The sequence below is a fragment of the Lemur catta genome, chromosome 1 (assembly GCF_020740605.2).
Source record: "Lemur catta isolate mLemCat1 chromosome 1, mLemCat1.pri, whole genome shotgun sequence".
NCBI classification, from domain to species: Eukaryota; Metazoa; Chordata; class Mammalia; order Primates; family Lemuridae; genus Lemur; species Lemur catta.
The window spans coordinates 262,259,361-262,547,718 of NC_059128.1; the positions used below are offsets into that span (position 1 = coordinate 262,259,361).

The following is a 288,358-nucleotide window of genomic DNA, read 5'->3' on the forward strand; positions in this document are numbered from 1 at the left end:
TCTAGTTCAGAGCTGGAGAGAAGGTGGTGGAATTAATTCAAGTTAAAAAACAACAAAGCCAACTTTTCTTACCAAGATTTAGTCATTTTTTCAGAAGTAAACACCCCACAGATTGGTGCATGTTTGGTTATTTACAAAGTTCTGAAAAAATTCTGACAATTTTGGCTAGTGTTCTTACTGCTTTTATGGAAGACTGGATTTTCAGATGTCCTTATTCCCTCATTCCAGAAGTCCTATCTTCTAGTTTATTAGTTTTCTATGCTGTGTAACAAATATACCACAAATTTTGTGACATAAAACAATACACAACATGGAGGTCAGAAATGTGAGTGCTGCTCAGCAAGGTTCTTTGCTCAGTGTCTCTTAAGGCTGAAATCAGTGTGTCATCTTGCGCTTGGTTTTCCTTTAGAGCTGTGGTCCTTTCCCAAGTTCATTCAGATTGTTAGCAGAATTTAGTTCCTTACAGTTTTAGGACTGAAGCTCTCAGCTTCTAGAGGTCCCCCATCTCCATAGGCAGTTTACAATATGGCTGTCTGCTTTTTTGATACAAGTAAGATGACAACATCTCTGTGATTTGTTATGGCTCTCACCTCTAGAACCTGTGTTAAGCTTACCCGTTCATACAGCCTCATCCAGGATAATCTTCCCTTTGGTTAACTTCAATTCAGTTGATTAGAGACCTTAATTCCATCTGCCAAATCCCTTTATCTTTGCCATATAACATGACATAATCACAGGTGGGAATATTCTATAATTTTTACCATCTTTAATTTTTTGGAAGAAAGTTATAAGTCTCATCCATAGTCATGAATAAGGCATTATTCAAGGTCAGAGGTCATCAGGGATCATATAATTCTGCCTACTGCATATATAGTACATTATAAGACGTTCTCATTCTGTTAATTGGTTCAGTCATTTTAAATTCACATTTTTATCTTTGTAATATAATAATGACTTCAAGTAGTATTACAGAGTGATAGTAGACTGACTATATGCCAATGAACAACTGTTGCCAAAATCTGGAATTGAAATGTTCCTAACACAAAGAAATGTTAAATGCCTGAGGTGATGGATACCCCAATTAACTTGCTTTGGTTAATTTCCATTGTATGCCTATATCAAAACATCACATGTACCCTATAAAGATATATTTAATATAACTATTATGTACCCATAATAATTTTTTAAAAAATTTAAAGTATTACCTTTGCACAGCTTGCTTATGTTGGGGATTTACTATAGATTACATGAACATATGTTGCCACTATCATGCTGCTCTCAGTGTCGTAGGCTATACTCATAAGTTTATGCTATCCACGTTGGAATTCTTCCAGTAGAAATGTCTTTTTTCATAACAGAGAATGAGAAAGTGTATATGTAGATAATACCAAGCTTCCCATGAGGGGATTATTTTCTCAGTGTTTTATAAGAGGAATAATGTTGAGCCTCAAAGGATGATGGTATCTCTTTTAGATAAGTAAAGATTTTGCATTTAAATTTATGCAACTGAATGAAAATTGTAATATACATGTTTCACCCTACTTTGTCTTGTTCATGAGAGACTTGTAACACTGCTATCTATCCCTGATAATGTTAAAATTAAAAAAGGAAACAAAAAATAATTTATAAAATGGAATTCCTAAATACCTTCACACAGAAAAATATAAATAACCATCATTCGTGTTCCTAAACAGTTTTTTTGCCAGGGGAGGGGGTGGAAATATAGGATATATATGCTAAGTTTCTCAGAGTAGTGATGCTTTGCTTATTTTCATTTGCATTATGATAAGGGAATCCTTTCTTTGAAGAAAAACAAATATGAAACACTAGATATAGAGACTATATTTGAAAATCATATATAAGTAACACAGTAAATAATTTTTCTTATAATTTTTTATACTAGGTAAAGTGCTATTCCAAGAACTGAATTCAATATCTACTGGTTTTCTTTGAACCTTAATGCTAAAGATCTAATTAAATGAAACTTTTATGGCATCAATAATTCTAAAATTCTTGTGAGGACTATGTTGGCTTATAAAACACAGTTGCTTTTAATCATAAACTTTCATACTTAAGGCCAAGTTTATAAGGTTTTCTTAATTTGTCATTTTTTGAAGATACAGTTTTTGCTGACATGGCTTTTGGAGATAACTAATGGATGAATATATGATTGTGCAAAAAACGTTAAAAAGGATTAAATGGATTTTTTTTAAATCAGAAAGGCCTGGACCAGAAAATTCCACTTAAATCAATGAAGGAAAATATACTCTCATGTTCTAACCCAGCAAAGCTTGTTTGTCAGGCCTGGGTGAAGAAAACAGTTGCACTTCATTTTGTGCCACAGATGTAGTTCTTAGGATTTATTTGTGCTTTGTATTTTTGCAAATCAAACCATATTTAAAATACTAAGAGATGCCTAGACATAAAGGGATTTTGTCAAATTCTCAGTCTCCTTTTCAGACTACAATAATTTATTCTATCTGTGTTCAAATCCTGGATTTTCATCTCTTAACTATGTGCCTTTTAGCAAGACACGAACTTCCCCCTCAGTTTTTTTATTCAAAAAATGCCCTTGGGGTTGTCTTCATAAATTCTTTGCTTAGGCTGATATCTAGAAGCTTATCAAAAGAAGATGGACTAATGGCCAATAAACATATGAAAAAAATGTTCAAGGTCACTAATCATCAGAGAAATGCAAATCAAAATCACAATGAGATATCACCTAACCCCAGTGAGGATGGGTTTTATCAAAAAGTCCCAAAACAATAGATGCTGGTGTGGATGTGGAGAGAAAGGAACACATATGCTATTGGGGGAACTGCAAACTAGTGCAACTTCTTTGGAAAATAGTATGGAGATTCCTTAAAAAACTAAAAGTAGACCTACAATTTGATTTACCCAAGGAGGGAAAAAAGTCATTTTATAAAAAAGACACTGGTACTAGGATGTTTATTGCAGCATAATTGCAAAGATGTGGAATCAACCCAAGTGTCCATCAATTCATGAGTGGATTAAGAAAATGTAGTATTAATATATGTATACCATGGAGCACTACTCAGCCATAACAATGAATTAATACCTTTTGCAACAATCTGGATGGAACTGGAGACCATCTTCCTAAGTGAAGTATTGCCAAGAATGGAAAAACAACCACATGTACTCACTATTAAATTGGAACTAACCGATCAGCACACATGTGCACAGATGGAAGTAAAACTCAATGGAAATCATGCAGGTGGGAGGAGAGGAGGGGATAAGTGAAATTGCACTGAATGCATACAAGGTACACTATCTGGGTGATGGGCACACTTATAACTTTGACTCAAGCAGTACTAAAGCAATCCATGTAAACAAAACATTTGTACCCCTATAATCTGATATTAAAAAAATTATGGTCAGTCTCTTATTGAAAAATGTGTGAGGCAAGATAATAAAAAGTGGAGATTATATAATAAAGCATTTTGACCAGGTATGGAAATAATAAACATGGATGAACCAAAAGGCTAGCACTCTGACTAATGGTACTATCATGGTTATTTCTATGGGAAGTAACCAGTTCATCTTTTGCTGAGCATCTGCCATCATGGAAAACAGAATTATTCTGGTTTCTTTTTATTATCATTGTTGCTTTCTTGTTTTTTTAAATCACAACAGTTTGAGGCTTGCTTGGTAATATGAAAAGCACAGTTTGAAATATATAAAAATATAAGTCTTGTTCAATGACACTACAATAACTTTTTCTATTATTTTAATGACATTTAATGCTCCAATCATTAAAATAATAACATGAGAAATTAATAGGCGTTATGAAAAATATGAAAGTACAATATGTTATTTTTTCTTTTTTCATTCAAAAAATAAAAGAGACATACCAAAAAGTGACCAATAAATGAAATACTTAAAACTTGTAACAAATTCTGTGGCACACACAGTACTGAGACAGAGAGTATCCGGGGAGAGGTCATCATTGGGTTATCAGGAAAAGCCTCTTTGAGGAAATGGCATTCAAGCTAACCTTGAATTTTAAGAGCCATAGAATAGCTTTCACAGCATTCTAGAATGTGAAGGAATATTAAGGCATGAAAGACCTTGGCTTGTTTAAATAACTAAAGATAACATCATGGTAGTAGTGGTGGGAAAAGTTTTTTTCCCTGGTGGGGGATAAAAAATTCCATTTTAGATTCACTAATTTTGTTAAGAGTTTTGGACTTTCAAGCAGATACATAGTAGGTAGCTAAATACTTAGATCTGAAACTAAGCAAAAGAGTCTGAGCACAGAAATAATTGGAAGATAACAACATATGGGCTATATTTAAAGCCATATGACTGAATAAGGTCACCTAAGGAGAGAGTATATAAAGAGAAGAGGATTAAGTACTGAAACAGCAGGAACAAAAGCATTTAGAGATTAGTTAGAAGAAGAATCAGCAGAGAACTATATGAAAAATAAGCTTAGTGAGATGAAGAAAATCTGGAGAGTGTGAGGTCAGCTACCCTAGGTCCATTATTAGGGATAACACTAAGACCATCATGTAGTCTATCAGTTATATCCATCTCATAAAATCAGGGGGTAGAACTTGTTAAAACAGAAGGGTGGAATTTCATGGTCATTATGCATATCTATATACTATAGCTAAAGTTTTCAATCATGACTATCAGCAGGAGATAAAAAATGAACACATAAGTAAACTTTCATGGTCACTTACCCTTTTTCTAAGATTTGCATAGTAGAATGGATCATCACCTTCTTTGTGTTGGCCAATATAATTTTTTCTAAGTAGCTTAAGTTTTTAAGTTTATTGAAGCCTCTTTATCTGATGCCATGTGTTGTCCTTGAGGTCAAGCAAAATTAGTATTTTTTCTGAGGATTAATAAGTTTACAGAAAAGTATGCTTGAAACAAATGTGTTTTTAAAGAAGAATAAATAGATTCAACTTTATTGGCAATTCATAACCAAAAGGATTTATTGAAATAAAGAAATCTTATAATCAAAATTTAATTTAGGAAAATTACTCTGTGGGCAGCAAGATGGAGGGATAGGATAAGAGAGATTGGAGGCAAAGGTAAGGATTAGGAAGAAGATCAAGAGGTGATGAAGGCATGATCCACAAGTCAGGCAACATAAGGAAGACAAAAGGAGGGAAACAGATGCAACATTCATTGCAGAAAGAAAAGAAAACCATCTTAGTTATAAGTTTTTGGGGGTGTAAGGGATTAGAAGGAATCAACTATTTCCAGAGAGTCTTGAGCTGTGAGATGGGTACGTACTCACAAACACAGCAGGGGAAACAGGTTTAGGGAATGGAGTTTGAAGATGAGTTCCAGTAAGTCAAAATTTGCGTCCATTGAAAGTACTGGAAACTATTAGTAGAGGGCATTAATTTCCAACAGGAAGCCAGAGTCAGTCAATTCTTACCATGCTGACATCTGTGAATACACCACCTAGTGGCATCTATTAGTAGTTTGAGGAACAAGCATATATTGAATAATGATCCCTTAATTGTTTATTCTTTATTCCTTTCCAAATTCTTTCCACATTGTGTAAATTGAAAAATTTTTTCCATTCTTTATGGTGGTATCTGTTGTGATTTTTCAGCTTCATCACTCTAGTTCTTTACCAGAGCAAAGCATTTTTTTTTTGTAATTTCATATTTATCTGTCTCATACTTAATGCCATCAGAAAAATCCATAACAGTTACATATTCTTCTGGTACCCAGAATCTCTCCATAGCACGAGATTAACATCCGTATCCTACCCTAAACTACATGCCCCCTTTTGTCTCCATTGAACCTCCAGAGCCTGTTAGAGTGTTTGAGATATAGGAACAAAATTATTTTTTAAAAAATGGGAAAAATAAAATTTTGTTTATTAATAAATACAAAAATATTTATTAAAATGTATACATAGCAATATTACAAGACATGATAAAAGGATATTATAAGTAATTTGAAGAAAGGCTTTTATGCAAGCCTAGAAGAAATAAAGTTATTAATAGTAGAATTAGAACTGGAAAAAGATTCAATACTTATTTACCAGAGACAGTAAAAGAGCTTAGATATTAATAATATAAAATGGTATTGAAATTAGATTAAGCAATACAGAATTTAAATCAGGAATACATCACAATTTTTGATTTCTTTATCAAAAGAGTCCCAAGTGTGATAATTATGATGCAAATAATAGCACTAGTATGAGCAGAAATCTCTCTAGCTTTCATTGTGTGCTAAGTGCCACACTAGGGGAATTATATATCATTGTAAATCCTCCCACATATACCTACAAGGCAGGCATTATTAAACCTATTTTGCAGTCTAGTAAACTGAGGTTGAAAAATATTATGTAAATTGTTTAAAATGTTCAAGCATCAAAGAAGTTGAAGAGCTCAGGTTTAGGTAATCCAGGGCCTTTTTACTCTATACCTCTTCTCACTGTGCAGACATTTATTATATGCTTCTTTCATGTTTTTCCTGTGTATGTAGCTTCAGCATAATTCTTGACATGCAAAACCTACAAAATTATGTTTTGGCCTTAACTCAGTGGAATCCATGAAGATGTGCCACATTGAACAAATTTAGAATTAATCTACTTCACCAAGAGCATTTTCTGACTCAAAATTGAAATGCTCAGGTGCTTCATAGATGAGAGGGATAATGCTAGAAAATGTGCCAACATTCATAAACAAAATGAAACAAGCCTAGTTAATAAGTTTCTCTAGATTTAACTAATAATCAAAATTTTGTTCATTTTAAAATTTAATGTCATCTCAATCATCTAATTTACAACATTAGTCAAAAATTTAAGACATACTTTAAAGAAAAATTAACTGAGTTTATTCAATGGGTTTAGAATGCTCATCACCAGTAAATTATTTACATTAATAATACATTTTCAAGAAAAGCTAATTGAGTTTATTCAATTGGCTTAGAATAAAGAAATTTGTTAATCTTTGATTATCTATTTACTTGGGTCCAAATGAAAATATTTATTTTCAATGACAGAACTGCAGTGATATTTTCCAGTATTTTCATTTCCTCTCCAATTTCCAGAATAGGTAATAATCTTGAGAAAATGGTTTGGTATAAGTCTCAGGCATCAGCCCTTTAGTTGCTGATAATTAACTTGGAGATCTCCTAGCTAACTATTTAAGTGTAACCACCATTTTTGTAATTTTCTAATATAATTCAAATCATACTTTGTGACATAAATTTCATGACTATATACTAGTTATTTTCACAAGGCTGTTGGATAATCTATGTACTATAGTATTCCCTTGTGATTGTGTGTCATTTAGTGACATGAAAAAGTGACAGTGGTAACTAGAGTTACTACTTTCTGATTTTCAGTATTTTGCTTTATCTTTTTTTTTCCATGTCTAAAAGTTTTATAAGTTTTTATTTCAGATTATCACCAATTCACATCATGCTAACAACCACAGTTGAACCTCAAACAACACTACATTCTTATAATAAAGCAAGCTAGAGAAAAGAAAATGGTAAGAAATTCCTAAAGAAAAGAAAATATAATTACTATTCATTAAGTGGAAGTGGATCATCATAAAGGTCTTCATCCTCATTTTCACGCTGAGTAGGCTTAGGAGGAAGAGGAAGGGAGTAGTTGGTCTTGCTGTTTCAAGGCTGGCAGAGGTGGGAAAAAACACACATATAGGTGGACCTGTGCACTTCAGACCCATATTGTTCAAGGGTAAACTATATAGTTTAATAATGTATATTAGGAAGTATTGTGGTTATCTTAATTATTTCGTTACTGTTGAGTTCCAGCTTTAAAATACGTATCATGTTTATTTACTGTGGGATTATACCAGAGTTGAGGGCAACAGAGTAATGTCTTCTGAAAGTTTATTTCCTTTCTAATCAGTTTTCTAAAACTCTATGTGCTGTTTTAATAAGAGTTGGATATTGTTAAAAAGAAAGCTAAACACCACCAAGCACATAAGTCCATCCTTAGACACTGTTTTGAAACCTTTGAAACCTCAATGCACTTGAGGTCTTAAATTGAAAACCACCATTTGTAGAGTGTTACGGTTGTGTACGGTCGTGTTGCAGTTTCTATTTGTTCTATGTGACCTTCAACCCATTTCTGACCCATTCTGCCTTTAGCCCTAACTCTTAGAGTCTGCCTCTTTTCATTAATTTCTGCCTTAAAAACTTCGGTTTTCAGAATATCATCTGGAAATCATTTCTGCCATCATACCATTTTGAATGGATTCCACTTGGTTTCTGGTTTTAGATTTGCAAGGACTAAGCCAGTTTATGGCTGTTGCTTCAGAATTCTCAGTGTCCAACCTACTCGCTTGCCTTTATCCTTTTATTCCTACCAGTCTAGAGTTGTGCAGTTTTACCCTTAAGTTTAGTCAGAGAACAGCTTTGGGGGGATTAATAAATCCAGAGGCCTTCATTTTATCTTGACTCTCCTGTTCTTATTACCAGGTAGAGAACCAATTAGGTCTAATAATGGTTTTTCTTATTTCTCCACTCTCCTGTTCCTTCTACTTCACAAAGGACTCATGAAATTATTGAATAGAAACTCTTTACACTGGCAACATTAGAAATGTTTAGATATATATTTCATGTATGAATTAAAATGTCTGAAAATATTTACATTTATTTTGTGAAATACTTTTACCATTAAAATTTTATTTTCTTAGTCAACATAAACCTTCTTATATGGATTTTAATGGCAACATTGTTTAATAGTTTTTGTTAACTGAAACTAATTTTAAGCACTTAGAGTCACTGCAGAGTAGAGGTTAAGTGGATGAGCTTTAAGCTCATCTGCCTGGTATCCTGGCTCTGCTACATTCCTCAGCCCCATATTTCACATCTGTAAAAAGAAGATAATAATAGTACCTAGTTTATAGTATTGTTGTACAGATTAAATGAGATGATACATGTAAAGCACCAATGCCTAGGTTATAATCAGCATTTTGATGAATGTTAACTTTTATTATCATTATTAATTGGTAACATCTTAAGGTTCTACTTGTGAGATTGCCTCTCTCCTGTTACAGAAAGTTAAAGGGAAATCTACTGTACAAAATAGAAGTAACCTCGTGCTCTCTTCTTACAGTATATTCATATGTTAATTATTAATTTGCTAACATGATATTATCTCAGGACTCCTGCCAATGTGGCTGAGGCATCGCGCGTCACTCAAGACCCCAGCGGTTACTCAGTTGCTGCACGAGGTGGCTGTATTGTGGATGCACAATTAGACTTTATTTTTATCATTGGGAAGGGGATGCTGCAAAGCCTATTGATATGGAACTCGTTTTCACAAATCGAAGTCAGTATTTAAGAGAATGTACCTCATTACATTGTCTAACTCAGAAGGTAGCTGAATGTTCTCTCAAGATATCTCAGGGGTACTAAAAATCTACAAAAGGAAACAACATTGTTCACTCTAGTTTACATGACAAATCCACCTGAAATACTGGAAAAAATTTCTAAATGTATGATCAAACAAGATGTTTTAAAACTAGCTAGACGTGTTTATCAGGCTACTTACTATAGGGGAGGCCAAATATTGTTTAGGAGTTTGGCCTATGGAATCAGCTAGAATTGGCATTATCTGTTGTGCTCTTCACTAGATTTATAAATTGGGACAATTAATCAAAGCTTTCTGATCTTCAACTTTCTCATACATAAAGCAATTAATAACACTTATCTCTCATAGGATTGTTAGGAATATTAAATTAATTTGAATACAAAATTCTTAGCCCAGTGCCTGGTACATAGTAAATGCTAAATAAATTATGATCAATAGCAGTATATTTTTATTAATCATATTATTACTTGTCAATGTTACTAATATTATTTAAGGCATTTAAACAGTACTTAGAGTACTTGTCACCATTTCTTTTATTCTAATTCCTGTATATTCTAAGGTAGGATGAAGTGATATGAATAGGAGTATGAAGGGAAGGTTTACATATAATTCAGCCTGGCACAAATGAATTGCGAACAGATATGGTTATATTCATACATGATCACTTTTTGAAAGAATTGTAGTGAAATATATTTCACATATCATAAAGTTAGTCCATTTAAAGTATAAAATTTGATGGTTTTTAATCTAGTCACAGAGTTGTGCAACCATCATCACAATGTAATTTTGGAACATTTTTGTGCATCAAAAAACCACGCTGTACTTATTAACAGTCACATCCCAATCTCCCTCAGGCCCTAGGTAACCACTAATCTATACTCTGTCTTTGCAGATTTGCCTATTCTGGACATCTTATATAAATAGAATCAAATATTAGATGGACTTTGACTTACTTCTGTCTGTTTCCAAGGCTCATCTATATTGTAGCATGTATCGATACTTGATTTCTTTTTATTGCTGAATAATATTCCATTATGTGGCTATATCGCAGTGTTTATCCACTTATTGACAGATGAACATAGAGGTTGCTTTAACTTTTTGACTGTTATTAATAATGCTTCTATGAACATGTTGTGTGTATATTTTTGTGTGGAAGTATGTTTTTCAATTCTTTGGGGTATATTATACCTAGAAATGGAATTGCTATGTCATATATTTAATGCTATGCTGAACCTTTTGAGGAAGTGCCAGACTGTTCTTCAAAGTAGCTGAACTATTTTACCCTCCTGTTAGCAACATACAATATCAATTTTAATACCCATGAGCATTACTTTGAACACTAATTTTGCAATTTAATACCAAGAAGAACTTGACTTTCAGGCAATTTAAGGATATCACTCATGGCTATATCAAAAGGATAAGGTGAAGGCAAAAGTCAGGATTGAGCCTGGATCTAGCAGGCTTCAAGGCCTGTGCTCTTCCTTCACTGCTATAACGAGTCCTTAAGGGACTTTCTGGCAGACGGTAACTACATGAGATGATGGGTGTGTTAACTAACTTAATTGTGGTAATTTCATAATGTATACATACATCAAATCATAACAATGTACATCTTGAATATAGATTTTTTTTGTCATTTCTACCTCAATAAAGCTACAAAAAAGAGAATCTATCGGTCTTTAATTTTCTGTTTCAAACACACTTTGATTTCCATGATTTTATGTTCCGTAGTTTAATAGAGCCTAATAAAAATATGCTTATGGAAATATACAAAAATGCTATTTTAATAAATCCTGTATCTAAGTGGAAAAAATTCATGCTTAATCAATTTTATGTAAACTGATTCCAAAGTAAAAGTTAAATGCCTTAGTCCTTCCTAGGACTACTTTACTTTTTTTTTTTTTTTTAAATACAAGGCAAAAAAAAAAAAAAAAATCCCTGCTAAATCTGTCATTTTGTGGAACCTAGTCAAGATGGACTATTTTGGGTGCTGCCCTGTCTGCCACCTATTCTGTCCACATTTGTACTGCAAGAGTTGATATTAGCCAAGGCGTGTGGAGGTAGACCAAGAGGGTAGCTTCCTGTCACTACCACTCTGAGGTCAATATGTCATACATGGACTACAATGCAGAAAAGAGGAAGACATTGTCTCATATTGATTAAATAGAAAGCCATTTTGTAAAGAGGACAACCGTTAAAAAACTCTCATTTCTCTTGCAATACATTTTAAGGTATTTAGAGTACATACATCTTGGGGTCCTTTTCTCCAAGAACACTCTACACTCTTCCTTTCATCTGTCTATAAGATTTTAGGAGGTATCCTCCAAAACACGTTTATAGCATATATCTGTTTATATTATCTTGTAATCTTTTGATGGTGGGAAATTGGACTGAGGTTATCCCAACCTCTGCCAAATCATGTCGCTTTCAGATCCAAGGGATTCAGCTTTAATTTGGAAAAAAATTTACTAATTACGAACTGTGACATCACCTTCTTCTACTATATCATCTAAGAGAGAGATTGAGATTCTAGTCTTTCCTGAAAAGCCAAATCTTAAATCTGCCTTTGATGTTTGTGAGAGATCTCTGATTTTTCCTGATAATTTCCTTCCTATTTTTTCCCCTAAACTAGCTTGAGTTTCTATTACTTGCAAACAAAAAGCACTGATGATTCAAGCTGCCTAGAGCCACAAAAGGAAACAATGCTTTTTTCACCTCTTCCATGAATTTGCAGATAAATTCGTACAAGTAAAATGTCATAATACACTAATATAACAGAAATCCTCGAGAAAGAGTGTGTTTTTTATAGTTCACATAATTAACTGTGGGAAGTGGCTACAGAGTAGGCAAGAAACCTGTGTTCAACATTAGCAATTAAAAAAACCTTTTATTTGGATAGTGTGATCTATGTCATTTGAATGCGAACTTACTTTTGCAACAAAGAAGCTCTAGCTTTTTGAAAGCCTGAGTGTTTTTACTTGGAAAAATACATTCACCATGACTTTAAAAATCTCTCTAAAAATGTAATATCAGAGGTTTACTTTTTCAAAGCTCTTGTTTTTATGTTAGAATCAAATAAGATTTAACCATGCGAATTATTCATTATTTGAAATTAGTTTATCCTTTTAATAATGGACTCTGGCAGTTTCAAATACCTTTCTAATTTTGTACTGCCAAAAATATCATAGGAAGGAAACCTCAAAAAATCAGTAATTTGATGATTTGGAGGAAAAAAGGTTTTGAATGAAATAGACAACTGGAAGAGTTTTCTGCCAAGGTGGTTAATTGCAGTGTTTGAAAGTTTCCTTTACATAAATACATATTTGCTAACTTTAAAATCTTTGAAAAACTGTTTACTTTTTATTTTTGAAACAAAATGTATGTAAATACTGTCAGTACAATACTAAGTGAAATTTAGACTACTGAAGAATTTGAGAAAAACCCAGTTAAAATTCTTAATAATATCACATTTTTGAAGTAAATTATGTTATGAATAAACACATTTAGTTTCAGTTTTACAAAGTCAACGAGGCATTGGTTTAAAAAATATGTATTTCTTATGAGTTTTCTCCATAATGTCCAAATATAGAAAACAATTGGTTATTTTAAGTTGAATTGAGTCTGACACAGTAATAGGGAATGGTCTGGAGAAACAAAAATGGCAAAAATATTTTTTGTCTCTTTAAAACATCCTCCACTCCTTTTTGAGAACTAAAACCACTTCCCTGCCTCAGAGTGCATCCACTTGCTTACTACATAGACTCAAATCAGTGGCGTGACCACCGCACTACACTGAGATTGTGCTTGTTGGGATCGTCTGATTTGAAACCCAAGGTACTTTTCTCTTTCTTGATATTTTAGCAGCATTCATTAAAATTCACCATTTCCCCCTTTTGGGAACAAACTTTTCTTGTGGATTTTATGATAACACCCTAACCCGACTTTCTTTCTTATTGGCCACCCCATATAAATCTACTTTGATGGTTCCTTGCTCCCTTTTCATACTTAAAATATTTTAATACCTCAGGCTTATTTCTCAGACTTATTTTTAGCCTGCATTATTTAATTCATTCTCATGCTCATCTATACTCAGTTCTGACTTACACTGGAACTCCAGGCTTGCAAGCACATATAGCTATTTGATGTTTCTACGTGGATGTTCGATAGGGATTTCAAACTCAAGACCAGAATAAAGCATTTTATTTCCCCCTGCATTGTCACAAATGACTAAATTATCAATCTGATTCAAACAAAATAGAAATGTTTATTGATGATTGACAAAGGATAGAAGAAAAGAAGCAGTGGTACTGCCACACTGATACCTGGGATTCCTCACACCATCAAGGCGACTTCCTAAAAACTTGTTTTCAAGCTGGGATATATTTTGATATTTAGGTTTGGGAGTGCCTGATGAGCTCTTACCTGCATGATTTACAGGCCATTTAGAGAAACTGAGTTATGGAGACTCAGCTTTTATGCTTACTAGTGTGTGTCAACCTAAAAAACAAGAAAAAGAGGCTCTGTAAGAGAAAATATTTATTTAGGAATAGGGTATTGCAATGGGAATACACATGCCAATAAACTATGTGCTGTTCAGAGAGGCAGAGAAAGACAAAGGGCTTTCAGGAAAAATGAGAAGGATTATATAATTGTCTTGAGAAAATTATCCTTGGCTACAAAGATCAACAGCAAGGATGATGCAAATTTGAGGTTAGACAGGCAGTTGCTGGATAGATGTCCTCGCAGAAGAATTTTTTTTGTAAAGTTACAATGGCCTTAGTGCAAGGTTGTGGTTTTTGTAGAGTCTGTTGTGAAAGTTTGTTATGAGGCATGCAAGCATGAGAACTCTTTTTTTTATGGGCTTCCCTGGCTATTTATCAGGGTTTTTTTTTTTTTATGTGACTCCATTTTGATTCTAAAGCTTTCAGATGTGACTTTCATTCCTCAGTGTTGCCACATCCCATAAATCCAGAAATTTCAGTATTAAAATGCTTTTTTTAAAAAAAAATAATTAATTTAGACTTTAGCTTTTTATTTAGACTCTAGCTTTTCTCTAGAACCTTAGGATTGCACAAGAAAGTGAGATTTACCTATTGGGTACACTGAAAGCCCTGACTTCACCACTGTAATTCATCCATATATTAAAAAACCACTTGTACCTCCTAAATTTATTGAAATAAAAAATAAAAAATTAGCTTTTGGATTGTGCGTTCCATGTAATGTTAGTGCTCAAAGTGATGAGCATGACAATTTCATCATCATAGTGTGAATAGGACCATTCTCATTTCATTTAATCTGGTCTCAATCTTTGGTACTGAATTGGCAAGGACATTGATAATTGGTAAGAGCTGAATTGTACAGAGAGAAGTTGAAGAGCTGATGACATCAGCCTGTCACTCACGAATTACTTTGTACAACCTACCCTTCTGCACTGCAGATTTACTAAAGGGAGTAGACAAACATTAGAGTGTAATAAAAAATCAGAAAAACATTTTAATTTTGAAGAAGGAATGTTTTTGCTTCATGACTAAGTTGTTTCCCTACCAAATTTTGTTACAGACATTGCAAAACATGGATTATATTATTTGTGTTGTGAAATTTTTATATACTTGGTAATTTTGTCATTTTCTTTTTTATTATGGCCTTTGTCTTTATTTTTGTATTTTATCAATGTTTCTGGTGGTCCAATGTGGTATTTAAAAATGAAGTGTAGGATGAGAGAGGAAGATTCTAGGCCTTGGTATACACACATCTTAGAAATCATTTCACTGCACTCCTGCAACAAGGGACACAACACAATTTCTTTATGCTGAAAGCTACTTATTGATTTTTTTGTCTGGAAATCTAAATTATCCTATTGTGCTTGTTTGTGGAAAAAATTGGACAAATGTAGCAATCAAAAGAGGACATTTCACTACGAATTCCAGTCATCTGACAAGTAAATGTGCTGATTATTTTAAGTGATTATTTTATTCTTCAGAGAGTAAACTTTAAAAAAAGGAAAAGTCTTAGTAAGAAGGCTTAGGGAACATATTATGTAGTAGCGGAAACAAAGTTTACTTCTCAGAAAAGGAAAAGTCATGTTGTTGGTGAGAGCCTGCTAATGACAGTGTGTCAAATTATGGGAGATGAAATTCTAGGAAAAGATGCAGGAAGTTGAGAAGTTTCCACTCTGCACTGATATATGTCAAGTCTTTGTATCATGTAAGGCTGAAGAGGTTTTGTGTAACAAACTGATGAAAAATAGGTTTTCTATTCAGATTGTTGAGTCAACAGATGTCACCAAAATTGGCATGTTGGAACATTTATAATATTTGTAATATGAAAGTTAAAAAAAATCTGAAAAGAGTTGATTGATCTTAGCGACATCCAAGATAGATTTAATTTTGTTTCTTATCTAGAAACAAAATGCCTGTTTTGGAGTTTCCATGCTTATATCAGCATGGATGGTAGCTCATCAATACTGGCTCCAGGAGAGACTTGCATCTATTGTAAAGAAAATAAAATTCCAACACAGTCATAATACTCTACTTTCTTTAGAAAGCTGCTTATATGAAAACTCTTAGGAAGAAAATGAAAAAAGTTCTAGATGCTATAAAATTGTTAACTTCATAAAATGGTTAGCTTTATTAATTTTTATTAATTTTTTTATCCCTCAAGGATGATTTAAAAACAATGTAAACCTGAAACTAAGGGCACATAAGTGTCTTGGTACTGCAGGAATTTGGTATCTTAGAAGAGGCAGAGCTCTACAAGATAGACTGTAGGAGGACTTTCAAGGAAAGAGTAGGCCAGATTTTGCTGAGTCCTTTGAAGATGAAAAATGGCTACAGAAAACAGCTTACCTAGGAAACACACTTTTCATCATGTGAACCAGTTGCCACGTCTCTATAAGTTCCTGTGGAAAATGCTTGTGCGTCAAGTAGCAAGATTCTTGCACTTAAAAGAAAACTGGTAATAGCCATACTTAGTGAGGTGCTATCTTATTGTGGTTTTAATTTGCCTTTCTCTGGTGATTAGTGATGCTAAGCATCTTTTTGTTGAACCTATTGGCCATTTGTAAGTCTTCTTTGAAGACTTTAGCTCATTTTTTATTGAGACTTTATGGAAGTCTTTAGCTCATTTTTTAATTGGATTATTAGATTGAGTTGCACGAGTTCTTGTGTGAAATAAGTCAGTTACAGAAGAAGTACAAATGCTGCATGATTCCACTTATGCGAGGCATCTAAAATAGTCATACTCACAGAATTAGAGAGTTGAATTGTGATTGTCGGGGCCGGGGAGGGAGGGGAAACAGAAACTTGTTCAAAGGGTACAAAATGTGATTTGTCACAAGATGAGCAAATTCTAGAGATCTGCTGTTATAGATCCCCTATAGTTAACAATACTGTTTTGTACACTTAAAATTTTGTTAAGGGTTAAGAAAAAGGAAACTGAAACTTTGTGAAAGTCATGTTGTAAATGAAAATCTTGAGATGTTTTCTGCTGCTAATTGGGTTTGAGATAAGAGAAGGTAAGTGTTGAGAGAAGGCAAGTGTTGCAAGCATATGATAAGGGAGGATCCTTTCTCTGACTCTCCTGCTTAGCCCAGGAACTTGTCTGTGAGAGAAGGACTGCATGCAATCTGATCATACACTCAGTATGAAATTTACTGATCTGCTTCTAGACAAGTTCTGGATTTCTGTAAGGAAGGGTATCAAGCTATCCACAAGACAGTAATGAACTTCTTGCTGCACTTTCCAACTTGTTACATGTATAAGCAAGAGTTTTATTTTATCAGAATCATGAAAAAGGAAGGAAATCATCTCATTTAAGCTGAAAAAAAAATGTGTATTAGGCCGGGCATGGTGGCTCACACCTGTAATCCTAGCACTCTGGGAGGCTGAGGCGGGTGGATCGATCGAGGTCAGGAGTTCGAGGCCAGCCTGAGCAAGAGCAAGACATGGTCTCTACTAAAAATAGAAAGAAGTTAGCTGGACAGCTAAAAATATATATAGAAAAAATTAGCCGGGCATGGTGGCGCATGCCTGTAGTCCCAGCTACTTGGGAGGCTGAGACAGAAGGATTGCTTAAGCCCAGAGTTTGAGGTTGCTGTGAGCTAGGCTGATGCCACGGCACTCACTCTAGCCCGGGCAACAGAGCGAGACTCTGTCTCAAAAAAAAAAAAAAAAATGTGTATGCCTACCTCAAATTTGACCCCAAATCAGTATTTATGCAGCAAAAGAACAAGTGTGGGTTTCACATTACAGACATAATTTTCTACCTTTATTTTTCAGTTTAAAACACAAAATCTTTTATGGTTATATACCCTAGTTTAAAAAGATTAATAAACCAATGCATTTCTGTAAGTTTGCTAGTTTTATATTTGAACCTGAGCATATTAGTAAGAAAATGTGTTTTAAATTCTCATATAAAAAGAGACATTAGGCTATATTTTTGTTTGTATTGCTTTGGCTTAGGTTTTAGTAACTTTATTCAATATGGTCAGTAAGGTTTTATATACGTAAATGAAATTATTTAAAATCCATTTTCTACCTTTATTTAAAATTAAATCTACTCACTCCATCTTTAGGAAAAAATTCCATTTCAACTTAAGTCAGTTATTTATTATGCTGTCCTCACGAGTTTTTGAAATTTATGAAAAGAAATTAATTTCAAGAACCATTAAATAAGCTCTAGTAGAGGTTAACTTTAAAGCTATTTAAATTGGAGGAAAAATTGCTCTTGCAGCACATACTATTGTTCATTAGGATTTTATATAGTAGAAATTTGTAATAAGGCATTTAGTTTTACTTAAAGTAAAAAAAAAAAGGCAAATATGAATGAATTAAAGGAAAAACTGAAGTTTTCTTTGCCTAAATACTGACTTGCATTAAAATTGATACATCTGTGGGAAGGAATAACCATGCAAAAAAAAAAAAAAAATAAGGTGGCCAAAGGCAATATATGCAATTATTATTGGATTATTATATATAATACTTATTCATTGTTAATATACAAGATATTGAGAAATAGTATTTATGTAAAAACCCTGAAATATTTTAGAAAGATGAATTTAGACAGATCAGGGTTATTCTGCTCAAAGCATTTCATAGTAATCACTACATAGGTACCTTGACAAGACCCTTGTTTATCTTCCATCTAGTAAATTTATGTCAAGATTTACAATGGCTTCAAACTTCCTCAGTTTTCTGAGAAGGGAATTTGATATTCAGATCTACCAATAATGCTTTTCTTCCTTGCCCTAGAAAGCTGCTTCTGAGATTTTTTTCCCTTTTGATACATGGCATCATCATCCATCATCATGCAATTTCCAAGTTGAAATCTCTTTGCCTCACTCTCCCCTACTATTCAGTAGAGCAAGTCCAATCTAATCTACCTCTAAAACATATCCTGAATCCCCACACACCTCTCTGCATTGCCACTGCTACCACCCTGTGCAAACCACAGCTATCTATTGCCCTGATTATCCAAATAGCCACTTAACTGTCTTCCTCCATTCACAACGCTCTGCCTGTCCATCCTTCTCCCTAAAGAAATTGAAAAATCATCAAAATCTCACATCATATTATCCTTTTGGTTCCCCTATTCGTCTTCTGAAATTAATATTCTTTCATGATTTTCCATTATATTGAAAATAAAATGGATTTTCTATCCCTAATCCCTGTATGATCAGTCCCCTGCCTGCATTTATGACTTCATCTCATATGATTCCCCTGACTCTTGGTCTCTGGGCTTCAGCCACTTCATTCCTTCTGTTCTCTGAAGGAGCCAAGATTATCTCTAGCTTTCTTCTTTGTACTGATTGATTCATTTTCCTAGAAATATCACCCTCCTGATGTCTTTATGGCCATCTGCTTCTCGTCTTTCAAGTCATACCTTAATGTCACCTATCAGACAGGCCTTTCCTGAGCCCCAGTTTAAAGTAATTATACCACAATACTATAGTACTCAAAACAGCATATTGCTGTATAAAAGTAGAAGCATAGACCAGTGGAACAGAGTAGAGAACCCAGAAATAAAACCATATAGCTATGACCACCTGATCTTTGACAAAGCAGACAAAAACAGACACTGAGGAAAGGACACCATTTTCAATAAATGGTGCTGGGAAATTGGATAGCCAAATGCAGAAGAATGAAACAGGATTCCTATCTCTCACCATATTCAAAAATTAATTCAAGATGGATAAAAGACTTAAGTGTAGGGCATGAAACCTTAACAATTCTAGAAAAAAAATAGGAAAAACTCTTCTAGACATAGGCCTATGAAAAACTTTATAACTAAGACACCAAAGGCAAATATAGCAACAACAAAAATAAATGTGACTTAAGTTAAAAATCTTCTGCACTGGAAAGGAAATAAGCAACAGAGTAAATAGGCAACCAACAGAGTGGGAGAAAATATTCACTATACATCCAATAAAGGACTAATATCCAGGATATACAAAGAAATCAAGAAAAAAAACTCATCAAAAGTTATTAAAATGATGCATTATTAACTGTAGTCACCATGCTGTACAATATATATCCTAAATTTATTCCTCCTGTCTAACTGAAACTTTGTATCTTTTGACCAACATCTCTCCGTTCTCCCCTGGCAACTGCCATTTTACTCTCTACTTCTGTGAGTTCTACTTTTTTAGATTCCACATATAAGCCAGAACATGTGGTATTTGTCTTTCTGTGCCTGGCTTATTTTACTTCATATAATGTCCTACAGGTTTATCCATGTTGTCACATATGACAGAATTTCTTTATTATATCCCTCTATTCAATTCTCTGCAGAGCACTTGGTATTTCTGCAGGTTTCTGATTTACATATAATTTATTCATTTGCTTTTCATTTCTTCCCAACAGAAAGCAAACTTAAAGAAAGCAAGGATGTTATCTATTATCTGTGTTATCACTATGTCCCAGCCAATAATACTGCCTGGGATAGAAAATTATCTAAAGAATAAATAACCATTTTAAAATGGTCATACTAAAAAAATGGAGATTGGTGTGACTGTCATATCATCTTTCCTTCAATTAGATTCTGAGAATGTCAGAAGCATGAAGCAATTCTTCTGAGCATGGTAAACATATGTGTCATATACAAGTTGTATGCATATTCTTGTCACCTTAGTTTTCTCATACGTAATATGAAAGTTGGATCAGAGTGAAGTTCAAAGTTCTTTCCAGCTCTGCAAATATACATTCCATAATGAAATGTGGTAAACTGTACCTTAGGATTCCAGTAGCTTTACTTATTAAGTATGTACATCAATCTCTACTTTAAATTATAAGAGCAAGAATATCACGCATGTTATTAACAGAGATCCTTGATGTGCCTGAGATTTTCTAATTATATTTCCTTATAACACAATTTATCATACACTATATCTCAACTATTGATATTGCTATAAAACTTTCAATATGAAATTTTTATTAAGATGATGAAAAGAAATAACATTTTTAAATCTTAGGGAATTTTTTCCTGCATCATTAATGTAGGAGACTTTTCAAAAACATATTTTCTATCTTCCACTGGAAATGTTTATTTCGATTTTCTACTGCATAGCTATGTTAAAATTAATAGTGAGTGGTGACTGACAGTTATAACTGTCAGAAACACATTATTTTGGAAGAAGAAGAAAAGCATTCATAAAATCAATATGAATCCATTTGGGAAAGTGGAGTTATTTAGAGAATTACAAATATCTTCACTCAGCTTTTATCCATTTACTGAAAACACAGTGTGAAACTAAAATTGAAAAAGCAATGTTCTTCTAAATATCTGGCCATTAAATATTATACCATATAAAATTTGATTTTATGGCTATCATCACATATTTTTTCCCATTCAATAATTTCCTCATTCCCTTGTGACTTACTTCATATCAATGTTAGAAAGAATTCCTTAAAAGGAATTCACAAACTTTTCTAGAAACTGAAAGCTATTTTCTTAATGTGTTAAATATATGACACCATTTCTTTATGTCAAAATAGATATTAAATTTTGTATTAATCAGAGCAACATCTTTGGATTTGTTGTACCCTAATATTAGCATTTACTTTTCCTCAGAATAATAAACAATAATCCATTATAACAGCTGATTTAGTAAGCAGAGCAAAAAAAAAATTCACCACTCACCTCCAAAATATTATCAACAGAAAGCCAAATAAAATGTTGATTATACACAAGACTATGAAATTAATTGAGTACTAAAATACACTTTTATCACTTTTTCCAGAGATTTATGTCATTGTTTTTCCTTTATAGTAAGGATCTAGTTTGCTTTCATCACTTCAATTCTTGCCAATATTCATTTGACTAAAATCTATGGCTTCGATCAATTCTCAGTTCTATATTGCCAGATCTCTACCAAACTTTTCCCTTGGGAATTTCATTTCTACATAAATCTCAATAAATTCCTAAGCTGAAATAATAATTTCCAACCTCTAAATCTGCTTTCATTTTCATGTATCTATACCTGTCAGTGGTAATACTTTCCTCCTAGTCTTCACTAATATTTTTAGAAAATATAGGTTGAACACTTACTATGTGATAATACCTGAGTGAAACATTGGCAATGCAGCATAGACAAGGTCCCTTCAATGATAATGTTTGTAACTAGTGTAGGAATCATATCAGTATCAGTCCATTACAGTTTTGCATTGTAAGAAGCAAAAGAGATGTCAATGCAAGGTGTTACAAAGCACGTGGGAAGATCACCTCCCTGGTGCTTAGATGTCAGAGAAGGCTTCTTGAATAAAGGATACCTAAACAGAGCTATGAAGGACCAGTAGGAATAGTCAGGTGAAGAAAGAGATAAGGTGTTAAGAATCGTATTTCAGCTTATGCAAATATTTAAATGCAAAGGAACACTTGCTTATGTGGGGCTGACATTCACTATGGCTGAATGAATATGAGAAGGCATGTGGTAGAAGATGTGGCTGGAAAAATTATTAAGGAATTCAGGTTTTATCTAAAGGATGGCAATAAACTATCATAACCCTGATATCCAAATCCCTGAATGGAAAATACACCATTGTTATAGTGCATAGCTTGCTTGCATCCCATACCAATAATTCAATTGTACGAATAATGTTTTTAAAGATGAGGATTTTTTATCTAAATTTAGCAATCTATTCTAAAGAAATCATAGTAGGAATTGAAAGCAATTGAGAACTTACGCATGTAGCTCCAACTAGCAAATTTCTTATTTCAAACAAAAAGGTAGCATTATGTGTGTATCTAACCACCTATTCATCTATCCATCCATCCATCTACTCTAATATTGTATGATTTGAGAAGTTCTTCCTAGAAGGTACAACATATTCCATTTAACACCCACAATCCATTTCTGAAATCAGATGTTTTGGGTGAAAGTGCTAACTATGGTCCTATCACTAGTTTCCATTATTTTAAATGCAAAACCTCTAATGCATTGTATTAATACATCAACCCCAAATCCAGACAAATTTTCTAAAACATAACTTTAAAAAGGTGTGATGACCACACATACATATACACATATATCTAGCAAAATCTGTTCAGATATGACATGCTTAGAGCATTATTTCCTGCTCATCAGATAATTAATATTTAAAAAATGTTTTGTATGCATTAATATGTAGAGTTTGTATATTGTGCCACAAACATTATTTTTACAATAAACTATGGTAAATAATGCCTGACATTAAATTTGTTGTAAAAGGCTGACAAAAACATACAATAAAACAACGGGGCAGTTTCATGTAATGTTTTTTCCCAAGTGAAGTTGGAATTTGCACAAAGTTAAGAAGCAAGTTGGAAAGGAGGGTTGACAATGTCACTTGTTTGTTATAGAAGAATGTGATGATGTGGATAAGTTGAGATAAAAAGGAACAATACCAAGCAAACTATAAAACACAGAAGAAATGATATTTTGGGCTTTCTGAAAACATTTTTGGGGTGATGCCATTGATTTTCCTAACCATGAAGGCTTTCGTATGTCTTGAATGGCTGTAGTCAATGATTGAGGGTAGAAAAATTACAAAATGGACTTTCTCCTTCTTCTGGTGATTGTGTTTCATAAATTTATTTGGAGATAAGACCTTTTTTAAAAGAGTAACTCTTTATTACATCATTGTTACTTTCAAGGATATCTATCCTAGAATCTTTGCGATCCATCAGGCATTGATGCTCCAACAATCTTAGACATAATTGCCCTGCATTGATACTTTGACATTCTTTCAAAATATCTATGCACAATTCTGATGCCTTCTTAATTGTATCTGGATTGTAATTCAAGACTTTTCCCATATATCATTTTGTTGTTGAGTTTTGGGGGACATAATTATAAACACTTACAGAAACATCAGCTGATCAATGTTGTTTTGAGGAAAATGTACATGTTATGGAATTTTTTTTGTGTGTGTGTCACTGTTTCTGGGAATGTTATGGAATTTGAATGTTAAAATCTGAAAGACATTCATCAGAAAAACATTACTTACCATGATAATCTATGGGGTGTGCATCATTCCCGTGCTAATTTTCAGTATTGCTGGTATTAGCTGCACATTGTGGTGGAATACATTTGTAACCATTTCAGTTAAAACAAATGGTAGACTGAAACAAGTATTTGTTACCGTCTTTGAGGGTAGCAAACAAATTGTGTCTTCCTTCTTTACTACTGGGATCTAAACAAAATGATAATTACAACAAAAGGGTAAAGGAAATGTAAAGCAAAATATCAACTTTATTACTGCTAAAGGTTAAGATAGAATATGTAGCTTTATGTGAGAGCCAAATGGGCCTGGTAAATGAAACCTAGAATTAGACAGATGTATCTATTCAATTATGGTAAAACAGGACCAAGAGAAGCCTCCTACCATGGAAACCAAATTCTGCTGCCATAGGAGCAGAGGAGAAGGCCTCCATTCTGCAGGCAAGCATCTCTTAAGAGAAAAAGGGAGAAGATGAGCTGAATAACCCTATTATATTCTTATCAGATTTACCAATTAGAAAAGTCACTGCATCTCTTCTTGGACAGACTGAGCAAAGGATGTGGAGAGAGGCCAGGAATATTGCACTCTGTGATCAGCTTTCACATGGAAGGAAACAGTCATTTTTTCTTAGCATATTATTCTCTGTTAAATTTTTCAGGAAAATAGCATTTCTTTTCCCAAATGCTCTTTTCTATGTATGGAGGTAGTATGCACAGGTGGGCTATCATCCTGATATAGTAATCTATAGTGCCAAAATTAACTTGTCCAGTGGAATTGGACTTAACTGTCATGTGTGTATGTATCCCTCAGCAGAGGAGAGAATCTTGGAAGCATCTCCAGCTACCATGGCCATGAGGCCACACTCCTGATTCCAGCCACTGCTCTTTGGGCATCTACCTGGAAATGAAAGACTCTAAAATGGCTCCAAATGGCACAATACTGAAATTCACTCTGAGGTCACTATGCAATTAATGTTAAAAGTTTATTGTCTCTTTTATTTATCATCTAAACCTTTATCCAGTTGTATCACAAGTTCTTTAATATAATAAAATGATAGCATATAGATATTTAAAAGAATGCTTATAGTCCAGTAATACAATGGTAGCCACACAGGATTATAAGAAATTTGAATAAAAATCCACTCATCAATTTCACAGGGAAAATTAATATCCAAATCCTTAGTTAAGTGTGGTCATAGGATTTTATGCTTCTAGTAGCATGTGAGTTGGAGTAATAGGTGCAACTTCCAGGACTGAAATATTGTGAATTGGCTTCATATCCTCTCTGCTTCCTTTAATTCTTCCAAAGAACTGGAGAATGGACATACCAGAAACCTGGCTTTCACCATGCAGGTAAAGAAAATATCTAAAGAGATAGCTGAGATCAATATGGAAAGACCCTGGATCTCTCAATAATCATGCGGACCTGAGCTGCCTGCCAATTTGGTACTCACTGTCACCTGTGGAAGAAATAAGCTGCTGCCTTGTTTGAACCATTGCATTCTGGATTCCCTTTGTTAAGTAGGTAGTATTACCATAAACAAAATAGCAAGATAGAACGTGATTTACTTGAAACTTTGCAGGAAGATGGTCCTATCTCTTTACACAGGTGCTTTAGACTAATGTGGTTTAGACCAGGATACCTTAAGTATGTCTAGAGAACAAAATGGTATTCTTGACAAAATAAAAACACATTACCACGTGTTGGGAGGTAGAAGGAGAGAGGAAGGGCAGCAGCAGTCATAAAATGGGAAGTCAAATGATAAAATCTATAGTTGATGGAGCCAAAAATGAAGATTTAGAAATGTTAAAGGATGATTGATGGGGAAACTGAGAGTGAAAGCTGAGAAGTGTGAGATAAACAAGCTAAATCCATAGTGGTTAGTTGAATAGATAATAAGTTGCTAAATTAAAAAAAACAGTGATCTAAGTATATTCTTTAAAGGCATAAATGTAAGCAATACATACAAATAGAATTAAATAAAATGGTAGCCTTGGGGGAACTAGAACTATGGAGGGGTTTGAAAGTAAATTTTTATTTTAATTATCAATCTTTATATACTATTTATTATTTTTAAAGTATGTACTTTTTACTCCCATGCTCATTACATCATTCTATACAACAACTAAGATGTGAAATCAACCTAAATGTCCATCAACAAATAAATGGATTTAAGAAATGTAGTATATACATAAAAAGGAATATTATCCAGCCTTAAAAAAGAAGAAAATCCTGTCATTTGCAACAACATGGATAAGCCTAGAGGGCATTATGTTAAGTGAAATAAGCCACACACAGAAAGACAAATACTGTATGATCTCACCCATGTGGAATCTAAAAAAGTTAACTCATAGAAGCAGAGATTAGAATGGTGGTTGCTGGGGGAAGGAGAAATGGGATGATGTTAGTCAAAGGGTACAAAGTTTCAGTTAAGCAGGATGTATAAATCTATAGATGTAATATACAGCATAATAACTATAATAATAATGTATACTTGAAATTTGTTAAGGAAGTAGATTTTATATGTTCTCACCACATACACATGAACATAAATAATAACTATGTGAGGTGAAGAATATGCTAATTATCCTGCTAGTGGTAATAACTTCAGTGTATATGTATCTCAAAATATTACATTATATAACTTAAATATGTAAAATTTGTATTTGTTAATTATACCTCAATCTGGAAATAAAAGTATGGGTTTTTTTAATAAATTTAAGTTGTACTGAAGTAAATGTTAATTATGTACTTAAATTAGAGAATGGTGTCAAAGAATATATGCTGGATAAAATGAAGGATAATATATAAGGCCATTATTTTCAATTTAAACATAGTACAAACTAACTTAAAAAATTCACTGTAGCCATTCAAAAATACCATGAAAGGATGAGACATAGAATAGATGAGGTTTGAACAGTAAACCAGCTGGGCACAGTAGCTCACACCTGTAATCCCAGTGACTTGGGAGGCTGAGGCAGGAGGATTGCTTGAAGCCAGGAGTTCAAGGCTGCAGTAAGCTGCTATGATGGAGCCATTGTACTATAGTAGCTTGATTGACAAAGTGAGACCCCCATCTCAAAAGGGAGTAAACCATAGTGGGAAAATACCTAACTTGGGAGCACACTGAATACCATTTAGAATGCCAAAATAGGGTCCCAAGAAAGCCAAGGAAATCGCATGGGGGAGGCAAAAGTCACCTGGACAAAGGACCATCACTGGGTGGAAGGAAAAGAAAATCTAAAAGCTAAAAAGGAAGCTTTTTTGACTTCACATTTATTCACACGAGCAAATAATTTGCAAATGCAACCAAATAAATATTTCATGATAGTTTAAACTTACCTAAGCATTTCGAGTCACCATTAAAGGGAAAGACACACAGTTGAGTTGGACATCACTGGGCATTAGTTAATGAAAAGCTATGGTTATCAGTGGACTTTATTATTTATTTGAAAATAGCAAGCTGAAAGTTATCTACAGGTCAGCAAATAACATAGACAATTGAAAGCACATAGATTCCTTTAGTGTCTACAGTTTTACTTAATTAGATTTTTCAGTTAGACTCTATGGAGTGCATTATACAAAGAACTCTCATATTCCCTAGGTAGATATAATAGTTTATGAAGGCTTTACATTCTATTAATCTTGGCATAATGGGAAATTAACAGCAAGATTATATACTTCATTCCACAGAAGATCATGTAAATGTTTGCAACAACATTAAGATAGACTCTATTTCAATCAACTATTTGTACTATTTCCCCCTTTGTATCTCAAATGATAATGCAATTTGTGAAGTTTTATTATTAAATAATGATGTTTCAACTAAAAACAATAGAAGGTAGCATTATAGTACTTAAAGAACAATACAGCATCTGAGGATACCATAATAAATTTAATCCATATAATGTGAAGTTGATGTTTGGCATATTTATTCCCATACCAAACAATCTCCAAACTCAAAAAGGGCAGAATTTTTCAATGTTTTGAATCTTTTAAATTTTGGGTGGTGTTTGTGGTAGTACAATATAATAGAGGGGCAAAAACATTCTTGAAGAGAGAAAATTAATTTTTCTCTGTGATTTCAGGATGTACTCATTATATTAATATGTCATATTATAACTATTCAAACATAGAATTCTTCAAATAAACGCAATAATAACATCATCAAAAGAGAAAAGTTACACTCTGTGGCACTGGACAGTCCTAGCCCATGACCACCCAAAGTAAGAGAGTAGAAATAAAAAATTAAATACATATTAAAGTTTTGATACTGTCATTTAACAAACAGTTATTAAATATAAAATATAAAATTAATAGGAAATGTCATTTTGGTTTAAAAGTGAAATTTTCAGCTCCTGTCTAATACCATTTTAAAGATATTGACAGAGATCCTACAGGCAAAGAAATTAAAATAAGTTCATTAAGTAATTTCCTGCTGGATAGAAAACTTAAAATGCTAATAAGTTTATATACAGAGATTCAGTTCTCAAAGAACATATTTGATTTATTTTTCAGCTTTTAGATATCATCGTAACAGAGTTCCAGAAAATATGGAAAGAGTGAAAATAGAATGATTACTCATAAACCAGTCAGCATGGATTCAAGAGGATAATCCTAGATAACTGTCAAGGATGACATTGTTTCAATCAAACTTCATTCAGAATTAAAAAACACAAAACTTTATTATTTTAATTTTTAATAGACTATTTTTTAGAACAGTTTTAGATTTACAGGAAATAGAGTAGATAGTAAAGAGAGTACCCTGTACTCTGTCTGCCCAGTTTCCTTTATTATTAATATCTTGATTAATGTGGTAATTTTTACAACTGATGAATCAATACTGCTATATTATTATTAAATAAAATCCATAGTTTATGTTAGGATTCACTCTGTATTGTGTACTTTATGGTTTTTGTTGAATGTATAAATGTATAACATCATGTATCCATCGTTACTGTATCATAAAAATAATTTCATTGCCTTAAAAATACCCTTTTCTGCATCTATTTATCCAGCTCCTCCTATTCTAAATCTCTGGCAATCACTGATCTTTTTATCATCCCTATAGTTTTGTCTTTTCCATAATGTCATATAGTTAGAATTACATAGTATGTAGCCTTTTCATATTGACGTCCTTATCCATTTAAGGGTCTACTATGTCTTTTGGTGGCTTAATATTAATAGCTGGTTTCCTTTGATTGCTGAATAATATTCCATTCTGTGCATATACCACAGTTTGTTAATCCATTCACCTTTTGGAGGACATCTTGATTAGTTCCAGTTTGGGTCATTCATGAATAAAGTTTCTATGATCATTCATGTGCAGATTTTTGTGTGAATGTAAGCCTTCATTCATTTAGGAGTGTATAGTATATAGCAGTATATAGGAGCAGAATCTCTTGATCTTATGGGAAGACTCTGTTTAGCTTTGTAAGAAACTGCTAAACTGTCTTGCAAAGTGGCTGTACCATTTTGCATTCCCATCAGCAATGAATGAGAGTTCTTGTTCTGCATCATGCAGCATTTGGTATCATCAATTCTTTTTTTTTTTTTTAATTTTAGTCATTAGAGATTTCAGCTTAGTGTTGATTCAGGGTATTTTAAAAAAATATTTTTTAATTTGCATAGTCATAATATCATGAAGGCAATAAAATCTATGAAGTCAAATACAAAAGTAAAAATTGTAGACATAGTTATATATAAAGAATTATATTTCATAAATTCTTTCCCTAGTCCAATGTCTATAAGAATTTTCTTCCAGAATTTTTATAGTTTTATGCCTTAGGTTTCAGTCAGTTATCCACTGTGAGTTGATTTTTGTGACAAGTGAGAGGTGCAGATCCTGTTTCAGTCTTCTATATGTGACTATCCAATTTTCCCAGCACCATTTATTGAATAAGGATTATTTTCCCCAGTGTATGTTTTTGTCTGCTTTGTCAAAGATTAGATGGCTAGACCCCATTTAAAGGCAATCACAGCAACAACAAAAATAAATACATGGGACCTGATCAAATTAAAAAGATTCTGCACAGCCAAGGAAACTATCATGAGAGCAAACAGACAACCTACAGAATGGGAGAAAATATTCGCATGCTACATGTTTGATAAAGAGCTGATAACTAGAATCTATATAGAACTCAGGGAAATCAGCAAGAAAAGATCAAACAACCTCATTAAAAAGTGGGCAAAGGACATGAACAGAAACTTTTAAAAGAAGACAGACAAATGGCCAAGAAACATGTGAAAAAATGCTCAACATCTCTAATCAGGGAAATGCAAATCAAAACCATAGCGAGATATCACTTAACTCCAGTGAGAATGGCCTTTATCAAAAAGTCCCAAAACAATAAATGTTGGCATGGATGCGGAGAGATAGGAATACTCATATACTGCTGGTGGGACTGCAAACTAGTACAACCTATTTGAAAAGTAATATGGAGATACCTCAAAGAGCTACAAGTACAACTACCATTCAATCCAGCAATCCCATTATGGGGCATCTGCCTAAAGGAAAAAATGACATTCTATAAAAAAGACATCTGCACAGGAATGTTTATAGCAGCACAATTCACAATTGCAAAGATGTAGAAACAACCCAAGTGTCCATCAACACATGAGGTGATTAATAAAATGTGGTATATGTATACCATGAAGTTCTCCTCAGCCACAAAAAACAATGGTGATCTAGCACCTCTTATATTGTCCTGGATAGAGCTGGAGCCCATTCTACTAAGTCAAGTATCACAAGAATGGAAGAACAAGCACCACGTGTACTCACTATCAAATTGATATTAACTGATCAACACTTATGTGCACATATAGTAGTAAAATTCATTGTGTGTCCGGCAGGTGGGATGGAGGAGGAGTGGATGGGTATATTCACACCTAATGGGTACGGTGTGCACCGTCTGGGAGATGGACAGGCTTGGAGTTCTGACTCGGGTGGGGCAAAGGCAATATATGTAACCCAAACAATTGTACCTCCGTAATATGCTGAAATAAAAAAAGAAAGCTGTAAAAAAAGAATTATACTGACAAAATATATAAAATTAGCAATATAAATAAATTCAATAATCTATCAAATCAAACTTCCAAGTAAGTTGTTTACCTTAACATAACAACCTTAAAGCTGAATATTTCTACCTGCTCTTTTTATTTCTTTCATGAGGAAAGAAACAAAACTTTTATCAGTGGGAGTCAAATACTTTTTCCTGTCTTTATCCTGTTAGAAATAGAATTTATTTCAGAGAAAGTAAGGTAAATATGAGAAGTAATTATGAACAAAGATAACTAGTTTTCCTCTTTTTATCTTCCTATTCATTTCTCATATATCTCAAACATTTGATCCATTTTGCAAAATCTCAACAATAGTTAAAATAGAAAAGGAATTGAAGAAGTTCCATATTTGATTCTAATTACTTACCTAGAGCCTCGAATGGGTTGAATTGTGTGTTCGAGTCCCAACCCCTGGTACCTGTGAACGATCTTATTTGGAAATAGTGTCTGCACAAATTTAATTAGTTAAGGATCTTGAGATGGACTCAATTCCAATGACTTGTGTTCTTATAAGAGGAGGAAAGGACATACACGGAGACAGAGAGAAGGCCATGTAAAGACAGGCGGAGATTGGAGTGATGCAGCTACAATTTAGGGAACCCCAAGGATTGCTGGGAGTCACCAGAAGCTAAGAAGAGTCACGGAAAAATTCTTCTTAGAGCCCTCAGAGGGAACAAAGCCCTGCCAACACCTTATTTTCAGACCTCCAGCCTTCGGAACTGTGAGTGAATAAATTTCTGTTGTCTTAAGCCATCCAGTTTGTGGTAATTGGTTATGTGGTCCTACTAAACAAATACAGAGCGTGTTTAATATCTGAATAATACTGGTTAATATCTAATTCTCAATAATATAATGATATAATAAACCAGAATATTAGTCTAATGAAGCTGAGTTTATTTCTTAACTATAAATAAAGTGACTGATTTTTTTGTTCTTGGCAATCTTATTTCATTACTTTGTAAGCATGTTATTCCTGCTTAGATTTAACAAATGGATAACTATTAAAATGATCATATACATTTTTATTTTAATAAACTCTTACATGGTACAGAATAATTTACTTGCTTTGGAATGGATAATCAAAATGTAGCCTTATTATAATTAAGCCCATTTCCCATAAGGATACTTTGGTTATTAGTTTGGTGTTTAATAATAAAAAAGGCTTCTAGTAGAGAGACAGAAGATAAGTGAACTTCCTTGGCTAAGGAAAAGGGCAACCAAACATTTCATACAGACTTAAAAAGTGTTTTCTTTCTATGGTGTATTAAACTAGGACAGTAACCATTTCTAATTCATCATTGAACGACTGACACAATTAATTGACTTAATTCATAACCTGAAAGCTGAATTCTTTAAATGCAGAGAATCCTTTGGATTTTAGAGGTTGTGTCCCAATAGAATTTGAATTGTATGTTGTGACTACTCTTATATACTAGGGAAAGGCAGAAGCACATTTGAATAAAATTTAAGTTTTAGAAATGATTTTTGTTAAAGTACACAAAGCTACCATAAAAGTTAAGTCTTATTTAAAGTCTTAAAAAGTTAAGTCTTATTTAAACAATTTCTGAGAAAATGAATGGTTTGATTCCGAAATTAACTATTTAATACATTTTAAGTTACAATGATTTATTGACAATGTAGATGACAAAAAGGAAAACCTATATTATGGACTAAATGCCTGTATTCATTGCCCCTCCAAAATTCACTGAAAGTACTTGGAGTAAGGAAATAATTAGTGTTAAATAAGGTAATAAAGTAGAGCCCTGATTCTTTAGGATTAGTGTCCTTATAGGAAGAGACACCAGAGAGCTCTGACCCCTTTCCTCTACCCCTGGAACATTCACCAAGGAAAAAACCATGTGAGGACACAGTGAGAAGGCAGCTGTCTACAAGCCAGGAAGAGAGCCCTCACCAGAAATCAAATTTCCCTGCCCCTTGATCATGGGCTTTTAGCTTCCAGAACTGTGAGACAATAAATTTCTATCCGTTAAGCTATCCAGTCTGTGGCATTTTGTTATAGCAGCCCAAGCAGGCTAATATAGCATGGAACCACATAATTAGTCCTTAATTAAAGGTTTTATGTTTCTTAGTAATTTTATATAAATCTTCTCACTTTTAACAGAATGGACTGAAGATAATAGAAAAATCATTTGGTTTTCAACACAGTGACATCAGATTTTCATCTTGGTCCATCTTTGACCTTAAAGGTATAATATCCTGTATAATTTAACATAGGCAGTAAATATACTGCATGTGTCTACATTCTACAAAGCTAGCTTATCATTCAATGTCAGTTCTTAACTTGAATAATTTAAGAGGAAAGTTCTTTTTGAAATATCATTGTTAGAGAATGCTGATATAAATCAAAAATAATAGTTTAGATGGTAAAGATTAATCCAATCATTAAATGAAACTGTGCTTTAAATTCAGTGGTGTTTGGATTCACAAGCCGACTTAATTTTAAAAGTATGAAAATTATTTACTTACATTATTTAGCATTTCTGCATTCACAAGAATTTTGTTTTGCTTAAATCTGAAAGGATCCTGGCTCAGATAAAGTTTTCATCATCATGAGAGAAAGAGCTAAGATGAAAGCAAAGATTTTTTAGAGTCATTTGAGTATTTAAGTGGCTTTTGACCTATGAGGGAAAAGTCAGTTTAGATGCCTGATATATCTCCTTTTTAAATCAAATTCTGAAAAAAGTTCTGTGATATTCTTAAGTGATCACAAAAAAGCTTACATGTATAAATGTGTGTATAAATAAGCATGCAGTTTGCTTCAAAATTTTAAACACTGTTGTTTCTAAGTTGCTTTTAAATCTTCATGGAAAACATTATAGATTTATAATTTTAAGCTTTTGTTTCCAGCTACACATTCCATTTCCTTGTTATAATTCAAAGTATAAAGAAACTTTTAATTATATTAATTTGGGGTCTGTCATTATACTTCCCTAAAACTCTGTCATTCCAAAGTTTTTCATAAGAGTCTTTTATATTACTTTCTCCCATTTGTCTCATATTTTGTAAGGTTTTGTTCACCAAATAAATAGCATTTAGAAAATAATAATGCTTAACTAATTTGATTCTCCTTAAAGGAACATATTACTCTGCTTCTACTCAGCATAAGATATTCAATCTGGCCACTAAATTGATATAATTTCAGTTAAAAGGAAGGCAATCTGATATTTTAGATAACCTGAGTAGCTTGCTCCAAAGCAAAGGTAATCAAATGAATGACTGTGTTGATTATTGTGAAATATTAATTTGTGGACCCCATTCGTATCTTCATAGATTCCCTCAAAGAGAAAATACAATCTTGAAAACAACCTCTACAAATTCTAAAATTCTATTTCTGTTCTTTATATGCTAAGATAACCTATCATAGCATCCTCTATTGCCTAACATCTCCTTTTTACAGTGTTTGGGATATGTACTAAAAATATTTCTATTAAAAGTAACAAATTAAAATCAACAGTTACATATTTTACTACTCTGAAAAGTGACATCTAAGAGAATATATTTTGAAAGGAAAGAACTCAGAGTGATACTTTAAGAAAGCCACAGTTATTTAATATCTGTGACTAAAGAATTTCTGAAGACCCCCGAAACAATCACGGTAACAACAAAAATAAATAAGTGGGCTGGGCGCGGTGGCTCATGCCTGTAATCCTAGCTCTGGGAGGCCGAGGCGGGTGGATCGCTCGAGGTCAGGAGTTCGAGACCAGCCTGAGCAAGAGTGAGACCCCGTCTCTACCAAAAATAGAAAGAAATTATCTGGCCAACTAAAAAAATATATATACAAAAAAATTAGCCGGGCATGGTGGCTCATGCCTGTAGTCCCAGCTACTCGGGAGGCTGAGGCAGTAGGATCGCTTAAGCCCGGGAGTCTGAGGTTGCTGTGAGCTAGGCTGATGCCACGGCACTCACTCTAGCCCAGGCAACAAAGTGAGACTCTGTCTCAAAAAAAAAAAAAAAAAAAAAAAAAAAAAAAAAAAAAAAAAAAAAAATAAGTGGGACCTGATCAAATTAAAAAGCTACTACACAGACAAGGAAATAATCACTAGAGTGAATAGACAAACTACAGAATGGGAGAATATATTTACATGCTATAGATTCGATAAAGGGCTGATAACTAGAATCTATAAAGAACTCAGACAAATCAGCAAGAAAAAAATCAAACAATCACATTAAAAAGTGGGCAAAGGACACGAACAGAAACTTTTCAAAAGAAGATAGACTAATGGTCAACAAACATGAAAAAATGGTCGACATCTCTAATCATCAGGGAAATGCAAATCAAAGGCACAATGAGAAATCACTTATCTCCAGTGAGAATGGCCTTTATCAAAAAGTCCCAAACCAATAAATGCTGGTGTGGATGCGGAGAGATAGGAACACTCATCTACGGCTGGAGGGACTGCAAATTAGTATAACCTCTATGGAAAGTAGTATGGAGATACCTTGTAGAACTGCCACTTGATCCAGCAATCCTATTACTGGATATTTTTTCAAAGGAAAAAAAGACTTTCTATAAAAAGGTCTGCATGTGAATGTTTATAGCAGTAAAATTTACAATTGCAAAGATATGGGCACAACCCAAGTGCCCATCAATACGTGAGTGGATTAGTAAAATGTGGTATGTATATCATGGAGTACTGCTCAGACATAAAAACATGGTGAAGTAATACCTCTTCTATTATCCTAGATGGAGGTGGAGCTCATTCATCTAAGGGAAGTATCACAAAAGGAAAAACAAACACCACATGTATTCACCATTAAGTTGGTACTAATCAATCAACACTTATGTGTACATATGGAAGTAACATTCGTCAGGGATTGGGCAGGTGGGAGGGGGGAGTATGGGATGGGTAAATTCACAACTAATGGGTGCGGTGCACACTGTCTGGGGGATGGGCATGCTTGTAGCTTTGACTCAGGCGGTGCCAAGGCAATTTATGTGACCAAAGAGTTTGTACGCCTGTAATATCTTTGGGAAAAAAAAGAGCTATGAGCTCAAAGAAACCACACACACACACACACACACACACACACACACACACAAAAGAAAGCCACAATTATTTAATGTCTGTGACTGAAACAAAATCTTAATTATATCAGATTACTGAAAATATTTTTTAATAACCTTGCATCTTCTTTTTTGTGTTCCATTGAGAAGTTGATTTTAAAACCTTTAGGATAATATCTCAAGGCATCTCTGCAGTTTATCAGTTAAGATTATGTATATGTTAAGAAAATAGCATAACTATTGAAATGGAAAAGAAGCTCATAGAAATTGGCATCTTACCAGAAACTATTTAAGATGCCATTATAGATGCTTGTTTCTAGGTCATACCATAGCCCTGTAAGATTGTTTTTAAAATAGTAGTACTGTAGTTATCTGGGGAATAAGTCAATAAACAATGGTAATAATAATACTTCTACAAATGTATTGCAATGACATTAAATGTCAGATTTTGCCATTCTATGATACTTAGTATATTTTAATATAAAACATAGGGCATGTTACCCATTGCAATTTCTTATTTCTGTCTGAGTTACTGTACCAGGAAAATCACTTAACACTCCTGAGTTGCCCCTGACTGAATTTTAAAGCATGAAACACTCTAATTTGGACTGCTTTATGCAATACCACAGATAGCATTCCATTTTTTCAAAATATGTAGAACTATTAATGCTTTTCCTTTACCACTTCATTCATGGGTGCAAACAAAGCAACCCCAGGAAAATATTTTTCTGGAGTCATAACAAGACCATAACTGTATCTTTTTTTTTTTTTTTTATGCTCCCCAACTCACCCAGCGCACCCAGACAGGCAGGAGGAAGGACTGTTGGACGAGGGGACACGGAGGGAAAGAAAGTGCATTTTACTGCCTCCTCCCCAAACTCTCAGAATAAGGCACAGACGTGAAGTGGAGGGCACTGGGGGCTCCACCGGGGCTCGGCAGGGACACGTGCTCCCTCTAGGCAGCTCACTCCAGTGTGTGTCTTAGACCTTTGTCCTCCACAGGGGACGCTTTTCATTGAAACAGCCTTTACTCTCTAAAATCATGGATTATTTAAAAATATTTGTAAAATTAATCACTTAGGTAACCTATATACTGCAAGCTTCTTTTATTTTTTTTATTTTTTTATTTTTTATTTTTTTTATTTCAGCTCATCATGGGGGTACATAAGTTCAGGTCATATACATTGTCCATGTCCCGCCCATCCCCCCGAGTCAGAGTCCCAAGCGCGTCCATTCTCATTCTCCAGACAGTGCGCCTGGCACTCATCATGTAGTCATACCTCCATCCCCTCCCCCGCCACCTCCCCGGGTCTGCACCTTCAAGCATGACCATTCCCCAGAGGGTGTGCAACGCACTCATCATGTAGGCATACACCCATCCCCTCCCCCCACCCCCCATCCCAGTCTGATATCCAATTGGTATCCTTCCCCAATGTACATTTAGGTGATGATCAGGGAAACCAGTTTTCTGGTGAGTACATGTGATGCTTGTTTTTCCATTCTTTGGATACTTCACTTAGTATAATGGGTTCCAGCTCTCTCCAGGAGAACCAAAGAGATGTCATATCATCGTTATTTCTTATAGCTGAGTAGTACTCCATGGTATACATATACCACAGTTTACTAATCCATTCGTGGATTGATGGGCACTTGGGTTGTTTCCACATCTTTGCAATTGTGAATTGTGCTAATATAAACATTCGGGTACAGGTGTCTTTGTTAAAGAATGACTTTTGTTCCTCTGGGTATATGCCCAATAATGGGATTGCTGGATCAAATGGTAGGTCTACTTGAATCTGTTTAAGGTATCTCCATATTGCTTTCCATAGGGGTTGCACTAGTTTGCATTCCCACCAGCAGTGTATGAGTGTTCCTGTCTCTCCGCATCCACGCCAACATGTGTTGTTTTGGGATTTTTTGATAAAGGCCATTCTCACCGGAGTTAAGTGGTATCTTTTAAGAAGAAAACAGCCTGGTCATCTTTGTTTTACACCTTCACAAAAGAATCTTGGGAAGATCTCCATTGAGAAAATCACATTACCTATTTCTTGTTAGACTTAAACTTTGTAGAAAAGGATTAGTTAACAGTTGTCACTGTGTTTTTAATCCAAAAGAATAATTTCTTCGGGTTACAAATGATGGAACCAATCATTAGGTGTGGAGTCCATTAGTATTGTATAATTCTGAACTTTCCAGAATCTCAATAAGCTTATGGGGAGAGAATGAAGAACAAATTTGCTATCCTCCTAAGAGTTTCTTAATTGTCCCACATATCTCAGGTAGAGAGAGTAGTAATGCCTTAGTTTTTGGAATGGTAAGGATATATGTCCCAGGAGAATGGATTTTCCAAATTATTGAAGGTTAAAAGTTTTTATTAATAAAATGTTTATATGCAAACTTTTATAATGGGACACTTTTTAAAATATAATTCAGGCCGGGCACGGTAGCTCACGCCTGTAATCCTAGCACTCTGGGAGGCCGAGACGGGTAGATTGTTTGAGCTCAGGAGTTCAAAACCAGCCTGAGCAAGAGCGAGACCCCATCTCTACTAAAAAAAAAAAAATTGAAAGAAATTAACTGGAAAACTAAAAAATATATATGTATATATAAATTAGCCGGGCATGGTGGTGCATGCCTGTAGTCCCAGCTACTCGGGAGGCTGAGGCAGGAGGATTGCTTGAGTCCAGGAGTTTGAGGTTGCTGTGAGCTAGGCTGATGCCACGGCACTCTAGCCTGGGCAATAGAGTGACACTCTGTCTCAAAATAATAATAATAATAATAATAATAATAATAATAATAATGTAATTCAGAATTTTCTGTTTAATGAACAGATATTTTCAACATTATGCAATGTTTTTCTTTCTTGAGGAAACTTGGTATGGTCCTTGGCTGTTGTACTATAATGCTCTCAAGTACCAATAAGCAACATTAGTTTCTCTCTCTCTCTTTTTTTTTTAGCTCCTGATCTTTTCTCCTCAAATCACTGCTTTCCAGTTGCCTCCATCTCAGTAAATACCATTACATTTCTTTCAGTTGCTCAGGTTAAAGTGTTGTAGCTCTTTCTCACCTGTTCAGTAGATCCATCCAGTCCACCCAATCCATTAGCTGTACCTTAAAAACATGTCTAGAAATTGATCACTTCTCACCACCTCCATAGGTCCTGGTTCAAGACCTTCATTTCCTACCTGGGCTACTGCACAGTCCCCTAATCCCGAGTTCCTGAACTGGATTACTTTGCTTTTGTCCTTGACCCCTTGCAGTCTCATCTCAACACAGAGTAACTCTTTTAAAGTCATGTTACTCTTCCAAAAGTTTTCCTATAACATTCAGATTAAAAGTTAAAGTCCTTATTGGAATGTCCCTAACACCAAGAAATGATAAATGCTAAGGCGATGTCTACCCGTTACTCTGATTTGATTAATTAACATTGTATGCCTGTATCAAAACATTACATGGACCCCATAAATATATACAACTATTATGTGTCCATAATTATTAAAAATAAAAAGAAAAAATATAAAAAATAAAATGTTGAAATCTTTAAAATGGCCTTCAAAGTCAACATTATTTGGCCCTTGCTACCTCTCTGATATGCCTCCTTCTACTCTTCCCTGATTGAATTCTGTTCCAGCTACACATTTCTACTAACCTGCCTCAGAACAACCAGGAATGTTTCTGCTGCAAAGACTCTCGCCCCCACCCCAACCTCCATCACCCCTGTTCTTACCCCTGCCTGAAATTCTCTTCCTCCAGACATTTACATGGCTTCCTCCCTTCCATCCCACAAACACCCCCCTGCCCAAGATACACACACTCATTCCCTAGCCCCATTCCTGCTATATTTTGTTCCATAGCACTCACCATTCACAAATATATGATGCATTTTATAGTCTGTTCCTTTTCTGTGTCTTCCACCTCACTGTTTCTAAGCTCTAGCTCTAGGAGGCAGGGATTTTGATCTGCTTTGTTCAGATCTGTACTCGTGTTCAGGACTCTGAATAGCACATAGATGATAATCAATAACTATTTATTGAATGAATGAGTTATGTAAGCTAGAGGAAAGCAAGTCAAATTAAAAGCAATCAATGACCAAGAAATGAGTCCAAAGGGAAAAAGTTAGCATCAGATACTAAATAGGTCAGGAAGAAGATTGTTGGCATGGTACATAGTTTGTAGAATTGTGAGTTAGATCAGCACATTCTGGAAATACATGCCTGAGACCTGCAGGTTTTGAGATGGATAAACACTTATTATAGTCACTGCTATTTAGTGGCCAATAGCCACTGTCTTTCACATTTAATTTACTTTTTTGGGGTCACATATCTCTGTCTATTTCAGTTGATTTTACATTTCTTTGCTCTGGGACTCAGTAATTAATCATGGTAGCAAAAGGCATCAATTTTGGAGAATTCAGATCTGTTTTTTATCATCTTCTCACTCTTAATAACTTTTATTTAACAATTTGATGTTTTTCAGTTGTTATTAATGAATACTTGACTGTGATATATGTCTTGTAGCTTTAGGGGGATCTTTGGTTGAATTCCCATTTCAGACTTCAGATTCACTGACAACCTTTAAGAAAGAAAATTATCTATACTTTTGAAAGTTTGCCAAAGTTTATTTGTTATGGAACCTCTAGAAATGTCCTGTCCAATACCGTAAACACTAACTAGATGACTCTTTTTGCTGTATTTCAATTTGACTTCTTTAAAACCAAATAAAGCTAAAAGTTCAGTAGCATTAGTCACATATGGTTAGCAGTTCCTCTATTGGACAGCAGTGATCTATTAATAGAACATTTCAAGCACTGCACAAAGTTTTATTGAACATACATCTCTAGGCTTGTTTTTGCTAGTTGAAATTTATTTCTTTTATTTATTTATTTGTCCATATCATAAGTTCATTCATTTGAAATTATTCCATGATGAATATATGGGAGCCTCTTTGTTAAGTACTATAATGAAATTGAAAGAAGTTAGAATCCACACACAAAAATAAACCATAATATTTACACAGTAAATGTTCCATTAGAGGCATATACAGAGTACTATATGGACAAAAATAAATCAGTAAGTAATTTTGCCTCAGGAATGGGGTTGATCATGTAATACATGTTTTGAATCCTACATTTTGCTAGGGTCGTAACTGTCAGAAAGAAATAGCTCAACACTGATGTCTAGTATGTTTATATTTATTGTTGAAAAAAGCCAATCAATATCAGTCTGAATGTTAACTAATAGCATGGCTTAGCCACTGCCCAAACAATATCATAGTTAATAGCAATTTTAATGTCTGGAACCACCATAATTGCCCTCAGAAATCAATGGATCAATAAGAGACTCTTTTTGGTTTTATATACAAGTATTGAACCATATATCACACATTGAAAAGGTTATTTTTGATCATGACAACCTCGAAAAATTTAGAATTAGTGTGAAAACTAAATAGAAACAAGTAAATTCTTATTTTTAAAGCCTTTGAATTTAGACAGAGTAGTATACAATTTGTTATATTTAAAATTCATAAGGCTTTGCATGTTTTCACTGGAAATACAAATTTATTAATCTAAAAGAATTTATAAAGTCACAACTAAACAGTGTTCTAAATAAACTTAACATTTATGTACATTGCACTTGAAAGAGTAAATTATCAAAAATTTACTGAGACAAATATTTTGAACTTTAAGAGGAAATTTGATCAAGAAATAAATTTACAGAAAGCTTTCTGTATTTTCTTGAATTGAGAATAGTTTTCATTCATCTCTTTTATTCTTTCTTAATTTATAAAAATGAACTATAAATTCTTTCTTCATTTATAAGAATGAATTATAAATTATGTATTGAGAATCTATGACAATATCACCTTTAAGAAAATTTCTCTCCAAGGGAAATGATCCTGCAATGAGCTTGTAAATGCCATGTTTATCTTAGCTGGAAATACAAACTAAGATGGAAGCAAAAGGCCTATGACCCTCGTGTTATTTGGAGGAAGTGATGGTGTTATCATTTAAAGAGCAATCACTTATATTGATTTCATTAAGCATTCAGGAAACACTAATAGAGATGCAATGGTTTGTTTGTTTTCTAAGTAGTTAGGTGATGTCAAACAAATTATCTGGGTCCAATCTCTGATACAACAACAATCTGCCTTTTGGCATGTGTTACAGGAATTGTGAGTAATGTTCTGATCGAAGATATATCTTTTGAGACACTCTTATAATTTAGTCAGCCTCACTGCTTTAGATTGCTATTTGGACATTTCTAACCTTTAATATCTGTAAGGATTGTACTGGTACAGACTACTTATTGCTTATGAAATGCTTGTTGACATGATCAAAATGCCTACAATTTCTAAGGAGGCAAAAAACCATCTTTTCTGACCTAGAATCCAAACAAAATATCCTGAAGGGACTAAGCATTTTGCCTTATTTAGAATGTACCAACCAAACAACTGAATGTTATTATTGCCCAATTCTCTTTTTTACATGTGTTGGTGACAAAAAGAACAGTCATCAGTTATTGCAACCAACAGGGATTGGGTATTATAGCATGCTAACAGTCATTTGGTAGGATGAACTATGGGCTGGATGAAATTAGTAGGAAGATAGAAGAAGAGAAAATGCTCTGAGGTAGACTTGAGTGTGAGGGGTGCCCAGCTGAGTTTAAAGTATAAATTTGAACAGGGTTGGAGTAAAGGAAACCAGATGCTAAGAACCTAGGGGATCGAATTGTGGGGATGCTACTTCAAAGCCACCTAGCAAAGGCCAGGGAGATTTCAATTAGGACTGTGCCAACATAGGGATTTTTATGTATAAAGTCAAGGAAGCGGGAACAAGAACTGAAACCAGCTAATGGGAAATGGATCAGGTTAAAATGTGTTTATTCATTAATTGTCAGGGTTCACACAGGGAAGTATTCCTAGCACAGTTGACCCCAGTGATCAGGACTGACAAAGTTGGTGGGGGAAAAGAGACCCTTGGTAACTTTGTTAGCTAGTTATTTCTCTTATAAGGAATAGAAAGCTAGAAATTCTAAAATATATGGGAGGCAATGGCAATTCTCTCTTTAAAAATTTCAGTGAAGTCTACAGTCATTTAAACTGTTTTCTTATTCTATCCATAGAATCTAATAAATTTGCAATGCCACCTTTTTTATCCATTTATTTCCTGCCCATATCCAATTTTTTAAACTTTCACTGGTTTGAATTTTGGCTTGTATTATTACATTAGCATAGCATTCTCTCCTCTTGACCTCCCAAAGCCTTATTATCTATTAAGGGAATGTTAAAAAAGTCACCTCATTTTTAAAGTTCCATCAGATCTGTTCATGATAATGAATCACATCTTCCTCTGAACTTCCTTGTTACTTTATCTCCAAGTAGTACTTATTTCATGCTATGGTTCAGTTTGTTTCTATATTTTTCCTATTAAATGGCATGTTTAGAATGTATAGAACTGTGTTTCACTTACCTTCCTATCTTCCTAGCACCTTGTAAAATGATTTGCAAACAGTGAGCAACAATAAATGTCTCTTCAACCAAATAATATGATATTTACACAAATTCCAGGCCTGACTCCGTCACTTATTTTCCTCAGATATTATAGATTACTGTGCCTGTCTTGCCATTAGCTCTTCACTTGTGAATTGGGGAAACAATCTACTTTCACTGAATATGCAGAATAATTTTGGACTTAAGGAATTCATATAAGGAAGAACCAAGAAAGACAGTCATTGACTCAACATATATTTATTGAACATCAAAAATTTGCCAAGCACTCTTCTGAGTGTTATTAGTTAATAGAAGAATCTCTGCTGGGCCAACTCAGTGCAGATAGCCTTTGAACTTGTCTGGTATCACACAGGAGACAGCCACCTTATATCCCTGATTACAGCACAGACTGACCTCATGCACAACCACATTGTTCTAATGATACTTTTAAAAAATAGTATGGACATAATAAGGGTGTCAATTTAGCAACATATGTACAGTTAGGGGGAGAAAATAGCATTTATGAGGATAAAGGTGGTAAATTAAAATGATATTAAACAGGAAAATACAAGCAAACATATTCATGATAAAACAACCATGTAAGCCTAGGACAAATTAAACACAAATAATTTTGGCAAAGAAGGCACTTTGTTTTGAGGTTACTCCGTGATCAGCAATCATCTTGCCTCATTATTGTCTCCAGGCTTGAGCTCACTTTAGGTAATCCATGAAGGGAAGAGAGAACTCAGGCTTATATCCTTTAAAAAAATTGTTTTTGCAGAATCACCTGCTTTGGGAATCTTCTCTTTTATCATTCTATAATGGCCCTCCTAATTATCGACTCCCACTTTAGGGAATGGAGCAGATCTGCCCAACCATGATAGCAAGAGCAATCAGAATTGCACAAATTTGTTGCATATAGAAAGAATATGTTTATTATTGAGTCCAAGCAGAGCAGAGGGATACATAGAGAGGCATGGTCTTGATGATATCTTTTGAATCCCTAAGTCCAGGCTTACTCAAATTTAATTATTTTCTCTTTTGTCTTAAATTAGTTTGAGTTGACATACATAATTACATCTGAAGAAATCTGGATTACTATGTGCCTTTTAGTCTAATATTTAGCATATTCAGTTTGGCTATAAGTTATCCATGAATCAAGGGCCAATTTAATTCTTGAATTTGTCATTTGGTCTAAGTTTTCTCCTACAGATTATTATCAAGGATTTGGTTGGTTCTGGGATATTGGAGCTTTTACTGTTATCAAAGCCTCGTTTATCAGGAGTTCTCCAGATCAAGACTAAAGCAGAGCTTGATAAGTCACACTGGGAAATATCTGATAGAGAAAATTCCTGAAAAGCTGTACATCTGAGGACCTCACAATTTCTAGTCTATGTGTTTTCTCTCAACCATCTCTTGAAATCTCAACTGAGTTGGTCTCTCTCCGTAGAGAGGACAGAGTGATATTTTCATCTGGGTGAAATTATCATTAAATTCCACTTGAACAATTAACAACAAGGTTTGTAATATTTGTCAGCTTTCGAAATAGAGTCAAATAATGATTTTTTTTTGCTTTTGGTATTATTTATCTTTTTTCATTTTTCAAAATTCTCATAAAAATATAATATATGCAAATACACATTTATATCATCTCTTATGTATTCATTCGTTATTCTTTTACTTTCCCTTTTCTTCCTTTCTTGATTTTTTTACAGTTTATTGGTTTTATTGATACATAATAATTGTACATATTTATGAGGTATATGTGGTATTTTGATACATGTGTACAATGTATAATGATTAAATCAGGGTGACTGGGATATCCATAACTTCAAATATTTATTATTTTTCCATGCTAAGAGTACACCAAATCTTCTCTTCCAGCTATTTTTCAAATACAAAATATATTATTGGTAATTATAATCACCTACTGTGTACCAAACACAAAAACTTATTCCTTTTATGTAACTGTACTTTTGTACCCATTAACCCCTCTCTTTATTTGACCCTCCCTACTATCCTTCCCAGCCTCTGGTAACCACCATTCTACTCTCTAATTATATGAGATCTACTCTGTAAGCTTCTATATATGAGTGAGAACATGCTATATTTATCATTCTGTGCCTGGCTTATTTCATTTAACACAATGTCCTCCAGGCTCATCCATGTTGCTGCATTATTCTTTTTTAATGTCTGAATAATATTCCATTTGTGTGTGTGTATCACATCTTATTTATCCACTCATCCATAGGACACACAAGTTGATTCCATATCTTGGCTATGTGAGTACTGCTACAGTAAACATGAGAGTGCAAATATCTCTTCAATATACTGATTTGCTTCTTTTGGATTTATACCCAGCAGTGAGGTTGCTGTATCATATGCTAGTTTTATAAGAAACCACCATACTGTTTTCCACAATGGCTATACTAATTTACATGGCTATCAACAGTGTTTGAGAATTTCCCTTTCCCCGTATTCTTGCCAGTATCTGTTATTTTTGATAATACTAATGGACATTTTAACTAGGGTGAGATGATATCTTATTGTGATTTTGATTTGTATTTCCATGATGATTATGAATGTCAAACTTTATTAATGTCAAATTTTATTCATTGAATTCTTCAGTTTCAGAATTTTTCTGTTTGGTTCTCTTTTTTTTTTTAATTTCAGCTTATTATGGGGGTATGAAAGCTCAGGTTATATATATTGCCCATGTCCTGCCCATCCCCCTGAGTCAGAGCCTCAAGCGTGTCCATTCCCCAGACAGTACGCCTGGCACTCACCATGTAGTCATACCTCCATCCCCTCCCCCCACCCCCCACCTCACTGAGCCAACACCTTCAAGCATGACCATTCCTCAGACAGTGCGCAACACACTCATCATGTAGGCATACACCTATCCCCCCCGCCCCCCCGCCACCTCAGTCTGATATCCAGTTGGTATCATTCCCCAATGTGCATTTAGGTGATGATCAGGGAAACCAATTTTCTGGTGAATACATGTGATGCTTGTTTTTCCATTCTTGGGATACTTCACTTAATATAATGGGTTCCAACTCTCTCCAAGAGAACCAAAGAGATGCCGTATCACCGTTATTTCTTATATTTCTCCATGGTATACATATATCACAATTTACTAATCCATTTGTGAATTGATGGGCATTTGGGTTGTTTCCACATCTTTGCAATTGTGAATTGTGCTGCTATAAACATTCAGGTGCAGGTGTCTTTTTTATAGAATGATTTTTGTTCTTCTGGGTATATGTCCAATAATGGGATTGCTGGATCGAATGGTAGGTCTACTTGAATCTGTTTAAGGTATCTCCATATTGTTTTCCATAGGGTTGCACTGGTTTACAGTCCCACCAGAAGTGTATGAGTGTTCCTGTCTCTCTGCATCCACGCCAACATGTATTGTTTTGGGACTTTTTGATAAAGACCATTCTCACTGGGGTTAAGTGGTATCTCATTGTGGTTTTGATTTGCATTTCCCTGATGATTAGAGATGTTGAACATTTTTTCATATGTTTGTTAGCCATTTTTATATCTTCTTTTGAAAAATTTCTATTCATGTCCTTTGCCCACTTTTTGAGAGGGTTGTTCGATTTTTTCTTACTGATTTTCCTGAGGTCTAAATATATTCTTGTTATCAGTCCTTTACCTGATGTGTAGTATGCGAAAATTTTTTCCCATTCTGTAGGTTGTCTGTTTACTCTCATGACTGTTTCTTTGGCTGTGCAGAAGCTTTTTAATTTGATCAGGTCCCATTTATTTATTTTTGTTGTTGCTGTGATTGCCTTAGGGGTCTTCTTAATAAATTCTTTGCCTAGGCCAATGTCTGTAAGAGTCTTTCCTACATTTTCTTCTAGAATTCTAATAGTTTCCCACCTAAGGTTTAAATCTGTTATCCACTGTGATTTGATTTTTGTGAGAGGTGAAAGCTGTGGGTCCTGTTTTAGTCTTCTACATGTGGCTATCCAGTTTTCCCAGCACCATTTATTAAATAAGGAATCTTTTGTTTGGTTCTTTTCAATGATATGTATCTCTTTATTTAATTGCTCATTCAGATCATTAGTTATTTTATTGATTTCTTTGCATTGTTTGTGTTTTCTTGTATCCTGCTGAGTTTCCTGAAGATCATTATTTTGAATTCCTTTTTAGACATTTCATAAATTTCCTTTTTAAAGGATCTTTTGCTAGAGAATTATTGTGTTCTTTTAAAGGTGTCATGTTTCCTCATTTTTTGTTTCTTGTGTTCTTAAGTTGATATGTACATATCAATGTGACTGTTGCTTCTTCCAATTTTATGGAATGGCTTCTGTAGAGACTTTTTCCTGTCAATATATCTATAATATTGGTTGGGCAGGGTGCTTTCATTTTCCTTCTAGGTGAGCACCATAGTGTAATGTCTGTATGATTTCTTTGACTATAAACAATATCCATGGTGTCTGCATGTTTCTCAGTGGCATAGGCTGTAGTTGTTTGAGGAGGTTCTGGTGAGACTTTGCTGGTGATCAGGGTGCCAAGTGGGCTGATCTGTAGGCCCCTTAGGCCTTAGGTGGCATGTGCAGGCATTGGCATTGATAATGGTGAGCCCTGGGTAGGCCAGTCTTTGGACATCTGGGCAGTGTGTGTGGGCATCAGCTTTAGTGGTGGTGGGCCAGGTGTACCAGTCCTCAGGCTCTAGGGTGGTGTGCATGGGCACTGGTGGTGGCAACAGGGGGTTAATCTTTGGTCTCCTGGGTGAGACCCATGAGCACTGGTGGTGTTGGCAGTGGGACAGGTGAGCCACTCCCTGGACCCTTGTATAGATTGTGTGCACACTGGCTGTGCGGGTCGCAGGATGGAAGGGCTACTCCCCAGGAACCCAGGTGGAGTGTGCAGGCACACAGTGGCCCCACTGCTGGAGGAGGTGGGTTTGCTATTGGTGGCAGTGGCCCCAGACAGTCAGGTCTCAGGCTCTGGGGAGTCCATGGTCCAGTTATCTATGTCCTTGGGGCATCCTCTTTGATGTACCAGGTCACCTACATCGTGGGGTACAGGGTATTACATGCAGCATTGGGTGCTGGTGATGTTGCCACCAAACTGCTGCCCTTTGTATGGATGTGAAGGGATGTTGGTGGGGCCTTGGGGATGTGGAGATATATGCAGGAGCTGTTGGGCCTCAGGGAAGGCTGTAGCCCAATGTTGGTTCTACTCTCAAAATGGTGCTGTTCTGTGGCAGCCTGGTTCCCAGGGGTAGGATTGAACAAATTCCCTTTCTAGAAAAATGCAGTTATGTGGAGTCCTGGCAGCTCAGGGGCTGGGAGGGTTGAGGGGCTTTGCTGTACCTAGAGCTGCAGGTGTCTGTGGTAGGAATGTGGACTGCTGGGGATCTTTCACTTACCCTTTTCCTGCAATGGGGTGTCCCTCCTGGCTCCAAGCTGATCCATTTTGCTGCCTTGCTTCCCTTCTCTATGCTTCTATCTTAACCTTATGTACTAATAAGGGTCCCTTTTGCTCTCCTGTTGGATTCCAGCATTTTCCCTTATGTGCTCTGTTTGATGTGTTGTTATCTACTTGCTGTTTTGTGGAGGAAGGAGTGCTGAGTGTCTCAAATCAGCCATCTTGATGATGTCTCTCAGCAGATAGCGAATTTTGGAAACAATCAGGCAAGATAAAATTTCTAAGAACAACATAAATACAGAGATACAAAGAGACTTACTGCCAATAAAATTGAAACTATTATAAATTTCATTTGAAGAGGAATTAAATAGAAAAAATATTAAAAATTAAAAAGAGCCAATGACTGGGAGGTATATAACCACATAAGTGGGAGAAATTGATCAGACCATGCATAGTGGTAATCAATAGAAGCCATGGAAATTTAAAACCTCAGCTGTTGGTTGGAAGAGTTCAATCAGTATATTTTCCAGACTATTCTAACAGCTACAAAATTTTATTACTGGTATCAGGAGAAAATGATAGGAAACGCTTTCCTCCCACCCCTACATTACAAAATTAAATTAATTCAAATTACATTAAAATGTAGTTCTTTATAGAGGCTCATGTCCACAGCATTGTCTACCAGAAATATCGTTTGTATAAGGGCTTAGAGGTCTTCTAGATGAAATGACCAATGAAACTTGAGACTCACAACTGAACAAGCAGAATACAAAGATCAATACTCCAGAACAAGAAATGGCAACAGTAATTTTCCTACCTTTTGAGGGGTAAGGCTGCATGTGGTCAACAAATATGTACCTTTTATTTCTTAGCTTCTTCTGCAGTTAGGACTTATATCCCAGAGTGATTTGCAGTAGGTGTGTTCCTTCCATTCTTCTCTTATTTTTCCATGGCGACCTCAAAAACCCACCAACACTAGACGGCATTACCAGTGAGATCGAAAAAGGCTACTTTACCCACATCTTATTCCATGATCATCACATAAACTTCTGTTGTCTAAAGCCATTGAAACAGGGATTTATTTGTTACAACCAATGTTGACTAATGCAAGAAGGGTTGGAACTCTCTTTTCAGATTGGAAAGGTTATATCCATGAGTGTTCTTGGAAGAAGACTTCAGTGGCAAGGACCATGAAACTAAAAGAACTTATCATTACCAAGAGGCCAATATTAAATATTGACTGAGAAAATACTAATCGCTGGAAGGAAATAGCCTCAATAATGGAAACTGTCTACACCTAATGCGACCTTAGAAGAAAATCATAATGCGATAGCTGAGGAGGAGCCCAACATTGACCATGCCAAATCTCCTTGGGACTCTGAATACTGATTTGGACTTCAGTTCCCTGAACTCTTGGGCCTAGAGCCCTATCATAAGCTGCTACCTGACTGACTGAAGTCTCTCATATGCTTCACTGCTTCTTGACTGGTTGATTGTTAGATTTCTGAGAGTTTCTTGAGGAACTCTTTCTGAGTCACTGCTCTATTAAGATCAGACTGATTGGATTTGAACCCTGGCTCCTCCAAGCTGGAGGACCCATTTTAAATTGTTTTATAACACTAGCCCCTCTCTGCCTTACTTTCCTCACCTTTAAAATGGGGATAATAATTATTCTTACCTCAATGAGTTGATATCAGGATCAAACAAGATGATCATGTAAGGTGCTTAAAACCGTTTGTACAACACTCAGTATGGGTTAGTTCTCCTCACTATTGCTATTATTTTTGGTCAAGTGTTCAAAAGATGCTGAGAGGTGATGCACATTAGAAGCCCTGACACTATTTCTGGCCCTCCATTTAGGATATACTCTCTGGGATCTGAATTATCAGCACAAATTAATATAGAGTTTATTATATCCTCTTGGGATTGGGAATTTGGATTTATGTGTTCTTCCTGTATATGTTCCACTCTTGCAAACTGCAATTTCCTTTTGTTGCAAACATGAACTCTTTTTATAGCATTCAGTATGAAAGCTGAGAAGGTAGGAGAATATAGTCAGAGAATTAGGTATGGAGGTAAGATTTCCAGGATTATAATAGTTTTTTTTTTTCCTTCAACCTTTCATAAGAGGCATTTGTTTTCCTGTTTTCAGTCAATCTAATACTGTTGCCTGTTCTTTTCATGAGGACTGTTTCAGAGATGCTAGTATCAGTCATTTCTTTTATGGATGCTGGTTATATAAGTATGTGAAAATTTTTGGCTGGACATTCATAAATTGTGTAATTTTTGTATGTGCAGTATAATATAATTTATAAGAAGGCTCAGATGGAAGTATAGGTTGGTGTTTCTCACATTACAGTGCTGACTTTTCTGCTAGATTGGAAATTTGCTATATGCTTATACATATGCTTTTACGATTTGTGTTATTACAGAAAATAGCTATTTATCATTAATGTGGTAATCCTGTGTGGAAGTATTAAGAAGAAATATACTTCATTTGAGTTGAACATACATTATGCTAGCTAAAATGTAATCATTCTTGAAAAAATAGCTAGCTCTTTTGCTTACTTCTATGTAAGTAAAGTATTTGGTCTTTTATTTAAGGACACTTGTTTATCAATTCTATTTGTTATCCTATAGACCCAAATTTGCCTGCCATTAGGAAAAAAATCAATAAAACTGATTATGTAACTTAATTATGTATCATTTTTCTATTTAATGTTTAAACTACTTTTAGGGACATATAGACCTTTTACATTGTTAATATTAATATAAGTAAAGTGAATTTATAGTAATTAAAAAGAAGAATTTCCTCTGTAGTTGAATGCAAAATCTCCAAAGTATATTGTAAGTTTTTAAAAAAATGACAACATAAAAAACATTGTATATGGTATTCTATTATTTGAGTCAAAAATAGTGGGGAAAGGAAGAGAATATATATTTATGTTTTATATATGCTTAAATATATGAAATGAAACACAAGAGAATAATAAAAAGGACTTTTTTAGTGAATGAATGGCAGCAGAGACAATTCGGAACAAGGTTGAAACAAGATACTTAATAGTAAATATCTTTATGATTCCTAGTTATTAAAAAATATAGGTAGACTGCCTACTCAAAATTAAATGAATGACATACAAGTATACAATAAAGCCTTTAAAATATTAATTCTCTGGGTTTTAGGGGACTTTATCCTGAAGACCCATGTAAAACCACAGACATACATCGACAACATACACCTCCTGGAGGAATGACTCTGCAAGTGAAGGGGGAGGTCAGAGGCATCTAAAAGAGACTTGTAACATGAGCCAAAAGTAAACTTTGCTGCCTTGTAGGGAAGGTCTTGTTGATGGCTGTGAATGCTGCCAAGTTTGGGAAAAAACTGAAGTATATCATTTTCACAAAGATTCTTCATTATTTTTAAAAACTATTGATATTAAAATAAGATTGACTTTCCTCAAGTCCTCTTATTTCCTGCATCAATATTTCACACTACTAAATTAATTTTATGGCTTACTCATTGCTGCCAATAATTTAATTGTTTAAGCTACTTGGATCACACACATAAGAGTGTAGATGGTGAACATACGACAGCACAGTGATAGGGTATTCCAAATTTCTGGACAACTAGTCATTAGACCATGTCTACATACCAATAACCTCCCCATGTAAATTGCTTTCCATGCCATGTGTTTTTATTTCTTAATGCACATCTATAAGTGACAAAAATGGTGGACAAATAAACCAACAGATGGTTTTATCTTACTGGCTGCATCATGGGATGCATCATTAGTTTCATGTCTCTGCTATACAAAGAACACTGGCTTTACTGTGGGCATCTGGCTGACAGTTCCTTAGGGGTTTGTCACACACATAATCTGAGCATCCCAGCTGTGTTTTCAGTTCCCTGCTGTCTGCTCTGGCATGAAAAGGTGCTCATGGGCCAGCCTAATCCTCTTGTCAATTTTGTGAGCAGCTAGAAGAGGACTCTTAAATTCTAAAACTCTGCACTGACTCCCTTCTTTCATTTAAATTGGTTGATTTATCAATGATTTTTTTTCTCTTTCGTTTTTTATCAAGAATTAGGATTATTGTAAAACAGAAGATGCTTCATCTCAACTAAATGTGTTGATATAATAAGATAAAACATACAGTGGAATAATAAATAATGAGGCCACTACTAAATGCAATCACAAGTTTTGTTGCTTTGTTGTTTTAGCCCACCAAATGAAAATTGCATCTAATGCACAGTTTTTTACAATGCCTTCCTAATTTATTGTACAAAGACAAATCTTCTCTGAATAAATGTCTCTAAAGTATGTCTCAAGGAATAGCTAGGTTGAACTCATGAGCTCAACAATTTATTTATAACTCTCCTGTAGCCCATTGATTGTTGTTGGGATGTATAGTGAAAACAACAGACACCAACAAAAGTATGTCTTTGCAACCGGGTGGAGCATATAAAATATAAAAAATGGGACAAAGTAGGAGAAAGGTATGATAGACAAAATCAGGTGAAATATCACTTTTGCCTTCTTGTAAGTGAAGATTGCTGATTTGCTGTACATGGGATTGTGTATTAGTAACTGTGGTAATTTTGAAAAACAACCCCAATACTTTAATAGCTTACATCAAAAAGTATTTATTTCTGGGTGTGGTGGCTCACATCTGTAGTCCTAGTACTTTAGGAGGCTGAGGCGAGAGGATCACTTGAGCCCAGGAGCTTGAGGTTGACGCCACTGCACTCTAGCCCAGGCAACAGAGCAAGACTCTGTCTCAAAAAATTAAAAAAAAAAAAAAAAAAGGAATTTATTCCTTGTTCAACAGTCTGTAGGATGACTGAGGCATCTCTTCTCCAGGCCCTGGAAATAGTAAGTATATTCAACATATCTGTCATTCTGAGATCCAGGATGAAGGAACACTGGCTAACAGGGGTATATTTTTCTCACGGCAGAAGAAAATAGACAAGAGCCCAAACCCAAACAACCAAAACCCAAAAGTAGGTTTAAAGCTTCTCTCTGAAGAGGGTGTATGTCATATGCCATCTCATTCCCTTGGTCAGAGCAAATCACATAATCAAGCCCAACATCAATGGGGGCAAGCTCATATTTCTCCAGTGATGGGATGGGGAGAATGAATATTTCTGGAATAATAATACAATTTACCTGCATTTTGTTTTATGAATAACAAATATTAACTTTTTTTCTGCCCCCAAAACATATTCACCCCCTACCCCAGCGAAGACGTTCTCCTCTCTTCAGAGTTTGATTGCTTTTCCAGCATCAGACTTGAAGTCTAGAATCCTGTGATAATCTCTTCATCATATCTCCTTCCTGCCCTCTTGCAGCCCAATATTCAGTGGTGGAATAGGACAGGATATCTTAGTAAAGAAGTTTCCTGGCCACCCATATCTGGCCCCAAAGCCAATACCATAAAGTTTAGTTCTTCCTTCAGACAGCTGCCTGCCTGTGGAATCAATGAAGTAGAGAATTACACTCCTCCCAAAGAAGAGAGGGGAAAATAAATATTTTTTTGAACAGTAATACAATCTACCTCAAATTATTCAGTGGGTTTTAGTTGTGGAACTCAGAGGGAAAAGGTTTCTAAACTTACCCTAGGAGAAAATTATTATCTTTGAAATGCTTTCTTTTGTTTCCTTGATAATTTTCTCAATGCTGTTCGGGGTTCTCTCAGTTCCAGTTCAACATGAAGTTTGCTTTGCTAGAAAATTCCTTGTGAAAAAGAGCTGGGGAGAGGTGGAATCATAGCGTATAAATTACTGAAATTGTAAGCCACACATAGTTATTCTTTTCTTACATAGATTCATAGAAAAGATTATTTATTTTCAGTGAAGCAATCATACAGGATTTAGGATTACAGTCAGGATTACAAAATTAGCATTATTAGTTCTTTTTTTGTGAAATTTTGGTTTTTAGATTAAATACCTTTACATTTTTGTGATTATTAGGAAGGGGAAAGGGGAACAGAAACTAAATAGAATTTTAAGTATTGAGACTTATGATTACCCAGATTTTATTATTTGTAATTCTTGTTGGCACCATATAATATAACTTCATCCTTTTTATGAAATATTAAAAGAGAAACAAAGTGGAAGAAATATAAATGCAAAGAAATTAATGGAAATTTTATGTCTAGTAGTATTTTATAAATAAAAAGTTTGCTTAAGGAGAATTGTCTGTAGTCAAAAGGTAGATTAATATGCCTTTTAATAGCAGCATTATGCATTAAAATACCAATCAGAAAGGTAAAATATATAACCAAGAATCATTAAGCAATCATAGTTGTAATAATTTGGGCATAATTTTTGTCATTATAGACTAAAATTATTTTTATGCTTATGACTTTCTCAAAAGATGGTCATAAAAGAAGACAAATACAAACTACCAGAAATACAAATGCTTTTTTATTTTATGATTTTTCTTTCACTCATACTTAGATCATTTTCATTTATCTCTACAGAGCTCTTTCAGCCTTTATAATGAGTTTGATTCAATTCAACAAATATTTATGTGGCCCCAACCATGGGCGAGACACCATAAAGACAAAAGTGGCCCTTAATTTTGATATTATAGTCCACTGGGGAGAAGATGTTTGTTGTGGCTTGCTTTTGAAGAAACTATCTTACTCAATCTTTTAAGTTTAAAAAACTACTAATCAGTGTTATAGTAGAGTGGCAGTACTTCTAATAAAGAGTTTGACAGGGTAAATGGCAGCTCCTTTCCCTGCCAGTCCACTAAAGTGCTAAGTGTTTTGGATCCAACTTCATGGAATGACACTGCTTGGAGAGTAGCCTATTTATTTTATAACCTATTCAGCAGAAATTGTTTCTGTGGCTGCTGGCCATTTTGCATATGCTAACTCTGTGACTGGGCCCTGCAGTGCTTCCATTTGACTTAATTTAAACATGCCCTTTCCCCAGATAGACCTTCCAGAGAAGGCTCAAGCCTTTCCGAAAATGGGGCTAAACAGATAATGAACTGGCCATTCAAACATCCAGTTTGCAGTTCTGGGTTCGTGACTATGTGCTTTGTCTTACATTATATTTTAACCTATTAAAAAAAGTATCTGACATATATCTTTTCAAGGTATCTTTTAGCTTTCTTCCCCTCTGTAACACTCCTCTTCTTCAGTCTCTACTGCAAAGTACAGAAGCTGTCTCACTTCAGAATCAAAGAAGCCTGCTCTACTCCCTGCTCGCTTGGAGGCTTGGGTTTCCTTATCCTTAAAAAAGAGACAACAAGTAGGCATACACCCATCCCTTCCCCCCAGCCCCCACCTCTGTCCAATTCCCAACTGGTGTTATTCCCAAATGTGCACTTAGGTGATGATCAGGGAAACCAGTTTGCTGGTGAGTACATGTGGTGCTTATTTTTCCATTTTTGGGATACTTCACTTAATAGAATGGGTTCCAACTCTCTCCAGGAGAACCAAAGAGATGCCATATCACCGTTATTTCTTATAGCTGAGCGCACTGTATGGGGAATGGACACGCTTGAAGTTCTGACTGGGGGTGGGGTGGGGGGCGGGGATGGGTGCATACCTACGTGATGAGTTCGATGCGCACTGCCTAGGGAATGCACACGCTTGAAGCTCAGACTCAGGAGGATGGGGGGGATGGGCAATGTATATAACCTGAATTTTTGTGCCCCTATAATGAGCTGAAATAAAGAAAAAAATAAAAAAAATAAACAGAAAAAAAAAAAAAGAGACAACAGTGCCTTTGTCTGGAAGTTATTTGGAAGAGTAAAGTAGCTGAAGTCTGTATAGTATAATAAGTACGGAGCAGATATTTTCCTTTTCGATCCCCAAGTGTCATCTGTCCTCACCTCTCCCCCCTGCTGTTTGTCCTCAGGCCTGTAGGAAAGGGGCTGGTTAGGTACCCTAAGGGCAGCGGAGGAGACTTGAGCCGCACTGTGCTCCATGCGAGAGTTCTGGATAATGGCCCCTCAGGCCACAGCTGAGTACAGCTGTCTTGGGGGTCCTGCTTCGTTACGACAAGAGAAAGCTTGTCGTGTTATATAATAAAATGGTGGGGAGGACAAGCCACACGGACACATCTCTAATGATCCTGGACCAGTTTTGTTGAGACACCCCAGGGCTGCTCTATGTGGAAATTTAGCTCAGAGAGAAAAGCACTGTTGAAGCTGATGTTTAGCAAACTTTCATTGGCCACATGCTGTCTTTAACATTACTAATATCCCATTTGTTTACTGCTAGTCTTATTATTTACTTAATAGTTTTTCTTTAAAATGACCTAAATTATTCACCATTTCATTGTCTTATTCAAACAGTAAAATCTATAAAATCATGTTTTTGATGTGCCAATTATGTTGCTCCCTTAATGCACAGACAAATAAATATATAACTATTTGTCTTAGTCTGGGCTGCTCTAACAAAAATACCATAAACTAGGCAACTTATAAACAACAGAAGTTTATTTCTCACAGTTTTGGAGACTGAGAAGTCCCAGGTCAACGTGTGGAAAGATTCGGTGCCTGGTGAGGGCCTCTTCCTTACAGATGCCACCTTCTGGCTGTGTCCTCACCTGGTGGAAGTGACAAACAAATGCCTCTTTTATAAGGGCACCCATTTCATTTGTGTGAGTGGAGCCCTCATGACCTAATCATCTTCCAAAGTCCCCACCTCTTAAAACCATGGCATTGAGGATTAAGTTTCAACTCATAAATTTTGGGGGGATACAAACATTCAGACCATAGGGGTATAAAAATTTTAAAAAAATCTATATTTCATTTAAAACCATCTCAATCACCTTTGGGAAACATTGGCTTAGTTTTGGTGACATGTGGCTGATGAGTGAAAAACTAGTTATCTGACAGGGGAAATAATAGTGGTTAGTGGAGGCTCCTGTCTTACCAATTCTGTAGCACAGGAGGGCATATATTCTTTTTTAATACTTAATATTCTTTAAACATTTTTCTGGACAAATTTTAATGGTATATAATTATGGGGTAGACAGTGATGTACAAATATACAGTGTGGAATGATTGAATCAAGGTAATTAACATATCTATCACCTTAAATACTTACCGTTTTTTCCTTATAAGTGCTACTTTGTGCCCTTTGACCAACATCTTCCCATGGCTTCCACTCTCAAGCCCCTGGGAACCACCATTCTACTCTCTGCCTCTATGAGATGGATTGCTTTCAATTCCACACGTCAGTGACAAGTTGTGGTCTTTGTCTTTCTGTACTTACCTTATTTCACTTAGCATAAAGGAGGGCATATTCCTGAGAGGTGGTTTGACATTGTGTTTAAGAGCACAGACTCTAGAGCTAGAGCACCTGGGTTCAAGTCCCATCTGTCATGTTTCAGTTGTGTGTGACCTTGGGCAAATTACTTAATATCCTTGTGCCTTAGTTTCCTTATCTTTAAAAATGGAGACAACACTAGTGTCAAAAATAAGACATTTGTGAGGGTAAAACAGTTAATTATATAAACCTTTTGGGGTAGTGCCTGTCACATAGTAGTTATTGTTGTTATTATTATAATTATTCTCCTAAAAGAGAGAGGGCCAAATCAATCTGAAAGTCTCCAATAATATTATCTGGCGTGAAGACCTGAGTTTAGCTTTAGCAGGTCAGCTACTATTTTACTAAAACACAGAACCAAAGGAGGGTTAATTTGGCCTTATTTCATAATGGTTAGGCTGCTTTTGGTAAGACTTTATGTATTCCCTTTTCTTCTCCTCAAAAACACCAATGAAAAGATTTCATATTCAAAATTTTGTTATTTATTGCTTTACTATGTGACTTAAAACAATAAATCTGTCAAAGTTTAGGTCAATAAAATACTGTCTATATTCCAACCATAACTTTTCAAAACATATACTACAGAATGCATGATATTTTAATTCTTTGATGATATATTGAGCAAAGATATTCCACATTATTAATATATTATTCACACAGTGAATCAATAGAGCATTAACTTTTAAAAATGCTGGAATAAAGAAAGATATTTACCTTGTCCAAGGCTCTTGGTTAATTGTACACAATATAAGTGCAATAAGGCATATCATACCCCTTTTTTTAACTTTAAAGACAAAAAATAAGCTACTCAGTGTGAAAACAAATATGTGCCCTGTTCCCATGTTCTGCTTTTCCTCTGTGATTGCCATCGGAGTTCCCTCTGTGAGTGGAAAGGGCTGTCTGCCAGGTGAATGTAGCCTGTTTTCCACAGGGGTTACTTTCTGAGATAAACTGTCTCCTGGAAGGGTATGAGGTGACTTCCTTAGGTGTGCAGGAAAAGCAAGCCCGGTGTAGACATGAAGCCTCAAGATGGCATGGCTGGTGGTTGAACAGTGGAGAAATGCCTGTTTCTCTCTGGTACACCTTTCCTGCCTTTTTAGTTCTCTTTCAGTGTTTTCGGTATGCATGTTTTGAGGGTATGCTAAGGTCTCTCATAAGTAACTCATGAACTAAGTGGTTCTTTGTAACATTTATGCAATATCTGGGGTAAGAGAGAATAATACAATTAAAAGGAGAGTTAGGGAACCTTCACCTTTAATCCCCAGAAGTGATTGCATGTGTCTGTGAATATATGGGTGCCACGGGAGTTGTCAACGTGTGTCACTGGAAGACAGAATGTCTGGAACAAGACTTTCACTTTGAAGGCTTTGAGGAGAAACTTTATTAAATAAAATAGACAACATTGGTGTTGGGTTGGACAAAGACCTACCAGATATAGTTCTGGTTCTAGATGAATTTACCTCTAGTTAAGGAGGTAACATATATACATGTAAGCAACTATGTAATTTGTAAAAAATAATAGTATAAAAGGTTCCACGAGGTAGATTTTATTCAAGGACTAAATGAGTACATTTTATCCAGTTGGGGAAGGATAGAATGTAGCCTGAGATGGCTTTTTTGAGGAAAGAAGAGCTGATGTTTAGGATAGGTATAGCAACATAGCCTTTGCATTGCAAAGGTAGGGAAAATTATAGACGTGCATAGTGCATAGTTAGGTATGAAAACACAAAGAGATGGTCAGTAACTTGATTGTGCTGGCTGATTTATGAAAGCAGGAAGTGGAAATCAAAGTCAAAAGATAAAAAAGGTCAGATTTTGGGGGGCTTTGAATAAAGGACAAAGAAATCCAAATTTTTTTTCTGCCAGAGTGTATTTGAATCCTTTTGGGCAGAAGTATATGTAAAATACCATGCATGTGTTTTTAATAGGAGCTTTTGATAGTAGCATTATGCATAAATTTCCTTCTAATTTTGTACTAGATTTTCTACAAGTGTATATATATATATATATGTGTATATATATATATACACATATATATAATGTAAACACGGGAAGAAAATTAAAAAGTTGAAATGCTAAATATATGAGAAATTTGTATTTTAGACAAAATAGTATGTTGATTAGGATAATTGACTATACTGGCCTGGAGGAGATAAACCTAAATCCCAGTTAACTCTTTGGATTGGCTACTGGCACGTCTTCATTGAAGTTATTTCTGTTATTGTCTAGGAACTTGAATAGTTTTTTATGTTATAAAGGAGTTAAGAAGTAGTAGTCATCAGAAATAAGATAGATTATTTCTTTTAAAATAGAATCTGTCATAAATGCAACCAACTGAATGTATTCCACTTATAATAAATTAGGTGTTCCGAACAGGTTTTCTACCAAAACTTATTGAAAATAGCATTTTGTTGCTATGACAACCTAGAACAGCAACTGGAAACTAGAACATTAAGGTTGAGACAGAAAAGACAGACAAATAATTCATATTTTGCTAAATAGTATTCATTTTTATTTTTATAAATCCAGAGAGGAATTTGAAGCTCTTATCAAATGTTCAAAAATAAATAGTTTCCCCCTTAAAATCATATAGATTTAGAATGTCCAGTTATATTTACAACATCTGTTGATTATTAAATAAAATGAATCAACTCTCCTCCATTTTTTTCCTGAATCTCAAAAGTCTTTTTTGTCTATTTGAGCTTTGATTACTTTTGGTAGATTCAGAGCATTTAGACCCTTAGCTCAGGATATTATAGCTACTTATTGATTGAAACTCTGATTTTCAAAGTGTATTTATGAATCCTAAGGGTTCCACAAACTGTCTCTAAAGTTTCTTTGGAAATATGGTCTTATGACCATGTGATTTAGGTGTTTCTATTTCTTTTAGGTTTTGCCTCAACACCACACTAAGAATTACAGATCTGGAGCTCAGAAAATGAGCAGGCAGTTTCATAATTCAAAAAGTCTGGAGCAATTTGATAAAAAATTGTAAAATATTTTAAATCTCAATAATTTTTGACATGAATTTCAGATAACCATTTGAACAATAAATGGAACATTTTCTATTTATATTTCTAAGATATACTCAATGACAATGTGGTTATATTAACATTGAGACAGATAAAATTTTATTTTTTATTGTAATTGGTAGTCTTTTTAAAAATCTTAATTGAAGTCAATTAAGTCAATTGAGTTCCTAGTGTGCATGAGACTGCTAGGCATTGGGGGATACAGGATATTTTATTAGATGGTATTTACCCTAAAGAAGATTGATGTATCCCCATTAAGAGACATAATATGCCCAGCTAACTACTGTAAAGGAAATGCAGTGTAATTTAAAAAACTCAGAATGAGAAAATATTTTTTTCTGGAAATTAAAAAATAAGCTTCATACAAGAGGTGAAAGTTAACTACGTGGTAGATATTAAGGTGTAAACTGGCACTGTTTTGGGAAAATTAGGACTTTGCCAGGCAAAGCAGGATGTGTGGTCACCGTATTCTTGGAAGATGTTACAAGATGTACTTGGAAGAAGTACATAACAGTATGACGGTAGGAACCAAAATTTAAAATCTCTAACATTATCATCTAGTAATGTACACCTAAATTTTGGATTCATGTCTACTTTCTCTCAGAAAAAAATACCTGTAGCTAAAGTGAGGGCTACTCCGTGATTTCTGCAGAATAGGAAGGGAATATTGACCTAAGATTCTGGAATATAAGTGCATACAATGCACAGATTCCACCTGAAAACCCCTCCTTGTGCAAGCCTGACATCCTTCAATATCAGCGAAGGCAAGGAAGGTTTTGGAGGGCTCTTCTGAAGCATCGAAGCCTCCCTTTGTCTGGACTATACAGGAGTAGGGAAGCGAAGAATAACCTTCCTGTGCTGGCTGTAGTTCTTATTAGAGGTTCCTGCCACCTCCACCCCACCTCTCTCAGTGTTAAGAGAAGAAAAGGGAAAAGCTCCAAAATTTGGCTACAGGTGAAGATAAAAAATATATTAATCTATAGATTTGTTCATTTTTTATAACTATTTATCAAATAAATAGTAAGTATACCCCACCTACTATTTATTTATCAAAATATACCAAAAATTTTAGTTGGGAAATAAAGCTACCCATGGTGGGTAATAAAACCAGCTCAGAACTTACTATCTAGTGGAGAGAGACAAACATTAAACAAATATACCCACAATTTTAACAGAATAAATGCAATATGTGCTCAGTTAATATTTGTTAAATGAATAACAGACGCGGCCATAGAAATAAACAGGGGGAGCGTGAGCAGAGGTGGTCTTACATTATGAGACCAGGGAAGGCGGATCTTCTTCAGATCTAGGAAGAGACTGAAGGGCAGTATCTTCACTTCCATTCTGATCACCCTAAAGCTTCTCAGCACCCTGAACCATTAACTTGGGTTAGGGAAGACAAGGCAGAGCCTGGGAAAAGACACCAGGGTTCTAGTGGACCTTAACATGTCAGAATAAGCCCTACGGAGTGAGGTGGTTATGTGAAAATTTAGGGAGGGGCTGCTGTGAATGGGTGGTAGAAGTGATTACAGTATTAACATACTGAGGTCTACCTCTGTCCTACATTTTATTTCCAATAAGTATTTTTTTCAGATGTCTTTAGAGTCACATGATAATGAGTGTTAGCAGAGATGGGCTTGAGTCCACAATAATGTTCCTAGTCATGTATTAAGAACTTTATATATTTTTTAACTATTGTATTATTTAACTTCATAAATATTTAAAAAATATAAACCATTATTCTTGATTTTTTAGTATCAGATTAAATGACTGCTATCCATTAGAGAAGACAGGAGGTACTTGGCTAAAACATTCATGATGATTTAGCTCTCTGATGTTTTTTCAAGCTCTCGAAAATTAAGTCTACCTTATGAATTTTTGTGTCCACTTTTTGGAGAAAAATACAGTATTATAGCATCAATTCTTTATTGTAACATGACCAATTTATTTATTTCTGTTGTAAAGGATTTGGCAATAGGAATGCACTTACTTTTGTTATTTTTTCCCCTCTCTATTCAGGTTTATTTTAACTGAGTTTCTTTGGAATGCAGAATATTTAGACTTTATTGTAAATAAATCATAACATTTATTTAAAAAAATAGATGATAAAGAAACTTTTACAAATGCTGATATCTGTTATCTGATAGCGTGTTCCTTATTATTTCCAAAATTTCCATTTTGCTGTGCTACAGTATACACATACATTTGGCATGTGAGCTATTTACACTTAGAAACAGTGTATGAAAAAGTTGCAAAGTGACAGATGTACCTCCAGAAGGATATTTAAATTGATTTTTTATCCTAATACCTTTGTTTTTTTCCCAAATCCCCTCTAACTTTATATGTCATCCCACATATGGTTTATTGCTATTACGACTGGCTTTGCCTCCATCATTTTCAATTCACTTGATATATTTGGAGAAACATTTAATATCTGTGAATACCATAAAGGAATATTTTATTGTTTTTAGGTCTTTTTCTATTCCTCTTATTTACACAGTTTTCCTTTTAGTAAAATGGACCACTTTCATAGAAAAAAAATCATAGTTCATCAAATATTCATTTATAGCTTTATGGTCTCTTAGTTGTATTATCTTTTACTTGGCACTCAGTTTTATTTTGCTTTTATTTGGATTTTCCATTTATGTGGCATCTGTGATACACTGATCTATTACTCAAAGAACCATAGAAATTTTTCCAGGACTCCTATTTTCTGAATAATTTGGAAATCAAATAAAAGAGTATACTCATTTATTATAAATCATCATTGTCTTTTTTATAGAAATAAAGAGAAAGAGAGAGAGGAAGGAAAGAGGAAGGGAGATGTTAGGTTTTTCCAGCTTTAGAGAAATAGAGTTATAAAGCTGAACATTTTATTAGAACCATAATATCTATATACATTTGGAAAATTAGTGTACCTGTGCAGATAACATGACATTCTGGATGGGGCAGTAAAGATTAAGATTTGAAAAATTTGTGAAATAACTTACTATTTCTGGATCAGGATACCATTCAATTGGGAAGCACAGAATTTCTCTAACTCATTCTTTTCATATTTTTAAAGTAAAAACCAAACAGGCGAAGAAACTTGCCCGAGTCTATTAACTGAAAAGTTAGATTTATGTTTCTGCTAGTCAAGTAATCTTTCCATATCACAATACCACCTTCTAGGAGGAGTTAGTGAATTATGTACCTAATAATTCAGACCAGATACTCGAAGCAAGGATGCCTTTAGCTTATACCTTTTTTGGTTTGATTATATTATTATAATTTTGTTTGTTTGTTTTTATTAACATATATTAAGACCAGACTTACTTCGTAATTAAACTATAGACTAAAAAGTATTGGCTCATGTTAGATTGATAATAATAGTACCCAATTATATTGCTTTAAATTAATAAAGAAGCACTAAAAATAAATTTTAATTTACTGAATTGATATTATATTTAGTTAAACATTCACGTATATTCATATGGTTCTTCAGATCTGATAAGAGATGTTTTTAATGGAGTTTCATAAATACCTTTAACTTATCACCTGAATGGTAAGAGAATGCAACAGACTTAATAGTTACTAAACTTAAACTTCAAGCTTTAGGAAAGCATGTTTCTGTAGTGTGTATAATTCTTCATTACATTTCTAGCATCACTGTGAACAACAGAGCTCTCCTAGTTAGCCCTGCAAAGACTAAGACTTCTCCTGGGATTATGAGAAAGAGTGGAACTGGCTACTGAATGAGGTAGAGGTCATGTATTCTACAGTTACAGACATGTTTTGAAAAAAAAACAACTAAATCTCAGGGGAATTTGGCCAACTGCTTATCCTTACATTTGAGCCAGTAACAGGCCTGCACAGATGCCAAGGTGTCATCTCTAAAAAATTGTGAGGAAACGCCTTTTCCTGGAAGTGATAACGAACCATTACCCAGGAAAAAAGGAACTTGTTTTTGCATATGGCTGAAGTGGTAATATAATAATGATTTTATTTTTAAACTTTCATATATTGATTTTATTAAGTCCTGGCAATATTATTGATAGTGCTAAGGGAATCATTAACCATCTTTAAATAAATTAGGACACAATAAGTAAATTAGTTAATATTGGATTCTGATAGCATCTCAAATACATTAATGTAAAATTGTAATAGTATTAAACATGGTAATAAAGCTCTTTGTAGAACATATTTGTCACTGTTTGGTCTGCAGCACCTATGAACGAACCCTACTGTTACTGAGGCTGAAGACACTGTATAGAGTTGCCCATGTGAGGAGCCACTGAATGCCAATCAATGCCTGAAATTCAGGCTGTCTGTCCTTGAGGCTTATTAATGGACATATAAAGCAGGTGCTCACTGGGAATTGCAGACATTTAAAAGTGAATAGGGAGAGTGAAGGAATAATTCATGTATTTGGGATATAGAAATTCCACAGTGTACTATTAGAGGCCCAGATATCACTTTTAGAAAACTTTGTATTCTAAATAATTTTGCTCTACTTATGTTTCAGAGCCTCTGGAGATTCAGTGATTGACTCACTCCTGAAATTACTTTGGGGCCAGTCTCACTGAGATCACGTTTCCATTTCTGCAGTGCCTGTTTCTTGTGGACGCCTAGTTAGTGGTGCAAGTCACAGAATCCGTGCCCTCTACAATGCCCAGATTTATTAATTGCCCATGGCTGTGCAATAAATTAGTGTTTTTAAAGGTAATATAAGGAAAAATAAAGTGAATAGAGTAGACATTATTGTAATTATTTTAGAATTCTACTTTCATGAGTAGGGTGGATTTAATAAGCTTTGAGTTCCTTCCAAGTGCTAAAATTTCTAATTCTGAAAGACTGGTCTTTACTGTAGCAGTATTAACTTCCATTTTTTTTCCCCAAGAAAACAATCCAACAAATGTTTAGAGTGTATTTGTGGCTTATGAAAACCAAAGACAGCAAGGAGTGAGAAGAAAGTGTACTTCCCTATAAGGCAAAGAATTTTATTTAACAAATCTTTGTACATTTAAAGCAACATAGTGGGAAACTACCAATTCTACCGAAGCTCATTATGAGAGTTCATACCACAGACCAGATATAGATTAAACCCTCATGAACAACTTTCCAGCACTCCAGGAAACTGAATATAACAGTCCTGAATATAACCGTTACAATAAACAGCAAGACAGGTTATGAAAAAGTGTCTTTATAGGTTTTAAAATGAGTGTTACTTCAACTATAACCACAGGTCACCAAGAGATGATTGCAAAAAAAATTCATAAATTTTGTATCTAGTAAATTCCCAAGAATTCAGAATATTTATATTGTGTTGATGGTTTTCTCTGGAGTTGCAAATACTGAGATTTAAATCAGTTGCAAAAACCATGCTTCAAATATTCCCTTTAGTTTGCTCCTGCAGCAATTTCGTCAAACAACCTGCTTGGAAATTATCTATTTGTAGAACCTAGGTGGGGAAAAATACCTGCCACATTGTATAATTCACTGAGCAGCCTGGGCTCCCACTCTGCCAATCCATCTTCAATAGTAGCTAGTGCCCTGCATCTAGCAATACATATGATCAAGCAATGGTGCACAAAAAGAGAAAGGCCCCACAACTTGGCATCCCCGTGGACATTTATCTTTGAGAAAATCAGATGGGTCCAACTTTCGCCAGAGTTTAATGGCAAAGCTGTCACATTTTACACAGATGAGTGTGGAGTCTGTTGGCGAATGGGAAGTGGAGCCGGGGAGCGGGGAGGGGAGGGGGGTGGGGCTGCTGACTGGACGTTTTTCAAAGTGGCGCCCGTTTTTAGCGGAGGGGCGGGGATGCTCCGCACGACTGGAGAGACGAAGTAGTTAAAAATTATTATAATACTAGCGAGGGGCCGGAACCTCGGGATGTGGGTATATAAGACGGTGCCTCCAGCGCAGAGCAGCTGCTGGTGCTGCTGTGAGACCGCGACCCGTGCGCGAGGACTCGGTCCCTCACCAGTCACGGGCCTGGGAGAAAAGCAGAGCGCCGCGGTGGGGTCCAAGCCCGGGCTCCTGCTTCACCTCTGGGACAGACACGCGACCGCCTAACTTCCGTGCCCTGTCCCCAAACCTGCGCCCGCGGAGTCGCGCGCTCTAGCCCAGCGCAGCCGCGCGCGGCACGAACGCGCCCCGCGGCGGGTCCCGGCCGAGGGCGATGCGCGCAGGGGCCCGGGCCGCTGCGCTCGGGCGGCGGGAGTAGGGCGCAGCCCGGAGGCAGAGAGGCCGCGGGGTTAGAGCCCCGCGCGCTGAGACGGCCCTCGCTCCACGCAACACCTGCTGCTGCCACCGCGCCGCGATGAGCCGCGCGGTCTCGCTGCTGCTGGGCGTCGCGCTGCTCTGCGGCCACGGAGCCGTCTGCCGCCGGGTGGTCAGCGGTGAGTCGGGGCCGCCGGGGCGGACGAGCCGGAAGAGGGGACCGCGGGGCGCTGCGGGGCCGTCTGCCCGCGGGCGGAGGCTCTCCGGGAACTGGGGTGGCGGGGGGATTGGAAACCCGTGCGGGGTAGGGGGCCGGGAGAACGCGGGGGGACAAATGGATTGTGCTGTTCTCCCCCCTTTCCTCCTTAACACGCACAAAGAAAAGTTTAAAATTTTTTGAAGTGACTGCTTCGGCAGCTGTGGAGCGAGCCTCTGCTTCATCATGAGGGGCACAGCCTTTTTCAGGTGTGATTTCCACTTTCTTTATAAGAGAGTTGACCACAGGGCAGGGCTCGGCACCTGCAAAAGGGGTGGGGTGGGGCGGGGCGGAGGCAGACAGACCCCAGACACAGAACAGTCTCCGCCGCAGAAATGCCACCCCCTGTTGCTCTGGCTGGACTTCACGTTCACTCGGATGGTTTCTGAGACCAGACCAGTACCAGTTCGCGGTGGGTCGCTTGCGGATGCCTGGGCGCGCAGCCTTTGTTCTCAGCAGGACTACTGGCAACCACAGGCGGAGGGGAGGGGGCTGGGGGGCGGCGAGTCTGCTCAGTGTGTGTGGACGCCTTGCCTTTGCAAGCACTTCGTTCCAAGTTGGGGACTTCCTAGAAAATGAAGCCAGCTGGAGTTGGGCAGAGGTATACTTGGTTATGACTGCAGGTGCGTGCACACCACAGTAGGTGCACAATTAGATCTGTCGAGTCAGTGCAAAGAAAATGGATCAAAACTGGCAAGCTTCCCAGCGTTTTCACGGATTTTTTTTTTCTTTCGATTTTCAGTGTCCTATTGTTGAGCAATTTATGTCGCATCCACACTCCCTTACTTTTTGGGAAGGTCTCTTAAAAAAGGTATAGATTCTCAGTGGCCTAGGATGAATGTGAATAGTCCTTACATGAAGATTGCACATAACTACCCTTCCCAGCTACTCAGGAATTGGGGCGGGACTGGGGAGGGCTTTGCTTGAGGCCAGAAGTTCGAGACCAGCCTGGGCTATATAGCAAGACCCTGTCTCAAAAAAAAAAAAAAAAAAATCTCTTGGTATACTATTTGTTGGATGTATGTGGACACGTGTTTTTAAGGGTGCAAAGTTTATATTTTTAACCTCAAAAGCACAAATAGTCCTTTTCCACATTTTGTGTATGTGTACAACAGGTGTCAGTGGATGTAGAAATAGATGACAGATGACAGCAACTTAATCAGTTGTGAAGTCAGACCTTTTTCACCGGCATATTAAGCTTAATTGTTACTGATCTTCCCCTTGGCAATTTCTGATGTTCTACATCTCTAGAATATAATTCTTACATGTGCAATTACCAATCACTCTCCACAAACTTTTTTGCAGGATGATACAGAAGCTGTGACAGTAGATTCTTTTTCTCTCTAATTTAGCTGCAAAGAAAAAGTTCAATATATAGACACATCTGATTATGTGAATTACTTATCTGACTGCCTTTGTGTTTATTAGAATTATTCATCCAAGTGAATGAACAGCAGTGATCATGCTTTGAATGTAAGGTACTTTTTAAACAAATAGAAACACTTCATTGACTTAAATGATCTTTTTGTATATCCTTGTTCATAAGCCTTAAAATTCTAAAGGTAGAAAAAGGATATCTAAAGTAAAAACACAACCTTAAAAAATTTTCAATGAAGTTGATTTTGTGTTCTATTAGTACATAAATTGTCCTAAACCTTTTGCTGTGTTTTCCTATTAAGTATTTAGAGGCATCTTGTAGGTGACATCTGGAAAATTTCTAATTAACTGAACATGATCTATTTGATTTAGTATAAATGATGATGTTTACTTGGTATTAAAACAATTAGTTATGTTTTTCTTATGAATAATTTAATTGTCTTTGGTCATGAAATTCACATTGAAATTTAACCATCTATAAATTGATTTGTGACTTTTAGCAATTGAAGACTAATTTTTTTTAAAGATATATTTCAGCTACAATGGCCTGAGAACAGAGCAGCCTGAAGCCTGATGTTTTGGAAGCAATATTTTCTAACAGGTGATTTGTCTGCCTGGTTGATGTTAAGTTTTGAGTAGTGCATCAATTTTTTGATGCCACTAGGGACCATTTACCAAATATCTATTCAAGTGTCTGAAGACTGAAACCAGCCTATTTGGGGCCATTATTAGGAACATACTTATAACAAATGGAATACATTTCTATTTATTAAATATTTCAATATAGCAATTTATAATTTCCAACTGATATACCCAAATAATCACTTACCCCAGGGAAAAAAGGCACTCACAAAGTAATTCTCCATAGAAATATCTTTATTTTAATATTTTAAAATATTTAATAAGATATTTTACAATATTTTAAAATACATCACCTTTTTATAAGTCCCAAGGATTATTTCAAAATAAAGTGAAGTATTTTAGTAAGAAATAAGCATTTCAAACAACTGCATCATCATAATCAGACCTATAAGATTTAACAACATCTACCAGCAGTAAGAAAGTATTTTTATAGGTTAGTGGCCGCCCTTATTTTCTTGAACAAATACGTCAGAAATCTGTAACCATGATAGAAATCAAGAGTATCTACTGAATTTGTGATTCTAAGTGGGAACTACTTCTAGGAGCTTAGACTTGTACTGATTTCTTACAACACACAGAAGTGTAGAGAATATCTGTGGGGGCTACAGTCATTTAATTTTGTGAAGTGACTGGCAGGTAATAACCTCTTCTTTAGGACAAAAATAAAGGGGTTTTACTTATGAAGATGTGAATAAATATGAAGACAAGTTCAAAATTCAGGTCTCTAAGCTGGTAGGATGTGTTTGAAGAGCACGTGATAGTTTCAGAGTACACAGCAGTGATCCCCAACTTGTTTATGCCACAAAATGGCATTAGGAGTATTTCATGGCATCTCTAGATTTCTCCAGAGCGCTTTAATATGTATTAGTTTAACATTATTAAAACTGGCATACATTTTATTTAGGAGATTGAGTAATTTAGTGACCTCTCTTTTTATTATGCAGATACCATAGAATATTGCAAATTCATGGGTGGTAACCAGTAGCCTATAGATTAATATTGTATAATAGGAAGACAGATATAAGAAAAACTGCTGAGCGTATCTCAGCCTATGGAACTATTCCATGACATCATCAAAAACATAAAGTGATGATGGTGCAGTTTTCAAAGATGCAATTACTTTAAGTATCTCTTGGGCAAGAAAGGAACAAATTAATCTTATTACTAGTCATTTAATAAACTACCCATTTATCATAGCCATTATTTTTTAACTGTTTGTCATCATTTTACGGTTTTGTTTTTATAACTGTTTCCTGAAGATGGCAATATCTATTACATTACTGTTAGAAAAGAGGCAGTGCTTTATAGAAGGATCCAAAGTGGAAATCCAGCTGATGCACTCACTAATAATTTTTACTATTTACAGCTATTTTCTGTTCGTAATGTTTGCATTCACATACAGGTAGATTGTTGTGTACAACTGTGAGATGAGATTGTTTCTTTCATTATTTTAACATATTATTGATGATGTAACACAGCCTGACAACTTGATTAAAGTTATACTCTTTGTAATTGGGAAAACATTCAATTTGAGCCTTGTTTGTTTTATTTGAAAAACAAAAAGTTTAGGTAAAAAAAATCATTAAGGAGATATATGGTTTGAAAACTCTGAGGTAGTGTTTCCATATTAATTCTGATCTAAATATTCAGCAATAGAAAATCCAAAGCCTGCTTAGAAATAAGTTCTCAGTGCCACCCAGGAATCAATAACTAATCAATGCTAATGATTCTAACATAGATAACATGCGGACTGTATATATTCATCAATCCCTTTGTTCATGCAATACCTCACCATTATATTAGGTTTGAGACATATATGGAGATAGCATAGGAATCTAATAAAAACATGGACTATAGAGCCAGACGGCCTGGTTACAAACCCTGGCTTTAGTACATATGAGCTGTGGGAACTTGGGAAAATTATTTAACTTTTCTGTGCCCTCTTGCCTCATTTTAAAAAGGGATAAGAGCACTGACATCATAGGATTGCTGGGAGGATTAAAAGGGTTCACACACAGTTTTGCAGGTTGTGCACTGTGCCAAGGTACATGGCAAGAGAATAGGAGAAGCAGCCCAGCTTGACAAGCCCTGTGCCTGGAGCTGAGGCCACCTAGAGGCAAAAGCAACTTTTTCTAGTTGAACGGTCTATAAGGGGATCTTTTTTTGTCTTTTCCTAATTTACCCAAGGCATAAATTGTGCTAGAAGTGAGGTGCTACATTCTAAATTATTGATAAAAGTCAGGCCATTATTATTAGCATTACTTCTATAAAACTCGTAAGCACTCTCACTTTTTAGGTAAGAAAACGGAGTCCAGGGAAGATTAAGTAATCCCGAGTACCCACAGTTCATATGTAGAGTTGGGATTCAAAACTAATTCATTTTGATTGGCCACATGAACTCTTAAGTCACACTGTTACTTGGTTTACCATTTATTATTCTGATCTCTATTGTAAATATTAGGATTTTTAAAAGAGGAATCTCATTCTCTTCTCAGAAAGCTTGTGGCATTTCCCAGCTGGAGAAGTAGGGTGCCTGCTGCCACCACCATCCATCAAATATCCCTAAGAATACAGGTTTGGTTTTATGTATCAATAGAAGAGAATGGATTCCAGCTATAGCAGACTATGCAATTAATTGCATTATAAAATCCTTGTTGTAAAAATAAAAGTTTATTTTAACAAAACTTTCTTTATAAGAAAAATTCCCAAGAAGTTGGCATGATATTGAACACTGAAAGCAGACCACTTAGAATCAATAGTATTCTTTTTCTTTTTAGTTCAAAAGTGTCAGCATTGCTATCAGAGACCATGCTACCCTGCATATTATAGTATCAGTATATTTATCAGTATGATTTTGAGAGGGATAAGAGGAATTATGAAAAATTATTTTGTAAGATTCTAGTAAAATATTCAAAGTTGGTCAGTCTGGTTTGGAGAAGATTTACAATGTAGATGCTGTTTCTTACAACACTTTTTTGCACCTAAATGTAGATCATAACTGAACAGTAGGCATTTGCAATATGTCTTCTATGTTTTTTTGAAAAATATGATATAAATTTAATACTCCTGTAATATTGATAATATATAATTTTAGTGTGAGACATGAGAAAAAATTTATAACTTTCATAACTGAGCACTCAACTATCAGAAAGTAAATAAATATAAGCAAAAAAGTAAGAAAAAATAAATCCAAATTATAGAGCCTTTCTAATCAGTAAGAAAAACCAAACTACCATGACCCCCATGGGTTTGGTCCCATTTTTACATCATTGCTGAAAGCATTTAAACCTCTGCCAATAGTTAGCTCCACAGAAATTTTCATGGCTAAGAAAAAAGACAAAAATCATCTACCTATTCATGGAAATAGTTGCACAATCTTAGCTGTGACAGTGATAGGATTGTTTATTTTCATAGGTAATATTCATAATCTCTAAAGAGCCTGTTGATGTAGCTGGGTGTGTGTGTGTGTGTGTGTGTGTGTGTGTGTGTGTGTGTATGCATGCATGAAACTATGGGATTATATATTTCTTTTCATGGTAGTATAAAAATTCAGTGCAGGAAACTTAAATGTTTATATACTTTTTATATTTAAAATTATTTAGCTCCTGGTGCATATCCAGAATGTGTTAACAAAAATAACTGTAAAGATATATTATCTCAGACTTTATTTTTCTCAATTATGTTTATAGAATCCCGTGTGGAAGGTCTCTTATAGATAAATAAGCCAACAATCAGAGGATGTTTTCAACTACAGATGCTAGGTGACATTTAGTAATTTATAGTTAGACAGTATAAATGTAACTTTAGTGTAATAAAATCCATTATATGGTTCTCAGAATACTTATCTATCTCGTAAAAGTCAATGAAAGATTTTATCTGAATATAAATTTTAAAGTAAGAGACAGGGAAATTCTCCATGTGATCTCACAGAATGAGAAGGAAAGTAATAATTGTTCTCTAGGAAGATTTGCCTTTACAGAAGTGGGAAAGTTGCTTCCAGAATATTTTCATTAACAGAACTTTTCTGGGAATTAGGGCAACATTTGTTTCACAGCTGTTGGGAGTTCCACTGCCTTAGCAGCCAACTGTGATCAGCTGAAATGGCGGTGAGAAGTTCAATAGCTGCTGCTTGTGCCGTTTTTGCTGCAATTTGCACCAAATTTGCACAATAAGGTGGAAACCAGTAGTAAAATAGAATTGAATGTAAAGAAATTCACAGTGTCAGCTTTAACTGATTATATATTAACCATAAAAAATTGTGCAATGTATGTATAATTTCCTGAAAATTGCTCTGCTAGATCTGAACTGTCAATGACTTTTTAGTTCAAAATCTGTAGACACAGCTGATATTCAATCAAAATTTGGAGTTAATATGTCTGTTCCAGTTGACAGTGGGCTGCTGTCCTGCTCCACTGAGAGTCCCTTGCTGTGCAGCCATCACAACCTCCACTCCCTCATCCAGGACCCAAGGACCATTCATTCCATTATCCACAACCAGAGAGAGATGGCCTGGCACAGAGAGTGCCAAGGCTGGCTATTGTCCAGAGTCCAAGAGTCCATGAACTATTACTTGTTAATTATTTTAACTATAATCCCATTCTATAGATTTTCTTTTATTATTGCTTCTTTTTCATAATATTCTTTCTTATATGTATCAAAACTTATACTGAACAATGAGTTCTGGGTTGCAAAAGAGGATTTTATTACTTTTCTATAAACCAACTTAATGCTATTAGAAATTTCCACATGATATTAAAACTGTCTTATGAATTTAATTAGAACACTACCTTAATTTTATAAATGAATCAATTTGCATCACCATTTTTGTATGCTCATCATGGATAAATATGTGTTGCATTCATTTTTTAATATATCAAAGATAATGAACAGCGAATTTTAGCATATACATAATACCTAGGCATCCTCTGAATGTGTGCTGGCTTTGTTACATATAAATACTTCTTACTAACATCTGGCTATTCTGTGTTTTTTTTTTTTTTTAATTTGACATCTTGAAAAACAATCCTGTTGAACAAATTTAACATTTCAAAAGTGCTGGAATCAAATCCAAGTCTGAAAATTTTTGGAGTGAAAAGTTGAACAAATTGAAAATGCAAGTAAATAAGATATATTTGGGGACTTAGAAATATGTAAAAATGGAAACAGAGCTTGCTTCTAAAATACAGATATAAAAATGTAGGCTTAATGATATTGTTAGAATTTTATCAGGGACAACCATTTCAAACAATGAAATCATCACAAAACCTAATAATACATTAGGAAAAATTTTTTAAAATAATATATTGATTGTATTAGAGTCAACCATTGGAACTTCCACGATCATTTCTCAAAAGTTATCTATTTTCAAACTGATTTTTCCTCCTGAAGTCTCTTTAACTCATTTTCCATGGTCATTCATACTGTCATGTTATTTTTTATTAACTATTTGGGAAGTCAGTTAATTTTTTTTTTAATTTTGTGTTTCTCCTGGGTCCCAGTCACACTTATGGAGACAGAGGGGGACAATTGTTGGCTTGCTTGCATTACTGGATCCACTATTGTATTAGTTGGGTCATTAATTACTAATTCAGGAGGGGGCAATAGATATAATACACTGGCTGAATGTGATGTGATATAATTAAAGTAAAAAGCTTTAATGCTTAATTTTTTTCCAGTGTTGAAGTATTATACAATAACACTCCCCAATCTCTGACTATTGACACTTTTCTTAATAGGCTACAAAATTAGATATGCAGTAGAAAAGGCCTTCAATCCTAACAAGAATAATGTTTATGGAGATGAATCATAAGAAAGCAGTAAAGCTATTTGTTAATTTCTTAGCATAAAGTAATTTGACTTACTTTTACAGAAAATACTTTATGGTTTGTTTTACAAGGCCAAATCTAAGCTACAATGAGAGCAAGACTAAAGGAGTAATGGAGGATATGGAAAGCAATTTGGGGATAAGGAATAGCAACAAAGAGGGATTCTTGTTAGTTGAGAGCAGAGATCAGAGTTGAACCAAAGAAGAAGCCAATGAAAACCAAAGCAAGATAGCATGACCACTGTGGAGATTATCTCTATAATCTTGGCACACATGCTTAGTGGTGAACAGGGCTAAGTGTAGACAATAGAACAATAGGAATTCCATTGCTGGTAGAGTTAACTAAATGATACCTGTGGTCCCCAACCAGTGGGTGGTGGGTGGTGAACTGGTCTGTGGCCTGTTAGGAGCTGGGCCACACAGCAGGAGGTCAGCAGCAAGTGAGGAAGCTTCATCTGTATTCACAGCCACTCCCCATTGCTTGCCATCTCCCCCACCCAGGTCCGTGGGAAAATTGTCTTCCCTGTTCTGTAACCAAAAGGTGTGTACCCCACAAAATTCTGAAAATAAAATTATCTGACATGAAACCAGTCCCTGGTGCCAGAAAGGTTGGGGACTGGTGCTATACACTGTAATATCCTTGTTATATAGATGGCTTTACTATGACCCAATATGACCTTGCATATTTGCAGTTTTGGCACTAAATAATTAGGAAAATTCATTCTGCTTAATATGTACAGGTATGTGAAATTTAATTTTAAGAGTCTTTTTTAAACTCAAACTTACTGTTTATGTATTTAAGAATTCACAGATATTGTTAGAGCAGAATTCCATTAAGAGGTCTCAAAAATTATTTTAAGCATTATTCTGCCTAATGTCTTGAAACAAATTTATTTTCAATAGACTTTATATAGTGATTTTTAAAGTCAATAGATATCTGGATAGGTGGTTAAACTGAATGCTAAAACTTACAAAAACTTTTTAAAATTGCATTTTAAACTTCCCTTCCAAATTCAGAATATTCTATGTGTTTATTCATAGATTTTGGACATTTGGTTGGTCCCAATCTTTATTCCTAAAGAAATATTGTAATAAAACCACCAATAGTTAAGATTAATGACAAGGAAAGGTGAATATAAATGAATTTAGATTTAAACTTAATAAAACTCTGCATTAGGAAAGGTTTAAAAATACAATCTTATGACTTGCAAACTCATAAGGGAACTAATTTTAGATTAATAGAGCATTTTTGAGGTTAAATTTGAAGAAGTCATTGTTATTTAGTATCTGCTTAATATACAAATAGAGCCTCTAAAATGGACAAATAATTTTTTTTCTCAGGTTTGCTGCTGCTTAAGTCTCAAGTATAGTAAGTAGGTATATTTATTACCTTATTTGTTTTGAGCTAATCATTTAACTGTCTTTGAAATACAAGTCTGGCCAAATTTCAACCTGCCCTGATCTCTATCCAAATCATCAGAAATTGACCATAGTTAGCCACTGATGAGATTTTAATAGCACCTTTATCTCATGATGTGTTTCTTCCAAACTGTTCTCTGAGACATTGGATTTTTTTTTTTTTTTTTTAGATTTAAAATACATTCCTTTTTTTTAAGTACTTGATTCTTTGAGTTTTGGGGAATTTTTATTTGGAATTATAACTTATCCTAGATGTCTCTGTAAACTGAGAGACGACATTGCCTAGGGGTTAGAGTTCATGTACAATATGTCCCCCCCAAACCAGAAACTACTCAATTGGTAGTGATTGGTAGTGGAATTTTTTCAAAGGTAGTACTCTAGACATCTATCTGTCATTTCTGATGCAATATTAATTATTTTTCATTACTACAACTGCCTTCATTTTGACTTCTGTTAACTTTTAATTTTAATGGATTTGCTCTCACATATACAAAATAAAAGCAAATATTTATACTTTAAATTTGCTACTTTGCATCTTCTTCAGAACACCTTGTATAAAATTGTTTTGTTTTACTTGTTTTTAATAATTAAATTCCTGTGTGAATTATTCTTCTTTCATAACTTTGCCCTTTTAACTAACTTTGGTGTGTACACCTAATTCCTTTAACGACTTTCACTTGCTATGATAATTGGTTTATAAAATCTACACCAGAAGAATTATGACTTTTCTTAACAAACATTTCCTTGAAGTACTGGGTTTAAAAGTTTATGTTCCATGTTTACTAGTGAATCAGTTTGCTTTTACAAATTGGAAGTAATAGGCTAGAAAATAAACTTTACAAAATGATTCAATAGGAGAAGCATTCTTGATAGTCTGTTTCCTGTTTTGATTGGTTCTTTAATTTGATTCTTAGTAGTGCTATGAATGTAGTTCATATTATCAATATATGGGCATCATTTTTTTTTTTTCAGGACAAAAGGTGTGTTTTGCTGATGTCAAGCATCCCTGTTACAAAATGGCCTACTTCCATGAGCTGTCCAGCCGTGTGAGCTTCCAGGAGGCACGCCTGGCCTGTGAGAGTGAGGGAGGAGTCCTCCTCAGCCTTGAGAATGAAGCAGAACAGAAGTTAATAGAGAGCATGTTGCAAAACCTGACAAAGCCTGGAACAGGGATTTCTGATGGTGACTTCTGGATAGGGCTTTGGAGAAATGGAGATGGACAAACATCTGGTGCCTGCCCAGATCTCTACCAGTGGTCTGATGGAAGCAGTTCCCAGTACCGGTGAGTACAGATCTTGAGCAGTCCAGTGGTGCTCTGGGGGACTCAGAGGGTAAGGGGAGGGTTCTGTTACCTGTTGAAGATGTTGTAAGAAAACAGGCAGGCTCACTTAGAAGATAATGTATCTAAGGGTTCTTTTTGCTCTCTATTCACAGAAACTGGTACACGGATGAACCTTCCTGTGGAAGTGAAAAGTGTGTTGTGATGTATCATCAACCAACTGCCAATCCTGGCCTTGGGGGTCCGTACCTTTACCAGTGGAATGACGATAGGTGCAACATGAAGCATAATTACATTTGCAAGTATGAACCAGGTAAGAAGTATTATAGGTAGACATAGCAGATTTTGTGCATATTTGCTGATATTAGGTTTTGTCTTTAAGCTTCACTACCTTTGACTCTTTTGGTTTTTCTGCTATGAAATGTGGAATTACCTTGCAGCTGGTCAAATCTCTCATTATACTGAAGCACGTTGTATGCTGTAGCGCTAACTGCCCAATGAGCTCAATAGAATGGAGTAAATAGAAACATCTGGAGAGATGTCTTTAAGAAAAATAATTTCTGATATTAAGACTAAATTGTGTTTTTGTAAACAGATTTTATGAACAGGAAATATTTAAAATATTTTAAACAGTTAGTGTAATATGTGGGAAGTAGTTGTAAGTCACCAAAGCACATTAGACTTACACCTGTGGACAACAGTTCTTTAGATGATTATCTGGTGAATTTAAGGGAACAAAGCAACTTCCTCCTGGATCATTAGCTTATCATCTCAGAGCATAATACTTGGCATGTGGTCCTCAGTGAAAATTAGAATGATCATAGCTCATTGCACCATAGTGGAAAAAAGTAGAGGCATGTGACACATTCTTCCTATAACCCCTATTCTTGAAATATGCCTGCTTAGTTTTCTTCTGAAAACTCCGACTTCTTGCCATATGCAGCAAATGGGAAGATCACATTGACCTCAGCTATACTAGTGTGATTTCCTGTTGAAAATACTAAATTTGAATTACTTTGAGGAGGACAGCTCAACTGAATTGATGTTTGACTGAAAAAGGAACTAATCAAAACTCTATAGAATCACTTTTTTTTAATCATCTGAGAAAGCCAAGTTAGATCCTTAGGCTTTGAGGGTTTTTTTTGTTGTTTCTTTCCTCCTCAGTGTTTGAAAGTGTCATTTTAACTCTTCTGAAGGACTGTCTGCTTGACCTCATAATATGTGTTCATGGAAGGCAATTATAATTGAGTACTGCCACTTCCTTTATTCTCTTGAAATTACATGATTCTTTTTCTCATAAAACCATAAAGCACAGGGATTATTTGGATTAGACTTACCCTTCTCTTACATTCATCCTGCTCTTGAGTGTATTAGCCAACTTTTTATATCCCTGGTGAGTTTATTCTTTAACCCCCTTGGTTGCTAAACCCATCATTACCCTCCTGGAAGCCTTTGCAAAGCTAAGTCTGTTATGGACTTATGTTCTTTCTCTTTATTTTTTGCTTGGAAAATATAAAGTTGAAATTTTATGATATTTTAAATTTGTGACACTGTTGTGTGAATGAAACAAAGAATATATTATAGATTATTCTTAATACATTACCCTTTCCTTTCTTTTGAGTTCTTAGATCAACTATTTGACCCTTTTATTTTATTTTACTTGTTTGCATTCAAACTTACTCCGTTATTTAGGACACTATCAACCTCATAATTTTTTTGTTTTGTATTAGGAAATTTAAGTTTATATTACTCCTGTAAGACCATTTAAGACATAAAATAAGTTTTTTCTTTATCTTCTACATTCTTCCCAAATCCTCAAATAATCTATATTTATTAAAAGATTCCTTTATGTAGTTATTATTTGGACACATATGCACAGGTTTATAGATGGCCTTACAATCTGCTCAGGATTTTTATTTTTTATTACACTTTTTAATTTATTTATCTTTAACGTGATTTCTTTTTGTTTAGTTAACCGTCCTTGAGCTTAGTGTCTGTTTTGTGAAGGATGTTGATGGTTTGATTAAATTCTCTGGTTGTTTTTAGTGATGAGGAGATTAGAGAACTAAGGAGTACAGCTAATTAAAATTTATAAATTATAACACTGATTATTATGAATTATTATTTTCTAACTTTACTATAACTACTATGTGATTTGAACTTTGGCTGTCTTTCTGCTTCTACACACCATGTAAGAGCATGACCAGTGCCATCCAAAGTGGTAAAATATTAACCTGGCTATGCAAAAACTGAATAATTCACCTTTAAGTTTTCTTACTCTCCTGTCTTCCCTTTTTGTTATTAACCTGTGAGTTGCAAATCTATTCTTCGGGTCTACCAATGTCACCCAAGACACTTTCAAGGAGATACTTTTGAATCTAAATTTTGCATTAAAATTGCCTTAGGCACTCTTGTTCTTAGATACTAAAAATAGCATATATGGGATTATGTTTCTAAAATTGTGTTATTTAATTAGCAATTACATTAATTTAAAATTTCTTAAATTATTTTTTAAATAATTGGTTTTATGTTGATAAATTACATAAATACTAGTTGACCACCTACAGTCATACAGTGACTATCTTCTGTAGGAGAGTGGATGTAGACTAGGAATGAATCTGAAACCTACAAGAGGCTATTAAAGTGTCAAGGGAAAAAATTGTATATAAGAGTAATAAATATTATTACAGGATGGTGTATGATTAAACTTCCAATGAAGAGAGATTCTATGACAATAAATCAGTAGTAAATATTACACTTAAAATACTTCTATATTCTAAAGACTATATAAGATGCTACATGTGTTTTTTTCCATCAGTTGACAAAAGTAAATATAGAATTACATTTTTGAACAAATGAAAGCAAATTTTTTTCTTGCTAATTCAATTTACTTTCACTGAATTGTTGATTTAACAAATAGTTCCCCATGGGAAAAAAATAGGAGATAGAGCAGTATCAAATCATGATAAGAAGTTTCAACATTTTAAGTGTATAGAAATTGAAGAGATCTCATCTGATAAAACCGGAGAAAGGAACAATTTTCAAGCTTTAATTTATTATTGTTATTTAAAAAAGTAGACACAATTGGAAAGAAAATTCAAGGACGGTATTGTTTATGTAGAACAGAAATATGCCTTGGAACATTGTTGCTTGAATCATCAATTCCAAATGCAATCTATATACAGTAATCTGCTGATTATTACTGTAAGGAGAAACCTAAATATTGTACTGATATTAGTAAGGAAATCATCTTTGCTTGTCTTTGAATTGCATTTAATGTATCACATTCTTAGGTTCACCAATTTTTGCTTATCTTTGCCTAACTTTGTGCCAGCTTTGTCATTATTGCCTGTACCAGACTGTCATCAGCACAGCCCTTCTGTTGATTGCTAAATGCAGTTTAGGGTTGCAGGGAGATTTCACCAAGTACATCATTTATTCAAAGATAATTAAATGTTGATTTTGTAGTTACATCATTTCATGTAAATTTAAATTCAGAACATATTTTATTAGCTGTAAACTGTTCAAAAATCAAAATCATAGTGTTTTTATTGTTTTATAATAAACTTTTATTTTTATCTATGTTTGCATATCTCTTATCTAATCATCATATATGATACCTGTACTTATTATTTACAGAGATTAATCCAACAGCCCCTGTAGAAAAGCCTTATCTTACAAACCAGCCAGGAGACACCCATCAAAATGTGGTTGTTACTGAAGCAGGTAATTAGTTCATATATGTCTTTAACTCCTGTTAAGAACAGAACTGTACTTTCAAATGCTACTTCACATTGACCCCAGTGAAACTTTTTTTGTTGCTTGAGAAAGTGGTGCACTAAATATGGGCCTATGGAAATTTTCTTTTGAACTAGGTGAGAAAACTAGTTTTTGAATAGGAGAACCTATTTTATTTTCTTCAGAGTTCGATTACAAGTTGATGTATCTGGTATTAAATGAAGTGATTTAAAGCTGGATTTACGAGGAACTTCCCCAACAACATGTAGGTATCATGAGGCAAATCGGCACATTCAGTGCCCTTTAAACAGTGGTGTACTGGAAAATGTTTACAGATTGGCTGGGGTGGAGGTGGAGTATAAAATAAAAGGCCTGATTTGTAGCCTTTGCCAATTTTGATGGTATAAATACTCCTACCCTGCCCCATTTCAGGCTACTAAAGTGACCTGACTGAACAGCAGGTTGGGAAGAGATGCATGCAATGAGCTCCCAACCCAGCCACCTCCAGCACACCGCTGCCTGCAAAGGAAACAAAATGCAATCCCCAATGCAAATCACATGTTAGAAACTGCTCTCAACAACAGTGAGAGGCTCTTTTTAGCACGGCCTGTACCAATGGACAGAAATGTTTATTCTAGTTGCTTTGTGAAGATTGCAAGAAAGACCTAAAGTCTCAGAATCTTTCCAAAGGTGATCCAAAATCCATGAAAGAATAGGAAATACTATCTCTTTTTCTTTACTGTTACATATTAGAGATCATAATGGTATTTTGAAGAGGAAGAGAAATATTTCCTGAGTCCTTAAAATGCTTGAAGCCACCTGTTGGAGGCTTAAAAGATTAGATGAAAGCATAGCAAATTATCCCCTAAATACCCCATCAATGGACCTCATTAATTTGCCTTCTTTGGTTAACAAAGAAGTGCAATTAAATGGATAGCTTGATCTATCCTCAGTCCACTTTGACCAGAATTATTTAGTCATGATGATGACTTTTAATTTTCAAAGTAAATGCATAATCTTCAATTTGCTTTTCTTGTGTAGACATGACATTAAGACTTAGGGCTTTTCACGTTTCAGGTGCCTGATTTTCACAATATCCAGCTAAACTTAAAGATATCAGTAAAGATATCATTTAGGAATATTTTCCCTCTTATGACATTGAAAAAATGTTTAATGAAGTCATTTTAAGCTGTATGGGATTTCAGTGTTGCAGTTTTTTTATTTTACTAAGAATACCTAACATTATTAAGTGTGATGGAACAGGATTAAAAAATGATTCATTTTAGAATTTAATTAAGAGCAAGTCTTGTGTGTCTGGAGTCTTGTGTCTCTGGGATATGACTGTATCATCAGTTAATATTTACATATTTAAGTTTAATCCCAGAGACTCTTGAATATCATCACAGCACTGAGCTTATTGGTTAGGCTAATTATTTATTCAATAAGTCAACAATGATTTTAATAATCATTATTCTTTAATAATCAGTGCTTGTTTCTCTAAGTAATGTTGAGAAGGATTAATGGAGTGAGATAGCTGAGATCATTAATATATTATGAAAATAGCCCGTGTCTCAATTGCAGATTTAATAATAGTTTTAAAAGTATGGATATTGAATTGGAACATGACAACCAGTGCAGTACAATTTTGTTTTTAATTTTTACCAAAACATGAATACAGTCATAGCATCACTTAGCAACAGGGATACATTCTGAGAAATGCATTGTTAGGAGATTTTGTGGTTGTGTGAATATCATAGAGTGTACTTACACAGCCCGAGATGGTATAGCCTACAACACACCTAGGCTATATGGTATAGCCTATTGCTCCTAGGCTACACACCTGTACAGCATGTTACTATACTGAATACTGTAGGCTATTGTAACAAAATGGTAAGTATTTGTGTATCTAAACATATCTAAACATAGAAAAGGTACAGTAAAAATATAGTATAAAAGATAAAAATGAGACATCTATATAGGGCAGCTCCATTATAATCTTATGGGACCACCATTGTACATGAAATCCATCATTGATTGAAATGTCATTATGTGGCACATGACTGTGTATTATTTCATTAGATTTTTCAGTATTTTATGAAGAAACTTGTGTGGAATCTATTTATTGATAATAATTCTATTTTACCTTAATTTTTTTGAAAATTCTTATACATTTTTTGGTGATAGAATCCTTCCTCAACTAATTGTACACTAAACCTGTTTTACTTTTATAGGCATAATTCCCAATCTAATTTATGTTGTCATACCAACAATACCGCTGCTCTTACTGATACTAGTTGCTTTTGGAACCTGCTGTTTCCAGATGCTACATAAAAGGTAAATAATGTATATATGTAGAGACAACTTGAAAACACTTTAAATAATATATTTATTCAAAGTCTAGCAGGTTTTCAGAAATCTTTGTATTAGTATAAAATTAATTATATTTTTAATTTGCCTTAAGAAGTTTCTGATTTTCATGTCTGTCAGTACAAATCCAGTATATGCAATGTAATAAAATATACCTTGATTATAGAATTCATACAGTATCTCATTTAATTTTCACAAGACTTAAGAAGCAGGTTTCCTTCTGTTTCTGTTTTTCAGTTGAGAAGACGGTGGCTTAGATGGGTTACTTAATCTGCCTTCAGTCCCATAGCTAGTCCACATGGTGGATTTGAAATCTGAAATGCTGGAAGCATACAACATACGCACTATACTACACTGTTCTTGTTTATTAAGTATAAGAATTAGTGCTAAACCTTTCAATGTAGACATCAAGCTATGTGTAAGACTTGATTTTTGTAGGTGCACTTTGTAGTACCTTTTCTAAATTCAAGACATAGGCTTCTGTTTTATTTCAAAAGAATCTTTTAAGATTAGGAAATAAAGCACAGTGGTAAAAATATGTCACTTTTTGGCAGATATCTTGAAATAAAATGCTATATCTTAACAGCAAGACTTCTGGGGAATATTATGACTTTCATATCTGCTACCCTTCCCCTTGAGTTAGAGAGGTGAGGTTTTTCCACATATGTCAATTTGTCAATTAAATAAAAAATATGAAATATAAATATGTGTTAAAATAAAAAAGAAAAGATATTGGGTTTAAATAAGAGCATGTTTGCTAGAATAAACTAAAGATCTTTGAATATTTTATTATAAAATAAGAACTGATCAAGAGATTGTCTCCATCAGGGAAGGATGTGCAAATAAATTTATTTTTCTCTTTTGACTTCATTTTCTTTTTTTTCTTAAATAAATCCTAGAGAATCCACTAAGTAATGAAAGCCCCAGAAAAAAATTAAATACATGTAAGCTCTAAATTTATCGCATACATTTTTAAGAGGATCCAACCTGCAATTAACTGGATATTAAAATAAAACCTTTTGAATAATGATAAATAAAGCCTGACAAATTAATACTGTACTTTGTGTTCTCTTGGCTTTCCTATATATGCGGAAGATAGTCAAAGATTCTTTTCAGTATTTTATATAGAATAAAGACAACAGTAAATGTTTAGTTTCTTGCCCTAATTCTTAAGCCTTTAGATAGATGATTTATCATTATGGAAAGCAGTGAAGTAGAGGGGAGGATCTGATTAAATCCTTCATCCAGCCAAACTGTTAAGGAAGATCTGTAAAGCAGCAAATTGGCTTGAAAAAATGATTTATTAATAAACATGTTATTTAGACATTCTCATTTATAAAGTGAAAATTACTAAAGTGCCAAATAACTGAGTTTTCTCTAAAGTTTGTTTCCTTTCTTCCAAATCGTGTATTATTGTGGTGATTCTATTTATTTAGTGTCTCCCGGGTTTTTACAGCTTGAAGATCTGTGGAGTTTTCACTTGTTTGAACTTCTCAGAGTGAGACAGTAAACCAAAATAGAGCACCTTCCAGATGCCGGAATTAGCTGTAGTCCTGAATTCATTTGTTCTTAGACCCTCCCCTTTTCCTTTCTTCCAGGAAAGCCAGGAGAAACTTCATCAAAGACTCAACTCCATTGTCATCTGAGTGCCTTGCAGAAAATTTAAATTCCAATCTGGTACACATGATGGCTTCTCTCATTCCATGTCATGTACAAAATAACTCTTATTTCCCTAACTAGTAGTAATTCTTATGTGAAATACTAATTCTACACAAAAGCCAAATTAACAATTAACCCCTTTATTTTTTTTTACCATTTAAAAAATGTACTTTTTATAGACTTTGCTTGATTTATTTTACATTCACGTTAAATGACTTTGTAGAATAAAGTTGTTTCAATCTTACTTATTTGGATGAAAATCTACCAAACATACAACATGGACATAATATTTTATTAGTGTAAAATCAGTTATATTGAAGTGAATTAAATATTATAAAATTATAATGGTCAGGTGTGTTTAGAAATAGTTCTCTCTTTAAAAGAATTCTGCAATGTGTGGTAGATGGAGAGGAGGGGATGGGAAGATGCCAGGGGGGATTGCCGTAGATGCAGGAAATTGGGGCTGGGATGGTAGAGGAGGAGGTAGGTGTAGGGCACAGTGAACATGACAGGCAAAGAATAGTGCTCCAGGTGAGAGATCATCCTCCGGAAACTAGACCAGAGAAATCTTGACAAGGAATCCGCCAGAGAATGAATGACTTGGGTAAACTCAAGAATAGATACTTCTGTAGGTGCCTGAAAAGTGACCATTTTATGGAAAGACAGAAGACAGCAGAGCCCCAGGCACAAGCTGGAAAGGTGGGCCAGAGTTCCAGCTGTGACAAGAGTGAAGTTATATCACAGACCTGGAGGAACTCATATTCTCAAATTACCAAAGCATGAATCTGCTATCGAACTACACTGGTTTCAGAGACAGGCACAACTAAGCTTTCAGGGACCGAGTGACTTTAAGCATAGAACAGTAAAATGGTTGGGAGGAGGAGTATAAGCCTGTCCTCACATTTAGTACAATAACATTGTTTTGATGATTTCCCATTAAATTCTTCATACATTAGTGGCAGGATATTCAAAAAGCAAGATTTAAAAAAATCATTAATCAAAGAAAATAAAGGTTTATTGGTGAATAGCATGGAAATTTTAAATATTATGTTAGATACATTTTTGTATGTGTATATCTGAAGTCTAAATTATGAAGAGTCAAACACGGAAAGATACATTTTGTTTGATTCATCATTCATAAGAACTGTATGCCATCTTCACACATTGGAATAATCTAGAATTTTTTGTAGGATCGGAAAAATATGCTGGTGAGAGAAAAAAGACCCATTTATAAATATATGTCTAAGATATCTCCATTTGGACCAAGACATGTCTAGTTTGATAAGAAGTTTTAGGCACTGAATTTATTTTTTCTTATGTTTTTCAGTAAAGGAAGAACAAAAACTAGCCCAAACCAGTCCACATTGTGGATTTCAAAGAGCACCAGAAAGGAAAGTGGCATGGAAGTGTAATAATTCATTGATTTGACTCCAGAAATGAAAATAGAGTTTTATAATTCTGGATCTGTATAAGGAACGGCATCAGAACATTAGCTTGGAATGGCTTGAGACCTCAAAGGATCTGCAAGATGAACTGTAAGCTCCCCCTTGAGGCAAATATTAAAATAATTTTATATGTTTATTATTTCATTTACAAAATATGCTGTGCTAATAATGGAGTGAGACATGCTTATTTTGCTAAAGGATGCACCCAAACTTTGAGTAAATGGAATGGACCATGCAGATAAAATTGCTATCAACACATCAGGAGTATGTGCATTGGAAGCAGTTATTTTCATTTCTTTCACCTTTCATAAGTTGTAATCTAGTTAATGTAATGTAAATTGTATTGAAATTTACAGTGTGCAAAATATTTTACCTTTGCATAAGTGTTTGATAAAAATGGATTGTTCTAATATTTATTTTTATGGTGTTTCATTTTTCAATACATGCTGTTTTGATTAAAGAAATTTATTACTGTTGTCAACTGACTCCACACACACACAAATATATTACCATAGAAAAAGTTTCTTTTCAAGAAATGGTTCATCGTCTTTCTGCTTCTCTGCTTTTGGTCAGTGAATGTTTAGAAAATCTCTTCAGAAATAAGAAGCTATTTCATTAACTGTGGTACAAATTTCCTCAAACATTTTACGTAGAGGCAAGAACTGTCTAATTTCAATTATGTAAGACATGTGCCTTACAATTATTTTTAGTTTAAAATTCAACAGATTTTGTAATAAAATGACTTTATTAATAGCTGTACAAACAATGACGCAGTCTATCTGAACAAAGGAAGTGGCATATACAATATACAATATAAATCATATGTCTTCACATGTTGCCTATATAACTACAAGTAGCTCTCCGAGGGTTCTGGAATTAACGTGGTCCCTCTCTGGCTAACAAAACATAGATGGTTGTTTGGGGTTTGGGATTGACCCTGGAGGCAGATAGTTGCAGAGTTTGTAGAAGTTTTCCCTAGCTGCATGTAGCCTCTAAATATATTAGTAGATGATGAAGTCTTACAGTTGGGACCAGGTGAATGGTCACCATCAGTGTGGAGCTAAGCACAGTACACTGACAATTCAGGAAGGAAAGAAACTATGAATTCATGTGGAGTCCTTCAATGATTGAGTATTCGTTGGTGAGGGTTTGTTTTAGATAGTAAATGGCAGCTCCTTTCTGTCTTATCTCCTTCTAGTGTCTTCAATGCTTATGTCTTGTTCTTCTCAAGAGAGAGTTGTAACTATCTGGTCTTGAAATGTCCCTGTGCTCCTTTTAACCAAATAAAGAGTTCTTGTTTCTGAAGAATGATCATTGGTATTGTCTAAATCTCTTATGTGAACAAAGTAGACATATTAGCATCCATGCATTAAGTTGAAAACAAATACTCTTTAAGTGTGGTAAGAATGGAAGGTGTGGTTATATCTAATCTTTTCCCTGTCACTCCTTCTCAGTAAGATAATAAAATGTTTGCATTAACGCCAATTCACAACCAGAGTTCGTTGGCAAAGCTAAGAGGCAAAATAGAAATCAATGAGCATTTTCAGCTGTTTAGAGACAGAGAGAATGGGCAGCTACATTCCAAGCTGAGATTTGCCTACATGTAGCTATCCTGTTTCTGTTCTTGGCTATCTTTCTGGGTAGAACAGGAGAGACCGGCTGCTGGAATCTACCTTTTCCCTCCAAGATACCACCACACATCTCTTCCTTTAGTCAGGACTTTATGGAAGCAATCTAGAAATTCCCCTTTGCCTCTGCCACCCGGGGCTATAACAGCTACAAGAAGCAAAGCAATGGAGAAACGCCTTGGTTTTGTCTTTTACCTCTATCCTAATCTGGGTAACTCTTCTAGTATCAAAGACTAAACCCATAAGCGACTAGGAGTAGGATAATGAACTTCTCTCTTACTAGAAGATGGTAGTGATGCTGTCCTAAGAGTTCCATAAAATTTTAGGTGACCTTTAAAACATGAAAAGATGTACATGGTGTATCTGTTGTGAGAATATTTTAGGAATATACTTTTAATGTATGTTTGGAAATGCAGATAAAAAGTGAAACAATCTTCAGATACTAAAAACAAATAACCTGCACCTTCCCAACTGTTAGAATCAGGTTATCAGAAAGGTCTTTGAAAGAATAGTGTGTTTAGGGCCTCCAATTTTTGACCTAATAATAAATTCTGCAATTCTTTACTATGATTTCATAGTCCTCCATTATCTGGCCATGCCTTCTTCATATGACACTCCCCCCTCCCCTTTTTTTTTTGACTATTTTAGAGAATCTTTTGGTATGATAACAAACGATTCTCTACTGACCTCTCTCTCTGAACTTTTAGGATCACTCCCACCTGCACAGTGGGCCCCCAATATCCTCTTCAATGTGTCAGTAAAAATCATTCCTTCCAGGTGTAGCTCAACTCTCCTTTCTTTCTTAAAGCCAATACATACTGATTGGTCCCTTCTTTCAACTTCTTTAAACCTTACTGTCTCTTCTATTATATTGGCTCATGACAGAATATGTGCATGTGTGTGTATGTTTTGTATGAACTAGGTATGAGTTTTGTCTCCCGAAATCAACGGATTCTGTGTGGTAAGCTAAGTTAGAGTTTGGAAATGATCCAAGAGATTAAAGAAGTGAAGCAAATTCATTTATTACACATTTTTGGCTTTCAAATGGCAATTCAGCTGTGTCTAAATAAGTTTTTCACATGTTAGAACTATCCACTGTTACACACATCAATCAAGAAAAACATCTGTAATAGTTGCATTGCTTTGATATGTCTGATGTTTTGGAGACTTAAAAAATACTAGCTTGAAATAAATGGAAAATATGCATAATCTAGGTAAAAACTTATTTGATATAAAATGACCATATCAGTTAATTTGCGTTTAGTTTGATGCTAGAATGATATATAGACTTATGCCTATTTCTTATTTAATTAGTTTATTTGAGAGTAATGTCAAACAAATTTAGTCCAGGTCTGTGACATGAGCTTACAATAAATATTTTTTATGAGTGGCAAAAATTTTAAGGTTATGCTTAATTTGAAATAATATGTGTTTGGATTAAAATCAAGAAAACTATTGAGATTCTGATAATAATAAGCTAAACTGGAACTAGACAATTTATAGTAGTTTATTTTAGATAATAAATACTTTGGACAAAACAATTTATTTCACATCTTTTTCTAATTTTGCTCAGCCTTTATTAAGTGTATGGTGTGTGCTTTAAAATAACATCCCTTTAAATGAACAGAAAATGATAAAAATGATGATTAAGGACAAAGGAAATTATATCTGTGAAGGAATAGCTATTCATAATGAAATCAAAATGCATTTTTTTTAAAGTTACTTTGTATTGCAAAGATTAATTTTATTTTTGTTTGTTTTATTTCCCTCTAACTTTTTGGTGGCTTAGGAATAAAGGTTTTTGGTAACTTTTTAATTTTTTTAAACAAAATTCTCAATTTTTATGATCCTTAGAGTAGAATGGGAAAACTACTTGACTTTCATGTTTGGTTTAAGAAATGCTCTAATATAGAAAACCTTGTATCCATTCTGTGAGCCCTGTGACCCGGACATACACCCCTGGCCGATTAGGCCGTGCACATTGGTATCCAAATGATGTCACACCAGCAAGGAACCATCTGTTGTCTTCTTGGCACATTAATGGTCCTCCTGAATCCCCCTAAAGAGTGAATTGCAAAATAAAATTGTAGATACGTGGTCAATTGATATACATATATAAGATTGTTTTTAGTGAATCTATTCAAAAATAAATATTCAAAAGTATGATTTAATTGCAAGTCATCTGTATATTGTCTCACTTTCACTCTAGGTCATGAATGAGAACCCTTTTCTCCCCAGTAAGGAATCAGAGAAACCATGATAATGAAAGTATAATTTAGATTTTTTTTATGATGCACTTTTGTAATAAGAGTTTTTCCACTTTAATTATGGCATTTTGATTGATACTAAGAAATTCTCTAAACCACAACTATGAAAAGCATCCCAATCAAAATATATATTAAAAGTCATTCATTTTAGATCTAAGTATCATGAAGGACTTTGTGGAAAAGACAAAATTATTCCACAATATGCTCTTCAGAAAAATTAAAAACTCACACACAGTGTTAATTTTAGTTCTTTTAGGTAGGGTTAACTATTTGGCACTCAACAAACACCATCAGATTTGAAAAATTTAGCATTTCAACTAAAATACGCAAATCTATGATGTAATTTCTAATGATAGGAACATGTGTTTTCATCTGAGATGAAAGAAGTGTTTTTAGTTTTCACAAACATTATAGCAGATCCTAGTAGAATCAATTACATGGATTTTATTTGAACAACTTCTGTATAATGCAAAGATAATGCAAACATATAGTATCATTAGTTAATGACACAAAATTGACAATTATTTTCGCTGTGTTAATTATGCAGATATTTTTAATTAATCGTTTTTTATATCTATGCAGGGATTTTAAAGCTTTCTATATTTAAAATCACTGGTATAATAGAATATTTCAATCCCAACTCAATGTTAGAAAATATCCTGTGAAACTTTTTGCCGGATTCTTTACCATCTTTGGGTACTATATTAAAGGGGAAAAATGTGATCTATCAGAGTACCTTTTTTCTCTTTGATACTGAGGAACATAAATTGTATTGGCAACCACAGGTCACCGGTATTCTATGTGTAACAAATGTGTTCAAGCTGTTTGGAAGCAGGAATTATGATTTTTATTTCTGCATCCCAAACCCTTAGTCTGTAATATGGGTTCAGACATATTTATGGAACAGTGTACATCCAAGGCTCAAAATGCATTTTATATGATTTAGAAATCATTGAAAATAAACTTTCACTGCTTGAGTATTTTTAGAAGAATTCATTTGGCAATAGACAAGAGGATCCAGATAGAACACAGGTTTTAACTTTTCTGGCACATACTGGGTCAGTTGCAGTTACGCAAGGACACTGCAGCAGGCTTGTTGCCTGTCTTCTGGGAGGTCTTTCAGGTTGGGAGACCTAGGGCTGTTTCCATCACTTCGCATCATCTAACTACACCACTTCAGTTAGTTATGTATCTTCTCCTTGCCTTAATTTGCTGATTAGTTCAACGACGGTATTTCCTTCTTCCACTATCTCAGAGGTTTATAAGTACTTCAAAAACATGTGTGAATGCCTACGACATAAACTATTAACCTCAAATTTACATTTCTAGTTAGATGATGTATTTATAAATAAAAACAAAAATCACTACTTTCTTTGAATACCTGGGTGTAAGGGTTGCCTGGTGACCATTTTTGTTTAGAACGTAGTTCTCAAACCTTAGTATGCATCAGAATCACTTGAAGGACGTGACCAGACACACATATTTAGGGCCCACTTTACAGTTTCTGATTCCACAGGTGTGTGATGGGACCTGAGAATTTGCATTTCTAAGAAGTTCTCAGGTGATGCTCATCTGCTGGACTGGAGGCCACACTTTGGAAACCAGGGATATAGAATATGGCTCAGAATAGTAAGTAGAGTGTCATTCATTGAGTTTTATGTAGAGAGGACATTCTTCAGCCACTGGTCTAGACAACTACCTCCAAAAGGCAAGTCTTTGGTAAGCCAGAAGACATTCAAGAAGCTGTGAATGACCTTGTTGTGCATTCCTTGTCATTATAAGGCTAAAAAAATAACTCATTCAAATAATGTGTTAATAATAACATGTTCACAATTTTAAATAATGCACTCCTCACAGTTACTCATCTTACAAAACATAGTAATAAAGTTGAACAAAGAAAATCATGTGAAAATCTGGAGTATTGATTACTCAATTAAGATAATGTTATATTACACAAGGTTTTGCCTTGTGTGAGAGCTCTCTTACTTGCTAATGAATAACAGACTCTGTAGAAATTAGGGCCAACTGCAAGATTTCAGCGCTCTGGCATGAGTTAATGGCTTAATGTAACCCTAACATCTATAGCATCAGCCATCATATTTTCTGCCTAGTGTGTGAGGTGTCTGCTACATAGTCCCCATTAACTGTAATTGAAGTTGTACAGCAGATTTCCCTTCTGCACAATAATTCTATAAATCTCCCCCTAAGTGGCAATCTATCTTACTTTAACACACTTGTCATTTTAAAAGGGAACTACAAGATCTAAAGATAAATTTTAAACAAGAAGAAAACTATCTGATTTGTCTTAAATTTGCAATGTTTATCAAAGTAGAATCAATTTCAGATTAAGCTGGGAGTTTAATATGACTTGAAACATTGATTTAACATATACAGATTATTCACCTAATATCTGTTAAAAAGCCTTGTCATATATTGTTATTATGACATACATGTGTTAATATATGAAACAAGCTGTTCTGCTTTAACACAAAACCATTTTTTCATGGTATTAATCACTACTTCTACATTTGAAGATTGTCTGGCCAGTAATGCTATCAGGTTTAATCTAATCCAGTCCATTAGGAGTTAATACATTAATATTTTGTTAATTTTCAAATACAAAAAATGTGCCAGAAAATTTATTTTCTACACCTCATAAAAAATTGTCAATATTTTTGAGTTCTCATTTGGTGTCTTAGGTGTATCATTTCATTTAAACATCTCAATAACCCACAAGTGATTTGCCCAAAGCTTCACCAATAAGTGAGGCTCACTTAAAGCCAGGATCAAACAAGAGTAGTCTGAACACAGAATCCATGCTATTAATGACCACCTCCATGCTGTGCCTAAAAATTAATTAAGATTTTAAAATATAGCAGAATTTACTTTTTATTTCTTGAGTATAAGTGGATTTCTTTGAACTAATAAATAGATGCATTATTTCTAGGTGGTAAGATGTTTCAGTGAGGGTAGTATATGAGAGAGAAGTTTTTTTTCTGATGGTCACTCAGGTGAGAAGCTATTGACATTTCAAATTTATTGGAATATTTATATTAACACTGCAGCAAGTTCATGCTATTACATCTATAAAATAAAATGTAAAAGATAATATAAAAATTCTAGTATAAGAGTTCCAGAGCCAGGGTTATGCCAGGCTATTGAGTAAGTTCTTCATTTACTTCCCACTTGGTTAGCTATAAACTGGCACTAAGTAGGCTATCCAAGTTGTTTTTCATCTAGAAATTACTTAAGATCACTGGACACATGGACTGTATTCTAAATTCAGAGTTGAAATTTAGAGGCCCATAGAACAAATTGGCCCTCAGACCTGTTTGTTTGAAGTTTGCACAGGGTTTAAAAGAATTGGAAATTTGAAAACAAATGCTTTTAGGTAAGACGCTCCCTTCTGTCTCAACCCAGACCCATCACATTTTATTTAAGCTAGCTATTTAACACATTCAAATATTATACTTATTCTCTCTAAAGCCATCTGATTTGTAACTCTTGCCTTTAATATTAGTTTTGTTTCTAATGCTCAGGTCCACTCAGGAGTACTATGCGAATAGGCAAAAATAACAGTTTTGTAAAAGAAGAGGTGAAATTAAAGGACCTTGATGATTTCTCTACTTCCAAATTATTGTTAAGCGATGAAATCATTATATAGCAATGCTTTCTGAGAGTGAAGAGTGAGCAGTTTTACATATTTACCTGACAAGTATCTATTCCTCCTTCTTCATAGCCTGCACATATCATATTTTCAGTAATGTTATATTCTGGCATCTGTTGTTGGCATTTCTCATTTGATAGAAGAGGAACTTCAGCTTCTTGCAAGACATTTGCAGTAGGACCTGCTCAAAATGGATATTGCAGTCAGCCAGTCAGAAGTGATCAACATGCATCCTTGAATGAGCCACCATCAGTCTTATTTATTCCACATTTCACTCTCATCAAGTACTGTGTGTGTGTATAATGGAACTAAATACTAGACCTTGCACTTTCAAGCATATAATACGGCTCATTTGTAGTTTTTGCCAAATGAATAACAGTAAAGAACTTCTTTCTTCCCCAAGGGCTAGTAGGAATGGTGGATTAGACTAGATGGTCTTTGGGCATCTTTAGTAAGTTTAAACAGTTACAGTACTGCTCATGGGGGAAAAAAAAAAGCCCACCAACACAAAGGGTTTCATTCATGGAAATTAGCAGCAGCTCAGAAATCCAGAAGTGCTTTTCATTTGGCACCTGAGGAGGTGCACCCTCCCATATAATGTCATTCAGTGTCTTTGTGGTGCTGTGTGAGTGAGCAGGTGCACATTGAACAGAGCACAAAGCTCAGATGAACTGTGCCCTGGTCTAGGGACAATCAGCTTGTCATCCACATGCAGGTGAAGAGAAAGGAAGTACTTATTAAGCAGAGTGTACGTCCCTCCTTTTTACAAAATGATTCATCCACTGGAAGAATGAATCTCTGTTAACTGAAATACTAATCCCAAGAGGGATGTGCAACAAGCAGGTGTCTAGTGCCCAAGAAAAGGTATGTGATAAGCACTTTGTAATAATTAGCATTTCTATTTGGTTCCTCAGTAGAGGCAGAAAGTTGAGGGTAATTTAGTACATTTGACAGTCTGTGTTGTTGCAAAATTGGATGTGACCTCATTTCCAGCTAGGTTTAATCTATTCACTAAAAACACTGAAGAAGCAAAAGTGTGTGTGTGTGTGTGTGTGTGTGTGTGTGTGTGTTTAGGTTCAAGGCAGTATATACATGACTCAGTGATGTGTTGGTAAATGTGTAAGAATTGGATCTCCAGAAAACGTGAAAGCCCCCATGTGTCTTCTCATTTGACTGGTATAAACACTCCCACCATGCTAATTTCAAGGCACCAGCATGACAGAGAACATGGAATGCATATTACTGGACAACTTTCCAAGTCTGACAATGGACTGAGTTAAGAAAATGAATGGGAGAGACAGAAATGGATGATAAAATTTGCCATCTCACTCTTATCCATCCTGTGAAGATCAAGTTTGGGCTGGTAGACTTCAGTTTTATAATAAGAACCAAAGCCATTTTTGCTGCTTGTCAAGGAATTAAAAATTTGTTTGGTAGATAATAAAACTCTTTGGTAAAGAAAAATTTGAGCAGTGTCCTTTTATTTAACATTTATTTGTCAACCTGATTTTCTCTGATCACAATTGAGAATACTTACCCATGCCCCCCAGCCCTCCCCCCCCACACTTCGGTAATTTTACGTTTACTGATTGGCTTCATTTACCCAACTAATATCACCATATTTATTCCTAGTGAGCAACATGTTCACGGTTTTCCTAACTAATTAATTAGTGTGATATACTCAAAAGGTTTCATAAACTGGGATCTTATGAAAATAATTATATAGTAATCATAAGGCAAAGTTCATAAAACTATCAAAATTGCCATAACCCAAGAAATATTTAAACATGACCTTGTCATTTATTCCTAAATGAAATTGATTTTAGATACAGTTTTTTTTTTCCTGTCTCCATAGCCCTCTTAGAGACTTTTTAAAGTCAATTAAATATATGTCTTCAGTAACAATAAGTAAATGTTAGCTGCATTTACTCAGCTTAAAAAACAAACAAACAAAAAAAGATACACTTCCTATGGAATAAAGAGTCTGAAATTTTGTTATTGTATAATTTGGTTTTTGAAGAGTCTACACTGTGGTCATAAAATGTCTTTTAGATTGAAGTCTGAAAGCGAAAATATCTATCTAGGAATCATTTTTACTGTGTAAATTTCAAATTTAATAAATCATGACATTTTTCAAGTGGAAGAAATATAAGAACATACAGTCTTTGACTTCAATACACTTAATGGACCACAGACATGAGGCATTTTCAGCAGTATAATGTAACTGCTGTGGTAAACCTTTGTCAGAATCATCAGGCAATCATTTGACTTAGAACTTTCTGGGAAAGGATATTTGAGCTGTGAGTACTTTGATTCTGAGACTCTGTACCTGTCCCACAAGATTCTATGCATTTTTCACCTCAAATAAAATTAGGACTTTTAAACATCGTGGCTATAATTTGTTGTGACTATAGAGGTCAGCTCCTTTTATAAGACTATAATGCCCTTCGTTTTTGCTTTATTATTAATGAGTGGTCAAAACTCTGCCCTGGATGGGGCATTCCTATTAGGAATCACATAGCCAATGAACCTTGTGGTTAAATTCAGAGGATATGAAGTATTGGAATACTTTTTTTAAAAATCATGTTCGATTGTTTTTAATATGCATAACTTTTGTGTTTGGAAACATGCTATTAAATGATCCTAAGAGGTGAATGGTATTTCAATTTATAGCCCTCAATGTAAAATTCATGCCATATCTAAGTCTTCTTGTCAGTAGATAGAATAAGGATATTGAAGTTAGAAGGGATTCCCTTCTCACTTTAAAGAATATGAGTGTGAGGACTTTACATTATAAATAGATTTATTGATTTGGGAAATGTGACAAGTAATAATTTGGCTTTTGATGAAACTTTATGTGCTCTATAAAAATAAATTTTTGTTAACTGTGGTCATATTCATTTTAATAGATATACCTTTTCTCTTTATCAGAGTGTTTATAATACTAAAAGTAGAAATTTAATTTGGGAGACACTTGAATTCCCCTTTAAAAGGATTACAGTTTTATAATATGCTCTATACAATGTAGAGAAATTTTTAAAGACTATAAAAATATACAACATATAAACATCAGCCTGACAGTGCCTTTAGGAGATATTGCAAAAAATAATATTATGGTGTAAAAGTTACAAAAGTGTTGAAAATATTCACAGGATAGTGAAATAGCATACTTTTTACTAGTAGGCCTTTTATTTCTTTTGAGTCTGATAATTTACCTTGATATATAACTCTCCCCCAGCCAGCAATAGAACACTTCTTTCCTGGAGGAAAAACTTGATTTTCTTCTGGTAAACAAATAGGTTGTATATAGTCTAGAAAAACAAACAAAACAAAACAATCAAATAAGCAAACAAAAAATAAGAAAAGACACACATGCATTTCTAACCAGATTTAAAAATCAATCATTTTCAACATTTAATCTAAAAATCTTATATTTTTGTTTTATCCTGTGTGAACAATTTTAGATATCAATCTTAGGGGAAAGAGGCATTTCAGAGCAGCACTTCTTTGACAATGGATTAGTACCTCCAATGGCCTTTTAGGGTCTTCTGTGAAGTCTCTTAATTACTTTTCTATGGTATAAATAATGTTTTATTCTGGAGTTAATTGTTTATATTTTATTTTTAAATAATCAATAGAAAGTGGTGTCAGTTCTGTGAAAATCTTGACAAGAACGATTTTTAGGATAAATTAAGAGAAACTTGGGCAAACATTCTGAGGCTTTTTTGATTTTCCCCAATTATCTCCATGTTAAAAAAGCTTTTAGGCAATTGTTTTATAGGGCACTTATGGGAGCATTAACATTGGCCACTGACTTTTAAAGCCTTTCTGCATCAATTTACAAGCTACCTGACATCATTAAGCACCCACTACAAGTAAGACCCGGGGCAGACACAAAAATGAATAGGATACAGTGCCTACCCTCATGATCAGGGCTATACAACTAACCATAGTAATAGTCTTCCTTTAATAAATGCTGTAATATGTGAATACAGCAAATTCCATGTGAACAAAGAGATGGAAGTACTTCCTCCTAATTGGGCATTGGAAAAGACTTCAGAGTAAAGGTTGGAATTGAGCAGAGCCCTTCAAGATAAAGTTTACTTTATCAAGTGATTTTTTTTGGTACATATTCCGAGCATTTGTAGAAAGTTTTTAATTTGCCGCTCTTAATATTACTGAATCTCCTCTAAAAAACTTTATTTATGAATAACCTAATTCTTACTCACTTTACCCTTAGAACATATGCTCTTCTCTCAGTTTATTGGAAGAGAGATCTGCTTTTCTTTTACAAGAGAAATAGAGAAGGCATGCATAATAACATGACCTATTTCTCTGTGCTGCTCCTTTGAGTTTACTCTTGCAGAGGACTCTGAGAGTTTTATTTTACTGATTCTTTATAGAAAGTTGAATTTAAACACCTTGATGAAAGAAATTTAATATATTTCCCTCCATTCCCCAATTCCATTAATGTTATAAAGACGGGATGGTTACTAGGTACAAAAATACTGTTAGCTAGAAGAAATAAGATCTAGTATTTGGTAGCACAACAGGATAATGATGGTTAACAATAATTTATTATTGTATCAAAATAACTAAAAAAGTAGAATTGAAATGCTCCTAACACAAATAAATGATAAATGCGTGAGGTGATGGATACCCCAATTACCCTGATTTGATCATTATGCATTGTATGCTTGTATCAAAATATCACATGTACTCATAAATATGTATGACTACTATGTATCCATAACAATTAAAAGTGATATGATTTATGAAACAAATTATTCAACTTTTATAAATTAATGCATTGATACTGATATTTCAAGTCTAATTTTGAATTAATTTCATAACTAAAAGTGATTTATTTTACCTGTGTAATTCACTTTAAATTCAAGATGCATCATTGCAATATCATTCTCCCTTCTTCGTTTATTGTAAAGTGGGCTTATGACAATTTGATCTATCGACAGAGTGACTACTTGAGGAGAAGTCAGATTCAATGTCGTATGCAGACCTAGGATTGCTGTCCACTTGGATGGCTCTAAATTTCTCCTGAAGATTGTAATAAAGAAGTATGAGACACTCTCCATCCAAAGAAGTTACTTTTTGGAAGATTTTCAAAATAGAAATTTCAGAACTATATGTTTCCATCCTAACATGTTTCTTAAATTCTTCTGTAAAAATAGTCATTAAATTTTTATTTTCCTCATTAGATCATAGAGGAAGCCTTAATTAGTACTAATCTCTATCACTTCTCTTAAGCTACCTTTTGATCTCTAGTTTTAGGTAGATTATGGTTCTCAACTCTGGCTGCACATTAGAATCACCTGTAATGCTTTTAAATAATAATGATACCTACTTAACCTCAACCCCCAATCCTAATTTAATGAGTCTGGAATGGACTACCAAACAATTTTAAAAATAATTTTTAAATTAAAACTTCAAGTTTATGTACATATATGGCTAGATTTGAGAACCTCTGCGTTAGGTCATATTCCACTGTAGAAATGGTGTCAGGACTTCTTCAGACAATTGTAGCAACTGTAGGAGTAATGGAAGGGCATACAGAAGCATTTTCCCATTTAGGGGATCCTCTAATTCACATAGAGCTAAGGTAAGCAGTAAAACCTATTATGATACTTATAGTTTAATATATTAACTTGGATAATTTCCATATATAATGTTGGTCATTGATAATACACTGGTAAAGGATAACACTTGTGTTATAAAACATATTAAATTGGGTAGCCTGTTATAATTTGAAAGTGTGCAAGGACTTCTAAATGAGCTATTGCCCTGGAATATCTTCAGGCCAAAGAATTACCAGCTGGATTTAAGCCAATTAATCCATATTCACAATGAATTCAAAATTCAATGACTGCAATTGATTCAATTCTTATTCAATAGGCAGAACTATTGATTCAATTCTTAACAGCTGCAAATGCCTAGTTTAAAGTAGTATTTAAAATATTAAAATCCAGTCACCTACAAATGTTAGTTAAGTTATTTTACATCTATCTGTCTACCTTTTCATCTACCTATTCATCTCTTTGTTTTATTTCCAAATTACAACATTTGGTCAAGGAGCAGTCATCCACAAAACCAATGAACACCCAAGTATCCACTAAGCATCCACTGACAACCAGACTGCACTAAAACTTGATAAAATGTACCTAAGTGCTTTCTAACAACAAAATAACTCCCGTCTATGAAGAATCTACTTGGTGTCAAGTATAGTAACAAGGACATTGACTGCATCATCTCATTTAATCTTTACCACAGTGGAATGAATTTTACAGTCAGAATAAACTTGGTGCTGACTGTTTAAATCGTAGAGGGAACACTTGAATTGGGACTGTCTGACTTTAGAGTCTACTTGCTTCAGCACACTGGGGTGTCTCATACAGCTATGGGCACGGTTCTGTGGCTGGGGTTGAGGACAGGAAGGGAGACTGGGGGTATGGGCAGGAGGCAGAGACATTCCTTACTGTTGGGTTATGTGAACCCAGGTAGGGGAGGAGTCTCTGCTCCTAGTGATTGGTGGTAGTTCCTTAAGTGGCCTAGATGCTGAGCCAGGGTGTTATGATGATGCTGTAGAGACCCTATTTCAGGGGGCCTTCCTGCTTTCCCTTCTCCAGGTCAGAGGAATCAGTACTTTGGCCATGTTTGGCATACTGATAATGTCAGACATACTGACTGTACCCCAGTCCCACTATGCCCTCAGACTCTCCTGTCTACCTTGGCCTAAACAGGAAGAGTAGATAGAGTGAAATCTCTTCCCTGGAGTCCTATCTCTGAACTTCTTTCTCTATCATATGGTAAGTTTGTTTCCTAAAGCTCAACTGGTTATAGTTTTGACTTGACTAGCCTGCCTGTTAAGACCAACAGGTAAGAGGCAGTTATTTTATTTTAAGAATTGTATTTTTTTACTCAACATTTAATTTATATATTTATTCAATATTTATAAAAAATAATCTTACAACTGCTATACCATGTGTTTTCTATTTTGCATTTCATTATATTTATTCATATATTATATTTTTCATTATAATTATTCATATAATCAATGAATATTTTATATTAATATTTATAAATTTATATATGTATATAATCTATGTAAATAATAGTTATATTAATGATATAACATTTAAATATTAACTATTAGTATTTTCTCAAAGAACATATGAGACAATTATATAGATTCTAATTTGAAGTTAACAGAGTACATATCACTATTAAAAAAGACAGGATTGTCCTTTAAATGTTTTCTACATATTTTATCTTCAGAATCTATCATGTAAAAGTTCAGAAAGGTATATACAGTTTACTTGCAATAGATTTGAATCAATGTTAAATTAAGGCAATTCAGAAAAAAAGTAGCTAAACTCCCAAATTCTTGTCTCTTTTGTGTACTATGCTCCATCTGAGAATTAACAAATATAATTACTGATACGAGAGAGCTTGTAGCTAACACAAAGTTTAATAATCACCATTTCCTGTTGTCATTTTAAGGTCTTTAGTAGAAAACCAGTACATGAACCATGAACTGTGAAGATTAAATATACATGCTTCAAACATTAGTCTAATTAAATGCATGTTAATCTGACACGTTCTTGATTATTTCCAAAATTGTTATTATGCTGCATGGAAAATAGCCTCTTTTTCATGTTTTTATTACTCCAGCATCTGTAAGTAGCACCATGGGTAGGAAAAATCCCTCAAATATGTATTATTTACATTTCTCTCTCAAATCCTGCTTCACAAACCTTTCTATGTCTGTGCACTTAACTTCCCCAACACAAACACAAACCAGCATAAGCACCACTCATACTAATACATCCTACAGCAATTTCAGAGCCTTTTTTTTTGGTGGAAAATGACTAACAAATACAGAAGTTATAGCCAACAGTTCTCAAATTTTATGAATCATGTGACAAATTTGCTAAAAATTTAGATTCCTAGTTTTCATCTCCAGGAATCCAAATTTAGAAGGTTGGAGTGGGACCCAAGAATCTGTACTGTGTAATCTCTGTTGGCATATTGAGTAATGCAATAAACCTTCCTAGCTTTCTTATTTACCCAAAGCTGAGAGACAGGGAAGAAAGCCTTCTGAGAAATCATTTTAGATGAAAAAAGGGAACTTATTATGTCTTTAAAACCTTCTTGTCTCAAAGCATCTACATTCTAGTAAAGAAAGGAAGAGCTATAGGGCAGAAGATAGATGGGCGTGGGAGGCAAGAACCTCCTAGTTGGTAAGCCCCAGTCCAACAGACGCTAAACATGGCAGAAACAGGACATCTTTAGTTTGGGTAGAAGAGGTTGGTTGAATTCCTGATGCATTTCACCTTTGCCTGCCCTGTGTAAGCAAAATGTTTATTTCAGGAGCAAGGGAAAGAGAGGGACAGGGTGGGAGGGAGTAGAAAGACACACTCCTGACCTTTATATCTTTAAAGTGTAGTTGCTGGCACATAGATGCTTCACTGCACAGGATGTACCAAGGCCATCCCCAATCCATGTTGCTTTGTGCTGGTTCATAAACAACTTCACTACTCTGGGTACCAGGATATCCATTTGGAAGTGGGAATTTCACCATAGTAGCAAGTATATATGATAAGATAACTATGATAGAGCAACACAATATGCTAAAAGGAAAAGAAAATAAATGGTAGTCCACAACTATAAATTGAAATTTCTTTTTGTTTTCCACTTACTAGGGTATTAGAACAGAAACCTCAGCAAATTTACCCATTGCTAACACTAATGTTTACTCCCAGAACAGCATTTTTGGTCTCTATTATTATTCTCCTCTGAATAGAACAAGGATTCCTAGGAGGATAGCCAGTTCTAATTTTTAAGGCAAGTAAAAATTAGAATGCTTTTGAAGTATAGTGTTGTTTTACTACCAGATGTGCACATGGGTGTTGATCAATTAGTTCCAATTTAATAGTGAGTACATGTTGTATTTGTTTCTCTTGCAATACTTCACTTAGAAGGGGGGATGGGTAAATACACACCTAACGGGTACAATGCACACCATATTGGTTATGGGAACACTTATAACTTTGACTCAAATTGCACAAAAGCAAATTATGTAACCAAAATGTTTGTACCCTCCTGATATTCTGAAAAAAATATATAGTGTTGACAGAAAGTAGGAAAGTTTTCAAGAATATCAAGGGCAATTCTGAAAGAACAAAAAAGCCAGATTAAATGGGATAACATGGGCCAAGGTTTAGCAGTTTCAGTATCATATAATGATCATCATAATTATCCTGGTTGATAAAATAGGTTGTTTATAAAAGACCATGTGTCTACCCGTAAATATGAACTCAAAATAATAACTCCAATTCAAAATCAAAGTAATGAATAAATATATGAAAAGAGAGATGGGTAGTCATTTGTAGGTGACTTGGATTTTTAACATTTTAAATCCCACCTGAAACTAGTATTTACAGTAGTTTACGCAGAAAGAGAGTGATGGGAGCAAGAGAGTTATTTTGGATGCAGTGGTTGGAGATAGCATCACTGAACAACTAGCAATTTAAAGAACACCCTAATAAATGAAGGAGAAAGTTGTACAAATTTCTGGGGAGGTAATAGCAAACTCTAATGCACTGGGATAGGCTTATTCTAGAAGTCCTGCTGCTGCTGCCCAGAAAGTCATTGGCCAGAGTGGCAAGAACAAGATTGGAGATACAGCTAGGTCTCTGGTGAGGACCCAGGAGGCCATGGTAAATGGGATTACAGACCATTTGGAGGCTGGAGAGCGATATTATCTAATCAGGCTGCTGTGTGAAGATGACACTGTTGAGTGCAGCAAGAGTGAAATCGGGAGACCAGTTAGAAAGAGACAGCAGTGGCCCTAGGAGGATCTAATTAGTAAGTTCTGATGGTTAGATTCATCTGAATTTGCTAATGATCACAGATAAGGAGTAAGAAAAAGAGAAGAATTAAGAATTTGAATGTAAGTAATGGTGAGTTTTGGTAGCATTGAGATATGGAAAGCAGAAAGAAACAGCACTGGAAAGGGAATAAAAGTTCTGATTATTATATATTAAATTTGGAACTTCCTATTAGACATTTAAAGTGGTATTGGCCAGTTGGCATGTGGGCATGTGAATCCAGATTTTAGGTAAGTCAAAAACTAAAATACAAATATGGAAGTTTTCAGCATACTGGTGATATTCAAAATCACAGCAGTAGATAAGATCATTTATGGAGCCAGTGTAGACGAAGAAGAGCAGAAGGCTGAAGGCAGAGCCCTGGAGTATTCTAATATTTAGAGCTTGAGGAGAAGAAAAATCTGGGGAAAAAAGACTGAGGAAGAATTGAGAGTGAAATGAAAGGAAAATCACAAGCGCATGGAGAGTCCTGGAAGTGAAGTGAAGAAAAGGGGTTCAAAGATGATTCCTTAAGTTTCTAGGAATGATTTGCCAGATCAAATAATGCTGAGAATTATTTGGCATATTGCTGGTTTTCTGTACTTGCTTTTCTTTCTTATAATTATACAAATAAATGCAAGCCTATACTTTAAAAACAGACTTTACTTAATAGATTAAATAGAAATACTTATATATGAGAAATTCTTTTCCTTACTCATAAAAAGGAATACAAATGAAACATGTCCTAGTCGCTCACCCTCCATTTACAATACAACTGCCTTTTGCATACTAAGGTCACTGGGAGTGTTCAGGAACAAAACACACCAACAGTAGCCGTGAGCACACAAGATCTTGTTTACTAAAAAGCAGGATTTTCTACAAAATAACTGGCCTGTATTAAAAAATATCAAAGATAAGAAAGACAGAAAGGAGCTATTCCAGACTGAAGAGGATGAAACAGATGTAGCATCTAAATGTAGTGCACTGTCCTGAACTGGCTCTTACATGGCAAATATACAAACAAAATAAAGGGTGTATGGTTACCCTACAGATGAGGAAACTGACAGAGATACTTAATTGCTTGCCTGTAATCACACATGTGGTCAGTAGCATATATAGGATCAAAATCCTGGCCTGTGGTTCAAAGTCAACCTTGCCCTTTAAATGACAGCAAATGGCCAGGCTTTTCCAAATCCCTCTTTCAAGGTTGTAAAAGGAGAGAACTCAGTGGCAGAGGATCAGAACAGGCACAGGGATATTTAGGATCGTCCAGGAGCACTGAGCCTGAGGCTGCAAACCGAGTGTTGACAATAAGATTGGAAACCAAAGAGCTGTTGAGTCAAACCATTTTACTGCCTGCAGGTTAAAACACCTGGAACAAGTTTACACTGAGGACAGGCGTTTGTGTAGCATGAGTTCAATAAGTTGCTTGGTATGAGTTATTCTTTTTATTAGGAAATTAAGCTTTTCACAGCAAAATTAGGGTTTTAAAAAGATAAAAACAGACAGTATTAACATATTGGTAAACATATTTTTGATCAAACTATCTAAAATAATATCAGAAGCTTTCTTGCTTTGTTACAGATATGAAGTAGATAGTCAGAAAACTCTTGGGTGCCAGAGAAAGAAAAAATAATTCCATTGAATGGCTAAGGAAAATAAAATGCAAGGTTGGGAAGGGTAATTTTGAATTTGTCACAATTCTAGCAGTACAGCTACCTTTGTTTGCTTGGGTTCAAATTAAAACTGTGTGAAAAGACATTTTATGTCCTATATGCCTGAACATGTGTTAATATTAGATGGAACTGCCTTTCTGTTAATATTTTCTTCAAATATTCATGGTTTGAAAAGGTATGATATTGCTGTCATTGACCTATAAAACGTACATATGTAAAGTAGATAATTGAAAGATACCACTAATATTACTGCAAGCCAGGTTGACGGTTAGAAAGCATACATTCTGCAAGAACATCAAACAAAGGAATTTACCAAATCCAAGGTTAATACAGCAAGGTTGCTAACTTACTAAGCCCTATCTATGTGCAATAGGAAACATGGAAACTTTAGCTAAAATACCTTTTATTTGCAATTAAGTTAGGATATAGATGTTACCCATCTGTAATCTGCCAGGGAAGAGAATATTTGTAGGTAAAGATGAAAAGCCATGTTTAGCAGCGGATAGAAAATCCCCTGCTATAGACACTTGTTATGGTATGACTGGAAACAGATTAAAATGTAATTATCAAAAGGCAGCAAAATCAAGAGGGTGCACTTTAAGCATGGGGACGACTGCAATTTAGTCACCTAGATATTCATTCAAGGCATAGAATCAGAAAGAACTTCAGATGTAGATGGGGGCAGTACCTCAGATAGCTCCTTTGGAGACTAGCCAGTTGGCCAGTCTGAGATCTGGGGGAAGTTTCTTATTTTCCAGATTCTTAGGATTGCGCATTCAAATCTCCTGTGTGGTATGATGAATATTTAGGCATAGGTTCAATCCTTTAATGTTCATCCTCCTTGGCTTTTTCTACCTCCCTTAAAACTTTCACAATTCTCTGTGTTTGACAATTTATTTGTCTGCATTCACCCAAGAACTGTCATTGTCTGTGTTGGTAGGGAGAGTTATGTCTTTTAACCTTATTAACTTTAGCTGCCTCTTCGATGCCTGAGCACACTCGGTCCTTTCCTCAGAGACTCTGGATGCTGGCTGCAGAGGCTTGCTCTAACCCTCGCTGGTAAGGCCATGCTCTGGAGACCTCTCCTATTCAGTTAGGGGCAGGAAACCAGTCCTAGGTCATGCTCCTAAATCTCCTATGAGGCAGCTCACTTTTTTCCTGACCTAATTGAGAACGGTTGGAATGTGACTATCTAAAGAGGTGCCTTCTGTCATGTGGAAGTAGAGAACTAACATTTTTTTGGACTCAGGATTACTTATTTTCTTTCCCTCCCCCTGTTCCCCTCCACCTACTCTATTCTCTCCTGCAGCTGCTTCTAGAGAGTGAAAATAAATCCTAGAATTCAATATGTGTTTTGTCTTATATTATGAAAACAGAGTTAGATATGGTTGATATTAGGTCTTAATTTTAGTTATAGGTAGCATCAAAATCGATCTGACTTGAGAACTAAGAAAACACTTTTATTCTAATCGCAACAAAGTGCTCATTCATGAACCTCTAGAGCACAATATATTTGTAATTCGAAGGCTACTTATGCATCCTTTTTGATATTGAACATTTGCTAACAATAAGTATTGAACTAATTGAATGGTAACCAGCACAATTTATACATTAAATACTAATTTCACTCTCTTAAAAAATGCTTACCTTGTGAATAGGTAAAAATTTCAATTTTTATGTATGTAGGAAACAAAATACTTGATATAGGCATCTAATGAAGAATAATTTTTTAAATTGAACAGTCTCTATTTTTATACATGATTCTAATGGGAAAATGGTTGGAAAGTTTATAATGTCATAAACAGCAGGAAAGCTTCCCTGGTGGCATGGTTTTGTGAGGTCACAGGAAATGGGATGCTCGGGAAGGGATATGTGACGTCATACTCACCCATACACGCAGTGTGCGGCAGACACCAGCCAGTCACTGCCGACAAGAGATGCGCCACAGAGCAGTCTGCCATTATAATACAGAGCGACAAGCCAAGGCCAGGCCCCTTCTTTGGCATCACTTCCTCCAACAATCTTTGGGGTGACTTCCCGAGCCACCAGTTTTTTCCCACAAGCTATTAAAATAATTGAAGAAAGAACATCTCTTTTATTTTGGTGGATTTCTTCTGATCACTAAAATAGAGTGGTGCCAAAATAACTTCAGACAACATGCAAACTCTCTTCAGAATTTTAAGCTGAAAGCTTGAAGGAGAACATGGCAAAATATTTACTTACATTTATGGTTACATTGCAACAGAATCAGGGAATCCTCTAGACACTCTTGACTGTAATAGAAGAACAATTACATTTCAAAAATTGTGCATTTCATGTTTTAAAGTAAAACATAGCATAGGTCATCCTACCTTTACTTTTTAGTAAAATAGACTTGTTAATATGAATATCATGTACAAAATTCAAAGAGACTGAAATGCACAGCAGAAAAAGCCCCAGTTTAGAATTAAGTAGAGTCTATTTTGCATCCTTGCTCTACCACTTTCCCTTCAGGTGATTTGGGTAAGTTGCTTGATATCTCTCAGACTCAGTTTCCTCCTTCATAAAATGGGGGTAATAGTATTTACTTTATTGGAACTTTGTGAGAATGAAAAAAATATTTGCAATGTCATTATTATGTAACATATACACAACGCACACTTGATAAATGATAGGGATATTGCTATTTTACTTGAACGAACCTTGGATTTCATAATTCTATAATACAGAGTATGCTTCAGCATTGATAACCCCACAGCTATTCAGTGCACAACACCGTGTGAGAAGCTGTATGTTCATTCAAGGAATAGAATGAATAGGAGATCATTCAAGGGAGGCAGAAGTGTAAAGAGCAAATAAAAAAGAAATTATACGCATGAATTCTTGAAGAACTCACTACCTGCTTAAAAATTTAGATAGCAATTTTTTTCAAAGCGAATTCTATTTTAAACAAAAATTAAACAAAGAAAATTTGTTTTACACTGTGTTATACATATTCACCACTAGAGATCAGTATAACACAAGGAATTAAAGTACTTGCTCACGTTATTTCCTTATGTAGCTATTGCAGATATTGGTCACATTAAAAAACACACGTATAATTTCAATGATTTATATTTATATACTTAACTACATCTAATTGTTTGTGTTATTTGGGTGTTTGAACTTTTAGGGGAAAAAACCAAACCAAACCAAAACAAAACAAAAACACAAAATAAGACCTAAAATCTATATGTCCAATCAAAGCAATTCAGTGTTTCTGAAACATCTATGATAAAATTTATTTAAAATCATATGCACCCATGTTGGATTATAGTCATCCTATTTAGAATAGAAGATAATTTCAACTGAAAATAAGGAAATATATTTTATTAATAAAAAATGTTCATGCATGTATATCTAGGTACCAAAGAAGCCTCAATTAAATTCCCTTCTGTTATGCACTTGCTATTGAGAGAGAAGCAGTTTCCAGGATGCTTTCTAGTATATCGTCAAGTTTCATCCAACTCTTTCTATATCTACAGTACTCATTAGTGAAAATCCATATTCAAAATGGTTCACCTTTCTAAGGTATTGTTAATGGTCTTAGAAATATTAAACAAAGCTAATACTCTGTGGTATGTGTAAAACTGATTAATTTCTTTTTATCAAGCACAGAAAAGTTTCTGGTTAACATAATAGGGAACGAGAAAATTTAATTGAACTTAGCACCTCCTTCTCCATGCATTTTTGTTAATCAAAATTTTCATACACAAACACACACATACAGTGTCTCAGGGTAGAGGGGCAAGTTGTTTAATCAATAGACAGAATGAGCAGTGAATCCATACTTTGTCCAAATATATTTACAGAAATTGGAGGGAAATAGAATTACTGTCCTGGCTTTTGGTCTTGAAGTCAGAGATAGGTTGGTCTTCTGTTCAGGAAGAATGACAGTGTCATGATCCTGTGTCTTTCTCTCAGTCCAGTGAGGTATAAATGGATGGGTTTATAGCTACCACACTGACAAAAAAGAACTCATTTCCCTCCCAATTTATGGCCAATAATATGGCCTTTTTTCTTGTTGAAAAGTCCATTTTTTTTTTCTTGCTTTCTCCTTTCCAGACTGCAATTTAAAGTGGGCAGCTGAGGGTAAGGATACAAAAAGGTATGGAATTAAAATCTATCAAATTCCTAGCAGTGTGCCAGACAATTCCATATACAATACCTCATTTGACCATAAATGAGGGTTAGACAATGTTATCAGATAGGATCAAATGGATACCATTTGCGACTACCTGAAGAATAATGTGTCAAATAACTTTCAAGATTATATGGCTAGTATGTGGTAGCATTCAAATATGACCAGCCTCAAACACCTACCTTCTTTCCAGTCCAGGTATAATTAGCCTAAGAACAGATCTTAGTACTCACCTGGGTGTTATTATTAAACTGCCATTAGGTGCTGTGCTCAATTTAACAAATGGTCCACCTTCGGTTGAGGCGATTGGCGTTGATGAGTTTCCACTCCTAGGAAAAAAGGACATATAGACTAAAGAAAAACACAAGCAAAAAAACATAAGCTACATTTGTATTTCTTTAATGCTGTGGACATTGAAAGAAATTATGAGATTCCATACAAGCAGGTCAACATTTTAATGTAAAACTTCAAATGTTTTCCTATATAAAGGATGATGCAAATCACTAGAATACCCATAATGACTTGTCATTTTAACATTTGCATAATACCTCTACTCTTTTCTTTGTATACTTATATATTATTTTCCAAGGCTAAAATCATTGCATTTATCACTTGGTTATCTTATTATTTTTAAATTTGACTTTTCTGTGTTGTCCAATAGTTTCCATAATGACCAGTTTGAATGACCATTTTGCAGAATTGCTGCACCATAATTTATTAAGTCTTTCTTGTGTTGAATATAATTCATCTTTTAAAAATTGCATGTGGCCCAAGAACACCATAGAAAGAAATTGTGGAACCTGGGATAAATAGGTCCAGTATTGGTCGGACTAAAGAGAGCAACACAAATTTGCTATCATCAAAAGAGAAGGAAGGGTGGGAAGGAATCATGATATTCTTTTTTCTTTCTTAGGAACATAGAAAACAACATAGAAAAAGAAAGATCTTCAGTGTTTATTTTTCAAATTTTTTTTGCTCTTGATATTATTCGATTCAAAGGCTAACAAGCCTTAATTTAAATCAGAAGCCATGTGATTGCTCTAAAAGAGAAAGTATGTAGCTTGGACTCATGTCAATCCGTGAGCCATCACAGGGTGGAGAAAGAGACACCTCCCTGTGATAAAAGACAATTAAGCCCCTAGGCTTTCCTTTCTCTGACAACTTGTTATACCCATGCTCTCAACTGTGAGCTTTAATTGAAGATTTCTCTTAATTAACCTAATACTCTTTGTTAGACTCAGCTGGAGACCTTTAGCTTTCAATTCCTCATTTTGTTTACTGCCTTTTATTTATTGCAGATTTTAATTTTCATGTAAAAATGTGCCTTTAGGCTGCAAACATCTTGGTTCCTGCCATCTTCTACTGTTCAGCCAGGCCATGATGTGGTTCCTAACTTTTGGAGTAGCGTGATGGACAAACCCATTGCCTCTTTAAAAGACCCTTTTCTATCTGTGTACAGGGAGTTTTCACTGAGCACTTAAAGCTGTTAATGATCAACTAGAAGAAAAGAACTAGATACAGGGTGGTTCTTCACTCTTTCAATGCCTTAAATAAACTGTTTGGTACCTTTCATCTACAGAACAGAGAGCAGGGGCAATGGAGGCTCTATTTAATGTCCCAGAATTTAGCATCTTGAACTTTTATTTTATAAACAGGTACAAGTGACTCAAGCACACAAAGCCATTACCACTCCTTTAATAAAGCCTGAAATGAATTTACAAAAAGAAAGATGAGCCTTGCTATTGTTAGAGATTAAGCTGCTTCCTCCATATGGGCAAAAGAATCATCTTCAGTGTTTATATAAAATGTATTTGTTATAGCTTAGGAAACAAAACAGGCATGAAAACTTCAAAGGGCAGCAGAGGATGCAGAAGGTCTGGAATGTACGAATGCAGTTTATATTTAAGGACCCGCACATTTGGGAAAAACAGAATGTAGATGAAAATAGATCTTACAGGACTTTGAATTTTAGCATTGGCACAGTTCTGGTAAAATTTATCACAGCAATGTTGGCTTTCAAAAATATCAAGATATGCTTCTCCAATTTGAAGACTCTCTAGAAGGATCATTGGAATTGATCGGTTAGTGACCATCTTTGCTGCAAGGGCATAGTTGGTGGGTCATAGTTACTCTCCAGTCTCCCTTCTAGACAGCTCTCTTCTTGCATTTGTTAACATTCCAAGTAAGTTCATTCTGCTGAATGCTGTCATGTGTTGAATATTCTTCTAAGTAGTTTTCTATGTCCCTGACTCCCATGACATATTCTCAAAGTGTGTTCTCCAGACAAGCAGCATTAGTCTCAGGAGAGAGGGAATATATCGTATTAGACACACAAATATCCTAGCCTCACTCCAGGCCAACTTAATGAGAAACTCTGGAGGTGGGGGGTTTCAGCAATCTGTTTTTAACAAGCTCTGCTGGTGATTTTGGTGCCCACTATAGTCAGGGAACCACTGTCATAGCCAAACAGGGTATCTTTTTCTTCTACCTGTACAAGGCTCTGCTTTTTGACTTCCAAAGTGACTTATAGTTACCTGATAATCTGTTTGAAGCACTCATGACTAAATGGAAGAATATCTTGAAGGGTACATCATTAAAAATATATTTCAGAGATGTGGATTTTAGACTCTTCAATTATGTATAGCTATCCTCCTTCCCTAGCCCTTGGATATCTCTTTTCAGATCGAGGCTGAAGGAATGCATTAATTTCTCGGAAAATTCAAATCAAAATCTGGACAAAAATTGAATTGAAAAATTATTGGGAAATTATTTATAAATCTTTTTTTATGTAGTCCATTTATTACACATTTACTACTAGCATACACTATAGTGGAATTGGTGGTGAATTTTTTTAAATATGTCTATTCTAGAAGGAAGGAAGACTAGAGACAAATCTTTGAAAATAATAGATATTAAGTAAATACCCAATTATTCTACCCTGGGATTCTCAAATACTGCTCCATGGTGATATTTTTACTACTCAGTGGAGAAAACTAGGGATACACATAAACGCAGAAATAAGACACATGTAATATTATGAGATTATTTTTTCTACAGTTTTGGTTTCAAATTTAATATGAGAAAGCTGATGTATTTTGAAACAGTGTTTTGTTATTTAGAATAGCTGGACAAAACACTGTTTCAAAAAAAAATGTATGCCCATCCAATACCTAATGGGTACAATGTACACTATGGCACAAAAGCAATTCATGTAATCAAAATGTTTGTACCCCATAATACTCTGAAATAAAAAAAAATTTAATTTACACACAAATTTATGAATTTCTCACACATTAATAATTAGCCTTTTGTACCAACTATTGTTATCAACAATCCTGTGGGAACTGTCAGAACACACAAACATTTTTCCAGGTGTCAGTGCTGTACGTTAGAATTTGAGATTTGAGACAGACTACCTGCATTTCATATACTGCGAAGTTAAACTCACCTTTTTTCCAACTGAACACAACTTATTTTTATTTTTATTTGCAGTAAACAGAACACAATGCAGCAGCAGAAGTTTACAACAAACTATACCTTATTTTAAGAAATGATGGGCAATAAATAGTACATTAAAATGTTCTTGGCAAAATAAAAGATTAACAACCCTATGTTAGTCATCATTTATTTCTGAAAGACAAAAATCTCAGAACTACTGAAAAATTGAATTAAGACAGAATGCATTATATTAAATTCTGCAAGTCAAGCACTGCAATTGAAGCTCTTCCTGTATTGGTTTCCTTGTCTTACAAGGAAATTAGTTGTTAATTTTTGGGGAGGCACTCTGTGAAGATTACAACTAGTGTGTGCATTTTCTAAATCTTAAAAATGTTCCAGATCTGCAGATTTAGATAATTTCATCGCACACTCATATAGCTCTTTGAAATCAGTGGAAGTTTAGTATCACATAGAAACACCATATAGCATTACCTTGTTGACATACTGATGCCTCCTGGCACCCTATTTCTGAACCTTTATTACCATTTTTATGGGTTATGTAACCTCAAAGGGACTTCAGGAGAACTTTATTCCATGTGAGAAAAGAAGCACATAGATGCAGCCATTACCATTTTTGAGGTCATAGATGGAATGTAAAAATATACACACAGTTGAATCCTAGGCAGAGAAGAAAGGATATCCCAAGGCTACTTGCATGGTATTAAATCTTCTGCCTCTCTGCTTAGGCCCTGGTTAGGTTTCTTCTCTTTTGTCTCGCTCCTCACACTGTATTTGCTGTGATAAGAATTCTTCCCTGGAGCAGGAGCTTAGGTAGGGATGTTTTAAGCCTTTGGACACACTAAAGCTAAAAAAGAATAATAATGCATGCTGCAAATACTGCAGCAAGGCACTGTAGCTCATTTCACACCCCAAAAGATTTAAGTAATGAATAGAGCCAGGTGGGATTAGTCTGAAAAGGCTTTTGGAGAAGGATGGACCTTTCTTTTCAGATTGGAGGGAAAGAAGGGGATTGATTTAGCAGGAAGAAGGCAGGGGAGAGTGTCCTTATAGGCAGGGGAATGGTGGATGGAAGGGATTCTATGGCAAATTATCCCATGAGGAGAGTAAAGGCATGTGGTACATAGATAAACATTACTGAACTGCACAAATTTCAATGACAATTGCTTATTCATTTACCACATTTATAGCAATACATCTAGCCCTAGGATAGTTTCTAGCAAACAGGTAAACTTAATTACTTTTAGATTTTCTGACCTCAACCCTTAAAAGTTGGTGATACTTACTCAGAAGTAAAGAAATGCTAATAAAAATTATTTTAACCTCATCATTTTCTGCCTTTGTGCAAGCTACTGCATTAAGAGCAAGAGAGAATTTGATGGATGAGGCCAGTAACTGCTCTCTTCTTACAGATATAATGGCTTTCCAAAGGAAACAAACTGCTAACACCTCCTTCCTACCAAAAACACGGCTGAGAGAATGATTCTTCTAGGAGACTGTCACAGAGACAGGCTCTGTCTATAGACACTTTGGGCACCGTGAGCTACTTTAACATTAGTTCCTCAACTGCTGTTGGAATTTAGTTTGTTAGTTAGTTTTGAGTGGGAGGCATATGACAATGCACGTCCACATTTGCTATGAAGTTTTCTCAGTGAATATATTTTCATTGGATTATGACTTTGTAAGGGCATATATGTGAAATTTCCTTTAGAATTTGGTGTCAAGCAAAACCTGTCTTCCCTATGGAACTGGTAGCATATATCCTATCTCATAATGAAAGTTGTATGATTTTTAATGTTTTGTCATCTTGCATGGGTTTCCAAGAATCTCAGATATGTTAGTAACTGCACTGTTACAGAAAATTATTGGTAGGCAATTAGTAATTCTACCAAAACATAACAGATTTTCTTACTCTTTTGTGTGTATAATTATATCCTCAGTAATTTCCTGACTACATAAATCTCTCTCTGGGTAATAAAATACCTATTAAAAAGTGTTAACCAAAATAGGAATTAAAGACAAAAAGAATTCTTTTTAATGATATCATTCTGATACTTCTAATAGAGGTTTTTAAAAATTCTGTACTTTTGTTTTGATCTATAATGGGGAGTGGGAGAGGTTCCAGAAAAGTTAAAATAGGTTAGTGTCAAAATGACAAGCTAAGAAATACCCTGGAGGGTCAGAGATGTTTCTCAACAGGGTGTTTAAACCTGGTTGCAATAGAAAAAAAGTTTTTTGATGGGGGTTGTGTGTGTGTGTGTGTGTGTGTGTAGCTTTGTCTGTTTTTAATATCGGGTAAGATCAAACCACCAAAGTTTGGAGATACTTTGTACAAGCTCTATATTTTCTACCAAAACAAATACACAAAGGTTTGTGAGTGTTTTTGATATGAGAGAACTACTTTGTCAGAATCATCTGGGATTCTTTAGAGAGCTAAGAAAGACCTCTGGGTCCCATTCCAGCCAAGGTACTAACCACTTAGCCTGGGTTCTATAGAGCTCTTGGTAGTCCATTATAAAATGCAGGGGGATTGCAGTTGCATGAAAAATAATTACATTTTATTTTTACTAACCTCTAATGGAAATTTAGTTTTTCCTTCCAATACAGAGTCAGGTGGCTAGTCATAATATTATGAACAACACCTATAATATTGTCACCAAAACAAACTACACATACTTTCATATAATTGCAGTTGCTGGAGATATATAAAAATATTATTTATGTTCATCTTTGATATTACAGCAATCATGAGAACCACCAGTATATCTTATTTTATTTCATACATTAATAAATAATTTTCATATATTTTAATATTTTGATAATTATTTGTTAATGTAATTTTGTATATCTTATTTCATACACTTAAAAATATGAACCTGAGAAGTTGGAAGATTTCCCTAGACTGCCAAAAGTGACAAGAGAAGATTAAGAACCCTTAGATAGTGGTTCTCACACTTTAGCATGCATCTGAATCACCTGAAGGGCTTATTAAATCACAGTTTGCTGGGCCCTACTTTAGACTTTCAGATTCAGTAGGTCCAAGGTGGGGTTCTAGAATTTACAGTTCTATAAATGCATCCCAGGTGATTCCATGCTGTTGGCCTGGTCTTATAATCACACACTGAGAACCATTCACTAGACCACCCTGAATCCAAGGATCTGGGGCAGAGACCAAATGATTCTACTGTACAACCAGGTTATACATCCAAGCACTGATGTAGTGTTGAGATTATAAATCAGTGGTGCATTTGCCGTCACTCCCTTGCCCATAGCAGGCGTAATTACCTAATCACTGTGTTTTCCCGACTCTGTTAGATAATAAACCATTAATCTTAGAAACTTAGCAAATTATGGTAGTTTGACATTAATTATTTGCTCTTTAATTATTTTTAATTAATTCATTTTAATTTTAAAATAGGGAAAACATCATAGTGCTTCAGGTAAATGATGCTTCAGGTTAAGGTGCTTCAGGTGAATGATGAGGTTTTTAGTTAAGTCAATTAAACCAAAGTAAACTAAATTTTTTATATCATCTTGCCCAAAGCTTTTTCTACCCTACCCTACCCTAGTAACATAGCTAAGAATAAAATAAAAAGTATGTTTACTGTTCAAGTTGTAAATTAAAAATAAAAGATGTTATAAAATATTATATCATTCTGTGTAAAATTAGCAAATTCAAAAGAATCATTTAAAGCCAAAAGTAGTAGTTATATTTTTTCAACTAATTCCCAGATCCTGTCTTTGTTGTTATTAAGATATTTTATGTTCCAAATTGTAATATTAATAAATTAAGGCTTTCTAGACAGAGTTAAAAATTTTGGAACACTGTCAGAAAATATGGACAAGAACACAATCACTGTCTATTTACTTCTTAAATTAGTATAAAACATAAGTTTTATTTCCAGTTTTCCAGGACTGAGTACTAAGTTGTATAAATAAATTTGCTGTGGTGCTTACATAAGAATTTAAATAATTTTGATCTATTTATTTGAAAGGTTTATTAAAAAACCACTTTGCCTCTTCCTCCTAATATTTTCAAAATACCTCTGCAATGGCAGAACACTGAAGTAATTCCATTTCTTATTTGTGTTTGGGAATAGAAGGCCTAACTTGATGTTTCTGATATGTAAAATGAAGATATCTTACATGGCACTATTACGGGATTTAAAATTTAATGCCAACTCCTCATAGGCTACCTTATTAAGACACAAATAATTAACTGCATTTTTAAGACATTAGTATTTCCAAAATTCTGTACAGTTTTACAGAGCTAATGGGTAATGGCCTTTCCTAGATCCTAATGGCTCAGCAAGGCCAACCACCTGCATCGTTTATATATTGGGTTAGTAACAGTATCACGCTCTTTCCTGGGAAATACCACTTAAAAATCACCATTCTATGTTTTTTTAACATTTATTCTTGCTTCAGTATAAAATGTTTTCTTTCACACTTTGATCCAAGACATGAAAATGTTATTCAAAGTACTTTTTACTTAAGCCTGCTATAAATGGCAGGGAATAAAAATGTTTAATATAAAAAAAGGAAAGGCTAATAAAATAGGCCTTGTATGATTTACTAGACTCTGTGGGGAATTGCATTTTGTACCCTATCTGCATAAATAATCTTGAGAGACTACAGTGCCTTTTTAATAAATTGACTCCTAAATTACTTTCCACTGTACCAAACACACATCATTTAAACTCACTAAGTTTTCTTTCAGTTACCATGCACCAGTCTAGACAAATTCTCATTAAGGCTATAACTTTCTTTCAATTACTACAGCACTATGGAGACTATTTAATAAGCAGAGGCTCAAAGATTAAAGTCTTTGCAGAGATTACCTGACTCATTTCTGAAGAAAGCAATCGCCTGACCTTCATCAAAAATATTGCATCTAATGCGGTGGGATGGAATACTTGCTTTAAACACACTAAAAAAGCTAGTTCTTTGTCCCTGTCTCCAGATGGAAGGGCTGTGATTCATAGGAAATGAGGTCAGTGAACTAAAGAGTAAAATCTGGCTGGGAGAAAAAAACGTGTAAATAAATAGTACACAGTATTGTGGAATTGGCTGTCATCCACTCAGCTCAGGTCCTTTTCTAGAAAGTCTTCCCTGACATGCCCAAATTGAGTTAAGTTCTCCTAGAGCATATTGTATTTACCACATTATATTGTAATTATCTATTTATGTGTCTATTCCCACCACATAAGCATTTAAAGCAAAAAATATGCCTTATTTATCCATAGAACAGACACAATATCATCACTAATGCTTAGATTTCTGATCCAGGAGTAATCAAAATAATATCTTTATATTATATACTGTTAAAATGTAATAAAGGAAATGTTTCCTTTCCAATGTATTCTGCCCTGCAACTGTAGGAATCAGCATTATGCTCACACTCAACATATTTCATTCAAATTCATTGGAAAAAAACTGTCAAAGGAAGGTGTTAATCATTTTGACATTTTTAAATGACTCATCTTAACTCCATATATCTTTCAGGAAGTAATTTAGTTAAGATTCACAAACCACAGTGAAAAGAATGGCTATGTTTATAACAATATGGTGATGCTGAGAAAGGTGGTGAATTGGGACACAGAGCTCCCAGGCAGTTGAAGGTCAATCACCCAGGGCAGTCAGATACATCAATTGTGGAAAGAAGGTCAAGTTACCAATCTCCTTAGCTTAATCTTTACAAACTAAGTTCCCAAGTCTACAAACAGTTCCTCAGCATTACGGGCAACTTTGGCAGTTGATGCAAAGGACTTCCTAGGAACTCATCTCTCTGAATTGCCTATTGAAATAAAATCAACATTAAACTAGGAACATGGAATCAATGTCACTTGCCCAATGCTTTGCTTGAAGTGAGAATACATAAACAATTGTCAGTTTTAGGGTTTCATTGAGTCTTTAACAAAAAACGCTATTCCTTTTACAAGCTAGCCTCTTCCAAGAATATTTATGCCTGAAAGCTCCCCATGTTGGAGGAGTTTTTGTTAGAATAAAGTCTATAATGTATAATAAAAAGGATTATACACACACATATATATGTTTAAAGTATAGAATAATTCCCACATAAACCAAATTGATGATTATTTACATAGTGAACAATAAAATTCACTTCCTCTCTTTGCTCTTGATAGAAATTGTCTTCCTGTTGATGCTAATATCACTTGAATGAGGCTTGGAGCTGGGGAGTTCCCATTTTAAATGCATGGCATTTGGGGATATAGGGAAGCTGGAAGCTCTCGATCCAATTGCAAGAAGTTAAATTAGTTACAGAAGGAATGTACCTCAACATAATAATGGCCCTATATGACAAACCCATGGTTAATATCATAGTGCACGGGGAAAAGCTAAAAGCTTTTCCTGTAAGAACTGAAACAAGACCCCATGCTCACTCTCACCACTGTTAACTCAACATAGTACTAGAAGTCTTAGACAGAGTAATTAGAAAAAAGTGAGAGATAAAGTACATCCAAATTGGAAAGGAGGAAGTCAAACTGTCTCTGTTTTCAGATAACATGATCTTATATACAGATATATGTGAAGACTCTACCAAAAGCTCATAGAATTGATTAAAAAATTCAGTAAAGTTTTAGGGTACAAAATCAACCTACAAAACCCAGTAGCGTTTCTATACAGCAACAACCAACTAGATGAAAAAAGAATTGAAGAAAGCAATCCCATTTACAATAGCTATATAAAAAATGCCTAGGATAAAAGGTCTCTACAAGGAAAACCATAAAACACTGATGGAAGAAATTGAAGAAGCCAACAAAAAATGGAAAGCCATCCTATATTCATGGAGTGGAAGAATTGATATTATTAAAATGATCATAATTACCCAAAGCAGTCTATAAATTCAGTACAATCCCTGCTGTACTAACTTACATTCCCACCAACAGTGTGGGATGACATTACCAATGACATTTTTCACAGAAATAGAAAAAAAAAAAAAACCTAAAATTTGTATGGAACCACAAAAGAATCCAAATAGCCAAAGCAATCCTCAGCAAAAAGAACAAAGCTGGAGGCATCACACTACTAGATTTCGAAATATACTGCAAAGCTGTAGTAACCAAGATAGCATGGTACTGGCATAAAAACAGATACATTGACCAATGGAACAGAGTAGGAAACCCAGAAATAAATCCATATAGTTCCAGCCAACTTATTTTTGACAAAGCCGACAAAAACATTCACTGGGGAAAGGGACAGTCTCTTCAATAAAGGATGATGGGAAAATTGGATATCCATATGCAAAAAAATGAAACTAGACACATATCTCTCACCTGATATAAAAATGCAAAATGGATTAAAGAATTAAATATAACACCCAAAACTATAAAATTACTAGAAGAAAACATAAAGAAAATGCTTCAGAATGGTCCAGAAAAAGATTTTTTTTTTGGATAAGACCACAAAAGCACAGGCAACAAACCAAAAATAGACAAATGAGATTATCTTAAACTAAAAAATGTCTGCACATCAAAGGAAACAATCAATAATTTAGAAAGACAACCTACCTAAAGAACGAGAGAAAATATTTGCAAACTATTCAACTGACACAGCATTAACATTCAGAATACATAAAAAGCTCAAACAACTCAGTGGCAAAAAAAAAAAATCTGATTAAAAAAGTGCAAATGATAGGAACAGATATTTATCAAAGGAAGAAATACAAATGGCCAGCACATATTGAAATCAGGGAAATGTAAATCACAACCACAATGAGACATGATCTCACAATAGTTAGAATGGCTATTAACAAAAAAGCAAAAAATAACAATGCTGGCAAGGATGCAGAGGAAAGGGAACTCTTATACACTGTTGGTGGGAATGTAAGTTAGTACAGCCATTTTGGAGAACAGTATGGAGCCTCCTCAAAAAACTACAAATAGAACCATTATATGATCCAATAATCCCACTAGTGAGTACATATTCAAAGGAAGGGAAATCAGTATGTGGAAGAGATACCTGCACCCGCATGTAATATTGCAGCACTATTTATAATAGCCAAGATTTGGAATCAATCTAAGTGTCCATCAACATAAAAGTAGATGAAGAAAATGTGGTTTATACACACAAGGGACTACTATTCAGTCACAAAAATAATGAAATCCTACATTTGCAACAACATGGATGAGCTTGGAGGACATTATGTCAAGTGAAATACACCAGGCACAGAAAATACTGCATGTTCTTATTCATATACAGAAGCTAATAAAGTTCATCTCATAAAAAAGTAGAGAGTAGAATTTTGGTTACTAGAGGTTGGGCAGTGTTGAGGGGGATAAAAGGTATAGGGAGAGGTTGGTTAAAGGATACAAAATTATAGCTAGATAGGAGGAATTAGTTCTAGTGTTCTATAGCACTGTAGGGTGAATATAGCTAACAATAATTTATTATATATTTTTAAATAGCTAGAAGGGAAGATTTCGAGTTTCCAGGCTAAGAAATGATAAGTATTTGAGGTGATGGATATGCTAAATACCTTTATTTGATTACTACACATTGTATGTATGGAAATATCACTATGTACTCCATAAATATGGACAATTAATAATATTATGCATCAATTTAAAATAAGGAAGTTAGGGGGCATTCCTGACACTCTGAGTGGGACCTCAACACAATTTCATATGGTAAAATATCTACAAGTGGTGGTTGGGTACTATTTTGGTATTTGTATACACTATAATTCTACTGCGCTAGTAGAAATTAAACAGCTTTTATGGACTAGGCTGGAGATCTACATACTGCATGTAACATTATTTCTAGTGAAAATATGTTTTAGGTTCAAAAATAAAAACAAAACACTTTGAAATGAATTTTGAAACTCTGTCTGTAGCACAAAAACTTTGTTACACGAACTAGTAGTCAGTTAGAAAGAAAAGTCCCTTGTAGGTAAAGCAATCAATTATATTTGATTTGACGAATTAAGAATAGTTGAGATAACTACCAAATGTGGAGGGTATGTGTGTAGGTGTACTTGAATTATTTTTCTTTGTAACTTTATACTTTTAGAATAAATTAGAAAATCAGTCACTAGCTCAGGAGAGAAGTAAAATGCTGATGACATAACTGGACAACACTTATTGACATATATTTAGATGGCTAAGTATATCTATATTTCTTTGTACATATCTATGATATATAATGAATAATTTATAGCTTTATTGAATATTTATTTGGCACTTATTTTTTTAGATAAGGATTAGTCTAGATGTTAGTATTACAACAATATATAAAATATACATGGTTCTTACCTTTATAGACCTCATAGTTTAATATAAAAAACTGTTAAATAATACAATGCTGTAAGTGATAAAAATAACTACATGTGACCCAACATAGTGAGGAATTGCCAAATCTTTAAGATAATGTATACGCAAAGATCAGAATGGTGGGTTAGAGTTGATAGGTTGTACAATGCAAAAGAAGTAAGTTATTACTATTTATTACCTGCCATTTTTTACCTCACTACTTTTAAGACTGATAGGGAGGTAAAAAATGAATATATTGAACTTAAATATTTGATGCAGTATATTACACCATTAGACTGGGAGATATAATAATTTTTGTACTTAATAAACTGGAATTTTCATTTGCATTACCCTTCTTGGGAAAGTCTTTAAATTTTGCATATCCTTTCCCACAGTAATTGAACTTCTGTAAATTTTCCTAGAGAATTGTCATAAACATATTACAAAGATATAGAAAAAGCATATCCTCTGCAGTACCTTTGTGATTAGTTATGTGTATAATGATATAGCACAAAATGGACTATCTCATTTTCTTAAAATCATTAACTAGAAAAAATATATAAAAACATAAGAACTGCTTAGGTATAAGTAGACTATACAACAGAGCATAATACTTTATATTCATATAATATTTATATATACCTATATTTATATATTTATAAAAAGGCTATGAACAGTGGTTATTACTTGAAAATGGTATTAATAAAGATTTTTTATTTTCTTCCTTCTGCTCATGTGTATTTTCTAAATTAATAACTTTTATAATTTTAAAATTTCTTAATAAACTCATTTTGATATCAGTAAAAACATAAGAGCATCTCTTAAAAGAGAGCTGAGTAGAATTACTTACGCTAGTCCCATCAGCTGACAAACATCATCTGAAATCTGGGTGGTCCAGTTCTCAGCGCAAGCTGTATGCCATATGCTCTGGATTCTGAACTGCACCAAACCATTGTTGTTCATTGTGCCATTGTAAAGACGCACTAAAGACCCAGAGAGTAGAATGGTGGTTATGAGACTGGAAGGTGGGGAAAATGGGAGATGTTGGTCAAAGGGTATAAAGTTCCTTCCAGTTAGACAAGAGCAATAAGTTTTTTTGAATCTATTGCATTGTGATTTTGGTTTGTAATATGTATTGTAGATTTCAAAATTGCAAAATATCAAATTTTCTCACCACAAAAAATAAGTATTTGAGGTGATGGATAGGTGAATTGGCCTCATTTAATCATTCTACATTGTATATACATACATCATAACATCACTTTGTACCCATAAATATACACAATTATAATTTATCAATTTATAATAAATTTTTTAAAAAACTAACATAAAAAGAAAGAGGCATTAAATAGATAAGACTGGACACAGGGTCATTTACTCTAACCAATTGACCTAAATTGGTTAGAGTAAATGATGGTCTCTAAACTAAATGTGCTATGTTCTTAACATTTAGAGTTTAGAGATTGATTATAGTTTTTCTTAAGAGTATGTTGGAAGGTCTAAGTTGAAAAATACAAATTTAATAGACTTAATTTTGCTCTTTCAAATAGCTGTAAACTGGAAATGGCAGAGATATGGAACACAGCAAATAAAAAGAAAATAAAGTTATTTGTGAAGAATGTATCTTACAAACTTAGGTTCTAAAAGAAGGAAAACTCAAACTCAGGAACAAATTTAGGTATTCCCCCCTCCACCCCAGTTTCTTCTTCAGAAAGTATTGTCTTTGCACTTGCTCTTATGCTCTTTGATTTCTACCATCTTCCTCACCATCTTACAGACATTTTGGATAGAATGTTAAGGCTATTAGTGGCTAGATAGGGATTGGACCAAGCTAAGCTAGTTTTTCAAGAAAAGGAAAACATCAGCAATGGTAGTCTTACCTAGAAACACAATATTGTAATTCTATAAAATAATGTCAATGCTTACATTTTTCGTCTATTATAGTAAGAGTTAAAAGAACTGACTTTAGAATTAGAAAGACTTAGGTTCAAAACATAGCTCTGGCGTTTACAAGGTGAGTGATTTTTCACAACCACTTAACTTCTCTGAGCCTGTTTTCTCATGGCAAAAATAGAGCTAATTTTTATTAGAGGATTTTTTATAGCACTTATTTACAGAGCATGGCACATATTATGTAAGTATTAAATATTTGCTTAAAGATAAAAATAAGACGTAGTAAAGGTGTCTATTGCTCATAACGTTACTGAGGTCTGGAAGAAGGGGCAGAGGGATGGAAAACACAGCAGAGCAGGAGGAGAAAGTCAGTCATAGATGAGCATGCGGGTGGTTCTGAATGTAGGCAACGAACAGAATACTGTAGGCAATGTGAGTGGTGCTACAGTGCCTGCTTTGGACAATTGTCTCTGTGGTACTTTTACTTCCTATATCAAGATAGGTCATTCCAGACTTACAGTTATTAAATGTAGCCAAAAAAACAAAAGCCAGGGCCTACAAGTTAACTTTTCTCCTAATCAGATGGGGAGAGAGGAGCTAAAACCACTGAGAAATGTTCATATCCCAAAATATCAAAAAGTGTCCTCATAAACTTCCTTTCACAGTTGTAGCATCCAAATGTGGAGTCTGAAGTAATAAAAAGTATTTTCCTATAAATTAGACATACCACAATGTGCTTCATCTGAGCCATCCTCACAGTGTGGGTAACCATCACAGAGATTCACCAATGGAACACACTCTCCGTTTTCGCACTGAAAATTGTCTTCCTTGCAGGGCTCTATGGGGAAAGAATGTTTATTATACAGGACAAAGAAATTACAAATACATGATTCTGGAGCACAAATACCATTTATGCCCCTTTGCCATAGCACATGGTGGAGCCAGCTTTGATACTGAGCAACACCATCCACTTAGCTGTTCAGAATAGCTCAGAAATTGTGTCAAAGCCAAGATGTGCCTCAAGTGGAGTGTGGATGAACCCTCAGGCATCTCCTTTGCAGCAGAGCTTGGGCAATTCCAAGAGATGACTGAGAGATTTTGGACACATCTCTCCCTCTTAATTCTCTCCCTGATAACTCTGTTCTTCAATAAACTCCTCCAGTCAAAATGAACATACAAAAAACAACCCTTAAAATGTTAACCATAGAGAGGTTCCCTGGGTTCTCCATCCAAAGGATATTTCCAAATCTCTAAAATAAAGAAATGCAGAAATTGTTTTTTTGTGGGACCAAAGTTGGATTGGATTGGAAACAGAGGATGCAATTAAAGCTTGGTTGGGTGGAAAAAAGTTGTCACAAAGAAATGGATACTTTACAATAGCAAATAATAAATAATGTGAAAGGAATTTGGGGATGGAGCTTCAAGCAAGTGAAGCAGTGTTGAAGACATGGGAATGCCCTTGGCACATGGAGAAACAAAAGGAAAATGAAAAGACTGGGAACTGAGTAGACCTGGAGGCCATTTGTTGGTGGTTGTTTCAAGAGTTTGAGTTGTGCAAAAAGAAGCCTACTAGAAATATTCACTGTTTAGAGGAAGTAGGTGCTGTTGTTTTCTGGAACTGTTTGTTCATAAAAAGTTTTACCCTGGGAGAGTCCTCATATCACTGGTAAAGAGATTATGGGTTAGAAGGGACAGCTAATTGCTGGAAGGATACTAGGGACTCTGCTGAGGACCACATGAGATTTGGGTCCCCTGAGAATGGAGGTGGTGGTGGGGTATGGAGAGGCTTAATGTCTTATCCCCTACGAGGCACATGAACAATCATAACCGGGAAGAAAAAGCACTTGATAAAAATAAGGAACAGGGAAACCTCTATTTTGAAAACTATTAGAAAGTATTAAGATAATAATATAACTATTATATTGCTTTCAAGGAGACACAATTCAAGTTAAAATGATTTTAAAAACAAATTGTAAAAATCTCCATGGAGACTTTTTCAATTTGTAACGATCAAATGTAATGGCACTTGAAAGGAATCATTCCTGTTGTTTTAAAATCTAAGTTGTAGATCCAAATCCAAGAGCACTGATAAACACCGTTATACTCTAAGGAGGTACTAAATATTACATTTATTAGAAAAAAACCCCAAATCTGGTTCAGCAGTTATCAATAGCCATCACTTATTTCAGCTATTAAAAAAAGGGGGGTCATTAGAGTTTGTTCTATAAAAGATTAAATAGGGTTTTGAGGGGAGAGTGTTTTCATACAGGGGAGTAGGGGAGCAATCCAAGTGTGGGGTGCCTTAAGAAAACCAGTTCATATTGGGTTGCTTCAAATGAGTGAGGTCAGCATCCCATTCCCCAGCTGAAAGTTTAGTACACTGGAGAACTACAAGAGCTAGTGCTTCCATGGGACTAGTACAGGGACTTCTAAATTCTTTTAAACTCTGACTTTAGTATGAAATAGATTTTAAATCATAAACTCTAGGACACACACCAGTAAGTGTGTGTGTGTATGTGTGTGTGTTTGTGCACGTGCACATGCATGTATATAATGAAATTAAAATTTACCCTTATTCTGTTCTATTAATTCAATTTAATTCTATTCTATTCTATTCTATTCCATTCCATTCTATCCATTCCATTCCACTCCATTCCATGCCATTCCATCACATCTCATCCAATTCCATTCCACTCCCTAACAATGAATGCTGGTCAAAACCCCCAAAATTGATTTCACTACACACTTTTTGAAAAATACCAAACTAAAATGAAGTATAGTGAAATATTTTACAGAAGATGGCTTATTTTCCTAAAGTTTATGGGCAGATAGTTCAACTCAAGTACTCAACTGGCCAAAAGCCAGTATTCACCAAATGAAAACAACAGCAGTGATACACTTTTCCTATCTGTCTTCCAACATTGGAGCTATGGAGAGATGGAAGAAAAAGAAAGGAGAAAATAAAATGGACAATATTTCGCTCCTCCTTTACCTTGAGTTATTAGGCCAAGATCTGTGCCTGAGTTGAGGACTAAAAGAAGCCTTGAATTAGATGATAAGAAAGTTTTAATGTTATATTTGACTGTTTATTTTAATACTTAAAAATGAGTCTTGCCCAGTTAAAATAATTTAATACCTGAAATACTTGGAAAAGTGAAAAGTTCTTTCTAAAACATCCAGGGGAAAAAAGGGAAATTTGAAATAAAATAGAGAAAAATAAAGCTTTTTTGTTTGTTTGTTCATACTGTCATTGAGGTCAGTCATTCTTTAAATCAAATATACAGTATACTATCCATGATACCAATAGTGCCATGTATTATTATCTTTGTATTCCCAGAGCTTGGTAAAATGTCTGCCACAAAGCAGAGAATAAGTAGATATTTATTAAGCATTAAGTAAATTAATATATGTTAAATGATTGATATGCCTTAAAAAGCACTATGAACCTTAGTAATAGAGTCTGCATAATATAAAGAACTTTTTAAAAGTATGATTTCAAAAAATACATTTTAAATTTAAGGCAGTTTACTGATAGTAATTCTAGTGATTTAAAAAGGAAAGATTGATTGTATGAATTATGAAGATAAAATTTAAAATTGAATAATAGTTATTTAAAATTGAGTAGTAGCTAAGACATAGACTCTGGAGTCATGAGACCTTGATTTGAGCCTCAATTTGGCCATTTTCTTTTGTGATTTTTTTGACCTTGGGCAAATAAATTAATCTTTCTGTGACTTAGCTTTCTTGACTGTCAAAGGGGAATAATTACTACTTTTGTCTTTGGTGTATCATGAGAATAAATGTAAAAAAAATAATGACATGTATTTATTATACTAATATGCATACAGTGAAAGCCTAATAGATAATATTCTTAACAGCAAAAATAGTAACACTTAAAAATCACCTTTTTCACTGATATTTTTAAGTTAACATTCTTACCTCACGTGCTAGTTGTGCTACTTTCCCTTCCAAATAAGCAGATAAACAAGAAAACATACCTAATCCTTTCCTTTTGGTATTTTACAATAATAACTGAAGTTACTTGTATATTTTACTTTATACTTTGAAAAATTCTATATTTTTCAACCCAAATCTAAGTTATCTTAATAAGAAAATACTTTAAGGAAGCATGGTTGTTTACACAGACCTTTATATCATGAAAGAAGTAAGTTACATATATCACAATAAAATACTATTAGGAAGGTTCTTGTAAATGTAATTATCAATTTGTTTCACAAACACATATATTTTAATCAGATTAGTGACATGACAAATGGGCCAAGACAATTATGTATTCTACATGTAAGCTATAATATTTTAACTGACTTTATACTTTATCTTTTAAGTATTCGTTTACCTTTAGAAACAGGAAGGCTTAAAACTAGGTACACAGGTATTTGTATTCATATATTTTATTTTAAATATATACCTTAATATATATTATATTTATCGAAAAAGTTGACAGCACTAATTCCAAGTCCATGATTAAATCTCTTAACATGGTTACAGAATATTAGTCACCACTAGTTATTTTTAAATTATCTCATTGCTTTTTTTCATAGCTTATTAAAATCATTATGTAAAAATGAGTTCTCAATGACAACTTAATCATAGATAAATTTATAGATAATTGCACTCTTACTAATGTAGTTAGCCTATATTTAATTGGAAAAGCACATGCTAGCAGAATGAAACAAATGTCAATATCTGAATAAAAATTTGAATGAAAACATGTATAATATAAATATCTGAAAATTGTAATTCCTTAATATGCTCTAGCCAAAACTATTAAGGTTATATTCTATGCCTCCAGAAAAAAATAACTTGTTTCTTCAAGCTGAATGAATTGAATGAAAAAAGGTAGAATGGAGAAAATTGATATATTGTTGCTGAACTGAGTAAAAATTATAAAAGCTGAGGACAGGTGTAAAGAAGCTTTTACAAAATTTTCCTTACATGCATAAACTGAATTCTGATTCTTTGCACCATATAGTAGTTCAGCTTCATTAAGAAGTCTTTAATCTAACAGTTTAACTCTCTCTGGACTCTGAAATCTTATTTCTGATAGTTTTATGCCCACAGTGAGAGAGGGAAAAGAAATATTGCTAAGAATTGAATTTCCCCATCTCCTTTTTATGAAGTTTCCAAAAGCCCTGCCTCATTTAGTTAACATATGCTTGGTTTTAAATGGAACTAAATTGATCTCTATGGCACATGCCACACAATCTGGGGAGGGCTCTAAACCCCTAAATGTAATCAGCTGCCACTTCCACAGTTGCCTGATAAGCACTGTTGAATTCCACGGTAAGACTCGGAGTATCAGAAAAGAGCAATGTGGGGACACTTACAGGAGACAGCTCTTAATAAATCTATATTACATACACTCTAGTTCAATGGAAATGGAAATGTTAAGAATAGGACAAAGAAAAGGAGATATAAAAATATAGTATACAATTGTGTTATATTTCAATTGAATGTCTTGGAAGGTGTCCCTAAAATATCTCAGAAGATAAGCAAAGCATATAGATTCCAAAACCAATTCTGATGCTCCGTTTATACCTTTTTTAAAAATGACCACCAAGGCAGAGCACCAATAAAACATATTTGTGTGCCCAATCTCTCTTTCTCTTACCCACAGCTTGATTATCTTCCACTGCCAAATCCCTGTTTCTGTAAGTAGTTTTTAGTCTTTTGGTCTAAAAAATCTTGATGGAAGAAGACTGTGCTGATGACAACTCAGTCACCCCATTTTTCACTCCCCAGCAGCATCTGTCCCATGTCCAGGAGGAATGTGAAACTGCACCCCCAGCATATTCACCGGAGAGTGTTGGTTATGGAAGACTCCATTTCAACTTCAATCAAGGGAATTTTCTCTAAAAATAATTTCATAAATAACATAAAAATAGTAACTGATATCTAGCTATAGGGTGAACAAATAAAACTTGGTATCTCTTTTGTGCTGAGAGTGATAGATTATGCTTTTTTTGGTTTTATCTTGAATAAAAATTGCTTGTAACGTTTTTCAAAATCTTTGATGGTGTATCTGTTTCATTATAAAAACACAAAACAGAAAATAACAAATGCTGGCAAGGATGCAGAGAAAGGGGCACAGTAGTACACTGTTGGTGGGAATGTAAAATAGTACAGCCACTATGGAAAACTATATGGAGGTTTCTCAAAAAACTAAAAGTAAAACTACCATATGATATAGCAATACCACTGCTGGATATATATCCAAAAGAAAGGAAATCAGCATATTGAAGAGATACCTGCACTTGCATATTTATTGCAGCACTATTCACAATAGTCAGGATACAGAATCAACTCAAGTGTCCATCAATGGTTAAATAGATAAAGAAAATGTGGTATATATCCACAATGAATACTATTCTGCTATAAAAAGGAATGAAATCTTGTTATTTGAAACAACATACATGGAACTGGAGGAAATTATGTTAAGTGAAATAAGCCAGGCACAGAAAAACAAATGTCACACATTCTCATTCATATGTGAGAACTAAAGAAAATTGATCTCTTGGAGATAGTGAATAGAATGGGCTGGGAAGGGAGTAGGGAAGGGGAGATAAAAAACGGATGGTTAATGGGTATAAAAATACAGTTAGAAGGAATAAGATCTAGTGTTTGATAGCACATTATAGTGATCATAGTTACCAATAATTTATTGTATATTTCAAAACAACTAGAAGAGAAGATTTGGAATGTTCCCAACACAAAGATATGACAAAATGTTTTAAAAACTTAGAAATATCATTTTTTTGTTTTGTTTTATTTAGTTTAAGAGATGGAGGTTTAAATTGTCACGCAGGCTGGAGTGCAGTCAGTGGCGTGATCCTAGTTCACTGTAATATCAAGTTCCTGGGCTCAAGCGATCCTCCCACCTCAGCCTCCCAAGTACCTGAGACTACATACATATGTCACAACACCGGGCTAATTTTTTAAAAAAATTTTTTGTATAGACGGGGTCTCACCATGTTGTCCAGGCTGCTTTTGGACTCCTGGCCTCAAACAGTTCTCCCACCTTGGCCTCCCAAAGTGCTGGGATTATAGGTATGAGCCACTATGCCCAGCCCACTTCACTGTTTTTAACATTCCACTAAATGAGTGAAAGATAAAGCTGATCTTGTTGTTAACACTTCTGAAAAATAATTATATTTATTCTGTTTAGTAATGTGCAGAAAAATTTTCCTCTTCAAATTTAAAACTTTACACAAGAAATGTTCATAACACTGATTCCTGCTGATTAATTTTTGTACAGAACATAGTAAGACCATGATTTTTCAGATGATTTTAATCACTTCCAGAAAGTATAGAAGTTTCACCTCATTGTAACTTTCACGGTTAGTTTTCCTCTGTATTTTTCCTTTGAAAATATCTATTGCTTTCAATTATGGTTTGGTGTTCTTTCTGGCATACCAATTACAGATTCTTATATTTTTCCATTTCTTTATCTGTTATTTTTGGATTCTTCATCATGTTTTCCTGCAGCAATTTTTGTGTAAATGAGGGTGTTTTGGCACCAGAATTTTTTGCATAGTTATGCAATTGACCAGAAAAATATGTGGTTCATATTATTAATAAAGAACTCTAATCAAATCAGAAAGAATAATCTGATTATGGCAGAATTTCACAGAAAATTGCTGTTGCCAAAGATGGCCATTATATTCTAAATTTCATGCGAGGAGACCATGTTGTAATGTCATTTATGGGAGCAGGTGCTGATCAAGGACTATTCTATCAGGAGCTAAAAATTATATATTAATTTAAAAAAATTAGAGTCATAATTTCAAGTATAAAAATAATCATGAAACCATTTTGTGTTTTTTCTGTTACCCTATGTTTTTTTATTAACTAATTTGCTTTCTGAATAACTATAAGAACCAATTAGCTTTTATCAAACAACACACACCCAAAGTCTGTTTTATCTTAAAAGTATTAAACATTAACTACAAAAATTTCATCATCTATGTACATCTATACTTCAAAAGTATCATCAAAAAAACCCAAATGATCAACATAACTTAAATCAAATGTTGAGTTAAATTAAAATTAAAATAATAGAAACATCACAAAGAGAAAGAAATTGAAATGGTAGATAAAATATTGAGAGACAAATATGGCTATAACTAGCAGCAACAAAATTATCCAGGGACAGGATTGGTGACATTTGAAAATGACATTTTCAAAATTATTTTGATTAATATTTTCCAAAATAATGATTTAATTTTCTTCTATGTTAAGTTCTGATTGCATACACACACATAAATGTACACATACATATTTATATAAATGCATATTTGTTGATATTTTCATGTCAATGTATTTTCTTCTTACTATCTAACAAAATCATGTCATTTTCTATATTTCTCCTTTTTCCTGTACTCTATTATAAGATAAATTCTAATTTTCTATAGATCTCAAAGTCTTTATTTCTTGTCTTTTATGTTATATATTTTTCATAGATATTAATATTTTTATTTGTTTACTTCACTAATTATTCTTTTTGGTTGGTCAATGTCACTGTTGCTTGTAAGTCAAAAGATAGGCTTCTAAAACTAATCACAAAATGCAGAAAGGCAGATTAGTTAATTGAGTGACCACTCACTTCTACCTAAGTTGCATAGATAATAAAAATTTTGGCTTATTTTCAGGGCCAGGGGGTAGACCAGATACAGTTTAACTTCCTTATTTGCCATAAAGCTGAAAACAGATAGCTTTCTGGGATGGAGTCAAAAGGTCTAGGCTAGTTGTGAGTGAGGGAACAGATATAAACATAACTTAATTGCACAATTGGATTTGGAATTAGATAATAGGCCAGATGAGGATCAATCATCCAACCCTACCTCTTTTCTAAATATTCCAATGGAAGACATCTATCCCACAGATATTCCTATGTAAAGGAAAGAGAGATGTAGGAAATAACATGTATTCTGTCCTTCTGAAGTATTTACACCTAGAAAGAACCACTGAATTGTGGGGCAGTGGTATAAGGAAAACCATAGTCTGAGCGGAGCAGCAAGTTTTTAAAAATTTCTCTGTAGATTTTTGAGTGAAAAAGATATATCCTGTATATATGAATACAAAGAAATACACACACACACACACACATACATATATCCCATGATGAGCAGGCCACTATTTTGTTTGTTCCTGCTGATTATATTGTAGACATAATAAAACATATGGGTGAGAAGGTTGTGCATGCCAGCAAATAGCATTAAATTCCTTTATTGCTGTGCTTTACACAGGTTGTCTCTAATAAGTTAATGATGTTAATTTTTTAGCTGAATGTTGTTGGCATTCCAACAGCTCATTTGCTTGTTTCCCCCTTTGCTCTCTGAAAATGCCCTTGGCAAAGTTAACATGACAGATGCCCTCCTTCCTTACAGGGCCAAATGCCCCAATTTAATGTTTAATGCAGCCCTCTTCAGTGGACAAAATTGAAGACTCTTTACACACCAGAGAAGTGCAACTAGATTTGCTGAAAACTGTTGTGGATTCCTGCTTTGAACAAACTCAGCTGATGGTTACACATATTTAAAGGAAGGAAGAAAATCTTCATTAAGATGAGAAAGAATGAGTGTCTTAGAGTGCAAACATTGAAATCATGGTTTAGACCTCGAAATCCTGTTCACTTTTATTGTTTTCTTGCAAAAGTTATTATGCAATGTGTAATCTTGAGGCTCTTACCTGGAATACCCAAGTTATAGCCAGTAGTGAAGTTTGCTTTAAATCCTCCTTTAGCCACACTGCTGTCAGTGATTAAAAGCACAGTCATTCTATTGGTGGTAGAGAACACATCCTCTACTGGACCAGGCCCTGTGTACACAGCTGTTCCAAAGGAAAATTACATAATCAGGGAGATGATCTCTTGACTTTACAAGGAAGTATATCCCTTATTTCAGTTTCATCTTCCAGATGTAGGGCTACCTGCTGCATGGCTTGCTTATGAAGCAGTCACAAGTAAATAAATGTGTACATTCTTTTACATTTCGACACGGCTTCAACAAAAGAAACTTCTCTAGTGATCTTTTTTTTTATATTATATTATTTGCAGTTTCTGCAGTTCTGTAATTTAATAACGAATTACTCATAGTATTATCTGGCTTAGCACCACGACTATTCAAGGGTCATGTTATCCCAGAGAAAAAACTGATTACTTTTAAAACCTTTATATTAATAAAACAATGGAGATTATAGCCTGCTTTATAAATTTTGACCAAATTTATTTGGTATTTTTTCTTAGTTGAATCATAAACCTAATCTGAAGGATGTATTAATTAGAGATAGATAACATAAACCTACAAGGTAGTTTTCAAATGTTTTACCACTAATCTCTGGGTTTGGGGATTTCCTAAACAATGAAATACTCTTTATTAAACAATACTTCAGCTAATTAAAAAATACATTCAGGCTGGGCACAATGGCTCATGCCGGTAATCCTAGCACTTTGGGAGGCCTAGGTGGGAGGATCACTTGAGGCCAGGAGTTACATATCAGCCTAAGCAAGAGCAAGACCCCATCTCTATAAAAAATAGAAAAAGCAGCTAGGCATGGTGGCACACACCTATAGTCCCAGCTACTTGGAGGGTTGGGGGAGGAGATCACTTGAGCTATAACGATACCACTACACTCTAGCCTCAGTGGTAACAGAGGGAGATCCTGCCCTGTCAAAAAAAATGCATTCTTCTTTTTAAATATTTTACATATTAGAAGCCCTAAAGTGATTCTGTTTTTAAAGGACCTCCCTGCCTACAAATTTGAAAGCCATGATTCTAAGAGCCTTCTAGAATTCTTATTTACTTTTTAATATTTATGTAAGTATTAAGAGGTAGAATGACAATTTGGTTGTTTTTCTTCAATCATGAGAACTCTAAAGTTTTTATTAGGACAATTTGACCTGATAATGGGAAAACTTCTCCAAATATGTTTATAAATGTGTATACAAAAAGCAAATTTGAAGTTTCTCTGCTCTTGCTAGCCTCCTAGTCCCACAAAGACTTTTGTTGTTTATTTGTTCTGTGTGTGGCTATCAAAATCTTCTCCCAAGAAGCTTGTACTGTGGAGCTTTGTGGGATTTTGCTGAAGAACTCTACACAAAAGGACTGATGTATTATAGAGCTGGGGAACCCTCTTTGCAATCCTCCCCCTTCATGTGCTTGAGAAGTTTTCTATGGAGTCTTCATCCATTGGTTACAATGTTCATGGGATTGCATCTTGATTGCATAGCTATCAGGCCAGAGCTTATAATATATGATTAATATGAGTTTAAAGCAGAGTTAGATAAAACACTTTTAGTCATAAAGTTTGTTCATTCATGCCAGCTGATCCTTTAAGTTTCTTTATAATTTAATGTGTAATTTATAAAGAGATATTTCTTTCTTAAAAATTAGTAGTAGTTAAATAAGATATCAGCTATTATGTTTGACTGATAGCTTTTTAATGTGTCAACATGTACTTTATGATCTAGAAACAAAAATATCCTCTAGAATAGTACATTCCCTCCATGCTTATTAAAAAATTAATAATCAATAAGTGATAGGGAAAATCAACTTTGGCCAATTTTTGAGTCATTCTTAGACACCTATATAGCAGCAGCTAGTACTAGAGACACAGCTAATCAAATAATAATAAAATAAAAAATCCTTTAAAAAATTTTTGTAACAAACACAATTTGTTTGTATATTTTGAAGTAAAATAAAACCTGATTGAATAGCTATCTTTGGACATCTGATGTACACATGATGCATAGAGAACTGCACAATAGGTATCCTCAGCTCTTAGTCTCCAAGGTAAGTGCTTGTTGCAGGCAATTAATACCAGCTGGTAAGAACTAATGACTCAAAAATATTATTCCTTCTTTGCCAAGAATGCCCAAGAAGACTATTACTTTGTCACGATTGCAAATGTACCCCTCATTGAAAGCTCCACATAAACTCATGTTACCCTACTGTTGTATTTTCAATTTAGTAGCTGTAGAAGAGTGATTACATTTATTGAGAAATGCTCTATCAGTGCAACATCTTGAACTATACAACATTCACAATATTCAAATTGCAGACTTACCTAAAAACAAGGAATCATCTTCTCCTCCATCTCTGATTTCAACTACATCTTCAATATTTTCTAAGTCAAATTCTTGAAAATGAAGTTGTATGTTTTTTCCCTTTTGTGCATTTAAAATCCAAACACCTTAAAAATACCAAATAACAACACTTAACTTGAAGCACACGTTTGATTTCCCTTAAAAGCTTCACTCTCTTGAGAATTTCAAATCACTTTCAAGGATTTTTTTTTTCTATTCTATGACAACCAATATTCCAAGCCATTTTTTTTCTTTTTGGGGAGAAAACAAATTGGTTTAGTCATGAATATTTATAGTAAAATTTCAATTAAATTTGAATGTATTTAGTATAATTAAATATTGTATTTTATATAAAATAGAATACTGTAATTGAAGGCTGCAAATAGCCTTTTACTCCTACAATATAAAATTTATAAATATCAAAAGGTACCGATATTCTAGTTTCATCCATTTAATTTTCCATGATTAAATTTAGAAGAAAATTAGATGTTTAAAACACAATTTTTACAGCATGTAAGCTTTGATGTTTATTTAAACATTTTTTGCATTTGTTTATATATATTGTAAGGTGGTAGTTCATTTTGAAAAAAACAAAACAAAACAAATTTATCAGCATCAATCAATAAACACCCCTTGTTTTTTAATTCTTTAAATGATTCAGCTTCCAGATTCTGTTCTAGGCCATTTTTTATTCTCTATGAGTGTTCTCCTTCACTATGAAGGAATATAACTTCACCTATATAGTAATGACTTCTAAGTCTTTATTTTCTGCACTTCTTTTTGAGAAGTAGAAAAATTTATCCAATTATTTACTGTATATGGATGTACGTATCTCAAATCCAACATGTTCTAAAGGAAACGTGAAATTGTCTCTTTTGCAAACTCATTGTTCTTCTTTTTCTTTCTATCACAGTGCACGGCACAACTAATCATCCACACACAGTTGTCTACCCCAGAAACCTGGACATCTTCCTGATGTTTCTCCTGCCACAACCAATCAATCCTATACCCCTTGAATTCCATTTACTTCTCAACGTCCTTTGCCACTATCAGAGTTCAAATCACTGTTGTTTCTCTTCTTCTAATTGGCGGTGCTGATGTCTCTCCTCCCTTACCATCTTTCTCTGATACGACAGCCAGATGGAGCTATCTAAAATGCACACTGATTTTATCACTATCTTCCCGTAAATTCTTCTAAGTCTCCCCAGTGCTCTCAGAATAAAATCCAAACTTCATAACGTGGTACATAAGCCCTTCGCACATCCAATTTTACCTGTTACCATTATTTAATTTTCCTTGGAGAGTCAAGAAAAATTATGTTAAGGATTCTCCATCTCTCCACAGCATTCTGCCTTTACCCTTATTATAACAGTACCTTGGACATTTTGAATGCCTGATAATTTATCTGAATGCCCATCTACACTGTGCTATATTTGTTTCTTCTTTACTTACTTCAGTGCTAACAAATAAATTACTCAATAAATATTTGTTGAATAAGTCAAAAAATTAATGCGTTTCTCCAAATTGTTGTTTCAATGTTTCATTGCTTTTTGGATTTTTCAGATCATTACTTCGTTCAAATGATATGTTTAAAAGATATCTTTAGTGTGAAGCAGAGATGATAATCTAAACAGGTCAAATTAGATTAATGGATGTTTATTATTTTGGATCAGATCTCTCCCTCTAATAGTGACCCTATTCACCTATGAAAGTGATGCCTATCTTTTGAGTATCTGAAGGAAGAAGAGTTCTCGTTTTCTAACAACACATTTTTCACTGCCATTGGGACATTTCTTTTACTAACAGAATTCTCCTTTTAGATTAGTGTTTCTAACTAGGCATTGCCATGGGAAGAACAAGTCTGTTCCCAGACTTGCTGAAGTGGAATCTTTGTAGGATGGCCTGGGGAAACTGCATATTTAACACAATCTCTATGCAGCTTTAAATGCGTTTCTCTAGTTAGGAACATTGACTAGAAATAGCCTTTGTGTGGTTTTAGCAAACTGCTCTTCTCTCTGGATTTAGATTGTTTAATGATCCTCCCTATAATTTTATTTATACTGGGTATCTAATTACATTACTCTAGCTGTCTGCTTTATTGACTGTACTGTATTTGCTAAAGGTGTGGATGTCACAATTGGCTTTTAACTTTTCATACTTTCCATTGACTTTCTTCTATGGAACTGCAAACTTCTTAAACACACTACAGACATTACATGCATAAACAAGGTGAGTGATTTAGAGAGCTCTACTTGGTGTGAGGCTGGCTCTTTCATTGTGGTTATTCAACTTTCAAATTTGGAATTATAATAATGGCACCCACTTCAAAGAATTTGCAAGAATTAACTGATAGAATGTATATTAAGCATTAGCATAGTGCCTGGAATAAAATAAATCTTAAAAATGTTTAACAATTATTATTGTTATTTTTGTTACATTAAGCAATATCATAGGTAGATGTGGTAGGTGCATCTATGTTTGACAAATTTATAATCTACTTTGCTGTTTTAATGGGGGGCATCTAATCTTGATATATTTGTTTCTGATGACCTGGAAAAGAAATGACTCACAGAAAGCCTGATTAGGGTAGCTGTTTGGAAAGTTCGTAGAACTGAATGTTGTATTTGGCTCCCACAGTTCAAAAGGTCCTCCGCAATCCGCTGAAAAGGAAAGCAATAAAAAAATCATTAGTAACACACTGTTTATTTTAGAGCAATAATACTGCATGCTACCACATTTCCAGTTATATTTCTTAGAATACTAGTTTTGACAGATATATCTTAAGAGTTCATGTAAGGATAAACTTTGCAACTTAAGTAAAGGAAAAATACAGGTAAATAGGTTTCTTTTTTGAAGATCTTTTAAAAACCTTTAATAGTCTTACGGCTTTTGTAAATCTTCAAGAGAGAATGATAGTGTGCAGCTTATCCCAAAATTATTTGTGCAAAGGAACATTTTTGGCAATCATCTTTTATAAACAGACTTTGTGAAATAAGGTATCAAATCTCTGTTGCAGAAAAAATGAATGTTTATATTAGGACAAATCCTCATCTGCTACTCTCTTATGAGAACGGCTAGTAAATCACTAATCCTGAATTTCTTGTTTTTTTATTTTCTTGTTTTTTTTTCTTTTCTTTTTAAAATTTTTCTTCTTTTGGTAGGGTTGGGGGAAAGGCTTATTATCCTGCATACTGAAGCATTTGACAGTCAGGAAAGGGACACAAACTAAAACCCTACCTGCTTAACAATTGCCCTGGACTGATCTGGTAGCCAACACTGTCCAGAGGTCAAATTGGCTGAGCTTAAGGTAAATTTATTAGAACAATACAGCGCAGATCTTCCAGTTTAGAGTATGATGTTTTAAGTACATAGATTAACTTTATGAAATTTTAAGCAAATTTTATATTTATCTTCTTATTTATTAGAAACAAGTTCTAAAGTAATATAAAAATTTATCAACCACTTTTAAGTATCCCAATTCTATCTCATTCTTGTTACCATTATTATATTTAAAAATATGATCAAAAGAATAAATGTAATTTAATTTGAAGAATATAGAAAACTGTGATAATTATATTTTCCTATAATTAAAGGCAGGTGATACTGAAGTTGTTTACCGCCAATAAGCTAGAAATCATATAGGAGGGTTAATTGTCTCCACACCTAGGGCAATGTCTTTAGTCGTACCTTCTTCCATGATCTCTCGTTTATATATCATTTGCCTTATTTATGCAAATAATTTGAAATTCATGTGCATCTTCCAAATTTGTATGTAACAAGCTTTTTAGATTTGGGCTTCATGATGTGTACAATGGGACAGAGAGAGTCAATTACTCTGACTCAATAGCTGTATCCTTGCCAACATGTCCTGTTCTGGAAGGTGGTAGATCATGGTCTTGTCTTACATGCCTTCCCAGGCCTGGTTTGTCCAGGCCCAGAGGAACTTATCAAAATAATAAAAACCTCTTACAAAACCTTATTCTTTGCAGAGAATTTCTATGCACATTGTCTTACCTGGGGAGAGAACATGGTATACAAAACGAAGATGTGTTGAAGCTGCTAGATCAAAATTGTGGTTCTGAGCTAGTTGTCTTTTGGAGACTTGGTTTTCTCATATATAAAAGAGATATATATTAAGGATTTGGGGGGGTTGATGTAAAAATCAGAGACAATTTGTAAATAATACCTATGCATTACCTGGCATACTCAGTACCAGTTTTCAAATCATCCTTGTGGATTAGGTATTTGCTATTATTATTTCAGTTTAAGTGGACTGTCGGAGGACTGGAGATATTCAGCTACTTGCTAATGTTGTATACATACAACTAGAGTCAAAGTCAAGACGTCAACCCAGTTAATCTCAAACTCATCCCACAGTACATTACTATCTCCCACTGGGTTGATTAAACTCTGAATTATCTCCACTATCTGGTCTACGCCATAGGCAGGGTTTAGATTGAGTCTCAATAAGTGGCATTTGATAGGTGTATGACAAAAAGAAGGACGACAGAAGAGAATGTGGATGAAAGCACTGACAAGTAAGGTGAAGGATAGATAGATCTAGAAGGAAGAAATCAGTATATACAAGGTGCTGAAGGCATTTTAATTAAACAATGAACAGTAATGCAGAAATAAGGGCAGGTTCTCTTTGATTATGAAAATAATTTGCAAGATTTCTGAAGAAGGATCTATCACAACCCTATAACCTCTTTACATACACATAATGCATTTAATTTTAATAATTATCAACTGCTATGAAATGCTTCCTTTAATCCTCAGTAAGACCAGTGAACGAGGGAAAGTGTTACTGCTGGGACAAAAATTTCACTGCAAATTACACACTGGAGAAAGCCAACTCTTCCTATTTCACAAAGTTAGCTGTGGCCAGTGTTTGTTATTTTATTATTTTATTTTATTTTTACCATTATTCTCATTTTCTCTCTAAGGAACAGAAAAATTTCAAAATCTTATATTCCTAATATAGTAAATAGCCAACATTTGGAAAATGCATTGAATTTTCCACGTAACTGAGCACTTAGTGTAAAGATGTGTAGGTAGGACTTTAATAAACACATAACCTGAACTCAAATGTTCTCAAGTATAATTGTTAAGCCTGTCAAGGGCAGGCATTTTTCTTAGCATTTCTCCACTAAACAGAAGTCTTGGAAAACTTGTTCCCTTAAAATACTTAAGAAGTATTTTTGAAATGCATTTGAATTACAATTTTGTATCAAATAACTGACCAGTAAGACATCTCTGATACTTGGCCTGTTAAGATGTATCAGTTACTCTCTGAATGTAAATGACTGTAAGGAATTGGCAAAAGAGCTTTAAGCTGCTCTAAATATGATGACACAATTTATTGCAATGGTGGTACTGCTAGTGTGGAGACGTGGCAGATGCTTCTTGATAGAGGAGCCAAAGATTCATGAGATGTAATTCCAGATATCACAGTCATAAAGTGTCATTAGATAAACCATCGCCACCCAGAGAATGTGAGTAAAATAGCTTGTCTTGTACAGGGAATTCTCTTCATTTATAGTGTTAAACTTTCATTTTTCTTTTTCTGGGAGCTATTCTCTCAAACATTTGTATTCTGATTAATTTCTTACTATGCCAGTAGGGATTTTCACCACATACACTATGTAAATAACATGCAGTATTTGGCAAAGTGGTTGTCAAAGATAGCTATTTTCCTTGAGGCATGTCATTTTAAATCTATGCTTAAGTTTCTGACGTCCAGGAGATACGTGTCAACCGGGAGGCATTTACTGTAGGGGTAGAAAGGAGGAGAGCCTAGCTTTCACTTACAATAAGAGGATTCCAATTAAAGATATTTGTGGCAAAATTAGAAATGAGGATATGGAAAAATAGGTTTTTGACTAATACTTTTATGTGAGGCAAATAACAGATGTTGCTTGAAAAATAATACCTCTTATTGATGTTTGAATATGTTGAAAGGGGCTAATTTTCAAAATCAGCAATTATTTTTTATTATCATAATAATAGATAACAAATTCTTTGGTATTACAGATAGCATTTTAAAAGTTTAGGCTGCAATCTAAAATGAAATGTTCCAGGAAAATTTTGTGTTCAGTTTATAAAATATATTTCCATTAACAAGTTGGACTGACCAGCCATGATGTAAATATTTTTATTACATTTCTGACAATAAAATTCAAATTTTCGTTCCCAATAGTCTAAATTTCGTTATTAATGAAAATCTAGCCAATGAAAGCTCTAAAAAGTAGGCTATTAGTTTCTGTTGTTGTTTTGGGGGGCTGTTTTTTTCATAAGAGGGTCTTGCTATGTTGCCCAGGGTGGAGAACAGTGGCTATTCACAGGTACACTACAGACTCAAACTCCTGTCCTCAAGCAGTCTTCCTGCTTCTGCCTCCTGAGTAACTGGGTCTACAGGTATGTGCCACTGCACCTCGCCCCAGAACTTTTGGAAGCTGAGGCAGGAGGATTGCTTGATGCCAGGAGTTTGAGATCAGCCTGAGCAACATAGCAAGACCTTATCTTCACAAAAAATAAAAATAAAAAAATTAGCCAGAGGTGGTGGCATGCACCTGTAGTCTCAGCTATTCAGAAGGCTGAGGCAGGAGGATCGCTTGAGCCCAGGAGTTTGAGGTTGCAGTGAGCTATGATTACGTCACTGCACTGCAGCCTGGGCAACATGGAGACCCTGTCTCTAAAAACCCAACCAAACAAAAACCAACCAACAAACAAACCAAAATAGGACAGTCAAACACAATGATACCAGAGTACATGAATGCTGTTAATATGGAATATTCCAGGGTTTTGACTATTATGTTATATTAATGATATAGAAAGCAAGCAGCTCTGCTGAATATGGCTATCAATTATAAGAGAAGTAGATAGATACTGATTCATTTCTAAATGAAGAACTAAAGTTAGATTATTTATCTCTAAGTATAGTGTCATGTATACCAAACATTCCAAATTAACTTTTAATATTTGAAAATAGAAAATAGGTAAATAATGGTCAAATGAAGCAAAACCATGGAAATAAAGAGTGAATATTAAAATTACTAAAACTATAGCTTGGCCTTTTATTTCTTAATTAGTTTTAACACCCCCAGATAAAAGTCAGAGGCCTGAAATGTGGATTTCTTTTTGTATACATCTATTCTATTCAGTAGGTATCTTGCCATGAATCATCAAAATTGTCTTGCAAATTGGCATATTTGTGTAATGAATGTTTACTTTCTCAAAATGTTCTCAGTACAATCTCCACATTTAAATTAATTTGTGCCAATGTCACAGGGCAACAATCACAGAGCTGATACACCAGCAAATGGTTGAAATCACAAAATGGAAGAATCCCTGCGGTTATGAAAACTGAGCTTACATTTCCTCAAACTAGGCACAACGTGGATCCCTAAGAACCAGGGAGGAAACTGAGCTTTATTATTCAGTTACTTGTCTGGGATTATTTTCTTATTTCAGTGCTCTATAAAGAGCCAAAGAAAGGCTATTAGCCAATCAGCCATGGTTTTCTTTTATTTCTGCTTAAACAAATCAGTGATCTGGAACCAGAAAAGCTCTGCTCAAATAAGAATTTCACTGGACCAATTGCAAATGACATTAGAATGAAATTGTTCAGAATGCATTTGATGGTAATTAACATTTTCTGCTGTGCTAACTATTGCCTTGAAGTGAGTCACTTGGAAACTGGAACAAATACACTCTGGATAGGTTCTAAAGCTTATATTTTAAAATCAGATGGGTTATTCTACCATTACAATTTCCCTATTGTTAAAATATGCAAGGATACCAAGCGTTCTTGACATTGAAGTGTTATCTTTTTCTCTTTCTGACTGAAATAAATGTGAAGACTGTGAAGGCCATAGAGATAAACTTCTAACTTGGAAAACTATATTTAAAGGTTTATTTATATGTATGATACTATGTACAAAAATTATCTTAAATTTTCTATTTTAGGTAATGATGAGATTTTGTTATATTTTAAATATTGAGCCTGTGAGACTATGCTATTTCTAACCTAGAAAATTTTTCTTCTTGACCATATATTAATGAATACAGAAACAGATTGGCAGAAAGGATTAGAAAGAAAATCTATTGTTTTAATGATTACAGTATCAAAATAACAAAATGTTACTAACAATTGGTATCTTTAGGAATTATTTATCAAACCAAGCAATAATTTTAATGATTCTGAATGTGTTGTTTTTGCAGCAAAATGTTCTATATAATAAACAAGCAGAGTATGGGACACCTACACATCCCCTACATTGTATCATGAAGTGAGACAATGATTTTTTTATAATATCTATGATCACCTATTTATATGCTTTTTTTTTTAACTTCAAGATTGAAAACAGGAAAATATATAGTTTTGGAAGTGAAACCAAACTTGGATAGGCTCACCAAGCTGATTTGCTGATGTGAATATGGTAAGGTTTCAAGTGTGCTTGGAAGAAAAGGGGAAATGAACAAAGTGCTGTTTCTGTGGGCTCAGATTCACGGCAGAACAAAGCATCCACGATGTTCAACCCCAGTGAAGCTGTAGCACTAGATCAGCTTCCAACCTTCACAGTCCAAAGACAGAAGGATGGTTTTTGCATAAATACGACAATGCAGTGAAGACATCCCAGTGGAGGGACAATGGGTGTTTGTTATCATTTACTGTATGTGTTTTTCTTTTTATTTCCTGTCAAATTCCATAGTCTGAAAGTGGTATGAAGTGATTGTCATCTTTTTTTTTTTTTTTTGAGACAGAGTCTCACTCTGTTGCCCGGGCTAGAGTGAGTGCCATGGCATCAGCCTAGCTCACAGCAACCTCAAACTCCTGGGCTTAAGCGATCCTCCTGCCTCAGCCTCCCGAGTAGCTGGGACTACAGGCATGGGCCAACCATGCCCGGCTAATTTTTTCTATATATATATTTTAGCTGTCCATATAATTTCTTTCTATTTTTAGTAGAGATGGGGTCTCGCTCTTGCTCAGGCTGGTCTCGAACTCCTGAGCTCAAACAATCCACCCGCCTTGGCCTCCCAGAGTGCTAAGATTATAGGTGTGAGCCACCGTGCCTGGCCTGATTGTCATCTTTGACATGGATAATTTGAACAGTAATGGATTTCTCTCTGAAATGCCATGTTTTCAATTTGACTGAAGTGCACAGGTAGACATACGCTGCTTTTTGTCCTTTTCAGCTAAAAGATCTCAGAGAACACCGAGAATCCTAGTCACCAATCAGCTGTCACACTTTAGTGGCTCCATGAAGGGAGCATATTCTAAGACCTTATGAAGGCACCACTTAGGACAAAAATCTTTTGTGCGATCTGGGTCTAAATGTTCAAAGTCCAGGATTAATCATTGTTATTAAATTATTCTAAAATTAGGCTTAGTGAGTTTCAGGCTTAACTAAACTCCTCTTGAAATCTTAAAATCACTTCTTAAGAAGGCCATGAGAACTTCAAGCTTGTTCCCCAAAGGCTATAGGCCATGCCACACAGCATTTGTTTGTATTCTAGTGAAAACAAAATGGAAATCAGCATCTTCATTATTTTCAAAAATAAAAAAGTACTAAGATGATTATTAATGAGATCCATAACAAAGTACTGAGTGATTTTCATTGTGGATTTATGTGTAACATGGAATATTTTGATAGCATCCATTTTACTTATATATTAAAGTCTTTGCTCTTCAGGAAAAAAAGATAATATTAGGTTGAGATAACAAAAATAAGCCAAAGCAAGATCTACTTGAAAATATTAATGACATAATAAGGGAAAATACACATTATAGTTACTTACTAGGAAGTTCTGGTGTAGGAGTTGGGATCAAAGTTGGTTCTGGATAAAGACTCTCATTGCAAATCCCATGTGTTAGGCTAATGTCATCCAATGCTATATCACTTAGGTACTGTTTTTTAAAGGCATTAAAAGCAACCTGAAATTCAGAGAGGTATATGCAATGATTCCACTTTAATATTCTCTGATTTGGTCCTTCTTCTTGTGGCCCAATATCCTGTGGAGAATCCATATTGCCATCTCCAATATACAATGTCCAATGACCACATAGTGAAATATTGATGGATCATGCTTTTCAAGGCCTTCTGCTGAACACAACTGCCTTATTATGTGTTTATACTGGCTAAATTTTCACTCCTGTCTTCCTTCTGAGTAAGGCAATATTGTTACAGTTTCTGTCTCTCTTTCTTTCTCTCATGAAACTGTCGTACTCCAGTGTACTCTGTCATACATACACATTGTCTAGCAAGGAAGAGCAACTGTCTCCCAGATTTCTCCTCTTACCAATATTAGAAATCCAGGTAGCTATCTGCCTTCTTAGAGCATACAAGCCCTGAAGAGAAGACCCACTGATTAGATAATTTAAATGGAAGGAGAAAAGAACAAGAGAAAAGTATGAGTATAATATGAACATTCAGTGTCAGCTGGTACTGTTCATAGTTCACCCAGGGTGTTGGTGTGGGCTACTGCGTGAGGATGCTGCCCAAAGGACACAAAGCCGGATTTGGGAGAAAAGTCCAGTCGTCAGATATTAGGTTCTCAGGGACAGTGGGTTTTTAGCTGCACTTTGCTGGATCCTCTCCAGAGGAGAGATAAAAGGTAAACTTAATGCCTGCCACATGCTAATTGCTATGCTAGGCACATGGTATACATTATTGTATTTAATTTTTCAACCCTACTGTATAGTCATCCATTCACTCAGTTGTTCATTCATTCTATGTCAAACACTATTCCAAATAGGTATTATTTTCTTCTTTTCATGTATGAGGTAATTAAGTTTCAAGAGGACTACAGTGACTTGCTCAAGATTTCACAACAAAGTGGCAAAGGCAACATGCAAATATATTTGTAGAACTTAATACTCCTACTCCTCTGATGAGCTAACTCTCAAAAAATGGACTCAATTATATCGCTTTAGCAAAATTGCTCAGTGAGTTGAGCCAGATTTGGCCACTGCAATACTCATTTCCCAGCTTCTGCTATCTCTTTGTTCTCTGGATATTTAATTTTTTTCTTATCTTTCCTTCAATTGTTGGAAAGTTGGAGAAGAAAACTTCACAGAAAAGGATAGAATCAGAAGAAAGAAAAGAAGGAAAAAGGAAGAAAGAAAGATGGGCCCAAACCAGATGAGAGTCATTGACTATTGCCTGCCTTACACCAGTCATGGGAAGACCTGAAGCCTGTGATGATGACAGTACCTATCCAAATATACATCCTACAAAAGTGATACTATCTTGTTTGAAATTACTCAATTAGAACATTGTTAATTTGATCAAACTAATAGCCTATATTATCCTATAATTTAATTGCAAAGACCCTTAAGAAGAAAACACATTAAACTCTTATCTGAAAAATTAATTCACCTTAATGTGAAATAAATGATCAGAGACTTCCCAATGATACAGCTAATATAATTTGTTTCTAAAGGAAATATATGGAGATTAAATCAGAGTGGAACAGAATGGGTAGATACCTATGGGCATAGATGTTCTCATAGGAAAGGATAGAAAAGTGCAGGACTGGCCTAGGTGGTGTTTGTGAAAAGTGGAAAGTCCTAGCTAGGTAAGCAGAGGATATAGGAAGAAACGGTTTGCCTATGCTAGAAAGCGGCTGAAGAAAGCTGAAATGTCCTACAAGGTTTCAATGGATATTATAGGCCATTATAAACCATATTTCGTGTAGTAAATTGTTCCTCAATAAGTGGTTTTTAATAAGTCAACAAATAAATGAAAATAAAAGTATTCAAATATAAAAATGTAGGTAGATTAGGAAAGTGGAGAAAGTGACCCGGCTATCTTCAGAAAATAATTTAATTTTTGCATGCTACCACCATAAATATAATTGTATCATCATAAAAAGAACCCAAATATAAATCACAAAGTGTTTTGCAAACCTTAAATTCAACTGTTTCATTTAATGTTACTTGTCCATAATTCCAATTTTCTCCATAATTTCCTTCCTTGTGGAAAATTGTTTTCTCCATGTTTTGGTCACTGCTGACATTAATGTTTAATTTATAGACATTTTCACCATACATATAATACCTAATTTGGAAACAAGCAAAAAATATTTGAATTCCTTCAACATTAGAATAAATACATTTTATGGTTTTTGTAATTCCTTTACTGTCTTTGAAATACTCTTTTTTCCCCTTGAATATGGGAGGTGCTAGGGAAGGGAGGGGGAATCTACCAGTGTTTTGTTGCTTTATAAATTGGAAAAGTAATAGCACATGCATTAAAACTTCAGCCAACATCTTAGTGAAATCTGTACCCAGTAACCTGAGAAAGACAATGTTAACTCATTAAATAAGACAGCATTTAACATGTGTCTATAACATACCAGAAACTAAGGCAGACTGGTTCCAATGTGGGGTCCAAAGGAAGGCTTAAAAGTCCCACTCTTTCTTGTCTCCCTCCTGGTCCAGTTGGAGTAGAAATGTAAAATCCTGTTTGAATAACAAAAAAGTTTTTATACCACTTATGTATTGCATTTTCATCCTTTGTAAGCAGAAAAGAGAAACCTTAAGATGAAAATATAAGGAAAAATTTTGATATAATGGACAGGGTACTAGACTTGAGCCCAGAAAGCAACATCTTTGCTATAACAAATTGTTATTTAGGAAATTGCTTCACATCTCTGGACCTCACACTTTATTAAACGAGAGCTTTGAACTAGAGGTCACCAAGGATATATCAAATTCTGACATGTTATGAGTCATTATATTATCAGGCCCAAATACCACTTTAATTCCACTTTACTAGATGTTTTGATTAATTCGCATCTTTCAAAACAATCAGTAGTACATGAGGATATTTACATATGTTGACTAACTCATAATATACAAAAGAATTTAAACACAAAATTACCTGAAGGCACAGGTAAGAGTTTCAAAGACTCAGTTTTAGATTCCACTGGGTACACTGCATATCTCTAAATATGCCTGATTTTATAATAATTTCATCTTCCCTTATTTCTTTGAATGATACCTAATCAGATCATGGAAGAGCAGGAAGCATGCTAATCCATATAAAAGCTTTCAAAATAGCACAAGCCACTGCATAAAGTGTTTTCTTGTCTGGAATTCATTATTCCAACCAATGATTTGAGTCATTTGAAGTGTGCCGAGTTGCTGGGATAAGAACATCTTGAGCATTTTCTTAGGGGAATTTATTTTATTCTTAGTTTGCCACTCTTAAAGTTATGACAGGAAGCAAGAATCATGTAACAAAATACAATATAAAGCAAATGAAATATCGGATTAATCCAGTTTGATTGAAATGCAATTTTTATGAAATGCTGAAATTTTGTGTTCACTTGAAATCAACCATCTACTCTCTTGTGGTTTCTGACAGAAAAATATAGGCAAGTTTGCATATAAAATTCATGCTCATTCATTTATAACATGTAAAGTAAAAACAAGACATGAAGAAAAGAAATACTAGTAAAACTGCTTATAGATATATCAATGCATATTTAGACCAGTGAGGCAAAAATTATTCAGAATAAATGAGTGTTTTATCATGGTGAATTTGTGGCCAAATGATTTAATAAATGCAATATATACATAAAATATACACATACACATATATACACATTTCATTTAGACTACAAAATGTAAAAATAAAAATAAATGTGTTTAAGATTTTATATTTTTAACACATTTCTCATATTTTACATAATGCTGTGATATTTCATGGGTACGTACTTTAGCTATTTAGTTAGTCTTCAATTATACAACATAATGAAAAGAGTAGCATAGATACAGAGGAGAGATTCCAGAATCCACTCTCTAAATGCCCAACTCAAAATTCCTTTTGAGTTGACCTTAGTTTTGGTTGCTTAGAATGTAGTTGGGGAGGAAATAATTAAAATACCACTGAATACATGAATAAATATTGAAATGGTTAGTCTAGTCAGACTAGTCTAGTCATTTCTAATTAGCTGAAATTATATAACATAAACACACATAATACTACTATACATTTTGCCCATGTTCATAGTCAATTAGTTATAATTTGAAATATTTGGTTTACTTATTGAGTAGTAATATATTTAGAATTTTAACTATGATCAAGATATGATTCTATGACTTTATGTCAGTGACCAGATAAAAGATAATTAATTATATAGACTATAGTACACTGTAAATTTTGCATAAACACAGTATAGTAAATATCATATAAAAGTGTATATTATGGAATTATAATAAAATACAGAACATTAAATTATTATTTCTGTGGCCAGCTAAATTCTTCAGTTAACAATTTAGAAGATGAAGGAAATCCTTCATAAAATTACAAATTTTAAAAATAGAGATTTGTAGTTTACACAAGAATTACTGGGTCTAATCACCCATTCATCCTTAAATTTCATGCCAATAATAGTCATTTGACCTGTTTTTAACACATGCCTCAGATGCAGCAGGAATCATTGAATTCCAAGGAAGCCCATTCAATTTCAACGTGGTTGGAAAATTCCTTTATTTTTAAATATTAAGCTAATCTGCACCTATCATATCTAATTTTGCCTTCTGGGACTATCTAAATAAGATGTTATCTGTAATAACATCTAATAAGATGTTATTTGTAGCTCTACAAATATTTAAAGGCCACTGTTAACTCTCTCCTAAGTCTTCTCAAGATTATCTATCCTTTTTGCTTTTATTAATTTTAATAAAGCACAATTTCAGTTTGCTTCTTCAATTTGATTAGCTCAAAATCAGTTGTATATCCAGTTTGTTCCACTCAAAGTGTGGACACAGGACATTCACACAGTATTTCTGTTGAAGAATCTTACCGGGTGGAGGAGTAGGAATTTGAGGTCATTTAAATCAAATTGCTAACTCTTTCAGAAAGCCTTTCAATTAAGAGTGACTATTTCTTTTGAATTCTCAGTGGCATTCTGTACTTCTCTGATGTCAATTAGTATATTCTATTGTGTATTTTATCTATGTTTATATGTGCATGCTTAAACTTGGTAGAACTTTGGGAAAAAGAAAAACACCTTGTTCATTTTTTTATTCTCTATATTGAATTAGCTGAATGTTGCTTCATATATTATTGTTACACTGATTTGACTGGCTTTTAAATTTATTCAAGTTCTACACTAAAGGAATAGATATTTTCCATAACCACGTGGTAATTTATGTGGTCAAATAATAATTTCTTTTAAAATCCTTCAACTTTCTTGAAATATCTTCTAGAGCTCCTGGGATTAATCTCAGAGTCATCTTAAAATTCATAAAATTAAATATATTTTGTTAATTTAAGCACACAGTGAATCTCTTTCTTGAGCCATTAGGTTTTTCTTACAACTTCCTTCTATCAATTTTTTTCCTTTTTATTTCTCCATGAACTAATCTAACCTTTTCCTCACCCAACACCCCTATTACAGAGCAAAAGTGCTGGGCGTGTGCTGATGCTGATGTAGAGACAGCAGAAACTAGAGACATAGTAGAACTTTCTGGAAATTTTGAGATCCCTCTCAAGAAGGAAATAGGCTTATACAAATGGCTTTGTGAATTTTTTTTCCTTCATAATATTATGGGGGTACACACATTTTGGTTACATAATTTGTGAGTTTTAAGTGCACATGCAAAATTAACTGAACCTAGTAGATAAATATTATCGAAAGTTTAGATTGGCAAATGGTGCAAGTTTAGTCAAATTCTATCAATATTAGAGAGCAATATTATTTTCTAAAATTCAACATCACAGGAAAGACAAGAAAATGAAGATGGTATTACTTTGCAAACATTGAAGTTACACTAATCTTAGAAAAAGTTTATATGCTAAATGAAATGCAGATATCTAAAAGACCCAATATACTTTAAAAATTGAGCAAAATAACTATTTTCCTCACCATACTACTTAGAACTTCAGCCGACTTGTGTCTCTTGAATACTTTTGTGGCATGAAAGGAAAATAGTTATAATACCTAATGTTTATATAGCACTTTCCATGTGCCAGAGATTTTTCTGAGTTTTTTTTTAAACATAGTAATCAATTTAATGTTCATAGCATACTTTCAAAGACAGGTCTATCATCATCAACCCCACTTTCCAGACAAGGAAATTGAGGAAGAAAGAAAGGTTAGAAAACTTGCCTAAATGGCAGGGCTGAGATTTAAACCTAGCTGAAACTCCAGAGTCTATATTTTAAGGATCTTTACTACTAAACTATGTTACCTCCCAAAGTGTTTAAAAACAATTACGATTTTGTTGAGAAAGGCAAGGAAAGAAACGCTTTCTTTGAGCTGTCTAGCTCTCCGTGGCCCCTACATTTCTGAAGGTTTCACAGGTTCCTAACCTTGTTTTCCTGGAGTTTTCTGATCAAATGGGCCACTTCTGAGCACCCCAAGACACTGCCCTGCATCAACGGCACCATCTCCCTCTGAGCACTGACAATGCAGAGAGTTTGGAGCCACTGCTCCATCAGGAGAGGATTCTTCACAAGGACTAGGGAACAGGAGGCTTAGATAGTCTTCCCTAAAGCAATATTAATTCAAAATTTATCTGTTTCTTCTAGGCTTTCCTATCATTTAAAGTAAAGGCAAAGAATTGAAACAAACAAGAAACAATAACAAAAAACCCTGCATGGATCAAAGGACCACCAGGAGAGATTTATTATAATTCTCTTCCATTTCATAGATAGGCTGTTCTGACACATAAAAAAGCAGATTAGAAGAAAAACGCCCCGTGAGGGGGCATGACTGGTAGATTATAAAATCACAGGTATTAGAGTTGGAGAGGACCTATTAAACCCCACCATCAGTCCTCATTACAGGACTTGTCTAATTTTAAATAACTCCTGCTACCTGACTTTCTCCTGAAACTCCATTTCCAACTCAACTATTTAAAACTTCCACTTGACATTCAACCTATTTCACTTTGGTCAGCTTCATCTTATTTTTTTCATTATTTAATCTGTTGGCAAACCGAAACCAATTTTCTCCTGTAATGTACTTATACTCTTCAAATATCAGTGGAATTATTTTATCTCTTATTATGATGACATAAAAGTAGAAAAATGATAATTTGAACATCAAAGATTTCAACTACATAAAAGGTATCTGTCACAGTCAATATATATAAATGCTTTCTGCAATTTCCTCTAACTATTCTTGTCCAAGTGCGGGAGAGACATTTTATTTATTACAGTAAAGGAAAAAAAAAGATCAGATTATTTGACTCTTCTAGGTCAGGCCTCTGAAGGGTTGGAGTGATTATCACTTGGGAGTTAGTCTTCATCTGTTCAGGTTACTAATTTATCCACGGAGGATCAGGCTTTGGGAGATAACTTATTCAAAGAAAATTTAATTATGTATGAGGCTATTCATGCCATCACTTTCAACACTAAACATTTTTGGTCTTATGGGATCACCCATCTACACAGAGCACATTTTTATGTGTAGGTCCACACTGGTAACTAACTGAGCAGGATCCGGTTGGCTTCGCTTTCAGAATAAACCTGGAATCTGACCTCTTCTTGCCACACCTGCTCCCTCTGATTTGAGCCCTGAGACAACATCTCTGGGTTAGGTGATAAATTTCCACCGTTTTCCCTTCAACACTCTTGCCCTTCCACAAACTTTTCCTTGCCTACCAGTCAGAGTGAATCTTTTCACATTTGTGCTCAAGAACTTTAACTGGCTCCTTGTTGAGAAAGTCAAGGCACCAGAAGCCCCATCGTCATCTGGACCCTGCTGCTCTCCTGGCTTACCTCCCAACAGGTCAGATATGCTCCCTCTGTCTGGAATAATTGACATGGCAATCCTTTCAGTTTCTTAAAGTTTCTATTCAAATGTCACTGTTTCAGTGAGGCCTAAATCGATCACCCTATTTTACTTTGCAATAGCACCTTAGCACCTGCCTTTCCCTTTTCCCTTACCAAGCTTAATATTTTCCCAGAGTTCTCATCCACATTTAATATACTAAAAAAATTACTTTTTATGTATATTGCTTATTTTTTTTTTTTGTTAAAATATGTGTTCCATGAGAGCAGAAAGTCTGGTTTATTTTGTTCACAGATATATTTCAAGTGCCTTGAATAGGGCCTGGGGCTTAATAAATGCTTCTTGAATAAGGGAGTAAAAGAATAAATTACAATGGACATGTGCTTAGATTACTTTCTTATAAACTATTTCATTTAGTCAATAACTTATGCAGAAATCATTTGAGTGAATGTAGTAGACATTCATTTATACATTCAAAAATAATTTTGCATGTTAATTAAATTCAGGCACTGAGAATATCCTAGGAATTCAAAGATAAAAAAGTGTAGGTTTTCATTCCTGAAAGAATACTGTGGTGAAAAGAAACAAGTAAGGAAATATAATGCCACATGACGGAAGACACAAAAGTATTGCTTAGATATTTAATGGAAAAGAAGTTTTGGAACTTGGAAGTTCTGGACAGACTTCACAGAAGTAGCTCATGTGATCTGTGCCGTCGATGTCTAGAACCACGCCTGATTAAAGAAGGCTTTTAATATGTATTTTGAATGGAATAGTATTCTTATCAGTAATGTATCAGCAAGTCATATTGTAAGATGGATTTTGTCTAAGAAAATATTATACATGCACAAATTTTCACTCTGTTCTTTTTCTAATTTTCCTTACTTTTAGAGATACATGTTCCTTCTAGATTTGTAATTCTTTCTTCAGTGATAATATTTGGTATTATGAATATCTGCTTCCCAGGCTTTCATGGGTGATCTTCCCACCACAAGTTCCTTATCTCCTGATATTTCCCCATGATTTCTGGTTTCTCAGTCAAATATTATTGTCTCTAATATTTCCACCTGGAATCCAATTCTAATATCTCATTCAGATCAGATGATAAATGTACTGACAAATCACAGCCCTGCCCTGAGGACCATGCTTTACAATCAGTCTTCCATAGGGCTTCCCAAAAGACATAAAGCTATCTACATTTCAATATATGATCTTGTATATTGAAAATTCTAAGTAATTCTTTAAAAAATATATCAGAGCTAACAAGTTCAGCAAGGCCGCAGTTTACAACATTAATATACAAAAATTCATTGGATTTCTGTGTACTAGCAATGAACAATAAGTAAATGAAATTGAGGAAAAGCAGACCAAAGTTCAGAAAAGTTAATTACTTCACAAGTTTACTTAGTTAATGATAAGTGGCAAATATAGAGTGACAACCTAGTCTTCTTGTCTCTAGTGTTCTCTATGTACTCCTCAATATTTTTTGAATATATAGGGTAAATGATACATTTCTTGAAACACACTCACTTTTAGTTGCCTATTTGATCACCATTTTTCATTTGAATGTATTTATTAGTCCATGATGTTAATAAAAAGAAAATCTGAAAAGGCTGTTTTGCATTAACGCTGCTCACTTTAAACTGCGGAACAACACACCTCTTTCCTTTTGATTTATGAATTAAATATGAATTATACCTGAAATATTGCCAAAAGTGTGGTCAAAATTTGGTCCTGTAAAAGGAGGAAAGGTAGTTCCCTGTACCCTTTCCCATTCATTATCATCATTTAGGTCCTGGATCCAGAAACAAAAGCCATCCTCAAAATTACAGTTAATTTTCTCATAATCTGTGAATTCAAAAAAGAATAAAAAGAAAAACTCAAATTTAGTCCACAATACTAGTAATTGTAATAAATTGCATTGAAAATAACCTTATACAGCTTATAATTGAGTGCCATGCACAAAATCATTCATTTTATTAATCTTAACTCCGTTTCATTCCATTTAGTTAACAAAAACAAATTTTTATTGCCAGTTGTGTTAAATTAATGGATTTCTTATAGCCCATAAGGACTTTAGCAAATACAAGCTTCTTGTTCTTTAATATTTACCTCTTATTTTCATTTCCCACACAAACTTTGTCCATATTTTTCTCTCCTCCTATTACTAAATTTAATACTTTGATCACAATTAAGTTTATGTGGAACTTTCTCTGAATTACTTTTATGCTAGTAAGTTTTTTTTACTTGGAATACTTACATAATATAAAATTTTAAATTTATTTTTATACTGATAATCTTTCTCAAATTGGTTATTCAACCTCTTTGAAGAACGTGAACTACTTTTTAATTTCTTATTTCTTTCTAAATATTAACTAGAGAGAGATATACATAAGAGATATTCATTAAAAGACTTATATAATGAAAATTTTGAGTTCTGATACTTTTAAAATTCCATTATAATATTAAGGCATCTGACAATTCAAAGGCTGAAAAATAAGTGATACTTACTATTAAGCTCACTGCTGTTAAATGTAGCATATGTTGCAATAAAGCCAACATAATCATTTTCATCAGATTCTATAAGAAAGGTGACAGTAACTTGGTTGGAAAAAATCCTAATTGTGCCAGGATTATTTTCCAAAATGGAAGCTACAAAAGAAAATGAATGACTGTTATATGTACATACATATCTATGTGTCCATCCATCTATCCATCCATCTATCCCCTGACCAGTCTATCAATTTATTCATTGATCTATCAATCTATCTGACATCACTCAGTTAAATAAAAGCATAGTCCTATGATTAATTTATTTTAATTCAAATATCTCTTCTCTTAAGAATTAAAAAACTTCAGGTCGGGTGTGGTGGCTCACGCCTGTAATCCTAGCACTCTGGGAGGCCAAGGCGGGCGGATTGTTTGAGCTCAGGATTTTGAGACCAGCCTGAGCAAGAGCGAAACCCCGTCTCTACTAAAAATAGAAAGAAATTATATGGACAGTTAAAAAAATATATAGAAAAATTAGCCGGGCATGGTGGCACATGCCTGTAGTCCCAGCTACTCGGGAGGCTGAGGCAGAAGGATTGCTTGAGCCCAGGAGTTTGAGGTTGCTGTGAGCTAGGCTGACGCCACAGCACTCACTCTAGCCAGGGCAACAGAGTGAGACTCTGTCTCAAAAAAAAAAAAAAAAAAAAAAAAGAATTAAAAAACTTCAAATTGTTATATATATGTAGGGTTTGAAAAAAGCCATGTTTTTTATTTTTAATTATTAGCTACATACACATACAAAAAGAAAAGATGTGTTCCTTTTCTGAAAAGTTTCCTGAAAGAAACACACAAGTTAAGCAGTTTTAAAAACTAAAAGTGAGTTTGGCTCTCTCAGGTATTTCCTGTATCACATTATCAGGGGCTAAAACTAGGTCACAATAATAAGGAGCAAAATGTATTTCTTTGTCTTTCTGTCCATATAGCTGTAAGACCTCAAAATAAAACTAGGATTACGATTTGTTTCTACAGCATTTTATACTGATTTTTACATTTTTATGTCTTGACTCTAAACTACTTAAGGGATATCTTTCCATTTTTGATCGTCGAAGGTTAATATAGTGCTTGGGATATAAAAAGTTCTAATATGTGATTTATAAAAATCATTGTATAAAATTTGTTTTTATAAAAATTTACAGCACGTATATTCTTAGAGGGGTGATACTGCCTCCACGGGGGTAAAAATTTGCTACCAGAACAAAACAGTCTTAATTTTTAAGTGTGCAAAGCTCAAATATACATAGAGTACATAAGTAGATATTCAGAATATGCTGTATTTGAAATATTAACATTTCGTATGGAACAGTTGGGAAAAAATGGTCTAAGAAGGTTTCTTAGTGGAGATGATAATGACAAAAAGGATTAAAAAACATTGGTTTAGCATTTTCGTTTGACAGTCTGAACTGCGCATTAGATTCAAGTCTATGAAAAGTACTACATTTGCAGATTGGACACAAAGCACCATTGTTATTTATTAAGTTCTGATAAAACTTTAATGAACTATTAAAAATCCTGTTCTCATTGTGTAGAAATTAGCAAACAATGTGATACATGTAATATAATTTCAGCAGAATCTAACAGAATATCATAAATAAGCATTTATTCACATCTTAATGCTTTTCCCCAAATGTATGTCATTCACTCAGTGTTTTCTCACAAATTATGTTCATTATTTATACTCTTCCCACCAGCATATGTAACTGTGTAATCTTAGTGGTTCTCATATTGAAAATCTTTATAGTTTGTAAGTGTTAGTCACTTAAGGGATGTGAACATTCTAGAAACTTTGCTGTAAACTTATCTGCCTTTCTGTCTTCCTTGCTTTCTATACCATAGCAATGGAGTTCTTTTGGGCAATGGCTTCTGGCTAGATTTGAACGTGGCTAGTGGTTCAATCACACCCATAATGGTTGTAAATGTGTTGGATCCACATGTTATTTATTGTTATTGCACTAGTCTAGGTAGTCCAGGAGTTTCTATCCTGAAGTCCATTAATTTGCTTCAGAGATATACACAAACCCCCAGTAATGGTGTAGAATATCTGTCTGTAGAGATTTTATAAAACTTTCATCAGACTCTTAAAGTGGCTTTGACTGAAAAGAGTCCCAGAACCACAGATCCAGTGAAAGCCATGTATCTTATGCATCCAGGATGGTGGAAGAGGGTTGTAGTTAAGAGCACAGGCTCCAGAGTGAGTATTCAATTTAGTTCTGGCTCCATGTCTTCCTAGACTTCTCTGTGCCTCTGTTTCGCGTGTTGTATTATAATTTTTTTTCCATAAAGATTTGTGATAAGGAGTAAATAAGTACTTTCCATGTGACACAGTGACTGCTGTATAGTAATTGCTTAGTGAATGCTAGTTATTCTCTATCTCACCAGCTAGGTTGTAAGCCCTGAAAAGGCAGAGATTATGACTTAATGCTTTCCGTGCCTCTGTCATTGTACCAGAGCACAGGAGACTTTTAATCAATATTTGAGTGTATATTAAAGATGTGAGTAAACAGTAATAGAGTTTGCCTGTCTAAAAGAAACAGAGCTGTGTCAAAAGAAAAAAAAAACCAATTACCTACTAACTTTTAAAGGCTGGATTTTTCCTGATGTTGTATTATAGCTGATAAAATAATTTTTTAAATAGTAATGCCTTAAGAAAACCCAGTGTCTTCTAAAAATCCAATACTTCTATGGATAGATATTAATTTACATAGTCTTGTCAAGCAGTCACACTTAAATGTGAATTAACTCATCATTTGTCCTCTAACAGCAAAGGCTCCGGTGCATAGGTTTTGTGAAAGAGAAAAGCAGGAAGTATGAAACAAATGCAGGGGAGTTTGGAAGGAGGGGAATGGAAGGGATGACCAACTTTATACAGAATAGGATTCAACAGATCTAGTTCAAAACTGTTTATTTTATCCAATTTATAAGAGTAAAAATGCTGCCATTACTATATCACCTTTATGATATGAAGAAGGTCTAATATATTCAACACACTTTATTGAGTACCCACTATTAATTTGTTATGGGTCCAAAGGCTGATGATAGGGAGAAAAAAATAACCAGGTTCCTATATTAGAAACATTCACATTGGCAAATTATAAAAAAATTAACTGTGAAATTATTAGATACGGGGGAAATGCTATGCGGGTACTGAGGAAGGAATCCTTAATTTTGCCAGGCACCATGATTGGGGAATATTTGAGAACTTCTGGAAGCAGAGACTCTTTAAACTAGTGCCTATTAAACTTTTTCACGTAATGTACCTCTTTAAACAGAAGTGAATGAATGGATACTTCTGAGTATACACAAGTGTCTTAATAAAAGCACAAAATTCATTGTGAATGATTTACCTTGAAAAATATTTGTATATGTTATTTAATTCCATATCCACAATATGATTATTTTTGTTGTAGGATAAATCAACAATTCAGGAAAACTCAGTATGCTTGTTACAAAGCTTTGGCTACACCTATGCATACTTTTGTGTGCTTCAGTTTTAAAAGCATGGCATTACACAACGTTAAGCTACAATATTAGCGATATATAGTCAGCAGTCCTGTGGAAATGGATACCAGCTAAGCACTTGCAATATAAAGAATGGTATAATACCTACACACTTAGAAACACGTTTCTGGGCTAGGCATAAAACCAATTTCAGTGTGCTAACCCAGGCTATTTTTGTTGTCTTTTTCTGAGGATGCATAAAAACATTTTATAGATTTTCCTGTACAAAACATTAAAGGAGCTTACTCACAATCTTCTAACCTTTCCATTGCAAGTATTGATAATTACTACCACCACTGAATTTAATATTGCACTTTCATCACTGAAATTTAAAGAAAACATTTTGAACTAACTTTCCTGGAATTTTATTCTGATTCACTTCAGTTTCCATAATTATTTGAAGACTCCATTGCAATCTATATTATCTTTCTTTATGTAATGTCCATCTTTCTTTGACACTTTTTACCAGTTAGAGTCACATCACAACATTTTTCATGACTTAAAAATGCCTTTAAAATTTGTTTATGCTGATTTACCCCTAATCAAGTATATGGCAACTATTTTATGGTACTGGATGGTTTTATTTCCTTATAGTCTCTCTAGATAATCCTATTTTCCCTAATTTAAGTGAAATATTTATAAATTTTCAACATGATGAAAATAATAACAGAATTTGAGATATATATTTTAAACTGGAATTTAATGAAAAAAAATCTTGTAAGCATCTCTCACATAAAGGAACTTGCTAAAACATCTACGAAAAGCTGGGCTTGTGAATTGAGAATGAAAGTATCAGTATTAGTTCAATACAAAATATTAACAACTTAAAAGCCATGATAGATATTACTTGTCTCTATATAGCATCATACTATACCAACATATGAAAGAAATATAAACATGTGAGTATAAATTTAAATCAACAAATATTGAGTTTCTGCAATATACTAAACACTGTGTTAGATGCTAGAGGTAAACTATTATTCGCTTTCCTAAAATAATTTATTTTTAAAATTTAACACCCAATACTCTTTATCACATTTTTTCAGGTTAAAATTCAATATTTAATTTTCAAAACTTTAAAATGGATTTTTATTTCAAAGATCTTAAAATTAAGCAAGTGCCTGTCATCATTTAAATACATATTCATAGATGTTTTTCTACTTGGATTTTTAATTTCTTATTACATTGTTGATATAATTGTGCATTATTCACACCACTAAACCTAATTATTCTAAAATTTATTTATGAATTACTGATAATCTAAGCATGTGAAAATAGTGTTTAGACAAATCATGGTATTTGAAGAGTAATGGAACATGAAGATAACTTACATCTACCACTTATTGGGCAACTAAATTCTATGAATTTATATTTTATCATTTGTATAGTAGAGATTACAATAGCAGCTACATTTGGGAAAGCATTAATTGAGTTAAAAATGCTGATAACTCTGCTTTACACATTGCAAATGATCAATGTATACTAAAATTTATTAATGCAACATATTTATATTGAAGATATTTATATGAACTAGCTTATTTGTCCACCTATGTAAACATTTATGTTGCTCATAATTTTAAGGAACTGCATTTATCAACTACAAAAATAGATTATGAAATGCTTGGTGAATTTATTTAAACCACATATGACTTACCATGAGTTCATATGTTTTATATATAACTCATTATTATATTTGTACTTGGGATTTCAAAGCACAACGAATAATTGCATAATTTCACTCTGTTTGAAGAAATGGAATTTTGGACTTGATTTCTGCCTCTAGCACTACCTCTGTGAACATGTGGTCATTGAACATCATAAGCCTCATTTTATTCTTTACTCATTTCACTCTAAAACATATTTTTCAGGTTTTTTGAAAAATATTAAATAAGAAAATCCACATAAATCACTCAGCATAGTGTCATATCAATAGCACCCAATAAAAATTAAATATTATTAGCATATACTTAAATATTTATCAAATCATTAAATCAATCAAAACTTTTATTAGAGAGAACTCAATTTTCATTACCCACAATATAATTTGAAAGGCAGAAATATTAAAATAAATGCCGTTAGTAAATAAACTTTAATCACAGGTGTCACTTGCAACCTCATCTCAGCTCAACACGACTATTTCTCCAATGTGTGAGTAAACTGATTATTCTCTAGGTTCCATTTCTACATTTTCTTCTTCATCCTCATTTTATTTCTTCCTGGAATTTTGTCCCTACTTTCACTGGCTGCCATGAAGAGTTTTGTGCATTTTGGGGCCAGACTGAACAAAGTGGGGGGGGGCAGATATATATTATTAGCGCATGTCCTGTCCTTTCCTCAGCTTCCCTCAGTGTCCGTGTATTAATGATAGATGGTCGTGTCGTAACAATATCATCCAAACCTACCATTTACTGAGCCTACCACGTGTGCTAGACACTGTTTTACCCATTTTATTAATATTAGTCCTGCAAGAGACTGAGGAGCCAAGCGCACACTAAAAAAAAAAAGAGCTGAGACTCTGTGAGTTTACAATCTACACGGTGTGTGAGAAAAATAGAATAGTAATTTTCAGGGCTTGTCTGAATTTTGCTTAACAGGCAGTAACATTTCAACAACACATGGTAACCCAATATATAATTATATTTCTTTGGCAATCTTCACATGATTTTTTAAGACATCACTTAGAAAACGACCATGTGAAATAGTAACTATTTTATTATGGAGACGACCACATAGAGCACTAATTTTCTAATTTTTATAATGAGGACCAGTTTTGCTATTTTTTTCCCCTTCGGTGATATAAATTTCAAGTTCATATTTAGTTCTAAATAAAAAAGGAAACATATCACTCCAAAAAGTTCTCCATATTTTTCATTTCAATAGTGGATTGTATATTTGTTTTAACTTACCTCTCAAAATTTTGCTTGATCCTACACCTTCATAAATACTTAATAAATCTGGATTATACACATTAAGAAAACTGAAGTTCAGTTCAATGGAAAGTCCTTGGTTTACACTAAATTAAAAGTAAAAAAATAGATTATGGTCACTCAACAGTTGTCATAATTCTTAATACATTCTAGACTTTGTATGTATTTTATTTTGTTGTGGTAAAAACCACATATTTACATTCTTAACAAACTTTTAAGTGTATTGCACAGTATAATTAACTATGAACACAATGTTGTACGGCAGCTATCTGGAACTGAAACTCTATAACCATCAAACAACAACTCCCCACTGTTTATTTCTCCCAGCTCCTGGACCACTATTCTACTTCCCTTTCTATGGCTGTGACTACTTTAGATGCTTCTTTTAAGTAAAGCCAAACAGTATTTACCTTTCTGTGACCAGCTTATTTCACTTGGCAAAATGCCCTCAGTGTTCACCCATGTTGTACCATGTATAGAATTTCCTTCTTTTTATCTATAAATAGTATTCTATTTTATGTATATATCACATTTCCTTTACCAATTCATCTGTTGATAGAAATCAGGTTCTTTCCACCTTTTGGCTTTTGTGAATAATGCTGAAATGAACATGGAAGTGCAGATATCTCTTTGACATCAATACCCAGAATTAGGATTGCTAGAGTATATGGTAATTCTATTTTTAACTTCTTGAGGAAACTGCATACTCTTTCCCATAGTGGTTGCACCATTTTACATTCCTGCAAAGAGTGCACAAGGGCTCCAATTTTTCCACATTCTTGCCAACACTTGTTATTTTCTGTTTTTTTGTTTTATGTTGTTGGTAGTGGCCATCCTAATGGGTGTGAGGTGATATTTCATCATGGTTTTCATTTGTATTCCCTTGGTGAATAGTGATGTTGAGTCTTTGTATGTCTTTAAGGTAAATGTTAATTAAAGTCCATTGACCATTTTAATTGGGTTACTTAATTTTTTTTTACTATAGAGTTGTAGAAGTTCTTTAAATATTTTAGACATTAATTCCTTATCAGTTATATGATTTACAAATATTTTCCCCAATGGGGTAGATTGCATTTTGACTCTGTGACTGTTTCCTTTGCTGCACAGAAGCTTGTTTCTTTGACATAATGAAGTGGGCCTGGTTAATTTGTGCAAAAATATAGTTAATTAGATAGAATGAATGATATTTGATAGCACAACAAAATGACTGTAAACAACCATAAGTTAGGGTATATTTTATAATAACTAAAAGATTGGTATTGGGATTTTCCTAACACAAAGAAATACTAAATGCTCGAGGTGATGGATATTCCAATTACTCTAATTTGATTAATTCACATTGTATCCCTATATCAAAACATCAGATATACCCATAATAATTAAAAACAAATATTTATAATATTAAAAATTTTTAAAAAGAAGTTTTTCTCCACTATTTTCTTCTAGGAGTTTTATGATTTTAGGTCTTGCATTTAAGTGTTTAGTCCATTTTGAATTGGTTTTGTTTATGGTGTAAAATAAGGGTCCAGTTTCATTCTTTTGCATGTGGACTTCAGATCTTCCCAATACCATTTGTTGAAAAGATTATCCTTTCCCTATTGGGTTGTTTTGGCACCCTCACTGAAGATCATTTGACCATATATGTAAGGGTTTATTTCTGGGCTTTCTATTCTGTTTGTTGGTCTGTGTATTTGTCTTTATGCTAGTACATTATTGTTTTGATTGCTATAGCTTTATAACAAGTTTTGAAATCAGGAAGTGTGAGGCCTCTAGTTTTGTTTTTTTTTTTAAAGATTGTTTTGGATATTCAGGTTTTGTTTGGTTCCATACAAATTTTAGGATTATTTTCCAGTTTTGTAAAAAATGCCATTGATATTTTGATTGAGATTTCATTGAATCTGTACATTGCTTTGGGAAGTATATCCATTTTAATAATACTAAGTCTCCCAATTCATGTACATTGTCCATACCATTAATGTGACAACTATTGTATTCTACAATTGTCAGTTACACACTTAATTGTCTTGCCTATCAGACTTTGTATGACTTAATGACAAGGATTAATTTATTTATCCTTGTATTATCCAATGCTTTGTAGAAACTAGTACATGCTTGTTGGTGTTAAAATAATATCTAGCTGCTAGGATAAGAGCATAGGAGGAAAAGTATGACAGGTTGATCCTAAAGTTTTAATTTGATAATTAAATATAGGATTTTCATTTTCAGACAACAGTTTTGGGGAAAGGGAGCATAGGAAAGCCTCTATATTCAACTCCACTGTTTCACTGAAGTGTTAGAATCAGAAATGTAAATAATTCTTCAGAGTGCTTAGGAAGTAGAAAGTTCCTCTGAACTCCTCAGAAGGGAAGAGGACTGAAAGAAAAATAAAAGTGTAGATGATAATGTTTAAGCTTGCTTGGGCATGAGGTTGGATGAATTATACGCAGAGGGAACCAGGAGAGAGGATGAAAAGGCTGATGAAACTAGCGATCTAGTTTTCAAGGCCAAACAGGAGTCTTTAGATATGACCTGGCCTTAGAGCCTCACGTTGGAATATGCTGGATGAACAAGGCCTACCGGCCAATGGCATCACAATCTTAGTTTTTAGGTATGCCATCAGTAGTAACATGGCCAATCAGGCAATTGAGGACATTTTTCACAAAGTTAGTTAATTTTTGAGAGTCTAAAGTTTATTGTTGGGAGATGTCCATTTGTGGCAAGACCCTCATTTGGCATAGACTATATTATAATTCTGGTTAGGGGACTGGAGTTCAGGGCTGGAGTTTAGTCTTCAATATTGGGGTTGGTGATAGTGAAATGGCAGCTACTATAATATAAGGGCAGAAGTTAAAGATACCTAAGCAGAAATCCAAATATTTGGACGTGTCCAATGTTTGCTTCCAGGGAGGTGAATTTAGAACAGTGGTAGGTTATTTTTTAAAAATACCAACATACGGACCTCAGCTTTGAGTATCTGATTCAGCAGTTCTGGAGTAGATTCTGGGATGTCTATTCTGAAAAACTTCAGGAGTGACTGTGATGAGCTCTTAGGTTTGAGGGCCATTGGATTAAAATAGGTAGATGCAGGGATGGTACACTCATGGCTTCTCTTTGCTGTGTTCAGAAACCACAGCAGGTTGGCAGAGAGGTAAGGAGACCAAGGTGAAGGATCAGCAGATCTTTTCAGCCCAGACAGAGAAAAAGAAAGCAAAGATATGGCTGTTGTTTATTTAAGTTCTGCCTCTGTTAGTTCAGTTCAGGGACAGGTGGAGTGAGCCTGCTGGTGCGATCTGCGGGGAATCAGAGTCAAAGCTGAAGAAGACAGAAGCAGAAGAAATGAAGCAGACTTCAGGGATGATTTCTGCTCTTTTAATTAATGTTTTGGTATCTGTAAGCAAGAATATAATGATTTATTCTTAATCTGATGTTGTTTTCAAGCTGTGAAACTAAGGAATGAATGCAAGAGAAGCTCCCTAGGAGCCTTTGTATTCAAGGGTCCTTTGCTTTCTCAAAAAAATTGGAAGTAGAGGAGAGAAAAAGTACATATGGTTTTCCGCTTTATTCTGAGTCACAAAAGCCAACTGACTTGCAATAAACCACAGACATTTATAAAAGTAAGATTAATTTGAAAATATAATCATATGTTTACATAATATTTGACATTTTTCTGATTTTTTGAAGGGATGGGTACTTTTGTAAATTTAGTTTATACATTTTATATTGTATTGTTAACTAATCTTTTCATATATTTATATTAAATTTTATTGAGCACTTAATATGTGGTTATTTTACATTCATTATCATATTTAATAATGACTTTGATCACAGTACTTAGAAATGTTGAACTCTATAGATGCAGAAATTTGAGGTAAAGTGGTGAATTTATTTGCCTGTGATCACATAACTTGAATCAAGAGAAGCTAGATTTGAATCCACACAGATTGTCTTAAGTATCTACATTCTTAACCATTCGTTGGCTGTATGCTAAATGTGGTCTTACTGTAATTCCAAGTCTGGGCTCTTCCAGTCCAAAATAGTTTAATTGAATCCTAAACATTTCTCCACTGTTTAATTATTCTTTCAAGTTTGGAGAAAAAACATTCTTTATCCCCTTTTTGATCACTATTGAGGAAAAAAACTATATAGTACAAAGTGTCTTTAATATATTAATCAGTTTTGAGAAGAAAAATAGATTCGTGATTAATTAAATCACAGTTTCATTATGAAGTACAATATGTGTTTTAGGGTAATATTTTAGATTTTTCACACATTTTTAAATTCATCCCTACACCAATGGTGAAATTCTTAAAACAGTTTTAAAAATTAAGCAACGGAAAGGAAATAAAAAGAAGAAGGCCATAAAGTTCTTAATTAATATAGGATTATTACTGCATAAATGTTATCATTATAGCAAAAATTTATTGTTCATTCTGCTTATAAACTGTCTAAAGTTGACCTATCTTTATTAAGAAGTAGATTTAACAATTAAATTATTTTTGTTTGGTATTAATATCCAAAGATTACATGAAAAAATCATTGTGTACCCAAGGATGCAGATTAGTTATGCTTATATATTTTCATTTTCAGTAAAAGTAATCTAAGATTTTCTAAGGCTGTCTACTGACATTTAAAATATAGAATTATCTTTATTTTCCTTATGAACAATGCTAAAATTATAAATGCTTCTTTTAAAATTTGATATGATTTTATATATACATGTGTGTATATATCTCTCATATATTTTATGTGTGTGTGTGTATATATATATACACATATATATATATATCTTATATATGTAGAGTGGAAACCTCCTCCAACTTGGTTAATTTTTCAATTGGCAAGAATTACTTAGAGTTACCACTTTAAATACATAATTTTTTTTTTTTATTTTTGGCACACAAATAGCATGCTGTCTAGAGTTTGAAACAAAGGAAACTGTGCTCTTAGCTATATCACATATCTTTCTAGGGGCTGCATTCCAAATAGAAATTATTTAAAGGAAACAGGATATTCGTCTTTCCTTGAATAATGACGAGTAAATGTGTGTAAAACAATTATTTCTTCACATCTCCTCTCTGGGATATGTCTACATGGGAAAACAACCCTTGTGATTATTTATGGGCCCATTTCCTATGATGTTTGGCAAGAACCCGAGGCTCTGCCTTTTACCCTTCTTTAATCAGCTATTATACCAATTCCCCTAGTTTTCTAGTGAGTCATGATAATGATTAAAATGATCATACTGTAGGTCAGATTGGGAACCCATATCCCATACAGCTGTTAAGAGAAATGAACCAGAATATAATTTTTCAAAGTGAATTCCATGGAACACTTATTCTGCATGCTTTGTGGGGGAAATAGTCAGAAAGGTTTGTTGGAAATTTAGATTGCATGTTAACATACTTAAGACTATGAGAACTCCCATTGTTTTTTTTTAAATTTTAATGAATTTATTTCTGTTTCCCTGATGCTTATTTGAAAATGTTTTTTTTTTCTTTTTGGAATATCCAAGAGGAACTTTAGGTATTTTTTGCCTGTGAAATATGTTTAAGTTAGCATTAAAGTAGATCAGCTATCAGCAGCCTTATTATTTTGATCATTATCATGACTGGATTGGTCAATCGAATTAAGAGCTTGGAGGTGAAATATATAGCAACTTATCCAAACATCACTCAAGATACAGCAAAAAGGATGTGTATAGAGGATATTCCCTGCTCTTAATCTGCTGTATCTAAATCATGCCATTGGAGATTTTCATACAGTTGCTGGCATAATGAGAAAGGAACTATCCTGCAGACAGATGTTGGTCATATGAAATTCCATTTCTTGTGATACACAGCATGCATGTGTGCTATCTGCCTCCGGAGCACATTATTTGTGCTAGCCATGGGGGAAAAAACTTGCTTCAGAGACTAATGAGATGGCCTCATTTATTAAACAGTATTGTTCATAGGACAGAATATCTTTTTGAAAGGTTAAGAACAAGAGAGAATCTTTTTAAACAGTTTGTCGGTTGCTTTGTAGCTAATGAAAACAATAATTGTTAAAAAAATACTGCTAAAAGCGATAAGACATTGCATCAGAAAAAGACTTTATGACTGAAGAACAGAAAATAGAAGATGACATATTACCTTATGATCCACTGGCAAACAGTCGGGTTGGAAGGCTCTGGATATTGGGCAGCCTGGAAAGACCCAGATGATCCAGTCAACAAAAATCTTCCATCACAAGCTGTGGCTGCAAAAAGATGACAATTAATATTACACAAAACAATCTTGGAATCCAAATTAGCTAACAAACATTTCACAGAACACTCATGACAGAATCTGTACAAGGCTATTTTACAAAACTAAAATAACCAAATGGGAGTTAATCAAATCTCATTTCAGAAATCTATTAGGTATTTTTAAATAGTCTTACACATCCCATCATGGAGTACTTTAGAAAAGCATTCCATTTCTAAACACCCATACTTAAGTGTATTCTTCCACATTTGTAAGGAAACAAATACATATGTGAATACAATAACTGATTTTTTGTCCTATTTTCCTCATTAAATTGGGATTAGGTGAATTTCAAATACATGTACAAAGTGCTATTAGAATAAGGCCAGGCAAATGATAGCGCTAGATCATTCCATCCAGCGAATCTTTTCACCCATCTTTTAAACTTCATCACTCTTGCTCCTTTTGAATAGACTTACTACCAAGCTCGATATTTTGCATCAATATTCTTGATTATAACTTTTGCTTTCCATGATTGTTCATTTTCCTCTTTTAGTTCTTGTGACACATTTATTTAATGAACCTCTTCTTCATGTCATGCATTATCAGTTGTCTTTAATGTATATCTGAATCATTTCCAACTAGATTAAAATCTTCTTGAAGGCATGAATCAGGGGCCATACTTTACAACTTTTTTGTTTACCTCATGTACTTGTTATGTATAGTATATGCTAATTTTTTATTTTTGCAATTTTTAGTTTTATTACATTATTTTCTTTATACTTACTTAGTTCTGTTGACACCCTGTTCTAGACTTACGACTCCTAGAATGTGCTCTTTTTCTCTTTGTAGATTGGAGATTTCTCATATGCCAGAAGCATTGATAGCAGGTAGAAAAATCAATAAAATATATCAACAGTAATTTTCACTTTGGGAATCTGCATGCTAGAATAAGCTAATCCTACATTGAGGTATCAAAAATTTCATTGTAATATTATATAGCAATTCTATCAAATTATACAATACAAGCTGCTATATGACATAAAATATTTTATGTGAATAAAAAGAAATGAATTGAAAAAATAGCACATAGAAATCCTGGAAAAAAATACCATGTCTTTGATTTGGTTTTGCTATTTTTGGTATATTTTTTAAAAAGCATAAACATTTACTTTGGTAAGTTAATTTTAAGATTCAAAGTCTTTTTAAGAACATTTGTATTTGCTTATGACATGATAATCTGATTACCAGTAGGAGACCAAAGAAAAGAAGAAAGGAAAGAAAGAATAAACTAAGAACAGAAAAGATAATAACCCAAGAAGCAAGGATTAAATTCTGAACAGTCCAGCAAAGACCACAGGAAAGGAAATGGAGAAAATTGTGGCTTGTTGAGAGAACTGAACATCCTTATATATAATAATTAGGGCAGCAAACAAGAAAAATTAAGTCTAATTTGTCATGATTTGAAGATAAGTAGTAAAACATGTGACTTTTTAATGCAATGCTAAATAATTTTCTAATTGTAAATCTCTTTTCTCACCCTCAACTCTCTGCCCACTGCAAACCATGATAAACAAATGAGACAATTAATGCCTTAGCTTCAATGACCATTAAAACAAAAAATGTTTGCTTGTATTTTATGTTGTATAGAGAGCCTTTTAATCACAATTTCCCAAGAAACAACATGGATTCAAAGATTATAGGCAGTGCAGTAAAGTCCACTGCTATTCTAGATAGTTTATATTTAAATTAAGATACTTGGGAACCAATGAAGTAGATCATTCTACCCTGCCAACCTTAAAATAAAGTTGCTAATATTTATGGAGTGTTTGTTATGTGCTTGCTATTGTTCTGAAGTCATTATACATGTATTCAACATAATCTTCATAACAATCCTATGAAGTTATTGGTGGGGAAACTGAGGCATAGAGGAGATAAGTAGCTAGCGTAAGGCCTTCTTCCTTATAAGCAACAATGCAAAGTCAAGCAGTCTTATTCCAGAACATACTGTGTTATATTGCCTAATATCATAATATACAGAGCTATCATAATGACATCACCCACTCTTTGAGCTGAAAAGCAAGGTGGAAAGCATAAATGAAAGAAGTAGGAAAATTTTAAAAAAAGAATTCCATCTTTTCCGCTGTTCTCAAAAGCAGGATATAAGTTACGTTTGCAATAGCATTCCACAACAAATAGGAAGAAGCAAAAAAGAAAAAAAGGATAGGATCAAAAAGGGAACAAAACAAGACCAGTTTAAGACTTTGTAAAATCTATTCGCAAAACTGGTAAAATTTTTAGTGATTTTTCACATCCATTCACTACATGTTTTTTGGGAAAAGTATTAGTAGATTTGCTCAACAGGATTCATAATTTTCCAAAAGGCTGAGTTATGTTTCCAGTGTCAAAGATGGCTCTGGTTTGATGAATTCTGTTGTGGTTCCTTCATAGGCACATAACTAAACTACACTTCCCCAAATCCTTTGCAGTCAGATGAGGTCATATGACTGAGTTGGCCAATAAACTATCGTGGAATCGACTGTGTTAATTTCCAAATGTGGTTTCTAGGAGGATCTTCTGTAACATTATTCCCTTGTCTGTCAGCGGGTTGTAAAAAAATCCAGTGGAGGACTCTGGGGGCAAAGAGTATGGCCAACAAAGATGATGCAGCCTCTTGTTATCTTTCTTGGACTGTGATAAAGGTGATAAATTCCTAAGATTATTTATCATAATACTTAGCCTATCCTAAAGAATATGATAATTTTGCCTGTCCAATTTTCTATAAAGTTGCTAAGTTTTAGTGTGAATGGATAATCTACAGGTCAAAATTCTGCTCCAAATGGCTTTGGTAAATTCCTGCATATAAGCAAAGAGGAAGAATATTCCTAAATGTATTTAAAATAAAATTACAATAGTATTAAACTACTTCTATTAACAAAGTTCAGAATGCTAAAATATAATTTCTAGGTATAGACTTGTGCAAAGATAATCCTTATATATTCTTTCATTTAATTTCAAAATGTTTCTGGAGAATCTAATTTTATATATGACAATGAGGCAGGATAGGCTTTCAAGAAAAAAAAAAGTGGTAAACCCATAGATGAGTGGGATTGCTGGATGTTTAGGATCATGACTTTTTAGACTGCACAATTGTTTCAGTGCAGCATCGGAGAAAACATTTTGAGAGTGAGATAAATGAGCTCGTCCAATAATATCAGCCATTCTATTGCACTGTCAGAAATGTTGCCCATAGTGGGATGGGATGTATAAAGGTATGCAGTTAGGACCTGCTGAGAGCTCCCCCTGCTGGCTCAATATTTAGTAATTTTGTTTTGCTCAGGGCATTCTCCAGCATACATAGATCAAACATGATCTCCACCAAGGTCTATTATGCACATACATATGAGGCATGCAAACTGTGAGGACATTTGCCAACTTCCAAATAATCCTGAGCATTGGTCTAAGGGCTATGAGTCAGTATCTTTCCTTCTCATAGGTCAGCTAAAAAGTGAACTTTCTTGCTGATGCAATTCTAATCAGAAGAGAAAAACAATTTAAAGAAATCTTGGTTCAGCTATAGTCAGCTGTAAGTCGTGTCAACCTAAATAACTAAAGACTAAAAGAGGAAGCTGCGTAAGTCAACATTAATGTGATTCTATTAATAACACAAACTAGAATTAGAGCTCACAGCTGGAGCAAAAAAATAAATAAATAAGAGTGAGAGCAAAGGTTAATTTCATATAGAGAAAATTCTCTTAAATTAATTTCAAGAATTTTTCTGTGAATGCAGATTGATGGAAAAGAGCTTTCAGGTGGAAATGATGCTCTGGAAGTTTGAGTTGGTGCTGGAGTCCGCTAGGATTTTGGGCTCACCATCATCAATGGTTAAAATGAATAAGAAAACTTAGATTTTTGATTCTCACTGGATAACGGTAGATTAATTGATTGATTCTTCCACTACCTTATTCCACAATGATTTAAATTTATCTACCAAAATAAATATAATACTAATTTTAAATTACAAATAAAAGAATCAAGAAAATGGAAAATCTGCTTAAGAGAGTTAGTAACATGGAAGGCAGGTTGTTACTAAGGTTCAGTAAAAACAAAACCATCATGATACTGAGAAGTAATAACGCAGTTTGATTATGTCTTTAGAGGAATTTAGATAATTAATTCAGTTCTAATACTGAGGTTCATCTAATGATTTTATACTGCTTAGAAAAATAATTCATGGCCTGAAAACTTATTTTAGTACAAATTGTAACACTTCGATGATACTCCTATGGTTATTTTTTGATATGCACTTTCTTAGTTTAACATGAAAATTATAAACTTCTTGAGGGTAGGGACTAAATAATAGGTGTGGTGGATTTTCTGATTATTTAATTAATCTAATACATTATTAATGCCTTTTTCCCTATTTAAGGTTATTGATCATCATTATATAGGCTTAAAGCCATGCATCTTACTTGACATACACTGTTATTTTTGAAATAGAAATCAACATCACCTTTGCTACCTCATGATGGCAGACTTGTATCATATTCTTCCTGAAAAGGTTGTGGAAAATGCCTGAACAACACAGCAAAAAATGAAGGTTGCTTTCTTCTTCTTTGAGTAACTTAGTTATATAAAATAGATTAAAAAATATTCTATAGCCTGCACTTTCTTCCAATATGTTCTGAGTGCACTTCAAAGTATGTAGTTAAACTTTAAAGGTTTGAATTCTATCCAAGAACATTTGAATTGGGATTGCTTAGTGGAAGTCTCTGTAGTACTGTTGCCTTTTGTTGAGTTGGTCCTGGGAAACAGACCAACTGTCTATCTTTTAAAGTATGTACCCAGTGGATAAGTAATTTTTTAAACTTTGGTCCTTATTGGAACATTCATCTTCAATTAATATCAAGCAAGATGAGAAAAGTATAATAAATAATAGAAAAGCAAAATGTAGCAAATAGTAAGTAGTCTTTAACACACTTCAGGAACTAGTTGTATGTAGTTAAAACTGATTATTAAACATACCAAAAAATGTACAATTCATGCTTTTTGTTTAATTTTTCAAAAACAAACTGTAGATTAGATTTATCCAAATTCATCTGTAGTCCACCCGTATCAACAGGGTTACCTGCCCTGACCCTCAGTGGATGCCTGAAACCATGGATAGCATTAAACCTTATATATACTTTTTTCCTATGCATACATACCTATAGTAAAGTTTAACTTATAAATTAGGCACAGTATGACATTAGCAACAGTAACTAATAATAAAATAGAACAAACATAACAATATTGAGAACAATGTACAATTTAAAACTTATGAATTGTTTATTTCTGGGATTTTCCATTTAATATCTTTGGCTCTCAGTTGATCACATATAACTGAAACTGTGTAAACCACTGATAAGGGGGGACTACTTTGGTTCTACCTGGTAATATTCTTAGATATGTTACATACAACAATAAATTACCCATTTGGATGCTACTTTCTAGTGACATTTTCTAAATGGAATCCAACTACTAAATGAAGAAATAAGCCAAAGAGTAAACATGTTTAATTCACTTAGAACCATGCTCAGTGTATAGTAAGTGCTTAAGTGTCAAATAACAATAATAAAAATAAAATAACATTGTTATTAGCACTCAAAAAAGATGCCAAAATATACAAATAAAACACAGATGTTTTACCCATGAGACATTAAGTTCCTATTTGTAACTGGTTTCCATTATTCACAGAACTACAAAAGGTGGATAAAAGCAACAATCAAAATTTAAAAATGGTGCTCATTGAGTTAGCTGTTGAAATAGCAAAACAAACAAACAAACAAACAAACAAAAGGCTGCTATAATGGTGAAAAAAACATGAAAAACCATTAGGAAGAAGTGAGAATGTATATGTAAGAAATCAAATTCATAATAGTTTAATATAGAGAAGGGATGAAAAATATTGCACTCTTTCCTCACATTCGTAGCAGACATTGCTAAGCACAGCATCCTTTTCATAGTCACCAAATGGAATACTGTTTAATTAATATGTTTAATGTTAATATATAAAGTTTAGGAAAATATTAATACAACTTTTCAAATATTTTGTATTAACATTAGATTATAAAATGGCTACTGGAGTAGCTCATTCTTCACCAGTTTCAGGCATCTAAGAGGATTCTTTTGTTTTTTGTTTGTGTGTGTGTGTACAGTGAGGGAGAAGGGAAAGGAATGGGGGAAAGAAGTAGGGGGATGAACTTACCACAAATTGTGTTGTCTTCATCAGAACCATCTGGACAGTTTAACTCTCCATCACAAAATAAATCAATTGCTATACACTCTAAAGCATCAGCACAAGGCCTTAAACCAGGCAGGCACTCTATTGAGACATTTCCTTAAAAAAAAATTGAAATTCTTTAATTTCCAATGGGTGAGAGATGAACAATGTTTGGATATTTATTATGTTTTTGTTTTGTCATTGAGGTACTTACTTATAAGTATATACTTCAATTCCCAACATAAATATTTATTTCATTTGATGAATCAATCATTTGTAAAAATGCAGAATTTTAAATTTTGAAAAAAATGTTTTTTCATAGTTGTTGGATAAGAATGTTTACTTTGTTGATTTTAACCTTGGTAATTAATATCATGGTTTGGACATTTAATCCTTAGTATTTACACCTCACAGTGGTGTTGTGTTATGTGGGCCATTTCAGTGGAAAATTTATTGCATTATCTGTAGCATCTAGTAGGCATTTACTCAGAAACTTATTATTTGAAAATATGGTGGCTTAAGTCAAAGTTTGCATTCTACAGAGTAAAATTTATCAACAACAGCCATTTTTAGAGTAAGACAAAACACTTAAAATTCCTGGAGTATTACAACATTGAGCAGTAAAGAAACCCAACGGCTATTTCTGCTCAATATCTCTTTGTTCCTTGGTCAGAGATTCTCAGTGGGTAGGATGCAAACATACCCTGCAAGGCTCCACTCTGATCCGGATCTGATCAATTCGTACCTCCCAGCCTGTCTTATCCTTCATCTACCCCACTTCCACATACCTAAGTAGGTACCAAGAAACACATTTTAATTCCAAATTAACTTGGAAAATTTAAGTGCAATTCTAAAAATAAGACATATTCTTATATGCCCACAAGAAAAAAATATGTTTTTATTTTTCAGACCAATGTGAAAATTTGAATATCTTTGTCTCTGACTAGAATAAGAATGATAGTTTAAAGTTTTGAAATCTTTAAATCAATAGCATTTTTTCTTTGTTAGTTTCTTAATCTTAAAGCCAGCACTGTACTGCCATCTGCTGGGATTGAAAAATATGAAATTCTGAAATTTCTCCTTATGCTACGTAAAATTAACTGGGAAAATAAAAGTGCATGGGTCTACTAAGATAATACTTAATTAGAAACATTTATAGGCAGGGTTTCCAGGTATATATACAACTAAATTAAACTTTTGTAACTAGCTCTAATTAAAATGGATATAAACCATGGGGAAATTCATGAAATATCTAACATCTAAAATAGGACAGAACAAAGATCAGAGTCATTCCAAAAAGACAGAATACACTCATTTACGATAATAAAAATAATGACAAAATGTTATTTAATAAACTCGAATGCATAATTGTTGATATGTAAGAGCTATTGATTAACAAAGTCCTTAATCATTGAGTCCCTATAAACATTTGATAAAAAAAATTTTAACAAGCATTGTACTTGAAACTCTGGGTCTTATTCTAACAGTAGCTAATAGAATTCTAAATATTCAGCATTTGAAAGACTACATTTTGGGATATAGCTAAGAAGACATCTAATTTTGGCTCTCCTAATGCTTCTCATGGGAGCTTCACTTCTTGATGCTTCACATCTCTCTGTCCATTGTATATTGAACTCTAGATTGATTGAACCTCTGAACCACGCCAACAACTGATGCTACTTGGGATCCTTTGATCTTAATAATCATTCATTCATTCCACAAGTATTTATTGTCTGAGTATTTGTGTCATGCAATTTTGAGGGATGGAGATAAAAGGATGAGTAAGGTAGAGCTCTGTTCCCACGGAGCTTGGAGTTTAGTGGGAGACAGTTCATTAATTAGCTATTTTTGAAGAGAGATATAAAAATAATGCTATGGAAACATTAAAGATTATTAGGCAATTTGTTTCCTTCTGAGGCAGGAATTAAAAATATCTCAAAGAAGAGGTCATATTAAAACTAGGTTTTGAATGATGCCTAGCAATGCACCAGGAGGAGAGCTTTATGGAAAATACTTGGTGATGTGTCAGAAGCACATCAATATCTGGAAAACATATGAGTCTAACTTACCTAGATGGCAGAATGTTTGTGGAAGCCAAAGAAGGAAGGGAGTTTGGTGCCAGATCCTGGGGGACTTTTTTACCTTTTTAAGTGTTAGAAATATTCTTCAATAGTCAATGGCACTGAGTATTTTTATACATATATACAATATGTCCAGTACATTTTTCATAAAGGCAATTCTGGGACCCTGTGGAGAATCACTTGGAAAGAAGAGATCAATTGAGAAGCTGTCTCAATGGTCCAGGTAAAAGTTGATGAGAGCTAGAACTCACGCTGACACAGCAGATGGGACATGGACTCAACTGCTACTTTACAGGTAGAATTGATGCACTCCTGACAGATAGCAGGGTAGGTGAAGAAGGGGGTGCTAAGGAGTGGGCAGGTGAATTACAGAAGTGGCCAGTTGAATTACTAATGGTCATTAGACACGATAGTGACTATAAGAGGAACAGATACTGTGGGATTAGAGAATCAGTCTAGTTTGAAGTATTTTGATTTCAAGGTGGAAACAAGGTATCCTTGTTTAGGTTTTGCTCGCTTGCTCTCAAGACTCTATCTCATCAACAGTCTTCAGCTGACTTGGTCCATGAAGAAAGAAGTTTCTCATATTGACAATAATATGGAAAATAGGAGTATAATTATAATACAAGGGTATTGAGTTTTAGGATTTTGTCAAATTGTATTTTTACCTAGTCTTCTCTTGCTCTCATTTTATTATGTATCCATATATAATTACATTTCTGACAAAACCATTGACTAAAACATTAGCTGTTACACATTAGCTGTTACAGAAATTTGCCAGATGCCAGCTTTTAAAAAATGATCCTACATTCTTAAAACTAGAGTTCTTTGAGTTGAGTACTACTTTGAATTTCACTCCTTAATTTTTGCCCTAGTATTTCTTCTTTCCTAAGAAGTCTATACCAAACTGTAATTCCTAATAGGGAATTTTTAGGAGAAGAGTTAATGAATTCTAGTTAAAGAAATGTGCACAAAGGCAATAATAATTGGTTTAGTTTATTAGAAGCTGATCAAATTGCTAGAATATTAGGTATTGTTAACTTCCGTGGCAAAAAGACTTGTACATGTTTTTATATCTACATGGTATTTTATCTTCAGGATACTAACTTTTGGCATGTTATTAAAACAAAATAGTAAATTAGTATTATTTGGAATCCTGCAAATAAAAGGTTTTAATTTTCCATTTGTATTTGTATCATGAAGGATTTAGTATAAACTCAGATGTTATGACTTCAGAGTGATCCAAAGTCAAAACAATTTTCAGTGGTTTGGGACGAGAAACCTTGTGCCTACTCAGTGTAGGCCCTGCCCCAGGCATTGTGGAGGATAAAGACTGAACTCCATTATTTTTTTCTTCCAAACCATATACAATAAATGTTGCATACAACATAATAAATTGAAAGCCATAGTTTGGAAACCTTAGATTTTATTTTACCTATTATTTAAATGGGGGTAATAGTACTTGATGGTCAAAATTGTTTGAGAGAAATTAAGCCCAAGATCCACATAGCTTAGAGTGGAAGTAGAATCTGAATCCATGAGTACTACTTCCAGAGACCAGTTTTATTTCACAGCACTATACTGAAAGATAGATATCACCTTACAGAAATTCTCATTTACTTTGATAGAACAAATCTAGTTTTTTTAAAGCAAGATTATGGCTTTTCAATCCAAATGAAATTATGGCAGAAAGATAGTTTAATAGTCCTGAAAGCATGTGAGTAGGAATGTCTTAAATTAGAGAATAGCACCTAGCAATATATAAATGTGGTTTTCTCAAACTCAGAGAAAGAAAAAACACATTAAGTCACAATACGTTTGGTATTGGATAAAGTCTTTGCATCTCAGTCTTGGAATAATTAAATCGAGGAACATAATTTTACCTTAGGTTGTTTTGACTCAACTTCATGTTCTTCACTAAATCAGCCAATTATTCTTTTTCTCCAATCCCCAAACTTTACCAATAGTGTTATTGTAGCAAGATTGCATTTTGTATGAGATTGAGAAATAGCGAAACTTTTGTTTTTCTGCAATCATTGCCTACGTAGTTAGCAACAAAGGACTAGACCAAGTTGTAGTCTAGAAATCCTTCAAATACATGAGCAGTTGCCCAAAACAGCCCCTAGGCACACTATAGCAGCCAAGAAATCAATCTGTACAAAGCGATCTTAGTTCTCATCTCTTTCTACAAGCATTCAAAATGGGTTAGTAAAACTTTAAGGTAATCGGCAACAAAGGCAATTGAATGATAGAACATAACCCTCATAGAATTTGTACCATTATCAGACAAAAATTCTCTTTGGCAGAATTTATAATAGTACTAATGCCAGGTATATGATGCATGCATTTGTTGATTTTTCTCAAACTCTGCCTTCCAGGCATATAAAAATGAGAATAAACTTAACATCCCTGAAAGACATATTCATAATAAATTACTGCTTGGAAACTGCAGTTTTCAAGTTTAATTGCCTCATTCCCCTCTAGGAATCCATAGTATCTTGCTCTATGAGAGGAATAAATGGAAATGAAGATTGGACACTCATGTAGTATACATGGATTCCATTAAAAAAAAGGTATTTTGCTACCTATTTACCTTATAAAAATTCTTAGAGGATTAATTAAGGTAGGTCAATACACTCTCCAGTAACAGATAATGTTAGGAAATGGAGTTTCTAGTAAAATATAAGCTCAGATTAAAATGAGCATTACAAAATATAATCATCTTGTTTTAAACTTAATTTTTGAAAAATTCCTTTACAAAAGTACCCAATCGGTTGTTTTCTGTTTGTTTCATCTAAGTCAGTAAAGAGAAGAGAGACGGGACCTAATATTGGCTGTGTTCCTCCATGCTAGGCATTGTGTTGACAACAGTACAGATACCACTGTATCTCTATCACTTATCTCATGTTCTTTCATGTTATTTCATTTTAAGTTTTCATGATCACCCTCTAAGTGATGTACTTTAATCTTTATATTTCAGAAAATAAATGTGAAGTTCCAAGAGGCTACATAGCTTATTAAATAGAGATAGAATAATTGGTAAAATTAGGTAATAGGTGGATTCATTCATGTCTTTCAATGATTGAGATTTTTATGTTACTTTTTGATGTTTGACTATCAACTGCTCATGTAAAATGGCTAAGTGTATAGTGTCCCCGTTGCTGTAGTTTAAATGTAAGAAAGGAGATTTCTGCTCTACTCTTCAGGAGAAAAAATGTGGGTGGAGAACTTTCACAAGTTCTCTGTCCCCTCATTGACCATTTCTGTCTTTGTCCAGAGAACACAGGACATACGGTTCAGCCAATTCTATGCATTTTTAACAGATTTATCTTCAGGACAGTAGGGAAGAAAAAATCTTTTAAGTCCAAGGCTTTCTTGTTTTATTTAAAACTGATTCTTTTTCACCTAAGTCATTCCACATATTTCTCTTAAGGCAGGTATTTTATACAGCTAAGAGGATCGTAACAACTGTGAGTTAGATGAAACACTTAATGAATCAATAAACAAACAAAAAGACAGCAGGACATTAATTTGGATATTTGTTGCTAACTTTCAAAGTTTTAGGAAAAACTTTCTCAAAATGCATTAAAATTACATTGTCAATTTGTTTTTAGACTAAAGGAATAGGCCATTAGCAATCCTAAAAGCATTTTTCAAAGTGCATTGAAAGGTGATTTTAGATGCAATGAATATGTCTTCCACATTGGAGAAGGAATGTGAGACTAGTGACTGTTTTTTCAATACATTGCACTGCTGTAACCTAAATACAACTAAATGGAGGCAGACTTATCCTATCTTTATGAGTGTTAGAGTTGTGATGGCTTGTTTTACAAAGCATTTTGATTAATGATTCATGTATTGCTTTGCTTTTGAAACACTACCAAAACCATTTTATGCAAGAATTCTTCAATATTACTGGGAATGGCATGTTCTTTCCCTTTATGTATATAAAATTTGATGTCAATTTTAATAATATAAAAATGGCGGGAATATCAATGAGAGCTGATTGAAGATCTATACAATATTACCCTTATTGAATTTACTTAAAAGATTAGGCACACAACCAGGTCATTTAATGTAAGGCAGGACTAGAGAAGATATTTTAGTTGAATGACTAGTTCATTCATAGTGACCTTACAGATACCATGATTTTATCCAATGTCTCGTGATTGGAGCGATTTGGGGGATGTTACACACACATCATCCTCATCCTCATCATACATACATATGTATGTAAAGTTTAAAATATAAAAGGAATATTAAAAGTAAGTTGGAAATGTATATCCTGGGAAAAAGTAATTAAGAAGTATGAACTTTGCAATACTATGAACTATATTATGCAACCAAATGCATGTATCTTACATTTTAATATGAACACAAAATGCCTAAGAAAGAGCTACAAGAAAAAGGGGCATCTCATCCTAATGTCATGACCTTCATGATCACAAAGTTATATTTTTAAAAATACTATAAACACTGACCTGAAGTTGTTGCAGGGCTCATTGTAGAAAAAGACTCCAAAGATTCTGGAATAAAGTAAAGTTGATTTGACACTTGTGCTTATAATATAAACATATTACACAGCATTGAGTATAGTTTGAATATTTATTCAGTGGCTATCTAATCCTTCAGTGTTCCCATATTATCTTCTCTAATGTTGAAACGTCCTTTGCATTATTTGGTTGTAAGACATTTGATACATTTTCAGAAGCTACATATTCTCTCTATACAATTTGCTTACAGAAAACGTTTGCTTTATTTTGTGTCCAAAAAGAAAAATATCTATTTATCCATCATCATTATAATATGTAGATTAATTTATATTTAAGCCAAGTAATGTAACATGACACACTAGATCCTGGCATATCTAGATTCTCCAGTATAGCACTGACACAAGTGAAAGGTATCAATTGCAAACAATCTTTCACATAATAAATATCTACTGGGAACTAAGTAATCTTTAAGTAAAAAGTGCTCTTCACATAAAAGATAAAAACTGGATATTTTCCTCAACCTTTAACATATTTAGTAGTTTTAAAATTATAGAAACTCACACATGCAAGATAAAAGGGAGAGCAAAGCATGAAAAACCCTTTTATAGTGAACTTGTTTCATTCAAAATATACTGATAGTAAGTGGGCTAAGAAGTATATGATTCTCTTCTAACTAGGTTGCTTATTTCAGCATTGCAGCATTTTTGTGTTGTCTTGTTCCTATAAGACCTATAGCAGTTTTGTGAATGACATATGCTAGAGTATTGGTGAAGAAGATACAAGGAAATTTACAAGATATTTCACGAAGAGAATGATATTTTAATTTTACTATGTTGTATCTGACAGTGTATCATATAAAATCCAAGGTATTTCTGAACTTCTTAACTGTTTTACTTTTTTTTTTTTTTTTTGAATGAGAGTTTCACTCTGTCACCCTGGGTAGAGTACAGTGGCAAAATCATAGCTCACTGCAACTCCGGAGCTCAAGCGATCCTCTTGCATCCTGCCTTGAAAGGATATATTAGATTGGATGAATATTTTTTCCACACGGGAGAAGGGAATGTGGGAGTAATGACTGTTTTTTCAACACATGGCACTGCTGTAACCTAAATACAACTAACTGGAGGCAGACTTATCCTATCTTTACGAGTTTTATAGTTGTGATGGCTTGTTTTATAAAGCATTTTGATTACTGATTCATGTATTGCTCTGCTTTTCAAACACTACCCAAACATTATATGCAAGAATTATCCATTATTTCTGGGCATAACATGTATAGTTTGGCAAATCTTCTTTCTCTCTATATATATAATATTTGGTGTCAATTTTAATAATATAAAAATGGCAATATTATCATGAGGAGCTGATTGAAGATCGATACAATAATTACCCTTACTGAATTCATTTAAAATTTTAGGCACAGAATCAGGCCATTTAATGTAAGGCAAGACCAGAGAGGATACTTTAGTTGAATGACTAGTTCATTCTTAGTGACCTTACAAATGCCGTGATTTTACTGCAAGACTTCAAGATTGGAGCCATTTTGAGGGATATTACACACATATCATCCTCATCCTCCTCATCCTCATCATACATACCTATGTTTGTAAAGTTTAAAACATAAAAGGGACATTAAAATTAACTTGGAAATGTATATCCTTGGTGTAAGTAACTACGAATTATGAACTTTGTGATACTATGAAATACATAATGCAACCAAACACATGTTTCTTACATTTTAAAATGAAGACTAATGTCTAAGAAAGAGCTACAAGAAAAAAATATATATCTTTTCCTAATGTCATGGACCTTGGTGATCACAGCTTTATATTTTAAAAAATGCTATAAACACTGACCTGAAGTTTTTGCAGGGCTCACTGTAGAAGTCTTCAAAGATGCTGGAATAAAGTAAAGTTGATTTGACACATGTGCTTATAATACAAACATATTACACAACACTGAGTACAGTTTGAATGTTTACTCAGTGGGTATCTAATCCTTCAGTGTTCCCATGTTATCTTCTCTAATGTTGAATCTTCCTATGCATTATTTGGTTGTAATGCATTTGATACATTTTCAGAAGCTGCATATTTTCTCTATACAATTTACTTGTGTAAAAAGTTTGCTTTATTCTGTGTCCATGTAAGAAAAATATCTATTTATTCATCGTCATTACAGTATATAGACTAATGTATATTTAAGCCAAGTAATATAACATGACACACTAGATCCTGGCATACCTAGAACCTCTAGTTTTGCACTGACACAAGTGAAAGGTATCAATTGCAAACAATCTTTCACATATAATAAATATCTATTGGGAACTAAGTAATGTTTAAGTAAAAATTGCTTTCCACATAACAGATAAAAACTGGATATTTTCCTCAAACTTTAACATGCTTAACAGTTTCAAAAAATATACTAACTCACACATGCAAGATATAAAGGAGAGCAAAGCATGAAAAATCCTTTTATAGTGAACTTGGTTTCTTTCAAAATATACTGATAGTAAGTGGGTAACAAGTATATGATTCTCTTCTAATTAGGTTCTTTATTTCAGCATTGCAGCATTTTTGTGTTGTCTTGTTCCTAAAAGACCTACAGCAGTTTTGTGAATGACATATGATAGAGTATTGGTGAAGAAGATACAAGGAAATTTATAAGATATTTCATGAAGAGAATCATATTTTATTTTACTATGTTGTGTATCTGGCAGTGTATTATATAAAATGCAAGGTATTTCTGAACTTCTTAACTGTTTTACTTTTTTTTTTTTTGAATGAGAGTTTCATTCTGTCCCCCTGGGTAGAGTAAGGTGGCAAAATCATAGCTCACTGCAACTCCAGAGCTCAAGCGATCCTCTTGCATCTTGCCTTGAAAGGTGATTATAGATTCGATGAATATTTTTTCCACACTGGAGAAGGGAATGTGGGAGTAATGGCTGTTTTTTCAATACACTGCACTCCTGTAACCTAAATACAACTAACTGGAGGCAGACTTATCCTAGTTTTACAAGTTTTACAGTTGTGATGCCTTGTTTTATAAAGCATTTTGATTACTGATTCATGTATTGCTCTGCTTTTCAAAAACTACCCCAACCATTTCATGCAAGAATTATCCATTATTCCTGGGAATGGCATGTATAGTTTCGCAAAAGTTGCTTCCCGATATGTATGTAATATTTGGTGTCAATTTCAATAATATAAAAATGGCAATATTACCATTCGGAGCTGATTGAAGATTAATACAATATTACCGGTATCAAATATATTTAAAAGTTTATGCCACAATCAGGCCGTTGAATGTAAGGCAGGACCGGAGAAGATATTTTAGTTGAATGACTAGTTCATTCTTAGTGACCTTACAGATACCATGATTTTACTCCAAGACCTCAAGATTGGAGCCATTTTGGGGGACTGTTACACACACGTCATCCTCATCCTCATCATACATACATATGTATGAAAAGCATAAAATATAAAGGGGCATTAAAATGAAATTGAAAATGAATATCCTTAGCGTAAGTAAGTTAGAATTACGAACTTTGTAATACTATGAACTACATTATGCAACCAAATACATGTTTCTTCCATTTTAATATGAACACTAAATGTCTAAGAGCTACAAGAAAAAAAAAATGTATCTTTTCCTTATGTCATGGACCTTGATGATCACAAAGTTATATTTTTAAAAATGTTATAAACACTGACCTGAAGTTTTTGCAGGGCTCACTGTAGAAGAAGTCTCTAAAGATGCTGGAATACAGTAAAGTTGATTTGACACATGTGCTTAAAATATAAACATATTACACAACACTGAGTACAGTTTGAATGTTTGTTTAGTGGGTATCTAATCCTTCAGTGTTCCCATGTTATCTTCCCTAATGTTGAATCTTCCTGTGCATTATTTGGTTGTAATGCATTTGATAAATTTTCAGAAGCTGCATATTCTCTCTATACAATTTACTTATGGAAAAAGTTTGCTTTATTTTGTGTCCATGAAAGAAAAATATCTATTTATTCATCATCATTATAATATGTAGATTAATTTATTTTTAAGCCAAGTAATGTAACATGACACACTAGATCCTGCCATACTTAGAACCAGTGGTTTTGCATGGACACATGTGAAAGGTTATCAATTGCAAACAACCTTTCACATAATAAGTATCTACCAGGAACTAAGTAATCTTTAAGTAAAAAGTGCTTTCCACATAACAGATAAAAATTGGATATTTTCCTCAATCTTTAATATGCTTAATAGTTTTAAAAATATAGTAACTGACATGTGCAAGATATAAAGCAGAGCAAAGCATGAAAAACCCCTATATAGTGTATTTGGTTTCATTCAAAATATACTGATAGTAAGTGGGTAAGAAGTATATGATTCTCTTCTAACTAGGTTGTTTATTTCAGCATTGCAGCATTTTTGTGTTGTCTTGTTCCTATAAGACCTATAGCAGTTTTGTGAATGACATATGCTAGAGTATTGGTGAAGAAGATACAAGGAAATTTACAAGATATTTCACGAAGAGAATGATATTTTAATTTTACTATGTTGTATCTGACAGTGTATCATATAAAATCCAAGGTATTTCTGAACTTCTTAACTGTTTTACTTTTTTTTTTTTTTTTTGAATGAGAGTTTCACTCTGTCACCCTGGGTAGAGTACAGTGGCAAAATCATAGCTCACTGCAACTCCGGAGCTCAAGCGATCCTCTTGCATCCTGCCTTGAAAGGATATATTAGATTGGATGAATATTTTTTCCACACGGGAGAAGGGAATGTGGGAGTAATGACTGTTTTTTCAACACATGGCACTGCTGTAACCTAAATACAACTAACTGGAGGCAGACTTATCCTATCTTTACGAGTTTTATAGTTGTGATGGCTTGTTTTATAAAGCATTTTGATTACTGATTCATGTATTGCTCTGCTTTTCAAACACTACCCAAACATTATATGCAAGAATTATCCATTATTTCTGGGCATAACATGTATAGTTTGGCAAATCTTCTTTCTCTCTCTATATATAATATTTGGTGTCAATTTTAATAATATAAAAATGGCAATATTATCATGAGGAGCTGATTGAAGATCGATACAATAATTACCCTTACTGAATTCATTTAAAATTTTAGGCACAGAATCAGGCCATTTAATGTAAGGCAAGACCAGAGAGGATACTTTAGTTGAATGACTAGTTCATTCTTAGTGACCTTACAAATGCCGTGATTTTACTGCAAGACTTCAAGATTGGAGCCATTTTGAGGGATATTACACACATATCATCCTCATCCTCCTCATCCTCATCATACATACCTATGTTTGTAAAGTTTAAAACATAAAAGGGACATTAAAATTAACTTGGAAATGTATATCCTTGGTGTAAGTAACTAGGAATTATGAACTTTGTGATACTATGAAATACATAATGCAACCAAACACATGTTTCTTACATTTTAAAATGAAGACTAATGTCTAAGAAAGAGCTACAAGAAAAAAAATATATATCTTTTCCTAATGTCATGGACCTTGGTGATCACAGCTTTATATTTTAAAAAATGCTATAAACACTGACCTGAAGTTTTTGCAGGGCTCACTGTAGAAGTCTTCAAAGATGCTGGAATAAAGTAAAGTTGATTTGACACATGTGCTTATAATACAAACATATTACACAACACTGAGTACAGTTTGAATGTTTACTCAGTGGGTATCTAATCCTTCAGTGTTCTCATGTTATCTTCTCTAATGTTGAATCTTCCTATGCATTATTTGGTTGTAATGCATTTGATACATTTTCAGAAGCTGCATATTTTCTCTATACAATTTACTTGTGTAAAAAGTTTGCTTTATTCTGTGTCCATGTAAGAAAAATATCTATTTATTCATCGTCATTACAGTATACAGACTAATGTATATTTAAGCCAAGTAATATAACATGACACACTAGATCCTGGCATACCTAGAACCTCTAGTTTTGCACTGACACAAGTGAAAGGTATCAATTGCAAACAATCTTTCACATATAATAAATATCTATTGGGAACTAAGTAATGTTTAAGTAAAAATTGCTTTCCACATAACAGATAAAAACTGGATATTTTCCTCAAACTTTAACATGCTTAACAGTTTCAAAAAATATACTAACTCACACATGCAAGATATAAAGGAGAGCAAAGCATGAAAAATCCTTTTATAGTGAACTTGGTTTCATTCAAAATATACTGATAGTAAGTGGGCTAACAAGTATATGATTCTCTTCTAATTAGGTTGTTTATTTCAGCATTGCAGCATTTTTGTGTTGTCTTGTTCCTAAAAGACCTACAGCAGTTTTGTGAATGACATATGATAGAGTATTGGTGAAGAAGATACAAGGAAATTTATAAGATATTTCATGAAGAGAATCATATTTTATTTTACTATGTTGTGTATCTGGCAGTGTATTATATAAAATGCAAGGTATTTCTGAACTTCTTAACTGTTTTACTTTTTTTTTTTTTGAATGAGAGTTTCATTCTGTCCCCCTGGGTAGAGTAAGGTGGCAAAATCATAGCTCACTGCAACTCCAGAGCTCAAGCGATCCTCTTGCATCTTGCCTTGAAAGGTGATTATAGATTCGATGAATATTTTTTCCACACTGGAGAAGGGAATGTGGGAGTAATGGCTGTTTTTTCAATACACTGCACTCCTGTAACCTAACTGGAGGCAGACTTATCCTAGTTTTACAAGTTTTACAGTTGTGATGCCTTGTTTTATAAAGCATTTTGATTACTGATTCATGTATTGCTCTGCTTTTCAAAAACTACCCCAACCATTTCATGCAAGAATTATCCATTATTCCTGGGAATGGCATGTATAGTTTCGCAAAAGTTGCTTCCCGATATGTATGTAATATTTGGTGTCAATTTCAATAATATAAAAATGGCAATATTACCATTCGGAGCTGATTGAAGATTAATACAATATTACCGGTATCAAATATATTTAAAAGTTTATGCCACAATCAGGCCGTTGAATGTAAGGCAGGACCGGAGAAGATATTTTAGTTGAATGACTAGTTCATTCTTAGTGACCTTACAGATACCATGATTTTACTCCAAGACCTCAAGATTGGAGCCATTTTGGGGGACTGTTACACACACGTCATCCTCATCCTCATCATACATACATATGTATGAAAAGCATAAAATATAAAGGGGCATTAAAATGAAATTGAAAATGAATATCCTTAGCGTAAGTAAGTTAGAATTACGAACTTTGTAATACTATGAACTACATTATGCAACCAAATACATGTTTCTTCCATTTTAATATGAACACTAAATGTCTAAGAGCTACAAGAAAAAAAAAATGTATCTTTTCCTTATGTCATGGACCTTGATGATCACAAAGTTATATTTTTAAAAATGTTATAAACACTGACCTGAAGTTTTTGCAGGGCTCACTGTAGAAGAAGTCTCTAAAGATGCTGGAATACAGTAAAGTTGATTTGACACATGTGCTTAAAATATAAACATATTACACAACACTGAGTACAGTTTGAATGTTTGTTTAGTGGGTATCTAATCCTTCAGTGTTCCCATGTTATCTTCTCTAATGTTGAATCTTCCTGTGCATTATTTGGTTGTAATGCATTTGATAAATTTTCAGAAGCTGCATATTCTCTCTATACAATTTACTTATGGAAAAAGTTTGCTTTATTTTGTGTCCATGAAAGAAAAATATCTATTTATTCATCATCATTATAATATGTAGATTAATTTATTTTTAAGCCAAGTAATGTAACATGACACACTAGATCCTGCCATACTTAGAACCAGTGGTTTTGCATGGACACATGTGAAAGGTTATCAATTGCAAACAACCTTTCACATAATAAGTATCTACCAGGAACTAAGTAATCTTTAAGTAAAAAGTGCTTTCCACATAACAGATAAAAATTGGATATTTTCCTCAATCTTTAATATGCTTAATAGTTTTAAAAATATAGTAACTGACATGTGCAAGATATAAAGCAGAGCAAAGCATGAAAAACCCCTATATAGTGTATTTGGTTTCATTCAAAATATACTGATAGTAAGTGGGTAAGAAGTATATGATTCTCTTCTAACTAGGTTGTTTATTTCAGCATTGCAGCATTTTTGTGTTGTCTTGTTCCTATAAGACCTATAGCAGTTTTGTGAATGACATATGCTAGAGTATTGGTGAAGAAGATACAAGGAAATTTACAAGATATTTCACGAAGAGAATGATATTTTAATTTTACTGTGTTGTATCTGACAGTGTATCATATAAAATCCAAGGTATTTCTGAACTTCTTAACTGTTTTACTTTTTTTTTTTTTTTGAATGAGAGTTTCACTCTGTCACCCTGGGTAGAGTACAGTGGCAAAATCATAGCTCACTGCAACTCCGGAGCTCAAGCGATCCTCTTGCATCCTGCCTTGAAAGGATATATTAGATTGGATGAATATTTTTTCCACACGGGAGAAGGGAATGTGGGAGTAATGACTGTTTTTTCAACACATGGCACTGCTGTAACCTAAATACAACTAACTGGAGGCAGACTTATCCTATCTTTACGAGTTTTATAGTTGTGATGGCTTGTTTTATAAAGCATTTTGATTACTGATTCATGTATTGCTCTGCTTTTCAAACACTACCCAAACATTATATGCAAGAATTATCCATTATTTCTGGGCATAACATGTATAGTTTGGCAAATCTTCTTTCTCTCTATATATATAATATTTGGTGTCAATTTTAATAATATAAAAATGGCAATATTATCATGAGGAGCTGATTGAAGATCGATACAATAATTACCCTTACTGAATTCATTTAAAATTTTAGGCACAGAATCAGGCCATTTAACGTAAGGCAAGACCAGAGAGGATACTTTAGTTGAATGACTAGTTCATTCTTAGTGACCTTACAAATGCCGTGATTTTACTGCAAGACTTCAAGATTGGAGCCATTTTGAGGGATATTACACACATATCATCCTCATCCTCCTCATCCTCATCATACATACCTATGTTTGTAAAGTTTAAAACATAAAAGGGACATTAAAATTAACTTGGAAATGTATATCCTTGGTGTAAGTAACTACGAATTATGAACTTTGTGATACTATGAAATACATAATGCAACCAAACACATGTTTCTTACATTTTAAAATGAAGACTAATGTCTAAGAAAGAGCTACAAGAAAAAAAATATATATCTTTTCCTAATGTCATGGACCTTGGTGATCACAGCTTTATATTTTAAAAAATGCTATAAACACTGACCTGAAGTTTTTGCAGGGCTCACTGTAGAAGTCTTCAAAGATGCTGGAATAAAGTAAAGTTGATTTGACACATGTGCTTATAATACAAACATATTACACAACACTGAGTACAGTTTGAATGTTTACTCAGTGGGTATCTAATCCTTCAGTGTTCTCGTGTTATCTTCTCTAATGTTGAATCTTCCTATGCATTATTTGGTTGTAATGCATTTGATACATTTTCAGAAGCTGCATATTTTCTCTATACAATTTACTTGTGTAAAAAGTTTGCTTTATTCTGTGTCCATGTAAGAAAAATATCTATTTATTCATCGTCATTACAGTATACAGACTAATGTATATTTAAGCCAAGTAATATAACATGACACACTAGATCCTGGCATACCTAGAACCTCTAGTTTTGCACTGACACAAGTGAAAGGTATCAATTGCAAACAATCTTTCACATATAATAAATATCTATTGGGAACTAAGTAATGTTTAAGTAAAAATTGCTTTCCACATAACAGATAAAAACTGGATATTTTCCTCAAACTTTAACATGCTTAACAGTTTCAAAAAATATACTAACTCACACATGCAAGATATAAAGGAGAGCAAAGCATGAAAAATCCTTTTATAGTGAACTTGGTTTCATTCAAAATATACTGATAGTAAGTGGGCTAACAAGTATATGATTCTCTTCTAATTAGGTTGTTTATTTCAGCATTGCAGCATTTTTGTGTTGTCTTGTTCCTAAAAGACCTACAGCAGTTTTGTGAATGACATATGATAGAGTATTGGTGAAGAAGATACAAGGAAATTTATAAGATATTTCATGAAGAGAATCATATTTTATTTTACTATGTTGTGTATCTGGCAGTGTATTATATAAAATGCAAGGTATTTCTGAACTTCTTAACTGTTTTACTTTTTTTTTTTTTGAATGAGAGTTTCATTCTGTCCCCCTGGGTAGAGTAAGGTGGCAAAATCATAGCTCACTGCAACTCCAGAGCTCAAGCGATCCTCTTGCATCTTGCCTTGAAAGGTGATTATAGATTCGATGAATATTTTTTCCACACTGGAGAAGGGAATGTGGGAGTAATGGCTGTTTTTTCAATACACTGCACTCCTGTAACCTAACTGGAGGCAGACTTATCCTAGTTTTACAAGTTTTACAGTTGTGATGCCTTGTTTTATAAAGCATTTTGATTACTGATTCATGTATTGCTCTGCTTTTCAAAAACTACCCCAACCATTTCATGCAAGAATTATCCATTATTCCTGGGAATGGCATGTATAGTTTCGCAAAAGTTGCTTCCCGATATGTATGTAATATTTGGTGTCAATTTCAATAATATAAAAATGGCAATATTACCATTCGGAGCTGATTGAAGATTAATACAATATTACCGGTATCAAATATATTTAAAAGTTTATGCCACAATCAGGCCGTTGAATGTAAGGCAGGACCGGAGAAGATATTTTAGTTGAATGACTAGTTCATTCTTAGTGACCTTACAGATACCATGATTTTACTCCAAGACCTCAAGATTGGAGCCATTTTGGGGGACTGTTACACACACGTCATCCTCATCCTCATCATACATACATATGTATGAAAAGCATAAAATATAAAGGGGCATTAAAATGAAATTGAAAATGAATATCCTTAGCGTAAGTAAGTTAGAATTACGAACTTTGTAATACTATGAACTACATTATGCAACCAAATACATGTTTCTTCCATTTTAATATGAACACTAAATGTCTAAGAGCTACAAGAAAAAAAAAATGTATCTTTTCCTTATGTCATGGACCTTGATGATCACAAAGTTATATTTTTAAAAATGTTATAAACACTGACCTGAAGTTTTTGCAGGGCTCACTGTAGAAGAAGTCTCTAAAGATGCTGGAATACAGTAAAGTTGATTTGACACATGTGCTTAAAATATAAACATATTACACAACACTGAGTACAGTTTGAATGTTTGTTTAGTGGGTATCTAATCCTTCAGTGTTCCCATGTTATCTTCTCTAATGTTGAATCTTCCTGTGCATTATTTGGTTGTAATGCATTTGATAAATTTTCAGAAGCTGCATATTCTCTCTATACAATTTACTTATGGAAAAAGTTTGCTTTATTTTGTGTCCATGAAAGAAAAATATCTATTTATTCATCATCATTATAATATGTAGATTAATTTATTTTTAAGCCAAGTAATGTAACATGACACACTAGATCCTGCCATACTTAGAACCAGTGGTTTTGCATGGACACATGTGAAAGGTTATCAATTGCAAACAACCTTTCACATAATAAGTATCTACCAGGAACTAAGTAATCTTTAAGTAAAAAGTGCTTTCCACATAACAGATAAAAATTGGATATTTTCCTCAATCTTTAATATGCTTAATAGTTTTAAAAATATAGTAACTGACATGTGCAAGATATAAAGCAGAGCAAAGCATGAAAAACCCCTATATAGTGTATTTGGTTTCATTCAAAATATACTGATAGTAAGTGGGTAAGAAGTATATGATTCTCTTCTAACTAGGTTGTTTATTTCAGCATTGCAGCATTTTTGTGTTGTCTTGTTCCTATAAGACCTATAGCAGTTTTGTGAATGACATATGCTAGAGTATTGGTGAAGAAGATACAAGGAAATTTACAAGATATTTCACGAAGAGAATGATATTTTAATTTTACTGTGTTGTATCTGACAGTGTATCATATAAAATCCAAGGTATTTCTGAACTTCTTAACTGTTTTACTTTTTTTTTTTTTTTGAATGAGAGTTTCACTCTGTCACCCTGGGTAGAGTACAGTGGCAAAATCATAGCTCACTGCAACTCCGGAGCTCAAGCGATCCTCTTGCATCCTGCCTTGAAAGGATATATTAGATTGGATGAATATTTTTTCCACACGGGAGAAGGGAATGTGGGAGTAATGACTGTTTTTTCAACACATGGCACTGCTGTAACCTAAATACAACTAACTGGAGGCAGACTTATCCTATCTTTACGAGTTTTATAGTTGTGATGGCTTGTTTTATAAAGCATTTTGATTACTGATTCATGTATTGCTCTGCTTTTCAAACACTACCCAAACATTATATGCAAGAATTATCCATTATTTCTGGGCATAACATGTATAGTTTGGCAAATCTTCTTTCTCTCTCTATATATAATATTTGGTGTCAATTTTAATAATATAAAAATGGCAATATTATCATGAGGAGCTGATTGAAGATCGATACAATAATTACCCTTACTGAATTCATTTAAAATTTTAGGCACAGAATCAGGCCATTTAACGTAAGGCAAGACCAGAGAGGATACTTTAGTTGAATGACTAGTTCATTCTTAGTGACCTTACAAATGCCGTGATTTTACTGCAAGACTTCAAGATTGGAGCCATTTTGAGGGATATTACACACATATCATCCTCATCCTCCTCATCCTCATCATACATACCTATGTTTGTAAAGTTTAAAACATAAAAGGGACATTAAAATTAACTTGGAAATGTATATCCTTGGTGTAAGTAACTACGAATTATGAACTTTGTGATACTATGAAATACATAATGCAACCAAACACATGTTTCTTACATTTTAAAATGAAGACTAATGTCTAAGAAAGAGCTACAAGAAAAAAAATATATATCTTTTCCTAATGTCATGGACCTTGGTGATCACAGCTTTATATTTTAAAAAATGCTATAAACACTGACCTGAAGTTTTTGCAGGGCTCACTGTAGAAGTCTTCAAAGATGCTGGAATAAAGTAAAGTTGATTTGACACATGTGCTTATAATACAAACATATTACACAACACTGAGTACAGTTTGAATGTTTACTCAGTGGGTATCTAATCCTTCAGTGTTCCCATGTTATCTTCTCTAATGTTGAATCTTCCTATGCATTATTTGGTTGTAATGCATTTGATACATTTTCAGAAGCTGCATATTTTCTCTATACAATTTACTTGTGTAAAAAGTTTGCTTTATTCTGTGTCCATGTAAGAAAAATATCTATTTATTCATCGTCATTACAGTATATAGACTAATGTATATTTAAGCCAAGTAATATAACATGACACACTAGATCCTGGCATACCTAGAACCTCTAGTTTTGCACTGACACAAGTGAAAGGTATCAATTGCAAACAATCTTTCACATATAATAAATATCTATTGGGAACTAAGTAATGTTTAAGTAAAAATTGCTTTCCACATAACAGATAAAAACTGGATATTTTCCTCAAACTTTAACATGCTTAACAGTTTCAAAAAATATACTAACTCACACATGCAAGATATAAAGGAGAGCAAAGCATGAAAAATCCTTTTATAGTGAACTTGGTTTCTTTCAAAATATACTGATAGTAAGTGGGTAACAAGTATATGATTCTCTTCTAATTAGGTTCTTTATTTCAGCATTGCAGCATTTTTGTGTTGTCTTGTTCCTAAAAGACCTACAGCAGTTTTGTGAATGACATATGATAGAGTATTGGTGAAGAAGATACAAGGAAATTTATAAGATATTTCATGAAGAGAATCATATTTTATTTTACTATGTTGTGTATCTGGCAGTGTATTATATAAAATGCAAGGTATTTCTGAACTTCTTAACTGTTTTACTTTTTTTTTTTTTTTGAATGAGAATTTCACTCTTTCCCCCTGGGTTGAGTACAGTAGCAAAATCATAGCTCACTGCAACTCCGGAGCTCAAGCGATCCTCTTGCATCTTGCCTTGAAAGGTGATTTTAGATTGGATGAATATTTTTTCCACACTGGAGAAGGGAATGTGGGAGTAATGACTGTTTTCCCAATACACTGCACTGCTGTAACCTAAATACAACTAACTGGAGACAGACTTATCCTAGCTTTACGAGTTTTAGAGTTGTGATGCCTTGTTGTATGGAGCATTTTGATTACTGATTCATGTATTGCTCTGCTTTTCAAAAACTACCCCAACCATTTCATTCAAGAATTATCCATTATTCCTGGGAACGGCATGTATAGTTTCGCAAACGTTGCTTCCCGATATGTGTGTAATATTTGGTGTCAATTTTAATAATATAAAAATGGCAATATTATCATCAGGAGCTGATTGAAGATCAATACAATATTATCGGTATCGAATATATTTAAAAATTCATGCGCACAATCAGGCCCTTGAATGTAAGGTGGACCGGAGAAGATATTTTAGTTGAATGACTAGTTCATTCTTAGTGACCTTACAAATACCATGATTTTACTCCAAGACCTCAGGATTGGAGCCATTTTGGGGGATGTTACACACACATAATCCTCATCCTCATCATACATACATATGTATTTAAAGTATAAAATATAAAGAGAACATTAAAATGAAATTGGAAATGTATATCCTTGGAAAAAGTAATTAAGAAGTACGAACTTTGTAATACTATGAACTATATTATGCAACCAAATGCATGTATCTTACATTTTAATATGAACACTAATTTCTAAGAAAGAGCTACAAGAAAAAAAGGATATCTTTTCCTAATATCATAGACCTTGATGATCACAAAGTTATTTTTTTAAAAATGCTATATACACTGACCTGAAGTTTTTGCAGGGCTCACTGTAGAAGAAGTCTCTAAAGATGCTGGAATAAAGTAAAGTTGATTTGACACATGTGCTTAAAATATAAACATATTACACAACACTGAGTACAGTTTCAATATATATTCAGTGGGTATCTAATCCTTCAGTGTTCCCATGTTATCTTCTCTAATGTTGAATCTTCCTATGCATTATTTGGTTGTAATGCATTTGATACATTTTCAGAAGCTGCATATTCTCTCTATACAATCTACTTACGGAAAAAGTTTGCTTTATTTTGAGTCCATGTAAGAAAAATATGTACTTATTCATCATCATTATAATATATAGATTAATTTATATTTAAGCCAAGTAATGTAACATGACACACTAGATCCTGGCATATCTAGAATCTCCAGTATAGCACTGACAAAAGTGAAAGGTATCAATTGCAAACAATCTTTCACATAATAAATATCTACTGGGAAATAAGCAATCTTTAAGTAAAAAGTACTTTCCACATAACAGATAAAAATTGGATATTTTCTTCAATTTTTAACATGCTTCACAGTTCTAAAAATATAGTAATACACATATGCAAGATATAAAGGAGAACAAAGCATGAAAAACCCTTACATAATGAATTTGGATTCATTCGAAATATACTGATAGTAAGTGGGTAAGAAGTATATGATTCTCTTCTAACTAGGTTGTTTATTTCAGCATTGCAACATTTTTGTGTTGTCTTGTTCCCATAAGATCTACAGCAGTTTTGTGAATGACATACGGTAGAGTATTGGTGAAGAAGATAAAAGGAAATTTATAAAATATTTCATGAAGAGAATGATATTTTAATTTTACTATGTTGTATCTGACAGTGTATTATATAAAATCCAAGGTATTTCTGAACTTCGTAACAGTTTTATTTTTATTGTTTTTTTGAATGAGAGTTTCACTCCGTCCCCCTGGATAGAGTACAGTGGCATAATCATAGCTCACTGCAACTCCGGAGCTCAAGTGATCCTCTTGCATCCTGCCTTGAAAGGTGATTTTAGATTGGATGAATATTTTTTCCACACTGGAGAAGGAAATGTGGGAGTAATGACTGTTTTTTCAATACATTGCACTGCTGTAACCTAAATACAACTAACTGGAGGCAGACTTATCCTAACTTTATGACTGTTATATTTGTGATGGCTTGTTTTATAAAGCAGTTTGATTACTGATTCATGTATTGCTTTGCTTTTCAAAAACTACCCCAACCATTTCATTCAAGAATTATCCATTATTCCTGGGAATGGCATGCATAGTTTCACAAGTGTTGTTTCCCTACATGTATGTAATAATTGGTGTCAATTTTCATAATATAAAAATGGCAATATTATCATGAGGAGCTGATTGAAGATCAATACAATATTACCGGTATTGAATATATTTAAAAGTTTAGGTGCACTATCAGGCCATTGAATGTAAGGCAGGACCAGAGAAGATATTTTAGTTGAATGACTAGTTCATTCTTAGTGACCTTACTAATACCATAATTTTACTCCAAGACCTCAAGATTGGAGCCATTTTGGGGGAATGTTACACACACATCATCCTCATCCTCATCATACATACATATGTATGAAAAGCATAAAATATAAAAGGGGCATTAAAATTAAATTGAAAATGAATATCCTTGGCATAAGTAACTTAGAATTACGAACTTTGTAATACTATGAACTACATTATGCAACCAAATGCATATTTCTTCCATTTTAATATGAACACTAAATGTCCAAGAGGTACAAGAAAAAAAGATGTATCTTTTCCTTATGTCATGGACCTTGATGATCACAAAGTTATGTTTTTAAAAATGCTATAAACACTGACCTGAAGTTTTTGCAGGGCTCACTGTAGAAGTCTCCAAAGATGCTGGAATAAAGTAAAGTTGATTTGACACATGTGCTTATAATATAAACATAATACACAACACTGAGTACAGTTTGAATATTTGTTCAGTGGGTATCTAATCCTTCAGTGTTCCCATTTTATCTTCTCTAATGTTGAATCTTCCTATGCATTATTTAATTGTAATGCGTTTGATACATTTTCAGAAACTGCATATTCTCTCTATACAATTTACTTATGGAAAAAGTTTGCTTTATTTTGTGTCCATGAAAGAAAAATATCTATTTATTCATCATCATTATAATATATAGACTAATTTATCTTTAAGCCAAGTAATGTAACATGACACACTAGATCCTGGCATACTTAGAACCAGTGGTTTTGCATGGACGCATGGGAAAGGTATCAATAGCAAACAATCTTTCACATAATAAGTATCTATGAGGAACTAAGTAATGTTTAAGTAAATAGTGCTTTCCACATAACAGATAAAAACTGGATATTTTCTGCAACCTTTAACATGCTTAATAGTTTTAAAATTATAGTAACTCACATGTGCAAGATATAAAGGAAATCAAAGCATGAGAAACCCTTATATGGTGAAGTTGGTTTTATTCATAACATAGTAAGTGGGCTAAGAAGTATATTATTCCCTTCTAAGTAGGTTCTTTATTTCACCATTTCAGGATTTTTGTTTTGTGTTCTTCCTGTAAGATCTACAGCAGTTTTGTGAATGACATATGATAGAGTATTGGTGAGGAAGATAAAAGGAAATTTATAAGATGTTTCATGAAGAGACTGATATTTTAACTTTATTATGTTTTATTTGACAGCGTATTATATACAATGCAAGGTATTTCTGAACTTCTTAACTATATTTTTTTTGTGAGACAGAGTTTCATTCTGTCACCCTGGGTAGATTAACTAGCATAATCATAGCTCAGTGCAACCTTAAACTCCAAAGCTCAAGCGATCCTCTTGCGTCTTGCCTTGAAAGGTGATTTTAGATGCAATGAATATTTTTTCCACACTGCAGAAGGGAATGTGGGACGAATGACTGTTTTTTCAACACATGGCACTGCTGTAACCTAAATACAACTAACTGGAGGAAGACTTCTCCTATCTTTACGAGTTTTATTGTTGTGATGGCTTGTTTTATAAAGCATTTTGATTAATAAATCATGTATTGCTTTGCTTTTCAAAAACTACCCAAACATTATATGCAAGAATTATCCATTATTTCTGGGCATAACGTATAGTTTTGCAAATCTTCTTTCCCTATATGTATGTAATATTTGGTGTCAATTTTAATAACGTAAAAATGGCAATATTATCATGAGGAGCTGATTGAAGATCGATACAATATTACCCTTATTGAATTCATTTAAAAGTTTAGGCACAGAATCAGGCCATTTAACGTAAGGCAAGACCAGAGAGGATACTTCAGTTGAATGACTAGTTCATTCTTAGTGATCTTACAAATGCGGTGATTTTACTGCAAGACTTCAAGACTGGAGCCACTTTGAGGAATATTACACACATATCATCCTCATCCTCATCATCCATACATATGTGTGTAAAGTTTAAAACATAAAAGTGACATTAAAATTAACTTGGAAATGTATATCCTTTGCGTAAGTAAGAATTATGAACTTTGTGATACTATGGACTACACAATGCAACCAAATGCATGTTTCTTACATTTTAAAATGAAGACTAATGTCTAAGAAAGAGCTACAAGAAAAAAATATATATCTTCTCTTAATGTCATGGACCTTGGTGATCACAAATTTATATTTTAAAAAGTGCTATAAACACTGACCTGAAGTTTTTGCAGGGCTCACTGTAGAAGTCTCCAAAGATGCTGAAATAAAGTAAAGTTGATTTGACACATGTGCTTATAATATAAACATATTACATAACACTGAGTACAGTTTGAATATTTATTCAGTGGGTATCTAATCCTTCAGAGTTCCCATGTTATGTTCTCTAATGTTGAATCTTCCTATGCATTATTTAGTTGTAATGCATTTGATACATTTTCAGAAGCTGCATATTCTCTCTATACAATTTACTTATGGAAAAAGTTTGCTTTATTTTGTGTCCATGAAAGAAAAATATCTATTTATTCATCATCATTATAATATATAGATTAATTTATATTTAAGCCAAGTAATGTAACATGACACACCAGATCCTGGCATACATAGAACCTCTAGTTTTGCACTGACACAAGTGAAAGGCATCAATTGCAAACAATGCTTCACATAATAAATATCTACTGGGAACAAAGTAATCTTTAAGTAAAAAGTGCTTTCCACATAACAGATAAAAATTGGATATTTTCCTCAATCTTTAATATACATAATAGTTTTAAAAATATAGTAACTGACATGTGCAAGATATAAAGGAGAGCAAAGCATGAAAAACCCTTATATAGTCCATTTGGTTCCATTCAAAATATACTGATAGTAAGTGGGTAAGAAGTATATGATTCTCTTCTAATTAGGTTGTTTATTTCAGCATTGCAGCATTTTTGTGTTGTCTTGTTCCTATAAGACCTATAGCAGTTTTGTGAATGACATACGATAGAGTATTGGTGAAGAAGATACAAGGAAATTTATAAGATATTTCACGAAGAGAATGATATTTTAATTTTACTCTGTTGTATCTGACAGTGTATTATATAAAATACAAGGTAATTCTGAACTTCTTAACTGTTTTACTTTTTTTTTTTTGTTTTTGAATGAGAGTTTCACTCCGTCCCCCTGGGTAGAGTACAGTGGCAAAGTCATAGCTCATTGCAACTCCAGAGCTCAAGCAATCCTCTTGCATCTTGCCTTGAAAGGTGATTTTAGATTCGATGAATATTTTTTCCACAGTGGAGAAGGGAATGTGGGACTAATGACTGTTTTTTCAATACATTGCACTGCTGTAACTTAAATACAACTAACTGGAGGCAGACTTATCCTATCTTTACAAGTTTTATAGTTGTGATGCCTTGTTGTATAGAGCATTTTGATTACTGATTCATGTATTGCTCTGCTTTTCAAAAACTACCCCAACCATTTCATTCAAGAATTATCCATTATTCCTGGGAATGGCATGTATAGTTTTGCAAAAGTTGCTTCCCGATGTGTATGTAATATTTGGTGTCAATTTTAATAACGTAAAAATGGCAATATTTTCATTGGGAGTTGATTGAAGATCAATACAATATTACTGGTATCGAATTTATTTAAAAGTTTATGTGCACCATCAGGCCGTTGAATGTAAGACAGGACCAGAGAAGATGTTTTAGTTGAATGACTAGTTCATTCTTAGTGAACTTACAAGTTCCATGGGTTTACTCCAAGACCTCAAGATTGGAACCATTGTGGGGGACGTTACACACACATCATTCTCATCCTCATCATCCATACATATGTATGTAAAGTATAAAATATAAAAGGGGCATTAAAATTAAATTTAAAATGAATATCCTTGGCATAACTTAGAATTATGAATGTTGTAATACTATGAACTACATTATGCAACAAAATGCATGTTTCTTACATTTCAGTATGAATGCTAAATGTCTAAGAGCTACAAGAATAAAAACAATGTATCTTTTCCTAATGTCATGGACCTTGGTGACCACAACTTTATAATTTCAAAAATGCTATAAACACTGACCTGAAGTTTTTGCAGGGCTAACTGTAGAAGAAGTCTCCAAAGGTGCTGGAATAAAGGAAAGTTGATTTGACACATGTGCTTAAAATATAAACATATTACACAACACTGAGTACAGTTTGAATATTTATTCAGTGGGTATCTAATCCTTCAGTGTTCCCATGTTATCTTCTCTAATGCTGAATCTTCCTATGCATTATTTAGATGTAATGCATTTGATACATTTTCAGAAACTGCATATTCTCTCTATACAATTTACTTACGGAAAAAGTTTGCTTTATTTTGTGTCCATGTAAGAAAAATATTTCTTTATTCATCGTCATTATAATACGTAGATTAATTTATATTTAAGCCCAGTAATGTAACATGACACACTAGATCCTGGCATACCTAGAACCTCTAGTTTTGCACTGACACAAGTGAAAGGCATCAATTGCAAACAATCCTTCACATAATGCATATCTACTGGGAACTAACCAATCTTTAAGCCAAAAGTGCTTTCCACATAACAGATAAATACTGGATATTTTCTTCAACTTTTAACATGGTTAACAGTTTTAAAAATATAGTAACTCACGTATGCAAGGCAAAAAGGAAAGCAAAGCATGAAAACCCCTTATATAGTGAATCTGGTTTCATTCAAAATATGCTGATAACAATTGGGTAAGAAGTATATTATTCTCTTCTAACTAGGTTGTTCATTTCAGCATTGCAGCATTTTTGTGTTGTCTTGTTCCTAAAAGACCTACAGCAGTTTTGTGAATGACATATGGTAGAGTATTGGTGAAGAAGATAAAAGGAAATTTATAAAATATTTCATGAAGAGAATGATATTTTAATTTTACTATGTTGGATTTTACCGTGTATTATATAAAATCCAAGGTATTTCTGAACTTTTTAACTATTTTACTTTTTTTTTTTTTTTTTAATGATAGTTTCACTCCATCACCCTGAGTAGGGTACAGTGGCATAATCATAGCTCACTGCAACTCCGGAGCTCAAGTGATCCTCTTGCATCTTGCCTTGAAAGGTGATTTTAGATTGGATGAGTATTTTTTCCACACTGGAGAAGGGAATGTGGAAATAATGGCTGTTTTTTCAATACATTGCACTGCTGTAACCTCAATACAACTAACTGGAGACAGACTTATCCTAACTTTATGAGTGTTATATTTGTGATGGCTTGTTTTATAAAGCATTTTGATTACTGATTCATGTATTGCTTTGCTTTTCAAAAACTACCCCAACCATTTCATTCAAGAATTATCCATTATTCCTGGGAATGGCATGCATAGTTTCGCAAATGTTGTTTCCCGATATGTATGTAATTATTGGTGTCAATTTTACTAATATAAAAATGGCAATATTATCATGAGAAGCTAACTGAAGATCAATACAATATTACTGGTATTGAATTTATTTAAAAGTTTATGTGCAAAATCAGGCCATTTGAATATAAGGCAGGACCAGAGAAGATATTTTAGTTGAATGACTAGTTCATTCTTAGTGACCTTACTAATACCATGATTTTACTCCAAGACCTCAAGATTGGAGCCATTTTGGGGGATGTTACACACACATCATCCTCATCCTCATCATGCATACATATGTATGTAAAGTATAAAATATAAAAGGGGCATTAAAATTAAATTGGAAATGTATATCCTTGGCGTAAGTAACTTAGAATTATGAAGGTTGTAATACTATGAACTACGTAATGCAACCATATGCATGTTTCTTTTATTTTAGTATGAACACTAAATACCTAACAGCCACAAGAAAAAAAAATGTATCTTTTCGTAATGTCATGGACCTCAGTGATCACAACTTTATATTTTAAAAAATGCTATAAACACTGACCTGAAGTTTTTGCAGGGCTCACTGTAGAAGAAGTCTCTAAAGATGCTGGAATAAAGTAAAGTTGATTTGACACATGTGCTTATAATATAAACATAATACACAACACTGAGTACAGTTTGAATATTTATTCAGCGGGTATCTAATCTTTCAGTGTTCCCATGTTATCTTCTCTAATGTTGAATCTTCCTATGCATTATTTGGTTGTAATGCATTTGATACATTTTCAGAAGCTGCATATTCTCTCTATACAATTTACTTATGGAAAAAGTTTGCTTTATTTTGTGTCCATGTAAGAAAAGTATCTATTTATTCATCGTCATTATAGTATATAGACTAATTTATATTTAAGCCAAGTAATGTAACATGACACACTAGATCCTGGTATACTTAGAACCAGTGGTTTTGTACTGACACAAGTGAAAGGTATCAATTGCAAACAATCTTTCACATAATAAATATCTACTGGCAACTAAGCAATCTTTAAGTAAAATGTATTTTTCACATAACAGATAAAAACTGGATATTTTCTGCAACCTTTAACATGCTTAACAGTTTTAAAAATATAGTAAGTCTCATATGCAGGAGATAAGGGAAATCAAAACACGAAAAACCCTTATATGGTGAATTTGGTTTTATTCAAAATATACTGATATTAAGTGAGCTAAGAAATATATTATTCTCTCCTAACTAGGTTGTTTATTTCAGCATTTCCGCATTTTGGTGTTGTCTTGTTCCCGTAAGATTTACAGCAGTTTTGTGAATGACATATGGTAGAATATTGGTGAAGATGATTAAATGAAATTTATAAGATATTTCATGAATAATATGATATTTTAATTTTACTATGTTTCATTTGACAGTGTATTATATGAAATCCAAGGTATCTCTGAACTTCTTAACTGTTTCATTTTTTTTTTTTTTTTGAGACAGATTTTCACTGTGTCACCCTGAGTAGAGTACAGTGGCATAATCGTAGCTCACTGCAAACTTAAACTCCTGAGCTCTAGCAATCCTCTTGCCTGAGCCTCCGGAGTAGCTGGGGTACAGGTGCATGCCCCTATGCCTCCCTAATTTTTCTATTTTTTGTAGAGACAGAGTCTCATTCTTGCTCAGGCTGGTCTTAAACTCCTGAGCTCAAGTGATCCTCCTGCCTCAGCCTCCTAGAGTGCTAGGATTACAAGCTTGAGCCATCGCACCTGGCCCTGAAATTCTTAACCATTTTTAAAATGTTATGAATTTAAAAATTTAGATGGTACAAATGAATATTAAACTCACATGCCTGAAGTTAATCTTGATATTATGTTATAAAAGTGTTTCAACACAGTCTAATAGATCAAATGTAATTGACTTAATGAGAATATTCTTGAGTTTATGTTTTGATATAGTTTATTGCATCTGTGATGCTAATTCTAAATTAAGTCAAAAATATATTTTTATTGAATAAATACATAATTTTTAAAACCATAAACTCTCCTCCCTATAATAGTACAATTGTAGTAGTCATGAAAATAATTTTTTCTTTATTTCAGAGTATTACAGGGATACAAATGTTTAGGTTACATATATTGCCTTTGCCCCACCCGAGTTTCAACATTTCTTTCAATTTATTTGCCATGACAGACCTGCAGAAACTAATGCACATTCAAATAATGAGAGTAAGGCTAGGTGCAGTGGCTCACGCCTGTAATCCTAGCACTCTGGGAGGCCGAGGCGGGTGGATCGCTCAAGGTCAGGAGTTCGAGACCAGCCTCAGCAAGAGCGAGACCCAGTCTCTACTAAAAATAGAATGAAATTATCTGGCCAACTAAAATATATATACAGAAAAAATTAGCCAGGCATGGTGGCACATGCTTGTAGTCCCAGCTACTTGGGAGGCTGAGGCAGAAGGATTGCTTGAGCCCAGGATTCTGAGGTTGCTGTGAGCTAGGCTGACGCCATGGCACTCACTCTAGCCCTGGCAACAGAGTGAGACTCTGTCTCAAAAAAGAAAAAAAATAAAATAAAATAATGAGAGTAAGACAACTTTCTTGAAGAAAAATGGCTGTGAAAAAAATCAATCGACATTCTTCAAAGATAAAACCATAACAAACAAACTCTGGTATAATAACCACAGACATTAGGCTCAGACAGTCTAGGTCAGAACCTCTGATCTAAGTCTAAATAGCTGTGTGATTTTAGACAGTTTACCAAAATATTCTGTTCTTTGGTCTTCTCTTCTGTAAAATGTGGGTACTAAAGCCATCATATAATAAGATTGACGTGCAAAGTAAATATGTTGATAGGTAAACCACCTGTTCTAGTTAATAATAGCCCAGTATTTGTCTTAAGTTCATTCAAAGCAAAGATCCAAAATAGACAGTCTCTTCTCCAGCAGCTGTGACAGAGGGACCAAGCTATAAGTAGAGCAAGCACTAAGAATAAATATCTTCTCACAGAACAGGAGATGCAGGATACAGCAAGAGACTGCATGAAAGAGGAATCTGTGCTCTACGAACCAATGCTGTAAAGAAAAGCAACTAGAGGTCCATAATTTCATATGTACTAATGAAAAGTTAACATAAAACAAAACATGTTTTTATATATGTGAGTTAGAGGCAAACCTATACTGACTGATCTCATTCTGTATCAAAACTAGTTGAAATAATTGAATAATTAAGACAGTTTGTCTTTATTCTACTTGGTGTGGATATTTATACATTGGTTAACTTTCTAACATCCAGCAATTTCTGAATTCCAAAACATATTTGGTCCCTAGGTTTATGGATATGTGATTGTGAATCTGGATGAGCCTGGAAAATTACTGTTGTTTTCAACCAAAATAAGGACAGTGTAAATGTTTGTAAATTGGAATGAATGGAAGATAACTAGAAAGGAAAATTTAAAACATTCTTAGCATTGATAAACATAGTGTTCTGCTGTTATTTTTGATGTCCCATATTTCTTCTCCTTTGGTTTATTCTTGTATTAAAAATTATTTATCATTTTAAAAATAAATTGGGAAGGGGGCCAAGATGGTGGATTAGAAGAAGCAGCCTGTACATGCCACTCTCATTGAGGGGATTGAAGGTGGTGAGTGGACATCCATCTTCAGATCACTCGTCTAAGAGAGAGCATTGTGCATCAAAAGAGAGGTGACAGAAGACACCCAAAGTGAGGGAGAGGGGAGAGAGGCAACCTGTTCTGCAGTTTGCAGGTACACAGTGGAGACGAGTGCATACGTGAGGAAGGGACAGAAGAGAGAATCCTAGGACTCAACACTTTTCCCACTGTCTGTCTCTTGTCATTGCTATCTGAGCTGCAAGAGGGACCCTCCACTTCAGAAAGCCACAGGACTGACATAAGGAGCTGACTGGAGACTGTGCTGCAGCATTGCTCAGGAGAGAAAGCACAGCAGGGACTCATTGGCTGACCAAACCCTGGGCACTGTGGCTGGTGCCATTTTAAAATCTTAGATTTAGAGCACTGTTTCTACCCAGAGGTCACATGCATTGCTGCACCTTCCCCATAGCAGCTGTCAGTCCTGGGAAAGGGAGGGAGCAGGGAGGCCAAGCACTCTTATGAGTCCTGTGGGCAGGAGCTGCTTACCTCCACTGCTGCCAGGGGCCCTAGGAAGGGCAACAATTGCTGCCACCTGTCGACATGGGTGGAACTGCACTCAAGCTGGTTCCCACTGACAAATGCTGTTGTCTACGGATCTGAGCCAGACGGCTCTCAAGCAAGTGTGGGCTGTCAATCGCTGCCACTCAAAGGCACGCACAGGGTTACACTCAAGTTGCAAAGGCCAATAACACTGATGCCTGTGGATCTAATCCAGTCAGTTCTCAGGCCAACGTGAGCTGACAAATGTCACCACCTAAAGATGTGAGCAGCATTGTGCTCAAGCTGGTACTGTCACCCACAAATCTGAGCAAGACAGCTCTCAAGCCACAGCATGGGCAGACAATCACCACCACCTGTGGGCATGGGAGGAGCTGCACTCAAGCTGGCACAGGCTGACAAATGCTGCTACCCACAGATCTAAGTGGAGCAGCTCTCAAGCTGGTTCAAGGTGAAAATCACCACAGCTGACAGAACCAGGTGGGTCTCACTCTGCAATATGGGGACTGCCAGTGACAACCACAGGGAATGGTAAAGCAGGAAATGCAGAAGAGCAGTGTTAAATGCTTACAGTGCATCTTCCTATTTTGTGTCAGGTCAATCCTCCAGAGTCAGACACAAGCGCACCATCCAGGGACCTCTGCTTTGCACTAAGTAGGAGGGTCCCAGCAGAGGAGAACAAGTGCACTGCAACTTATCTGTCTTGAGCTGAGAGAAGAGATTTCAGAGAAGAAACCAGAATAAGAACTGGCAACATGAAAAAACAAGCTGTTTTGATACCCCAAAGGATCACAATAGATTTCAAGCAGTGGATCCCATCCAAAAGGAAGTTGTTGAAATGTCAGAGATGGAATGCAGAATAAGGATGGCAAAATAAGATAAATGGGATTGAAGAGAAAGTTGAAAACTAACATAAGAAAGCCAAAAAAATTGTTCCAGGGTATGAATGCAAAAGATGAAAAACTCACTAAAGAGATAGACAGCATAAAAGAAGACATAATAGGACTTAAAGAAATGAAGAGTCATTTAGAGAATTTAAAAATATAGCAGTAAAGTTCAACAATAGGCTAGATCAAGCAGAAGAAAGAACTTCAGAACTTGAAGACTTTCAAACTAACCCAACTAATCCAGTCACTCAAAGATGCAGAAAAAAGAATAAAGAAGAATGAACAATCACTCAGAGAAGTGACAGGGGACTATGCAAACTGGGCCAATATAAGAATTATAGACATCCCTGAGGGAAAAGAAAAAGTAAACACCATGGAAAACCTATTCAAGGGAATTATTGAGGAAAACTGCCCTGGTATCACCAGAGATTCATATATTCAGATACAATATGGTCATCAAACACCAGGAAGATTCATAGCAAACAGGACGTCTCCAAGACACACAGCCATTGACATGGTCAAAGTCAAAATGGAGGAGAAAGTTCTGTAAGTGGCAAGACAAAAGCAAAAACTAACCTACAAGGGAAAACCCATCAGGCTAACAGCAAGCAGACTTCTTAGCAGAGACCTTATAAGCCAGAAGTGATTAGAGCCCTATTTTTAGACTTGTTAAAAAAATAAAAATAAAAAAAGAACTGCCAGCCAAAATTTTGTATCCTGCAAAACTTTTTTCCATAAATGATGGAAAAAAAACACTTTTCCAGACAAGCAAACACTAAGGGAATTTGTCACTACTAGAACTGCCCTACAGGAAATACTCAAAACTGCATTATATATGGGACAGTACAATAGATACCCACCAGTGTAAAAATAACCAAAAGTTAAACCTCACAGCTGTAATAAAATAATAGCACAAGAAATAAAACAAAACAAGTTATCCAACATGATGAACAGAACAATATCCCACATATCAATATTAACAGTGAATGTGAAGAGTCTTAATACCCCACTTAAAAGACATAGACTGGCTGAATGGACAAAAAACAAACCAAAGGTACATGTTGTCTCCACAAAACATATCTAACTCACAAGGACCCACACAGACTCAAGGTAAAGGTATGGAAAAAAATATTCCACACAAATGGAAACCGAAAGAGAGTAGGTATAGCCATTCTCATATCAGATAAAATAGACTTAAAAATTTTTAATTATTATGCGTACATAATTGCTGAATATCTTTATAGGGTACATATGACATTTTGATACAGGCATACAATGTGAATTAATGAAATCAGGGTAATTAGGGTATCCATCACCTCAGCCATTTATCATTTCTTTGTATTAAAAACATTCTAATTTCACTTTTTTAGTTATTTTAAAGTATACCCTAACTTAGTGTTGATTACAGTCATTTTGCTGTGCTATCAAATATTGTTCATCCTAACTATCTAATAATATTTTTGCACCTGTTAACTATCCCCACTTTATCCCCCATTCCCTTCTACCCTTTCCAGCCTCTTATAACAATCATTATACTCTCTGTCTCCATGAGATCAACAGAGAGATCAAAAAACAAAAGAGAAAAACAATCATTATATAATGGTTAAGGGAGCAATGCAATAAGAAGACATAACACTCCTAAATATGTATGCACCTAACACAGGTTCTCTCATATTCATAAAGCAAATTCAGCTAAATCTAAACAAAGACATAAACAGTAGCATCATAATTGCTGGGGACTTTGGACAAGTCATTGAAGCAGAAAATCAATAAAGAAACTCTGGACTTAAACAAGACTCTAGAACAAATGGACCTAACAGACATTTACAGAACGTTCTACTCAAAAGCTACTGAATATACATTCTTCTCATCAGCACATGTGACATTTTCCAAGATTGATCATATATTAGGGCACAAAACAAGTCTCAGAAAACTCAAAAAAAAATCGAAATCATACCATATATCTTCTCAGACCACTTCTAAGTGGAATAAAATAAGAAATCAATTTCAAGAGAAACACTCAAATCTATACAAAGTCATGGAAATTAAAGAACCTGTTGCTGAACGATTCTTGGATTAATGATGAAATAAAATGGAAATCAAAAGGTTCCTCAAACTGAATGATGAAGGACAAACAAGCTTTCAAAATCAATGGGATACAGAAACAGTAGTCCTAAGAAGAAAGTTCATAGCCTTAAATGCCTACATCAGAAAGACAGAAATATTACAAATTAACAACCTAATGTCACACCTCAAGGAACTGGAAAAAGAAGTACAAACCCAAGGCAGCAGAAGAAAAGATATCACAAAGATCATAGCAGAACTAAATGAGATGGAAACTAAATACACACACACACACATACACACACACACACACACCACAGCGTACTACTCAGCTATAAAAAGAATGAAGTAATGTCTTTTGTAGCTACTTGGATGGAACTGAAGACCATGATCCTAAGGGAAGTATCTCAGGAATGGATAAACAGACACCGCATGTACTCTCTAATAATTGAGAGCTAAATGATGGTCACCATGGGCACAAAGACATGTAAGCGATATTGGAAACCAAGAAGGGGGATAATGGGAGGGAATGAGGGATAAAAAATTCCTTAACAGGTACAATGAATACTATTCTGGTGATGAGCACATTAAAGGTCCCAATTTAAACATTATATGAGGTATCCGTGTAACAAAAACATTAGTACTCCCTTCAAGTTTTGAAATTTAAAAAAAAGAAATAAAATCTTAGTTTTTATAAATAACTGGGAAGGAGTAAACTCATTAACTCTTCTTTTTTCTTCTTTTAGCTTCCCAATTAGAAATTCGACCTTGACATTTGAATTTGTAATGTAGCCAAGCGTATAACTGAATAAGAAAGTGTTAAGTGGTCACTTTCTGATAGACAGTTTCTGAAAAGTCAGAGTTTGTTTGACCAATGCAAGGAATTTATAAGACTCACAAACATTTATGCATGCCAACATTTTCAGAATCTTTCTGATATTTGATATTTTACAAACTTTTTCTCACTGATAATTTTCTTCAAGTATGGTTTCTTCATATTTCACTTTTCTCATGTAAATGTGTCACTTTAGGCAATAATACATGTTCCTAAAGTCAAGGATGATCCCACTGCTTCCATGGTATATTGCTAGAATTTTAATTTCATAGCTTAACGATTCAAAGAAATCAAATAATGTTCACAGATACCTGAGATATCAATGCTGTTCAAATCAATATGGAAAGTGGCCAGTTGGCTGGATTTATTTGCTTCAATGCCTTGAATCAGTTCTTCTTTTACATTTTTATCTGACACCCACTGGGCAAAGAAAAGGTCAAATATGACTATAATGCTGCCATTTCTGCGAAACAAAAGATGATATACAAGGAAAAAATCAGCCATCTTCAAGTGATTTGTGTTCAATTCATTTAAAATATCTTTGAAATTCTCTGTAGTTATCACCTTCCTAATCCTCATTATACCTGTGTAAGGTAGTTTATATCAAATATTATCTTTATTTCATGAGTTAAAGAAATAGGAATTTAAAATGTAAATGCTTTTCTAAGAAGACAAATTTTCAAGTAGATCCAAAATTGGAATCTGAGTTTTCTGAGTTTCAAGTTAGAATACTAATCCCTGGGCCAAGCTGTTCCTAGAGTCACTGGTGTTAAATTAAACAAAATCACATGGTGTCCTGGCACTTATTCTGATTTTACTGTTTGAAGAGGTGAAGGGTATGGATTTGTGATTTTACTGTTTGAAGAGATTAAGGGTGGATGATTTCTAAGTCAAGAGAATTCTAAGGTAGTTTCATTGGTTTCAAAGAAAATATTTCCATATAATTTAAGAAGTCCTGATAACAAGCTTACAGCAACTAATCTACTTTTTCTTCTTTATTTTGCTTAAAATAAAATATGAAAATATATCCTCATTTCAAGGGATAGAAAGAGGACAAGGACTCCTAGGATTGAGTTGGGGTTATCTTGCCTACATGATCTCTGATCATAAGATTAGAGTTCAATCATTTAGCCCTATCATCTTCCCTTTTATTTTGTTCCCTGCTCTGTAGCATGCATTTTCAAAGTTGGTTTTTTTTTTTTTCAATTTAAAGACAGATAAAAATGAATAAAATTTTGGCCAGTGGGGATACTTGAGAGATCTTTGTTCTGCTTACATTCTATTTGCTTCATGCTATCTTTTTAGTATACACCACTTGGGAGACAAACTCTAGCTCTGATAATTACTCTCTCCCACTCAGTAAGCTGGGGGTACCCAGGATGTATTCGATTCCTTAGGAGACAGACGACAGACGAGGGAAAACCATATTTTATGTCATATGTTTGCTGGTTTTGAAATATAGGAGTTACTCTCACATATTCTTATGATATCTGTAAGTTTATGAGCTTCTTGAAGAACTTTGTTAACTCCAAAAGAGTTCTTTATATATTGGTCTGTCCATCTATGTATCCTGATAGAACATAGAGGAAATGTTATTTTTTTCCTCCATGACTGTATATAGGACCACAATATTCCTGAAAGACCACAGTAGACTAGGTAGGATATTCTTTCTTAATGTCTATGCCACTATTCAGTTTCATAGTTTAGCAGAAGTGATTCCTTTCCTTGTAGCTGGTTTTTCCTTTTTGAAATGAATAGGATACTCTCATAATATTTTCATACTTCACATCTATTAAATAAATTTTCTAAAATGTTAAGTTTAGCTTTCCAATCATTTCCTTAAATCATAGTAACCAAATTTTGTAAATGAAAAGACTTAATAACTGTTTAGCTCAGGGTTCCCCAAACTTACCAATACATGGAATCAGGGTCATCCTTGGTAATGTTACATTTTGTCACAGACACTGCTTTTATCTACTCTTTCTCACTTGTCAGTTTTTCCATGCTGGCTGAACCCTAATTTCACTGAAGAATAAGCTTCCATTTGCTCAGGAAAGATGACATCTTCTTTAACCATTCCTCATGTCAAACTTGGTTTTATTCATGGGTGTATGACCCGGCCCTTGTCAATGGAATTTCAGGGGAAGACTGAAGGGAAACTTCTGGAAAACTTTTCCATATCTAATAAAAGAACCTCTCATAATAGACTACTGGTCTTCTTTGTTGAACATTATGTCTCCATATGATTGCTGGAACTGCCACATCTGTCTTAAGGCCATGAGGCAAGCCATTGTTGACAGGCTAAACACATCATAGTGCAGGAAGGAAAGGACTTGAATCCCTGACTATGTCATTGTTATTGCACCACCAAATTAACTTGTGTTGAAACTTTCAGATTTCTTGTGATGTCATTTAATAAACACTTATTGTTTAAGGCATTTTTAGTTATGTGTTATGTTAATTGAAATTTTAAAAATCCTAACTGAAATATAACTCTCAGGCCTCATTTCATATTTATATAAATAGAAGCTCCAGAAAAGGATGATTACTCTATCTTTGCACTTGATGTTGGCTAACATTTTCATTTAAGCAATAAAGATATTGAGGCTAAGGGTAATGTAGGTAACTTTGCCCAGGGTTATACAGCTTATTAGTGTCAGAGATAGGAATGAAACCTAGGCTGTCTCTCTTTCTAATATGCTTATATGTAATTCCCACACCCCCATCCCTGACACCACTTTTATTAATACCAACTCTATCATGAAGTGTATGTCAGCAGGAAAGAGACTACAGCACATTCACCTTAGAGGCAAGTTTGGGTTTTTGTTATCTTGCATTGTAACCAAAACTTTATACACAAATAGATGAGGAAAATAGCTAGTTGGATATTTTTTGGGAGAAGGCAAAGATATTTTTATCCCTCTAATACTTTCAAGAGACGGAGTCTTCCTTCTTCATCTTCCTTCTCCTCTTGCTTTTCCTCCTCCTCCTCCTCCTATTCCTCCTTTTATTCTCTTCCTCCTTCTTATCTTCTTTCTTCTTCTTCTTTACCTTATGTCTCCCTAACCAAACTTACCACCTAAAACAGTTACATGGACAGGATTAAAATAAAGTGAGGGTGAATAATGTCCATTATTTTCTCTGTTTTCAATCCCACTGTTTCATCTTATCCTTGGTTGCACATTAGAAAATTTTAATTCTTATTAAATCTGTATTTTATTTTTATGTAATTTCACATATTTTAATATGAACACTTGCTTTTATTTTACCTAAGTTAGGGAATGAAAGAGGTAAGGTATTTTCAGGAGAGAAAGTGCAAATCAGGAATTTTCCTTCACTGAGTTGAAAGTAACTGGATTAGTTCATCCTCAGGCATAAAACATTTTTGTATGAAAGATGTGTTTTCTTAGTTGTGAATTATACATTGCATTTAATAATTTATACTTTGCAAGGACAGGAGTTGCATACCCTATATCCACATACAGTTGTATGCTTTAAGTATTTTTTTCTTATTCAGTGTAAATGTTGAGATAAGAGAGATATATAATAGAAATCACGGAATAACAATAACCAATTGTGTTTCTCCTTATAAGAAAGCTGAAGCTCTTATTTTAGTAGTTTAGTAATAATTTCATTTATTAAGGTAAATGAGAGTTCTTTCTTTAGAAAAAAAAAATGAAATGATAGCCATTTTCATTTCAAGGTACTTGGTCCAGTGGAAAAGCTGAGTCTGTTGCTTTTTTTTTTTTCACTTTCTTTTTTTTTAAATTTATTTTTATTTCAGTATATTACGGGGGTAAAAATGTTTAGGTTACATATATTGCCTTTGCCCTGCCCAGGGTGTCTATCTCCCAGATGGTGTCATGCACCCATTAGGTGTGATTATACCCATCCCCTCCTCCCCCTCCCATCTGCCTGACACCCGATGAATGTTACTACTATATGTGCACATAAATGCTGATCAGTTAATACCAATTTGATGGTGAGTATATGTGGTGCTTGTTTTTCCATTCTTGTGATACTTCACTTAGTAGAATGGGCTCCAGCTCTATCCAGGTTAATACACGAGGTGCTAGATCACCATTGTCTTTTGTGGCTGAGTAGAACTCCATGGTGTACATATACCACATTTTATTAAACCACTCATGTATTCATGGGCATTTGGGTTGTTTCCACATCTTTGCAATTGTGAATTGTGCTGCTATAAACATTCAAGTGCAGCTGAGTCTTTTTATAAAGCAGATAAATCCTATCATTGTACAGAGAGCCTGTGTGTAATAGATCTAAATGTTTCTTATCTCATATTTTCCTTAATGATATTGATAACCTTAAGGGCTGCTGAGTAAACAAAAGCCTTTCGTTTCCTAACTTTGTGACTTATCGGTGCTCAAAGGGCAAAATAAACTGTTTTATTTTGTGCATGTTGCCACAAAGGGTAAACAATCCTTTATTAAAAGAATCAACTGCTAAATGCTCTTTGAGTCAAAGCACTCTCCACAAAGCAGAATGATGGAAAAGTGTTTCCAAAGGAGAGCAACCCATTTGCTTATCCTGCAGAGCAGCTCCCCTCCACCGACCCCAACACACACACACACAATTATAAAGTTAGCAGGTGGCAGGGGTTGGCATTAAATATTTGTAAGAGTAAGAGGAAACAGAGTAGTAACTATGTTTAGTATTCTGAGTGCTATAATTTGACCATATACATACGCACAAAGATGTGGTGTGAATTTAATTAAAATCTGTAACAAAAAATGAAATGGGTATTTTAAAGGATTTTTAGATATATTTTTAAAATTTGGTATGGATATTGTTAGTAAGGTGAGAACTTAGTTTTTTCTGTTCCTTGATTTTAGCAATTGGATTTTAAAATTAAAATAATTTATAAAGCTAATGATGAATCTGTCACTTTCTCCTATTACTGCTATATATCTATTTATATGTGATTATTCAAAGTAATCCTAAACATTTCCTTGTTACTCTCCCTTCCACTTCTGAATTCCTTTTCTTATCCTCCCCTGCTTGGTCTCCCAAAGTAACAACCTATAATTTATCTTACAGACATTTTCATGAAATTCCTTTGCATTGCATTTTCTCAAAAACTCATTTCTGATTTAAAAGTTCAACTACTACCAGGGGAAAATAGCTCTACATTGATGAAGTACATTATTTTAGAATCATTATAAAATATTTATCAAGATTTGGGCACAATACTGGCCTCCTAGGTAGCTCCTAGGAGGGAAAAGAAATAATTCCTCAGCTCAAATAATTTACAGTTTCAAATATAATGATTTTTCCATGTAGAGAAATAAAAGATTACTTACTAAACACCAAAGAAAAATGCTGGGATTTTGATAGCTCACCAGGCCTATGTATAAAAGTCTATGTACAGCAAATTTTGCCAATCTAATAAACATAAAGATATCCAGTATTTTGTAGACATGTGAACATGAAGGGTTGCATTACCAAAATTATTCTGATAAACCCTGCAATGGATACTGTCCATTTTGTATGGAATTCAGTAGGCAGAGCCCAATTAAGGAGAGACAGATACCTGGGATACCTTTCCTACAGGGAGGATAAAACCTTTCAGAACTAAATCTGAATTGATGCTTCACTGCAAATCTCCAGACTCAGTCCTCTACAAAAATGGAAGAGAAATTTCTTTCCTTCACTCCAAAGTAGACAAATTGCTTAAAGTGAATTTAAAAAAAAAAAAAAAAACCCTATTTGTATGTATGATTTTACACTCACAAAATGAATACCTAATAAATATTTTATAAATAGCACTTCGAAAAAGCAAAAATAATTAAGATTTCTTGGGAGTCCACATGTCTCCTTCTAGTCCTGATATTGGGACAATGAAAGAGGCTATCAGAGATAACAAGCTCTGGAAACAGTAGCAAAAGCCTCTGTATCATAGGTAAGAATGAAGATAGCAGAAGGATATAGAACCAGCTACTGGGATTAAGATGTCAAGAATAATGGGATAAAGAATGATAACTATAGATAGATAAATAGATGAGAAAAAAAAGAAGAAAGAGAGCAAGAAAGAGAAAAAATAAACTCTTTTGAACTCTTTTGTATAAAAGATAAAGCTTTCCCCCCTTTTATTGTGTCTTTAATTAATAGGATTAGTTGTGCCCTAACAGGAAATGACAAGGCCCTGAGGTCCCTCCTGACCATTAAATAATCTTCATATGACTTCTGTCGTTGTTTCTCTAAGCATGATCTCTTTACCTTTGATTTGACCCTCCTGCCTTTACTTCATCACTAAGAATTGAGGATTCCTTTGCTAATGTCAGGACTTTGCAATGACCATGTATTGATTATCTTTGTCCCCTGGCTCTTTGATTCAATTGTTCCTGATCCAAGATAGGAGACTAACCTGTCTATAAGGTCAGGCTCATTGCATTTCTCCAGTAGCCTATCAGGTCGCTATGGCTCTCATTTGGCACAAGTTTCATGTCGGACCCCTGGGTTTACATTCAGCATACTCATGATGTCTCAACATCTTCTTAGTGGACTTCAATGATAGCCAGATTATACCCTCAACATGCTATATTAATTCTTCTTTCTTTACCAGAAAAGGCTTTTCTTTTCTTCTCTACTCAATTAGTCCCTACCTATGGTTCTCAGACTATATCCCATATTTTTCACAAAACCTTCTATGACCCACCTTTCCACATCAGGGAGACATTAACTCATCTGTGCCTCCAGAGTACTATTTTAGAATTTTAAAATTAAAATTCTACTCTACCAGAAAGTTAAAGCCATGGTAAGAGTATATATATATATGAATGATGAGGAATAAAGAAAAATATGCTAACATCTAACATAATATTCAATATATTAATAATAGATGCTAAATAAATTTTCCATTCATTTGTAAGGACTTAATAGAGCACTCACTCTGAGGCTGGCATTAGTTAGGTCTGAAAAGACAGGTATCAGAGACACATTTTCTGCCCTGAGGAACCTCATAGTCTATGACAGGCTATGTCATAGAGACAGGCATATGGAAAATTACATTGCAGTGTGAAGACTGTACTTTATATGCAGGTACAATGTGCTAAATGAGAAGAGGGGAAGACGGACCTAACCCAGACTAGAGCATCAGTTACGCATCCTTGGAGAGGTGACATGGACTGGCTCCTAAGGGACTGTAGGGATAGAATGTAAGAATGGATGCAATAGTAAGGAGAGAAACGGGAGTCCAATCAATGAAAATGTACAGAAAACAGAGAAAGCAGGATGCTTTTGAGAGTGTGCAGACCCTGAGGTAGGGCTGATGCAGAAGCCAGTGGAGAATGGGAGAAGACAAACAGGGGAATTTCTGAGACAGAACCCTGGAGCCCACCTGCATTTAGGGTGGTAACAGAAGAAACAGTCTTTAGGTATTTGAAAGATGGGGATATGAAAATGAAGATACATTTATTCTCTAAAAAACTAATAACCACAACCAGGATCAATTGGTAAGAGCCAAAGAAATAAAGTCTTGGTTGAGAATAATAAAGTGTGTTCTAGTAACTGAAGTTATACAGCAACAAACAAAACAAGCTAAAAAAATAATTATTCAATAGGTTGTTTGTAGGATGTCCACAGCAATATTGAAAATAGATTCCTGTTTTTGTTTTTTTTTTTTTCAGATATATAAGAGAATCCAATTTAAGCAGTATGAATCTCTTCTTTTGTTGGACTAGAATGAACTTTCTTCTGAGGCTGTGAGCATTCCAGACCAAAACAGTTAAGCAAAGGCTAGACTACATCATTGTATGTCTTTCTTTTTCTTGCACTGTAGCACAAACTGTATACACAACTTGCCATGTACTGCCTAGTAACATTAGTTATAATTTCTTGATTCTGCAGTATCTCTGCAACAGTATTTTAGGTTCCTCAAAGCAGGATTATACCTTCATCTTCACAGGTTCCTTGTAACTTAACTTTCTATTAATGACTGTTATATATTAGTCACCTAACTCTAAGGTGCTCTTTGTAGGTAGGCAATTAAAAACCTAATAGCCTATGAGAGAGAGGGAGAGAGAGAGAGAGAGAGATTGAAACAGTTCTAAATACATCAACACAAGAGAAAATGTCTTAATGATGGCGGTTGAATGAGCTCCTTAATAACAGGCTTTCTCTTAGTATCTGTATTCTCAGAACGTAGTTAATTGCATGGGTCCAAGCAAGCCCTATATATGTCTGTTGAATAAAAGAGAGAATGAATGGATAACTAAATGAACATTTATTTAACCCTATGTTGAGAGGACAAAAATATTTGCTTCAGTTTTCCAGTGCCATCTTAATGCATGTTTTGCTTATTTTTTAAAGTACTTGTCTTTACCATAGGTCTGCTCTCTACTTGTGCAAAGTATAGAACAATATTTTTGTTTAAATCTTGTATTCCATTATAAAGTGGTTTCAACTTTGCATTCCATGTTCTATTTTAATGCATGCTGTACCTTTCATAGAATTTGAGGGATAAACTGACTAAACTGAAGATCATTGTGGGAAGATAAGAAAAATGCTGCTTTCTGGAGATTACAGAAATTATAATGTAACTTAGTTCCTATCACATCACATTTGAAGAGCTGATTTTTGAAAGCCTGAAATGAAACAAATGTAACAACAATGTGTCATTTTCAGGAAGAGGTAAAAGAAAAGGTAAGAAATGATTACAATTTTCATTCCAACAAAACAGACCTTTAAATATTCATCTGTGTCATCCCATAAACACACACACTTTTCATATTTTGATGTGTCTATAAACCATAGTGACAGTACAAAGTTACTGTAGACTCTCTACCTCATCTTTGTCTTGCCTCTAGCTTTTGCTGAAATAATAATGAAGTCATTATGAAAAAATAATCAATTCCCGCCAAATTGGAACAGTATGACAATCTTAAATGCTCAAAAAGCCGTTTACAGGCTTCTAAATGGACCATCACACCTTCAAATCCAATAATGGATTCTTACAAAGGTTACTACTCAATTCAATTAACTCATTCCACTTCGATTTCTTTAGTATTTTTCCATATGCCAACTTTAGGAACTAGCATTGATAATTTAGAGAAGAATAACACATGTATAACCATTAATAAAGAGAAAAATTAAGGGAAAAAGATTGGAAGATAAGGTGTGTTAAACCTGGTTTGAGTATAGATTCTCCCATACGTTTTTCCATACAATGTTTAATTCTGTAAAAGGCTAAAAATGACAGTGAAGAACAAAGAAATGCAAAGATGAAAGCATAGGACTTTGGGCAAAAAAGCCTAGGACAGTTTAGGAAATGAATCCAATAAGACATTCAGAGGGAAAGAATAGTCCCTAGGAAACATGTTCCAAATACTAATCCTATAATTCCTGAATATGTGACTCTGTAAATTTAACTCTCATTTCTCTAGTCTCTGTCGTAAGTTTTTATACGAAAATTAGTAGTAGAGAAAAAGCATGATTGTTTTAGATAGACAGACATTAGCATTATCAACATAACATTGAAAAAGTTACTTAGCCTCTGTCAACCACAGATTGATAATCTCCCAAAGGTTGATCATCTAGAAACCCACAAATCTCTGGTGAGGAATAGAGTAGGTAATGCACAAAGGTGCATAGTAGTAAGGATACACAGAAGAACAAATTCACAAGTACTTGGTGATATTCTGGTTAGTATTGAGACTTCATTTTGCTAATGGTACTAAACTAATTGGTATGCCAGGAACACCATCAGCCCAATATACTTGCCATTTTCTTTTCAAAATAGGGCTAAAAATCTTAACTTTTACAAAAATAACATAATTTGTTAGAGAGAAAAGTATAAGAGAAGTGAATTTTGGAGGTGTTTTTATAATTCCTGATTATTCATCTAATTGAATACATAAGCTTTAAACATCAATGTAGAATGTGAACAAGAAAATTATAATAATTTCTACTAGACTGCAAGCTGTGTAAGAGCAAGGATAATATATAATTTTTAGGCCCCGGCATATAATAAATGGTAAATGGGTAAAAGTAAAATTAATAAATATTCACATTTTATAGGTAGTAATGCCATGAAAACATAGACAGAGACCACTGCTTTCTTCTCTAGAACTTGCACATTGTGCTTTCATTCTAGACTGTGGGCTTGCAGCCGTCCCATTGTACCTTCAGTTGCAGGGTACCAGCAGCCTAAAAACTAGCACTTGCTTACTTTCATGATAAAGGAATATGGGGAGATTGATAGTTGTAACTAAGAGCTATTGCCATTGGTCTAGCTTAGTTAGGTGTTTAACTGGCATAAAGTCTTCTCCATGCTTATCCTGGCTTTCATTATTTGGTCTCTCTCCTGTCCCAGGCTGGTCTCCTTTCTTATTTCTGTAGAAAAAGAGAAATGTCTTTTCCATTGCGTCTTGAGTCCACTCATCTATGTTAGCAAAAAGTAAACCCACCCTTCCTAGAACCAGTTGCTGTATGCTTTGGGCTCTGCTTTTCTAATCCTGATACAGAAGGAGGATATATGATGAATCAGAAGAAAAACAAAACTGGATTCAAATACATTCCTCGACACTTACTAGCTTTTAAGCAAGTTAATGATTTGATGTCTTTATTATAAAATGTTTTTTTTTTCCTTTGGGTAGATGCCTAGTAATGGAATTGCTGGATCAAATGGTATTTCTATTTTTAGTTCTTTGAGGCATTCTTCGAAATGAAGTATCATAAGGATGGAAAAACAAGCACCACATGTACTTGCCATCAAATTGATACTAACTGAGCCACACTTAGGTGCTCACATGGAAGTAATATTCATCGGTTGCCAGGCAGGTGGGAGAGGGGAGGAGTGGATGGCTAAACTCATAACTAATGGGTGCAGAGCTCACTGTATGGGGAATGGCCATGCTTGTAGCTCTGGCTTGGGCAATACAAAGGCAATATATGTAACCAAAATGTTTGTACCTTCATAATATTCTGAAATTAAAAAAAAAGAAAATAATAAATTACTTAAAAATAAATTAATTAATTTTAAAAAGTTAATGATTTGAAACAAGTTAATATTTCTAAGCCTCAGTGCCATATTTATAAATTAGAATAATTACATCTCCCTCACAGTCATTTTGTGAGGAATGGATTAGATGATATATTTTACTTAAATCACAAAATGCAATGGCCTGAAATAGAGGCTTAACCAGTGAGTTTCCTTTTTGCCACCTTGTGTCATAGGATCTACATTTTTCCTAAGCTTTTGGGATATTTTCTTCCCTTCTGTGTGTGTGTCTTTATTCTCAATTATTTTGAAGGGTTTTCCTCCTTTTTTTTTTCAGATACAAGAAGTCTTGATCAGTCTTTCATTTTTTTTCCTATTTTTAATATAATACACTCTCTTTGATGTTTTCTCTTTTAACTTAATTTTATAGCTTCAAACTGGAATTGCAGTTTTTTCCCTAAGTTTCCTGCTGATTTTTATCTTTACCCCAAAAACGTTTTGGCAGTTTGCAGTTTAGAACACTTTAGACTTAGAGTGATCTCAGCACAATGGCAGAATAGAAAACCCTGGACTTTCACCCTTGGACTCAACAGCAACAAAAACACACAGATGAATTTTCATTGTGAGAAATCCAAAAACTAGTTGTTAGGAAGTTCTTCCAAGAATTTATATATATATATATATATATATATATATATACACACACACACATATATATATATTCATTCTACATTCAATTATCCATAGTGTAATTATATCATTATCCTATCAGTCTAAGATTTATTAATTGAACACTCACTTTGCTCCAAGCCTAGAGGATATAACCCTCTTAGTACCACAGTGCACAAGTCCACTCTCCACTGTGACTTACAATGTAAATGAAGTGGGATGACAACATATTATTTTATTAATAATGAACAAACTTATTCCAAATGTCTGTGGCAAATCAAACACTATAGCTGCATCTGCATATGTTCAACCTCAGCCACCTCCGTGTGTCTCTGCAAGATTTTATTCTTGGGAGAGAGAAACATGTTAATATAAGATCAATAATCAGAAGTTATTATTATTAGCTACTAAAATGAAAGTGTATGCTGTGCCACTTTTCTCAATCCTCACAAAAATGTTGACTATTTTAAATATTCTCCTTTTTCCTATATATAGTGACACTATTACACGTATTTGCAAAAATAATTAATTTGTGATTCTGTGTTTTCTCTCAGTAGAAAATTTTTAAGCTGTACTCACTCAAAATGTAAAACTCTTGAGTTTTTATATTCATTCTTTAAATTGCTTGATTGAAAGATGTCATCTATCTAAAAAATACAAAGATTGAAAAAGTGAATTAAATTTAAGATTTTAACATTTGTTCAACAATTTATGTAAAGTGATTTTTATGTTCTGCTTAGAATTGGGACAATTTTCTCTGTGGTCATAGGACTCATATTTTAAGTATCTTGGGCATACTACATTTATTTGCTAATCTTTTCATAGTGAGAAAACAGTACCTATGTATATTTTAACAAGTAAGCAGTGAAACTGTTATGAAATTTCAAGCCCTCTGAAGAAAGATAGTCTCCTACCAATTGCTGAAGGTCAAAGGCGAGAACTTTGAAATCCACTGACAGTGTGTCTTGCAAATTAGGACTATACGTAGCTCCAGATGTTATTTTAAATGTCCCTTTGGCTTCATGACTTTGTCCAAATGCTGCATCTAAATAAATTAATGAGAAACAAAACACAAAAAATGTGACTTGTGCATAGAAGAGAATAGGCACATTTTGTTAAGACACAGAAGTAAAGTCTTGCTTAACGTGGTGGCCCTGTAACCTGTAGTTCTCACTTTTTCTTTGCAGTCTTAGTGTTTCAAAACCAGCTGTTTTTTGTTGTTTTTTATTTTTCAACTGCCTGGTCGTTTTAAAAGATTAAAAAACTTTTTCCATTCTATTTTTTTTTCTTTTCTTTGAGGTCTAAGCTTCTAAGTTTATTATTATTTTTTTATTATTATTATTGAGATTCCTGTTGGATGACACATGGACTGATCAACTTCCACCAATTATGGGAACTGACTCAGGGAAACATGGTGAGAAGTGAATCATTAAAAGTTTTGTAGTTGTTTTCAGATACTTCTTAAACACCTAGTATTCAGGGACACCACTGTTTTTTGACATGTGGATTGCTGTGAGGATTTCAGTGTTTGTAACATAGCCTTGAAGCTATTTCTTTCATTCTAATAATTACGAAAATGGCATGCATGACCTTTTGCCATTAGATGGTGACTGTCTTTATTGGAGACAGTATTGAGAATGTTGTAGAAATTATATATTCTCAATAGGAAAAAATGTAAAAATAATGGCCAAAAAGTTGAATATAAACATGGATAATAAAATGCACCATTAAGTCCTGCATAATCCCTTTATCAAGATATTTTCTTTGATATCTATTTATACTTAAAATAAATTGTTTTTACTGAAATTCACACAATGGCAAAATCATTAGTAAATGCAATAATAATGGTATGTAATTCTCACAATGACTTGGTGTGAGAAGATGTTAATAACATCTGAGATAAGGAAATAAGGGCTTAGAATGACTAAGAAAATTTCTCAAGGTAGTAAAAGTCTTAAATGAGAGCTCTAGAGTTGGACATAAAAATGACTGACTCCACACACCAGGATTTATCATACTTTCCAGTCCAGAGGAACATTAAAAATAATATTTCAGACAATAAACTCACATATAGTCTAAACAGTTATCACTGCAAAATTGATGCAACATTATTTTTATACTGTTTCATTTGTTTTTTTAAATATTCAAAATTACATTGAGATTTGCATATTTAAGTGTGGAAGAAAAGGAAAGATTGAGGAACTGTCATTGATTAAAGGAGACTAAGGAAGCATAGTAACTAAACCCTATGTAGGAATCTGCACTGGATCCTGAACAGGTAAAGGGCATTAGTGGAAAAACTGGTGACATTTGAATAAAGTGTGTGGTTCAGTTAACAATATTATATAAATGTTAATTTCTTGGCTGTGAAAATTGCACTGTGGATGTACCAATATTAATATTAGGGAAAGATAGGTTATATGAGAACTCTATACAATTTTTTCATAAGTCTAAAATGATGTCTGAAAATGCTAAAAAAAAATAATCTGTATTAAAAGTGGTATGTTTTAAGTTCTCTGGTTCTATTATAACTTTAACTTGAATAGCTTTATAAGTTTAGTTGTTCACTATTCAGTCATATTAATATATACAAATATTTATTTTCTATTTTATCTATAAAATAACTCCCTTTATATCTTTATTGAGCATCAACAATTTCAATGGACTTCCAAATGCGTATTCATCCTTGAAGTTATTCACAGCATTTAAATAAGACCAAAACAGCCACTTTTATAAAAGTCTAAATGAATCTGTATAATTTTTAGTAGTTTGTGTAACTATATAAAATATCCACAAGTGTTCTTTTTCTTTAAAATCTATTCCTTGTGTATGGCTGTAGTTTTTAAATAGGCCAGAGATTATACTAAAATTAATTTATAAAACTATAAATCATGGTTATTCCTTTCTAATTTAAAGTTATTTATTTAATAGAGAAAAATAGCTAACTCAAAAGCTGACTTTTTTTTTTTTTGGTAAAACTAATATCACTCACATGTAAAGGGTCTTACCCTGTGAATTTTCAGAAAGAATTTATATGTCCATTTGTAATTCATCATTTAAAAAATGTAATAGTTGTCTGAGAAAAAAATCAACTCTTAGTATTCAGGTTATCACTATGCCTTCAATTATTTTCTATGTACTCTATAAATGAATAAGTGGTAAATAAGACCACAAGTTCTAGACCTGGATTGTGTAGTTTAGAATCTCACTTCTGCTAACTACTAATGACACAAACTTAAGCAGTTACCTAAATTCTCTGTCTCAGATTCCTCACCTGTAAAATGAGGATACCAATAACCACACATAGGTTTTTTGTAGCAAAATAATACATTTAAAGTTTTTTAAAAAACTTGTTACAAAGTTAGCTCTAAATAAGAGTTAGAAGTTCTTAGTTTTTTCTGTTTATCAAAAGTTGCTACTCAGCTTGAGATCTTTATAAGTCTACATTTACATCCAAGTTGTTTTATATTATTATAGTAGGAGAATGAACATATTATTCTTATACATATTTATCTACTTGTATTTTCAACAATGTTTTAATGCATTTATGATTTAAATTATATCAAAATGAACTCATGGGCCATGAAACCTACTTGGTTATCTGTTAAAACTGAGAACCTTATGTAACATCATTTATTTAAACAAAAAAGGAAACTAGTCTCATGCTTGAATTCTGGATTAAGTTTCAAATTACATACCAACTAATTTTTCTAATATTCTATGAAGTCAACTACAGAGAAGCATCTAAATGCAACATAAATATCTTGTTGTGAATTCACAGCAATGAATAAAATATCCTGACAGGATAACTGAGATTGGAGTGTGTACGCTCATCTGAGAGAAACATTAGGAGCTAACTCCATGTGACTTACCTCTTTCTGATTCCATGATTGCCAGCCAGCATACTGCAATTAATCCAACACAGAGCACCACTAATGTGCCAAAGAGAACTCCCAACATGATTTCATAAGAGCTCAGAGAATGGTTCCTTGAAGGTACACTTTTTTGTGACCCCATTTTTCTTTTTTAAAGGTTTACTAATATAAGAACTGTGACAGAATATAAATACCTGCACCAACCGAAGAGCAAAATTGCTCAAATTTTTAAGCAAGATTTGTAAAGCAACAACCTGTCTCCACTCCTACTAGTCAGTGTAAAGGAGTTGTATATGTCCTTTTGGCAACATTGTGTCTCTATTGCTTAAGTATCATTAAAAGGGAAGTTAATCTTTAAGAAGACATAAATGAGTAAAAATGCCTAGAGTTGTAAATGTTAATCACCTGAACAGGCCATTTGGCAAGGTGAATGAAATTAAATTCACGTTGTAAACAAAAATGACCCTTCATCACTTTGAGAACTATTAGGAAAAAATTTGAGATTTATGACAGAAAATTAGTCATCAGGCACGTGCACTTGATATTCATAGAAAGTACCTAACAGATCTACCTTCTAGCCTCTGACTCAGATCATGATTAAGGCACTTCGCTTGTCATGTGTGGGTATAGACATTCCAAAAATAACTTCTAGGCACAGATATATGTAAAGCATAACATATATATTCTCTCTTATGCACACTCTCTCTTTCTCTGTCTCTAATGAAACTATCTGAAGTTTTATAAACTTTTCATCACCCCTGTGAAGTTACGCAGTGTAAGGCACTATTGATTTATCTTGAAGAAAAGTCCACTTAAACAAGGCATCATAGGGCAACTCTTTATGGCCCTGTGCAGTTGCCAGTGACTGGGAGTCGCTGCCATAAGAGGAATAACATATTTGTTTCTCTTTTAGGGAAATTTTCTGGGCAGGAAAGACATTGCTCATTTGTCCTAGACTTTATCTCCTTAAATGTGCCAATTATAACAAGATAACAGGTTAAGATAACCACACTTACACGTTTATAGACCCATGTTTTATTGGAAATTCAAAGCTGTTTTCTGATAATTAAGGTACAATGTATCATTGGAACTTCCACGCCTTGAATAACGAGTCCAGGATTAAAAAAAAACCCAAAAACTAAGGCAAACTAAAAACCAAATAAAACCAAACTGATTCTGAAGTAAATCAATTTTCCGTTTGGTTTGGTAAATAAAATTGGCTAGAGGCAAAGAAGCTTTAGATCAGAAACTTTTAACACACTGTAATTGAGGCACATTGTAATAGGCTAAGATGAGCAATAACCACTTTTCTTCTTCTTCACTCTTGAAAGAAGAGAATTACGTGTTGTACTCAAATTCTTGCTTATATGGAGTAGAATGTAAATAAGTAAATGTATGACATGGAAAGTATTTATCTTTTTTACTTAATTGAATTAATACTTATTGTTAAGTACTCTAAAATATGCATGAAATGAGAGATACCACTAATGGAATTGGGAAAATTTCATTTTATTCATATTCTAGGGGAATAACAATTCTAATAATAGGCCAGACTTTAATAAAATTAGAACCTGGAAAGATGCCCCTTGAATTTAGAAAGTCAAGAAGGTGATAGCACAATTACTATTTTCTTTCTATAGCTGATGCGGAAACAAACACTTTTCAGAAAATCAAGTCGTGCTCTGTTACATTTCTTTTGACTTTACAGAAGGAAAGGAGGAGATAGCAAAGTGAATTCACTTGCTCCGCTCCAAGCACAGGGTAATAATAGATAAAATATAAGATTGAAATCTTAAATGAGTTATTTAGTTTTAGAAACAAATTCAGCATTCAGATTATACATTCTCTTCAAATAATATGTTTTAAATAAGTATATTTAATATCATCAAATAAACAAGTAGAATAACAGCTTTTTTTAAAAAAAAAGGCAATAGTTTTTGTAGGACAAATGAAGCGAACAGATCAATGTGAAAAAGAACAAATAATATATCTTGAAATTTTTAGAAAATTTATTAAAATAAAACAAGACTTGCCCTATCAGGTAGCAAAACTTGTTACAAAGTTGTAATAATAAAGAGAGTGCAGTATCAGTCCCAGAGTAGAAAAACATGCCAGTGGAATTGAATAAAGTGGTCATATTCACCTCCATTCGCATATGGAAATTTTATATATCAAACACATAGTGTCACTGATAATAGGTTAGGAATGGATGGCTACTCAATACGTAATGCTGGGTTGATTTGTTATTCTCCTCTTTAGAAAAACAAAATTCAAACTTCATCTTATACCACAATGAAACATAAATTCCAAATGGAATAAATACACGTAAGTAGTACAGACTGTGTGTGATCAAGCCAGTTGCCACCATTGGCATCAGGAGCACAATCCTGCTGGGGACTTGGGTGAGGTGGAGAGCAGGTGTGAGAGTTACCCCAATTAAGGGTCAAGGAAGCCGCGATAGTTACTTTCCAAGTAGCCATGCTCATTGGTTGAGAGTAGCTTCCTGGACTTTAAGTCTCTGGCACTTTGAGCTTACTCTATGTGGATAGAACATTGACAGGAATCTGACTTCAGTGTGCAAAGAGAGGGCGGGTGGGTGTATGATCCTTACAATGTTTTCTATAGCTTACAAATGAAAAACACTATCCAGGATTTATAGAGACTTTCTACTAATTAACAAATAGAAGACAAATAGCAGGCAATTAACAAAAAACATAAAACCAAACAAAAAAGAAACAAAACACAAGCACACAAATGTCTGTAGGTGCTCAAGTTAGTAGTAATTATAGATTTAATTAAAATAATAATAAAATATTATTACCTTAAACATACTAGCAAAAATTAAAAACCTTAGCATTACTAAGAAGCAGCATTTGTTGCTTATGAGAGTGAAGATTCAAAATAATCATGTTGAACAGCAATTTGCTAATATCTAGCAAAATTAAATACACACATACAACTTAATCCCAAAATTTCCCTTCCAGTTACATGCCCTAGAGAACCTAGCAAGAGCAATGACACAATATTCATTATAAAAATATCTAAGCCACACAAAATACAGGGAATACATAAGTGTTCATGGATAAAAAAATAAAAAAGTGAATTGTAGTATTTTTATGCAACAAAATATTAAACACAAGTTAAAAGTGCATGCACTAGAGCTGTATGTGCCAGCCTGGAAATAATAAAATTTCAAGAAAAGAAACTAGTTTCAAAGTATATATGCAGTGTTATACTATTTGAAATCAAAAAGAAAACTTTTTAGTTATACAATTCTATATAACAAAAATATGCCTAGAGGTGAGAAAATTTAGTATGATCCTTTCTAAGCAGGAAAGGACATGGATACTGTAGGGTAAAATACCAAGGTGTATGTGTATTGCATTAGTTCTGTTAAAATTAAGAAATAAATTAGTGAACAGTGTTAACTCTGATAAAGCTAGACAATTAGAACCTGTGAGTTAATAATATTCTGCATTTTTCTATATATATAAAAATTAAAGGACAGGCATATGATTGAAGTCCCTGTGGCATTAATAAAATTTTCATCTTCATTAAATAATCACCAAAATGTTAAGAAAACTTAAGCAAGAAATTTCTATTTTGACAAATGTAGAGGTTACAGAAAAGTCTCCCTTAAGTCAAGCCACTGAATAACTATAGGAGAGTGAAATACTTAAACATATACTTAAAATATTTAACCATATAAGCTAAAATGTTCTACATGAAATAGAAACAAATGAGAATAATATATTCAAGTTGGTGAATGATGATAATATACAGCTCTGGACAGATAAACCTCACTAACACTCAATGAAGATTTCAGTGAGTATATAAAATTTTTGCATACCATTTCAGTGATGGGAATGACATATTCTGGTGAGATGAATAATGAAGTAGGAAGAGATTTGATGATGTTGGGTTATGAAGTAAAAAGAGCCAATGCTCAAGTTTGGGAGACTCCTAAATGATGGTTGTGATTATTTTTGCCAAGAGTGAACGAAAGGATAAGAATAGAAGAGCTAAGAAAATTAAGTGTCTAATAATCTCTTAATAATATTATTGAAGCAAAAGATCAGAGCGCTAAGGATCACAGTGCACAACATAATCTGTTCATTTGCTCAACAAATATGTGGTTTTACACTCTGACTGTACAAAGTAGCAGTTGTAATTGCAGAGTCTCTAAAGATTAAGGCCATGAACAATTATATAAAATTTCTTTCACTGTTCAACACAAGGTAGGAAAACTCAGACAGCTTTTACCTTTAAATAATTTCCAGTGCTTGGGTTGTTAGCAGACACATAGCTTGAATAAGATTAAATTTTAAAAAACTAATATAAAATAAGCTATTCTATGTTCTTCATCAAAAATACTTTTGGAGATTCTAGGGATTATTTTTCTTTCTGAAAATGTGTCCAAATGTCGCAGTGTAATGAATCAATTAACACTTCTGTGATTGATTTTCAAAGTTCAGGTAGCCTTATGAAACACATATTAGCTTGTCTCCAAGGCTGATATATTTCTTTTCTTTGACTTTCCATAAAACTTTAATATATCATTCTAAGTTCTAATTGGTAACCCTCTTTATATTTTACATTTTGTAAGGGGGCAGTCATTTTCTTTTGCTTGAAGTCTGAGGGCTATTTGATAAACATCTTATTGAGTACCAAAAAAAAGGGTGGAACTTTATTCTTAAATATCTATCAGTGAGAATCCTTAAGTACTATAAACCTAGAAATTTTCTTATTGGATATTGTTGTTGTTTTAACACTTGAAAAAAAATGTATGCATGTAAAATTTTGTTGCCATATCATCTTTTCCTCAGAACTTCTGCTATTCTCCGGCATTGAGTATTGAACTAGTGCTTTTTCATGATTGTTCAGTTCAATTTTTTGATTGCATGTGTATCAACATCAACCACTCTTTTTAAAATCTGTTTCTGGAAGGGCTGATGTATTCTGTATTCCCTGAGTTCATTCATATGTGAGAAATCTTCCTCTTTCTTTTATACTTGACTACTAATCTGTTGTGGATTAAATGCATGGGTAATTGACAAGTTTATTTTTTCTTAGAATTCTGAATATCAGAATTCCAATATTTTTCTGACAATGAACAGAATTGTGGAGATGTTTGCTGCTAATTCTGTTTCTTACTTTTGTATGTGACATGTTTTATATCTGCCTGAATAACTATCGAATTCTTTTTTCATACTTGAGGTTCAAAAGAGAATAAATTGACATTGATTATTCTGAATGAAGTTTTCTTAGAATGTGGTGTGTCTTTTTCTGTTTCCCCTTCATCTCAGAAAAAAATATTCCTTTATTAAAGTTTTGAATCTGTTTTTTGTTCAATTTGCTAGACATCTTAGTGGGCGTAGGATCCAATTTTCCTTAAGCTGAATTCTCTTAGTCATTTCTCTATATCTATACTTTTCTCCTAATTGTTTCAATATCTGTAACTCCCTCACACATTTCAATTATATGCAATATTCAACTTTGTATTTCTGTTTTCTGTCTCTAATTTATTATTTGTGTAATGTCGATTCAGATTGCAATTGATTTTCATAATTATAATCTTTCTCTTTTAATCCAATTCTGGGTTTTGTTATTTAGTTAAGTCCTTATTGTCTTGAACTCATTTTCTGAAGTTATTTTATGATAAATAGTACTGTAGAAAATTTCCTTTTGGTTGAATTTGCTCCTAAAATTAGTTTTTGGCAATATTTTATATTCTATTTCCCTCCTTCCCTCCCTCCTTTCCTTCCTTCCCAGTGTCATAAATCAATTTAATACTTTTGTGATTGATGGTTCAAAGTTGAAAGAGCCTTGTGAAATACATGTCTACTTGTCTCCAAAGCTGGTATATTCCCTCCCTTTCTCTCTTCTTCCTTCCTTTCCTTCCCTCTCTTCCTCCCTCTCATCCTTCCTTCCTTTCCTCCCTTTCTTCCTTTCTGTCTTCCCCTTCTGTCTTTTCTTCCTAGGTATATTTACATGGCTGTTACCTTATTTTCATCTAGTTCATGCTTAACTTGGTCCTGTCTAGGCTCTTTCCCATTGTTTTCCCATAGAATGAGTGAAAGCTTGCATTCATGTGAGCTGCAGTTTGAGGAGATTAAACTCTATTCTTTTGCTTTTTTCTTTTCTGTAACCTGAGTGGTTGGAGGAATGCATCGAGGGAGGAGAATAAACTCACCTGAGACTGTATACAGCCTTCAAGTCATGGCCCGTATTTCCTTCTCTTTTCTGCAATTTTGTCAAACACCGTACCAAGGTTCCTTTACACTAATGTGGGGTTTATTCTATCTGTCAATGTGTGTGGGATGCCCCTGTGCTGCATACTGTTCCCTACAAATTAATGACCAGCATTGAGAAATGACAAGCCCTTATAGTTTCTTCCCATCTCTACTGAGATCCTGTAGCAGCCACTGATCACCAGGGGTTCTTAGTCCTGCAAAATTTTCCCTGTTTTTTTGTCAGGCTGACTACTCACTAATTTGACTTCCTATTCTACAAATTACAAGGTATTAATGAAAATTATAACTTTTTTGAGTTCCTTTTCAGCAATACTGATGAGGAGGAAAAGGTTTGCAGATGAATGATAGAAAACAAGAGCCATGTTGAGCACCTTAATATTTTTGTTTTGGGGTAATGTTTCATAAACTTTGTTAATTTTATTTGGGTTGTTTGTTTGGCTGCTGGTGAGTTTTTGATTGGTTAATAACTAGTTTATAGCACTGAATTAAATTCTACAGAAGAATATTTTAAGCTTCAGCTTCACTTAAGTTTTACCCAAAAGTCTATCCAATGTAATTTATATCCTAAAGACTTAAAGACTATATAAATTTTATTCAATCTAAAGACTATATCAATTTTATTCAGCCAAAATAATACCTAAAAATTTATTTAGATATCATAGTAAAGCTCCTTGGCTCAAAAAATGTATTATAAGTAGAAAATATTATTCAATTTTCTATCCAGTCTATTAAAAATACTACAAAATTTAATATTTAGCTGAATACTATTTTACAGAAGGACACAAGAAAACTGAGAATTAATGAATTAAAATATTTTAAGTTAATAGTAATCTCTTGAATCACTTATCATGTTATTAATAAAAAGTTGGGTTTCTCTACCACTTCTAGGTTAATAGTAAATAAAGTCTGTAAATATGCTATATACTGGAATATTTTGTTTAAAATTGCAAAATTGCAATTCTTTAATTGGGCTAACAAATGCATTTGTGATTCAAAAAATGATGTGATGCAAAAAAAAATCACTAGATATGTTGACAGAAGGCTCAACTTTACATATAGGCATTGACCTTTGCTATATATCCTTGGGCATTTCACTAAAACATTTTCTGAGCTTCAGTTTTCTTATCCAGAGAACAAAGTTATTGATCTTAAAATCACTTTCATTTCTAAAATTTTATGACTTTGTGATTTTTATGGTTCCTTCCAAAGAAAACCATATGATTTATGTTCCTTTACATTAAAAAGCCCTTTTTCCCCTAGATTTGTTTCAGATATTCACCTAAAAATCACCTATGTGAGACAATGTCTTTTAAAACATTTTCTTAAGATCTTTTCCTTCATATCTCTCAATGACCTTTTGTTCTCATTGCAACTCCTTTTCATCCTTCTCTTGTCTGACTACGGTGAAACCATATTTACTTTCTCTTTGCTAATGCAAATTCTGCTTCCTCTCTCTTCATCCTTTGTTCTCACTCTACATGTGGCTTCTTACCTTGCCATATCAAAGTCACTCTCACCAAGCGTATCTTCCTAATCTACTTTTTTCTGTAAAGTGGATTATGAAACTTTTGAATAAAAGATATTATACCAGAACATGCTGAACTGCATAGCACTTAACTCTTCCTGAGGGAAGAACTCTATTCATGGCAGTATTCAAAAATAGACTTGCATTTCAGGAAAGAAAAACGAACTAGGCTGGGAGAGATTGGTTTTTCCTGGTAGGGGTTACTGCACTTTTTATAGCATCGTGGTTGGTTAAGTAGGGAGCTTTGAAAAAATGTCAGCATGTTATTCTCTATCAGCTGCTAGTTTAGGTCATTTTCAAAGAAACCCCCTATGTATACAGAATCCTAACCAATCCACAACCGCATGATTTTATATTATTGTGCCTGCCACATCTGTAGCTCAGGAAAGATTTATCTTCTCACCATGTTACTTTTTAACTTTAATCATCTTAGTGCCTGGAGGTCCAAAGATTTTTTTTGATATTGAAAGAGAGTAAGCCTACTTGTCAAATTTTCCCAGTGTTCTTTTATCTAATTGCTCTGCTATCATCACCAAAGTATTATATCAAGTTGTACTTTTTCCACAGAGTAAGTTTTCCACATCAACCTGCTAAGTTTTCACTGTCTTGTCATTAAAACAGTTCCAGGAAACTCATCTTCTTTCCTTTTCCAACTGAAAGAATACAGATAAGATCCAATTAAGAGATCATTTAATTAAGGAACTGAAGTTTCCTGACCTGGTTTGAACAGCAAAATTCCCAAGTAAAAATTTGCATTGCATTTTTCTGACTCTGTCTTTTTAGATGCCACTCATTAAATTAGTTGGGTAATAGTTTGTACTGAGTAAATTCTTTATACGGATATTATTTGCTTCTCTTTCATTATTAGGAGTGTCAGTCCCTAGAAAAAGGTGGCCAGCTATATAGTGTGTTTTTTGTTTAAATAATGTTACATTGTACCCAGAATTATGCGTTTGATTAATGTTTCTAGTAATCCTGCTGCTGCTGCTGCTGCTGCTAAGAGTTGGGATCATTAACATTAAACATAAAATAACACACAAAAACCAGAAAGGTAGCATTATTGAGTCATTATTTTAGGACAGTAAAGTCAATGACAGAAGCATGGGTTTGGTGAAGGTGGTTAGGCATAGGGAATTAAACAGGATAACAACATGTTAAGTTACTTTCCTTATGTTAGATCCTTGGAGAAGTTGTGTAAAAATAAGAGAAAATTTAAATAAACATAATTATGGTGGAGATTACTCCCTCCCTGTGTTCATTCTCCCTTTCCTCCTTTTAGTGACAGAACTTCCTGAGTTTTACGTGTGGATCACCAGCTAAATGCCCTATTTTTCAATCTTCCTTCAGTTTTGATGTGGCCATGTATACCTTGCTTATACAATAGAACTGTAACTGTTGGTTTGGATTAGGAATTTAAATGTAATTCATAATGTACTTTAGAAAACATTTAAAAAATAATTTATTTATAAAGTGATTACCTGTTTGTTTGATAGTAGCAATTCTTTAATTACCCTACTTTAATAATATTTTTCTTTTCTACTAGTAATGTACCATTAAAGAAATGTATAGACTTAAGGAATATATAGGAACTTAAAAGATTGCCATTACAATATTAAGATACTATGTCTTTTCTTTTTAGTTTCTTTAAAAATTTTCTAATTCTTATAATTTTAAGGTATTTATACTACATTTTTAAACAGCTTTATTAAGGTACAAAGCACTACATATATTTAATGTGTACAATTTGATGAGTTTGGAAAAATGCAAACAAGTGGTAAAATCATTACCGTAATCAAAGTAATAGATATGTTCAACTCTCAAAGTTTCCTTTTGTCCTTTGCTTTTTGTATGTATGTGGTACCACTTAACATGAGCTTTAAACTCTTACGAAATTTTGAAGTGCACAATACCATATTGTTAACTATAGGCTCTATGTTATACAGCAGATCTCTAGAACTTCTTTATCTTGTGCAACTGAAATTTTATACCTATTGAACAACTCCTTATTTACCCCATCCCCTAGTTCCTGGCAATCATTATTATATTCTCTGCTTTTATAAATTTTACCATTATAGAGACCTCATATAAGTGGAATCATGCATTATTTGTTCTTCTGTGACAGGCTTCTTTCACTTAACATAACATTCTCCAGATTCATCTATGTTGCACAGATAGCAGATTTTCCTCCTTTTTTAAGTCTGAATAATATTCCATTGTGTGTATATACCACATTATCTTTATCCATTTATTTGTCAGTGAACTGAAGTTATTTCCATATCTTGCCTATTGTGAATAATGTTGCAATAAACACGAAAGGTGCAAATATCACTTTGAGATACTGATTTCAATTCCTTTGGATATATATCTAGAAGTGAATTGCTGGATCATATGCTAGTTCTATTTTTAATTTTTGAGCAACCTATTTTTCATAGCTGCTGAAGCATTTTACATTCCTGCCAATAGGTATAACACTTTGTCCACCTTCTTTCCAACACTTATCTTTTGTTTTTGATAATGGCCATCCAAAGAAGTGAAATGATTATCTCATACTTTTGTTCTGTATGTCCCTTATGATTAGTGATGTTAGGCTCTTTTTCACAAACCTATTTTCCTTTTGTATGTGCTTTTTTAAAGCAATGTCTATTCAGGACTTGTGCCCATTTTTTTTTTTTAAATCATCAGGTTACTTATTTTTTGTTTTGTTTTGCCTTGCTATTGATTTGTAGGAGTTCCTTATATATTTTGGAAATTAACCCCTTGTCAGATAAATAGTTTGTAAATATTTTCTTCCATTCCATAGGTTGCCTTTCATTCTGTTGTTTATGTCGTAGATGCTTTTTAATTTGATATAGTTCCACTTACCTATTTTGCTTTTGTTTTCTGTGCTTTTGGTGCCATATCCAAGAAACCATTGTCAAGATCTATATCAAAAAACTTTTCCTCTATCTTTTATTCTAGAAGTGTAATGGTTTAAGTCTTAGATTTAAGTCCTTAATCCATTTTTGTTTGATTTTTGTATATGATGTAAAGTAGGGATATAATTCCATTTTTTTTTGCATATAGATATCCAGTTTTCCCTATTCCATTTGTTAAAAAGACTACCCTTACCTGTTGTGTATTCTTGGCCCTGTTGTTAAATATGAGTTGACTGCATAGGTGTGGGTTTATTTCTAGTCTCTCTATTTTGTTCTATTGGCCTATATGTCTGTCTCTTTTCAAGTACCGTACCGCTCCAGTTACTGTAGCTTTTGCCACTTATATTTAATAAAGTACTGGTAGTCCTAGCCAGAAAAATTATGCAAGAAAAATAAATAAAAGGAATTCAAATGGTTAAAGAAGAAGTGAAATTTTCTCTGTTTGCAGATGACATCATCCTATATGTAGAACATTCTAAAGACTCCACAAAAAAAAAAAAAACTGTTAAAACTAATAAACAAGTTGAATAAAGTTGCTGGATACAAAATGAACATACAAAAACCAGTTGTGTAACCAGGAACCATCCCAAAAGGAAGGCAATATTAGGGGCAGGTTCAGGTTGGCAGCACACACCACAGAAAAGAGGAGAGGGGACAAAAATGAGGAGGCCAATGAGCATTTGGAACCAAACCCCCAACAGCAGGAACTTGAGGTTAGGGACTATCCCTGGCCAGGAGCATGTGAGAAACTAGGAGCTCATGTCCAAAGGTAACCTTTTCTCCATTAGCATACATTAGCATGACAGGTTACGATTAAATTAGCATGACAGGTTACGATTACCATGACAAACCCTGGAAGTTACCCTATAAGGATAAAATTGAGGAGGGCTCTCTTAGCTCTAAGAACTCTCCACACTTTTTCCTTGAAAATATGACTATTCCACCTATCATTTAGCGTATCATAAGGTATAGACATAAAAGTAAAAGTGGGGTAAGACCCCAATGTCTTCTCCACTCCAGAGATAGACCCATTTCCTCTCAGGAAATGTACTTTTGCTTTCTATTCTATGCTGAAAAGCTTGCAATAAAGCTGCTTGTGTGGAAGTGCTAAGTGTCTGCCATCTCTCCGTCCCACTGGCCCTATTTGCTATTTTTCCAAGCAAGCAGCCAAAGAATTGGGACAACATCCCTCAAAAGATCAACCCTGACAATAAGAAAACAATCTATTTACAATAACATCAAAATAATAAAATACTTAGAAATAAGCTTAACTGTGAAGGTGAAATACTTATCCTATGAAAACTATGCACGTACAGTAGTAACATTCATCCAGCGTCAGGCAGGAGGGAGGGGGGAGGAGGGGATGGATATAGTCACACCTGATGGGTGTGGTGTGCACCGTCTGGGGGATGGACACACTTGTAGCTCTGATTCGGGTGGTACAAAGGCAATATATGTAACCCAGACATTTGTACCCCTGTAATATGCTGAAATAAAAATAAATTAGAAAACATTGATAAAAGAAACTAAAGGAGACAGAAATAAATGGAAAGAATTGACATGCTTATGAATTGAAAGACCTAGTACTGTTAAAATGTATATCCTAGCCAAATCTGTATATCCTACAGATTAAATGCTATCTCCATCAAAATCTCAGTGGCATTTCTTACAGAAATAGGAAAAAAAATGCTAAATTTCATATGGAAACAGAAAAGACCCACAATAGCAAAGTAATATTCAGAAAGAAGAAAAAAGCTGAAGGCACCACACTTCCTAACTTTCTACTCCAATTTAACCCTTAATTTTTCAGAATATCCTAGATTAAAATTCAGATTATCCTTACATATCTTTTGGAGAGTGGAAATTTGTAGACTTACTATAAATATAAGGCATTTGTTTTGAGAGCCCAGGGTTCTAACTTCTGATTTGCAACAGTCTCTTGAGGACATTGCTCCCTGTGATTTATCTGTTCCATTAACAAAGTGGGGACAATATCGTCTAATTTTTGCAATTCTAATATTCAGCTAAAATGTGAAACCCTTTGATAAGTTCATAAACTATTTGCAGCATATCATAAAGAATTTTTAAAATTAGTCTTCTTGGTTTTGGCTTTAAAATATCCAGATGATTTTTTACTTTCTTTACCTTTTGCTATTAGATAAACTTATTCATTCAAGAATATACACATTTCATGTCCTGCTAACATCTTAGATATACTTATCTATTGAAGACACATTTTCTATGATCTTTAGTTTGTTTTAAAGAGATTATAAATTATAAGATATTAGTTCTCAAGTAAAGCTGACTCATTCCAGATTTTGAAGTAAACCATGCCAATCAACCCTCTCCCCTAAAGATAATGGTAAAATAAGCACATCAATTTACATTTTGGCTAATTAAACAACTAATTTTTACATATAAGGTAGCAACTTTAACTGAGCATGAATATAGAACTAACTGTGATAGAAAAACACATCATGTTGATTGTAACATTCCAGCCATGTTTTACATAAAAAGGCTTAAAAAAGTAATTTCAAGATTTTGGAGCACATGTAGCCGAATCATCATTTATTTGGCACTTCTACTTTTAAATTGTCTTTTATCTTTTCTCACCAAAAACGTTATTGAAAATGGAGGTATGGTTAATGGCTACAAAATTGTACTTAGATAGAATAAATACGATCTAGTGTTTGGCGGCACAATAGGGCAATTATAGTTAACAATAATTTATTGTCTATTTCAAAATAACTAAAAGAGAAGAGTTGAAAATGTTCCTAACATACAGAAATGATAAATGAGATGATAGATACCCCAATTACCCTGATTTGGTCATTGCCCATTGTATGCTTGCATCAAAATATCACATGTAACCCATGAATATGTACAACTATTATGTTTCCATAATAATTTAAACTAAGACATTTCTAAAAGTAAATTAAATTAAATTTTTAGAAAGTCTATATTTTGTGAGAGTCAGAAGGCAATGATTACCCATTCCGACATCTTACATAATTCTGCTATTTTCTCCCTTCCTTATATAAAAAAGTCTCCCATAGCAAATAATCAGTAGCAATGACAGCCAGACTGAGATCTTTGTGGAGAGGTCCCCAAACACAGTTACGTAATTAAAATATGCAGTTAAAATAGTTAATACATTTTCTTTCTATGATAAGAGACTACAAAAAAAAGCTATTTTTTAAAACATTTTAAGATTCCTACTACATAAGCCAGTATCTATGCTGAACAAGATTTGATGTGTTCACAATTTAATTAAATTCAAGCTCTCAATAACCCTGTGATAAAAATAGAGCCTAAACCCCTCAGAAGTCTGTATCTGCTAGATGTTTCTGATCTAGAAAATAAAATTAACTCGTCAGTGAAATGATCCAAATAGATTGCCAGGAGCTAATCTTGCTCAATGTGAATTGATCCATATTAGGAAAATAATTAGGAGAATGCTGTTATGAGAGGCAGTTAGGTGTGTCAGTCAAAAATGTAGCCTGCACACATATAAACTCATACATGTATACACATACATATGCACTTACACATATAGCCACAGACATTTATATACACACGCATACACATATGCCTTCATACACAAACAAGCACACATATATTCAGATGTACACACACACACACACAATTGGAATATAATTACCAAAAATGCTATATCCATTTCACAAGGAATTTGTTGGAAAGAAATGTAAGAAACTTTACTTTCCTTAGCAGAGTTGTAGAAAGAAGTTTTGCTTGCTTGACAATTTGAAGAAAATGCCACTTGGATCTTTCTTTCTTCACCTGAAAGATAACTAAATGTATTGCTCATTTGTTCATTCAGTAGTGACCAATTAACACGAAAGAAATGATACCTTCTTTTCATCTCTCCCAAACAGGCCCTGCCCTCTGGTTTCATTTCACCCATTAATTGCTTTAACGCTTGCTACTGGATGGACGAACATATTCAAAATAGAGTGTCTAAGGGATGTCTCGCTTCTGTGTATTAAGAATAAGAGAGATAAGTACCTTATTTGGGAAAGTGTTCTGTGGTCTTTCCGCATATCTTATTTTTATCTGTCATAGCAGTGGCCAACCAGAATCAGAATGTCATTCTATAGATAGTGCTATGGAATCCTAATGATTTCATAGCCACGTATTTAGAAATGACAGAGGCCATATCTTTATGAGAATGGTGTTATCTATCTCAATATATCAGCCAGATGGGCTGCAACCTTAAACTTGGGTCAACCTTTCTGTCTTTGGGAATTGCTCTGCATACTGCCTCTAGCTAATACAGGCAAAATGTTCCCCTTCCAATTATCTTTCACCCCCACACCACTGCCCATTCATCTCTTTGCTTTGATATAGGTATTATTTTGCTCCACAATATATTATTTATTAAATGATATAGCTGCTACATACAGCTGAATTTTTATTTCACAGGAGAGAAAACTGTGATTTATGATTTAAGTATTTCAAAATAATCTTGACCACACTCTGCTAGGAAACATTTTTAAAATTTTAATCACCAGGGAAGGAAAATGAAAATGGGCACTTATGTATAACAATGGATGTTTATTGAGGGTATGCTATAAGTACTAGCTCCATGCAACAGCAACAGAGTTCATACCATCTATAATTGTAAAAGATTACACCATTTAAAAAATATTACCCTATACCGTCGTGAAAGTTAACTGTACAAACTGGGTACAGTCATACTCAACTAAATCACTTGAGAGGCTAGAGGGAAAAAGCATTCAGGGCACATAATATTGTTCCAAGAACGTAATTTTCTGCAAGCCTGGCTGCTGAAACTGTTTGCTGTAACCTGAAACCAGTTTTATCTAATAGCTTCTGAAACAACCTACTGCAACTCTAAGAATAATTTTACCCACCGCTATCACTTCCCATTCAAAACTTGCCAGGTCCCCCAAACTTTACTAGTGCCAATTAACTTCCTTATAGGAAAATATGTAACATTTCTCCTTTTTATAAAACTTCCAACCTTCTCTTTGTTCTTCAGACATACCAAAGACCACTCAGTCTGTGTGTATGCCTTGAATTGCACTTGTTGCTTCCCAAATAAAACGTATTAACTATGGAGATTCATCTCTACATTACTTCCCTTCAACACTGCAATGGTAGAAAAGTTTGTTTCTATGCTGCACTGACATTAAACCTGGTAATGCTACTTTCAGCCCTTCTTCCTATAGGTGGAAAATGCATCCTGCCCTAGTATGTGATTTTTCTTGGCTAATGAAATGTGAGTAAAAGCAAGTCAGCCAGTGGTTGATCATGTCTTTATTTTTCCCCCTCTGCCATGAGAAAAGCAATCTCCCAGATAGGACTGCTCTGTCAACTTGGGTTTCAAAATGAAGATAGTGTGAAGCAGAGCCCCAGTTAATCAAAAATGGACACACGATATGGGCAAGAAATTGATATTTGTTGTTGTTTGTCACTGAGAACTGAAAGTCATTTTTTAAATGTAGCATAACCTAGCCTATCGTGACTGCCATGGTAATATTGGAGATATGTATAGGTAAAAGAGGGCTGCTATTTCCTAAACACTAGACTATAAGTAAGAAATATAAAATTTTCTTTATGTTTTGCTAACAATGTTACCTTGAACAACTTCCTGAATTTCTCCAGTGCTAGCTTCTGCATTTGTACAATGAATAGTTTTGATGAGACAATGTTAGCTTTAAAATCCCTAGATTCTATGATTAGAGTAATCCTAAATGCCATTGCTAAAGTCACTATTATTTAGCTTTGCTGGAATTTCCTTCTTTTCTTTATTTCATCATTTGGCAACAGGGTGGTACTTTGTGATTGGATAGAATACAAAATTCAATTGAATTCGTTATTTCTGTGTGGCTAAAAAAAGTTCTTCAACATTTGGAAGGTATAATAAAAATTCTCAGATTGTAGTGAAGGTCAAATTAGTTACCAGCAATACCTTAAGAATGTAATAAAACCTATATATTATCTAAAACAATTAGTAATTGATTTATTGTTGTCATTTTTAATGCCATGATATTAGATCAATATATGCAACAGATGATAGGAACACTTGATCTTGCTGCTGTATGAAATAAGCTTTTGATCTTTGACTTTCTGTTAAAATCCTTTAAGAGAATAGGACAAATGGCATGGATAGCCTTTGGCTGTGAGGATGATACTGCCAGTGGGATGTAGATGTCACTTTGGGTCTTAGTCAGATTAGAGATATCACTGCAGTGATTCCCAGCAATATATAGTTAGAATTGCCTCGTGTGTGGGCTTTCTCCACCTTATCCCTAAGAAGTATCTAGGAAGGATTTGAAAAGGTTATGGATTTACCACTCAATACGTGGTCCCCAAACATCTTCTGGAAGCTTCTTAAAAATTCTGAATCACCCAAAAATTATTCAATAAGAATCTCCATTTTAAAAAGATCTTCAGGTGATTTATAGGCACATTAAATTTCTAAAAGCACAGAGTTTTGAGAGAGTGAGCTTGAGGAGTAACTCAAATTCTGTAACTGTTATTTTATATATCTGACTTGGGAGAGCTATACCACTAAACACTACACCACTAGTATAGAGAAACACTACAATACTAGTATAGGATCAATGCAACCTGCAATAATACAAAAAATATGCAGTATATTAGACATTTCCAATGGGCTCTCAATCATTGAATATTAAGCAAGAATCTGGGGTTTTGTGTTTTAACACCTTGGTCACAGTTTTCAGTGCTCTATCCTGATTATAAAGGAGGGAAGGCTGTTTGCATAGGAATTGAAAGCATTGGCTCTGAGTCCAAATTTCTGAGTTCAAACTTTGGCATCTTGTTACTAGCTGTAAAACTGTGGACAGTTTTTACTTAATTTTCCTGAATTTCATTACCTTGTCAATATAGCAGGGATAGTCACTGCCTAACAGCAAAATTATTTGAGACCAGATGTTCCTATCCTTGGTCAGGTAACAATTTCCCTTTTCTTAGGGCTCACTAAGACAATTATAAGCAGTGTTTTTAATTTAGGCATGCCAGAGGTCAGTACATTTTTTTTGTAAGGTAATCACACAGTTTCATTAAACAAAAATATATGACATATGAAATTTTCATTCCTTTGTTTGAGGATTGTCCTCTCAGTCTTTTGAACGCACTTTTCCTTAATCTATTTATGGAATGTTTTGTTCCTTTGTGTAAGGTCTGAATAGGATTTTTGTGATATAAAACATTCCCCAGGAAGATAATGGATTAAGCCTCATGGAGACTCTAAGTAGATTTTATCATCTGCTTTAACCTCAACCTTCATTGCCCTGATAAAAATGGTTGTTGATATATCCCTTTGGTTATGTCTGCTGAAAATTACAGTGCCAGCCTTGAGTACAGGACTTCTCAGACAATTGGAGTTTCTGCCTTCAGGCAGAGGACAGAAAACAATGTATTATCTTTCAAGGAGAATAAAGGGAAGGTTAATATTTTGATACTTTGCCTTATTATGACTTAAAAAGAATCATGGTATTCTCTAGCTGTGAATGAAGAAGCATGCAATTTTGAAAGCAGATCACAAAACATTTTATGAGATCACAACACAATTTATGAGATTATTTTGAAAATAGAATAAAATGAATTAAAACATATAATAATAATTACATTTAATGGTCATTTGCTATGTGCTATGTATAATTCTAGGAACTTTACATGTATTTACTTATTTAATTCTCACAATACTCCTGTTATGTTAGATGGTAGTAGCATAGCAGGTGCTAATACTATTCCTATTTTAAAGAAGTGGAAACTGAGGCCCAGAGCATTTAAGAAAAGAGCCTAAGATATCAAAGCCAATAGTTGCCAGATTCAGAAAATAAATTTAGGTAATCTGGATCTAGACATTAAATTCACTGGTTTTATATGTGTCACTTTAACTGAAATCTAACTTTACTTTTCAAATGCTCTTCTCTCAATAATTTTGGGATAAACTGGCCACGAGAGAAATGTGTGAGATTTGAAGGATAGTTGTGAAATGGTAGCCAGGAAGCTAGGAGGTTGGTGCCAGGGCTCCAGGCATCTCTGTAGCTCTCACATGTTGCTGATCTGCTAGCTCATCTCATTCGCATGGGGCTCAGCCAGTGCAGAATTCCTTCAGCTTCTTTAAGTCATGGGCCAAATTCACATGCAATGCCAAGGTTGAGGGCCCCAGATTCCTCTGCAGTTTACCCCAAGGCACATCATTCAAGGCTAGATGGGGAGTTATAATGATGAGAAAAGCAGCGAATAGCAGACATGGGTTAGAGGCTAGAGTTTATTCTCATGACTTATCCTCAAGGATTTTATTTGTTTTTTATTTATTCTTTGTTAAGTCCAGATTTTACTCACATTTTCCTGCTCTGCTGATCTACAGCCACTGCCTGTCTACTCCCACATGCAAAAGTAACAGTCTTCTATAGATTTCACTAGTTTTTTCCCTTGATTCCTTGCTAGTGACCTTTCTCTGATCCTCTAACCACATCCTTCATGATTTTTGATTCTGTGCATTCTCTCATAATTGTGGAGAGTTTAATTTCTAAAATAAATCCCTATTCCATATTGCTCAGTGGTTTTGCTTTCCTAATAAAACAAGACACTCACTGATATGCATCTCCATAAAACAGAGAACAAATACATTGATTCTTTATAAAATAAAATCTTCCCTCTTATTAACAGATTATAGCTCAAGGTGATTAGCATAATATCAGGGACATTATGGTCACTTTGTGATGTTCAGCATCATCCTCATCTTCATCTTTACCCTTCTCCTCTTTGAGAAGTTCACTGAAGTATTGGTGCAAAGCAAACTAAAAGGAGATATTCAATCGTGTTTTAGTTAAAGAAAGAAAAATTTCAGCTTGCATCAGTGGTTTCCCCAAATATTTTAATGGAAATAGAATTTACTCACCAGGTCTCAAAAAGAATGCTATTATATTTTCACCTCAAAAGCAAGTGTTTTGAATGTTCTTTACCAAATAGATTTGTAGTGTTATCTGAGGTCTAATATTTATTCTTAAGGCTTCCATTAAGAATAATTTGCAAACATCATAACCTCTGCTAACTTGACAGAAGATTCTACTTTCCAGCTATGTAATGCACCTTTTCATTCTGTTCAAATCTGAACATGTTGCTTAAACTCTAATGCCCAGAATACTCTCCGTTGTCTAACAAAGCTCTAAGCCCAGCCAAACATTGTGGAGAAACTATACAGCAATTCCTTTATGCAACACACTTGTTTTGACATCTCAGTGAATCTATTTACATGTAGTAATTTCCCAGTGCCAGCTAAAGTCAGAAAAAGTGATTCATTGTGGCATTCTTGCAAAATATGACAGATGGGCTCATTAGTCTTTTGATTCATAAAACCCATGATGTTGTTTTGCTTAAAATAAGAAGCAAAAAATAAGCAAGTCCCTGATAGGTTTAATTCAGAGTCAGAACAAAGTAATGCCAACTCTGCAGATTCATGTAAAGAACTGACAAAAGGAACAGCAGGAAAAAAAAGGACTGCAAATGAATGCATTATGCTTTGTAAAAGTTATGAGCTATAAAGTGATGGCTATAAAGAGCCAGGGATCTAAAAGCTAAGCAGAAGAAGTAGAGGAAAGTAGCAACAATACTGAGTTGCATGTCATTTGTTGTGTTTTCTTGAAGTAAATAGAGCAGTAGAAAGAAGGAAGAAATTAAATAAGTGAGAATTAAGAGAATGTAAAGAAAAAACAAAAAAAGAAGTCCAAGATGCCAGAGACTTTAAGGAAAAAAGAAATCCTTATCAATGGATGAATATAATAGAGAATACTATGTGTTCATAGAGAGGCTAAAACATAAAGGAAGAGATCCTTTGAATGTCAACACCAAAAACTCTTCAAGAAAACTCTGGTAGAGTAGTTACACACAAGCAAAAAGCTATTCTTATTGAAATTTCCATTCATATTAATTAGCCATCCATATTCTGTTGCAATCAGCAAACTTGCCTGCTATAATAACTCTACAGTCAAATCCAAATTTAAAATTATGGATAGTAGGTTTACAAATCTTATTGGATGTCTTGCCTTTGAACATTGTTTAAAGAAAAGCTTCAGAGCTTGCAGTATTCCTTACACAGTTTAAAAATAATAATAAGAAGAAGAATAAAAACCCAAGAGATTAGCTAAAAAGAAGTCCATAATGTAATTTGTCACTGAGCAAAAGGCTTCTGCCAACAAATTGAAAACATCTCTATCGTTGGAGAAGCAGTGGTTCTTTCAGTTTCTCATGGGTTATGTCTGTTTCTGTGATCATTTCCCATGGTGTGTGAATCATAAATTATTTCTTAAACTCTAAAAATTATTTATATAGGTACATATATACAAATAATATTTTTAAATTTAAATATGTATGTATGAACAAGAATTTATCAACATTTCAAATGTGAATATTATCTTAATGGAAAACTCTTTTGTCGTATCCACATTCAAGAAAAAATGTTAAAAAAAAATCTCCCAAGTCTATTTGTACACATTTCTCTTGGATATTTTGATGATTCAGATACATCAGTATTCTGGGCTCCAGGTAAGCTTGATGTCAAAATCGCTTAATAATCTGAATGCAACATTGCAAAAAAAATACATTATTTTGTGGGAAAAGAGAAAAAGACATTAATGTTGATTTTTAACCCCATCTCGGGCTCTGTTCTATTGGTGTTAACAAATGTTAATTAAATCTCTTTTTTATTTGCTTATTTATTCCTTCCCTAAACATTTGTATTAAACCTTTTATATTCTGCATACTTTTCTCTGTAATGATGTCTTCATTTTCCTTTTCAGCATCAATGACCCGCAATTTATTTTACAATCTTTGTTTAGCAACTACACACACGCTCACACTCACTGCAACAGAAACCATAAGTAGTTGTACTGTTCAGATATTACTCCACTTAATCCCCATATGTATTCTATGAGGTAGGAATTATTAATAGTATTATCCCTTTTATATGAGGATAATACCAATGAGCAGAAAGGTTAATTAACTTGTCTGTCGTCACTTAGCAAGCAAGTGGCACATTCAGAATTCAAGCTCACGCAGATGAGCTGGCTACAGATTGGGGCTCTTGTGTGCAGTATTGTGATGTGTAGGGCAAGAGGCTCCAGGAGAGGTGGAATTCAGTGACCTTCCTTTTCTAATTACAAAACTATTTCTTAGTTTTATTAAAACCCACATTCTGATAAATGGGTAACCTCAACAAAAGCCATTCCACTATTAAGGTCTGTTGAACTCAACCTATATTATTTCCTAGACTTCCAAAGATCACAAAATTACAAAGTTATATGTTTTTTCATTGACAATATTTGAAAAATAAGAAGGTGGAAAAATGTCTTGCCAAGTGGTTTACCAATACATAGCCCAATGATAACGTATTTCAGTTCTTCCTAGATCACCTACAATTTATTTTACAAACCTTTATTTAGCAACTGCACACACGCACACTCACACTCACAGTGACAGACACCATAAGCAGTTGGACTGTATGGATATTACTTCACTAAATCCTCATATGTTTTCTATGAGGTAGGAATTAATATTATTCCCTTTTTGTGGAGGAGAATACCAAGGACTCAGTTATAATCTAAATGATTTCCTTCTGTCATGGGTATTAAAAAAGAGAAAAATTTTTTTAATTGAATACTCTGAAACAAGAAAAGTAAAAGAAAAAAACCTAAGTGCTCCCTTTTCCATACCACCTTGCCCACCATGCCTGGTTCAGTGTGATTAGTTCCATTTGGTGTTTGTGTTTGTGCTAAAATATGATGTTATTGGAAGGAACCCAATTTCATTGTAATTTAGTATTGCTGGTCGTTAGCTGGTTCTTATAGAGGAAGTGATTGGCTCTGGGCATCAGCTTAATATGCAGCAGCCCTCTAAGAACAGATTCAATTCTCTGCTCTCTACTTGTTCATTTGTGTTTGTCTGTGGCAGACAATGTTAGTTTCTTGCCCCCAAATCTACCTCCTCCTTCTTTGCTAAAATATTTTGCTCACCTCAATTTTGATCAGGTTGTTCGAAGTGCAGAGCTCTCTGGGAATTACGGTCAGTCCAACCCTCTAGCCAATCACAACATCCCTACTTTCGACTTTCTCTGCCTCATTTACTGTTATATTTAAGAGAATAAAAGTCAATATGCTAAAGATAGGGAAAGAAAATTCTTACCTGTTTGTGTCTTTATACAGCTGTTATTATGCATGCAGATCCTCCTTTTGAACTATGTTACATGAAAAAAGAGCTATTTGTTTTAGCCACAGTTAATAGAAGATTTTAGTCACAACCAAAAGCATTCTTTATTATTATAGTTCCCCATCAGAAGCAGAGAGGCTCAGGACTGGCCCATTTCCCCAAAGGCTGTCCCATTGAAGAGGGGATATTTTCACTCTTTAGTTCTAATTGCTCTTGACCTAAACTGTTTTTTGGTTTTTTTTTTTAAGGGTCAGGTTTTGGCAACATTTAAGGCACTACTCATGGTGTATTTGCTTTCACCGTGTGCTTTTGTTACATCCTCTCCCCTTTTGATTAAAGCATGTCTAGGGATTTATACTTTATCATGAAGTTTGTCTAATGTGCTTATTCAAAGGGCTTTAAATCTGGAAAGTATTTTTCTATTACTTAATTATTCTCTTTTCTTCATTCATGTACTTTTAAAACTTTTTTATTTCAATAGATTTAGAGGGTACAAGTATTCTTTGTTATATGAATGAATTGTATAATGCTGAAGCCAGGACTTACAGAGCACCTGTCACCAGAATAGTGTACATTGTAAACATTAAGTAGATTTTTATCCCTTGTCCCCCTCCCACCCTCCCCCCTTCATAGTTTTCAATGTCCATGATATCACTTTATGACCATTTATACCCTTAATTTAGTTTCTACTTATAAGTAAAAACATGTGGCTTTTGTTTTTCCATTCCTGAGATACTTCAATTAGGCATTTAGGATAAAGATCGCTAGTTCCATCCAAATTGCTGCAAAAGACATCTCATTCCTATTTATGGCTAAGTAGTACTCCATGGAGTGTGTGTGTGTGTGTGTGTGTGTGTGTGTCTGTGTGTATGGCAAATATATGTCATTTTCTTTATCCACTTACCAGATGGGCACTTAGGTTGATTCCATATCTTCACAATTCTGAGTTGTGCTGCAATAAACATTTGGATACAGGTGTCTTTTTCTTTATAAAATGACTTCTTTTCCTTTGGGCAGATACCCAGTAGTGCAATTGCTGGTTGAATGATAGGTCTACTTTTAGTCGTTTGAGGAATCTTCATGCTGTTCTCCATAGAAGTTGTACTAGTTTACATTCTCACCAAAAGTGTATAAGCATTCCCTTTTCACCACATCAGTGCCAACATCTATTGTTTTTTGACTTTTTAATAATGGGCTTTCTAAAAAATGGGGTAAAGCAATATCTCATAGTGGTTTTAATTTGCATTTCCCTGACGATTAGTAATTCTTTTTAAAATTCCCAATTCATATATTGGGAACCCCCTGGATGTTCCATCTGTGTCTCTATATATAGGTATATATATTACCTATATAATATTTAATATTTAATAAACATTAATTCACATGTATACATATATATAAGCTTTTTCTCTGAATCCTCAGTGTCTTGCATTGGTCTTCTATGTCTTTGATTATATATCTTTAGTATTCAATATACTTCTTTGAATTTTTGAAATTGGCACTCATGTTTTCCATTGGAAAACAATTTTTAACTGTCTCATCATTTTCTCTTTCATTTGATCCAGTTGAAAATGATCATTAAATATTTCTCCAGAAAGCTTTAATATTTGGTCTGTAACATTTCCTCTGATTAAATGCATCTTGCAACACTAACTTAAGGTATATATACAGGATCAAAATGAACTGTGGAAAAACAGCTGCATATGCCCTGTGCTAACTCAGCACCTTACTCAAACATCTTATTGAGTAATCTGCTACTGAGGAGTAACTTGTGATGGATGAGATGCAGCCACACTTGAGAATGGCACCTACATCCTCCAGTGTGGCTGTGTGACTGACTAGCGAGGTATAAAGACTGACGGGATTCCAGAGCTGCCGACCTCCCTGAGCTAAAGTGGTGTCCAGGCAGTCAGCCTATTTCTCGTATTACCACACTCACGTCCGCAGTGCAGATGGATTTAGAAACGTTGCATTCTATGCCTGGGAGTCACATGACCTCTGCTAGCTGAGACCGCACATGCTGAGTGGCCTGTACTATATCCTTTCTTAAAGGTAAATAAACTCGATACTGGGTGATATTTATTGTGTCTCATGAGTCTTAATGTTAATATGAACCCAAGACCACTGTTACTGGCCAAAGAGAGTAAGAGCTATATTCTTTTTATCTATATACAGATTTACTTTTTTTCTTATGTTAGGAATTTGTATTGGTTCTTCAGCTCTAACAACCTTTTGTTTTGATTTTGAAAGACTGGTGTGCCCCCCTACTTAGATGTATGGATCAAGTTTCTAGGTCTAGTTTTATAACTTATAATAATATCACGTGTGTTACACTTGCAGCTTCACTCGATTTTCTTAAAATGATCAAATATATGTTACTATCTGGCTATAGGCTGCTGCTTGCTGCTGATCACTGAAGGAGTGTGGGACAGAGAAAGAGATTCCTGCATTACCTCTTTGCTGGGCTCCAAGCCTCTCTGGGTTTGATCCTTGCCAATATCTTTTTTTTTCTTTATCCTCTTCCTTCTCTGCTTTGCAATTTTCTTCTGTGAGGTCCCTAGCAGGCTCCAGCACTTCTCTCTATGACCTATCCCTGAGCTGCATCCCCTCTCTCCTCCCCTTTATCTGAAACTCTCCCTTCCCTCCAGATGGTTCGGTTCGGGGCAAGCAATGTCTCTAGTCAGCCATCTTTCCCTTCCCTTTCTCAAATAATTTCTTAATTTAAACATAGTTTTAGTTCACCAGAGGGTGAATCCAAGTAATTAAAAATATGTATGTATATGTACCTATGTATGTTCAGCTCATGAATCATTTCATTAAGTTTATTATCATTGGTTGCTATGTTTTTGTACCCATGGACTTTTCACATTAGTGTCAGTCTTTGTGAAACTTGCATTTCTTAGTGAAGTTTAAAAACTAGGGCATTAAAATTTGGGATCACAAGTGAAGCCACTGTTAAATGTACACCAGTGCTAGTGAATAATCACATGCCACAATTAATGGCATTGATTTTCTATTTGTTTGATGGAAGGTCTAGATTATTCTGTTATTGATAGTTTAAATGATTTCTCTCAAAGGATGTGTGGGGCTCTTTTCAAAACATTTAGTCCTAGATAAAACAGAAAAAAATTATTTTTTCCTTTGTATACCTTTATGTTGCTTGATCAAAAATCTAGGTTACCTATTTGGGCAGTAGAACATGAAGGTACTCACCTAGAAGGAAGCTTCAATTCTATATGGATAGATTCATTCTTTCTCTTGGCTGTGGTTGCCCAATAACACTTGGGCATTTTTGGCTTGTCCAGCTGGTGTGACAATCTTTATTCAGAGCCATCTGTGGTGGTATCATCACATACGCAATTTGCATCAAATGAAAGGTGGGCAGAATCACCCCAGTCTACTGCTCCATGTGCTGGTGAGATAATACAAAGTGTTAGATTGTCATTATCAGCCTCACACAAATTTGGGTCAAGGCTTCCCAATTATTTCAAGGATACAAGTGATCACAAGGCACAGGCAAAGCAAGGAGAGGTCTGGGCCACCAGTGTAGCTCCAATAGTCCTTTCTTGCTGCATCAGGATGCACTCTGGTGCATGACACATGAAATCTCTAATAATGTATGCAACTATTTTTATTTACACAGGAAAGAGTTCTTTTGGTTTTGAAACATTTCCATTTTATTATTTTAAATTATATAGCTTTTGTTACATTTTCTGGGCAATATACTCCATAAATCTATTACCAGATGTATTTACCCTGTATAGTCCCAGAACAGATAAATCCTGCTGAAAGCAATTCCTATGAAGTTATCCTTCAGCTAGAAGCACCATTAATTCCTTTGTTATGAGCAAATAAGAAAATTGTCCAGATTGCCTTCTGTCTTTGCTATGGAATCTCCCAGTAACGAGAGAGAAAGGATTGTATGCTCATTGCATCAGTTTATAGAATAGAAATTTGTGCTCTACCCAGGCTACAAATGCCTCAAGTGCTGGTCTAGCCCAAGGATCTAATTGCATTTACCTTGGTACATTTTAGATTGTGATAGAAATCCTGTGCACTTGCACTTGTTGAATTTTACTCAGCTTGACATATTCCTCATATGGTCTATCAGCCACATTATGTAAAATTTTCTTATGATCCTATCTCCCTGATTCCATTTTTTCTTTTTTCCAGTGAAGGTTCAGAATTTCTCCTCTGTTTATTTTCTTTATCTCTTCAAAGACAATATTCAAGGAGAATAGTTAAGCATACTGACTCAGGACATCTTGAATGATAATTTAAATTTTGTTTTTAACTATTGTATAGGTTTTTCCTTTTTTTGTTTAATAAGAACATTTTCTCAAAATACACTCATGTTCAACCTATGAGGAAACCTGAGCCTAAGTTGAATAACTTGAATAATTTAATTAAAATTAATTTTTCCTATATATATGTATAATCTTTCTTACTGCAACTTTCATGTAATTTTACAAGTGTTTCCACTTTAGAAAACATAGGATTTATGTATGCAATCAACAATGCCCATTGGAGTCTCTTAGTTTTCCATTTTCTGAATGTTTGATAAATGCACTTTCCAATTCTTCTTTGCCACTACCACAAATTGGATTTCTATAACACAAAGGTATATCTATTTTCACTACTTAAAGTATGTCAATGACTTACCTTTTCTTTTAGGAAAATAAGTAAAAAATATCATTTGAAGATTCAAGAAATTTTAATAAAGTTTTCTTACCTTTATCTTAAGCTTCAGGTCCTGCCACTTAACTGAAAACTTTAATGTATTTAGTTTCCTAAATATATTTTGCTTTTTCCTGACCTCACCCCTTAATATAAAGTATTCTCTTAGTCTGTATTTCTGGATTATCATTTGCTCCACTTCTCCTTACCACTTGGGAAGGAGATTATCATTCTCTCCACTTCTCCTTCCCGCTGCTTCTTATTTATCCTCTGAGACATAGTCTAAGAGTTTTCTTCTCTGATGGGACTTCTCTGAACACCTCTATTAGTTAGAGGCAATATGTCTTCAGCAATCTCCTGATTTAATTATTAATATTTATTAGACTTATAAAAAGAGTATAATATTACTTCTGTGTCTTGTTAAGGGTTGAATTGTATTTCCCCAAAAAGCTATGTTGAAGTCTTAACTCCTAGGACCTCAGAATGTGACCTTATTTGGAAATAGGGTCATTGCAGATGTAATTAAAGGAGGCTATAATGGAGTAGGGTGAGCTCCTAAACCAATATGACTGGTGTCCTTATAAGAAAGATGGCCATGTGAAGACACAGAGATACAGGAAAATTGCTATGTGAAGAGGGAGACAGATTGGAGATATGCTTCCACAAACCAAGGAATATCTAGGGCTACCAGAAGCTGGAAGGGTCCAGGTAGTGTCCTTTCCTAGAGACTTTGGAGAGAGTACAGCCTGGTCCAACTTCTTGGTTTTGGACTTTTAGCCTCCAGAACAGGCAGAGAATAAATTTCTATTGTTTTAGGACACCTGGTTTGTGATACTTTGTTAAGGCAACCCTAGGAAATGGATGCATGTCATGAGATCTTAGGTGTTATGGGAAACAGTCAATTCTATTATAGTCTAATACGCAACAATCATTCAACTATTTTTTCTCTCAGAAAAAAAAGTTGGGACTAATTACTTTTGATAATTAACTAATTTTTTCAAGTAAGTGACACAAAGATTTCTATGTACCTTTCTCAGAAAGATGAAGTTTTTATTATGTCTAGAAATTGAACACATAATATTTATAATAACCTGGTGAAAAATCTCAGTTCAGAAAGAGTATGGTATACTTACCTGGCAGGGGAGATACCATGATCACAGAAAGTGTCTGAGTTTACTCTTTTGATGTTAATACAAATTATCAGCCAGTATCCTACCACTGGACAAACCTCAAATGGGGCGATGGAGTAGTTGTAGGACCTTGCCCCTGCTAGTAATATTTGTCCTAATAAGTTTTTAAAGCATTCTAACTCTCCAAAAGATGGAAAGGAGTCTCCTAATCCAACCTGACTGATAAGACAGGAAGAGACTTCAGGAACAGCAAGTTGAAGTCAATTTGGTGCTACTCACAAGCTGTGCAAGTCTTGTTCTGAAAATAAAAGAGCAGGAGAAACTTTTTGATTAAGCTTCTGGAATTTCTGCCTAATTATTATCTTAAAAATAACAAAAGTATAGGCATATCAAAAAAAATAGTCACCTCAGATCTTGGCAAGGGCCAAAATTATATTCAGATGTACCTTCTAGTCATTGGGATTAGCTTTATACATTTTCATAAATATTATGATTAGTATTTTGTTTTGGAGTCTTGCAGAGATATCATAATTAGCATTTCTCTCATTTTGAAAAGTTGAAAAACCTCTGTCCTCATTCAGTGTTCTGGAATTTGTCCGTTTAAAAAACATAAATAATCTGACAATTGTATACCCACTGCTTACTCCGGAAGCTGCTGTTGCCAATTTGGACGTCTAGATTTAAGGGGCAGGTAGTTCTTCCACATGGATCCACTTGTTCTACTATTGCTGCATGGAGCAACAAGGAAATTACCTATCCATTGTCCTTCGTTTCATATGGAATGGCTTCAGATATTTTATTTTAGCTAGCATCAACTTCCAAAAAGATAGCATAAAGAAGGTTGCAGATCCAGCTACCTCAAAGAAAGGAAGACTCACCATAATCTATATCTACATCTACATTGCATTTATTTCTATATCAATATCTATATCTATGACTGTCTCTGTGTCTAATCTCTGTCTACATACATGGATACATTCATATGTGTATGCACACATATATATGTGCACACAGATAAATATTGGCCTTTTATTTTTATTATAATATTTAATTATACATATTAGATTCAGAGAGCTAGGTATTCCACTTTTGTCCCTTTATCTCTCTTAAGTTTTAAGATTCTCTTTCTTTAGTCAATTTAATGCTATTTTTTCTTAGAGAAGATAACAGAAGCAGACATGCACCCAGGATAGAGATTTTTTGTATCTATACAAACAGTCATAAATCTGGTGTATTTATAGAGCTAGTTATAGAGAACTTCTTGAGTTCTCTATAGAGAACTACCATGGAGAAACTTTATTCCTTTTTAAACTTTTAAAAATATTCTACTCTAATAATCTCTTACTTTAATTATTTCTTCTGAATAGGATGTATATATTAACCATCTTATTGCATAAACATCTTAATCCAATAGATGTTTTGGATTAAGAAATATTTGACTTAGAAATTAAGTATCTGGAAGAAAGACAGTTATTAAAGGGCACTACTAGTCAATGTTTAAATAAGCACATCTCAAAACTCATTATCTATTGTTCCTAAATTAACCATTATGCATAGGTTATATTATTATAACTCAAGTTGACCAATGGAATCTTTCATATATACTTAGTAAAATTTATTTCTAAGTACCTTAAAATAAAAAATATATATTTTGTACATTTTTGCCATCCTCACTGTCCTTTGAAGGAAGCAATCTTTGGAGGAAGCAAGAAGCTTTACCTTGTCTGTATAATCTGTCATTTTTTCACTTTCCTCAGATAAAAATTTAAAAAACACCATTGTTAGGGGAAACACAAACATTATTGATTCCTCTCTATATCATTCTTATATTATCAACTGGTCAAATAAAAGATATATTTTTAAAAATGGTTAAGTAACAATATGTATTGTTTCACATTTGTATTGTGCTACATGTTTTCTTTCTCAACGAACTTCATATCGTTTCACACTATAAATAACTGCCAACACTATAAACTGTAACTGGTCCTACGTCACGGTAGGAAAATCAATACAACAACAAACATCTTAATAACAAGTTACAATTTGATTTTATAACATGCAAAATGTGTATGCATGTGTGTATGTATGTATGTATTGATTTTGAAATTTTAAAGCAGAAAACTTTTGTGTCAGGCATGTCTGAAGCATCAATTTTTATTACTCTTTGCAGCCACCATTTAATGAAAGTTGAAATTTCACCATGGGGAGAATACTGAGCTAGATTTAATTAATTACTTCAAATAATCATAAGAGAATGCTTTAATGCTGATTGTTGTAGAACATTCGTTTCTCTTAAAATCACAAAGCCCAGTAGTCTATATGGTTTTCTTTAAAATCTTTTAATTAATCTGTGCTCTGAATTCTTTCTTATAAATCTTCTTTCTTATGGTTAAACAATGTTGAAAACAATAAGCTCTAAAAGTCAATTCTCTCTTTATATCCAATTCCAGATAGAATCTCTTATATGATCCTCAGGAATTACTGCTGGCCATTTGAGGTTTACTCATATTCATCTCTGTATTTTGCTTTTACAAATTTATCCATGGAAAATGGCCTTTTCTGTTATAATGCTTTGCATTTATATAGGTCATTACATTTAAAAATTTCAATTAATTCTGATAATGCCTTCATGTTAAAGGAGTGATAATTTCTATGATCTTATTATAGATGAAAAAAAACCTGCAGTTTAAAGAGTTTAAAAGACTTACCCAGGGACAGTCAGGAAGGGGACAGTTTAGTTGATGATAGCAATGCAGGATACTTATTTTAAAGCAGTTTTTATTCTTTACTTGAAGCAGTCTTTTCTACATATGTATAATGAAGTTTTAGAGAAATGTCAAGATAAAACTAATGAATGATTTTTTATTTTAATATAAAACATTTAAGTTTTATGGTCATCAGAACATAAAGTATATGGCCAAGAACGTTTATGCTTACTGCATTATTTTTCCAATTCAAATAACGCTCATCATCTTTTCTTTTAGAAATATGGTTCTGAAAGAAGGGGTGTTATTTCTAGACACTAGAGCTTATAAAAACATCATAATCAAAGTGACAACCATCAATAACAGGAAGGATGTTAAGGACAGGTATGTATTAAATTGGATTTATAGATGGACAAGAAGAGACTAGTTAGATTTCGAGGTAGAAAATTATAGTACAAGGAAGGACTAGATATCTTTAAAGCTCCTATTGAAATGTAAAGTATTCTTAGTAAATAGCAGCATAACCCAGTACAGAGAATTTATCCAAAACTAGAAATCACTGGAGAACAGAGAGTAGAGGTATTAGATAATCACTGGAAAGGCAGAAAATGTCTTCATGAGGTATAGTTGTGAAGGTGGCAGGGGCTGTTGTGAATAAATTTGATAATTACAGAGCACCATGGGATCAATGGATTCCTAGGCAAAGTGCTCAGGGAAAGTTACAGACCAGGGGTGGGAAACCTCTTCATGTTGAAAGGCCACATTAATTTAGCTGTAATCAAATAAGGCCACATTCAAGAAAATTCAATTAGATATACTTAAAAATGTACATTATTTTGTAAAATCTAATTACTATGTACTTAAAAATTTCAAACATGAAAACTATTTGTTAATTTGAAAGTTAACTAACCTTTTAATGACTTTGTTGTGTCTGCTTTTTATTGGAAAGCATTTAGATATTTGGTTGCAGCATGGAGGTCTCCAGTTTCAGTTGATCCTCTAGATGGGTGTCAGTCATTTGTGATCTTAAGGGTGTCTTGATTTGGGTTTGGTGGGAGAATGTAGATTCGCAGCAATAAGTGCTTGAAAAGCAAGAAAGCGTTTTTCAGGCATGTTGCCGAAGGTGTGGATATTCTACTGCATTTTTCTATATTTCAGTTGGATCTTTCTTAGCATTAAACAATGACTTTAAAATGTCATCTACCGAGAGCTCAATCAATTCCATTCATAGTTCTTTAGGTGCCTTGGTGATATCAACCAGGTGAGGCTGAAATCCTAATTTGAGTGTGATGTCATGTTTCTCAAAGTCAGTGAACCTTTCATCATATTCTCCAATTAATAGGTCTATAACAGTTGTGTACGCTTTAAATAATTTGCATATATTATCCTACTCATTAATGACCTTTGCTTCTATGAAATCAACTTTTTTAGATTCCACATGAGTGAGAACATGCAGTATTGGTCTTTCTGTGCTTGGTTTATTTTGCTTAACATAATGTCCTCTAGGTTCACCCATGTTGTTGCAAATGACAAGAATTCATTATTTTTTATGGCTGACCTAAGTATACCATTGTGTCTATACATATCACAATTTTTTATCCATTCATGCATTGATGAACACTTAGGCTGATTTCATATTTTGGCTTTTGTGAATAGTGCTGCAAAATACTAGCAAAATGAAACCAATAGAACATGAAAAAGATCATTTGCCATGATCAAGTGGTATTAATCTCAGAGATGCCAGGATGGTTCAACATAAACAAATTGATAACTGTAATGCATCACATTAAGAGAATGAAGACCAAAATCCATATGATCATCTCAATAGATGCTAAAAAAAACATTTCATAAAATTTAACATACTTTTATGATAAAAATCCCTTAACAAACTAGGTATAACATACTTAAAATAATAAGGTTCATTCATGACAACATCATACTGAATAGGCAAAAATTAAAAGCCTTTTCTCTAGTATCTGGAACAAGATAAGGATGCCCACATTACCACTTTTATTTGACATAATACTGGAAGTCCTGGCTGGAGCAATTAGGCAAGAGAAAGAAATAAAGGGCATCTATATTGGAAAGGAAGAAGTCAAATTCACCTTGTTTGCAGACAATATGATCTTATACTAAGAAAACCCTTAAGATTCTAACAAAAAAAATTTAGAATTGATAAAAAAATTCAGTAAAATTGCAAGATAGAAAATCAACATACAAAAGTTGGTAGCATTTATGTATACCAACAGCTGACAATCTAAAAAAGAAATCTGGAAAGCAATCCCATTTACAATAGTTACAAAGAATATAAAATATCTAAGAATCAACTTAACCAAAGAAATGAAATATCTATACATGGAAAGGTAGAAAACACTGATGAAAAAATTTAGGAAGACACACAAAAGAAATGAAAGATATTCCATGCTCATGGATTGGAAGAATTAATATTGTTGAAATGACAATACTACTCGAAGCAATATACAGATTCATTGCAATCCCAACAAAATACCAATGAAATTCTTCACAAAAATAGAAAAAAATCCAAATTTATATGAAATCACAAAAGACCCCAAATAGCCAAAGCAATCCTGAGCAAAGAGAACAAAGCTGGAGGCATCATAGTATTACCTGACCTCAAAATATACTACAAAGTCATAGTAACAAATCACCATGGTACTGGCATAAAAACGGACACATAGACCAATGGAACAGAATAGAGAAAACAGAAATAAATAAACAGAAATAAATCCATGCATTTACAGCCAGCTGATCTTCAACAAAGCCATCAAGAACACAGTTTAAGAAAATGACAGTCTCTACAATAAATGGTGCTGGGAAAACTGGAATAAAACTAGACCCCTATCTCTGGACAGCAAAGAAAACAATCAATAGAATGAAGAGACAATTTACAGAATAGGATTAAACATCTGCAATCTATGCATCTGAAAAGGGGTTAATATCTAGAATATATAATGGACTTATAATACACAGAAGAAAAAAACCAAATAATCCAATTAAAAAAATAAACAAAAGTTCTGAATAGACATTTCTGAAAAGAAAACATGCAAATGGCCAATAAGTATATGAAAAAAATGCTCAACCTCACTAATCATTAGGAAAATGCAAATCAAAGCCACAATGAGTTGTTACCTTACTCCATTTAGAGTGGCTATTATCAAAAAAACTAAAAATAAATGCTGGTGAAGATATGGAGAAAGGGGAATTTTTATACACTGTTGGTGGGAATGTAAACTAGTAAAGCCATTATGGACAAAAGTATGAGTAAGAAGGTTGCTTAAAAAATTAAAAATAGAACTACTATATAATCCAACATTACCACTACTGAGCATATATCCAAAGGATATGAAATTAGTATGACTAAGAGATATGTTTACTGAAACTTATTTTTAATACAGTCACCAAAGGTGATCTACATGCATTCGGTTCTCTGAGTATACATTGAGAATACTAGCCTATGCATTTAAAAAAGGATTATGGCTATATGTAATTGATCTTATAAATCAATACAACTTGGTAAAGGAGAGTCACTAAGAATGTTGACTCTAGAGACAAATTTCTTCATTTTATAGCCCAGTTGTCTGATATTTTGAAATATAGTCTAGGATGTCTTATTCTTTTTTTGGAACAAACTAACTCTTAAAATAAATTACGCTATTCATATTGGTGAGTTATATGAATCCAGTCAGTAAATGAGAAACTGATGTTTTACTAATCAAAATATATAAATGTAATTTACTTTTCTGACCCAAAGGGCACACATGAGAAGAACTATTGCTCGTTTTGTTCCTTCACTTGGGAAAATGAAAAGAGGAGGTAAATATTTCTTAAATGAATCATGATATTATTCCAGGAGCCTTTTTTTTTTTTTTTTTTGAGACAGAGTCTCACTCTGTTGCCCAGTCTAGAAGGCCATGGCCTCAGCCTAGCTAACAGCAACCTCAAACTCCTGGGCTCAAGCAATTCTACTACCTCAGCCTCCCGAGTAGCTGGGACTACAGAGGCATGCGCCACCATGCCCAGCTAATTTTTTCTCTATATATTTTTAGTTGTTCAGCTAATTTCTGTTTCTTTTTTTTAGTAGAGATGGGGTCTCGCTCTTGCTCAGGCTGGTCTTGAATTCCTGACTTCAAGCGATCCTCCTGCCTCGGCCTCTCAGAGTGCTAGGATTACAGGTGTGAGCCACTGCGCCTGGCCCTTCCAGGAGCTTTTGAAAATAGTTTTATATAAAACATGGAATTTCTATTTAAAATATAGGATTTGATGGTTCACAAAAAACATCTTTCACATATTCAACCCTATTTAATTCATACAGTACTTTGTGAAATGGGGATTTTTAATCCATGCTATCAATGAGGAGCAGCCCAGAGTTGGGGCTACATGTCAAGGTGGCGCATGCACATGTGTCTTCTGACTTCAGGACCACTACCGCATGTTCTACAAATGGGAAGAAAAGGAGTAAGTGTCTTCCTATCCTTTTTTTTCCTTGTGTAAATCAAAAATCAACATTCTTGAGATCAATCTCTGATATTACTTACTGATTACATAACTTTTATAAAATTATTGAACTTTCATGTGCATCAATTTCTTCTTCTATTGATGGGGATACTAATGAAACCTCCTTCCATATCTATTTTTGTCTTTGTAACTGTAATTGAGTTAATTCATGTAAAGTATTTAGAGAAGTTACCAGCACATTTAGCACTCATTATCTGCCATGTCTAATAATTGCCATTTCTTTTTTTGAAACCAAACTTTCAAAATTGTATTTTATCCATGAAAATTGTTCAGTCCTTCACAGTAATCCTCGAATCACTCTCAGATTATTTCATGTAGACTCTAATTGGAAATGTTTTTTCTTTTAGTTGGCCTAGTAACTCACCAGTCTTCTCAAAAACAAAAACAAAAAACCACAAATCTATATAAAATGGATGAATAAAATGGAATTAGACAATATAAAAAATACATGTATCATTTATAAGATTCAGCCAGTTTTTCATTAAAACATCTACTCCTCGAGTTTCCATCACTTGCTTATCACTTAAGTCTTTTATTTTCAACTTACGGAAGCAATCGATTGAATGAAAACTCCAAGAAAATAAATGGCTACAGATATAGCTCATTCAATACACATTTTTATATTCTCTTGTATACAATGCACATTAGTTTTCAGGTTAATAATCTTAACTTCATATTATCATTGCTTGTAGAAATTATCATTTCAAATGAAATAGAAATTCACATTCCGTTATTTCACATTTTTTTTCCAACACACATATCTCATCTGGGGTTGCATAATGGAAAGATCTATTTTCTTCTGAAACATTTGTCATAGTTTGAAAGGATCAATGACTATTCCCTGTGATTCAGTTTCACATGGCTATTTCCTATGAGCCCTTAAAACTTAGAACCTCGATATATTTCTGTCTGCTTAAGAATTATAAATCCTCTTACTCCATTCTGTGATTATGCCATCCCTTGACAATGGTTTTGCTAAAAGATTTTCAAAAGCTGAGTCCTGGGAGTAGAGGAAGGTTTCAACTTTGAATGCTACTTTCTGATCAATTGGAGCTACTTAATCCCCTTCCTTTACTTGACTGTGCTCTGGTAAATAGCTGTCAGCAAGGGAAGAAGTTCAATACCTCTGGGCCATGACCCATTTAAACTCTCCTTCTTCTGGGGAAAAAATCCACGACAGGCTTAAATGTCAGTATTCTCCTGGAATCCCCTTGTGTCAGCCTCAAGGGTTCAATTGCCATGTGTATATATAAATCCCAGCCTTTTCAAATGAAATACTGGAAGTTATTACATCTGTCAGGGGAAGCAGAGGTAAATACGAGCCTGGAATGTAAAGATTTGGTCCATGTACACACTGTAAACAATAACAAAGCCAGAGAGGCATTCTAATATTTGGACCTGTAGAATAAATTCTACAGTTGTGTATGATATTCATTAAAAATTGGCTGATTATTTTTATCCTACTCATTTTAAGATAATCTGCAATTAATCACTGGTACAACATTACAACACAATGTTCCATCAAATTTATTCAGAACATTGTCCTACTTTTTTTTTCCACACTGAATGCTTCCTTTTCATTTCAGATGTAGTGATTTTGTTAAAGTTCTTATTATAATACATTTCTTCACTTCCCTGGGAGTTTGGACCTATGTAAAAAATTATTTCTTTTAAGTGGTTCATTATGAACAGGAAAAGGGTAAGATGAAATAATGTGCCAAACACTATTCTCAGTTTATCAGTTGTTATGAAATTATTGTAACAGTAAGCAGTTCACACACACACACACACACACACACACAAAACTACTGAATTAAATGTCTGTTTTTATTTTAATGATTTGGTCATAGTTTTGTCTGTTACTTAATTTTATAAGCCATGTTAATCAAATATTTAGAAGGTTAAGATTTTGTATAAAACTACAAATATTAATAGATGAATTTTCCTAAATGTAGAAGCCCAAAATGAAAGCCAATATACTTCTTAGGGGGGATAAATCTTGGTTTCCAGAAATAGGTAGCTTTGAGGTCTTCCTGCTACTTTGAGGACAAGCATTACAGAAGAGTCTTGTGTGCTTACCTGGGCTCCAATTTGTCTTCCCTTTCCCAGTTTTCTGCAATTACAAAAGACATTTATTGCAGAGCTTGTGCTTCTTTAGACCAGAGGTCCCCAACCTTTTTGGCACCGGGGACCGATTTTATGGAAGGCAGTTCTCCCACATGGTGGGGGTGGAGCTCTTGCAGGGACGCCAGCGGTGGGGAGACGGAGCAGCAGCTGTAAATACAGATGAAGCTTTGCTTCCCCACCCACCACTCATCTCCTGCTGTGCGGCCTCCAGATTCCTAAGTTTCACTGAAGACAATTTTTCCGCAGACTGGGATGGGGGCTGGTGGGAAGCAAAGCTCAGGGGGTGACGTGTGCTGCGGTTCCTAACAGGCCCCGGACCGGTACCTGCGGGTTATCTCTAATAGTCAAACTCAGAGACGCAGAGAATGTCACAGTTGTCAGGAATTGAGAATAGAAAGCAGTTTTATACTTTATCTTCTCGATATCTAGTTTTCAAAGGTTGACATGTGAGCATTAGAAATTTAATACTGAAATATTTGAACTCTAATTCTGTAACAATGGAGATAATATACAAAAAAACCTCAATTTAGTTTATAAAGCTCCAGAGAGTATGTTCATACTTCTATCTTCTAATTTGAAATTTAGACATTCTGAAAATGATTTTCTAGAAAACTTGCTTAGATACTGAATGCACCATTTTTTTTCCTTCTTAATGTGGTACTGTTGTACCCTGATGAGATCTTTCCTTCCATGAAGATTCCAATTAATTCAGTTCTTCAAATAGAATGAAATGCTTTCTTTTGTCCCCAAAGCCATTTTAATATATGTATTAGTAACGGTTCTGCAAATAAACAGAAGCAATAGAATTTATACATAGACATATAAAAGAAGATTTATTATGGAATTGGCTCATCCAATTATGGAGGCTGAGAAGTTTCATCATATGCCAGTCTGCAAGCTAAAGAACCAGGAAAGCCAGAGGTGCAATTTAGTCTGAGCCCAAAGGCCTGAGAACCAAGGGGAGCCAGTGGTGTAATTCTCAGTTCCAGTCCGAGGGAGAAGGCCTGAGACTGGGGGGGCTGCTGGTATAAGTCTCAGAGTCCAAAGGTCCAAGAACCAGGAGCTCCAACATCCAAGGAGAGGAGACGATGGATGTCTTAGCTCTAGAGAGGGAATTTGCCCTTCCTCTACCTTTTTGTTCTACCTGGGCCCTCATGGATTGAATAATGCCTGCTTATATTGGTGAGGGCAAATCTTTTTTCTTCAGTCTACTGATTAAAATGCTAATCTATTTGAGAAACACCTTCACAAACACACCCGGAAATAATGTTTTACCAGCTATACAGCATCTCCTAGCCCAGTCAAGTTGATGTATAAATTGAACCATCACAGTATGAAAATATATAGTTTTTCTCAGGTGCATAGGAGATGGATTAATTTCAATGTTCTGGTAAATCTCTATTATTGTTGAAATCACATAATCATAGTCTTTTAAGAAAATTTATTACATAGGTTCTAGGTATTTCCTCATCAATATGAGAGTTAAATGAAAAATATATCTGCAGTTAAAAAATATCTGGGCTGATATATTCCTGACCTCTACCTGCCAGAAATATCAGGACTTCAGATATTAAATACCTATTAAGCTCCCCAGACCTTGGAATTATTCATTTATCAAATTTTACTTTTGAACATTTGCTCTTTGCTAGGGAAATGTCTGCTCATCCTTTAGTCCTGTGCTCAGGGAAAGACCTCCTTAGGGTTCTCAGCCACGGCTCTGACTTTATGTCAGATAGCAACAGTGACAATCAGCAAGATTTGGGGAAAGATGTGTAATTATTTAACAGTATATAAATATTTTAGAAGAAAAAGAATAACAAATAGTTGTAACTAATTTTAACAATTAAGAGTATGAAATTAAGTCCAAAAAGAAATAGGACTGAAAATGTTTCTCTTACATAGTATTGTATAAAAATCTAAATAAAATTTGATTTGGTTTCCTCAGAATAATTAAATTCTGGCTACTTAGATTACTGAGATGACTAAACCAATGCTCTCACAAATTATTTAAAACAAAATATACTCCTTGAGTAAAATTGTATGAATATAATTAACATGGGAAGTAAATCCTTTAATTAGCAAAGTCAAATAATTATTTTTCTTCAAAGAAATGAAATTACTGCAATTACTTTTTGAACAGATAATGTAGAATTATTTAACAGATAATTTTGAGGTGCCCACAAGGAAGAAATTTAACTAGTGAGTAAAATATTTGCAGGGCATTCAGGGATTAACTTTCTCCTCCAGGAAATTCCTTAGAACTTCAGCATTCATTTACAAATCCTAAACTAATGTCACAGTTTCACTGAACAACTACTTAGGCAAATTTATTTTTATCTTAGAAGTGAAATAATTACTCACATAGATTATATTAAATTAGCAATTAAAAGGATGTTATTTAGAATTCTCTTTAATTAAACTCATATATACAAAGACCACTTATTTTGTCAATTACATTTCTCAACGTTCAGAGCATTTGAATTGAACTACTTAATGTATTGGGGGAATTTGGTAATGGAATTGAAGAGGGCTACCTAGTTTCCTAAATTCCAGTATGATATGCAAACTGCTAGATTTAGATAATCTTTTTATAATAACATGGGGAAACAGTACGTAGATTTAGCAAGACTCTTACCACAAAGCTAGTTAAAATTGTTAATTAGAGCTGGATATTGTTCATGAATTTAAATTATAGATGAATAATTTAATATATAAGGAGTGCTACTATTGCTTATCAAAGTAATCAAAGCGTACACTTGGAATAAACATATTTGATTTAGATGCTTCAAAAGCAACAGAGATTTTTAGAAATTTATATTTTCCTTTTTAAAAAGTTATAACTAATTATCTCAAAAGATGAGTGACTCTCTTTAAGGTAAGATACACTATTCTACAAAATAATATGTATAAATATAAATAATTATGTAAATTACATAAATATAAATATAAATAATATGTATACATAGACTGAATTAGGCAGTCAGTACCCAAATTAAAATTTTTTATATTGAAATCCATCATATTTAGGTGATATAGTTTTGTGGTTAAGAAAGTGGGCAACATCTCTTTGGTTCTCCTGGAGAGAGTTGGAACCCATTATATTAAGTGAAGTATCCAAAGAATGGAAAACAAAGCATCACATGTACTCACCAGAAAACTGGTTTCCCTGATCATTACCTAAATGCACATCGGGGAAGAATACCAATTGGATATCAGACTGAGACGGGGGGGTGGGGGGAGGGGATGGGTGTATGCCTACATGATGAGTGCGTTGCACACCCTCTGGGGAATGGTCATGCTTGAAGGTGCTGACTCAGGGAGGTGGGGAGGGGAGGAGATGGAGGTATGACTACATGGTGAGTGCCAGGCGCACTGTCTGGAGAATGGACACACTTGGGACTCTGACTCAGGGGGATGGGCGGGACATGGACAATGTATATGACCTGAACTTATGTACCCCCATGATGAGCTGAAATTAAAAAAAAAAAAAAAAAAAGAAAGTGGGCTCTGGAATCAGACACATAGTTTTGAATTTATTCTTTGCCACTTACAGTCTGACCTTCAGTAAAGTCTTTTTAGAAATACCCATTCTAACTGGAGTAAGATGATATCTCATTGTGGTTTTGATCTGCATCTTCCCAATGATTAGCAATGTTCAGCATTTTTTCCTACAGCTGTTTGCCATGTATATGCCTTCCTTTGAGAAATGTCTATTCATGGTCTTTGCACACTTGTTAATGGGGTTATTTCTTTCTCGTGTGTGTTAATTTATTTGAATTCCTTGCATTTTTTGGACATTAGTCCCTTGTCAGATGAATAGGTCACAAATATTTTCTCCCATTCTGAAGGTTGTCTGTTCACTCCGTTGATTGTTTCTTTCCCTGTGCAGAAGCTTTTTTAGTTTAATATAGTCTTTTTTGTCTATTTTTGTATTTGTTGTCTATGCTTTTGATGTCTTAGCCATAAATTCTTTGTCTAGATCAATGTCCTGAAGTATTTTCCCTATGTTTTCTTCTAGTAGTTTTATAGTTTTAGGTCTTAAAATTAAGTCTTTCAGTCAACTTGAGTGGATTTTTGCATATGGCAAGACATAAAGATCCAGTTTCATTCTTTTGCATATGACTATCTAATTTTTCCAGCACCATTTATTGAAGAAGGGATCCTTTCCCCGATGTATATTCTTAATGCCTTTGCCAAAAATCAGTTGGCTGTAAGTATGTGAATTTATTTCTGGATCTTCTGTTCTATTTTTTTTTTTTTTTTTGAGAGATGGCGTCTTGTTCTGTAGCACAGGCTGGAGTGCAGTGGCATGATCATAGCTCACTGCGGCCTCAAATTCCTGGGCTCAAGCAATTCTCCTACCTCAGCCTCTTGAGTAAGTAGCCAGGACCAGAGACACATGCCATCACACTTGGCTAACTTTTAAACTTTTTGTAGAGGCAGGGGTCTTGCTATGTTGCCCAGGCTACTCTTGAATTCCTGGGCTCAAACTATCCTCCCAATTTGGCCTCCCAAATCACTGGAATTACAGACATAAGCCACCACATCCGGCCTTATGTGCTTATTTTTATAGCAATACCATGCTTTTCTGGTGACCATAGCCTTGTAGTATAAATTGAAGTAAGGTAGCTGGATGCCTCCAGCTTTGTTCCTTTTGCTCAGGATGGCTTTGGGCCATTCAGGCTCTCTTTGCTTTCCACGTGAATTTTAGGATTTTCTGTATTTCTATGAAAAAAAATGTTGTTTTAATAGGGATTATGCTGAATCTGTAGAATACTTTGGACAGTATTTTATATTAATGATATTCATTCTTCCAATCCAGGTAGTCTCATAGTTTTAAGTTTCTTTTCACAATAATGTTTCACTCAAACACCATATTCTTTGTCCTTTTAGCTATTTACTAATAATTTTGGTCATAACTTAAAATGGATTTATTTTGAGTGCCTTTTTAAAGTTATCAATTATCTTTGGATACTGTGGTTGTCCTGCATTCAATTCCATGTGTTATAAAATAGTCATAGTCTTCCTTTATGGAAGGAGGAATTTCTTCCTATGTCTTTGCTTTTTAAGTTATTTATAAAAAGTTTATATAAAACATCTAGGCAAAATAGTTTTGATCAGTATATATTAAATTTTTAAAAGTTAAGTTTTTCACCTCTTGTGGGACTAATTTTATCATATGATCCTTTTGTTGATAATTGTGATGACACTTTAATTTACTTTTCCTAATGCAGTTGTAAACTTCCACATCATGGAGAAAGAGTCACATCTAAGATAATTGCACAGCATTGATAACCCAAAGAAAATACATTTCCATTCTGAAAAGAGAACCACCTAGTTCTTAAGGTCACAGAATGCTGATAGTTAATTGGGCTTTTGAGAAATAAAATTTTGAATGAGGATTAAAAATTGCATTCAAATATTATTTTTGATTGTGTAAAAGCAATGCAAAACACAATGTTGTAAATTATAATAGCTTGTTTCCACAAACATTTGCTGCATACAAGAAAGTGTGATGTAATCCCTTAATTTCTGCTTGGAATTGCCATTTTTCTAATAGAGATATCTCACCTGATGAAGCAATATTATACATAGAAGAGGATCTATTTAGTGAAGTAAATCACCATTAGGCACAATCAAGCAACTCTTGTTTTTGTAAATGGCCAAATGTGAGGAAAGGACACCATAATCTTTGAATAACATTATTAAAATTAAGCAAAATAAAAATTTTAAAACATTTAGGCAGAATATCTTAAAAATATTTTTAAGGTATTGAGAACTTGAGCTTTGTCCATGAAAAATTAAAAGAAGAAGAAAATCTAAGCAAGAAAAACAGTTGATGTGTACAAATGATTTTCTTTTTTTTATTTCAGCATATTATGGGGGTACAAATGTTTAGGTTACATATATTGCCTTTGCCCCATGCATGAAGGCAAATGGTTTTCAATTAAAATAAAATAAAATTGCCTAAAGAGCTTGGTTTTCAGGACGCTGTGAAAATCTCATATTAAAAAACAAAAACAAAGTCCTACTTCCCTATCATGAGCTACAATTTTAGGACAAAAATGCATTCTGTTGAGTAGTAAGTCTTAATGAATCCACTATTGAGATGCAAATACCACTTAGAACAGTTTAACTTTAATTATTTTAATATAAAATAATTATAAAATAATTAAGATATCAGGACTTGAAAAAAAATCTTTTTGCTTGAAAAATGTTTTAGAGGAAAGATGAAAGGAGGAGAAACACAGTAAAGTTCCTGTACCTGAAAAATACAGATTCAATCAGTGAGGGAGACACTGTGTGAAGAGGATGGGGCCAATCAGGTGTCGGAACCCGAAGCCTACGAGGTGCCTTTCAAGGATGGCAACATGAGAAAGATATTATTTCACAATATTGTCTTGTGATGCTATCAATAAATGCAGCTGAGAAGATAATGGAGCAAAAAGAAGATGATTATGTGTAGATGACCCACAAACAATGGAAGGCATTTTAAAATTTCTGTAGTTTTAAATTTTTTAAGAAAAAAGAGAGCGAGAAAAGAGAAGAAACTGAGGGAGAAACAGAAGGAGAGAGGAGAAAAAGAGAAATAGAACTTTTGGAAGTTCCAGAAAAAAGTTGATGAAACCATATTTACATAAATGAAAACCCAAAATAATTGAATATACACTTAATGATTCAAACAAATTCTACAAATTTCTATATTCAGAGGGGTTACAACATTAAGGTATTATTTTCATTTTTAACTCCTTAGAGATTTAGAAGGCTTATATGGGCAATTGACCTTCCCTATTCCAACCCACTCGTTTTGGACAAGGAAGAGAGGCCCCCTCTGTGTAAGTCAGTGGGTGATTTAGCCTTAGTGCTGCAGCTTTTTCCTCTGTGCTCCTACAAGAGCATCACACTGGCAAAATGAACAATTGCTGGATTTCCATTATGGGGACACATCAGCCAATTCTGTTTGATGTATAATTGATACACAATTACTGACTACTGAAGGATACATTTCTCTTGTTTATTCATTGTCTGTGATGTCTCTTACTGGCTCAGCCTTCTTAAATCTTTCTGGAAATTAATTTCTGGTTCATGTACAGAACAATCTAGGAAACCATCTAGTCCTTCAAACAAAAAGGTAATTAAAGAATAGTTTTGTCTGTTTTTATCCACTCCATCAGTTATTTCTAAGAACTTTTCCATTATATACATTTATATGTCTTACATTTGATTTACAAATTGAGAAATGAGACACACAACTTTAAAAATACACAAGAACAGCTTCAAAAATGTTCCTTTGACCCACAATTGTTCCTTTGACCCACAACCAATGTTTCATTTATTTCATTTAACAATAAATGAGTGATTGTGCTTCCTATGTGTACTTTGTCCTCTGCCGTTTAATTTACCCTCTAGAAGACCTCCAGGTGGTGCCATATGTAATTCTACCTTTCAAAGGATAAGCTGCACCCTGTTAGGTTTGAATAAATATGTCCTGGTAATAACTCAGTTTAGAAAAGCAAGACAAAATGTGGAGTATTCAGTCGTGGTCATAAGTTATGACTTCCTCTGAATGAAAGAGAACTCATTCTGGGCCTAATAAAATTTACATGTATATAAAGTAGAAAATCACATACTTTAACATAAATGCCAGAAGAAAAAGCAATTGCAGCTGGCTGTTGAAAGCCTTGGCTCTTATACCCACCTGGCTAATGTACACATCCCTAACTACAGCTGCACTTCCAGCAGTTTCCCTTTATTTTTCAATTACAGTTTGGAGGGAGGAGGAGGGCATGCATGATTATAGAATTCTTTTGGATGTAAATGAATGTTTGTAATAAAAAAAGGGAAGTCACTTCCTTCTTAAGTGCTTGAATGCCTAAATTTATGCTTCAGACTTCTGAAAGTTATAGTTTATACTTTTTTATCTAAATTTAATTATACACTTTGATATATTAAGTTCTGGAGTTTTCCTGGAATTCAGCTTATTTTTCCTTTGCCTTCAGGCAGCATTTTTGTCATAAAAATTATGTGGATAAATTATTATCATTTGCTATTTGTTAGGTTATAAAAATATTAAATGTAATATTTAGCTTTTTAGAAAATTATGAACGTTTTAGAACTTGTGTAGTAAATCATCAGGTAATTCAACCTGAGTCTATATTCTCTTGTTCCTCATATAAACTATTATTATATTCATTATAATTGCTCAAATTTTGATTTAAAACAGGGAGGAGCCACAGCGCAAGAGCCACATATTATGATAGATTTAGATAGAGACTTAATACAATTAATGGGCAAAGTTATTTTAAGGATCTCCTATAAACTTTTTTCTGTAATCCTATGGGAAAGACAATACAAATATGGACAATACAAATCTGCAAAATTTTAAGTAGTTAGCCTTATTTCTGTCAGCCATCAGAGTAACTCAGTCTCATTAATATATCCTATCTCTGCAAATGCAATATAGTCATGTATCTTTATTACAGTTAAAGATAACTTTTGTTTTCAATGTTACCAATAAGTAAAATGATTATGAATTTTCTTAATTACCATGAATGCAAAAATAGTAATAGAACCATTGCTAGCTTATAGTAAATTTGTAAATTGTCACAGATGTATTTTACATTGTTATTTGCTTGAGTCTAAAACCAAGGAAATGTTGCTGAGTGTTTTAGTAAATTTTCATGTGAACAAATCCTCCACAGTCATGCATTCTGTAGCAATTTATACTTGGAGAATAGCCTTTGTTCTCTCCCAGTGAAGGTGATTCTAAAGCACACACATCAGGCAATCTCTACTTCTCTCATCTCTTTCCAAGTTTTATTTGGAACTTCATATCATCCTGAGCTATTTTTCTCTTGTACACAATTTCTATCCTGATACTTGGCCTCCTACATTTCATACAAATATAGAAAATAAAAATTAGGATGCTGTTTTATAAGCCCATTTGTTCTTGCAAAATTTCAAGAATATTGTGCAAAGTAGCTAAGAACTACAGATTTCTGTATTATGATACTGTGTACCTAAGTCTAAACTATACCTATCACAACTGAAAACAAATTAATTTTAAGAAAACACTGACGTATTTCCCCCTATTATAGTCTGGAAGGTGATCAATGTGTATAAAACAAGCAATACAAAAATGGTTTAAAGTTTAAAAATTCATTTTTTAATGCAAATTATGTTGTCAGGTCCCACTCATAGTCTTCATACATCTCACCTGAGTTGTACAGCCTCTTTATTTTCCTTCTTTTTTTGTTATTGTTGCAGTTATCATTAGTAATAAATCTTATTTTATTTTGCCATTAGAAAGAGAGGAAAGGATATATAAAAGGATAGGAGATGAAGAGGTTATATGATCTTACTCTGAATATTCAACATTGCAGAAAGCAAAGTCAAAAAGGCTCAAAATGCAGCATAAAAGACTTGAAATTTAAGGATAAGTTTTTTCCATTAATAGACATTTTCATGCTGAGTATCCACAGGATGATTCTCCAGTAAACCGATCTCTGTGCCATTAAAAAGATTAGTCTAGAAATAGAAAAGTCACAAGATCTATAAAGATTAGGATCATTTTTTTCAACACTTCTTAAATCTGTATTACCCATGGATGGTTGATATATGAAAGAAGTCACCCAAGCACCATTTTCTACAGTAGAACAAACTCCAAAGTGAACTAGCAGGGACAGAATTCATTTTTTCTTGCTGTCAAGGGCAGAAATTTTGAGCTTCACCAGAGCTATATTAAGGTTGTAAGATATCTCCTAAAGAAATTAGGCTATTTTTAATAACAACACCAAAAACAACAGCAACCATGTTTCTAATCTTATGTCTATGAATTAGTTATACTTGTTTCCCCCTATGAATAGTATCTATGTTGCTATTGTGTTAGATGAATCATTATTCCCCTCTTTAACAACCACCTCTCTCTTGCTTATTTTAGCTGTTGTATTTTAACATTTTGCACAACTAAATAAAAGTAAATGGTCTAAATCTGTGTTTATCACTATAGTTCCTAAGTGATTGCTGTCTTCTCAAACTTTAAGTTTTGAAAGAAAAACAGCCCAGTGTGGTGCTTCTCATGGTTCTTAAGGGCTAAGTAATGTTTGCCCAAGCTAACAAACACAGTGAAGAAATAATCATACCTCAGTGAATAAGAATATGGGATAGATACAGTATCTTAAACATGTCCTACAAATAAAGCATATATTTGAAAACTCAATAACAATATTTACTGAGACTTTTGCAACCAGTCACTCAAATGGCAAAATCACTTGGAGTGTGAAAGTTCTGCATGTCCAGGGAAACGAATGCAAGATATTGTCTGCTCCAGTAGATCTTTGTTGCCTCTCTCCGCAAGGCAGAAGCCAACTTGGCCACATGTGAAAAAAAATAGACAGGAGAATTCAACACAGCCAGTAACATGAAGGGAATTAGCAAATCAACATGATCTCTGTGGTCTGCCTGATGGGGTGAGAGCAAAGGGCAGGTTGGTGGGTGTGAGCATTGCCCTTTTGTGTGACAATGGGCTGAAGCAAACTGAAAAATGGGAAGTAAAGTGAAAATCCTAGGGAGAGACAGCACAATCCATCTTCTCTGGAGATGAAATTGCTTCAGTCAGAAGTTGCTTTGGAAGTGGATATCACTCAATAGAGAAATAAAAAAGTCAAGATGGAAAGTTTAGATTATGTAAACATTAAGAAATAGTTGTTCCGTGAGAAAAACTTACCCCTTTATGAGTGATTACCTGTGATTTTATATTCCTATCACTAAATAAATATTTTTTTCCTTAATGAAAAAAGAGGCTGGAGGTAGAAGTAGTGACTAAGTCTCATAGTTTATATATCATACCTTAACAGAAACCAGCCTGAAATTAAATAAATGTGCTATGTTCCAGAGATGAACTTATCCCTTTAATATTTGGAGCTCAACTCAGGTAGCCAATTATTTGAGTGATTTTTCTAAAAATACAAAATACAGACAGGGTAATGGCAAGAATTTAAATCTAAAAGAATGATACATATACAATCATTTAATTGGCTAGATTTATATTAGCTTCATGATTGTCAAGTAAACTATCTCAAAATAACTTCACAAATTACCACAGTAAATAAAGTTCTCGATGAGTCTACAGGAATGTTACAAATACAAATAAAGCAAGAAATGAGGTCAATAACAAAGCAGTCTGTGACAAAGAGTAGAATTAGAAAGGGAATATATAACCAGAGGTTCAATAGAAATAATATATTAAAATTTTAAGTACAATAACTCAGTGGGAAAAGAAAAGGGAACTGTATAAATGTTAAGATCAATAAATGGAAATATTTGAGGTTAAGGTTATAGGAAAAACTGCAGTATAATTATTTTAGAGTATCAATGACCTTGTTGAAAATGTGAACTCTAGGTAGTACTTCAATAAGAATGCACATTAATAGCATGAAAGATTGATGAGATTCATTTAATAAAGCATGTGATTACAGTGATAAATACTATAAGATGGATGTTATTGTTTGTCTCCAAATAAAATCCTATTACAATCACTTTAAAGGACTAGGATAAGGAATCTGTTCAAGTTGTTGTCCTAGCTCAATATTTGAAGTCCCAAGGGAGAGAGGTAATAAAGGAGTTAAATAGAATAACAAAGCACTCTTATCTAAAGGTGAGTTTCAGGTGCAGCATAAAAATCAGAAGCTCTTTATGCTGGGGTGGATTTATCAAAGTACAAGTTTCTCCTTGCCTTTGAGTTACTATCTGTTAAAAGACAAGGGAGATCATTGGCTAGGGAAAAAATAGTACGGTTTATTTTAAAATTTAGTTAGTAGAATGTTATTTTATAACATATGCATTTTGTTATTATGACCCTGAAATTTGTCCTTTAATTTATTGATGAAGTCTGCAGGCTGTATCCATAAATACAGCCAAAGCCAGTCAGTTGTATTGATTAGAACCAGGAAAAAGCATGCTGAATAGATCAAAACAGACCTCATAATTATATGATGCAGCAGGCAAAAGGCCCAACTTTGCCCTTTCTTGTAACAGTCTAACTTTCTTTTCACTACCTTTTTTTTAAATTTTATCTATTAAAATGAATGTCTCTGTGAGTGTGTGTGTATGTGTGTGTGTATGTGTGGTGTGTTTTATCCCTCATCAGATTATCTGTTCTTCATATAAATATTTTGAATAAATCAGTCTTTATCTAAGAAAGATTCTTATAGCATCTCCTGGGAATTAGACCTGAAAACCACTCTTTCAAAAAGAGAAAATAAAGTTGGTTGTAAAACTGACCATACCACTCACTCATTCTCATTCTAAGAATATCCATTTCTAATTTTTCTTTCCCATCTAATGGGAATACATGTATCTACCAATACGTAAATAGATAAGTAGGCAGAAAGATATAAATTTTGCTGTGTTTATATGTGGGTTATAATATGTGATATATATGAAGTGTCCACCATAAACAACAAAGAGAATTTTGCAAAGAAGCTAGTAAGATCTAAATAGTCAAGCTCTGGGAAGATCAGGAATGAGAGAAGTTGCAGAAGTACCAAAAACAAGATTTCATGGATTCTTCATGGTGCCAAAAAAAGATGTGCTTGGGTTTTTGCACTCTTAAGAACCTGATTTCTCCATTCTAATTCTCTACTTTATGAGAGAGGGGGTCAGATTAACCTACTCTGATTCAGGCTACATAGATATATCTTCATTTTCTATGGTAGGGAGGCAAGGATCATGGAGCCATGACATGGGCATAAGAGCTCACTCTCAGAGAACTGGTGTCATAATAAATTCAGCAGACTCCCCAAAGACATTTACTTCACAGGAGTTATATGAGACTATGTAGGCTATGTAGTCTAGGAAGATGTGAGACAATAATACAGAGTGTCTCCAAGTGGGTATTGCCTCTGATATAGACCCTTATAATTGTAATATTCATTCTAAGAGAGCTGGAACCTAAACATACTGTTTTGCTTTGTTTTCCAGTAGAGGCTGTTAAGTTATTATGGCTTCAAGTAATGATCCAATAGAAAGATTAGTAGATTTTTTTACTTGACTTAGGTCATGTTTAAATGCCAATTCTAAATTATTCTTTCTATTCAGGCAAATATTTAAAAATTTCCAAAATTAAGATAAAGGTTGAACTGAAAAAAATCTGTATTTAGAATGTTTGATATTATAAAACAAAAAGAACTTAAGAAATGAGTTAGAGTTAGTATTTTCTTTGATTTAAAATTTTATTTTCCTCCCAGTCTTTTCAAAATGAGGTGGGGGGAGGACATTTTAATTCCCCCAAAATGCTGATTTTTCTTATGGAACTAATAAGGTTAAATAGCTTATCCAACCTTAGATCCATAAATGCAGCTGTGTACTTTGAATAAATAATGATAGGTTGTTTAGCTAAAAATGACTGTTTAAGCTAACTTTATTAGTCACTACTAGCAAGTGCTATAATTTGGAGACGAAAGCCATGTACTACAAACATGGGAGCAATTACTTTGATGTAAAGCTTGTAGTGATTTGAACTTTTGGCTTTTTGTTTTCAAAATCACTTTTGGACTTTGTACAGATTTTATTTTCTCACATAGAATTATGATCCTTATCTATTAAACGTAAGATTTAATTTTATTGACAGAAATATAGAAATGCTACATTAATTGCCAAGGGCTTGGTGATACAGAATATGATAAGTTAGGTATTAATAAGAATTGTATTTTACTGCGTTCCAAGAAAGCCAAGAAAGTGTTTGATGTAATACGTGCAAGTCTGAATTATAGGAACATTCTAACAGCATTAAGAAATTATATATGAAAAAGAAATTATATGCCATAAAACTATTTTATCTGAATCATATTTCTTAGTATTCTTCTCTGTTAAATAGCTGACTTAGGGCTTTAGACTATCCTGAGAAATGATGTCCTTCTAAGTGGGATTTATAAATATTCCTTGACAAGGAAGGATACATTTACTCCATATTTTTACCATGCATTATTTTATGACTTCAAACTGCAACCCCAGATTTTTCTCCTTATTGAACTATTTTTGAATTTGTGGTAGAAAAATGGATTTCAAATCTTTCTGGGAGACAAATATTCAGAAGGAAAAATGAACTGTATCAGAAAGAAACACGGATTCTTTTGTAATCTGTTTAATAGGAGAGAGAAAAAAATACATGAAAACATTTTTCATGCTTAAAACAATTATTTTATACTGAAGTGAAACTACTGCTATAATTTATCATTAAATAAGCAAATATTTATTAAGCATCTATTGCATTTCAGGAATCTTTATATCCACATATTGATGCATGTCATATATATATCCATGTAGATAGATATATGGATTTCCGTGTATTAATGTCATTACAGCTCTGTGTGGTAGGTTTACAGGACCTAAAACAGAACATTTCCTCACTAAAATAACTTAAAGCCATAAGAATGTTTTCTATGTCAGTTACAGTACATCATTTTTAAGTATTTCTAAACAGAGCATCTAATTAGTGAAAAGTAGCAGAGCACCTGACTAATGATTAGATAATAATGACGTTGATTTGCTTGTTATAGCAAGAACTCTGAAAGAAGTCAGTCTCAGGCCTGGGCAAGGCATCAGGTAGGCATCAAGGCACTCTTGCAATTCTCTTGGTTTTCTCTCTTGATTCCAATATAGCTATGCCAACTGCAAATACCACATTCTCCCATTACGATGTCCATCAAAAAAAATTAGAAAAAGGGGATTCTATTACCCTATACCTTTCTTAAAACAGTGAAAAATGTTTCTGGAAATCCCTTAGCTGAGTTACAGAGCATTGAGGGCAAAAGTTAATATTATATCCCTAGACTAGTAGTTCTTAAAGCATCATTAATGGGAACTTGTTAGAAATCCAAATTTTCAGGTACCAAACCAGTCCTACTAAATTAGAAACTCTGGCATTGAAGCCTGCAGATGATTAACAAGCTGTTCATATAATTTTGATATACTCTAATGTTTGAGAATCACTGCTTAGACCAATCATAATTCACTCCCAGAGGCTAGAGGTGAATTAGAGTGAAGTTTCTAATTATGTATTTCAGGGTTCTCACTGAACCCTAGGCTGTTCTACACTTTTCCTGTGATTTTAATGAACAATTAGAAGTCATCAAAGGCCATCAAATCTATAGATACAAAGGACATAACATGATAAGAGTCTATTATCATAAGATATCATTTATCTTTTATGGGTTTTGGATGCCAGTAACAAACATGAAAATTTAACTTAAACTGGTTTGATCAGGAAAGGAACAGAAAAGTGACTGTGTAATTCAGGTCATGTAGGTTTTGATTAAAAAACTTAAATGATATAGTCACAGCTGGTCTCTCTTAGATCTGTTCTCTTCCAGGCTGACTTTAATCATGGCATTTGGTTTCTAGCAGCTCCAGGACAACATTTAAGAAAGTGTAAATCTAGAGAAAATATATGGTTAATTTTCCCTCCTTAGAAGTCTGATTGAAGATTGCATGCCATATGTGGCTTGCTTGTCCTTGCTGAGTTAATCACCCTTACCATGGTAATGCTTTAGATCATTTAGTTCAGATCCGAGATATGTGCTTATTCTCAGATTTGGGAATGGATTTAGATTCCAATCTCATGTGTAAGAATGTGGGTACCACCTGCTATTGGGAAAGGGTCCTCTTTCTAGAACAATAGTGAATGGATTTGGGTGGCAAAAGTAAATAATATCCATTCAAATCTGTAAAGTCATATGTGAGGAATGGAATTCATAAGGTTAAATAGCTTATCCAACCTTAGGTCCATAAATGCAGCTGCATATATATACAAGATTTTGAAATCTCTTAGTCATAACTGTGGAAAGGCTAATAGTTTTTTTTTTCCAGAGTAAATTCAATATGTAGTGACCATGTGATACATTAGCTAAAAAAGTTAATGTGGTTTTGGGAAATATTTTTGAAAAGCATAGGTCCTTTCCAAAACTTAACTCTCAAACAGATTATTGTCATTCCTCTATTTACACTGCCCCTACTCAATTTCAATTTTAAGAAATCTATAATGAGACATTACTTTGCATAAACACCAGACTTTACTTAGGTTTCACCAGTTTTTCCAAAAACACCCTCTTTCTGTTTCAGAATCTGATCCAGGGTACCACATGGCATTTAACTGTCACGTCTCTCCAGTCTCCTCTGTTCTATGAGCGTTTCTCAGTTTTTCATTGTGTCGTTGTCAGATTTGAGGAACCCTGGCAGAAGACTGTATGGAATATCATCTGGTTTGGATTTGTCTGATGTTTTCCTCATGATTAGACTGGGGTTATGAATTCTTGGAAAGAATAGTTTCGAGGCAAAGTGATCTTACCACATTGTATCAGGGAATACATAATATTAACATAAAGTTACTGGTGATATTTACCTTCATCATTGGATAAAATCATTTTTGCCAGGTTGCTCCATTTTGTTTCTATAAAATTACTATTTTTTCCTTTCAGTACTCTCTTTTTTGAAAGTATGGATATAAAATATATGTACATATGCTCATATTTTTAAAAATATGCAGGTTGAGTATCACTTGGGACCAGAAGTGTTTCAGATTTTGTATTTTTTTTAAGATTTTGGCATATTTGCATTATACTTATTGAGTATCTAAGTCTGAAAATCTGAAATCTGAATATCTCCAATGAGCATTTCCTTTGAGTGTCATGTTGGTGTTCAAAAGTCTCAGGATTTGGAACATTTTAGAGTTTGGATTTTTGGATTTGGAAGCCTCTTTCAAATTGTAGATATCAGATTCAATTTTATGTCATGATTTTTTTTCTGTATAATGCTTTCATATATCAGTGGCCCCTAAATTTGAAGTTTTGATATGATTGAAAGATGCACATACACAGCATACATATACATTAACATATAAAGGCACATGCACTGATTTTAATGTAAGATATGGTCCATTCAGAATTTGCCAAGTCTTAGGAAATGATAGGTTTGGTAATCAAGTCAAAAGATTGTCAAGCAGCTGGTGATTAAAATTTGCTTACTGCCTAACTGGGCATCCTATTCAGTTATCCAAAATGAGCCTATCAAATATTAGAATGCTTCTGTGATGGGCTGAATTGTGTTCCTCCAAAATTCATATGTTGAAGTCCTAACCCTCGGTGCTTCAGAATGTGACTGTAGTTGGAGATGAGGTCTTTAAAGAGGTGATTAAGTTAAATTAAGGTCTTTAAGGTTGGCATTAATCCAACTTGACTGGTGTCCTTTAAAATGAAATTTGTACACATGGGGGGACAAAAGATACAGCTGTACACAGAGATGTGGCCATGTGAAGACATAGTGAAAAGACCGCCAATGGAAAACTAAGGAGAGAACCCTTACTAGGAATCAAGTCATCTAACACTTGGATCTCAGAATTCCAGCTTTCCAAACTGTGAGAAAATAAATTTCTATTGTTTCAGTCACCCAGTCTGTGGCATTTTGTTATGGCAGCCCCAGAAAATTAATACAGCCTCCTTTAGTTTTCCCAGAATTATCTCACTTTAAATTTCTCCAATTCTTTCAGTTATCTGTTATAATACTATGGTGACCAATCCTTTCAGTTTGCATAGGATTATGCTGGCTTTAGTGCTACAATTCCCACATCCTGGGAAACCTCTCAGCCCTGTTCATGTATGGGTATTTAATATCTTGCTCACTTTCTTTTGAGGGGTGTTCTAGGTTGATAAAGGCCCTCATACAATATATAGTCTCCAAAGGAGTTTAGTAGGCTTTCTATAATCTAACCAGGTCAGGATACAGTGAGATTATATCCTGTGAACTGTACATGCACAAAAATTTGAAGGCTTATATGTACATATTCTTAACTTAATCCAGAGTCAAATCCTACCCAAACCTGCAAGTTTAGTTTATAAGTAAAGATGAAATGACTAGACATCCTCAGTGGATGGACTTTGAGTTGTTGTGCCAGGGTGATCATGTTGTTGCATACTCGCTCACCTATGTGCTGTCACCTTGCCTCTCTTGTGACCAGAGTTATTTATTTGTCAGAGAAAATGACTAATTTGAATCTGAGAAGGCAATTGCATTGTTATCAAATATGAAAGAAAATTATGTGGCTTAAATGGGATTTAAAATCATGACTCTGCTTCATTAGTACTAAACACGAAGCAAATGAACAAGATAAAGGACATTAACTCTTGCCCCATCTTCATGTGCTCTTGTTATATTACTAAGAGTGGACATTGCCCATCCACTTGTTCTAAAATGAGACTAACACTTATCAAGAAGATAGCATAACGAAAGGACGAAAAGGAACGTGACTTGTTCTGATTAACATTATGAGTCATCAATAACATCATTAATAGAACTCAGTCGAGTTTGAAATACTATAGTCTTGGAATCAAACTTGAAACCAGAGATCTATAATGGAAGAAAGCACAGAGTAACGATTGATATAGTAAAATCTGGGGTCGGATTACTGAAATTTGAGTCTGACAATTTGGTAACTGTGTCTGACCATTTGTTTCCTCATTTGTAATGTAGTATTGCTTTCCTTCATTTCATCTGTGGTTGGCTGACTTCATCTATTTTCTTGACTGTTCTGAACTTTCTTTTGCTGATTTGCAAAATACTGACTTTGACTGACTCAACTAATTGTTGTAAGGATAAAATAAAATAATGTATATAAAGAGCCAACCAATACTATTATTGCTATTCACTAGGTTTTTTAGATATTACACATAATCAGTTTTTTCCTAATAAATCAAAGAATAAAGATATGATTTATTAGGTTACATGTAATTTTCATTTATAGAACAATCTATGTTGCTACCTGATGTATTTTTTGCTGATGCATGCTTGATGTCAGAGGCAGGGGCCATAACCTGTTAAACTTTGTACACAAATTATCAATCTGTCAAAAATAAAACCTGCAGAAGATGGATTAGAATATAAATATTACTTATCTTGAGATAAACAAAAATCCAAGTCCTAATCACCTACATTTTTTCAGCCCTCATTACAGATCTCTTGGTAAAATTCTGTCTGTGTTATGTCAATTATTTTTTACTCTTTTTTTTTATTTTAACTTAAAATAATCTTTCTCAAGCTTTGCATAGCAATAACTGGCAGGAAAAACAATAAAAAGATCATTTAATCGAGAGTCTATTTCAAGGCTTTATAACCACAAAGCAGATTTGGTTTTTGTAGGAAATTAATCCTAATTTATATAATCAAAAGCAATGGAAACAGAAAAAAAAAACATGAAAACAAACTCTGAGAAAATATTTGTTTCCTAGATTAAGGAAAAGACATTTTTTCAGATATAATTGAGTAGTAACAATTTTTGTATTACATATAATTGATTAATTTTTTGAGTTTGTTTTCCTTTAGAAATTATGTTTGTGCTGATGTAATTTTATTTATGATAGTCATTATTTTAATTTATATATATATTTTCACTTCTCATTGTTCTAAATGTATTTAGGCTAATGTGGTATTCTTTCATTTTTTTCATTTTTTTCTCATTCATATTAATCAATTTAAATCATAATATAAATAACGTTGATAAACTGCACATAAGCAACAGTTATTCAGTTTGAACGTCAATTTTGATGACATCCCTATGAATTACATTTCCAGAAAGTATACCTTTAAATTAATATTTTTACACTTTAACAAATAGTACATCTCAAAGTGTTTTTTTAAATAAGAATGTTGCCTTAAAATATCAGTTTTCTCCTAATTTTATTTAATTTTATATTCCTCCTAATTTTTTTTATAATTGCTATTTGGGTTGGAGTATATATAGGAGAAATGGTACAATTTCAAGCTCTGAGGACAATATTTTGTGTGGAGATTTTTTTTTAAAGTTCAAAATAAAGGTTGTTTAAATCTGCTATGCCTCAATGTATTTCTTTATCATTTCTCCACCATCCTCATGAAGTCCAAAAGCTAACTAATAAATAGATAGATAAACAAAGTAAGCATTTCCAAATTTGTTTTAATATCAAATTTTTTTCTGAAATATGGCCTGGAATTTTATGAATTAGATTTGTTTGCTTTCAAGTATGAACATTTACCCATTTCTTCCAACTTGATATTTTATGACTCCATATTTTCCCAGGAAGTCTAGGAAGTCTAAATTCAACTTAAATGTCTTTTTTCTCATTTCTAATTTATATTCTTGGTGCTTTTTAATCTGTTAATATATACCCATTTCCTAAATGGGAATCAGTTAAATAAAAATTTTTAAACCCTCTTGCTTCTTTTTCTTCATACTTTTGGATTATTGCTGAAGTCCTGGACCCTAGATGCAATGTTCATTTTTTTTCCCAACCAGCTGCTATTAATACTGTCAGCATTTATGTTACCTATATATGCTTTAGTCATAGAAATCCCAATTTAGCCTCATTAGATTTGTTATATGAAATTTCCACATTCCTTACCAAATGTATTAATATTTCACTTGTAACGTTTAATTTCCTTTGCAATTTTTAAGAAGAAACTTTTATGTATATTTTTATTTCCTCTTTTAATTTTGATCAAAGCACATTGAAGTTCAGATAAAATGTGATTTTCAAGCAGGGAAAATGCATGAGTACCCTTTCTTGCCATTGCTATTTATTATTTTTCCAAACAGCAGTTAGATTCTCTATACCCTGGGCTATTTCTCAACTAAAATAGATTATACTCTGATGTTCAGCAACTGCTTGTGATTCAGCCCTTTGGTTCTAACATTAGAGTTTTGGTTTTAACGTTTGCTACATCATGATATTTTTGAGACCCAGGGCAAAGCTTTAAAGGTGTTTTATGTAATTTTTTTCCCTTTTAGTTTATATAACACAACATTTTTGTTGGCAAACCCATCAAAGATTTTAGAAAGTTGCAAATACAAACCTTATTGAAAAATTTACGTGTTTGTGTAATATATGTCTGTGTGTTATTGATATATGTATACATAATAAAAGTGCTAGGAAAAGACCTGGATATTATCTCAACCTTTTTCCTTATAGTAATTGTGTGATCATTAACAACCCACCTCAACTTTTATAGACATTATTTCTTTTTAATATGTATTTTGATAATGGTTATAATTTTTTAATAAACTTTTTTAAAAACAATTTTAGTATTATGGAAAAATTACAAAGACAGTACAGAGAGTTCCCACATACCCCAGACCCAGTTTCCCCTATGATTAACATTTGATATTGGTATGGTCCATTTTTTACAAGTAATAAACTGATATAGATACACTATTAAAGTCCATAGTTTTTTCCATAGGATTTCCTTAGTTTTCTTTTCTTATTGAGCCTGAAATTTATTTTCACTTGCTGTATATGTATCTTATGTTACACATAGTTTATGTCATTTTAAAATTTTTATTGAGGCAAAATATACATATATAATTTACTGTCTTTACTATTAATATTTTTAGTTGAAGTATGGCATTCATGCAAAAAATGCACAAATCATCATGCATGCCCTCATGAATTTTCACAAGGTGACTACACCTAAATAACCAGAATCCAATAGAGGAAATATTACCAGCATTTCAAAAGCCCCCCTTGTGTTCATATCTAGTAACTGAATCTTAATGATCAAAAAAAAAATCCTGACATCTAAATGGTTGATTAATTAATCTGGTTAACTTATTCTTATTTTTGAACTTTATATGACTGTATCATATAGTATATACTACCTAGTGCTTTTTTCCTCAAAAATTATCTCTGTAATATTTATCTATATTATTGCATATTGTTGTAGTTTATTCATTTTTAGTATTCCATTGTATACTTATACCACAATGCACTTGCCTATTCTCCGAAGGCATTTGCTAGCTGGTGAACTAAGAAATATTTGTCTTCAAAAAAATGTCAAATCAGATGCAATACAATTTTTTTAACTTAGTACTGAATTTACCAATAATTCAGAGGATATAGGGATAATATGAATGGGTGCAAAATTTTGTCAAGTGATATTTCAGCATCTGTCAAAATAATTATACAATTTTTCTCCCTTA

The 288,358-nt window shown here is 33.9% G+C and overlaps 2 protein-coding genes and 1 pseudogene across 3 annotated transcripts; 1 reads left to right on the top strand and 2 right to left on the bottom strand.

Annotated features, from left to right (window-relative positions):
• Positions 1-67,023: 67,023 nt before the first annotated feature.
• Positions 67,024-88,622, top strand: CHODL (chondrolectin). 2 transcript variants are annotated; one of them, XM_045540482.1, is made up of 6 exons: positions 67,024-67,487; positions 77,799-78,108; positions 78,261-78,418; positions 81,745-81,831; positions 84,075-84,177; positions 87,197-88,622. In XM_045540482.1, exons 1-6 carry the CDS (start codon positions 67,409-67,411, stop codon positions 87,279-87,281), a joined length of 822 nt encoding a protein of 273 aa, XP_045396438.1. In that variant the 5' UTR covers positions 67,024-67,408; the 3' UTR covers positions 87,282-88,622. The 2 variants fall into 2 exon arrangements, with proteins under 2 accessions (XP_045396438.1, XP_045396440.1); XM_045540484.1 differs by lacking the exons at positions 67,024-67,487; positions 84,075-84,177 and having other exon boundaries at positions 77,805-78,108; positions 87,197-87,297.
• LOC123630893 lies at positions 74,218-74,322 on the bottom strand (annotated as a pseudogene).
• Positions 88,623-89,945: 1,323 nt separating the features above from the next.
• Positions 89,946-228,406, bottom strand: TMPRSS15 (transmembrane serine protease 15). The gene is made up of 25 exons (XM_045568726.1): positions 228,262-228,406; positions 225,304-225,434; positions 224,969-225,036; positions 213,072-213,223; positions 205,378-205,422; positions 176,517-176,648; positions 170,177-170,282; positions 164,025-164,131; positions 157,585-157,725; positions 156,772-156,921; positions 149,680-149,785; positions 149,231-149,381; positions 147,121-147,256; positions 139,890-139,979; positions 137,301-137,426; positions 134,925-135,065; positions 125,944-126,054; positions 124,174-124,306; positions 110,829-110,924; positions 108,660-108,709; positions 108,325-108,499; positions 99,750-99,931; positions 98,092-98,187; positions 94,918-95,057; positions 89,946-91,001 (listed from the first exon to the last, which is right to left on the bottom strand). The coding sequence occupies exons 1-25, from the start codon at positions 228,404-228,406 to the stop codon at positions 90,846-90,848; spliced, it is 3,066 nt and encodes a 1,021-aa protein (XP_045424682.1). The 3' UTR covers positions 89,946-90,845.
• Between the last annotated feature and the right edge of the window lie 59,952 nt (positions 228,407-288,358).

What these genes read in the sequence shown, in the direction of transcription:
- CHODL (XM_045540482.1), top strand. Translation starts at nt 67,409, where the DNA reads ATGAGCCGCGCGGTCTCGCTGCTGCTGGGCGTCGCGCTGCTCTGCGGC. An exon ending in GGAAGCAGTTCCCAGTACCG is followed by an intron (nt 78,109 to 78,260) that starts GTGAGTACAGAT and finishes CTCTATTCACAG; the next exon opens with AAACTGGTACACGGATGAAC. An exon ending in TTCCAGATGCTACATAAAAG is followed by an intron (nt 84,178 to 87,196) that starts GTAAATAATGTA and finishes TATGTTTTTCAG; the next exon opens with TAAAGGAAGAACAAAAACTA.
- TMPRSS15 (XM_045568726.1), bottom strand. Translation starts at nt 228,406, where the DNA reads ATGGGGTCACAAAAAAGTGTACCTTCAAGGAACCATTCTCTGAGCTCT. An exon ending in ATCAAGCAAAATTTTGAGAG is followed by an intron (nt 157,726 to 164,024) that starts GTAAGTTAAAAC and finishes TTTCTTTTGTAG; the next exon opens with CTTCCATTTTGGAAAATAAT. An exon ending in CTATAACTTGGGTATTCCAG is followed by an intron (nt 126,055 to 134,924) that starts GTAAGAGCCTCA and finishes CTTTCCCCATAG; the next exon opens with AGCCCTGCAAGGAAGACAAT.